Below are 288358 nucleotides of genomic sequence, written 5' to 3'. Positions count from 1 at the left end.
ATTTCCACTCTGAATGTTGGATTCACAACACAAGTCCTAATTCTCCTCAATACTACTGAAAAATCCAAAGGAAGAAAACATGTTTTTAATTATTTGTAAAACATCTCTATTTTGCTGGAAAGAATTACTCCAAAACTCAAGTCTAATTTTTGTCCCCATAAGATATGTTGTAGTATAACTGGGCTGGAAAACCAAAAAAGCTGGACTGGAGTCTGGTTGCATGACCCTGGACCAGTCACATCAATTTCATAAGCCTCAGAAATGCGAACCAAAGATTTTTGACTGATACATTTTAAGAATCTTTTCGGTGCTAACAGTTAGGACTAGTTCCAAAGGTCTGGTAACTTCTTAAATATTCCTGCCTTTTGGACACAATTTGGCACTATCTTCCAAAATTTAGTATTAGCACATCCTTCGGCCCAGGAGTTTCCCTTTTATATATCTAGCCAACAGGAATACTTGCATATGTTTACAAGGTAGTTCAAGCTGTTCATTAAGGTATTGTTTGTGATCAGAAAATGTCAGAAACAACCTTAAATCAATAGGGCACTAATTCAGTAAATGGTGATACATCCTATTGTTCGATGCTGTGTAATAATTAAAACAGGACAAGAGGGGTGTATAGGTGCCAATGAAGAAATATTGTCAATACACAATGCTAAGCAGAAGAACGACTTACAGAGCAACACATGTAGGAGGATCCTGTTTCCATTTAATATTTTTGGGCCATGGTTTTCCTTTTTTCTTTTTAAATTATGTCTTTATTGATTTCAGAGAGAGGAAGGGAGAGGGAGAGAGAGAGATAAAAACATCAGTGATGACAGTCATTGATCTGTCGCCTCCTGCACACCCCAGACTGGGGATCGAGCCCACCATGCGGGCATGTGCCCCGACCGGGAATCGAACCCCGATCACCTGGATCCTAGGTCGATGCTCAACCACTGATCCACACCCAGCCGGGCCATGATTTCCTTTTGCAAAGATCCAAACTGTTTATTTGTGTACGTACAAAGGATTGGGAGAAAACACAACAAATGTCTCAAGTGGTTTTTTTGCCTTCGATCATTTTCTAGCGATCTGAAACTCTTGTTTTCCATAAAGTTGCCCAGCTTTATATTTATTTCAGTGGAGGGGATGCTCCAGACCTCTTCATGTTTTTGGGGGGAAGTGGGATAGATGGGGAGATGGAATATAGGAGAGCGTTCATGGTTTAGACATTTCTGTGCTGTTTAAAATTTTTATGAGAGTGTATTTATGTATTTCTCTTATAATTAAATACATATATAAAAGTTTGTTCATCTGTTGTGAATTTGACTGCTACTTTCTGAAACAAAGTTTTGGTTCAGAAAAAAAGAATTTCTAAACATCCATGAAGTTCCTATTTGCCTGGGGGAAGAAACAAAACAGGAGCAGCTGCCAGGGTCCTGAGCATGTTGCCAGTTGAGTAAAACAGCAGGGGGACCTGCTGGTGACCAGATTTGCCCACCCCAGTGCAGGTGCCACTGCCATTAATGAGAATTACTATTTATATATATATTTTAAAAGTAAGTTGGGAGATGGGGGACTCATATAGATTGTCTGTTGGTAATAAAAAGGAAATAAATATGACCTAGTTATTGAAATGAAACAGTTCACGCTTCCTTTGACTACCACTTTTGTTGTTTGCCTTCAAGGTATGAGACCTAAGCAGTGCTGGGTAGAAAGGAGAGGCAATCCCAGTGACGACGCTCCTGTCTGGTGTTTAATTAAACTGTAATATGTAGTAAAAGAAATTAAACATCAGTGATATTACAGGTATCATTGAGTGTGGATTGGGATGCTTTAAAATGATGGATTCACGAGAATATTTTATGTAGACAAACTGAAAATGTCCCAACCTCACCATTTTAAATCCTTTCTTGAAAGCACTCTTGTGCAAGTTATCTTTGTTGGAGCAGTGTTGTCGGAGATTGAGAGAATTTAATTAAGAGTTATAGAAACCAAAGGTTGTAAATGAAAGAAAATATAAAAACCCACTTTTGAATTGGCTCCTGGGTATTATATTGCAACATATTGAAGAAGTGTATGTAATGCATTCTATTAATATATTGTATTAAACATTTAAAACATTAAATATATTTTGTTACCTTTCCTTTGTTTCGTGTTTCGGTCAACAAAAACATGTGACCTTATTAATTAATATAATTGCAATTACAACATCTTGGCTTATTTTCCTATCCACCTATTTAAAAAAAACCACTGTATTTGTATTTGATTTGTATTGGTGCTAATATTTAGATACCTGCCACTGGTACCCACTAGGGGTCATGCTATTTACACGGGGAAAGTACTGATTGTAGGACGGGTATTGTTACTGTGGCTGGATGCAGAAAGGATTCCTTTGCATTATTTTTATTCACATCACTGCCTAGAGGGAGAAAGTAGAGCTGTTGTTCCTCAACCAGCGCTCAGGACTCCCTTCTCTTAAGAGGCGAAATTATTTGAGGAATCACGAAAATAAATTTGAGAAACATGCCATTGGAGAAAGAGGCCTTTTCTGTAGGAAGATAGGGGGCAAATGGAGTCCTGTCTGGGAGAGAATATTAAATAGGCCAGTAGAAGCAAAGGCGAGACAGTGCAGTGTGTTTAAGAGCACAGGCTTCTTTATTTAAATCCTGGTTCTTCTACTTGCTAACCTTAATCTCTCTCCAGATCCTCATTTGTACGATGGGAATCATGCTACCTACTTTACCAGCAGGTTTAAGAATTAAATGCTTGTCCCCGTCTGGCACATAATCAATGTTCAAAGAATGGAAGCTGTTGTTATTACCAAAAATAATTGCCTTCCTTTTCTAGTTTCAAAATAGCCAAAATACCTAGAAAAGATTTCTTAACATGTAGTTTCTTTTCTGTGTTTTTAAGATGAACAATTAAAAAGGGAAATTTGTCTTTAACCTATTCTTCTGAAAAACCTTCCTTCTGAAAGATTGTTTATTAATTAGATAAACCTTAGAGCAAGGAATTTGCTGTGCGAGGGGCGGGGGAACAAAGGTGAAATAAAGGGGCTTCTTTTCTTCTCTCAGCAGCAGCAGCACTGGGAGCAACACCAACTACTGATCCAATGAGGGAGAGAAACAGTGCTTGCAAAAGAACCAGATTCCAGGCAGTATGGGGTCAATATTCTAAAAGGTATGTAAATATGAGTCATGCTCATATTTACAGGCACAGGTTTTATTCAAAGAAGTTCCCTGAAAAGGGAACCTTTGTACACTGTTGGTGGGAAGGTGAATTGGTGCAGTCATCATGGCAAACAGTGTGGAGGTTCCTCAAAAAATTAAAAATACCTTGCCCTGGCCAGTGTGGCTCAATTGGTTGGGCATCATCCTGGGCACCAAAAGGTTGCGGGTTTGATTCCTGGTCAGGGCTCAATCCCTGGTAGGGGGTGTGTAAGAGGCAGCCACCCGATTGATGTTATACTCTCACATCAATGTTTCTCTCTCTCTCCCTCTCCCTTCCTCTCTCTAAAAATCAATAAACTATTCTAAAAAAAAAAAAAAATAGAACTACCATATGATCCAGTAATTCCACTTCTGGGCATATATCCAAAGGAAATAAAATCTCTCCCTCAAAGAGATATCTGCACTCCCATGCTCATTGCAGCGCTATTCACCGCAGCCAAGATCCATATATAATGGAATATTACTTAGCATTAAAAAGGAAGGAAATCTTGCCATTTGTGATGACATGGATGAAACTACTGGAGGACATTATGCTAATGGAAATATGTAGACACAGGAAGATGCATACCATATTATCTCACTTATATGTGGAATCTAAAAAATAGAACCAGAGAGTAGAATGGTGGTTACCAGGGGCAATGGGTGTAAGGCAAATGGGGAGGTGTTGGTCAAAGGGTGCAGACTTTCAGTTATAAGATTAATAAGTGCTGGAGACCTAATGTACAGTGTGGTGACTGTAGTTAATAAAAATGTATTGTATACTTGAAATTTGCTAAGAAAGTAGATCTCAAGTGTTCTTACCACACACAAAATGGTAACTATGTGAGGTGATGGATGTATTAATTAGCTTGATCATGGTAATCATTTAACAATATATACATATATAAAAATATCATGTTGTATATCTTTTTCCCGAAGTTGGGATTAGGATGGGAACAAAATTACTCTTCTGTAATATATTTAAATATCATATATATTTATATATTTTTCCTTTTTAGTTGCAGAGAACATCATTTACCTGAATCCAATATGGGCTATAGGATTCCCAGAACCCAGACTCTGCTACCTATGTGTAGTTCACATGCAAACATGTTGTCTTCTTAGGGTAAAGATGACAGGTTCTAGGGAATCAGAAGTGTCAGAGGTGATGCTAATAAAAACAGCAAGCTGTTCTGCCTCCACTCCCATGTTTAAACTGGAAACAAATCAGCCACTCTGCCCCTGGGCAAGTTTAACCACAGTTACAAGGTCCTTACTATGATACGATGTTCCTTATGCGAACACACAGTAAGTTACTGTTCCTTTTCATCAGATCAGATGAGATCAAGTTAAAATGACATCTCACGTGAGAGAAAAGTACACTCACATACCCCTTAAATTGCTCTGGGGTAAAAAACTGTTGCTCACCAAAGGAAAGAGGGGGGAGGGGTGTCCTGGTCACGTGGTTTGGGGATGAATTTCAAAATCCCATTTGTACTTATTCTGTGCTGCACTTTATTTATTCTGGAGACAAAGGAGAATGAAACTCTTAGAAGAAACTTTTAAAAATCCCACTATGGGTTGTAACTGGTGGATCACAGCTTTAGAAAATACCAACAAAGGTAATATGTTGATTCATAATGATTTATTCTCTGCAGTTTTGGGGGCCTATTCTATCATCTCAAACCCCCAGAAAGGAAAGAGGTTAGTGATAAGAGGAGGAATTCCCATACTCATTACTTCTGCCCACTGTTTTCAGCTGTATTTATCAGGACAACTTTGCTAGGTAAATCTGTGCAATCAAACAGGAACACAGCTTTGGAGGCAATTAAAGCAGGAGACCAGCTAAAAATAAAGACTTGTTTTTAAAACAACAGATATTGAATACCTACTTTTAAATTATTAGGGTTTTTGTTCGAAAAAAACATATGCACTGGTGTGTCTGTGTCCATGAGTGTGTGTTCTTCAAGGTAAATGAGTATCACTGCCGACGGGTGCATTATTACTTTATAACCCCAGTGAATATTACTCAGACAGGCTATATATTCAATTGATATAGATATGAACACAGTACTGTGTTTGGGGCTGATTTACAGGAAGGCGAGACTGGTTGATAGGCTTGTAAGGTCCCTAAATGTGTGATAACTCTTGCCAGAAATTGGGTAGCATCTGGAACTGAGGATATTGTGAAACTAATAATAACAACAATGTCAACAATATTTAAGTATTGTTACAGTTTACAAAATCCTTTCACTGTGCATTTTTTTTTAAACAGCTGTACCCTTCAGTGGGGCTCACTGAGCAGGAAAAAAAGATGCACCTTGCAAGGGGCTCTATTAACCTAATGGTCCACTTGGGGTCCCAGACCAATCTTTTAACAAGAGCTGAAAGAGTTGTCTAACTTTGAAAACAGAGAAAGGGTTTGTTGAGACTGGCAGAACCCATTCTCTGGAGTGCACAATTTACAGTTTACCAAACAGTTAATTTAAAATTAAGTACATAAACCGCAAATGACAATTACAATAAAGTGACTGGGGCTCAACTCCAATCTCTCTCCATCAAGGAACTAGCACAGCCTTTAGGAGAAAAGAGCTCTAGCCAGATTGTCCTCTTTGATTGCCCTGACTCTGCATTGCTTGCTGATCCTTTGTGTCTACCATTGTCCTGAGTCCCGAGCAAGTCACCTACTTGGATAAAGGGAAATACAAAAAGAAATACAGAGATCTCAGATTTTCTGATGGAAGTTACTCAAAGTTCAGAACAGGTTCAAAGCCTTCATAATTATATAATTATGACACTAGTGATTGCTTTTCCTAATTGACGTGGACATATGTTCATGCATTACTACGGGTTAGGTCATAGACTCTCTCTACTAGGAATCTGGTAATCAAGGCTTCACATCTCCCTCTCCTAACCCTCTTTATTGAAACTGCTTTCTACCTGTGCACCATTGTACTCCAAATCACCAAAAGCTAGGACAATGTATTTTATAGGAAAAACAACAAGGTGGTCTAAAACCATGGCAATCTGCAACATCATTTTTACTAGCTCAATTCTGAGAGTTTCCAGATAATACAATAATCGTATTTTGTTTTCCTACAAAAATAGCCTATATGTGCTAGGCCCCTGACCTCAGTAGGAAGTAACTCAATTCTGCTGCAGTCTGTCAATTGAAAAGTCCTGTGTCTGTTACTGTCTTCAGTGATTTTTTTTTTTTTTTTTTTTTTAATTACGGAAGACCCGGCCCATGCTGGCACTGACATTCAATAAAAATATTAACAATTGGCTAGAGCTTTATAAACTTAGGAATCTTGCTTTCAAAATTTGATTTTTAGCACTGGAGAGTTTTAGATCATCTAGTCTTTGTTTTTTGTTGTTTATTGTTTTAAAGTAAAAGTGCAGAGACAAACCTTACTTGTTTTTGAGAGTTAAACGCATTATTGAGAACAAGGATGCCTCTGGACACCAGTGGCTTTACTTTCCTTCTTGGACAATAGACTAATAATCCTTCAACTCCATTAACTGTTTGATATAGAAAAATTGATTTCACTTCTGCCAATAAAGTTCTTGGACAATTTTGATTTTCTCTTGATAAAAATTAATATTCTTTCCATTTGCCCTTGCTCTTCTCTTTCTCTCTCCCAGCTCACGATCAGGCCATATCCGTCCATGAAGAAACTGAAAACTCCAGGTGGGCCGACCTTTCCAAGGTATATACCACTGATGGGTTTAAACTGTGTTTTCAATGCCTTATATTTAGTAGGTAAGGTATTTCGAAGATGGATTTTTATAGACATGTAAACGTGCATTAAACACCAAAATACCAACTATTGCTCCTTTGTTTTCTCCCTACTCTTTGTATTAGAAGCATTTTTTCCCTTGGCTTAGGGAAAAAATGGTTTAACATAATACCAAAAAAATTTTTTTTAAAGGGAGGAGAAAAAACTCATGTGACTGAGGTTTCCAGTGTATTATCATTTTTGTTTTCTTTTTTACAGAAATAGTTATTCCATTTCACTAATGGGCTGAGGTTTTTGTTTTGGGAAGTTACCGGGATTAAAGGAACTTTGAATTCATGCACAAACAGAAACCAATCATGCTGAACAATGACCAGTAAATGGATTTTATTCAACTCACAGTAGGCTAACACTTGATTACAGAGGGCCTACCCATATTTGGGGGTTGTTGGCAAGGTATCACCAGGCAGAATTGTCAGGTAGGAGGTATTTTCTAGGGAGACAGGAGAGCAAAGGGATTGAGCAGGGATTTAGGAGACAAGCAGACCTGAATTTGGTCCTAGTTTAGGCACTTGCTAGCTGTATAATCTTGATATATATATTTAAATTTATCTTTATTGTTGAAAGTATTACAGGTGTCCCATTTTCCTCCAAATTGACCCCCTCCTCCTCACTCCCACCTCCTCCCCAGGCCTTCACCCCATTATTGTCTGTGTCATGGGTTATGCATATATGCATATAACTTCTTTGGTTAACCTCTTCCCACCCTCCAGCCCCCCTTCCTTCTGAAATACGATCGTCTGTTGCATGTGTTAATGTCTCTGGATCTATTTAGCTTGTCAGATTCTTTTGTTCATTAGCTTCTTCTTAAAGAAGACTCTTCAACATTTCCTGTAGTGCTGGTCTGGTGGTGATGAGCTCCTTTAGCTTTTCCTTGTCTGTGAAGCTCTTTATCTGACCTTCAATTCTAAATGATAGCTTTGCTGGGTAGAGCAATCTTGGTTGTAGTTCCATGTTTTTCATCACTTTGAATATTTCTTGCTACTCCCTTCTGGCCTGCAAGGTTTAGCTGACAGCCAAATGGGTGCTCCCTTGTAGGTAACTAATTGCTTTTCTCTTGCTGCTTTTAAGATTCTCTCTTTGTCTTTAACTTCTGGCATTTTAATTATGTGTCTTGCTGTGGGCCTCTTTGGGTGCCTCTTGTTTGGGACCCTCTGTGCTTCCTGGACTTATAAGTCTATTTCTTTCCCCGGGTAGGGGAAATTTTCTGTAATCATTTTTTCAAATAGGTTTTCAATTTCTTGGTCTCCTTCCTCTCTTTCTGGCACCTCAATAATATGAATGTTGGGCCTCTTGAAGTTGTCCCAGAGGCTCCTTATACTATCTTCATATTTCTGGATTCTTTTTGCTCTTTTGGTTAAGTGTTTTTTGTTTCCTCACGTTCCAAATTGCTGATTTGATTCTCAGTGTCCTCTATTCTACTGCTGATTCCCTATAAATTATTCTTCATTTCAGTTCATGTAGCCTTCATTTCAAATTGGTACTTTATTATGTCATCGATTTTCTCAGTTGTTTTAGTAATACTGTTACTAATATGCTTGAGCATCCTTATAAACAAAATTCTGAACTCTGTATCCAGTAGCTTGCGTGGTTCTATTTCATTTAGTTCCTTTTCTAGAGATTTCTTCTGTTCTTTCCTTTGTGACATGTTCCTTTGCCTCCCCATTTTGGCTGCTTCCAGGTGTTTGTTTCTATGTATTAGGTAGAGCTGCTATGTCTCCTGGAATTTGTAGAGTGGCTTTGTGTAGTTGGTGTCCTGTAGGATCCAGTGGCTCAGCCTCCCCAGTCACCTGAACTGGGCCTTCTAGGTGCTCCCCTGTGTGGGCTGTGTGCACTGTCCTGTTGTAGTTGAGCCTTGGTTGCTGTTGGTGTCACTGGGAGGAATTGACCCCCAGGCCAATCGGCTGTGAGGACCAGCTGCAACTACAGCCAGAGAGCTGCTGTGCTGGAGACACCCCTATGGAGCAGGATTTACTCCAGGGGGGCTTTGGTGTTCACCAAGTGTGCCCCTTGAGTGTGTCACTCGTGGATGTGGTAGGGTTGTAATCCAGCGTGGTCGAGTCTGACCACCAGGTGCACTGTCTCTGGGGCCTCCCGGGAGGTGCAAAGTCAGCCTCTGCCAGTGCCTTGCCCAGGGCCACCCAGCATGAGCCACACAGCAAACCGTAGTTGGCTGCTACTTGTGCTGGGCTTGGAGGTGCCCAGGAGAGGCCAAGCTATGAGCCAGTGCAGCTGCCGCTAGTGCCAGGCCTGGGGCTGCTTATCAAGCCGTATGGGGCACACTGCTGCTTGTTTGAGAGATTTTAGGAAAGTCCTAAGCATAAGGCTCGAGAGGCCACTTGCACAGAAGCCCCTGGAAATGGCCTGGATGAGCTGCAGGTGGGGAGGGGCGGGGCCTCCGGGAATCACGGGGCGGGGCCAAAGGTGAGAGTCAGGTGCTGGGGATTCAAATATGGCGCCCGCCTGCCGGCTGTGCGGGGAGGACTCGCCAAAGGAGCCGTGGCCTCCGCCAGCCCTTCTGCCTGGGAGGAAGCCGCCCTCCACCTCTCGCCCGGATCTCAGGCAGGTTAGTTCCCCCCCGAGTGTCCCGGGTCCCTTCAGGCTGCTGCCCGGCGCTGGGCTCAGAGGGAGCGCGTCCGAGTGAGTCCGTGCCGGGCCCTTTAGAGGAGCTGCCGGGGCTCCCGCAGCCTCCGCGACCCTCAGGGACAGTCCCCGCTGGTTTCACAGCCCGGAGTTGTGGGGACGTCTCTTCCCGGCCCTGGAGCCCTGGGCTGGGGGCCTGATGTGGGGCTGGGATCCCCCGCTCCCCCGGGAAACCCCCACCGCTGAGATTCCCTCCCAGGTTTATCCCGCGCCACCGGGTGTGGGCCCGCGGCCGTGTCTCCGGGATCCAGCCCCGATCCGCCCGCGTCTCCTTCCCTCCTACCGGTCTTGTGCTGCTTCAGCTCCCTGGTTGTGGGGCTTCTGTTCAGCCTGATTTCAGGAAGCTCTGAGTGATGGTGGTTGTTCTGTATTTTAGTTGTAATTTTGGTGTGGTTGCGGGAGGCGGCGGGTGAGGCTGCTACCTACGCCGCCAGCTTGTTTCCTCCCTCTCGACATGTTTTTGATTGACTCTCACTTGCTATCCCTTTGCTCTGTTTTACTTTTCTTCTTAGCGCTTATCACCATTTGACTCCCCCAAGTACCCTGAATTAGCTCCATGAGAGCAGGATCTTTGCCTGTTTTGATTTTTGCAATATTTTCAGGAACTACAAGAGTGCCCAGGAATTACAGCACATAATAAATATTTGTTTAATAAATGAATGAATGAAGGAATGAATGCCAATTGGGGATAATAATCCTGCTCTGCTGGGGTGTATGTATAGCAACTAGCCCCATGACCAGTACACAGAAGTTTTCTTTCAATATTTGTTCCCTTTACCATTTCTCTCAAGTCTCACCTCCCTAACTTTTAGACAACCAGTATTCAGGTTTAAAACTGTTTCTCAGGAAAGTATTCGATAAAAGGTCTGAACGCCTCAGGTGAATTTAAACCAAGGATTACCTCTCCCAGGAATATGTACTTTGTGTTATTTCTTTTTTCATTTTTCAATTACAGTTGACATACAATATTATATTAGTTTCAGCTGTACAATATAGTGATTAGACATTTATATACCTGTAAGCCTTATTTCTAATTGTGGAATAAAAGGACTTCAGGTATTGACTAAGCAGATGGAAGAGGGGCAGAAGATGGATGACAGTGCTAGGCACCCCTGAAATCATACTACGATGGGGTCTCCCACTCTGCCTGTGAGCAAGGCTGGCCCTGAGCGGCTCTCAGAATTCTTGGCCGGTCTCAGTGTTCATGATGAGATCCGATGAGTGTGCCTGCTGCTGAGATGAATTTCGTGCCCAGGGGAAAAAGCACTTGACTGTGATCCGGAGACTCGGGTTCTAGTCTTAAATCTTCCATTAATTAGCCTGGAAATATACACATATTTCATTTGACAAAACATGTGTCTATAAATAAAATAGTGCTGATAATCTTCAAAGCCTTCAGCCATGATGCCATAGCACAACAATGCGCTATATCTCTTTCCATCGGGTTATGCAGCTTAATTACGAGGTGAGTCAAATCTAGGCTGTATTTTGCTGTAGTAAACTGATTGTTTTTAATTACTTTTTGCTGTGATGATGATAATACTATATGCTTTAGAGGATACTTGGAAAATAAAACATTAAGAAAATATTAAGAATTACTTGTAGTCCTGCCAGCAAGAGACAACCATTATGAACATTTCAGTGTATTTAATTCTACTATTTTATCTCTATCTCTATGTCTATATATTTGTATAGATCATCTGTTATACACAGTATTGTGTTCTTTTTTCACTTAACATATTATGACAGTTTTCCTATATAATAACTGTTTTTCAATATCATGATTTTTATGGAGGGCATAATATATGTTTATAACATTATTTAACCATCTCAATTGCTGTAAAAGTAGTATGTTTCTGATTTTTACTGTTATAAATAATGCTAACATGAAATTCTTGATTTACTATGAAAATTGCTCCCCCTTCCCTTCTGCCTTCCACATCACAGCAAATGCCATCACCATTAATTCAGCTGCTCAAATCAGAAATACAGAAGTCATTGTTTTTCATATTTAAACTCCACTTCCTACCCATCACCAGCCATCACTAGTTCTAGCTCCTAATGTACCTGGAGCTTATCCTTCCTCCCATCTACATGGACCCAGTACTGGGCTTGTACCTGCTCCACTGCAGCAATTGCTTAATGGCTCTCTCGGCTGCTCCCCATGTTCCCTCCTGTCCACTTCCAAGTGACCCTTTTAAACGCATAAATTAAGTCATGTCAGTTGGTCCCTTGCTTTGGACCCTCAGTAGCTTCTTACTGCACTTGCATAAAATTCAAAGTCCTTCCAAGCCCTCCAGGCCCTATGTGACCTGGGTCTTGGCCCCTTTTTCAACCTGATGGCATGTCTTTCTATTCCTTTTTTATTGTTTCCTTGCTACAGAGTCATTGGTCATTTTCTAGGCCTGCCATGGCGTGCCCTTCATGCTTCAAGGACATTGCATCTTCTGCTCCTCACCCTTGGAGGCCTTTAGTGTTGTTCTTTCCTTGGCTGGTTCCTTTTTATCTGCCATGTCTTGTCTTCAGTGTCATTTTCTCAGCTGGGACTCTCATATCATCAACAAGCACTACACTTTATCATAACACAGTGCTTCTTTCCTTCCTAGACCTTTTTGCAATTCATATTTACATATTTATTTTTTTTTATCATCTGTGTCTTCATTAGAATTAGTAAACTGTACAAGGACAAGGACCATGTTTGTTTTGTACACTTTTATGGCCCCGGGATTCTATCAGAATGCCTGGGGAATGATAGGCTCTTCCAAATGCAAAAACCTCATTAGTAAGCCCCAAACTGGAAATTAAAACATATTTTTTGACAAAATATTGGAACACTTAATGATGGATGCTCCCAGGGTTGGTAAGGGTATGGAGAAATGCACATTTTAATAAGTTGCCGAGAGTCAGAAATTGCTACAACATTTCTGGAGGACAATTTTGCAATATGTACCAAAATTTAAAAAAAGTCACAATTGCATACATAAAGATATTTACTACAATATTATTTATGGTAATGAAGAAAGAGAAATGACTGGAAGCTCCAAAAGAGAGCTTAAGTCAAACCTGTTATGGTATATTCATGTAAGAGAACCCTAGGCAGCACTTCAAAATAATGATGTAAATCTGTACTCACCAACACTGCAAGAGCTCCTCACCATATTGTTCAGGGGAGAAAGCAGAAGATGAAATAGGAGCTTAATACCATTTAGGCACAAGGCGAGTATGTATTGTAGATAGACAAAGGGAGTCTTCTGGAAGGTTTTCACCTAACAGTAATAGTGGGCATATATGGCTGGTGAACTTTTTAGTAGTTTTGATTTTTTTTCTTTAAACTTCCCCCCAGTCCCTCTTCCTCTCGTTCCCCCTCCCCCTCTCCTCCTCCGCCTCCTTCATCATCTTTGTCTTCATCAGCTATGAGAATGTTTGGTAATAGAATGTGCATACAATAAAAGTAAGACAAAACCATTTTGGTTTGGGGGCGGAGAAAGAAAAAAAAAAAATCTTTCCTGCAAATCTCCTACATTTCCAGTCCTGAACTATGCACCGAGGACACAGAGTCAAGAAGGACGTTTATGGGTATAGAGCACCTACAATGTCCAAAGCTTGTATTTTGCCACATCCAGCAAACTTCTAGACCACATTCAATCCATTGTTCTGTTCAGTTGAAACTAAAATCATAGATACCACCTCTAACCAACCCTCCTCCCTGCCATGGGGAGGAAGACAGAGAGAAGAGTGAAAAATCTGGGGAAAAACTAACCACTTGACTTCCCTTCCTGCTTAAGAATTCATTCAAAGCACTTCCAGGTAGTATAGGTGTCTGAGTTTAGTGGCTGAGACTACACTGGAGGGCTGTGTGTGTGTGTGTATGTGTGTGTGTGTGAAGTTTTCACTAACAAGGTTTTATGAAATCTATGAGATAATTGCAAGACCCAGGATGTTTCGAACCTAATGGGACATCAGTGCAATTGAACTCCCAAACAGCTGTCATTCATTTTTGGGTAAAATTTGTGAATTAATCCCTTGATGTCTTTTTTTTCTTCTTTTTTTCTTTTTCACTTCGTTTCCTTTTGGACTAGAGGAAGTTTGCCTCAGCTAGAGGTTAAACTTTTAAAACTATTGAGGAGGTAAATTCTTTCAAAGCTTTGCATGGAAAATATTCTCTTTATTTGGGGGGGAAATATTCTTTTAATTCAAATTTGGTGAGTGTTGCCAGGGCAGCAAATTAAAGATTTATTGTCTGGGACTTTCTGGATCAAAACCTAACATAGATCTGGTTCTTTTATTCTATATTGTTTGGAGGTTTTCCAGCCACTGAGCTTTCTACTTGGGCCAGCTATTGGAAGTGTAGCCAATGCGTTGATTGATTAATCAAAGCAATGCATGTCGTAAATTGTTTTTGTGGCAGATATTCATAAAAAGATGTAGATGGAGCTATTTAATGCTCTTTCTTGCCATATCCTTGCATATTGGCAATAGCTTTGTATCACAATAGCCACACAAAGGTACCCTTGAGTTAGGCAGAGAAAGCCTGGGAAGATCAATATAGTTTTGCAAGAGTATGAACTTGTCAAATAATGGCATGTCCAAGATCACAAACAAAAACAAAACTAAGGTGCTGGGTGACAGTGCCATGGAGCTACTGAGCCCCAATCAAATGCAATAAAGAGAAAAGGTATTTTAAACTTCAGAAACTTCAGAATAAATGGGATGTTACTGATCTTAACTCCCACAAGGCACCCAAATGGATGCACTTTTACTCAGTTTTGAAATTAATTCCAAGTCCAGGGAGTGGAATACATAATGTCTATAATAATTTCAGAGTGAATCCCAGGGAAATGAAACATTAAATCTGGCTGAGATTTCACATTATAGGAATTATCGAATGTGTGCCATTAGCAAACATCATTCAGCAACTTACTGTATCTGAAGCTGTGAGGTTTAAACAAATACTCCAGTGTAACATTTCACTTATTAGGAGGCGTGACCAAACAATCAAATTAGCACGAATAAAATGGGAGTTCTAACCAGCCTGGTGCTGTAAGTAAAACTACTGTCAGCTCTGCACTAGCTGTGCTCTCTTTTGGGTGCCTTTGAATCCAAAGGCCAAAGGAAAGGTGTATAACGTAAGTTTAAGGCCTTCTTTCAATAGAAATAAAGATTTAAAAAAAACATATTTCCCTCTTTTCCTCCCGTTGCTACTATTCAGTTCAGCTCCAGCTCTCTCTTTCCTCTGTCTTCTTACAAATAGCTTATCTTCCTGAAAATACTATTACAGAACAGAAAAGACTGGTAATTTGCAGCTTGCTGGCTGAGATGCATACTTACTTGTATGTTGGCTTTATCTTTATGAATTTATATGACTGACAGATTGCTAGCTCTTTGTTTAAACTCTGATTGCTTTGTGCCTATGGTCCCCCTGTTGGTGACATCTCTGAAAAAACCCCTAAGTTGAGCAATACCCAGAGGCTGCCTGCAGTCCACATTGAACATTAGCTTTTAGGGGGACAGAGAGCAAAAGTTCGCTGGTGGTAAGTGAGTCGTTTCCAGCTTCCACGGTGCTTCTGGGGGTCAGTGGTCACTCTAGCTTTCAACAGAGCTTCTTGCCCCCACCCCCACCCCCACCCCACCTTAGGAGCTAACCGTATGGATAGTATCAGGCTTAAGATAATAAAAAGCAATTCCAGACTCAGGCAGCATCTGGTCAAGTCCCCAGACGTGCCACGTTTGTGTGGAGCCATTCATTCAGGTGGTGAGCACATGGCGAGCTTTCGGGGTTAGGTCCGGAGCCTGGCAGCACCCCTCTCTGTGGCAGCTGCTGATAGCCTCATGGGTAACCAGGGCACTGGGTGAGCATGGACCCCAGAAGTCACAAAACCACTCAAAGCTTATGGCCGGCTAATACATAAATACAATGAATGTGTTCTCTGAGTGAACCAAAAATCAGTCCATGCTGTTGGACAAAAACTTTTTTCAGTTGTGTCTTGAATAAATGGCCTTTACTGAAAGGAATGTAGTGAGAGGCGCTTGGAACCGCGGCTGAGACCTGGGATGTGTGGCTGACGTGCATGAGAAGGCAGTGGCTGTTTGCAGCCCTTTCCCCTTGACTGTAGTTTTCTTTGCAAGGCGTCTGAAGGGGTCCTTTCCCCTTTTAAAGCCCCCGAGTCCTCAGCGCACACCGGTATATTGCAACTTGCAGCCTGACAGCAAAATAAAAGTCACGATGTACGGCGTGCTGCCTCAGTATATTTTTTCCATGTATGACAATGTGGAGATGGAAACCCTTTTAAACTAAGCAGAGAGCACCCAGGAGCTAAATCCAAAGCACATAAAACAAAAATCCCAATTTAACAAGTGGAAGGAAATATCACATTCTAGCTGCACTGTACCTAGCACGAAGAATTACACTTTCTGCTTTTCCAACACAACCTCCCTGAACTTTACCCCCCTGGGATTTGCAGAACCAAGAGAAAGCTCTTTGCCCCCACCCGCAGCCCCTTTCCCAATGCAGACTGTGTCTCGTGCCTCCTGTGACGACCTGCCATCCTCACCGGTCAGTAATCACCAGCCCTTCTTTCCCTTTCCCCAGGACGGAATGTTTTTTCAGCTGCTGTCATTACTCTGGTTCTAGCAAGAGGAGGGCGTGTGCGATGTTGGGAAAAGGGCTTCGGGAAAACAAACTATCTGGGTTGCCTGAAGGAGTAAGTTAGTTGGAAATAATGACACCACTTGGAGATAAAATTCAACAGCATCTTTTCCTTTTCATTTAACACATCACTGGGTTACTGAGAGTCTGACTTCAGTGCATTGCAGATTAATCTCTTCCCCCTGTTGTACTTCACCTTTAAGGAAGTGTCCACATCTGGACACACTAACTGCTTTGCTGACACTCCTCCAGGGCAGAGCTCTTGATGCACAGAGCAGCCTAATCAGCAGAAGGGGTGAGGGGCAGAGCTTCCGAGATGCTCTCTAAGAGCGTTTAGCCAGATGGAAAGGATCAGCGTTTGCTTAAATGTAAATATTCCTTATATATCACTGCACTTTTCCTCGGAGATTTTCCTAGGAGACTGGCTTGCTCAGGAACTCACCATTTGTGACCTTTCTTTTGGGACATAAAGCGTTTAAATGGCTAACATTTTGGGCCTGCCACTGCAATGAGCCTTATTTCGGCTAGACCTCTTTTCAGGTTTGGTTTATATTCATCCAATTTTTCCATAATAAGGATGAAGAGCCAGAGCTCTTCAGGACACTTTCACCTTACATCCAGATCAGAATATTCCCCTTAAGGGCAAGTGAAAGCAAAGGCTTTGTTTGGACTCAAAGAGAAGGTTGAGCTTTGGCCATTCTTCCTGCTCCTCTGTTTCTAGCCTGGCCTACTCCAAGTCCCTAGAGCTATAATTAACTTGCCCCCTTGCCATTTATATATTTAATTGGGCCTAGCGACATTAGGGTTTGAGTAGCTCTTTTGTGGAAATGAGCAAAAGCAAGTACCTTTTCTTTATAGCTACCCCAAACCAATAACTAATGATCTCTTTTTTATTTGCAGGATGCATTCACTGCAGGGCTTCCAAGTTCAGGTACAGAACCATGTAAAATGCATAATTTTAACTATAGCAGTTATTCCAGGGTTTTGAAGAGTATCCAGCAGAAATTGGTAGATACATTTGGACATTTGACCACTTTTTGTATCATTTCTTGGTCTACCAGTTTTCAAATGAATCTGGTCCCGGAGACATTTTGTGGGTGGATGAACAGGAGATATAAATACCCTAGATTCCACTTACTCTCTGCCTCTAATTGACCTCACCAAAAATGAAGTCTCTTGGGAATTAATGAGAAAACCAGGATTGATTTACGTTAGACACTGTAGCATAGATGGTTTATAAAAATATTATTTGTATCCCTCCTTTAATAATGTGGGGTTGTCACTAAGAGACAACTATTTAGCTTCTCGTGCATCCACAAGTGGCCACATGACTGGTTTTCTTCAGTAAAACATGAATAAAGGGGATATGTATTCACTTGAGGCTTTCAAGTAGGTAGGGGTTTTTCTACTCTCCATTTTCCCCTTCCCTTGGCCGAAAACAGAAGTCCCCAAGGGTCTAGGGAGAGGTGGTAACACAGAAGGAAGGACCAGGTTCCCTAAATCGCCATGTGGAGGGAAAGCGCTGAAATGATCAAGAAAATCTTCATTGGACTATTAGCTGAATGAGAAAAAAATTCTATTGTGTCAAGCTGCTAAAATTTTGGGGCTTATTTGTCATGACAGCCAGCATGACCCTAATACACTAATACGATGGTGTTTAAACCTTAGCCAGTTTGCTCAGTGGTTAGAGCATTGGCTGTCAGGCTGAAGGGTCTGGGGCTCGATTCCGGCCAAGGGCACGTACGTACCTTGGTTGCAGGCTCCATCCCCACCCTGGTCCTGGTGTGTGCAGAAGGCAACCAATCAATGTGTCTCTCTCACATCGATGTTTCTCTTTCTCTTTTTCCCTTCCGCTCTCTCTCAAAAAGCAATGGAAAAAATATCCTTGCGTGTTTGATTTTTACTTCTTAAGTGAATTAATAATTAATTCGGGAAAAATGAATAAATATTTTGTTACTGTGAACATTCATAGCACAAGATGGTGGACAAGCTCCTAGAAAGCCATTGAGACCACTAGACTCCAATTCAACAACCAATGGTCGAATGTTTTCATTTCTATACCAATTCACCTTTGCTCTGATATGCTAGCTTCATCTTGCCCAAAAATGGCATATAAAATTGGCAAATGGATATCTTCTTTGTAATATGAATTTGTGTTTTAAAATGTGAGAGCATCCATGTGTTTTCTCTGATGTCTGTGCTGTAATAGAGGTAGATGTTGTGAGTTCATGTGCAGGAAGCCCATATGGAACAAGTATCGTGAGTTCGAGCTTTATGAATTGAGGCATTCACTTTTGTCTTAGGAAAGCATGTTACAAATTCCAGTTAATATGGGTCTTTTATACTTTCTAGATTTAGCCAGTACCTGTGGAAGAACTACTTAGGGACCTGATATTATGGGACTTTGTTTTGGTGAGGGAAATCCTAACCAAGGTATAAGATAATAAAAATAATAGTTAAAATAAGTCACGTGGCTTATTAATAGAAACCCATGCATGGTCACTGATGTGGTTTCAACAATAACTCTAATTTCCAGAAGTGCAGATGTTAAACTGCTTTGCTTCTCCAGATGTGCTCACACAGGGGTCCGTCCAAATGGAGCAATATGTAGTCTACAACACGCTGCCCTCTCTGAGAACAGAGAGGTACTTACTTATTCCAGTTGTCCAACATCTTTGTTTTTCCTCCAACAAAGATCAAAACAGAGTTTTTAATATGTGTTTGGTTTAACTTTAGTGACATCCAGTATTTACTCCCATCGGCACTTCCTCTCACCTGTGGAGATAAACTGTGTTATTCTAATACAAATCCATATGGTTTCCATCTCCGTCTTGCCTGCCTTGGTGTAATATCTGTTTACTGTGGAATGGTCACCAAGTCCTGTGAACACCTCATGCAGAGTGGTAATAGACTGAATTTTATATTTGCTCTATCTTAAAATAAACACAAATTCATTGAGCAATATTTTTGACCGGACTGAGTTTTAAATATGGTCAGATTAGCTGAGACTGGAAAGTTATATGAAATTATATAATTGCTTAGAATATCAGATTTCCCCCATTTTTATGCTTTATTATCAGTATAAGCTATAATTTAAAAATGTATTTTTCTCAGGAAATCATTTTACCTTTTATACAAAGTGTTTTGAGTGCTCTCCTATTTTGGTCTACGAGGGGTAGTAATTCTTGTGATGGAGATTTTTATGGCATGATGGGCTCAAATTCCTTTTTATGACAGAAAAAGAAGAGGAATCAACATTAATTCATTGATTTAATTCAATTAATAAATGCTATAGGGCACATTGAAAGTGCCAAATATAATGCGAGGAGGCCCTGTACCTCCAGGAGTAGATACAACAGACATGGTACGTGCTATAATAAGACTTAACAGGTAGTAGGAACAAATAATTTAAATATGATGCGTGTTCCAAAAGGGAAAGTAAAAGGACCCTAGGGGCTGTTGGGGTTATCAATTGCTTTATTTGGAGATGTTTCCTCCAATTGGGAGAACTCCCTAGAAAACCAAAGGGCCAAAGAACTTGCACTTGCTTTCTATGATCATTTTAAACTGGACAACACAGATGGTGATTATTTGATTGTGAAAATTGGGTTGTAAAATGAATATCTTCAGAAATGTCAAGAGTAAATGCCCTTTTGCAGGCAAACATGGGACTGAATGAATTCCAACAGCAAGTTGCCCAAGGCTCTTCATTCCATGTAAATTGAGCTTAAAGGGAAATTTGCCTCTAAGAGAGGGTTTTTTAGTGTTTTATGATTTAAAGTTGAGAAAAAGGTATCAGTTTCTGTGTTTTGAGATGTAAAGAAACAGCATACATACTTTGTGGAAAAAGCACTAAACACAGTTAATGGAATCAGGTAGTTCAATGGCCACTCATCCACCTTCACTTCCCAAGTGAGACTGAGAAAGGTAAAAAGCTGGTAAGAAAAATGGATTCATCTCTAACAACTCAACTATCCCCTTTTAAAATAGGCATGTAATCTGATTATGACATACAAGTTTTAAAAATAAATCTGTGAATGGTAAACATTTCCTTTAGATACATAAGGATGGAAGAAAACGTAAATAATGCAACTTTACAATGAACTATAACACAAATTCCAATTCAAGCTCTTTCTTTCTGTGTGTGCTGGAGAGAGCTCTGGACAATATGTATATACAGCTAAGTGCATGATTGGAAACAATTGTGAGAAGAAAAAGTTTCAGTCAAAATCTACGAGAGAAAAAGTAAGTTTCTTCCTCACTCAAATGACCTTTTCTCCTTTGGAAGTGATGGAGAACATTAGGATAAATAAGCAAGGGCTAAGTAATACTCTTTTCATTGACATTCCAGGTGTGATTCATTTGAATTAGACAATCCTTATGATCCTTACCATTTCTGAACAGATTTCTTCCCCTTAAATGGTGCAACATTTCCACCTCTTGGTCATGTAGAAGTGGATGAATATGGGGAAGAGGTTAGGGAAATTTTCATGGGGTCATGGGGCCAATCCAATTTTCCTCCCAGGGAAGGACTGACTGTCCAGGATACTGGCATCCAATGGGAGGGACATTCTCAAGTTTTAGCGGATGTGTATTAATATCCAAGGTTGGGAAGCTTTGTTGGGAAGGGACTCATCAAAGGAACAGTGGCCTTTGCAAGCACTTCTGTCTGGGAGAAAACTGTCTCCCAGCTCTTTCCCTGATGCCAGATAATTCAGTTCCTTCCCATAAGTCCCTGTTGCCTTTTGAGCTGCTGCCCCAGTGCTAGACTTCAGAGGAATGACTCTGAGTAAGTTCGTGTGCAGGCCCTCTAAGAGGAAATGCCTGGGACTCCAGAAGCCTTTCATCTCCTTCAGCCATAATCCCCTCTGGTTTTTATAGCCAGAAGTTATGGGGACTTCTCTTATTAGCACTGGAACCCTGAGCTGGGGAGCCTGGTGTGGGGCTGGAACCTCTTTTTCCTCGGGGGGGGGGACCTCTGTGGCCGAGATATCCCTCCCAATTATTATCTGCCACACAAGGGTGGGGGACCAGCCCGGTCTGCATCTCTTACCCTCCTACCAGTATGGATATGGCTTCTTTAAATCCTTAGTTGTAGGACTTCCATTTAGCTAGATTTCAGGTGGTCCTGAATGATGATTGTTCTGTAGTTAGTTGTAATTTTGATGTGGTTGTGGGAGGATGCATGTACTGCATTTACCTACACTGCCATCTTCCATTGAAATTTCAAAGAAAGAAAGACTCTTCTTTCAAAGGAAGACATCCTAACTCATACTATCCGAAACACTACCATTAATCATTGCAGAAAAGAAAGCCCACTAACCAAATTTCACAGGTAGAGAAAATTAGAAGTGATCACTTTAGGTCACACATTTAGTCATAGTGAAAATTATTTTGAAATTTGGTATCCCACATTTGCTTTTATATATGACCTGTGTTTATTATGCATTAAAATACTTTATTCACTTTAGTCATTCATCTTTAGATCTTTTAAAAGTCTGTTATTGTGAAAAAATATTTTAAATGCTTCATATTTCTGAGAAATGCTTTTGGTCTTCAGCCTTTACCAGAATTTCTCCTTAGTAGTTTTGTGCCAGATAAATGCTTCACACAGCTCAATGTTGAATAACAGCGCCAGTTATTCATTCATTTCTGTTAGGCATAGGGAAGGATTGTGAAAATAGTTAGGTTACAAGGGTTGACCCTTATGTTGCAAATGACATTGCTTCTCTTTCTGATTTGTTCAGCCCATTAGAATTTATTTCAGAGAGTTCTATAGAAAACAAACAACACACTAGTACAGCCACCCCCCACCAAAACAAAAAAACCAAAAAAACCCCAAAAAACAAGCAAAGAAGGCAAAGGCTCAGGGAGATGAAAACAGCCTCACTAATGAGTCCCCAACTGATTAAAAATAAATACATTTCTGTTCCTAGAAAAGCGTAAGTAGCATTTGTTGCCACAAACTGTTTAACTTTAGCAAAAATAAAGAGTTGCCCTCAAATTTGTTATGGGAGAACAGCAACACTGCAGCTAATTATTTCCCAGGTGCCTCTAGTCTGAATTTAGAAATGAACTACTACTGGCAACATTGTGGACTGGGCCCATCTTTGGGCCGAGCTTGACATTATTCAATGTTAAAGATAACTATGATTATCTTTAAGAGGACACTGTATCGCCATTGAGCATTGACTTTACCCAATGGTACTGACTAGACTCATGAGAGTTCTGCAGTAAAACATGGGGCTAAGTACTTGGGCTCTATAGTCAAGACCATCTAGATCTGAATCTTAGTCCTGCCTATGTGACTTTGGGTAAGCCACTTGTGTCAGTTAGCTTTGTCTGTGAACAAACTACCCTCAAATTTAGCAGCTTAAAAAATTATTTTGTATTTGCTCATGATTTGGTCAGTTGACAATTCAGCTGGGCTCAGCTGGGACAGTGCATGCTTGTTTCTCGTAGTACTGGCTGGGCTCACTCATTTCTCCAGGGCCTTTGATGGGGCCTTTCTCCATGTAATCTCTCTTCATCTAACAAATTAGCCTGGGTTTCTTTATTTGGTGGTCAATAGTTCCCAGCAGCTAGAGACGGTAAGTTCTAACAAGCAAACATCTTTTAAGCTGTGACTTGTATTACATTTGCTATTGTTCCATTGACTAAAGCAAGGCACATGACCAAGCCTAAATTTAAGTCTTAGAGATATGGACTCTACTTCTTGAACAGGTATGCATATAGGGAGTTGTGATCAAATTCAGGACCATAATGGCCACAATCTGCCACACTACCTCTCTAAGCTTTCAGATTCTCATTGGTAACATGAGGATATCATAGTATCTATTATCAAGGTTCTTGAGAAGATTAAATGAAATGATTCCTGTAAATTGCTGAGCATAGGGTTCAATAAATGTTAGGTGTAATTATATCATTGCCAATTAAGAAAAAAAGAGAGAAAGGGAAAATAGAAAAAATAGAAGAGAGAAAAGAATTGGAGATAAATCTTGAAGGATGAATTAGGAGATAGCTCTATGGAGAGCATGTTGACGATACTGAGGAACTAATGCTTAGTTAGTCTTGGTTACTTGTTATAACTGATGTTCAAGGTTCTTGTTAGCTCTTTAACAATTTAGAAACAATTATTTCCATACCAGAAAAACAGATTTAGTCTTATTTTAAATTTTAAGAGTTTTCTCTTTTATAGTAACAGTGACTGGGTTTGATGGTGAGACCATAGGCAGATTTTCTTTTCTCTGTTTTATACATTTTCTATAATGGGCTTTTTATAATAAAAAGGAAACACTAAAACTACCTTAGTTTTAGAACAAAGTTCTTTTAAAGATTCTTCTGGAATTCTAACCAATTTTGCATTTGTTTGTAAAGTTGACAGTTTTCAACATTTCTTCCTTTGTTACCTTAGGCTTAGAGGTATCAGTTAGCTTTCTCACTACACCCTGAAAATTCCCTTAGTATGTGCAAGCTATCTGCCTATCTGCTTTTTTTGAGAGATTAGAACTTACTAATTTCAAAATGCCTGAAGGTTACATTTGGAACAAGCATTTGTTTATATGACACTACAAGTTAAATCTCTGTTTAGCTTTCCAGCCTTCTGGAAGTTGAGTTCCATACATTTAAAATTATCTTTATGAGTATGAAATTGGAGTATTCATGTAAATTAAAAGGAGAATATTAAATGAATAATTACACACTTTCTAGGATAAATTAATTAAATTTTCTTAGAAGTTTAAACTTATCCTCCAAATTTGCTAGAAAGTGCAAAAAATTACAGCTGCAATTGGGGGATTTAGAACAGATTTTTATTTGATGAACTTTCTAAGAGTACCAGCACATGCTATGTCTTTGTGGATCTGAACAGCCAGATCAATCTCATTTCTCAATGTGTGGTCTGTGGGTTAATTTGTGCATGATCACGAGTGTCTTTTCACAAGTCAAACTGTCTCTTGGGGGCCCTGCTCCTGTCCCTAGATTCAGGAGTGGGGCTCTCAGGCACCAGAACACTGTCCATGCTTTGCTGGCAGAGTCCCCTCTGCTGTCATCCCTATTCCTCCCCAGCTCACAACCCCATAACTGCCACCTCTTGCTCTAAGTTCCTACTTCAGATTATGTATCTAAACCAGTGGTTAGAGAGTAAATATTTTAGGTTTTGCAGGTCACAGGGTCTCTGTCACAATTCCTCAATTCTGCTGTTATAGATTGAAAGTAACCCTAGATGATGCCTAGTGATATGTAATGAGTGGGCATGGCTGTGCTCCAGTAAAACTTCATTTACAAAAATATGGGGCCATCAAGATTTGGATCTAGAAGGACTCTGGTCTGGAATCTTTTAGTCTTTTCTATCTCCAAGCCCAGGGCAAACTTTTTTTTCTTCTTCTTTTTTTTTTTACTTATGTTTTGCTCAGTTCCTCAGAGGGCCTGGATTTATGCAAAATGAGGTCAGAGTACTTCTTGGCAATCACAGAGCCTTTTGCAGAAGAAACTGAGATGTTCAGAATAGGTTGTTCTGATTGTCTAGCCAGGGGCATGGGGTGAAGTAGCAGGTTTGGACCACAGTGTTGAAATGACTAACCATTTTCTAGATGGATGGGATGGAAGGACAGCAAGGTTAAGCGACTTCCATAAGGTCATCAATTGAGTCAGTGGCTGCTGGGTTAGGGGTTGACCATGAAGATCTCTCTGTATTCTCCAGAGCAATGGTTCTCTGACTTCAGCTGGCATCAGAATCACCCTGGGCTCCTTAGAACAGATTGCTGGGTCCTACTGCCAGAGTTTCTGCATGAGTAGGTCTAGTCTGGGGCCAATCTGCATTTCTAACAAGTTTGTGGGTGCAGCTGATGCCACTGGCCCAGGGACCACACCTTGAGAACCACTGTCCTAGAGTAATCCACTCCTCATATCTGGCTACAGGTGAGCATGCTTTTGTTTTATGATGTTTTCCAGCAGCTTCTGTTTCTCATTCTGATGAATGGATTTAAAGTGCTTTCAGATTCAAGACTACAGAATCTTTACTTTCCTTCTGGGTAGCAAGCCTCAGCATATCTCAGAGTGGCACTCCACATTGGCATTACTAATTTTTGATATAAAGTCAGTCTTCACATGGTAAATACACCAATAATTGGTATGTTAAACAGGCTAAATATAATGAGATTCTGATAACAATTTTCTTGCTCCCGAGAATGAATACACGGTCACTTGGCCATTTTCTGGAACAAGTTCTTTATCAGCTCTCCACAGTATCCTTACACTCAGCTCTAACCCCTCCTGTTTTCCTGATATGTCTAGTCACATTTTAATGGCTGAAATGGCTTTGAAGCTTCCCCCATGGAACCAATTTTCACCCTCAGCACAGGGCAGCTCCTGTCCCTCAGCAAGGAGTTGAATTCAGTGATAAGTTCTCACACCAGTTCAGACGCAAATGTGTTTTGACTGTTGTCCTGATGGCAGCGCTTTAACATCAGCGACAGAAGGAGATTTGTCATGGAGCTTTTCTGATGAGACAGGCTCTCCAAACTGATTGAGGCTGGTGGCAGATTTCGTCAGTGAGAGGGGATGTTACCCACAGCTAGTCAGTCTGCTAGAATTTTTGGTGCTAATGGCAGGGGTTCATTGAGAGACGAGTTTAGCAGAGTCACAACTAATATGATTCTAGATCCTCCCAGGAAAACAGTGAGCGTGTAAACTACAGGACACTGATATTAAGGCAGCTGTTTTACACTAGCCAAAAATTCATGACTCAGATTCCTTAATGAATTCTTTGGGGCAGGTGGGATAAAAGCCAGTGAGAACAAACTGTTCAACTGAAATGTAAAAAGCTTGAAAAAATCTTAAAAAGTCCTTAAATTCTGAACAATAACCAGCATCAGTTTAAGTGCTTCTGTGGATTGTAACCCAACAGCAACATCATACCCCTTGGCTTTGCCCCGGGCAAACTTTTCACTGAAGTCATTCGTTTTGCTTTTTGTTATGGTTACCCGCCCTCAGTCAGGATGCAGCCAGCAACCAAAAATGTGAGGCGGAGATGTTGCCAGTTCTTACCATTGCTCGGCTTTGGAAATAGAATGAACTCCGCTGACTTTTTCTGAATTTGGTCTTTATTTTAAAGATATAAGAAAGATGTGATTAGACACAGGAGGGGACTTGAATGTCAGCTTGAGAGAAGGACTGTATACCTCTTGACACACACATACCTTGGGGTTGCAAACTTGGCTGGCCGCCTGGAAATATTTGCAGCACCATCCTTCCTCTCCCATTTTCTGAGGAAAACCCTAGACAGTGCATTTCAGCAATAGCTCCTGTTCCCAACTGGAATCTCTTCAACCCTTCCCGTTCCAGAATCAGAATATTATATTGTTTTAAACTTTATAGGTTCCATTATAATCATGTGACTCTCTTAGATGTTTTCAACTTTTACAAATTTGGCTCCGGATTCTCCCTTACTCAGAGCTCATGGACCATCGGCAGTTTCGTCCTTAACTAGTAACTAGACTTATGATAAGGACTCATGAGGAGGTCAATCCTCTCTGTTTTTGGTTTCTGTGGGCCAACCCATCTATTGACCATCTTGGTGAGATCATTCATTCATTCATTCATTCATTCATTCATTCATTCATATGTCAAATATGTATTGTGTGTTTACAAGTGCCTGGTATGGTGCTGGGAAGTGAGTAGCCACTGATGGGAAAGGTATTCTTTCTGTCTTCTGAATTGGAGTTAGATATGCAGGCAAATAATTATAAAGTGGGATGAAACAGGCACAGTGGAGATTTCTATTTAAACTATGGGAGCACAGGGGAGGGAAAAACAATCTCCTGAAGAGGTCAGGAAGGTGACATTTTATCAGACTCTGGAAGGTGAGCAAGTGTTTGCCAGGAAAGGAAGAAGTGGAAAGATATCTCAAGCGAGGGGCACAGTATATGTGTAAGAGACAATTGTGCTCATTAATTGTCCATGTGCTTCCCTGTTTTTTAGATTTCTTGCAGTTGGGTTGGGTCCATGTGACTGACTCTTAGTGAATGAATTTGTGAGCAGAAATGATGCATTACTTAGTATCCAGGCACTTAAGCATTGGTGTGCCTCATCTATTTCTTTCTCCTGCTGCCACATACTTGGTAGTGATGTATTGAAATGGCTGAGTCACAAGATGAAAGGAGCCTGAATCCCTAAGTCAGTGGATGAAGGACAGCCTCCTTTGCATCATACATCAGATGAGAGAGAAATAGGCTTTCACTGGTTTGTTGTGGTAGATGGCATTAATTACTCTGACAAATATAGTATGTGAAAAGGTTTGGAGACAGAAAACTCATCTTTGGGGAATGTTCAACACTTCAATAGAACTGGGGGCAAAAATATGGAGGGAAGACTTTAGAGTAGGTTGGGACCAGACAGGGATTGTTTTGTAAGCCATGATGTAGAGGTTGTATTTTATTCTTGAAGCAACAGAAAGGAGGCATGGGAAATTGTGTGCGTGTGTTTAAAATTGATATTCCACAATTTATTAAACTCTTCCTTAATATTTGACATTTAGAATATTTCTTATTTTTCATTTTTTAATATGGGAAGTTTTTTCAGGTAGTCATGTAATCAAGATAGAATTTTGGATATAAACTATGGTGGAGTGCATAGGATGAATTGGAGTGGGGAGAAGCTGAGGCCAGAAATTAGTTAACAGTTACTATAATAGTCTGGGTAAGAGAAAGTAAGGGTTCTGGCTATGGATATATTCCTTGCAGTTTTTGCACCAAATTCCTTAGGTGAAGAAGGTACATTGTCCTGATCATTTAGACTATGGATCAGCAAACTATTGCTCGCTGGCTTTTGTAAATTAAGTTCAGTTGGAATGGAGCCATACCCATTCATGTATGTACTGTCTATGTCTGCTTTCACCCTGTAAGGACAAAGTTGAGTAGTTGTGACAGGGACTATATGGCCTGTAAAGCCAAAATATTTACTATCTGGCCCTTTAAGAAAAAGTTCACTGATCCCTGCATTAGGCTGTGTGGATAGGCATCATCTGAACCACTATACATTTTCAGAGACACCTGTAACCTGGCTACTTGTGTTATGGACTAGTTTGTACCAACTAAGTTCAAATATGTTATTACACACCTGTTTAGCTCCCCTATGTAGCAACATAGTAGTACTTGGAAGTAACCTTTTCTCCTCTTGGCCCCTCTCACTGGTGGGCTTCCCTGGGAGTAGAAGATATATGAGAATGGTGAGGTATGAGGATATTATATCCACTCTTTCTCTGGTGAAAGGGGTTAATAGCTTACAGGTGGCTACATCTGTATGGTTTTCTTTTTTCAATACTCTGTGCTCACCAGGGGGTGATTTGAGCCATAATCCTTTAAGTGACTTCCTAGTTAATTATCTACTCTGTCATCCCCAAAATCCAGACTTGATGGAATGGTGTGGTCTCTGGTCATGTATATATACATGCACACATAAAGATGACATGTAGCACATATAGTTATGCACCTAGCTTTTAAAATTTGACTGTGTATCTTGGAGCTTTCTCCTTTTCAGTAAATACTTAGTTGCCTCATTCTTTGTACTGGTAATATAATTGGTATTTTGATCTTTGTTTGACCCTTAAATTGATTCAGAACTCAAAATGAAAATGATGTCCAATTTAGTAGCTTCCTCAAACTCCTATTTATGACATAAAGTCTAGAAACCTCAAGACTAGATGCTGGATGTGCATTTGGGGGCCTAAACATTGTGAAATGTGATGTAGTTTGGAAGAAGGCTTTGGAAAGGGTGGGTCTCTCAGGCGTTACTTTACAATCTGTGACATCTTTATTGCTGGTAGTCGCAGGTGTGTGGCTATTTTTTCAGGCACAGACTATGGAAGCTGGGTTGCTGTTTTTGACCTTAGCAGGTGCACTGGGTATAAAATAGAAGTATTTTTTAGTTGTACAGGTTTTTTGGCATTGATAAGTGGAAACATCTTTGTTCCCTACATATTTCTCTGCAGGCCAGGACATAGGAACACTGTGTGTATGGTTCTAGCCTTTAAATTATAAAGGGATTGCTAGTATTTAATGATTGGCTGCCTCAAATCCTGTTTTTTAACTTGTTTGGACCTGCAACCAGTTTTAGGGTCAAAGAGGGGACAGTGGCAAGACCACTCTTTGGTATGATGTGGTTTGTTCATGGGCTATTTCAGCCAATGCTCTTCCTTACCTAATATGGTCTCAAACTGACTTTGCTTTGGCCAATGTGGCTCAGTTGGTTGAGCATCATTCCATGCACTGAAGGGTCACTGGTTCGATTCCTGGTCAGGGCAACTACCCGGGTTGCGGGTTCAGTCCCTGGTTGGGGCAGGTTGGGGAGGCAACTGACTAATGTTTTTCTCTCTCCCTCTCCCTTCCTCTCTCTCTAAAATCAATGAAAAAAAAATTGACTTTCCATTGTTAAGTATGTAAACTCCTATCATGGTTGTAGATTTCAAGGACCCAGACACAGGCAGGATGTTGTTAGTGAATCTATAAAGAGGAATGGGCCCTTACAATATAGGGATGTCATCCTCTTATGGTAGGTGGAAATAAAACACAATGAGTTTATTGCAATCTCATCTTTTTAATAAAAGGAAATTAAAAAGTCTTATGTAGGTCTCTAGGAATCAGGTTTGCTGAGATATCCAGGAGGAAGTGGGTAGGTTTAAAAGCAGAATTTCATCTAGAAGTAAGAATAGGAGCAGTGGGAGATTAAAAGAAAAATAAAGTCATTTTGACTAGACTCATGGAAGAGAAGAATTTCCTTAAAAGAAGATTCAGATCAAGTAGCTTAAGCTAGACATATAAGAAAAAGAAAATGAGATCCACCAGATTATAAAGAAAGATTGGAGTCTTGGATGCCAGGTAAAACAGACCTAAGGCTTGGTATTCTAGGATACTCTTGGTCAGATTCTCCTCTGTATGCCTGAGACCCCTTTAACACCTTCATATATTTGATGGCTTGGTCATCCATTTTCTGTAAAGAAAGGTGGGAGTAATACATTGGGACAATTAGCTATTGTTCTCAAGTTAAGTCACATCAAATTTTGTGTATGCTTTCCTCGGAAGATAATTCTATGGCATTACATCATATGGACAATATATATCACTTACCAAGTATTAAAAAATGCTGGTAGCTTGATCTTTGAGGTCTGTCTATAAAACCTATCTCAAATGATTGGATGCTATCAATCATTTCTAGCCCAAGAAATTTTATAAAGAAGACCAGAGCCTATCTACCTGCTGCCCCACTTTACAACAGTGGTCTGGTTGTAGACAGCCCTCCATGTCTGCTCCCCTCAAAGCACTGGGAGTCCAAGTTGTGTGGGTATTTGAAAGCATTCATTTCACAAACAAAAGGTTAAAACCCATGAGTGGCATCTGAATGTTGAGTAGTCTATGTAGAGTCAAGGAAAAAGTGGTGGTAACAAATCATGTATTGACTGGTCTCTAGGTGAGTCAATGGTTCAGGCGTGCAGAGACTGGTTTGTGGTCTCTGTTTTTTAGTGCTCTGAAATGTCTGCCTCTTTGACTATTTTAAAGGAAACATAGTTTGGTCTTGTTCCAAAGACGTTGACAAGCACCTGAAATACTGATGGGAATGAGAAAAGGCAATATAGCCAGGTACATTGCTTGTTGATGGTGGACTAAGAGAGCTACTAGATATGTGGAGTGCCTAGCATACAGTGAGATTCAACAGGGGAGGACAGGCAAGATCTCGGAGAGCCTCAAGGGTGTCAAGAAGCCCCTATTGTTAGGGGCTTCTAATGCTGTGGCCAGTGAGTCAAAAGAAAAGCTTGCAGATTGCGATGTTGATGTTAAACTTTTGGATGAATTTGAGATAGACTGGGGAGATGAACATTTAAAATTTTAATCATAATTAGATGAGTTTTAGGGTAGCACCGAAATTGTAGGTGGGAATCTGTTGTTATCCTCCCTGCCCCCCCACCAGGAAGTTTCCTGGGAAATTTATGGAAGGATAGGAGAGAAGAGGGAGGGAGGGGGAGGCACCTTAATTGGGAATAAGGGGTGAAACAATAGATTGTGTGTAGCCCTGGGTTAATTGTTTTCTGGTGGGAAGGTATTTCCTGATGCAGAATTATCCAGTTTAAGGAATAAAGGGTAGACAGATTAGTGTGAGCAGTGGATGCTTTTTTCAGACCAACCAGGAAATTTTTGACTTTATTTCTTTCATTATGTGAGGGAGGGGCCTCTAAGAGAATATTCAAGAATAGGTAAGGAAGATAAATATCTGGGCTAGCAAGAAAAGGGGAAGCAGAAGGACAGAAGGCTCTGGGATCTAGTCCCACATGTGGAAGAAGAGGAATGAACTCAGCTTAAGAATTAGGTAAAGGTCAGAAAAACTCAACTTGACTGTCTACTGCAAAGAGTAGGACAGCAGAGGTAAATGGAACATTAGGGGTCTATCCATTATTACCAACGGAAGGTAGAGAAAGGTATGTTTCTGTGTTGCTGAAGTAGTAAATGTTACTCTCCCCTTGTGGATCTTGAGGTGTTGGTTGGCTTGGAGCTCAGAGGAGTAGAAAGTCCCTTTGGCCTCCAGTTAAGCAGCTTCACTGGTCCAGGTTCACCAGTTGCAAAACTAACATTTGGGTCCATTTGGCAGCCTGAGTCTGCTTCTCAGTTTGTTGAGAATTCAGTGTGGAAAGTAATCAATTAACCTGAAAATACCCAGACTTCCTACGTGATAAGCTCTGTCCTATATTCTCTATATGCATCCTTTTATTTAAAGTCTCCCAAAGCCCTGTGCAATGCATTGAAGGTCTGTGTGTTGTACCCCCCCACCAAATTTATATATTGAAACCCTAACCCCCAATTTGATGGTATTAAGAGGTGGGGTCTTTGGGAGGTGATTAGGTCATGAGTATAGAACCATCATGGTTGGAATTAGTGACCTCATAAAAGAGACCCCAGGGAGCTAGGCATGTGAGGATACAATGAAAAGTCAACAGTCTGCAACCCAGAGAGGGTTCTCACCAGGACCTGAGCATGTAGGCATCCTGATCTTGGACTTCCAGACCCCAGAACTATAGGAAATAAATAAGCCACGCAAGCCTGTGGTACTTGGTCATAGTAGCCTCAGCTGACTAAGACATCTTGTGAGGTTGTTATCACCCCATTTTACAGATGAATAATGTGAGGCTCAGAGAGTTTCAGTAATTTGTCCATGGTTCAAGTGTCCAAATTGGAATTAGAATGTAGATTGCATAACTTTTGTAATCTTAATGCCTCCATTAAATCACTTTGCAGAAGTGTTATTAGCTTAAGTTCAGGGATCTATTCTGAGATGAGACATTCTATGTAGACTTTCAACTTTCTATTTGTTTCTTTTCTTCTTGTAGTGTTTTTTGGGAGGAACCATAGGTAATGCTGCTCATATGCACTCCCTCTGCCCAACCCTCCATCCCAATATGGGCTTTCTTGAAAAATATCTTCAGGAGCTACTTGGCCAAGTAGTTCTTTTCAAATTTACAGGCTCATTAGGGTAGAAAACAAGGGACTAAAAAAATATATCAACCTTCCATTGCTATCTTCTTTTATTAGGCTTTGTTTGGCAGCTGACCTTGAGACTGGTGAAGTCCAGAATGTAGCAGATGAAATGATGTAACCAAGACTTCCTCCTTTCCTGTCATTGGGAGAATGATGATTGGGGCAGAGCAGTTCAGGAGGGAAAACTGCCTGCCACATGAGGCAGCTCGTGCTAAGAGATATCATATGCATTAGTATTATTCCTATTTGATGCACAGAGTGAGTAGTATCTTGCCCAAGTTCATAAGCTTTGTATATGGTAAAAATGAATAAGAACCTGTTTATCCTTGAGAAATGGATGAAGTGTAGACTAACATGTAAAAAATTACAATGAACAAGTATATTTTTGGAAATAAATAGAATGGAAAGACTTTAAAAAATATAAAGTCCTTTATGTTTAATATCCATAAGGGTTTGCCAAAAGTCAGCATGCCTGGGCTTCTTTCTTAGACTCAGCAGGATAAACATCCCCATTTCTCCTGGGAATTTTTAGTGGTACAGGTGACATGGGTTTTAAGCTCACACCAGAATATCCTGGCTTGGGGAATGTACTTAGCATACCTTGGCAAACTGGAGCAGGTAGACTGGCTCTTTTGGGGCAAGAAATGAAGTGACTGTTCTGTGCCAGGAACATCCATTCCTGTGTCTGTCTGCCTGCACAAGCCAGAGACATTGTGACTGCTAAGAGGGCTGCAGATGACTCCCAGTGTCACCTCTCCTAATCCACACAAAAACATTGTGCTGGCTCTTTACTGGCTTGCTGCTGGATGGGGTCAAGGCTTAAGTGGCATTCTTCCAGCTGAATCTCTTTAAAATAATTGCTTAATTGCCACCATTCTTTTTCTTGTTACCACTCAGCTTTTAGAAGCCTTGATTCCTGTAAGGCAGGATATATGGAGTTCAGCCTCAGTGGTAGGAGCACCCTGATATGCTTCTGTGTCATGGGGCAGGTTAACTGGCTTCCTGTTGTACATATGTACCTGCACCTCAGTTGCTATGTACTCATTTGCCCACTATGAGTGTGTGAAACTGCACATATGGAGGTGGGATGGCAGTGTGTGGGTGGATGAGGGGTAGGTGGGTGTGTGCTGTATGCGACAAGTGCTCCCATTGTGTCTGCTTTTGAACATGCAGTCGTGCAACTAATAATACCTCTCAATTAAACTGGAGTTTTGCTTTCAGTGGTTTTGCCCTATTGTCCAGGTCACTTGACCTGTCAAGCAGAGAAGAGAAGGTGTGTGGGAAAGGAAAGTTTCCTCCCTGCTTATAGGGAGAGAAGCCTGCTCGCCTTCTGAAGGGCCCTCAACTGTTCAGAGCTGGCTTGGCCTACCTCTAGACGTAATCGGATGCAAATAAAACAAAGCCTCGGAGCTCTGGCAGCGCCGTGTTCTCTGTCTGCCCCCCGAGTCACTGTGCCCATAGTAATGGCTTGCCTTGTAAGCTGCTATCAAGTGTGTGCGTGTTTTTCTTTTTGAGAGATGACAGTTCCCAAGTGAAAGGACACTTCAGCTCTGATAAAACTTTCCTTCTATTGTCTGAGTTTCGTGTTTGTTTTCTGGCAAAGCCCACTGCTGCCTGAGCATTGTGTGCTGTGGAACATTTTCCATTTTTATACAGCGAGGCCAGCCGGGGTCTTTGGGGGGTTCTTCCTAGTATTGCCTGAAGCGAATACCACAGCTCAATAGCAATTTAATATTGTAATCAGGGAGCAAACTGTGCAGTTTTGGCACATTGTGATAATTATTAACTACATCTATTAGTGTTACAGTTCTAGTAACTAATATTTACAAAAGGTTCCCTGTGTAGGGGAGACCTTGCCCAGACACAAATGTCTGAGTTATTCCTAAGTGACTGTCAGAAGCCCTTTGAGCCAATGTTTATGTTCACTGTTTAAAGATAAAGCATCAATCCTGGGAAATCAGACTTCAAAAGGCCCTCTTCATGAATAACAGATTCTAAGGGTGTAAACCTATTCTGAGGTTTGGAACATTTTGTAAAATTTTGGGGCAAGTTTTCCTTGGGTAAAAAATCCAACAGACAAGTTGAGGGATGAGAGAGAGAGAGAGAGAGAGAGAGAGAGAGAGAGAGATAGGGAGGAAAAGGGAGGGAGAGAGAGAATATTAGAAGATTAAAAAAAAAAGGTAATATTTAATTAGTATCACTTAGGAAAAGTTTAAAGTATGCTCTCCCTTATGTGGCAGTAGAGTAGCTTTGGGGTGTCAGTGTTTGATTTTCCCAGGGTGCTAACTGGGTGCAGTGGCTATTGATGGGTGGCTTTCAAGGGTGGGATGCAGTTGCATGTTACCCTTTAGCATAGGGATTCAATAAAGCCAGCTTCCCAGGGTCAAGTGAGGCTGATAAAGGCAGAAGCATCTCTAAGCCCCACAGTTCTGCCATTGCTCAAATGCCATTGTTCCCAGACAACATCAAGGCCTCATTACTGTCAGTTTTGAAAGAGCACCATATATATTTTCCCTGAATCTTCTTCTATACATGTATTTAATGAGGTGAGTTCATTGCTAAGTAGCATTTGAGGTGAAAACGGATTTTATGAACTAAATAGAACTGATAGCTTATAGGTTTCTTCGTTTATTCAGTATTCATTTATTGGACACCTATAATGACATTGTTTTAGTGCAGTGAATAAAGCACTGAAAAGACAGGCAATCCCTGGCCCCCATGAAGCCTCCATTGCTCTGGTAGAAGACCCCAAGTTAGTAAATAAATAAGTAAATATAAACAAATTACAGAGTGATAACTACCATAAAGGAATAAAACAGCCTCATAGAGTGACTATAAGCTGGTCATGGAAGTTCTTTCCGACTAGATGACATTTGACCAGAAGACTACAATGGGGATGAGAAGAACCATGTCCATGGAAAAGGCTTCTTGAAAGACACCTATCTGTTACCCTGTTATTCCATGGTGTTGGGCTTTTAATCTGGTGTCCATGGAACTCTGGGGTAATGTTTCTCCAAGTGTGTTTTAAGGACCACTTGCATCAGAATAAGGTTATTGCTTAAAATGCAAATTCTTGGACTTCATTACAGACCTACTCAGAATATCTGAGGTGGGGCCTTAGAAGATGCATTTTAAAGCACTGCAATGGAATAGATGAACCCCCTTTAACCATATGCAAAATGTTGTGCATTCATAGCTATATATATCTGATCACATAGGGTTCTTGCCCCTACTTTCCCCCCAAAATGTTAAGGAGCAGAAGAGGAGCTTAGTACCTTTCCTATTGGTCATCAATCACAGCAGTTTCCTGCCTTGTAATGAATCTAAATGGATGTTCCAAGCATTAAGTAACAGTAGATTTTCACATGAAACAAATTGTCTTCTTTGGATCTTAAGGAGAAAGACAACAGAGGTCATGGAGGGCTGGTCATAAGCCTGCTCCAGTCTTCATTCATTCATTCATTCATCCATTCATTCATTCATTATTGATTGGGATTTACTATGTGCCAGGGATTATTCTAGGTGCTGGGGATATGGCAGTGAATAAAAGAAACAAAATCTCTGCTCTCTTGCAGTTTTTTTTTCATAGGATTTCATATATAATCTCTCTCTATATAAATATATAAAAATCTCTCACTCTCTATATTCTTTGACTTATAATGAGATTTCCTCCTGATGAACTCATCATAAATTGAAAATATCTAATCTATAGAACATCATAGCTTAGCCTAGCCTGCCTAAACATGCTCAGAACACTTACATTAGCCTCCAGTTAGGCAAAATCTGTCACAAAGCCTATTTTATAATAAAGTATTTAATATCTCATGTAATTTATTAAGTACTGTACTGAAAGTGAAAAACAGAAAATAGTTGTATGGTTACTCACCATTAACACACACAACTAAAAGCACATTGGGCCTGAAGAATGTTTGAAGCATTGAACTAAAATTAATTTCATTACAAGAGAGTACCATACTACATATAGCCCTAGAAAGATCAACATTCAAATTCTGAAGTATAGTTTCTACTGAATGTGTATCCCTTTTGCATCATGGTAAAGTTGAAAAATTGTTAGCCAAATCATCGGAAGTTGGGGACCATCTCTCTCTCTCTCTCTCTCTATAAGGTCAGGTAATGATAAGTGCTACGAAGAAAAATAAAACAGAGTAGGTGGGTGAAGGGTACCAGGTTATTTTTTAGGGACAGCATCTTTATGCAAGGGACATTTAGAGATCTGAATGAAATGAGGTAATGAGCTATATGGGTATCTCCATGACAGGAGATGAGAAAGAGACCTCTAGTTGAAATGCTAGTCAGTTATGAAAGTGTGAAATTGCCTAGAGAGACATCTGGGCCATCCATTTCTTGGAATTCAAGCATTAAAGAGGTAGACAGCTGAATGAAGTGTAGCTTAAGGGAGTGCAGAACTTCAAGACGATGATAATTTCATCTTCAGGCACAACCAGATCATGGGAGTAGGGAGGTGGGCTTCTAGACTCAAGATTCTATGTGGTTAACTGAATGTGAACTGGCCATGATTCATTTTTTTCTTTTAAATATCTTTATTGATTTCAGAGAGAGGAAAGGAGAGGGAGAGAGAGAGAGATAGGAACATCAATGATGAGAGAATTGTTGATCGGCTGCCTCCTGCACGCCCCATGACTGGGGGTCAAGCCTGCAACCAAGGCATGTGCCCTGACTGGGAATAGAACCGCGATCACCTGGATCCTAGGTCGATGCTCAACTGCTGAGCCACACCCGGCTGGGCCACGATTCATCTTTAATTACACAACAAGTGTTGGAGTGCTTGCTGTGTGCCTGGCATTGTTCTTAATATGTGTTCACTTTACTTATCACAATACTTTGCGCTATATTATTATCGGCTCCACTTTATAGATAAGGAAAGTGAAACAGAGAGAGGTTAAGTAACTTGCTCAAAATTACATACTAATAAATGCTAGAATTGGAATTCAAACCCAGGTAGTCTGACTCCAGAACTCAATGTTCTCTTGTTTCTCAGCTTTACTGTATAATATGGTAAAATCTTGAAGTTTTAATTGTCATGTTCCTATTTTTGCATTTCATGATCTACGACTCATCCTCTGGTTTGTTGTTATATTTCCTTGAGGAGATTTAGGATTGCAATTTCAAAAAGACTGACTCAATACTCAGTCTATTTGACTTTCAGTATAGGCTCTTGAGAATCAAAATGGGGAAAGCTGAGGATAGATTTTATGCCATCATACTAGATTGAAAAAAGAATACAGGGAAAATCAGATCACCTTGGAGGAATTGTGGAGGGCAGGGCTGAGAAGGGATGGCTTGAAATGGGGGGAAGCTCATGGTGAATTTATTGAGATACTGCTGAGCACCCTTGGTGTCATTACGAGAGAAGCCCATGGAAGTACAACCAATCCTGTAGAAGGTTCCTTGCACGTAAGAGGGTGTAGCCAATGTTGGAAAAACTGGGAAGAACTGGACTTGCTCTTCAAGGGTCATTGACTACCAGCTGCCTACATGTTGCCTATGGTTCATCCACTAGAAGGAGGTGTATTTGTTCCCAGAGAATTTGTTGAATTGCACTCAAATGGTCCTGAGGGCACAGTTACCCTGTCCCCTATTCTTCAGCGACTCAGCGGCAATGGTGATATAGAAGAGAAAGCCCAAGTACTGGTATTTGATGGTGTGTGTGAGTGAGAGCTGGTGTGGTGAAAGCAGTGCATTGCAATTATATTCACTAGTATCATCTATGAGGGAATGGAGGGTTAATCTGTAGTGACATCACATGGCAGAAAGAAACAAATGTAGATATTTGTGTTCTGGAGTTTGGAAAATTCAGAGAATGTTGGAATTCCAAGAGCTACTGAATTTCTGCAGTCATGAAAAGTGGATACTTAATAAATACAAAAGAGATCTCATTTCATTCTTTCTCTTTGTGTTTACTCCTTTACTGAGTGCCATTAGATTGTCAGTGGGGCCATGAGGTGCAGACATTGCCTGTCTTACTCTCACTGTATAGCCCTGCTGTTAAGCACAGGGCCCAGGACCTGGTAGATATTAAATAATACTTGTTGAAGAGTAAAGGCTGAGTCCTATATTGGCAAATGAAAATACTTTAAAAATTTAAAGTTTTCTTTACTAGATGTTGTTTTGCTAGCTAGCTTGTTTGTTATAAATCTGTTTCCTTTTGGAAAATTATGAACTGCACAAAAGTACGTAGTACTTAATACTAGCAGTAGTCAATTAGCAAATGTAACAGTACAAAATATTTCATTTATATTATTGACAAAACTAGAAAATATCTAAAATATGCAGAATATGTATAACAGCTTTTGAAAGAATCCTACAAACCATTGAAGGACACAAACAAAGACTGAATGGAATGAAAGACAAATTTACACAGTAAGATCGAAAAGACGGGCAAAAATAAAACCATCTCAACAATACCAAGTGCTCATAATGGAATGGTGAGATAGGAACTTGCATACACAACTTGTGGGAAAATAAAGCAGTACAACCACTTTAGAGAGCAATTGGCATTATTGTAATAGTGATAAATTGGAAATAACCTAAATGTCCATTAATGAATAAGTAAATGGATAAATAAGCTCTGGCTATATTTATACAATGGATTAAAACCACATGGCAATTAAATATGAATAAACTATATATGTATTACATTGATTATATGTCAAAATATGTTCAGTGAAAATAATGTATGTAGAGATACATACAACACAGTGACATTCATATAAACTAAAATACACAACACAATATAATACATTCTTTATGATCAGATATAGTATAAAAAGGTACAGTATATAAAGGCAGACTGGTTTTCTTTGAGGTGGAAGTAAAAAATGAGAGGCGGGAGGGGAACAGAGGGACTTGGACTATCAGGTTTGTTTCTTTTATATATCAAATAGTGTGAACATTTAAAAATATTGGGTGATAGATACACAGGTAGTTGTTATATTATTCTGTCTATTAAATAATTTCACAGAACACTTTCAAATTAAAACACACACATACACACATACAATCTAACCCATTATAATTCTTTATAACTTAAAAAAATTGGTTTTGTCAGTTTTTTCTTTGGATGGCAAGCACATTATGGATTAAGATCCTTTGGCCAGTTCTCCTCAAAATGAAATAACAATTTATATGAATATATAAATAGCATGACTGATTAGCAATGTTAAAATAAAAAATATATACCTAGGAAAGAGAATCGAAAATAAAAAAGGGTATTGTAAAAATATTTCATTGGTCCAAAAAGGTCACTCTGAGAAAATGTTACTTTGTAATTGATGGAGAAATATCCCTTGTATGATCACAAAAGGCAAAACTTTTTGTGAGAAGACTGTAGGAAGAGAGATTTCTCACCAATATAAAAAAGACTTCCTAATCCCGAGTGGCATAGTGGCCCCAGAACGCGCCTCTTACTTATGCCACAGTCCGGCGTTCAATAGTGGCTCTTCAGGTGCCCCGCCTCCTTTCCTCTTGCGTTCCTACCTTATCAGCATGCCCATGACTGTCAGCAAAGGGCAAGAGAAAGCACAGAGGGTCATGAAGAGACTTTTGTGTCCAGGCCAGGAAACGGTGGCCATCACGCCTTCCATCATTAGATTGGCTCAGTCCCAATCCTATGACCCCAATTTATCTGTGAGAGAGGCTGGGAAATGCAGCCTCCTTGTATGGCCAAGAAGAGAAAAAGGAAACGGGATTCAATCTCAGGGCATTGTCTCTGCTAGAGATGTTAAAGTAGAAGAGAGTGAAAAGGTAGAGATTTTTATTTTATTTATTTTATTTTTACAAGGTCCTCTTCACTCCCTTCCCTCAGGGGGAAGATAATATCAGCTATAAATTGCTTCCTGGAATAAGTTCCAGGTGTAATAGGAAGACAGAAGGCCAAAGGGACGACATAGTTAGAAAACTAAAAAAACCTAATATGTTTGAGTCAGCAGGACCTGATGGCTTGCCCTGTAGGATACTGAATGAATTTTCAACTTTCATCTTAGGACTATTAACCAGTGTTTCCCCCAAATCACAGAGGATTGGAAAAGACCTAAGGATAGCAAAAGGGTAAATGAGGTGCCCATCTCTGAGAGAGAGGATGACCTGGAAATTTCAGACCTGTGGGCTCAACATCAATATCTGGGAAGGTCTTGGAATAAATCATCAAATAATCAATTGCATAACACCTGAAAGAACATAAAATACTAAGTAGCAATCAGTAAAGCTTTGTAAAGAGCAAATAGTGCCAGGCCAATTTAATTTCCTCCCATGATTGTGAGAGGCTACATACACCAGGGGAATCGATAGATGAGATCTATCTTAATTTTAGTAAAGATCTTGAGTTTTTAAACCAGGCACTGTCTTTGACATGTTAGAGAAGTATGTTCCTATCTACACGTCTGCTAAAGGCAGGAAGGCTTCAGTCCAAGGGGAGTTATCAGTGGACCAGTATCAATCTGAGGGGACATATTGAGTGCCGTCCCAGAGGTATTGGGGCCAGGATCTATCTTACTCAATAACTATATTGATGACCTGGATGAAGGAATTAAGACCATGCTCATTAAATTTGCAGCTGGCACTAAATTAGGTGGGGCTGTTATTGCTCTGCAGGACAGAAATAAAATTCAAAATGGCCTTGACTCGTTGAGAAAATGGCTGTACAAAATTGGGATAAATTTCAACGGGGACAAGTGTAAAGTGGCACAGGTGCTCCCACAGCCCTAGAACAGTGCCTTGGGCATACTTGGTGCTCAGCAAATATCTGCAGTACCTTCCTTGTGGGGCTGTAGTGAGGATCAAAGTGTGATAATGATGCAGAAGTGCTCTGTAAATCACAAAGTGCCCTATAAATGGTAAAGGTCTGCATCAATGCAAGGAAAGTTATTATTAAAGGCAAGGAAATATGTCCTGTGAGGCGATGTTAAAGGAACTGGAGCTGTTTAATCAAGAAAAGAGAAGAATAAGGGATCATTTCACTTGTAAACATTTTATAAAGGTTTTAACAAGAGACGATTATCTCGTCTCTATTCATTTCAAGGAAAAATGGGTTTGAACGATACAAAATGGATTGTAGTTAGATTATGAGGAAGAAACTTTTTATCTAGGGTAGGTCCACTTATGGGAAGCACCACACTTCTCTTGCCTCGTAGATGTTATGTTTATTCAGTGATGGCCTTTCTAGTTCAATGTGGCCCTTAAAGAATAGGGTCCCTATTATATCCCTAGTGTCTAGAGTAGGATTTGACATAAGTACATGCACAATAAATATTTGTTGAATGAGTGAATGTCAGGGGCATAAAAATATTTGCTCATAACTGGGGGCATCATTATCAGAGATCTTAAAAAATAGGGGTGACTTATTCTAGGAGACAAAATGATCTTTCCAACATTGATTTCATGATTCTATATATGTAAAAAAAAAGTAAAAATATTTATGATATAGTCTTGGCTTTGGTTCTATAAATGCTGGTGGATGAGATTATTGGTGAGGGGAAAGAAAGCAAAATCTTATCGATTTCAGTCCCATGTTCACCACTTACTAGCCATTAAACTCTTAGAAAGATAAAAGGAAGAGGAAGGGAGGTGTTCTTCAAGTTTCCTGCTAACATTGGATCTATTTCCTGCATCTCAGATGTTTGCTCCCATTGCTCAGGTATTTATTTCTGATAGTCTCAGCTGGGATTCTAGAATAATTTTCCCCCACTTAAGCCTTTGTTTTCTTTAACAAATTATTACAAAATTAATATATATCTTGTTTAAATGATATGCACTATTTAGTTTTTAAGTAAAGCCATAAATTTTACACAGTGTTGGACAAGTATGCCCAGAGGGGTCTTTCTTAGGGGCAGTCTACTCAGATGGCTTCCTTGAAGCATCTGACATTATCATCAGTGGCTTGGAACTGGTGGTGTCCATTGCCTTTCTCAGCTGCTGGGTAAGGGGATGAACTGAACATATATTGAACCATGTAATTGAAGACAGGGCTTCTTAATTTGGGGCCCATTCATTGGCCTTTAATGGATCAGTGAACCCTCTATGGTAAAAATACATTTCCCTGTGTATATGGGTATGTGCTTTTTCCTAGGGAGAGGGTCCATTGGTTAAGAAAGACTATCCTAGGGTTTTAGGATAAAGTCAAGTGTAAGAAGGTTGGAATATTCTACAAAGATGGACGGGATAGCAGAGAAAGGGCATTGGTGCAATTTGTTTTTTATGGAGTAGCTATGTAGATGGCTGATCAAACTTGGGAGTCAGATGGGTAGTCACTTGTCATCTGAGAGCTTTCTCCATTGGCAACAGAATGCCAGCCAGCTAACTGGTAGAAGTGTAGGCCAGTCCCAGGAGGATATATTCAGGCAAAAAGGTGGGGAGAATTATCTCAATCCAAAACCCAGAAGTATATGTAAAATTATTTTATTTTCCAAAATGATATAATTCTATTAGAAATCCCATCCCACTGGACTAATAGGAAACAATCTCAATTATTTCAAAGTTTTCCTCAATCTAGAGCCATGACAAGGTTCTCAAGGACTTACACAATGTTAAGGCATAGAGAGACCCCATGGAGAGTTATCATGTCTTCATAAGTCATTGACGAAATATCTATTGCCCAGTCTATGTCTGAGCAAATGGGCAAGATAACTGGTTAGAACTGTTGGGCTTACAAACCGTATCCATGTGTGGTGGGCATGGGGTCTTGATGGGAGAGCTGTAACTCAGACAAATCTGACACAAAAGTGTTTTGGGGAATCTAGGGATTAAGCCTGATTAATAAACAGCAAAGGAATTTAGAGAGACAGTGCAAACCCAGCAGTTATGACTGGGCGGATGGCTAATTCAACGTGATACTGGAGCAGCAGGATGTGCTAAGACCATTGATACAGTTTGGGCCTTATGCAGAACTGGGTCAGGAGTTGGGGTGGAACTGAGTCTGGAAATGAGCAACATAATAAACCTCCTTGTGAGGACTGGGGGAGGCCAAGGCCAGACATGACCATAAACACTAGGAAGAGCCTGTACAAGCTTGATAAGCTTGGTATCCATCAAATGAGTCTGTATTTACCTTGAATTGTGATGGCTCCATTTAAGAAAAAAATCATGAATCAGCTTGCTTCAAACTTCAGTTCTTGCTTTTCTCCAATTATTGGATAGAAATATTTTACTTTGCAACATTTTAAAATAATCTTTTAAACTTCAAATTTTCTGTCTAAAGTAAAGAGGCTTTTTGACTGTAAATACAATAAGGACTAACTGGTATACCAGCACGTAGCAAAATGTAGAGCAAAAATAGCAAAAACATTGAGAATAACGATGGTGTCTGTAATGCACCTTGAGTTCCTTGGATGTTGCATTAGTACTGATTATTGCTATTGTCATCATTATTATATTAAGAAAATAAAAACCAGCTGAATGAAAATGATGCCTTTACTCAAGTTGCCCATCACTTAAAGAACCTAGGGGGCTAGACATTGGGGAGGTTTCATAGTATCCAGGGTAAACTAAGGCACTAAAAATTAAGCAATTTGTTCCAAGTCCATTCATGGCTCATTTGCGGAGAAGAGACCAAGACCAGTGCTCCAAATTCGCAAGTCTTCCTTGCATTAGATGCCAGGATTCCCTGCCATCCCCTCTGGTCACCTCCCACCCCGATTTAATAATGTGTAATAGTCTCCAAATATGTGATTTCTTTTTTCTTTATTTACTCTTCTTCCCTTGTTTCTTTTCTCTCAAACAAGAACAGTTCTTATTAGAGTAATATTTATATTTTTAGCCCCACTTTGTGGTCAGGGACATGGTGATGAGAGCTTTGGCAATGCCCTTGTCTGAGGCAGGAGAGGGGCAAATGTTCCTGGGATTTATTTTCATCCTTAGATGCCCCGATTATGTAATATTCTGAGCAACGTCCTCTGGAAAGTGTCTCTCTTGGAGGCTTCTGCATTTAGAATGATGCTTCTCTGCTTAAAAAAAAAAAGATTAAAAAATCCCCTTTCAACCAATAAGTGTCCCAAATGAAATTTCATTTCCATTTAAATAAACTAGGATTGGAAATTTTAGGGTGGATCTATTAGGAGGCCTGGACACATGCGGGTAGCTGGGGAAATATAATATTTAGGAGGGCAGGGGAGATAAAAGGGGAACTTCATACCCTAAAGGTAAATATTACTTACCATTAAATGGTAAAAATGACTTACTGTAATATAGTCTCATTCCAAGTTTATTTCTCCAGTCTCATCAGAGCAATTTCTGCAGGGATTTAGTTTTATCCCAACTGCTATTAGTCTTGATTTTAACATAACAAAAACAGTACCAACAACAGAATCTAAACTTACTACTGTTTTCTGAGGCATAGAAAAGCTAAGTTTTTCTAATTTAAAAAGCTAATTTCCCTAAAGTCATACAGCTAGTGTGAGAGACAGAATCCAAACCCAGGGAGTTGACTCCAGGGTCTTGAATCTTCTGTTTAGAGAAGCCATTCTCTTGGTACTTTGTAAGTCGCCTAGTCTCTTCCTTCTTCTCCACACCCAATTTATGCTTAAGTCCTGTTGATTTTTCCTTCATGGCATTCTCTCACACACCCCTTTCTTTCTATTAGGAACTACTATTAAGATAAAGTCTCCACTGCCTTCCTCTGGGCCTTCTCTAATCTAAGCAGCGCATTTCTTCTTTCTAAGATATTGCTCCTATCATATCCTTCCTCTCAACACAGATCATAAATAGTTCCCATTCCGACATCTACAGAGGAACATCTCTTTCCTGGCATTGCAGACCTTCCCCATATGCCACCATCCTGACTCTGTAACTGCAGCTCCCATTGCCCCTGCGTGCAGCCCCTGCTTCAGCGAGTCTAGGAATACGCTGGACCCGCCATGTGCACTGCTACATGTGCCTTTGTCCCACCTGCTTGGAACAAGCTGCTGTTCTCCTTCTTGTTACCATTGTAAATCTGTTCCTTCTTCAAAGCTAAGCCGAAGTCTCAGCTTCTCTTTAAACTTCCCTTCTCTCAATTCCTACAGCACTTATTTATCAAAGCTGTAGAATATTTTTCTTAAAATTCTCTTTGGGACTATTGAAACTTGGGTCTGAGATGAAAAGGAATGCTTGTATGTAAAAAGATCCCTTTTCAGATGTTTTATTCCTCTATAAGGAAAAGACAGACATCAGTGTCATAATAATACCGAAGATTCAGACAGTGATGGTGTATTGGTTCAAAGGTTTCATGAATTAAAGGATAATTTTGCAATGGTGGAAAGGATTGACCCAACTGGATGGGTCCAACTGGGAGATTGTTCTGATTTCTTAAACTTTTTTCTCCTAAGTTAGATGGGTAGTTGAATACATAGTAACCAGTCACCCTTACTGCTGCCTACATCCTGAGAAGAAATTAGCCAATGTGAGAAAAGTTTCCTGTATCTGAGGCAATGGGAAAGAACTCGAGTGGAAAGTCAGTTCTTCTTTGATGGTCAGACTGAGACTGGGGACATGTTTTAAGTTCAGAGCCCTGGTCACAGGCAGGAGCTGTTGTCGTTTGTGTTTCCTCCGTTCTGTCAAAATGATGCCCTAGGATTTAACTTTATGGTCTAACATCCTGTGGGAAGGGAGAAATGGGGATCTTTGAAACTGAGCTTTATCCGTATTTTTTGTAGTGTTAGTCATCTTTTAAAAGAGATAAGGGTGGTCTCCATCTCTAGATCTCTCTTTTAGTCATGGTAGAAACAATATGTCAAACCTTTGACATCTAGCACCATTTTAGCACAATGCTTTGTATATATGCACTAGGTACTCAGTAGATAAATTTGTTAATAATAGCCATATCAACAAATTTTCTCTTCCATCCAACCTATACTTCACGATCTTCATGCTTGGAGAAGCCCTGTTTAACTTTAGACACTATCCTTGTGTGCTTAACACTGCTTGGAAAGCACAGTTTCTATAATTTTTTTAAGCAGTGTGTGAACAAGAGCACAGAAAGCCACCTGCATCAACATTCACGTGAGATTGTAAATTCCTACAGTTAATGAAGATATATCATTGTGTACTCACTAAATGCTCACACTGCGCGGAGGAATACAGAATTCATAAAGATTCCCAGGTAAATGTCAGTGAATTAAAAATTCCTATGAGAAATTTGGTGAAAGATGCGATAGAAAAGGAGTTTTGACTCTCAAAGAATGTTAGGGAGCAACTTGGTCGACTTGGGAGAATTTAGAAAGGTACGTAACTTCAAGTTTACAGATATGACTGAAATAAAGGCTGTACATTTAAAGGAGGCCCAGAGTTGCTCTGCGTGGGGCTTTTTAGATTGAGCTCACAGAGTAACTGGGAATAAGAAGTGTCCAGAGCTGAGCACCAGGGCCTGGGTGCTCCATATGAGGCTGGCTCATTTGTTGCAGGCCGTGGCTCTCCATCATGATGTCTGCTGACCTCGAGATGTGTTTAGAATTGATGTTTTCATTCTTACAAAGCATTTTGAGTGAAATTTTTCTTGAAAAGTGTGCAGACCTGAGATGAATTGACACGTTTATCATTTCTGCCTGATAGATTTCTACTGTGGGTTTGTTCATTACTCAAGAATAATAAAATACCTAATATTTGAGTATAGTCAATATTTCTATGCATTAAATAGTCTCAATAATCCCATTATGTAGGCACATTATTATCCCATTTTACCAATGGGGAAACTGAGGCTCAGAGAGGTGAAACAACTTATTCATGTTCTTATAGCTAGTAGGTGGCAGAGCAGGGTTTCAAATTTAGGTCAATCTGACTACAGAGGCAGAATTAAATCATGCATGGTAATACATTTAGTAAAGTACCTTTACTAATATCAGAAATGTCCGAGAAAATTGAGGATGAGTTGGTGCCAGTGAGAGAAGACATATGTACCAAGTGAGAGATGGGTGAATGACAGTATGTGACAGAAGCAAGGCTTGGCTGGAGAGAGAGCTCCACTGTGGTGTGGATATCCATGACCCCATGTGCTGCACCGCTGGCCATGGCTCCTAAGCTTATTTCCTCTCCTTATACTACCTTGAGACTATTTTTCCACAGCTGCTCCTTTAGTTTAACTCTCCACTATAATCTAGTCTTTTACATAATTTAGGAACTTCTTTGATCTTGCACGATTTGCTGGGTTTGTAATCTGAAATGTGTCTGGGGTGCATGTCTTATAAATGGGCCATCGCGAGCACTTGGAGTCTAAGGCCTGATGATTTTGTCCTTACCTAGTGCTGGCTCCCCCTGTCAATGCATTTTGGATTATTTGGCTCTTTAACCTAAATATCTGGTTGCCCTATTTTCATTGCTATACTAGAAATAGCTCACAGATGTCATAAGTTCGTTTGATATATGGTAGAATGTCATTTTCAACACAATTTTTTTCTTCCTGTGACTTTATATAGAAATACTCTGTTTTGATGTCTGGTCATACTTAAGATATACCACAAGTGGAAAAGATATGTCACAAGTGGAAAAGATATGTCACAAGTGGAAAAATACTGCTTTTTTACAGAAGAACCAGAAGGTTTGAGATATTGCACAAACTTAATTTTTCAGTTACCTATTTCGGTACAACAAACTAACCCTAAACTTACTGGCTTAAAAACAATTTTATATCATCTCTCCACATTCTGTGGGTTGACTGGGCTCACCCAAAGGATTCTTGCCTGGTATCTCATGTGATCCAACTTAGATTTTCAATTGCAGCTGGAGTCACTTGAAGACTTGATGGGGCTGGATACCCAAATGGCTTCGTCACTGCCATGTGTGCCACCTCAGTTGGGAGGGCTGGTGTAGCAGAGGGCTGGCAGGCATCATTTTCTCTTTGCATGGGATCTCCCCTTAGCATGGCTGTATCAGGGTAGTTTAACTTGTTATGCAGTGAATGGTTTCTCCCAGAGCAAAAGCTGTGAAGTTTCTTATGACATAATAACTTTGCAAGCTACACTGAGTGACTCCTGCCACATTCTACTGGTCACGCATTCACTGTGGAAGGGGACTATATAAAGTCATAGACACCAGGAGGCATGATTTATGGGGTGTGGGGAGATCTTTATAGAATAGTTACCTTAGTCTATATTCTACCTCTAAAAATTCATGTTATTGCACATGCAATATACATCACCTTTCTCTGCAAGACATCCCCTCACATATACACAACATTTTGTCTCCTTTTGGCATTGAGCTCAGTGTTCTGGTTACCTATCTCCATATAACAAAGCACTTCAAAACTTAGTGGCTTAAGACAACTGTCATTTCATTATTATGATTCTGTGGCATTTTGGGGCTCCTCTGGGAGGCCCTTCTGTTCCCTGTGATGTTGGCTCAGGCTGTAATTATCCATGGCTGGACTGCAAGGTCCAGCATAGCTCATGGTATGCTGGTATTTATAGTCCAGTCTCTAGCACAGAACGATAGCACCTGTAGGCTTTGACTACTCCTGGGGTAGTTCAGGACTGGTTCCAACTTCTACCTGAACCAGAGTCCAGCTAATCTCGGCCAGTGGACATATGACACCCATGAGGTTACTTTTAAGTTGACATCATGTATGTAATGAGAGTTTAGGTTATAGGGAACCCAGGAACTGAAAGGGCGAGTACTTCCAGGAGCCTTGTCACACCTCACATGTGCTAGAGAGACCACTGTTTCTCATTTCAGGCTCCTGCCTTACTGATTACTTCAACTCCCACTAGCTCTTTAGTAACTATAATTGGATTTATTTTCCCTCTTTCTAACATGTGCTCTCTGTCTCCATTCATGATGACTAGCAGTAAACAGATTTGGTAGAAGACATGTGCACAATAAAAGGAAGTCGTTAATGCCTAGCCATTGTCCCAGTTGACAGCCACTGTGGCCAGAACCTCCTGAATCAGTTTAACTTCTCCATTCACATCCTGTGTACCCTCTTATTCCAATACATGTTTCCAGGTGCAGTTCTCACAGTTACCATGGAGGGTACCATGTTGTGGTGAGAACACAAAAAGCCCCAGAAATTGTCCCTCACCCTCAGGAGCTAATTGTCACATGGGGAGAGGAGATAGATTTGCAAATAACCAGACCATATTGTGGAAGCTAAAGCAGGCTATAAGAAAGGTGCAAACTGCGTATTATAGGAGGTCAGAAAACAGTCAAGTTCCACTTCTGTTTTCTGTCTTTGATTCTCCTCTTAGCTCTGGACAAATTATTACTGTTCACACTTCAACTTCCCCATGTGTCTAATGAGGAAAACATACCTTCTTTTCCATGTCTTCCTGGGAAGCAATGTGAGTCAGTGACAAGGTATCTGTAAAGGTTCTGGGATTTTATTTTCATAGAGTCCAAACACATCTTTAACACTGCAGCGTGTGGAATGTAGAGGGCAGGTGAAGTGGTTTAGATCTCTGTGTGTGTACGTGTGCCTGTGTGTATGGGCCTGCATGTGCACGCATGTATGTGTGACTGTGACGCTCTGAATGAGGCCGCAGGGGGTAATAAACAGAAGGCCTGCTGGGACCACCAATTTCTTTTTCCATCTGTGATGGCTGGGGCCCCGTGCTTCACACTGGGAAGGGTATCAGCAAACTCTCCTCTGTCTTGTGGTGCAGCTGCCTTTAATTCATATTTGCATGTGTTGTGAGACTAGCCAGGCAGCTGAATGACTGCCCAGGAGTGGAGCTTGTGATGATGCAGAGAAATGAAATCACTGTTTAATGAGAATCGGTGAGATAAGGTCCACAGATGGACCATTCGGAAGGCTGTGTTCAAACCACAGTATTCCATTCATTTTATAATACACCTTACTGTGGGCTTAAATTGCATTCTTGGAAAATTTAGCCCAGCATGACTAGTTCTTCTTAGAATAGCATCACTAACGTAATGTTGTGTTCAATAAGCCTGTTGCATAAAAGGTTATCATGTAATTTTTATCATTATAAGTCTCCAGTGCTTCTGGAGTTTACCTTCAAAAATAGTGCAAAATCATATTTTTGAAGCAGTTTTGCTTCAAAGGAAGTTCTAAAAAGTTGTGGTTTCAAATCCTGTACCTCAGTTTACCCTTTGGAACATTGTTTCCTGATTTTTACAGAAGCTCTTTTTATAAATCAACTTTCTAAAAGAATACAGTGGTATTTTTTCTATAGCATTTAAACTTTGACTAATGTTTTAATTGTGTGTTTTTAAAATATTTTTATCTATGTAGTATATTGGACTATGCATAGGGTTTGGAATTAGACAAACTAGAGTCTGAATCCTAACTGTTGCCAGTACTAGCTGTGATCATGGAAAAGTCACATAATGTTTCTAAGCAATAATTTTTTATGGTGTTGACATGATTTGAGATAAGGTAGTTACAAAGCACTTAACACACACTCTATCACATAGTAAAAACTCAATAATCAATTCCAGTGATTACTATTGTCATCGTAAGAATGATAAAATCTCTGGTTTAGACTCACTCGCCTAACTAGGACTAGATCTTTCTTTGGAAATTTCTCCTGACCTTGTTTTATTTGTATTTGTAGTTCTATTCTTTTTGGAAGACCCACTAGGAATAGCTAATTTAAGCTTTGTGAGTTCTTGCATGGTGGGAAAGTAATAAATGGACTAAGCATATATTTCACAAAAGATTATATATTTATGTACATACATAAATATAATTTCAACAATGAAAGATGATTTGTCATGAATAGTTCGTTTCATGAGATAAAAGGATAGGAAAACAATGAATGACAATGCAATTCTATGGAGCACAAATCATCATGAAATGATACAAGACCTTGTGGCTGTCTATGTTACACTAAAGAAGAATATCGGATAGCAAAAGAGCCATTCACAGCATGGGATTGGAGCCAGTTGTTGGAAAGGAAAGGAAAAAGCTTTCTAGGAATTTCTAATCACAGAGAATTTAGACTGAAGGAATTTGCTATGGTGTTCCCTGGCTAAACTTAGAATTTTATATTGGATTAAAAAATTGGTTTAGGGAGGGAGTGGCTCCTCAGAACGAAGCTTTTCCAGGCTCCCTCTTGCTTTGTTTTTGCCTGGGGCATTGTTTTATGTTTGCCAAGACCAGCTGCTTCCTTGCTGGCCAGGTTTCCCTTTAGCGGCCCAGGGCTGCTTCTCTGATGTGGGAGAATTTGCCCCTCCAAGGTGAACTAGGTGGATGGGGCAGCTGTGTGTCCCCAGGCTGGGTGAGGAGGCTGAGTTGCCTTGAGGCCTGGATGGATGCATTCTCCTGCTGTCCTTTCGCCACGATCTCTTCTCGGATCTTCAACAAATGTGACCTCTGCCAGCTGTGCCTGAGCTCCTCAGCTCTGCTGCCTCTGGGATCCAGGCTGGGAGACAAAGGGGCTGGCTCAGCGTTAGATGCCAGCTAGTTTTTTCCACATGGTCTTCGGGAACAGTTACTAATCATATCAGACCCTGAAACGATTTAAGTCTTTCTTATCTGCTAAGCATGAGATCTGCTGCTGGCACACAAACAAATCCCAAACTACCTCAACACAGTAACACACACATTTAAAAATTTTAGTGTGAAATGTGCCATTAATTAACCACCACCAAGTATTCAGTCGTTTATGATGTGCTGTGCTAGGTGATGTGGGGAAGAGAGTAGAAAGCTCAGACCTGCTCTAAAAGAGTTGGTCAGATCATCATGGGTAAATCTTCTCCCCTACCTCACTTGAATGGACCCCTTTACTACAGAAACATTGTTTGGGTTGAATTGTGCCACCCCAAATTCATATGTTGAATTCCCAATGCCCAGGATCTCAGAATGTGAATTTACTTGGAAGTAGAGTCATTGCAGATGTAATTAGTTAAGCTGAGGTCATACTAAAACAAGGTGGCCTCTAGTCCAATGTGATTGGTGTCTTTATAGAAAGGGGAAGTTTAGACTCAGACTTATACACAGGGAGAATGCCATGTGAAGATAGGAGTTAGGTTGCCACAAGCCAAGGAGTTGCCAGAAGCTAGGAGAGAGGCCCGAAATTGTTCCTTCTCTGTGCCTTCATAAGAGGGAACATGGCTCTGTTGACACCTTAATCTCAAACTTCTGGCCCCCAGAACTGTGAGACAATAAATTTATTGCTAAGTCACCTGGCTTGTGACACTTTGTTATGGCAGCCTTAGTGAACCAATACAAACGTGCAGCATGTGTCCACCCATTTTTATAGGGGAAAACTGTTAATTCACCAGTGGCTTGAGTGCACAGTCTTGGCCGCCTCTTCCTCATCTTGCCAACACAGCTCAGATGTCACCCACTCAGGACTTTCTTATCTAGAGACCCTGCACCCTCTCTCTTCATCCTCTGTTTTACTTCTGCATAGACTTGTCCCTGCCTGACGTGACTTTGCTTAGTTTTATTAATATCTTTTTTTAAATTTTTTATTATCCATTTCCCAAACCAGAACTTAAGCTCCTGGAGGCCAGCGCTTCTATCTGTTTTGTTCAGTGCTTGGCACATAGAAGGTGCTTAAAAAATATTTGTTGCAAGAAGAAATAAGTGAGAAAATAAGGTTTAATTTGGGGATATAAATTTTTGTGTGTAGACAGAACTGTGCTTCTGGACAGTACTGGTTTCCTTCATCACTCTCATTTAGAGTTGAGAGAAAGTGTTAGGATTCGCTCCATGAACACAGACAACATGGACTTAAGTTGTCCTTGCCCCACTGTGGATGAGCATGGTTTTGTTTGGTTTCATACTTCCCTTTGAGCTTCAGAGGACAGATGGTCAATTCTCAGTCCTTCTTGGCCAACTCTGCTGGGAGGAAAGGCAACAGAAGGGAACTAGATCTTCAGGTGAAGCTGAGTGTGACAGCCGTGGAGCTCAAGGAGCCTTCCTGGAGGAAGAAGTTTCCTCCACCTCCGCATCTGAGAGGAAGAGGCTACGTACGTACACCCAGGAGCAGAGAGCAGGAGCAATATGTGTATGTATCTAAGCAGTCCTGAGACTTCAGAAAGAATTAGAAAGTGATACATTGTGAGAGCCTCACTTCCTGCCTTTGAACCCCCAGCCAAACCTGAGAGGGACTCAGAATCAAATTTGGTCATGGAAAGATAATGCGGCTGTGTTCAGCTCACCAGCTGGAGAAGTGCAGCAAGACTGGACTGAGATGATGGGCAGTGGGTGGAGGAGGCTACCGAGGAAATGCTTCAGATAAGTGGTTCTGGGATAAAATCCTCAACCAAGGGGTGACGGTGAGAATGAAAGAAAGGGTTGATATAATAATTGTGGATGATATATTTGGTGGCTGATTAAATGCTATCTTTATTTATGTATGATGTATACATCACCTACTTACAAAAAGGATTTAAAGGGAACAACTGGCTGAAGGTGAGGAATGAGTTAAGAATGACTGTGACTTCTCAAGCCTGAGTGATGAGGAAAAGAGAGTGTTCCTATCTGAGGCAGGAAGGGCTGGGTGGAGAAAATACTTGTGAGCAGACAATGATGTAGTCAGTTTTGTATTTGTCACTCTTGAGGTGATGAAGGGACATTCAAATGGAAAATTCTACTAGACTATTATAAACACATTACAAAGAGAATTTCTATCTTTGATAGACTGGTGTCTGAAAAAAACCCAAATATATGTGATTAGCACATATATATAAACTCCTTAATTTGTAACTATTGTTTGCTTTTTACTGTGTTCCAGTGTAATATCTTTGTTCCAACTCAGCTGTCATTTTGACCATCACAGATGTGCGCGTGCGCGCGCACACACACACACACACATCCCTCAAGAAGTTTATTTTCTGCAGTTGCATCTCAGAATCTTGAAATTATACCGAATTGTTGGAGGCTTTGCTTTCTTTTGTCCTGGGAGAGGCTTTTGGTTTTCTGTCTTCTCTCCATGTGGTCACTCCACTTCAGTTCACTGATATGAACTCCCATTTGTCCTCTTGTGATCTCTCCCTTATCTATATCTTGAGTAGCAGGAATGCATTCCAGTAGTCTTCCTTTGCTGTGACAGATTGCTACACTATTGAGCCCCTTGGAGTAACTTTTCTTCTGCCTGCCTTCCTCTCGAAGAAACTGTTAGTGTTCTCCTTGGAAAAAAACATGAAACAATGGCAATAGCTAGGTGAGAACTCAGCAAATGAGCACCAAGTTAGGACTTAGAAGCAAAATAAAGAGGTCATAACCATGAGAATCCCAGGTTGTTGATGTGTAAAATGTTTGCTTGACAAGTGTGCCATCTTTGAAGACTCAGAAATGGAAGGACATCGATTTATTATGCCCTTTTAGTACTGATTCTTTTATAGAATCCAAGACAAACTTTCATTTTTGTTTTTTATATGTGGGTGTGTCAAAATTCAGAGTATGCTTAACTTTCACCAATACCTAACTAAATCTTACACTCTTTTTGCTTCAACTCTGCCCAAGAAAAAGATACATTGCCTTTTTGTTTCTAAATCTTTACAAACATAAATAATTTTTAAAAATTATGTGAGTAAAACATTCAAACAAAAGAAGGGTATAAATCAATGAAAAAATATGTTATCTTTTCTCATACTTGAATTCCATTCCTCTCAGGAGATAGCTGGTGAACAGTCCAATGTATAGCTTTCCATACCCTTTTCTGTATATTTAAACATATACTTGGAATGCTCTGCCCCCAGGTGGTCACATGGCTGTCTGGTTCAATTCAGATGCCATTTCCTCAGGGAGGCCTTCTCTGAGGACACAACCTAAATTAACCTCCTCACCATCTCATACCACCTTTAGATATCACCCTTTTGGTTTTCCTCATAACATTTATTACCATCTTTTATAGGCAGAATTGTTCCCCATTCCCTCCTCTAAAGATGTTCATGCCCTAATCCCTGGAACCTGTGAATATAGGGTGGGCAAAGAAGGTTTACTGTTGTTTGTAAAATAATACAACAATTAATCAACAATAATACAAGAATAAACAGTTTGGAGAACTCACAACTGTAAACCTACCTTTGCCCCACCCTATGTGTTACCTTCTGTAGAAAAGGGGACTAAATGCGATGAGATTAAAGGTTACAGACCTTGAGATAGGGAGATTATTCTGGATTATCATGGGGGTTGAATCTAATCACATGAGTCTTTAAAAGTGGAGAACCTTTCCTGGTTGGTGAGACAAGAGAGTCATAGTGTGAGAGAGACTTGATCTGCATTTCTTGGCTTTGAAGATAGAGGAAGGGAGCCACCAACAAAAGAATGCAGGTGGCTTCTAGAAGATTGGAATGACTCTCAGATAACAGCCAGTAAAGGAATGGGGACCTCAGTCTTACAACCACAAGGAACTGAATTGTGGCAACAACTCAAATGGTCAAGGAAACAGATCCTTCCCTTGAGCCTCTGGAAGGAATGCAGTCCTTTCTGGATGGGTCTTGGGTTGGGCTTCTTACCTACAAAACTATGGGCTAATGAATTAGTGTTGTTTAAGTCTCTAAGTGTGCAGTAATTTGTTATGGCAACAATGAAAAACTAATACACCATCAAAGTTATTATTTTTATTGGTTTGCTTACTTATTGTCTGCCTGCTCACCAGCATGTGAGCTTTAGGAGAGACTCGGTCTGCTTGGCCGACCACTTTAACTCTATGACTAGAATAGTTCCTGACACGTAGGTGCTAACTTTGTTGTTGTTGTTAAGTGAATAAGCAAGTACATAATGTATAAATATTTATATATTACATCAAGTTATATATATTATTTGATAACTTTTTCTTTTACTTACTGATATGTCTTAGAGATCTATCCACATCATTCATATAGATATAACTCATTATTTTTGTTCACTCTACTACATCCATGATTGGATATGTAATCATTTTGATAACCATTCCCTTAGTGATGGACATACAGGCTATTTTCAGTTTTTTACTTTGGATCTCTCTGGGCACATTCCCAAGTATTTCTATGGGATAGAAATAGAATTGTTGGATCAAAGGGTTTGTCCTTTTAAGTTAGATGAGCCCTGCTAAATTGCCTATAAAAATACGATAGGAAGGGACAGCCTCAATAACTGAGTATGAGAGTAATTGTTTCCCTATACTTTGGGCAATGTTGGTCTTATTAATTCATTTGATTTTTTTAACTGACCAATAGGCAAAAATTTCTTATTGTGTTTTAGTGTTTGCTTTTCTGTGATCGTTATTAATATTAAATAGCTTTTCTTAAGTTTATCAGTTATTTGTATTTCTTTTTCTGTAAATTGGTTTCTGGTGTCAGAATTTAAAGATTTAAATCCTGACTCTATCAGTTACTAACAGTATAACTCTGAGTAAGTTCCTATATTTCTCTATGTTTCAGTTTTCTTGCCTGAAAAATGGAGATGCTAATAGTATCTGATCAAAAGAGTTATTATGCAAATCAGTCCATTTTTTATACATGTAAAATGCTTAGGATATTGCCTGGCAAAGAATATACTCTTAATCACTGTTAGCTATATTTGTCCAATTTTTCCTCTGAGGTTGCTTTATTTTTGATTTGCAAAAGCTCTTTATATACTTTATATCATTTGCTGTGTGAAAAACATTTAATGCAAATATTGCAAATATTTTCTCCTAGTTGTTTGCCTTTTAGCTTTGTTTGTGGTATATTTCACCTTAAAGAGCTTAAAATTTTTTTAAATTTATCCATATTTTTCTTTATAGAGCTTTATTTAGAACACACATAGCATTAGATTCTTCCTTAGAAAGATATTCCTAATCACAAGATTATAAAAGCATTCTCTCATAATTTTCTTCCACTATATTTACATTTTTGTGTGTGTTTAACTCTTGATTTGGAATTTGTCTATAGAATGATGTGGAAATCTGAGTTTTCTTCCAAAATACAGAAGTGATTTTCCCAAGGCTATTTATCACATATATGTGATCCTTTCTCCACTGGTTTAAAATGCCTGATTGACTTTAGTGCAAAATTCACATATAAGTGAGACTTTCTATTTATTCCTCTCTCTTCATTCTTTTCTGTTGATCAAGAGGCACAATTCCCACACTATATTAACTTACGTAACTACATAGTATATTTGATCATGCAAGTTCACGTTTTAATTTTTTATTTTCTTGAATATTTTAATCTTTTCCTTTTTTATATGAACTTTACAATCAGTATGTCAAGTTTAATCAGATTATTTTAATATATAGGTTCATTTGGAGAGAATAGTTACATATAAAATATTGAGTCTTTTAGCACATTAATCATTAAGTTTAATCTTAATGTTTTGCTGTTGTCATGTTAAGATCCTTTGTCCATTGCATTTCTAAGTGGATATTGTTGATAAAAAAAGACACTAGTGGTTTTTGTATATTGATCTTGTATCTGGCAATGTTGCTTATCTCTTACATTGTCACAATAATTTTTCAGTTGATTCTGTTAGATTTCTGGGTAGATAAACACATTATAAATGTATACTTTTCTCTCTCTCTTTTTCATTTTCCCATCTCATTTTCTTTCTGTACTCCCTGTATTGGCCAGGACCATCTGTATGATGGTTATAATTGACGGCAAAATTTCCTATCCTGACTTTGACTTCAATGGGAGAGGTTCTATTTTGTCCCTTACTTAACTTGTTTTTGGCCATCAATTATCAGCATTTTTAGATTTGTTATGGCTTATTTAAAGAAATCCCCTTCCTTACTTATAAAAGGGAATATGTGCAGGGAAGTAGAGACTGTATTCATATAAAGAATGGAGGACAGGTCTGCAAAAAATGCGCTCTTTGGTACATTGATGTGGAGAAGGTGAGGGAGGAAGGATAGAGGGATGGAGTGTAAGGGACATGGGATAAAAAGGAGAGGAAAGCTAGGTGAGGGAGAATACTAAAGCGAAACAAGACAAAAACAGAAAAGGTACATATTTTCAGATCTCCATAGAAATGGTGGCTGGACAACTTGCCTTTTGGGTCAAAGAAAGGACATGTTGGGCAGGAAGAAAGAAAGCGAATGATAAGCACTGGGAAAGGATGGTTACGGTGGGCACCTTCATGGCATCAGGACTGAGGTGGGGTGATGTGCAAAGCCTTAATGACAAAGCTTCTCCAACACTGTGTCCTTTATGGCTTTCCTTCTCACATTCTTAACTCAGTGTCTGGCATACAGAGGGTGATGAACTAATTTTTTGAATAAATTAATACATGAAAGAAATGAGTAAGATAGCACACTTAGGTGTATTTTGCTTATGAATTCTCAAGCTAGTGGTTCAGAGTGGATTTATCAAGACAACCATAAGGATGGAAGTAAAAGTTTTGCCAAAAATATTTTAGTAATTTTGCTTAATGAAACACTTACTTGATTAATAATATGAATGTTGATTAATATATGATACCACTACCATCATCATCATCATTATCATCATCATCATTACCACCACCACCAGACTATCAGATAGTACTTTTGGAGGTGCCGGAGTTCAAGTGATCATTGATGCCTAACTTGTTATTTCCCTCATTTTTCCTTTACGTCCTTTGTCCAGCTGAAGAGCAGAGGTCACCTGGCTGCTGACAGGGAGAAGTTTGTGGACTCCTTGGGAAAGGGCACAGCAACCCTCTGAAGGAGGGGAGCTGGCTGGGCAAATTTCCACTCATTTTCAGGCATCTGTTTCTCTCCAGTCCTGCTTTGACTGGTTTCCCTTTGGGGCCTTGGGGTCTTCAGAATAGGTAATTACTGGAGAGCCTTTGCTTAAACCTAAACACTCCTCCTCATTCTGCGGGGAGCACTTGGGTGGGAGCAAAAGAGAAAGCACTGCTTGTTCTTTCTTTGTGGAGAAAATAAAGCGAGGTTAGTGGGATAGAGTGTTTGTAAAGACTGCCTAGCATCCTTAAAGATAGATTTTAGATTCATAAAATCTAGACTTAAAGAAAGGTACCTTACAAGTAAATCGGGTTAATCCTCCTATTTTACAAAGGGAAAAGTTGGTACCTAAAGATCACCCAGTGGTAGAATCAGGACTTAAGCATCAGACTCCCTAGTCCAGGACATATTTGGTGTTACAGTGACTTGAACTAAATTATTAGTAAAATCATGTGATTGTGAAAATGTATTTATACCTCTCAAATAGAGCAACAGTTAGCTTTATTTCTAATCCAAGAATGAAGCACTATGTTTTCAAGATATGGTTTTGTAGAATCTGCTATTTTTGTCCCTTCATTATGTATTAGTTGTACTTTTTCCAGAGGAAGTAGGGACACCAAGTCAAAGTATAACCCTGATTTATATTTTGAGTATTTAGTTTTAGGAAAAAGTGGCAGCACAGAGTAGAGAACAGAGGCTAGGCAATGACAGAGCTGGGTTCTGGCCTGAACCTGTGCCCAGCTTTCTTTGTGGCCATCAAGCAGTGCTCATCTCTGGCAGCTCATCTATGAAATACTGTCTTTCCCCTGTAGGATCCTGAAGACACACAAGAGCAAAGAGATGTCAAAATGCTTTGAAATGTCCTCTCTCTATAGAAGGAATAGCACTCTTTTGTTTATACTAAGATGCAGAGCTAGTAGCTTATTCCACAATGCCAAATATTTCCTTCTTTGTGGATTTTCCCCAAGAAGATAAGGCTTTGCAGTTGTTATTACCTTAGAGAGTGGTAATGAGGAAAAGGTAACCCAAGGCTGTGGGCTTCTACTCCTACCCTGCCTGGCTCTTCTGTGGCACACAGCTGCCCTCTGGCTGGGGCGGTAGGTGATGATAGCAAAAGTTAACTCTTAGACCTCTGAATGTTAAAATTCTCATCTCCTTCACTTCAAAGCATCCACTCTGTCAAGTATTGGAAATCTCTCAATTGACAATGTCAATAGTTACTTAAAGGTGCTCAAAAAGAATTCTGACGCTTTTGGTCTTTATTTCACCTTTGAAATGGTGGAGGGAAAATTGACCCGTTTTAAGCATCTTAAATATTGAAGATGTTCTATGGGTTTAGCTAATCTATTCTGTCTGAAATGTGTTACTAAGTGTGACAGTGGGTGGGTTGAATAAAAGGCCAAGGAAGAAAACAAGATAGCTGGGGGCTGTTTAGCTGGCTTTGCCTAGTATATGAGTTCACTGCTAAAATCTAGCGCCATTGTCTTAACTGGGAGAAGAAAGTACTAAGGCAACAGTTGCTGATCCATGAATCACATCTCACATGTTGTCATTGTAAGGCAATGGCTCTTTCAACACCCTCCCTATCAACATACAGGTCATTGTGTTTAGTTTTTGTGACACATTTCACCCCTCAGAGGTCCTGAGTCAGATGTAGAGAGCAGGTAAACAGTCCTAGTTGCCCACATAACTTCTCCTTTTTCTTTGCTCTGGGTTGTTTCTATTTCTGACAGTTCAGATGGCTCTTCACATAAATCAGTGATAAAGTCTCTCGTGTTAGTGAGCAGGGGAAGGCTTCAATCATTTTCTGTGAAGTCGCTTATGTTGCTGCATCATTGATGCTTTATCACTCCTCTTTAGCTCTTGCTTTGGCGAGGCAAAGATATCTATATTAAGCAAATGAAAAATGAACTGCACTCTTATCCTCTTGTTAATACAGCTGGTACTCTTCCAAAAATCACATACCACCGCTGACAAATCACTGTAATAATCGCAAGCCTAAGCTTTAATTTCTTGGACAATTTTTATGAGGCATTCATTTTTCAGCTATTAGGATGGACAAAATTGATTGTTTTGAAAAAGTGTTTAGGGCTTGTAATGCTTTCTTACTTGGGGTCTAAAATTCATTGTGAGGAACATCAGTTCTATTGTTCACACTAATGCATGGCCCCAGGAAGGTTTCGCTATTGCATCGTGCCTCAGTTTCCTCAAATATAATGTCTCTCATTCCCAGTTTCCAGGACTGATTAAGTAACCAAGGCATACAATCAGTCTCTCTAATGGAGCACTTTAATGCAAATTATTATTGATACTCAGATATTTACTTTTAAGTTGAGGACATATCGCTTCTCAGCCTTTTTGCTAAGATCAAGTGTAAACTGAGAACATACACTCTCTCCTTCAGGTGACATTTGAGAATTTAAGAATTCAAAATGACAATCTAAAAAATAAAGTATGAAAAACTACAAGTTGGTACTCACAAAAATAGTCATGGAGATGTCAAGTAAATCATAGGGAATACAGTCAATAATATGGTAATAACTATGTATGGTGCTAGGTGGGTACTTGAAATATCGGGGGCACCACTTTGTAAGGTATATTATTGTCTAACCACTTTGCTGTACACCTGAAACTAATACAAAATAGTATTGAATATAAACTGCAATTTAACAATAAAATTTAAAATAAATAAATAAAGTATGTAGAGAGTTGTCCCCAAAGGATGTCCTTGAGAGAACCACTTTGGCTCCAACATGAACTGTTTCTATAAGCAAATAACTATGAAAGAAGACAAATGTTGCCCATAACCAAAAAACTAAAAGAAGAAACAAGGCTTCTGATGGGCAGAGATGGAACCATTATCCCTTGTCCTATACCCCAAAGGAGCCACTTAGTTATCCTCAAGCTGAATTGGTGAGAGGCAAGTTTTGTTTCTGAAATGTTCTGCATTCCTTTCCTTCTTTTTTGTAGCACATCCTTTCTTCTCATGGATCCCCTGACCACTGGGCAGCTGGTGCTCTCAGGGTGTATCCCATGTCTCCCTAAGTGATTTGTCTGCACCTGTTACCTCAAGGAGTACCTCAAACTCGGGATTCAGTCTAAACCCTATTTCCCAACAAAATTTACCCCCACCCCTTTTTTCACTTTCCCTTATGACCTTGTCAAATGATAGTAGTTACTGTAGTAATGGCTGCGAGCATCTTCCTATGATGAGGGACTTAATGTCTCAATGTAAAGGAGGAACGATTGTTGGTTATAATCGATGCTGTGACAGAAGAGCTCTTTGGTACCAGATGACTCCTGACCTAATTCCTCAGGGTTACTCTCAACAGACATGGGCATCTGGTCCTTCTTCTAGGTCCCAGGAGGACACAGGACTCTAGATTCATCTCTACACCTCAAAACAGAAAAAACAAACCAGGAGCTTGTGCAGCAAATAAGCAGGATACACCTATTTACTTTCCCATGTCTCTGAAAAAAGAGGCCAAGCCAAGGACGTTTGAGCCCAGCCTGTCCTGAGTTTCCAGGAAGTGACTGACCCAGAAGCCACAAATGCTTTCAGAAGCCCTGGAATTAGAGATGGTAATGAACTCATAAATGGGTGAGGGGGAAGGATTAACATGTGAGCTGCCCATTTCCATGGATACAAGGCTCCTTTCGTTTATTTTTACTGGGCTTCTATAGGGAGTTAGAGCTCCAAATCTGATAGGACATCTGTGCTTCATTAGCCGTGTTTCATTAGGTTTATAATGTGATTTAAACGGACCCCTCAAAGCTGCAACAGGGGAGGCTCCTGAGAGTCCCAAGTTCCAGGCCTTGCCTTGCAGGGGGCCCATGAAATGGCTATGAGAATGCTCAGAGGTCTTGGGGCTGGCAGATGATGGATCTCAGGCTAGGATGAGGTGGGGGAATATCTTTTATTCTACAATTAAGGTCTAAAGTAAGGGGGGTGGCTGCCACTTCTGAGAGTGTCTCTATAGGGAAAAAGAAGAATTTGGCCGCGAGGGCCTGGATGACTCTGTTAATTCTAGCAGTTTGGGTTCTCTCACTCACAACTGTAGCCTTCCCCCTTCTCCCCTTTGGAAGTCAGCGCAATTAACACGTGTTTTCCAGGCTGTGGGAGGAAATGTAAAACATGACTGCAGTCTGGTGGACTGCAACAGGAAGCAGGAAGCAGACGCTTTGGAGTGTTCCCTCCAGCAATGATTAAAGTAGAAGCAGGTAGTCAGTCATGTGACAGGGCTGAAATGTATAAACTGGGTATCACACTGCTCTGAGAATAGTTGCTATGGTAACCCAGACAGAGATGGAACAGCAGTAAAGGAGAGCTGCCCTGAAAGCAAATGTTATTGATTAAATGAGATTTTTTGGGGGGGTTGGGAGTGGATGGTAGTGGTGAGAATGGGAGTAGGGAGCAGGTGAACCTAGTGTAGTGACCATATGAAGAGTGTGGGTTAGTTGTATATTGACAAGTCTTGTCAGGAGTCCTCAGAAACCGGAAGTTAAATGGTCATAGGCACATGCTACTATATCTGTGGCTGAACTTTCTGATTTCAACATCACACCGTACATTTATTGTTTCTTAAGAAAATGTAAGATGTTGGAGCCAGGTGATTTTCTAGCCTTGAATTGAAAACCCGATCATCTGAAGCTGGGTTATAATCTGGCAAAGTTTACGGCTGTGTCCACTAAGCACCTGATTATTTCTCACTGAGTCCCACATTCTGCCTTCAATTGTTCACATCACCATTCCAGAGGTACCTATTTGGTTTAGGAGATGGGGTGGCCCTCTAATGCATCCTTATTCTGACCTTGGAAAACATACTTCCTGTGAACTCCTTGCATTGTAACCTATCTACACTGATTTTTCTTTAACTAACATTGAGAGAAGAACTCTGTCCTAGTTTTCAGGATAATTGTGAGAAATAACTTATTAATGATTATAAAGCAGCTTGAAAATACAAGCTCTTCATAAATGCAAGATGATAAAAAATTCATATGAGTTAACAATAACAACAGTCGTATCAAGGCCACTGAGGAGGTAGCTGGAGTGTGCCCTGAAGTCCGAAAGGAGAGTAAAGACCTATGAATAGGAAATTTCCCTTGATGTGTACCAAGTGAGACATGAGGATAGCCAGATGCCCTGGACTTCCTGAACTGTCATCTGTGTATGCAACTCCCTGTCCCCTCTGGGGACAAATTGCAGATTTGGCAAGAGGTTTTTTTGTGTGTTTTTTTAGAGAAATTGTTGGTCTAATATTCAAAGTCCTCAGCATGCCCTTACCATAAGCTGGTTGAAATGATGTTCTCAAATAACCAATACCGCTCACTCCTGAGGCTGATGACCTACCCTTTGTCCCCTTGCCTTCCCGTTTTGCAGCAAAGCAGTACAATACAACACAACCCTCTGCCAGCAGACCTGTTACTAAAGGAATTCATGCATCTTGCATCTTGAAGATGCATTATTAATGCCTGGACAAATCACATCAGGTGAAACGCAGCAAGTCCCTGGCACTGAAAAAAAGGAACAAAGGCTGGTTCTACAAGAGAGCGATGGATGAGACAAATTTTAACAGCTGGGAGTTTCTTGTAAGTAAGATGGCATAAAAACCAGAAATGCTAAAATTGTGTGCACCGACAGCAACTTGATATTTTCATGGTAAAACAGATTACACTTGGTGCTGGAAGAAAGCCACTCTAATTGTGAGTTCGTTAAAGTCCTTGTGCTGCCACTCTTTGAATTTCCCAACAAAAGGGGCCAATTTGCTGGTGACCAAATTACTTCCAAGTGCAACCCCAGGCTCTTGTACGTGATTTCCGAGATGGACTAGGAAGGACGGATTTTTCAAATGGGGCCAGTAATCAACTCTGGCTGCACAGGGGGAAAAAGAAAATGTGGCTTGGGGGAGTCCACCAGGGAACTCTGGGGGATTGGAGGCTGTCTGGGAGAGGGGGAACAGAGCCCCTCTTGTCATGTCTCCTGGCCATCCATGGTGGGCACGCCTGGATAGGCTGGCCGGGGCAGCAGTTCACTTGTGTGCGATCCATCCTCCTGCGTGAGAACTTACAGATCCTTTCAACTTCTAAACTAGGCGATTGGAGATAAATAAATATCAGGTTTATTTCAAATGGATTAGAAAAGGCCACAAGTGCACAATCATTTAGCTGAGCAGATCCATGACTGTACCTACTCCCGGCGGTCACTAATGACACATGAGCTGCTTGAGCACTGATGGGCTTTCCCCCTCTTCTTCTGTCGGGGCCATGGCAAGGAAGGAGGATTTGTTTTAAATTGCAGGCAACAGCTAAAGTTTATGATGACATTAAAGGGAGGCATTTTTCAAACCTATTTCTATGTAATCAGTTTATTAAATAAGATTTCTTTTGGCATCTTGAAAGAAATGATATTCTTTTAAAGTATGAGAGCTGCTGATATGCTGGTGAAAGGGGCTGTGGTTTCTCTGTGTGCGTTTGCATGTGTGTGTGCAGGCTTGTGCCTCATGCACACTGTTCTCTTGTGGTTTCTGTGTAATATGGCCCACATTTTCTATTTGGAGAATCACTTTCCCCTACATATATTCAACAACAAACATAAAACCACCTAATTATATTTTCATAATCATGATTAAAAACCATCTAAATTATCCTGCCTGATGTACTCAAAGAGTTTGTTGATTGCTTTTTGATGTGTATTAGAGCTTTATGCAGAGCCACATCAAATGATTTGCTTCACAATGAAATAAAGGAATAAAACCCTTTTTAATATGCATACACACTTACTTAAAATATACATATATAATTCATAGTATTTGGCTAATTAGCTGGCATCAACACAAAATTCATGACCATGAAATAATTGTGGAAAGGCTGATTACCTTCAAGTAGTACATTAATTTCTAACATATATACTTTTTTTTAGGCAAAATATAGAGTCTACCTTTTCCAGAAGCCATCAGTCCTTTGGGCCATCAGTGCCTCAAAGTGTTTTCCTACATTCTGGAAAAGAGCCGGGAGATTAAGATTTGAACTTTAGAATTAATTTATGACAGGTATCACATGTTAATGCTCCCTCTTCCTTAACAGATGGTCCTTTGGGTGATGGGAAGATCAGGGCCCAGTGTGCATGAAGGGACAGAATGACCAGCAGGCTCCAGTGTGAGCTCTTCCTGCTGACTATCCACAATATGAATGTGTCCCTTCCCTACTTCCTAGGAGCAACAGTTAGAAGACTCCTCATGGGTCTCCTATTTACACACATTAATTTATCCCAGAACAGGAAGAACTTACTTTTAGACCTTTGCCTCAAGGCACCTGTTTTGTATCTGTGGTAACATAGTGTGATGTGCTTTCAAATTAGTAACCTTCATTCTCACACTCAAATTTGATCAGGTGTTCAAAACACGTACACGTTATTTATAACAAAAGTACTTCACTGTTTGTGAGTCCTCACAGCATTAGAAGCCTGTCTGCAGCTTTTGGAGTCAGTCTTTTGGTGGACAGTGCCTGAAAGAAGTGTACATCAAAGAGGAGAGATGAGACATGCTTTGTACCTTCAGAAATAGGGCGGTGATGGGTCTAAATAAAAAGCCAAACTAATTAATGAAGGTTTTACATTTTAATATGGAGAAATAGTGGCTCATTTATTTATTCAACAGATGCTGAGTACCTGTCTTTCACTAGGCACTGGCTAATTCTAATGGGTAATGGCAAATCAAAGACAACTGAGATGTGTTTACTCCTGTGGATGGAGAAGTTGTGTAGAAAGAGGCTCATACAATGTGCAAGTTGATATGGTAGAGATAGGTGCAAAGGACTATGAGAAGATGAAGGGGTAGCTTCCTAGAGGTGTTGGGAAAGGCTTTACAAGGAGCATTTTGAAAGGTGAGTTGGAGTTCTCTCCATGAAAAAGCATTCTAGGGAAAGGAAGTACTGTGTATGAAGGTCAGACGTGTGAGGTGGGCATGGCATAGGAGTGTCTGTGTTTTAAGTGGTGAGGAGGGAAAGGGCAGGAGATCAAGTGAGACAGGCCAGGGGCCAGAATGGAAAATGTAGTGCTGCAGTAGGAAATTTGGACTTCGTCTCCTAGGCAAAGATGAATTGGAGAATGATATAATTAGATTTGTGTTTTGGAAAGCCAAATCTCTTGAAGTGTGGAGGATGGGCAGCACAATTTACTATAGCTAAGATCTGGAAACAGCACAAGTGCCCATCAGTAAATGAGTGGATAAAAAATTATGGGACATTTACACCATGGAATACTATGCAACTATAAAGAAGAAGGATCTCTTACCCTTTGGAACAGTATGGATGGACCTGGAGAATATTATGCTAAGTGAAATAAGCCAGGCAGAGAAAGACAAGTATCACATGATCTCACTTATATGTGGAATCTGAAGAACATAATAAACTGATGAACAAAATAGATTCAGTGACATGGAAGCATGGAACAGACTGACAAATCTTAGAGGGAAGGTGTGTGTGTGTGGGGTGGGGGAGAGATTAACCAAAGAATTTATATGCATAACCAAAGGACACAGACAATAGTGTGGTGAAGGCTTGGGGTGGGGTTGTGGGGGTGGGGTAAAAGGGGTCAGTGGGGAAAAAAGGGGACATCTATAATACTTTCAACAATAAAGATTAAAAAGAAAAGTGGAAAGAAAGATTGTCAGAAGGGAGAGCAGTTAGAAAGTTATGATAATACCTCCAGGGAGAGACAATGGCAGCCTGAAATAAGGCAATGACAGCAGGATAAAGGGGAGGGAGAAGTCCTTGACATCTGTCCCTGTCTGCATCAAAATGACCTGAGTTGTTAAAGTTCTTATTTTTACATGGACCTGGCCACTTGCTTTTCCTGCCTTTGCAAATGCTATTGAAAAACTGCTGACCTCTTGTCCAGCCTGCTAACTTCTAATTTACTTCAAGAGTCACCTCCGGCATTACCTCCTCTGGCAAGCCCTGATTCCTCCAGTTAGAGCAAGGTCTTCCTTGCTCGAATTCCTGTAGAACCTGACATTATCTCCAATGAAGTCATTCCCACAGTTCTAGGTTCTTGGTTATGGTCTCCTTGAGGGTGGGGGCTATGCCTATATGTAATCAAAGTGGCTACCACCCAATGGGCAGGGCACTCTAGGAATATCCTTGGAATGGACAAACGCAGAAGTTTAACTGTCATTTCATCAAAGAGTTCAACAAAAAAAAGCAAAATGCCTGCCATTGTTGGATAAATCTTTTCTCTTGACTTTGGACATGTAGACTGTCGCTACATAATGTAAAATTGCATGAGGATTTGGCAAATTTGCAGTGATTTAGATTAATATAGACCACCAATAGAAAAAAGGCCCTCAAAATTTATTATTACCTTGGATGACATAAATACAAACACAGGGTTGGAGAAAAGTATGATTACAGTTGTTCGTATGGAAAATAATACAATAATTAATCGATTATAATAGACTCACATGTGTAAATCTACTTTTGCCCACTCCTATACATATTTGTTTTTCTCCTCTGCTTCTGTGTGTTATCTCTTCTGGTCTTGTCCAACATCCCTTTTGGAATTATTACAATGATGACTTGACCGCTTGGTTTTTGACTATAGAGATGCTTAAGGTGTCCTCAAATGTTCTAGCTGTCCTGAAACCCAGGGTTTCTTTTCTTCTGTTGTTTCTGCAAAGAGTTCAAGGTAACCTAGAGTGGTGGAAATAGTAGCAAACTGGTTCAAGTCTTGGCTCTGTTTTAAGTAGCTTTGTCACTTTTGAGAAGCCATGTATACCTTTAGGACTGCACTTCCTTTCTGTGAAACACAGTAGTTGGATTTAATATCATAACTGTTCTTTTCACTTTAGGAACAATACATTTATTGTGATCATTTACTTATTGAGGATTTATTAACCATCTGCTCAGGCAAAGCCCTGTTCTAGGCCAGATAGGAATCACCAAAAGAATAAAATCACCCTTCAGGAGCTCACTGTTTGGCATATCTGTTTTGCCTTTGGAATTTGGGGGCTATGGATTTGAATTTTCTTGAGGGCTGATTCCATTTTGTAATAAAATAAAAGGTGATATGGCTTTGAGTCTCAAGTTAGAAGGGAGTTTAGAGGTCAACTAACTGAACTTCCACTCCATTGTATAAAATACCATATGAATGATTGCTTTTTTCAAGCTATTCTTGAATATTTTAATAACAAGGGATTTATGATTTTTGAAGGAATTATAAAGATTCTTCATTATAAGAAATTTCTTCTTTATATTGAAATGAAAACTACATCTCTGTGACATACAAATGTTTTTTATTCACTTATTTACTTATTCATTTCTCTAGCAACTATTTATAGAATATCCTCCATGCATCAGATACAGTTCTAGACAATGGAGATATAGCAATGAAGTAGACAGTCTGGGGCCTTCCCCTTATGAATCTTACCTTATGAATTCACCAGAGAGGTAGGCAATTAAGCAAGCAATCATAATACACTTTGACAAGTACCATGAGAGTGGAAATAGAAATGTGCTATAGTGACATACAGGAGGGATATAAAATCTGAGCTTGATCAGAAAGAACTTCCTCATAGTCATCTAAGCTGAGAGTTGAAGGATGCAGTGTTTCTCAATGATTTAACCCTTAAGATAGTTTTTGAAACAGGTGAAAACAACATTTCCTTCAAGTATTTTTCTCCAGGCTAAATATGCAATAATTCTTTCATTTTCATTTCAAGACCTCCCCTATCTTCTAATTTACCAATTCAGTAACTTTGTTAGCAGATAAATGTGATTTGTTTGGCCCGATGTCTTCTTGGTGAACTCATTTTGGCTCCTAGTTATAATCATTTTCCTCTCAAAGTGCTTACAAACCATCTATTTAATATCCATTAGAAAATTAGTTGGTTATCAGTATCAGGATTTATTCTGAAGTGTTTATTATTTAAAAATTAAAATTTTTGCCTGCTTGTAGTTTTTTTGCCTCTCTGGTTCTATGGGAATTTTTAAAAATTACTGACAGTGGTTCTCCAATTGTTTTTGCAAACTCTTTGCCCCAGGAGTAAATTATCTGAGCCAAGACACAATTTCCCTATCAATTCCACCTTCTTACTCTTTGGTTATGTCTTAACTGTGTTTATTTTTTCACTTTTCTGTTTGATGATCACCTTCCTTGGTGCAGATGATTGCAAAATAAAAGTAGTTTTATTTATACCACAGGATAACATCATACCATCTCTCTCAAAGACACTGTCCCTTTTATTTTTCATCTCTCTTTTGCAAACATAGCACAATAAATGCCTTTTTTTGTCTTTGTGCTTTTCACCAAAGTTAACTTCTGTCCTGTGGACTTTGTGACGTTCTTTGTAAGCTTTCCTTTCGTCCCCCAAATCATCGATCATGTAATTCTCCCTTTTCTCTTCATTCACATGCTTTCTGAAAAATCGAACTTATTGAAGGGTACTCTAAGCAGCTGCCTTGAATCCTTAGGATGTTTCCCCTTTGTTAGCATTATTCATAATTATATAATCAGACTTTCATTTTCAGTGCCTCTGATACTTCTAGGGCCACAATTCCTTTTAATGTTGTACTTTCCCTGATTAAAAAAATATATTCTCTTCTAGAATTTGGGATGCACGCATCTTATGGTATAAAGAAAGGGGGAGAGAGTGCCTATTTATTGAGTGCCTATTATCTTCCATCCCAATGTTACGTACCTCATTCATTTTCTCAACACCATTTGGGGTTGGTTTGATTATTTCAATCGTTCAGATGAGGAAATTGAACTTCAATATATTGTCCAACCTAGGAAACAGCAAAGGTGAGACTTAAGCCTGAATCTGTCTCACTCCAAAGCTCCTTCTAATGTACCATAGGCTGATTACTTCCACTTGCTGGCAAACCTGGATGTGCTGCAACATATAAATTGTTACCATGTCTTTAGGAAGTCAGAATTCATTCTCCTTGCGGGGTAAATGGAGATCCACAAGTACCAGTTCTACAGTTTCTTCTCTGTACCACACTGTTCCCTTCAGTGATATCTCGACATAAAATTTAGTCCTCTGTATCTTTCTAGTAATCTTTATTTTTTGGTCATACCATAATTGGAGATCACCTGGTAAAAAGGAGAAGCCCTTAGGAATGAAAGAACTTAGTCCAAGTCCTTGTTGTCTATCTCAGTTATTTGTTGCTCTATGACAATATTGCCACAAACTTAGCCACTTAGAACAGCACAGATTTATTATGTTGCAGTTCCAATAGGTCAGGAGTCTGGGCACAATTTAGCTGGGTCTTCTGCTTCAGGGTCTCACAATTCTGTTTTCAAGGCATCAGGCAGGGCTATAGAGTGATCTAAGGCTTGACTGGGGAAGAATCCACTTCCAGCATTCAGTTCCTGACAGGCTGCCCGACTGAGATCTCGAGGTTCTTGCTGCCTATCAGCTGGAGGCTGCTCTCAGATCCTTCCCAGCGTAGCTTCCTTTCCGCCAGCAAGGGAGAGACACTCCTCTCAAGACAGGCACCTGGAGCCACATTCTATGGGTTAGAACCTAGTCACCGTCCTACCTTCACTCATTGGGAGGGATGACACAGGGCATGAATACCAGGATGTGGAAAATGGGGATGTATTAGAGTCTATCTGGAGCTTCATTCATCCATTTGGATATCATGATGACTTTTACAGTTCTCTGAAGACTTTTCTTGTCAACATCTTAAACTACCATAGAAAAACCGGATGTCTGTTTTTGTTTTTTAACTTTTTTGCCCCATATTTTTCTAGTGTTAAATCTGCTATCTTTCTATGAACTTTTAGCATGTAATGAGATATTTTTAAAATAAATCTTTAATATCATTATTTTAAACCCCCCTCTTCCCCCTTCCCCTCCACACACCAGTACAGCACCTTACAACATCTCACAGTCCTTCCCAAAGACTAGTCACCTTCCTGGTCCCCATGGTCACTTGCAACATTCTGCCCCTGACCTATTGCTAATGCTCATAAGTCACTTCCGAGATTCTCATTCTTTTCTTTCCATAAATATTAGAGGAAGAAAATGTGCTTTTCTCACCATGACCTTTCTAGTCTTTAAGGCTTGTTTAGGTGTTTTAAAGAATTCATATCAACATTATATCTCTTGCAGGAACATTGGCCAATTTCTTAATTATACCCAACAAGAAATAGCCTGTGGTCAAGTTAATTCAAAGGAGAATGCATGAAGTCTGCAGTTTTTGCAGGTGGGAATGACAGTATTGACCCAAGTCTCTGCTGCTATCAACCAAGTAGACCACTTATGTCATAAAGAAAATCAGCATGACTGGAACCTCAGCTGTTACGGCTCGAGTTGGAATTTGCCTCTTTGGAGTCTTGTTTCCTACCCAATAGATTTTTTTTTTTTAATTACAGGAAAAATAATTTAGGGCTTTGGCAAAAACAATTAAATAATTCAGAGACTGGTGAATTTCTTTTTCAAATTTGTAGCTGGATCAAATATTCATAAGGTGTAGGTACATTTCTTCGATGGAAGTGCATGGGACCACCAATGCTTCATCACAATGTGGCGTACAGAGCTCAAAGGCAGGCAGCCCTGGGACAGGTGGTCATGTAAAACAAAAGTACTCTGCACCATCATCTTCAAATCCATTCTCCCATACCTAGACTTCTGTGCTTGTCACTTGATGTGGCATCATTGACAATGACTGAAGCTTCAAACACACCTTCTGTCCTCTATGGTGTTTCCAGTATTCCTTTCAGTAAATTTTTAATGACCCTTTCAATTATGGTTCAAACAGCATTTGACAGAATGCACCTTGTCTAATACTAGCACTTAGACTGGAGTGGTGTTTTTAGATAGCAATTAGTATCCACAATGCTGTCATGATATTTGTGAACATACTTTAGGGTTGATCTTAATGATCCCATTACAATATGCTCTGCTTTTTTCACAAATGTGATGGTCTTGCTTTTATATTATGGAGAAGCTCTGGATTTGGGTTTTGATTAGAAAGTTAGAGTGTTTCTCCCTTCTGGGCCTATGGCTTGCTGAAACCAGATCTGCTGAATGTTTTTGGTGGGTTCCCAGGGTAGCCCCGCAACACAGTTGGGAGAGAGTTGTAGCCATTACACATGAAATCGCTGGGAGACGGAGACGCTAATGCGATGTCCTTATTAACCATTGGGTGCAACAAAAGATCTCATGAAAGTTAGTTTCCAAAAACTGTAGGGCAGGACACAAAGCCTCAGACAATGTTTATCTTATCCATAAAACAATTTCGAATGCTCTCAATTATGTGTAAATGCCTTCTAAATGTATAACTGCTATGACCTCTGGCTTGAACGGGTAATATGTATATAGGCAAGTTGATACATAAGCAATAATTTAGGAAACATAACCCAAAACACTCTTGGAAGTAAGAAAAATGAGAAGACTTGTTGCTGTAACTCCTAATTATTTTGGTTAGCACTGTACGATACTTATCTTGTGTCTTGGCTTTTATAGGTATAAAAAGGTGATGGGTAATGACTTATGCACGGTATAGCCAGGCCCGCTGGCCGTTAGGTACTGGCAAAAGTGGAGAGGAACTGCCAGGAGGCTAAAGGACCGCGAGTGAGGGCATAACCTCCTTCTCAACAGAATATGTTTCTTCCTTTTTACTCCTGAACCTCATGCTCCAAGGACGTTTTACTGTTAAATGCTCATGACAATAAAAGCATTTTCTTCTGTAGTGTGTTTATATTGCCATCTAGCTATGACCTTGAAGTCCATCTCAGAGATTGGTTTCTGACTTCTCTATTAGAAACATGCTTTTGAAGAGCTAAGAGCAGTTCACTGGCATTTGATGAAATTATTCTTGGATTAATACATTTGGTTTCTAAGCCATATTTGGGCTTTCCCTGTTTTGTTTTGTTTTAAATCAACTGGGCTTTGGGTTTTTAAATAAGGGACCTAAAACCCCAGATGGAATGGGTCCTATATTCTATATTATGAAGATATTTACTTAATATTTGCTCAAAGAAAGTACTCTCTATTTCAATATAATAACATAGAATATTTATAGATATTTCTGCTTATACCACTAACTTCCTTTTTAAAAAAAATTTATCTTCATTGTTGAAAGTATTACAGATGCCCCCTTTTTTCCCCATTGACTCCTTTTACCCCACCCTCAGCCCCAGCCCTAGGCTTTCACCACACTATTGTCTGTGTCCATGTGCTATGCATACATACATATAAATTCCTTGACCAATCCCTCCCCACCCACCCACCCACCCCAACCTTCCCCCTGAGATTTGTCAGTCTGTTTCATGCTTCTATGTCACTGAATCCCACTGACTTTCTTTTATATCCTGAAGTATTTCATCATCTTTTTGACCCAGGTCCTTTGCACATGCTATTCCTTCTATGTAGAATCATTTTTCTTCTCTTTGCCTACTTAATTCACCCTTAAAACTTAGTTCAAAGTAGTTGTTCAGAGACTCTTACATGAAACCCTCTACTTTGCCTTAAACTAAGTCTGTTTCTCCAGTTAAAAGTTCTATTTTTCTTCTCAGTGGCCTAAATACCAAACATAATTAAAGAATATATTGTGTCACCAGTTGTTTAACATCTGAATTTCTAGGTAGAATATATATGTGTTGAAGTCGAACACTGCCTTATTTACAGTTCTTTTCCAAGCTCTTCACTTAGGTCCTTGCACTAGATGTTTAGTTACTATTTATTGATTGAATGAATGAATATTATTTGAAGAATTTGACTAATTTTGATCAAGTCTGATATACTGCTAGGGAAAAAGAATTTATAGTTTAGGTCTGATTGTGACTTCAACTATCACCGATTCTCTGATGTCTCACAAATCTCTACCCTAGAATTCTCCTGTGAGCTCTAGATCCACTTAAACAACTCCGTATAGAACATCCTCATCTGAAACTAAAAAGGCCTTTCAACCTCAAGTTGCCGAAACAGAAATTCCTGACAGCCAATGTTCCTTCTCCTCCAAATCTACGCCTTCTAATACACGATCTTGATTAATAACACTACCAACCACCCAGTTGATTTTAAGGATGATATGTCTTTGATCTCTATGCTCCTAGCTGTTCACTTATCTTTTCACTAATGCTTCATTCCTTCAAATCGGTTGATTTAAAAAGATAAGCTTCCTAAATTAATGGATATTTCCCCATCAAGAATAGTAAGTGTTTCCCAGATGGAACCTCTATATGAGAGCTCAAGGTCCATCAAGAGATCTGGGAGTCTGCTTTATCTCTTCCCTCTTTATTTCCTTGTCTAAGTTACCGAGTCTTGACAATTCCACTTCCTAAGTATCGGGTGCCATATTTCCTTTTTAGTGCTTGATTTACGCCTTACTATTCAGCTAGGACTACTGCATAGACTCCCTATTACTCTCCATGATGCTGGTCTTGCTTCCCTCCAGTCTAGCTTCCCAATTGCTATAGAAATACTTTCTAAAATGCATATAAATCTGGTCTTGGAATGATGCTAATGAGAAGCTTTGGGGATTCCTCTGAGAGAGCCACTATTCCATGTCCTTCATGATCTGTTCTTTGCCCATATTTGTAACCTCAGGTTACAACACTTCCCTTCATGAACTTCCCTTCAGGCCCCAGTATGTTGAATAACTTGCATTTTCCCATGCATTGTATGTTCTTCCCTGCCTCTTGGCATTTACACATGGAGTGCTCTGCTAGAACGCTCTTTCTCAATAACTTCTCACATATTTAGCAAAGTTATATATCAAATTTAATATCTTCTGTGAAACACTTTATGATTCCGCACATTTTCTTAGACAATTTCTTTTCTCATCTCCATTTGCCCCTCTACAAACTATAGTCTCACTGTATTGCAATTGTTTATTTACATCTCTCTCCTGCATTAGACAAGAGTTCCTTGAGGCCAGTGATTGTGTCTTATTTGTCCCCACTACCTAGCACAGTACCTGACATGAGTAGATACTCCATAAACATCTGTTGATAAACTGAATGCATGAAAATGTAGCCAATAAAACTTTTCAGTTGGGTTTTTCTTTTATGCTTGTTAACTCTTGTTAACTGTATTAGGCAGGGTTCTCCAGAGAAAGAAAAACAATATAGGAGATATATAATATAATATTATATATAGTATAAGAATTGGTTCAAGTGGTAACGGAGGCCAAGATATACAATGATCTGCTGTGTGCAAGTGATAGAACCAAGAAGCTAGTGGTATAATGCAGTCCAAATCTGAAGCCTGAGAATCAGGGGAGCTGAAGTTGTAAGTCTGAAGGCTTGATTACCAGGAGTGCCAATGCCCAAGGCAGGAGAAGATAGATGCCCCAGCTCAAGCAAAGGAGTAAATTTGCCTTTTCTCTGCCTTTTTGTTCTATTGAGGCCCTCAATATATTGGTTGATGGCCATCCACATTGCTGAAGGCAATCTTTACTTAGTCTATGGATCTGAATACTAGTCTCTCCCTAACACCCTCACAGACACACCCGGAGTTAATGTTTTACCAGCTATCTGGGCATCACTTTGCTCAGTTAAGTTGACATATAAAATTAAACATCATAGGTAACAGAATTCAATAATACTCTTCAAAGATTCCAGCAGCAGGGTACTCTACAAATTGGGGTTTTATAGTCAGGGATCCATCAGAATTTATGGTCTAAAAGGGGTTATATAAAATAAAGTTTAAATACATTTGCTTATACATTTCTAATTCACAATAATGGAAGTATGATTCAATTTTGAATTAAAAAAGAGCTGAGAACAGCTATTGAGACAGAAGAGGAGGTATTTCTCATATATTTTTGTTTGGAATAGAAAATTATATTTTAATCTTTTGTTGTATCTGAAGAAAAGTTAGATATTAAGTAACATTTAATATGTGACAAGAAAACAATGTCTAATCTGATAGAAGGGGACACTATATATTCTGAGAGAGATTTTGAAATTGAACAAAAAACTGAGGTTGAATAATCATCTTTCATGGTTACATGTGGGGGACATTGCTATTGATGAAAGTTTTGATCTTACTTTTCTTGATGGAAAATTTTGAATAGGGTCTCAGGTAGTTCCATTTTAATGAAGCTGACTCCAGAAGTTGATCCAGTCTCATGTGACTTAAGTTATATCAAAATACTTCATTCTTTGAGGCTTTTCCATATACCAACTGTCAAATCACTCTCTGCAGCTCACATTTCTCTCAGCATCTGTACCAAAGAGTATTCTCTTGAGAGGTGAGAAAAGATTATGGTATTTTAAATCTTGTAGGGGATATGCTAAATTTTAGGTGTTTTTTTTTCTTTCCTGAGACTATATGAAAAATGAAGTGTATCTGAAGCAGTTCATCATAATCCTGGAGCAAGTACTGAAGGATGAGACATCCAGTTTTGTTAAAGTTGATGGCACCATCTTGAATTTATCCCTTATCCCCAAATTGGTCCTGTTGGGTGTGGATTTTTGAATGTCAAAATGTTGACAGTTCCTCTCTGGTCAATTGTTTATTCCTTAATGTTAAGTGAACTTTTTTCTCCTCTCCCTCAAGTGCTCAGCCCAGGACACGACATGCAAGGCCTTCAATAAATGAAAGAACCTGGAGAGGTTAGAAAGAAACTAGAGCATTTTCAAGGTCCATGCGTTGGTGTGATTAGGTGATAAGAGAACTTATCGGAAACATGTAGTCACAGGGATTTACACTTGTGTCTAGCAATGGCAATATAAACCTTCTTTTTCTTTGTGTTCATTTGTTTTTGCTTTGTTTTGAGGATGAGATGATGCAAGCACTCAGGGTGACAAACTTCAAAGGGAGATAGCATTTCTAGCCTATTTGAAAAGCGGTCAAAGATGAAGGAGCCCTGTTCTCATGGACTTCAGATGCCAAGTTCCTGGAGTTCCAAACAATCAGTACTGGTGCAAGAGGCACATATTCAACTCTGGAGTCTTTTTAAAGTAAGAACATGTATTTTTTGTATTATTAAAACAATATCTTGTTAGGTAGAAAGTAGTAAGAGAAACTTGGTGCATTTTTTCTAATAGCATTGATTTATTATATGATGACCTTTTGGCTCTGTGCCATCTTCCTAATGAGAGTGAAACATTTTCAAGGAGAAGTTCTGTCTTAATTATCTCTCTATGTTCAGTGCCTTTGTGTCACATTCATATGTGATTGTGCACTAAATGAGTAGGTGAGGTTACTGCAACCATCATATCAAGTCTAGAGCTACACAGCCAATAACAATGAGATTTTGGATTATTCTGTAAAACCAGAGTAGTATTTTAGACACACTTTGATTGAGGAAAGGCAGATTTTTTCTTTTCTTCTAGAACCAGAGCAAGTAAATACGCAGCTGAAAGTTTTCTGGTTTTAGTTTGATAATTGATTCATTCACAGAAAAAAAAAAGAGATAAAATAGAATGAAGAAACTCAACATGTTTTCTGGAAAGGTTAAGAGGATGTGACCTCATATTCTACAGCAAGTTGTTAAAACACTGGAGAATGGTAGTTCAGTCATAAATGTCACATTTTTGCTCTTGACCATTTTTGCCAATGTTATCTAAATCCCATAATAGATATCAAATTGCAAGGCAAGAGGTCCAACAATAGAACCTTGCAACTCATTTCTCCTCAGATAGCATATGGAGAAGATTGATGATGGCTGGATACTGGAAAACCATTACATAGTGATCTAAACAGCTGAAAGGCTGACAATGTAATTTATTTTAATATATAGTGAATAATTTGAAATTACATATATCCCAAGTTTTGGATTCTGTGAAGTGGTGAATAGACCAATTGGATGCATAGAAATAAAATTAAGAAGTAACTCATTTTATGAATTAAAGACTTGACTGTAAGACCTGAAACCATAAAACTCCTAGAAGAAAACATAGGAGGTAAGCTTCTTGACATTGGTCTTGCCAGTGTTTTTTGGATTTTGTACCAAAATCAAAGGCAACAAAAGCAAAAATAGACAAGTGGAGCTAAAAAGCTTATGCACAGAAAAAGAAACCATCAACAAAATGAGAAGGCAACCTATGGAATGGGAGAAAATATTTGCAAGCCACACATATGATAAGGAGTTAATATCTAAAACATAAAAAACACATACACTCAAGAGGAAAAACAAGCAATGTGATTAAAAAATGAGCAGAGGAACTGAATAGACATTTTCCCAAAGAATATATACGAATGACAAACAGATACATGAAAAGGTGCTCAACATTACTAATCATCAGGGAAATGCAAATCAAACTACAGTGAAACATTGCCTCAGACCTGTTAGAATGCCTATCATCAAAAGATGCGAGAAAACAAATGTTGGTGAGGATGTGGAGAAAAGAGAACACTTGTGCACTGTTGGTGGGAATGTAAACTGGTGCAGTCACTGTGGAAAAAAGCATGGAGATTCCTCAAAAATTAAAAATAGCACTACCATAAGATTTAGCAATTCCACTTCTGGGTATATATCCAAAGAAATGAAAACAAGATATGAAAGAGATATCTGCATTCCCATTTTCATTGCAGCATTATTCATAATAGCCAAGCTATGAAAACAACCTAATTGTCCATCAATAGGTGAATAGACAAAGAAAATGTCACACACACACACACACACACACACACACAGGAATATTATTCAGCCATGAGAAAGAATGAAATCCTGCCATTTGCAACAACATGGATAAACCTTGAGGACATTATGCTAAGTGAAATAAGTCAGACAGAGAAAGACAAATACTGCATAGCATCATATATGTAGAATCTTAAAAAAAAGTCAAACTCTTAGAAACAGAGTAGAAAAGTGGTTGCCAGAGCCTGGGGGTGGGAGGTGGGAGAAATAGGAAGAATTTAGTAAAAGGGATCTAATGTACAACATGGTGAGTATAGTCGAGAACGCTGTACTGTGTAGCTGAAATTTGCTGAGTAGAATTTAAATGTTCTCACACACACACAAAAGGATAAATTAATGAGGTGATAGGTGTGTTAATTAACGAAATGGGGGGAATCCTTTGACAATTAAAAAAATAAACTCACTTGGATCGAAAACCTGAGGCAGAGGGGGGACCCCAGAATAAGACCCACGGAGATTGGCTATGAGGTGGGCCAAGTGCATGCAAATATAGCAAGAGAGGATGATGAGGCTCTGGTGTGACAGCCCTACTCAAGAAGAGGGAGGTCAATCTATGTATAGTAACTCTACATTCTCAAAGGGATTCTTTTGCAGGTCTCAGTTTGCAAGTAAATTGAAGAGTGCTGTTTCTAGATCCTCACCCTTGGGACTCATAAGAACAGAACCTTCTTCACAAGTTACTTAACCTTTTTGTACCTCACTAGCTAACCTTTGTTGAATCAAGCACTGCTTATAATTTCAAAAGACTAGAAATGACCCACCGTCTAGCAACAAAGGTTGAGATGAATTGTGTACCATTATACAATGGAGTACTATGCAGCTGTAAAAATAAATGTGGAGTGTCTATACACTGCTCTGGAGTGATCTCCTGGATAAATGGAAACACCAAAGTACAGAACAGTGTATCTGATAATCTACTTTATATATAAGAGGGGTATGGGATAAGAATATGTAAACATATTTTCTGCTATTTAAATAGTGGAAGGATAACCCAAAAGCTACTAAAAGTGGTTACCTCGGGGGCAGGGGTGGGAGGAGAAGGGATAGGACAAATGGGACTAGTGCTTTGTAGGGCCAACTTTTGATCCACGTATATGTTTTACGTAATTATAAAACAAAATTAAATAAAAAACTAGCATGCCCTTTAAATCAAAAGCAAAAATGAAACTAATTTTAAAAATGCATTTCTTACAATGCAGGTGAACTCAAGCCAAGAGATGGTATTACAAAACTTCATTTTGTTCAGACACAGAAGCTGAAGCACTGAGAGCTGAACTCTGGCTAATAAAAGCAAACATCATAGAATGCTGGTTCACTTGTCTATCTCAATTGGTTGACCAACCTCCTTTCATTACACCTACTTTCTTTTATTTGGAAGATGGGCACGTCACAGAAATGTAACATAAATCCCTAACAAAGCAAGTGATTATGCACTTTTAAAAAGGCATACAGTAATTGTGTCATCTGGTCAGATTGACCAATGAATGGGAAAAACAATGAACAGAAGCTGAGGATTCCTGAAACTGATCACTCACTGCATATGCAGAAGACAAATTTGCATCTATTAAACTGAAGTTCTGTTGATGAAGAAGCTACTGGTGCAACTGAGTTGTCATTCCTTGGACATTGTCTTTGGAGCCATATTTTCCATATGCATTTACTGTGCCATTTTTCACGGCACCTGGCTTCTCAGCAGAGCTCGCCAAAGAAGTCAGTCCCAACTTTCAAGGCAGCTTTCCTCAAAGTCGTTCTGGACGAAGATTCCAAACCAGTGCTCCTAGCACTTTCAAAAAGTTTCTTCAGCCATGGGAGAGAGTGAATGGTGCTGCAGGGCTGCCAAATCAGTATTCAAGTTTCGCTCTTGGAACAGCTAGAGGAGCCAGCTTCTTAGGAAGCAGCCTGCTGCTGCGGGATGACACCGGGGCCCAGCAGCGTTGAAAAGTCTCTGACTACCCTGAAGTTGGAGGCCGTCCCGGGGAATCTATGCAGCGTAAGCTTGGCCGGGCCAAATGGCCACTCGGAACTGCCAAAGGCTGCCTGGATCACTAGTTCACATAAGCTTGGGCTCAGCAGGCTAAGCTGTTGGCATTTGTTCAGTGGGGAAAAAATAAAATAAACTTTGTGTGGCAAGTGATAACCCTGACATTTCAGTATATTTACCACAATGATGTTTCCTAGAGTCACAGAGTAAAACAAATTAGAATTATAAATACCATCCAATTTTCCTAACAGCTCTTGTGAGTTATTAGTGGAAATCAAATCACCTTAGTCAATCAAAGGCAGCTTAACTGCCACTATAAGGTTCTCCCCAAAGATCTGAAAAAACCCATCATTCCTATAAAGTGGTACAACTCCCTAGGTGTGGTAGAGACTAAACACTCCTGTGTAAATATGAAAATCAAGTCAATGATTTGTACTTCTACTAAGTACTGCACTTAAACTTGGTTAACTTTCCAAGCTTGGGCCTAAAATCAGATGCAATGCTTAAGGCTTCTCAAGAGATCTGGGAGTGAATAAAAACATGTCATTACCCTTTTTTTTTCCTTTTTTGTGTGGAAAGTCATTGCATTTTGTCAAACCATCTACATGCATAGAGGAATTTAACATCGATGTTAACTCATTATTAGTCTACAATGAGACATTGAATTGGGGGCCAATGTATTTTGAGAGTAGACTTCTTGGTGCCGTGCAAGATGCTGAGGAGGCTGTTTGAAGTAAGTCTTTCATTCCCGTCAGCCTTTACCTGAAGAGAAAGCAGAGAGGCCCAGGTTCCTTTTGTGGCCACAAATTGTGGTAATTGCTGAAAACTTGGATAAGTTATCAACTTGGTAGCTGTTTGTCATGTCCTACTTAATTGGAGCCCCATAGAACAACAATGAAGCATCCTCTCCATGCAGATGACTTTATGATTGATGACCCAGCTGAGGAAATCACTTACAAATATAGGCCAGAATTCAGCCTCTTGATGGATCTCATCTGATATTCTTTTGGTCCTTTGAGTGTGGCTCTTTGATTGACACCCAAGGCATTGTGATAACCCAGGAGAAAAATCTTGCCTCTAGACACAACAAAGGCCCCTAAATTGACTCACTCTTATTGAAATAGAGTGAAACTTTGTAAGCCTCTTTTCTAGCTTATGGAAGGTTTAGTGCATATATATTTTTAATGCTGTGTGGGTGAAAATATTACATTGGAAGTTATATCAGTTGATTGACATTTTTAGAAATTGAGTTTCATTTTTGTGTGGTCATTTTCTTGGTTAGATGTGCAGAAGCAAGAGGGTGCTGGAGGCCCTGGCAATCCCTGCACAGTGAGACCGCCTTTGGGAGGAGGTGCTGTAAAGGGCAGGAGGATGTGTTGATTTAATGGCCAATTTCCACTCCCAGAAGCTTTCCCAACTCCTTTTTCAACAATGAATTAAGTCACATAGCAACACAATTTTTTTGTTGTCCAAGATACTAAACTTACCATTAGAAATAATTGGGTTAATTAAAAAATTATAAATGAAAGATAGAATATTCCAAGAAAGCATAACCTAATAACCTGTAGCAGTCATTTGTAGGGAAAGATGCTACTTGTCCTAAGGAGGGAGATTGAGTGATATTTTTGAAAAGAATCAAATGGCTGGTAATCATTAGGAGTTGTTCCCATCACAAGGCAAAGAAATCAACTCAGGCAAGAGGATTCAGTAAACAACAAAAAATGGAATGACATTAAATTATGTGATTAACATTGTTGCAATGTAAAATACGCTGCATTTATATACATGTGTACAGATTCTTGCATTTATATTTTCCCTGTAGGACCATATTAAATAAAATTAATGTTTATCTGTTGCTCTCAGAACTTAGAAATGTACTACCAGGGATCTTGAGCAAAGACAGGAGCAGGAGCATGGGGCAACCGACAATGATACATAGTGACCTACAATATCTCATTCAATTATAAAGTGTAGGAAAATCCATTTATTTATTCATTCAGTTATCCATTAATTCACACAGTACTTTATATTTTCTGAAATAGTTTTTGTTTAAGACGGAGATTATAAATTTCTTGAAGGGCTATTAAACCTTTGTACAACTAACTGTGCCCTTTGTTTTGAGGGAGAAGCCTTTGGAGGTGAAGGAGATTTTGGCTGCCACTTTTTTTGATGTGTAGTTTAATAGCTTACTCAGGTTTTCTACTTCTTCAATCAATTTTGTAAATTACATTTTTTTATAGAAAACTATCCATTTATTGGCATAAAGTTATTCAAAATATTTTTAATGACTGTGTCCATTTCTAGCTGTAGTTATGTCTTCTTCATTTGTAATATTACTTATTATGGTCTTGTTTTTATTTTTTTATTTTATTTTTCAAATATATCTTTATTGATTTCAGAGAGAGGAAAGGAGAGGGAGAGAGAGAGAGAGAAACATCAATGAGGAGTCATTGATCGAGCCCAAAACCCCGGCATGTGCCCTGACTGGGAATCGAACCCCGATCGCTGGGATCCTAGGTGGATGCTCAACCGCTGAGCCACACCCAGCTGGGCTATGGTCTTGTTTTTAAAGACCAACTTTTATTTTATAGATCCTCCCTATTGCTGGTTTCTATTTTATAAATTTCTTTTTTTATATTTTATTTCCTTCTACGTATGCTTTTAAGGTATACTCTGTTTTTTTAGTTTCTTGATTTGAATGCTTAATTTTTTATAATTAGTTAATTTTAGCTTTATTGAGGTATAATTAACAATAAACTTGTAAGATATTTAAAATGTACATCACAGTGATTTGATAAGGGTATATGTTATGAAAGGATTTACATCATCTAGTTAGCACATCTGTCTTAAAAAATATCAATTGTTTTATAACAAATTTATTGATGGCCATACATTTAACTCTAAGTAATACTTTAGATGCATATCACAAGTTTTAAAATAATACCTTTAGCATCTTCAGTAACTTCTGTACCAATTTTCTTTTAGTATGTGGATAGAGATCCAATTTTTATTTTCCAAACATATATTTCTTACTATATTTTTATTGTTGACATTGATTTTAATTGTGTTGTGTTTAGAAAATAAAGGCTGTATGACAAATTTGTTGAAATTTGTTAGGGCTTCCTTTCTGATTTAATATAGCATTTTTTAAATTTTTTATCAATGCATACTTATACTCTTTTGGGGATATAGGATTTTCCATATATCTTAGATGAAAGATTAATTTGTTGTTCAAATCCTATCTGCTTACTCTATTTTAAGATACGATTTATCCATTATACTTGGTATTAAGAAAGTTATAACTTGAGAATTATCAATTTCTCTTTAATTCTTTCAGATTTTGCTTATATATTTTGAGGTCTTTCTGACTAGAGCTGGTTCAAGAGAGAAAAACTTCATGCTTTCTTGCAAGTAGGTACATTGATTATCATGCTTAACTCACTGACTTATGTGTTGATTTTGTCAACAAATATTTACTGAGTATTTCTGATGTTCCCAGCATGGTTCTAGGTACTGTGAAAAATAATATAGCAGGGTGAAGGAAGAGAGATGACAGATGGGGATGGGGAGTTGCTATTGCAGGGGTGGTCAGAGAAGGCACCTGACAAGGACTGAACAAAACATGCGTTGTCTGGGGAAGATCATTCCAGGCAGAGACAATGGAAGGAGCCCCAAGGAAGGAGCATGTTATATTGAGGAAGCAAGACTGGTGTGTTTGAAGAATGGCAACAAGGCGAAAGTGACAGGAGATGACTTGCATTTTGAAAGGGTACCTCTGTGGGCTGTGTGGAGAACTAGCTGTAGTGAAACAATGGGAGATGAAGGCTAACGTGGCCGTCCAGGTAAGAGAGGTGACAGTGGTTTGCACTACAGAGGTAATGGCAGAAATGGGAGAATTCAAATATATTCTGGTAATTTGGCCCACTGGATTTGCTGATAAATTGGATACCAGATAGAGTAGCAAGAGAGGAATCGGTGATGTTTCTTAAGATTTTTGCCTGAGCAGCTGGGTGAGTGGGATCATCACTTAATGAGAGGGGAAGAATTGGGAGAATCAGATATAGAGCTAAAGATGAAGGTTTTCTCTTTATAGTCGTAACCTGGAGAGCCTATTAATGATTGTGTCAGTTGTTTGTTTCCTCTCTCATCCACTCCCTGCCCCCCTTCTCTCTGCCCAGTATCATAGGGGGCTGCAGTTGTTTCTACTCCATGCCTAACCTCCTTGCAACCACTGCAGCTGTTCTGAGATGACCAGCCCCCTGCCCCCACGGTGTTAAGGTTGGGGAAAGGCAGAGTGGAGGTGGGAGGTTGGGGACAAGCAGGGGTACAGAGCACCATGTGAGAGAAGTGATGTGAAGAATGATGACTGGAAACTGACTGTGGGTTTTTGATGATGTCTCTGGTCACACTGACAAGAGCGATGTTTTTGGAGGAGTAGGAACTAACACTTGATTGCAGAAGGTTCAAGGGAGAATGACTTTATGTCTTAGGGGATTGGCCCTTTTTCATGGTTGATGTTCCTCTGTAATGCTATTAGTGTGTTTTCACTTGAATTCTACTTCCATCTGATATTATATTGCCATACCAGTTTTTCTTTTGATTAGTGTATTAGTTTTCTAGGGCTGCCATAACAAAGTACCTCAGACTGGGTGGCTTAAACAACAGACATTTATTTTTTCACAGTCTGGAGGTTTTATGTGAGAGACTGAGGTGTCAACGGGGTTGGTTTATAGATGGCTGCCTCTACCTGTGTCTTCACAGGGTCTTCTCTCTGTGTCTGTGTACAAATTTCCTCTTCTTATAAGAACATCGGTATTAATGGGTTAGGGTCCACCTTAATGACCCTAATTACTTGTTTATAAACCTCATATCCAACTATAGGTACTGGGGTAGGACTTCAACATACGAATTTGGGGGAGGGAACTACAATTCGGCCCATAACACTTACTATTAGTCCAGTGCCTTTTTAGTATCTTTTTTTGTGTTGCTTTGTTTTAGGTATGTTTTTTTATTAAGAAGCAAATGACCATATTTATAAAATACAATCTGATTAGATTCACTTTAATCCAGTCTTTTAATGTGTAACTTTACTCCTTTCATTTTATTGTGATGTTAATATTTGGACCTATTTCTGACACATTCTTTTATGATTTCTATTTATCATCATTTTTCTTTGCCTCTTTCTCCCTCCTCTCCCTTTGTAATTTCACATGAATTGTGTGAGTTTTCATTATTCCCTTTTCTCTACCCTGCCATTTGAAAGCTTTAGATTGCCTTTCTTTTCTTCTGTTGAGTATCCTTGAATTATAAACATGTGTACTTATCTATACATTTTTAAACAAAGCTTAAGATTATTCAATATTTCTATTGTCTTCCAGAATATGCTTTAAGTCTCCTTTGAACATATTCTTTATTATTGTTTCTTAGAGATTTAGACATTCATTAAAAATTAGCACTTTTATCATTGATTTTTAAATTTTCCAGCAAATATGATCAATTTCTGTAATCCTTCCAACTTTGTATAATTGCCCTTTGTATCAATCATGATTGTCTAGTAATAAATGACTTTTTAAAAGTAATGGCTTAAACAAGAAAGTTTTATTTCTTGCTTACATTTCAGGTTGGCTAGAGGTTCAGCTCCTGTATTCTGCAGCCCACCTGAAAGAGCGGCCCCTGTCTGGAGGAGTGCTGGTGCCTGGGGCAAAGAGGTAAGGGGACAGTGGGACGTGCTGGCTTTTAAAGCTTCCATGCAAGATAATTATATATCACTTTTCCTTACATTTCCTCGGCCAAAGCAAGCCACATGGCCAAGACTGACTTCAAGAGGGACAGGAAAATATAATTCTTCCATGGGTGTTGGTGGTGGTGGTGGGGGGTGGGCATTGAACCTTGGTGAGCTCTGCAAGCCACTCACATTTACCTTCACTCTGGCTTCACTTTCTTTCTTGCTGAAACATATTCCTTAATAATTCTTTTAATGAGCATCTGTGGGTGGTAAACTCTTTTATTTTTATAAGTGTAAAAAAGCCTTTATTTTGCCCTCACTCTTAATTAAATGTTTAGCTGTGTATTAAATTTGAAGCTTACTGTTTCTTTCCCTAAGCACTTTGAAAATATCATTCCATTGTCTTTTGGCTCATATTGCTGCTAATGAAAGTTCTGTTCCCAGCTTAATAGCCATTATTTTGTAGGTCATCTGTCATTTGGGGCAGCTTTTAGATTTTTTTCCGTCTGGGCATGGATCTGTTATTCCTTTTCCTGCTCAGTACGTAGAATACACATTAGATCTAAGGACTCCTTGTCTTTCTTCAGTTCTGAAAAATTCTCATGTTATTTCTTCAATACTCTTTTTTTGGAACTCTTATTGGATGCATGTTAGAGCTGCTCAAATTTAGGTACTCTTTTCACTCCAGTCTAGAATTTATCCTATTACTTTTTCTTATTTCTCTGATTTTTTTTTTTCCTTTCCAAGATTCTCAGTTAATTATTTTTCATAAGCACCCTGCTTCATTTTAGGGAATTTATATCTTATTATTTATTATGATATATATTTGAATGTTGTTGCTTTTGAAGCCATACTAAACGTAAATATTTTAAAGTCTTTGTTAGACTGTTTTATGCCATTGATTTCATTTAGAGCAAGTTTAATTAATTAGCTAATTAATTAATTCGCTTGTTCATAGTTCTCTTTGTTAGCATTAGTTTTCTCTGTATTTGGGAATTTGGGTTTACAAGCACATCTTAGGTGGGAAGCTTGTTTTTTCCCTTGCTCTTTTCCTTTGGGCTTCTCTCTTTTTGCCTAGAGATTTTGCTGTTGCCTTCACTCTGGCCCCTACACCTTAGTTAAGAACAGGGCTTTATAATTGTCCACTATTTCTGATGGTACTGAGGGCAGAGCTGATTCATTCCCAGTGCCAGAGGGAAGCCTGCTTCCCTCCCCCTTTGCTGGACCCCTGGCATTCTAACAGTTGAAGCCTCAGGCCTTTTTCAGCAGCATTTTAAAAGACTTCCTTTCAGGAGCTACGGAGAGCTACCTTCTAGCTTCTGGCTTCAAATAATGAATTTAGCTCTAGCTACCCGCAGGGCATGGGACGCAGTTAGTCTCTGTTATCTTGTAGGAGCAGCTGTTATCACCACCGGTCTCTGATAGGCCCTGATTTGATCAACCGCCCTCCCTTCTACCATTATTTTTGGTTTCTGTCTTTTTTTTTAATCTACAGGGGAGTTAGGCTTGCCTTGGAGCCTTGACAGATCTTTCTGGTTTGTTGTTTCGTTTTCTTTCTTTCTTTTTTTTATTATGTAAGTGTCAGGTATACGATATTATAATTCAATGTCTGTATATACTACAGAGTGATCACTCCCCAAAATCTAGTTACCATCACCATACAATTGACCCACTTCACCCTTTTCGCCCCTCCCCTCAACTCCTGTCCCTTGTGGTAACCATCTATCTGTTCTCTGTATCTATGAATTTTATTTCATTGGTTTTGTTTTTTAGATTCCACATATGAATAAAATCACATGGTATATGTCTTTGTCCTTTTGACTTATTTTACTTAGCACCAGACCCTCAGGATTCATCCATGTTGTCACAAATGGCAAGATTTAATTATTTATCATGGCTGAGTAATAGTCCATTTATCCATTCATCCATAAATGTACACTTAAATAGTCTCCATATCTCAGCTACTATGAATAATGAGTATGGAGGTGCACATAGCTTTTCAAATTAGTGTTTTCTATTCTTTGGAAAAATATCAAGAAGTGGAATAGATGGACTATATGGTAGTTCTATTCTTAATTTTTTGAGAAATCTTCATTCTTTTTTCATAGCTGCACCAATTTATAATCCCACCATTAGTGTACAAGTTTTCTCTTTTCTCCACAATCTCTCCAACACTTATTGATTGCTAATTTATTGATGATAGTCATTCTACCAGATGTGAAGTGATATCACATTGTGGTTTTGATTTGCATTTTCCTAATAATTAGTGGTGTTGAGCATCTTTTCCTATGCCTGTTGGTCATCTGTATGTCTTCTTTGGAAAAATGTCTATTCAGATCTCCTGCCCATTTATTAATCAGATTGTTTTTGTTGTTGTTGTTGAGTTATATGACTTCTTTATGTATTTTGGATATTAACCCCTTATGAGATGCATGATTTGCAAATATATTTTTCCATTCAGTATATTACCTTTTTAAAAAGAAATATGTCTTTATTGATTTCAGAGAGAGGAAGAGACAGGGAGGGAGAGAGATAGAAACATCAATGACGAGTCATTGATCGGCTGCCTCCTGCACACCCTCTACTGGAGATTGAGCCTGAGACCTGGGCATGTACCCTGACCAGGAATCGAAGATCCCTTGAATCATTGATTGATGCTCAATCACTGAGCCACACCAGCCGGGCTGCTTTTTTGTTTTGATGAGGGCTTCCTTTGCTGTACAGAAGCATTTAAGTTTGATGTAGTCCCATTTGTTTATTTTTGCTTTTGTATCCCTTGCCTTTAGAGTCAGATGCAACGTAAGGAACTTACCACCTGGTTTCTTATAGGAATTTAGTTATTAATCCATTTAATTTTTGTGTATGGTGTAAGATAGTGGTCTAGTTTCATTCTTTTGCATTTGGCCATCCATTTTTCCCAACACTATTTAGTGAAGATACTGTTCTTTCTCCATTGTATGTTCTTGGCTGCTCTGTTGTAAATTAATTGTCCCTATATATGTGGGTTTATTTTTTCTAGTGCTGTGAAATATGCCATTGGAATTTTGATAGGAATTGCATTTAACAATATGAATTTTTCCAAAACATGAGCATGGAATATCTTTCCATTTATTTGTGTCTTTTTTAATTTCTTTCATCAGTGTCTTATAGTTTTACATCCCTTTTTATAAATTTATTTCTAGACATTTTATTCTTTTTGATGCACTTTTAAATAGAGTTGTTTTCTTAATTTATCTTTCTGATAATTCATTATTAGTGCATAGAAACACTATAGATTTCTTTATACTGATTCTGTATCCTGTGACCTTACTGAATTCATTTATTAGTTCTAACAGTTTTTGATAGCCTTTAGGGCTTTCTATATATAGTGTCATGTCATCTGAAGATAGTGACAGTTTTATTTCTTCCTTTCCAATTTGGATGCCTTTTATTTCTTTTTATTGCCCAATTGCTGTGGCTAAGACTCCAATACTATGTTGAATGAAAGTGACAAGACTGTGGGAATACTTTTCTTGTTACTGGATCTTAGAAGAAAAGCTTTCAGCTTTTTGTCATTGACTATGATGTTAGTTGTGGGTTTGTCATATATGGCCTTATAATGTTGAAGTACATTCCTTCTAAACCCACTTTGCTGAGAGTTTTTATTATAAATAGATGTTGAACTTTATTAAATGCTTTTCTGCATCTATTGAGATGATTATATGATTTTTATCTTCTATTTTGTTAATGTCGTGTATCATATGATATATGAATGTTGAACCATGCTTGCATCCCTGGAATAAATCTCACTTCAACCATGCTTGCATCCCTGGAATAAATCTCATTGTATTGTTGAATTCAGTTTGCTAATATTTTTTCACAATTTTTGCAATTATGTTCATCAAGAACATTGACCTGCAGTTTTCTTTTTATTTTTTTGTATGGTGTCCTTGTTTGGTTTTGGTATCAGGGTGATAATGGCCTCATAAAATGTGTTTAAAAGAATTTCTTCCTCTTCAATTTTTTGGAAGCATTTCAGAAGGATAGGTATTAAATCTTCCTTGAATGTTTAGAAGAATTTACTGGCTTATTAAATCTTCCTTGAATGTTTAGAAGAATTTACCAGTGAAGCCATCTGGTCCTGGCCTTTTGTGTGTTTAGAGGTTTTTTATTATTGATTCAATCTCCTTACTAGTAATCGGTCTATTCAGGTTTTCTATTTCTTCATGATTCTATGTTTGAAGATTATATGTTTCTAAGAATTTATCCATTTCTTATAGTTGTCCAATTTATTGGCATATAATTGTTCATAGCATCTCTTATGATACCACAGTATTTCTGTGTTATCAGTGTAACTTCTCTTTCATTTCTGATTTTATTTATTTTAGCCCTCTCTTTCTCTTTTTATAAAATTTTGGTTAGTCTAGCTGAAGATTTGTCTATTTTATTTATGTTTTCAAAGAACCAGTTCTAAGTTTAATTGATTTTTTTTTTCTATTGTCTTTTTAGTCTCTATTCCTTTTATTTCTTCTCTGATTTTTATTATTTCCTTCAACTGCCTTTGGGTGTCATTCACTCTTCTTTTTTTCTAGTTCTTTAGATGTTTTACTTGAGATTTTTCTTGTGTCTTGAAGTAGGCCTATGTTGCTATGAACTTCCCCCTTAGAACTGCTTTTGCTGCATCCCATAGATTTTGATATGTTATATTTTTGTTTTCATTTGTCTTTATGTATTTTTTATTATGCTTTCTTTCTCATCTATTACTTACAAATGTTTGAAGAAGAAGGATTATAATGACTTTGGGTTTTGAACTTATTAAGTCATTGTAATGGGAAATACCTGCCTCCATTTTCCCCCCTTTGTCACAAATACCATCAAAACATTAAAATATTGATCACAGAGTAAAAAGGAAGAAACATCTCAAAAATCCAGAGTGATGCTTCATTTTCCTTTAGATTCTCAGATTAGAGAATATATTGGTGTCACTGTTATATAGTACAATAGCTATGAACATGGGCTCTTCCACTCATCCACCATGTGACCACAGAGTAATTTGCTTATGGGCATAATAAGTTGTACTGGTTGTGTAGAGCTGTTTAAGAGGTTACATGGCATAATGAATGTGAGGGGCCTTGCCTAGTGCCTGAACATGGTAAGTAATTGTAGGTATATACAATTTAAGTTATAGCTCAAGTATAATCACTACAACTTATGCTTTTAAGTTTTCCCTAACAGTGACAGGTAAATATGTAAGGCAATATTAGAAGTGCTGGAATGTCCTTTCTGTTCCCAAACAACTTTTCCAATATCTCATTATTAGAGAGACTATTATTTAGATGGCTACATCTCTCTTTAAGTCGGAGGTTCCCATGGCAAAGTTATACATCAAACTGAGCAGTAGAGATTTTCACACACCTACCTGCCTACGTGTCAGTTGGGTCAAGCTGATTTTCCTGATTGCTGATTGAGAAAAAAAAGGAATTAGTTTTATTTGAGCAAGAGAACTTATGACACTGCCTAAGGTAGGCCTATGGGTCTGCATGGGACATGCTAGTGGGGTTTCTAGCAACTGATGAATGGTACAACACAAATGGACAGGAGCCTCAGGGGCAGGTATAAGAATGCAAAATGTATCATGCAGCTTAGGCTAAACCATACTCTGGTAACAAATAAATCAAAAATCTTGGTAAATTACAACAAAGGCTTATTTTGCTTGTTATGCGCCCTGTCTGGGAGAATATATAGCTCACGGCCAAAGGAAAGGAGAACATGATGGAGCCATGCAATGGTTCTTATGTTTCTGCTTGGAAGTGACACATTTTACTTGTACTCACATTTTATTGGCCAAAGCAAGTCATATGGCCAAGCGCGAGCTATAGTACAGTCCTCCACAGCTTACAGTGAAAAGTAGGTGATAACTGCCTAAGTGACACTAGTAGGCCTTTTGTGGAAGCAAGAAATGTTAAATCCTCTGTTGGCTTCCTTACCATATCAAGCGGAGGTGGGGGTACCCAAATGCGTCACCATGGTTTTGGCTAATGTTGCAAAAACAGGAAGAATCAAGAAACTCAGGGATGAAACATAACAGTATCTAGTCTTGCTAAGGTCTGAATTCAGTCTCCCCCCCAATTCATATGTACCTCAGAATATGGCTGTATTTGGAAATAGGGCCTTTAAAGATGTAATTACCCCCAAATGAGGCCATTTGGAAGGGCCCTAATACAATCTGACCGCTGCCCTTGTAAGAAAAGGAGATTAGGATACAGATACACACAGAGGGAAGACAATGTGAAGACACAGGAGACGATGGTCATCTATAAGCCGAGGAGAGAGGCCTCAAGAGACCAAACCTGCTGTCATCTTATCTCTGACTTCTAGCCTCCAAAACTGTAAGAAAGTCAATTTCTGTTGTATAAGCCATCGAGTATGTGATATTTTGTTATGACATCTCTAGGAAACTAATACAAGGCTGTAACTTACAACCTGCTACACGTCTACTGTCCTCCTCCCCATATGTAACATGATTAAGAATAGCAAATGACTTGAGTCCATCCTGATCTTGGGACTGGCATTGAGGAATTCTCTTGGGGCTTTTTAAAGTCAAGGACCATGATCATTGCCACAAACAAGCCTGCCTCTTTTGTTTCCCAACCTTCAATGTCTTCTTGCTAGCCATCCCATTCAGATAACAATGGCTCAAGGCAAGCCCGCTGGGAATGTTCCTTCTCACTCCTGGTGACAGTGTACTGATTAGTGTAGCTAGCTGTGCCTATCTGCTTTTCCTCCCTCAAGTTAGATAGAGGCACTTGAACTTGAGATTTGTTTATGATGAATTTATTCTCAAATTCTAAATAAGTAATGCATTATAGATATGTTGGAGTATCAACAAATAATCAAAATATATTATAACTCTATTGGTTCAATAGCCAAATTGCACACTGTTTCCTCCCTGGCACTATTTCGGCTATTGTAGGAACAGCTGCCTGTGTGTGTGTGTGTGTGTGTGTGTGTGTGTGTGTGTTTGTGTGTATGTGTGTGTGCTAGCATATATGAGGTGTTCTTATTCAATAGAGACATCGGGAAAAGAAATGATGAGATATACACTATTCTCTCCTTGTGGAGGGCAATGCCAATCATACACAGATCATTTAAAGTTGGGCTGTGCTGACATTCCCAGTTTTATTTACCAGGAGAGGAATTTCTCTCAGAGCCACCCCATCTGCAGAGTCTTACAGGGTCTTGGTGCTTCAAGCAAAGATACCTCTATTTTGAACACTTAGGGTATAAAAAATCTAATTTACCCTGAAATCCCTTCTGCATTTTAAAAATTGTGTCTGAATTCTCAATGCAGTCAGAGTGACTATTTGGTAGACAAAACGTATCCCCAAACCATCAAGGGATTTTCATAAGCAGTTGGGATTACTCCAAAAATACATTGCAGATTGGTATCAACTATCATATTTGAATTTGTATTCTAGCGCTGAGAGCAATTTGTAGCACATTATAAATCATGGCTCCTCCCTCACAGTTTCAGAATGCTCCTGTCTGTGACAAGCTCTAAGTACGTGGTTGCTACAGTAGCAACATCAGAAATTGCCTAGAGATATCACACAAAACTGAGTGACAGGAGAAAATTCCATAATCATTTTATAAGTACAACTCTTCAGTATAGCCCAATCTCCTTCAACCTGAGAAAAATTGAGATGAGCTTGGGCTGAGAACGTTAATTGGAAACTGATATGCTTGGCTTTTTGGCACAGTATTTAAATGTAGTCAGGGCTGTCTTCCTATCCAAGAAAGCTACAAAAAGTTAACTTACTTTTATTTTTTCCCAAAAAGAAAGCTTAGGTTCTAGAGAATACAAGCCAAATCCATAGAGAAAATCCTAAAATTGCAAACTTTATAGCTGTGAATTGACCCTAATAATAGCTTTTATTATTTAGATGTAATAAAATTCTAATGATCTGCAGGACAGTAAAATCTCTAGTTTAGCAGGAGATTGAAATATTTTCTGTATTGTGCTATATATGAAAGCCATCAGAGACAATGGAGTCTTGATAGATATCCAGTCTAACATTTGCAAAAGGCATTAACAATATATTACACTTCACTGCCAACTGCAAATCCATAATATTATTCACAAATTATGTATTTAAGATTGGGGAGCCGGAGACATTTTTGTAATGCTAATATATTAAGGCATCCCCTCCAGAGAGGTTCTATAGGACCTCTGCCTGAATTTTTCATATTCGTCTTACTGCTTGACCATGTGATGATTTTGAAATTGTTGCCTGGCTACACCATCCTTATTTCCTAGAGTATTATCTGCCCAGTGTTCAGAGGGATTATGTTCAGGATTGTTACTTCGGAAAATTAGACTATCACATATAATTTATCTAAGGAAGTTTCTAAAACCATTAAAAATATTCTTAACTGTAAATTGATTCAATCTGAGGAAAGAGAAAAGGGTTACTTTGAATAATGAAATGATAATAAGACCAGCAAAATTAAAATTGAAAACCATGCAAGTAACATGGGCATGGGGATTACTACTTAATATATACTTTTATTCTTACTATTTTGATTAACAAGTGACATAAAAAAACTGCAGAATAGTAAAAAATAAATAAATTTATAGCAGATGCTTTTATAGAGACCTAAAACTTTTAAGTATCCCAGAGGAAATACAATTAATTTATGATGAGATTGGAGTCTTTGATATCTCTATTAAGACTAACAAGAAAGAGGCATATGGTGGGGAAATATCAGTAAGGTAGACATGTCTGGCTAAATGGTGTAAAGTGAAAGCATTAATTAAGACACATGAACAATAATAATAACAATTGCAGCAGCAGCAACAGCAACAATGATGCTAATAATAATTAAAAGCTAAGGTGAAGGGGAAAAGGAAGTGAGGATGGATAAAGGTCACTCTACATGGCTGTGATTTTATCCAAACAGTAGTTAATTACTAAATGCAACTCAGTAGGCTAGTCTTGATAGCTGATGGGATTAATACAGTTCCTTTCACTAGACTCTAGATTGCTGAACAGTCAGGGATCAGAATAGGCCACTAGGCACTGAAGAGAAAGCAAGAAATTAGGGACAGAAGGGCTACCTTGAAAGAAAGAAGGGAAGAAATCCTAAGGGATGAAATCCTAAGTCATCTTTTTAAGTTCCTGTTGGACAGAGATGGGGCAGAAAATTGTACCAGGTAGTACCATTCATTCATTTTAGCTGCAATCTTTTCTCTGTAGTCAACATTTATTTGAGCCTTTGACAAAGAAACTGATAAATTTCACTTGTACTTTTCTCTGTACCTGTCTGTTCATCTGATGAAATTCGAACAAGAAGTAGGTATCTATCAAATTAGAAATCAATACATCAACTTTCATTTATCCTCAGAGACAGCATACAGTGTGGTTAAGAGCACAGTTGACCCTTGAACAACACGGGTTTGAACTAGGTGGGTCCAAAAATCCTAGTATAAGTGGACTCATGCATTTCAAACCCATGTTGCTGAAGGGACAACTGTATTTTCTATCTGTGGTTGAGAAGGTAGTTATATACTTGGATTTTTAACTGCCCAGGGGTTGACCCTTTTAATCCCCCGTGTTGTTCAAGGATCAACTGTATTAGCTATGGAATCAAATAGAGCTGTGTATGAGCCTAAGCTCAGATTCCTTATCTATACAATTAGGTCAAGAATACCTACCTCACACGGCTGATGTAATGACTCAGTGAGATGGTACCTGTGAGTAGTAAGCATGCATAGTATGTATTTAACAACCTTTAGGCATTATACTATTATAGCTATTAATATTTTATTATTACCAATTATAAGTAAAAATGAAGTAGGATGGAAGAATTTATTTATTTTAATAGAAAAATGTATTACATTATTCTAAGATTTATTGAGTATCTTTAAATGCTTGAAGGGAAAGATTATTCTCCAATTAAAAACATGATAAATAATCATTTCAAAATAACATCCTCGGAGACATATATATTCATGTGAATAAGTACTTTACTCTATGTAATTTTTATATTCTAATAAAATTCAGGTCAGATTTAGTATGTAATGAAAAAGTAGATTTTATGGATAACTTACTTCTGTTGTAGAGAAAGCTGGCAAGCGATGTGTGTAGTATATTTAAGAAGCCCTTGGTGTTCTCAACTATTCCATTTGACATTTAGTTAATGCAATAGAGAGCTTCTACTTGACACTAAGAAGAGAACATTACACAAGTCACCATGTTCTGCAGATTTCTTGCCAGCTTGCCTTATGTTCATTTAACTGGTTGCTTTTTTTTAAATAATTACCCCATGCTTGGCTAGATTTCAAACTACAAAAGAATCATTCAACTTTGCTATTCCATGTTGAACCCAGCCTTTCAGCAAGCAGGATTTTAAAAAATGAACATTGGCCCTAAAATATTCCTGTCTCCATAAAACAACCAAAGATGAAAAACTCCTTAGATGAAATTTAGAGATTAAAAACCCTTTCCAGGTAGCAAGTAATTAAGACTGCTGCTTCCTTTATTTCCCAGACAGAGACTGAGGACTTCCACTACTGGGTAGAATAAAATAATTTGTGTCAAACTTTCATTCCTGCTGAGAACAACCGGAAAAGATGGATAAAACACACATGTACCCTGGCTGGTGGGGCTCAGTTAGTTGAATGTCTTCCCATGCACCAAAAGGTCTCTGGCATGATTCCTGGTTGGGGCACATGCCTGGGTTGCTGGCTCAGTTGCCAGTAGGGGTCATGCAGGAGGCAGCTGATCCATGTTTCTCACATCAATGTTTCTCTCCCTCTCTCTTCCTCCCTCTATAAAATCAATGAAAACATATTTAACACACACACACACACACACACACACACACACACACACACACACACACACACACACACACAATCCATATATCCAAAGACATGGAAAAGCAATGAGAAACGTAGCAACTAAAGTCTGGAGAAAAGAGAACCACTTAGAGATGAGCTAACAATCTCCATTCTCTTTTTTTTCCAGAAGGATTTTGTCAGTTCTGGGCATAGGCTGAAGCAGTTGATTTGAGGAGCTTCAAACACATGATTACTTTTCTTTCAAGATATTTCCAAATTCTGAAGGTATCTGTGAGGCTAAAAAATCTAAGTTTAAAAACAGAGGTGTGTGTGTGGGGGGATTTTCCCAAAGTCTCTTGCTTTTAAGGAAATGACTAATCAGGCTTTCAGTTAAAAGTTCTTGCTTTTAGAAAATGTCTTGTTCTAGAAACCAGGTTTAATTACACAACCTTGACTCAGCTTAGTTCCTGATTGGATAAAGGGGATGACTCTATCCTTAGTCCATTACACCTAGCAAAAGAAATGATTAACTTTGTCGGGTGAAAGATTAATTCATCTGGAGTCATCACATTTGTCATTCAAACAAAAATCATTAGGTATGCTAGGAAACATGCTCATATAAGCAAACTCTAAGAGAAAAATCAGACCATAGAATGGACTTACAGTTGATCTAGATATTGTTGTTAAATGACATAGGCTTTCAAATAACTCTAATCATTATGCTCAAGAAGATAAAATAAAAGAAAAAAAATTATAGATTAAAAATTTCACCAGATTACTAGAATTTAGAAAAAACAAATACAAATCAAGAATAAAAAGATGACATGATTTTACTTATATAAAATTCAAAAATAGGCACGACTAAGCCAAGTTGTCAAAACACAAGTTATTACCCTCGGTTGAGCTAGTGACTCAAATGGGGCCTGAGAGGAGCTCCGGTCCTGGAGTTGTTCTGTATCTTGATCTGGTTCAGATACATGGCTGCACTTATTTTGAGAAGTCATTGCGATTTATGCAACTTTTGTATCTATGTTAAACCTCAATAAAAAAAGTAAAAACAAAGCAAAACAAAAAACAATGCCCTCAAATACAGATCTGTGACTGTGTACAGAGAGCTCTAGAAGAAAGGAAGGGGAGCTGTTTGTGGGAAAGCATTTCTTCTTCCCAAATGCCGTAGCCTGCCACCAAAAGTTTTAGATTATACAGTGCATCAGCAAAAAAAGCTTGAACAAGAATTTAAACATGGGTATGTTTACACATGTACTCATTATAAACGTTGTAAACATATGTTTGGTTCATCCCAGTATTCTATGCACATGCTTTGTACTTGATGATCACATGACCACAATTAAATGTATAAAGGGATAAGCAATATTTAAAACACTCTTCTTCTATTAACCATACAGAGTCCTGCAGGTCCCCCCTCCCCCCTTAAAAAGAAAAGAACATGAGAGGAATGTGACTCAGTGTCATATAATTAGGTCATCATTGCTTTTACCCCATGTGTCAGATGATGAGCTTCTATTAGGAATGAAAGTATTCAGCTCAGCCATTTTCCTATTCACTTGTGCTTGTATTATTTATGCTGTCTTCAATCTGCAGTTTCTTTGAAAGAGTCTTTTAAAGCCATCTGTCCATTGTGTAAGGAGTAATTTAGTTCAAACTAGATGATATAAACCATAAATTCATTTAACCAGACGCATGGTATAAACTGTAAGTCATGGCAGCACTTTAAAGCATCTCTCTGGGAAATGCCCATTCTTTCCTTGGTGCCACATGATGCCTGACTAGTGTCAATCATACATTTAATGTATCTAAACTAATTTGTTTCTTTCTTTAGGTAAAGAAGGTAATATAGAAATTCTAATATTTTCCTCCTACTCCCAGTGGAATTCCTTGAGGTCACCTAGAAAGCATACACGTCTTGATAGGTAAGTGAAGTCACACAGAGTTGCTCATAAATCAAGACCAGAAGGCAGTACAATTACTGGAACTAAGAGGACGTGCACAGCTTGAATGTGAACTCCACTGTGCCTCATCCGTAGACCAACAATGACCAAGGACTGCTGTATTGCTTTTTACACTACAGTTCCACTGGACATAAAGCAAGGTTTTCATGGGACAATTCTTTCTCCCTCTAAATTTTCAGAGAAAGAGCAATGGACTAGAAGTCTGAGAGACTGTTGTGTTTCTAGTTTTATCTTTATTTCATTCTATCCCCATGGCAAATCTTTTCTCTATAGGTCAATTTATTCAACTATAAAATGAAAGATTGTAATAAGTAGACATGAAGGCTTCTTCTAGTTATAATAAGTGCTATAGCTCAAATTGTGTACCTTAAAATTTATATGCTGAAGTTCTAACCCCTGATACCTCAGAATGTGATTATTTTTGGAGATAGGGCCTTTAGAGAGGAAATAAGTTAAAGTGAAGTCATAGGGACTGGCCCTAATCCAATATGACTGGTGCCCTTTTCAGAAGAAGAGATTATGACACAGATACATACAGAGGGAAGACCATGTGAAGACACAAAGAGAGGACAGCCATCTTCAAGCTAAGAAGACTGACCTCAGAAGAAACCAGCTCCGCTTACATCTCAGTTTTAGACATGTGACCTCCAGAATTTTTAGAAAATAAATTTCTGTTATTTAAGCCACCCAATCTATGGTACTTTGTTATGGCAGCCCTAGCAAACAAATACAATAAGTGATCCCCCTCCAGCTGGGTTGAGATGAAGTTGACATATAACACTGTGTAAGTTTAGGGTGTATAACATAATGATTCAATATATATATATATATATATATATATATATATATATATATATATATATATATTGCAAATGACACCACAATGTGTAATCATTTACACAAGCTTAGTTAACACATCCATCACCTCATAGAGTTACAGTTTACTGATGTGTGGTGAGAACTTTTAAAATCTACTCAGCATCTTTCAAATATATAATATAATATTGTTAACTAGTCACCATGCTGTACATTAGATCCCCATAACATATTCATCTTATAACTGGAAGTTTCTACCCTTTGACCACCTTCACAACTTTCCCCATACAATAAGTAAACTTGAAGAAAGCATGGTATCTGTACTTATAATTGAACTTTGCTTTCAAACCAACTTTCTGAGCCTAAGTTATCCCTACTAAATAGCTGAGCATAGAAGTGACATCTATTATTAGTACCTAGAAATAAATACTTGAACTTTTAAACTTGCTCGACAAGAGTTACATTTCCCTGTCCTTATAAATGTAGACTTAGACTATTAGTTTACAGATTTTTTTTCTTACAAACATTATACCATTAGATGGGTTAGACAGTTAGTGTTCATGAGAGGCCGAGAGAATACAGGGGTGTGGCAGGTCATGGCCATGGTGGTTTTATTGTTACCATTTAATATGTATGGAGTGCCAAAGTGATGTGGGAAGATCAACTGCTTCCTCTTGTGATGCCCGTTTCCTCTGATAAAACCTTTTTTTCACTTGCTCAGTCACCAAAGATTTTTCTCAAAGAAACAGCTACCTTATTTGAATTTATAAAACCCTCATTAGTTTTCATTTCACTTATATCCTAGTAACTATTTTCAAATAAAACACCTGGTGTCCAGATAGGATGGCACTAAATCACATTTATATCCGAGAAACTGAAAGAATGTGAAACACCAGATAGGTTGTTTGATCAAGGAGAATGGACTAAGGTAGCTAATTGGATTCTCCTTGTCTTTCTGAGAGCCAAAGGCTGTTTTGGGAAGTTAACAAAAGACATTTGTGAGGAAAGATATTAGGCAGTAATGCTAAAACTTTGCACAATCCATTTCACAAATCACTTCTTTTCAACTACTGTACACTGTCAAGTGAAGGGAATACACTCAGCCAAATGTGGAAAGAATAATTTAATCTCTTGCTTAATTTTAAAGAACCGCCAGCAGGTAAAATACGTGGCAGAGAAAGGGGAGGCGTTTTAACTGCCAAAATCCGGATGAAGGTTTAGGCCTAATCTGTTATTCTGCGGCTGGGAAATGAGTGAAGGGATGGATGTTTGCATAGCCTATGGGTTTATTTATAGGCAGAGCAAGGAGATGGTCCTGAGTGGTTTTCAAACTATGTCCTCTACATCGAAGGCAACATGGAGAGAGGGGTAGAGGGAGGGATGGGGAACAGGTGGTCCTCATATCTGTCACCCACCTCTTCAAGCAAGGAAGTTCCCTATTTGTTGTTTTGAATATTGGACTTTATTTAAAGATTTCCTTTAATTAAAGCGTTTCTAAACCATAACAACTTTACGGACTGCACTTAGAATTTCTCTTGCTAATCTAAGCAAAATTTGGTGCTTGGACACAGGCGTGGCATGTAGTACTAAAGAATCCTCAAAGGCTCCAGGCTTTTTCATGCCTCCGCGTTTTTCTTTCTGATGGAAATGCTTCCCTCCCCTTTGTGACTTCCTACTCATCCTGCAAGTCTCTTTCCCTAAAATTTATGCTACTTCCCTATGGCTCTAGATGTGGATTGCTTTTCTACATCAAAAAGGAGACAAAAGATTCTTCTCTGCATATGTTAAAGATTAACCAATGGTTCAATTGGTACTAGCTTTTTCACGTAGAGTGTCTCTTACCTGAATGTGGAGGAAAAAGACTTTTCTCCTGTCTTATCCCACCCTTTACCCACCTCTTTTTTTTTTTCAGCAGGGGGAAGAATGAACTGGCTCTTCTTGCCTTCTGGACACGCCTGCCAAAGGCTCTCACTCCCGCAAGTCCAGGTATGAGAGTTGAGATACATGAAGAGTCTGTTTTTGAGACTTCAGACCCTAGGAATGCATTCATCCATTCAATCATTCACTCAACATCCATCTAGGAGGTGCCTATTACTTCGGGGCACAATGACTAATATGGCTCAGTCCTCACAGGAACTCACAGTCTACAAAAAGAAACAGACTTATGAGCAATACTTGTAATGATAAAAACAATGGTAACAATATCCATAGGGGCCACTCTCTCCTCCCTCCTGGGATCACATATACTTGGATTTACAGGTGCTTAACGCTAAATGGAATCTTTTTTTTTTTTGTGCTTGGTGGAGAGCTGTTACAAAGAAGGTGAAGGAAGTTCCCTCGGGGCTATGACCCCATGCAGAGTTTCTAAGGGTAGCTGGTCATTTCTAAGTATGAGATTTTAAAATTTAGCTTGGCAAGTGAAGCCAGTAAAACATGTCAATGTTTTTCTTGTTCCCCAAAACTTCTAAAGTAATGTGGATCTGAGATTGTCTTTCTCTTGAAGCAGAATGTGTTATAGCACTTAGAAATTACATATGACAGCTAGCATCAGCAACTTAGTCATAATGACTTAAAGAAATGAAGGGTTTCTTTTTTTCCATAGAAAGGAAGTTTGAGGTTGTTAGTCCTGAAGAAAGTCTAGGGACTGACATGATTATGCTATGACGTTATCAGGGACTCAGGCTTTTCCTAATTTACACCTCTGCTACCCTTAACACTGGCTTTCATCCTCAAAGTCACAAAATGACTGCTGAAGATTCAGTCATCACGTCTACCTTTCAGACAGAGAGAAAGGGGGACAGACAAAGGGCAACAGGGATCTGTCATCCATTTAAAGAGTCTCCTTGGAAAGCATAGCCAATGACTTTTGCTGTTATCTTATTGGCCAGAAATCAATCCCAGGGCCACATCTAGCTGCAAGGAAGGCTGAAAAATCTCTTATTAATTTATTTTTATTTTTAAACTCAAGAATCTTGCTGCTCAGAATAAAATTGGGATTTTGTATTTAGGAAAAGGGAGGGTCAGATACTGGGTTGGTAACTGATAGTATTGGTTACAGCTGTCTTGACCATTTTAGTAATGTCTCTTAACCTTCATCTTCTTTCTCAGCAAAAACTATAGAAATGGGCATGTATATGCCAATTGGAAATTTTCTAATACTAGAAATAAAAAACTGTAATTTTATCCTGATACTAAATCAAACTTTCCTTCTTATTAAAATAACCATTCAACAGATAAATTATAATTTAATGTGAATATTTCCCCTCAAGTATGATCCAATTTAATAATATTCAAATTTTCTCTGTATTCCTTAATTTTGTTAAAGTATATAAATGATTACTTCTCAGTTGAGCAGGAGCAATTTTATGTACCCTGATTCTTTCCATATTAAAGAATTCTTTTATACCAACAAAAAGTTAAAAAAATATATATCTTGGTGTTAAATACAATGGCTTTTCAATAATTTCCAAGGTTTATCTGTGGACTGAAATTATAGCTAAAACAGAAAACACAGGTTTTATATGAAAAGGATATTAGAACACTTTACTAAGAACATTATTGCCTCTCTTTTATAGGTATAAAACTGAGGCACAAATTCGATAAGTGATTTCTTCATGTGTCAATGATAGAGCTAAAATTAAACTCAGAGTTCCTGACTCCTGGTCCCATAATGTAATAATTGAAGAACTCAGTAAATTAATACATTGACTTTACAGCCTGTAGATTGTAAAATAATAAAGTCAATATAAATTAAAATTCAGTTGAGACACATGATTATTGTCTCAGACATTAGAGCTCTTAGATTCTATCAACAAACATAACTAGGGTCTTAAAAAGTAACCCTATTCAAAATTAATAACTATTCATTCAACAATTCATTCAACAGACATTCAACAGAATGAATGTTCTTCATGCATTCATTCATTCATTCATTCATTCATTCACTCATTCTGTTATAGATCATTTCAAGCATGCCTGAGGACCAGGCACTATGCCAGTGTTGGATACACAGTGAATAAGACATCCCTTGCTCTAAAAGTCACCATGTAGTTGGCAACACTGATGTATAAACAGGTAATGACGACACAATTCTATAAATGATATAACGTAGCTTATTCAGAGTCCTGAAAAAAGGAGCATAAGGGAGTAGTAACTCACTTGATGTAGCACTTGAGAAGAAACTTCTCAGGAAAGTTGATCAAAAAAGGTGAGCATGCCAGGGAAGAAGAAATGGAAAGGCTTTCTATCCATGGAGTAATACTTGCTTTAAGGGACCAACCAATACGTAGCATGCTTCTCTTTTGGAACTTCTATAGGCAAAAATTGCAAGGTCAGAAAAGAAAGTCTCACCAAATGGGATTAGCAGCAGAATGGATGCTGTAGAATAGGTCAGCAAACTTGAGAACATAGCACAAGAATCTAGTAAGAATGAAGCAAAGAGAGAAGACAATTTAAAAATGAAGAGAGCCTCGGTGGCCAGTGGGACAATATCAGGTGGTTTAATATTTGTGCAATTGGAGCCCCCAGAAAGATTGGGAGCTATTTGAATAAACAATGGCTGTTTCCCCTTGAAAGCTGACAAAAAATTATAAATTCACAGATCAAGAATTTCAATAAACAAGCAAAATGAACACATGCACACAAATACAAAATAAAACAAAACACATCTTAATCTAATTGCTAAAAATCAATTAAAAAAGAGAAATCTGAAAAGAAGCCAGAGGAAAAAAATACATATTACATGCAAAGGAACAAAAATTAAAAATCATTACAGACTTCTCATCAGAAATATGCAAGTCCAAAGCAACGAAATAATATCTTTAAGGCACTGAAACCAAAACCAAAACCAGAAACCTGTCAACATAGGTTTTACGTTTCCTTTCCTTAAAAATGAAAGTACGTATAATGAAAAATTTTCAGATAAAGAAACACTGAGAAATTTCATTACTTGCTAACCTGCACCTTCAAAATTGTTAAAAAAAGTTTTTCAGACAGAAAGAAATACCAGATATGAAAAAAAAAAAAGAAAAAAAAGAATGAAGAGCTCAGAAATGGTAAATATGTTGGTAAACATAAAAGATGTTCTCCCCTCATTTTTATATCCATTTAAAAGATAATTGTTTAAAGCAAGGGTCATAATAATGTTTTGTGGGGTTAATAAAATATGTACAAGTAAAATGAATGACAGCAATAGCACAAAGGACGGGAGGAGAGAAATGGAAGTAGGCTGTTAAAAGCTTCTTAAACTAGATGTGAAGGAATATAATAATTCTTTGAAGGTAGACTGGGATATATTACAGATGCATATTGTAAAGCCTAGAGTTACAGCAAATAAGCCTGTACTGGAGATAAAGTGGAGCACTGACACTCTTCAATGCAAAACCTCCTATCCCTTGTTTTTCTATCTACAGACCTCAGCCACAGACACGTGTCCCCTGATGCATGTCAGTCTCATCCCAGTGGAGTGATTTCTCCCTCCGCCACCTAAGGGGAACTAGGGGAAGTTTCCGCCTTGCCTTCTGCCCTGTGCCCCCCTGCCCCGTGGGTCCCCAGCACACTCACTTCCCCGTGGGTACCCCGTGCACGCAGCTGCCCCTCCCATCAGGGCCCATCCAGACATTCCTCCCCAGGCACAAAAGTCCCAGAAATCATTCGTGTTAAGTCAGAACATATCCATTCTCTTCAAGTAGCGATTTTAAACTCAACGAATGTTTATATGAATGAATGCACCAAATCTTGATAGGGAATTAAGGTGCTTGTGACTCTTTTAGAAATATTTGCTCAGACACCAAGATCCAGCTCAAATGTGACCCCCTTTTCCAAACTTTCCCTAGCCCCTACTTCTGGAGGCCATCTTTTCTTTCTCTGACCTACTCTTTGTACTTTGTCTTACAGTTATGCACACACATACCTCATCTCCCTATTGCACTTTAAATTCCTTGAGGGTAGTGTTTATGGCTAATAATAATAATGATAGCAATATCTCTAATTATTCAACATTTAGTGTGTGCAAGGCACTCTTTCAAGTCCCTTCTATATATTTAGTTAGTTAATCATGGCTCAACCCTGAGATATGGGTACTATCATCCCCATTTTACAGATCAGGAAACTGAGGCTTAGTTACTTGCCCATGATCCTATAGCCATTAAGGGGTGGCGATAAGGTTTGAACCCAGCTCCTTCTGTCCCTAATTTTTCCACTTCCTAGTATTGCTGCAGCTCTATAGATTATACATTTCTCTATTCCTTCTAGTTAGAACATAGTAGGTACTTAGTAAATATTTGTTGAACATATATATGCAGTCATGAGTGGGATGAATTTTAACAAGTGACTGGCATATGCAGCCCTGAGCCACAGGGATGCATCTTAAAAAAATGTGTTTTTTTTTTTTAAAGAATAAAAAGTTCTACTCAAGCCCTTGTGGGGCAGCCCAGTTGCTGGAGCACTGTCCGATACACCAAAAGTTTGGGGGTTCGATTCCCGATCAGAACACATACCTGGGTTGTGTGTTTGATCCCCTGTCAGAGGCAACTGATCAATGTTTCTCGCTCACATCTCTCTCTCTCCTCTCTCTTTCTCTCTGTCTCTCCCTTATTCTCTCTCTGAAATCAATTTTACAAAAGCATATCCTCTGGTGAGGATTTAAAAAAAAGTTCTATTCAAGCTAGGCATGGAGAAGACATTTTCCAATCCCCTCCAATCACAGGCTCCTCTACCTAGAGCTAATTCTGAGCCTGCTGATGAGATGGCTACAGACCATCTGTCTTGTAAGGTTAGATCTCATCAGGAATCCTGGAAGTTCTTGCTTTCTTTATAAACCTCAGGCAGCATGTTAATTATAGTGCACAGATTTGTGATTTTGAATTCAATGTGTTTTTTTAAAGTGTAAATTTGGGAGAGGAAAAAACCCTGAACATTAGGCCATAAAATTGTTCCTAATGTAATATAAATGTGATGTGATATAAATGCAGTGTAATGTATCATCATTAGCTGAATGTCAGGGTTGAAAGTAATGAGTCATCCTAAAAAGTCTTTGATTCCACTGAGTATATTTATTTATTCTGCTTAAGAACTCAACTTTGGTATTTAAATGGACACAGTTTATGGATCTATTATTAATGATACTATTAAACTCTTCAAGCTGACCAGATTCAACTTTCTGTTTTGATTTGGTTCCTCTTACTTACACTTTACAGTTATTATGGCCATGTATTTTTTTTTTTTTTTTTAAACCAGCATGGATATGCATTTAGCCAATTGCACTGAAAGAGTTTCAGAGTTTTCATTTATTATGGAAAGCAAAATTTTAGCTTTTTGCTTCTTCTAAACAGATGATGCTGTTTGGGAATATATTTATTCAGTTTCTCACCATTTTCAACATTCAACCCCTGAATTCAAAAACCGATAATGACATTACTGCAAGAATCAAAATTTCTTGTTCCAAAGGGTCTTTCAGAGTTTTATAATCTGAACTGAAGTCTTCCATGAATATGAGTTATGAGTGATCTTAACAAAACTTCTTTCTCTAATTGGGAAATTTAATTTGATAAAAATGCCAATTCTACACATATAGTTATATTTATTTCCATTTGAGCCTATAAATGGTCTAAAAATGACTTTAGAATGTTAAATGAGGTCATAATGAGTTTCCTATGGTAGACTAAGGATGCACAAATAGTCTTATAACATTGCAATTAACATCCATCTTGACTGGATGAAACTTTGCCAAAACTTTCTTTTTTGCTTTTGAAAAATGCAAAAATACCTCTGAGGTAAATAGTGCTCAGGGAAAAAGCACACCGGCAAAGAGAGAGGTTTCATTGTTCAAAAAATTTTTTCCTTAATTAAGTCAACATGCTTTTCCCAGGGAAAGAAAATATACAAAAATAATATCTTTGTATTTTTTTACTCCAAGTGGAAACAAAGTTCCCACTTATCACCTATTTCTTACAAATCCTTCATATTTTTCATAGCTATACATGCATGGACACATTTCTCTGCAGACCTCGTACATGATACATGCACTAGAGTAGTTCCTCGCGTATTTGTGGATCTAGCTGTGTTGGGTAACATTTTGATCCCTCTTTGTAATCGTGGCTATTACTAGAAATAAATCATAGCCCTGAACATATGACATTAAATTTATATCAGTTCTCCTTTCATGCATTTAATAGTATGTATTTGGTTAAAAAAACCAGTGTAAAAGAAATGACTACAAATATATTGGGTGGTTTTTATTAGATTTTACCATAAAAATAAGTAAACATTTTCTGAGAAGCACTAAGGATTCTGGTCCCTTGTTTAAGCCCAGTCTCCCCAGCTAACTCACCGTAGATAAGGCACTTATTTTCTGTGAGCCTTAGTTTTCTCATTTGTAAAATGAGGAGATTCAGCTTCATTATTTGTTAGTTACCCCATCCCAGATTATAAGAGTCATCCTTTTAAAAAGCTACTATCACATAACATAAATCTATAGTATATTTAGGCTTTATAAATTCTACCTATTGGCCTTTAGGAATTATGGTAATGGAGAGTCAAAATGGTCTCAATGATTCCTCTTAAGGACACAGTCTTAATATAGGTCTCCAACATACTTACTTTTATTATTGATCCAGTGCTTTTACCATGCAATTTTGCTAACATAACAAATATTATAAGAGTGATTAGTGATATACAGAGCGGTCACAATGTCCCTATGTTCAAGATTGTGTCCTGGGCTAATAATTAATAATTAAAGCTACCAGAGACTGGCTTAATGTAGTACAACCACTCATATATAAGGAAACTGTTATCTAAGTTTGCCCACTTGGCATACCAGAATTCTGATATTAATTATCAGGTAGATTTGGGCTAGTCTACTTATCTATATTTCCACAGCCAATTTATTGTATAGGATAATGAAAAAAAATGCTATTAATGAGAAAAAATGATAATATTTTGATTTTAGAATTATCCAACATATTGTAAAACTTTTCACAGATAAAATTTCATTTTATCCTCAAACTATTTGGTGACATTTATGTATACACTATCGATGTAGCATCTCCTTAGGCTAGAACTACTCAGTTCAGAGCAATGTGATATCCTTTACCTGCTTATTTTGTGTCTTCTAAGGATTTAGTTAATCCTCATAACTTTTGGAAGATAACTTTAATATAACCAACTCTAAGTTATCTAGGCTATGTTAAATGAATAGTAGTTATAATAACTCCCTGCATGTATACACTGCTTAACAGTTTAGAAAACATTTTCAGATAGCTAATTACATTTTTGCACAACACTTGCTAGCTTATTACATTTTTACAATATCTATGTTGAAAGATAACATTGATAAAGAAATCCATGGATAGTCAAAATTATTTTAATAGAAATAGGAACCATTTCCATGAAGACGCAGATACAAGAATAATTACCAGATAGTAATGTTTTAATTAATTAAAAACACACATTGAGCTCTGACTAATATATGAAGGTGCCAAGATGGGTGAGACATTGCCCCAAACCTCAGTTTCATTGGTATCTTGTATTCCAACATTCTTCCATGTGGAATTTACTTCCATGTAGTGCTGAACTACTTCCAGTCAGCCAGAGTGGTGAAATCCTAGTCATAGTCCTGTAACAGACCCAGAAGACCCAGGTTGGTTTTTCCCTCACTCTTGAAAATATAAAAAGAATATACATTTTCTGTTAACTTTCCCATAATGGAGAAGTTAACAAATATTTGTGAAATCACTGAATCATAGCTTCAAGAGTTAGGAGAGAGATCTTAGGAATTGACTAGTTCCTAACACAATCCTACAACATTCCTGATAATAATTACATTTGAGAGAAGTTTACTTCATCCAAGGGAGCCAATTATTTTGCTGGACAATACTAGTTATTAAACAAACCAAAATTCATTTCCCTTTCATTTCTTTGCAGGTATTAGTTCTTTCTGTTGAAATAGCACTGATGAAGTCAGTCTTATGCCCATGTAATTGCTTTTCAAATATTTAAACATTGCTGTTGTGTTCTCTTACCCAGAAAGGAAATCTCTAACTTCTTGAGGACTTCCCCCAAGTTGATTTCTAGTTCTTTATCTTAGTTAGCTCCTCTGGATGCACAGTACCTTGAGAATGTCCCTCTAGAATGTAACTTCCAGCTGTAGTTTGACCAATGAAGAAAACAATGAAACCATAACATGCCATAATGTGTTTATGATTTTTCTATTAAGGCGACCTAAAATTGAATTAGTTCTTCCAGTTTCTGTAACACATTGTTGGTTCATAATGAGCTTATTGTCTAACACAACCTCTAAATCATTTTCACATGAAACATTTGTTGACAAATGCGTTCTATTCCCATCTTTAATTTATGAAATTGATTGTTCTAAATCAAGTCCAGGACTTTCAATTTACTACTTAATCTTGCTTTTTAAACCATTATTTTAGTCTTTTTTTTTTTTGGTGTACTTGTTTGCTATATTTTACCTGCACCAAATCCCTTTGGAGGACAACTTCCTCCCTGCTCTTATCTTTGGGCTTCAAGCCTGGACAATCAGGGATGAGCACATGTTCTAAGTGAGGGCGATAGCCTCAAACCTATGACTTTGACCACAACTCTTGGGCAAAGAGGATGTTCTTTCCATTACATTTGCTGAACAGGTAGAACATAAACCTGCAGATCCCAATGCCATGTTTGATCTTATTTGGGAGGATCTGCCTGCAAATGAAGCAAATATAGAGGAAAGCATAGCCAAATACAGAGATTCTGAAACTTGATTGTGTTATTTGAACAATTGCATCTAACTATGCTTGAAATAATTAACCTCCTGGACAGCCTTCTGTCCCTCGCAATCAAGAGTCCTGACAAATATGTGGACTTTAGTTAACTCTCCCAGCATTGTATCTTCCTTCCATTAAATATGTACTATGTCCAACCTTGGTTGCTAATAAAAATGTTGAGTGGGGTGGGATTTTCCCCCATGCTATCAATGAATACTTTTCGATTGTTCAAATAACTATGAATTAACCTACCTTCTATCTCTTTCCATATATATTTTATCCTTTTGTCTACAAGAAAAGATTAGGGCATTTTTAAGTATTTTGCTGAAATCTAAAGACTTTATTCCTTTGATGTACTCATAATCTACTTTCTGAGCAACTCTATTAATTAAGTCAGATTGCTTCAATATGTTCTTGGTTCTAAACCACCACATTCTTTTCTCAAAGCTTACAAACCATAGATTTATTAATTCAGACTAGATTTCCCCAGGATTCTTTTACCATACAGTGAGCCCATGATTTAAGCCTTCTTTTGGCAAATTAGTACAGTATTTTCCCATCCTCAACCTGTTAGCTTTTCTCCCATTTGAAAAAACTCCTCAGAGATGGCTAAGTGGTAATGGCTGAGCATTCTTAGAGCATACTGTATGAAATTCGCAGCACCTGGGAACTTGAACTTTTATAATTTTTAACTGTCTGAACTTTCGTATTCCTTTTTATTATGATTATTCTACCATTTCTAGAGTGAATATTATGTTCTTTTATGGAGAAGAAAAGCAACCTGAACTTCATAGCTCTGTTCTGCTACAGAGTGTTAACCTCATGCCATCTTCTCTGAGCTGTCACCTTTTCTTTGCTCCTTCCAGCTTCAAACCAAGCTAAGAAAACCTCTTTTTTTTTTTTTTTTAACCTATCCCAACCTAAGCGGTGGCCTCCCTTATTGCTGTGGTCCACTTTAATATTTTACCTTGATCATGGGGCTTTGCCATCTATTTCTTTTGATAATACTCTTTAAAAAAAAACCCCACAATTTCATTTGGGAATTCTCTGTATAGGCATGCTGACCTTTTTTTTTTTTTAGATATCTATTTGTCATTGGTATCTTTTGTGATGATATAGTCAGATTTTATTTTAAAATAAGACTAAGCTTTCACTTCTGAACGTTGCAGTAGTCATAATGGATTTGATAAGATTAAAACCAGAAGCGTATGAAATAATTTAAATAGCATCAAGATTCAACTGAATTTGTCAGCATTTTTCAGGCATTAACTCGATCCCACTTAGTAAGCACCTACTATGTGCTTCCTCATACCAATGCAGATTTGAGTTAATTTAAAATTAGGCACAATAATACAACTTGATATCTTAATGCGCTAATAAAGTTAAATAAGCATGCACTAACTTTATTTTTTAGCAGTTTTCATTCATTTTATAAATCTTCACTAGATCTATTAAACTTGACTGTATTTGAATTGATTCAAGTGTGCAATTAGGATACTTCAGCTACATATGTAGAGTCAGGTTATTGAATGGCTTTCTAAACTTGAATGATGAGGTTATGTCTAAATCTAGCATCTACTCACCAAATGCATTAAGTGGCTGGTACTCAAATCATGATGCAATCGGGATTATATCTCTGGAAGAAACTTAAAACCATCTTGTTAAATTCCCTCATTCTGAGGACAAGCAAACTGAAGGTCCGAGAAGTTGAATAATCTGTCCAAGAATATAAATGGTTGTGAGCAAATGACTGGAGAAGTTAGTATTTCCTCACTATGTGGCAAGGGTGTTCAAGCCTCTTGCAGACAGTGATACAACTTGTTGCCACATTTCTCTTCAGTGTCTACCTAATAATAATTGAACACTCATCCCTGCGAAGTTTAGTTCCTTTAACAGGCTGACCCTCTCTTACATATTTAGGACTTCCCAGGGTGGTGCTAACTTCCTCTCTCAGTGTCCTCGGTGACGTGTGGCCCTCAGTCAGCGCGTCCCCTGCAGCCTGCTGACCCTGCCCCAGCCCTGTGCAGCCGCCTCCTTCCCGAGGCCACTTCTCTCTCCCTGGTGATGCTGTGTTGGGAATAGGTCGAGGCCTTCCCTTTAAATTTCCCACTGGGACAGCAGAGACCACACTGTAATATTTAACAAGATTTTACTGAAGACTGGAGATGAGACAAAAATTACAACATAGAGAAGTTTAAAACCAAATACTAGGTAAGACCTCTCCCAGGATGCCCAAGCCTAAGCCCCAGTATATACAGCCCTTATTGGGGAACTCAACCAGAAACTGTCTTCTCTCATGTCCTATTGGGGCTGATTTTTATCATATTTCTCTCCCCTGGAGTGCGAGTTCCAAGCCCCCTTAGTTCCTAACAGAGAAAGGGACATTCCCCCCTCCTAAGGTGACCCCCTAAGGGCCACCAACTGAGCTTTCACCTTCTGCCCCCACGATCTCCCTTTATGTAAAGCCATAGACTGGAAACGTCTACTTCCCTCAGGGAAGTCCACAGGTTAGTGTCTCCCCTATGTCTTAGGACACAGCTGCCTAAATAAGTCCTAGGTAACTTCATAGATGGGACAGCAGTTTGCAGTGTGTGCAAAACGGTATCAAGTCCAGGTGATGCCAATTTTAACTAGCAAATTCCTATCACCTCTATTTCTTAAGGGTTTAAAAACCATAAGATCTATTTCTGTCAATGTTACCTTATTAGGTTAAATATTTCTAACTTCATTAACAACAAAACAAAATGCAACCAGTAGTACAGAGAAATGCTGATTTGATAGGAATATTATTCAGATAAAGTTATGAATAAAAGAATATTTTTCAAGATTTAAAAAAACATAGACACATTTTATAGTTATATAAATAACTATATTTTATAGTTATTGTTATATATACAGCCTGTGATTGATACCAATAATGTCAAATGCCTATTATTGAGTACCTACTGTATGCCAGCTACAGTACTAAGCACCTTACATGTGTATATGTTTCATATAACACAATGCTTTTTTAGAATGCAGGAATTAATATTGCTGCTTCAAACGTGAGGACATTAAAGTTCAGAGATGCTAAGTGATTTGTGCAAAGTCACACAACCAATAACTAGTGGAGCCAGGACTGGAAAATAAGTCTGGATGGACCAAAGCCCAGGCGATTTCTACTATATCATCATCATTGCAACTGACAATCCGATCATCATGACAACTGGGCAGCTATCCTCACCTAAGACGATGCTTTCCAGTGTCTACTGAGCACTTGAATTGTGATTCATTCAAATTGAGATGTGCTGTTGATATAAAATACACATCAGCCTTCTAAGACTTAGTACAAGAATTAAAAAATATTTTAAAATACTGATTACATGTTAAAATGATAATATTATGGACATACTGCAGTAAATACATACATTATTAAAATTAATTTCAGTTGTTTCTTTTATCTTTTTAATATGCCCACTGGAGAATTGGGCAGTTGGTTCACACTGTATTTCTATTGGAGAGCACTGATCTAGAAGCTTTGGCTTGATGAAGCAGGTGGAGTAAGGTGACAAATGCAATACAGTCACCTCTCTCTGTCTCTATCTACTTCAAATTAACAACTTGTAGGGACAATTCTGGATGAAAATAATGATCTTATTTTTAAAGTAAGAACTTCTGTTTTAGGACTTGAATTTTTATATTTACAGGCATGTGCTCATACATGTGTTTTATTGCACATGGCTTCTTTAGTGAAATAAGCTTTCCAGTAAATGCAAAACTTAGATATGCACAGTTCTGGACAATGCCACCAGCCCCTGTTTTATGGTGAACACTGGGTTTTAGCAAATGCATGGCTGAAATGACCAGTTGCTAAAATCTAGAGAGTTGGAGAGTGGCACTGTCATCTAATTTGCTTTGCCAACTGTTTCTTCATAAACTTTAAGAAAGGAGGTAGCTTTTTAGACATTGACACATGGACTATGTTAAGCACATTAATTTTTATTAAGGTATAACCATTTCGTTGCCAGGAATTTGACAAATGTTTGGGGCCTCCATACAGGAGACAAGGGGCAGGAAAGTTTAAAGTTGCCTTTACATTTTAGAGGGTGGCAGTGTCAGCTGTGGCTGCACATGAGCGTGAGCCTCTAGAACGCGTATTACCATCACCTCCGCCACTTCCACCACCACTTCTCTGTTCTAGAGCCCATGGCAGTTGTTGCCACTGGCTTTCTAACTAGAGCCTGAGAGGAAAGGAAACAAATGTTTTTCATATTTCAAGATAAATCAAAGAGACTCTATAGTGCTGAGATGCCTTTGACCCTGAAAAGAGGAAAAGAATTGGGGTTGTGTGCAGATTTAGTTTAAATCAGCCTCACTGGAGTGATTAAAGCCATCCAAAAAACAGGGTTAGCTTATCAGTTGAGAACTGTGGTTAAGAAAGATAGCCCTGTCCTAATACTTCCCTCTTTTCCAGGTTTATGGGAGACATGCATGGGTCTGAATCTTAGGAATATTTTCTTGAGCTCAAAGGAAGTTGGACTTATGTGACCAAGAGTTACAGATGCCTGCTCAGCAGCCCAACACCTAGTCCAGTCTGGCCTTTGTCAGCAGTGACTTCCCAAGGATGAAGGGGGTACCCCCACAGTGTGTCAGACTCCACCGAGTAAAGGTTCAAAGAATATCTCCCTTTTTTTTCTGTCTTCACACCCTGGCCTGCAGAATCTTGCACAGCTTTTTCTTGTTCCAGTAGCTGCTCAAGCGTGTAATAAGTTGAGTTCCAATGAATTGGAACCTCCTGTTTTAGGTGATGTTTCAGCAAGTTGCTTTTCAGTTGTAGCTGGGTCAGGAATATTTTCCCCCTCAAACCTTGACAGAATGGCTGAAGTGTTCAGATTTTCTGTGTCATCACCAAGATATTTGTATGTGTTCCTGTTATGATGCAGAAAATCATTTTTGAGAGTGTCTGAGGCATAATCTTCCACAGTGCACTCTGCTTTCTGTGAACCCACTGAGGGTGGAGGCAGGAGCGAAGAGATGTGAGGACATGAGGGAAGCCACAGAACGTGGTTCTTTTCCTCCCTGTGCTAAGGACGGCTTGTGAATCTAACAAAGTTCTCTTGCAGGTGAAAATGCCGACAGTCATATTACTAGTGACTGAAGAGAAATGGATTTTGTCCCATATGCAAGAGGTTTTATTTTCCTCAAAGATGTTTCTGTACTGACTACCTTAGTCCATTGGGGCTGCTCTAACAAAATACCATAGGCTGGGTGTCTTATAAACAACAGAAATGTATTTCTCACAGTTCTGGAGGCTGGAAGTATAAGATGAAGATGTCAGCAGATTTAGCAACTGCCTAGGGCCTGATTCCAGGCCCATAGATAGTCACCTTCTCACTTTGTCTTCACCTGGTGGAAGGGGCCAGGAATCTCTCTCGGTGGCCTCTTTTATAAGGGCACTAATCCCATTCATGAGGGCTCCACCCTCATGACCTAATCCCCTCCCAGCAGCCTTACCTCCAAATACCATCACCATGAGGGCTAGAATTTCAACATATAAATTTGGAGGGAGGGACACAAACATTCAGACCATAGCACTGACTATTGCATCATTCATTTCTACTGATGCAATTTATCTAATATCCTATCTATTCAATATGAATTCACCAGGCTCAGAGAAATTTATTTATTACTTTGACAAGGGCATTATGCTACATCTAATCTGTTCATTGACTTAAAAAAATAATGTTTTGGTGGAGGAATTGAAAGGACCTTTAAGCTATAATTAGATACTCTCCATAGCAAAGGTTCGTAGACAGTTCAAGCTTCAAATCCTGCCCTTTGCAGCATTGGGTAAAGAGAGCAAACCACAGAGGGTCAAATAGCAGTAGAGAGAAAAAGGGCAAGGAAGAAAGAAGGCTGTAGAGAGGGGACAAGAGAAATCAAAGCATGAAAAACAGGGCAAGAGGACTAGAAAAAGGCAAAAATCAAAGAAAAATAATGAAAAAAAAATCAGGACATATGAAAAGAGAAAATAAAAAGGGAAAAGGGGAAAGAAAAGTAATAAATGAAAAGAATAAAAGGAAAATAGAGAAAAGACATGGTTTTAAAATGATTAGGCATTAGGATCACCAGCTGTTGACTTGATGTGTCCCTTTTGGCTGTAAAGATCTGAACCTGGAGGGATGGTTTCCACACAGCCTGGCGCTGGCTGGTTTGAGGCTGGGTGGCATGCTCCTGGAAACTTTGGTATGTGTTCTGAATCTGAATAGTCCTATCTTTGGGTTTTCAGAGAAGTCATTTTTTAGACACAATTCTTACACACACCACCTTGGCCAGCAGGACAGAAGGGGCCTCAGCAGGCCCCGGCCCCTGTGCACGGAGCCTCTCTCTGCTCTCCGGCCGGTTGCCTTGAATCCTGGGCACAGCTGCTGAGACAGCAGATTATAATTCACACCGAAGGCTTCCTATCCGATCCTACTAGGTGATGACCGAATCTACCCAGACATAGGTGCCACTGCTGGGACCACATATAAAGGAAGTTGCTGTGGACATTCTTTTCTTAGTGGCAGTGAAGAATTGTTTCCTTGCCCTCACACATGAAAACACTCAGTAGCTCTCTACCAACCCCAACACCTAGAAAACCACATTGAGGAAACTGGCACTGATGTCCTTGAGTGTCAGGAGAACACATCTGGCTGTTTAAGCTGTGTGTGTGTGAGTGTGTGCATGCAGGAATGCACTCATTTCTTCAACAAGGAATTCTTCCTACACTGAGTTATCTCCAAGAGGGCAATTGCTGATGACCAGTTATTTTGGTAAATCTACGGCAGGCAGCATGGCTGCACTGCCTGCTATTCTCTCCTGAGTAAAGGGAAAAGGCTGAATTCCAAACTAACCTGTGATGAGTTTTTTTTTTCTTTTTATTGAATTTATTGGAGTTACACTGGTTAATAAAATTATATAGGTTTCAAGTGTACAGTTCTATAATATATCATCTGTATATGGTATTGTGTGTTCACCCCCAAAGTCAAGTCTCCTTCCATCACCATTGATCCCCCCATACCCTCTTCTACCCCCCTCCACACTTTCCCTCCAGTAAGCGCCATATTGCTGCCTGTGTCTATGAATTTTTTTCTTAATCCCTACACCATTTTCACCCATCCCCCCAACACCGCTCCCCTCTGACAGCTGTCAGTCTGTATCTATGAGTCTGTTTCTATTTCGTTTGTTTTGTTCGTTAGATTCCACATATAAATGAAATCATATGGTATTTGTCTTTCTCCGACTGGCTTATTTCACTTAGCATAATATTCTCCAGGTCCATCCATACTGTCACAAAAGGTAAGATTTTCTTCTTTGTTATGGCCAAATTATATTCCATTGTGTAAATGTACCACGTTTTTATCCACTCATTTACTGATGGGCACTTGGGCTGCTTCCAAATCTTTGCTCTTGTAAATAGAGCTGCAATGAACATAGAGGTGCTGTGATGAGTTTTGATTTCCCTCTGTTGCCATTTTGCTGGTCAGCGGCCACAGCCAGGCCCCTGGTGTCTGGTTTTCTTTGGCTCTCAGCAGGGTGGAAAATATGCTAGCAGCGTATTCACTGACTTCGCTTCTTTACTACTCAGGTCAACCAGCAATGGTCAGATTCGGTGGGAATTACAAATAATGTCTGTGGTAGGTAGAATTCTAAGAGGGCCCTCAATGGCTTATGCTCCTGTGCATGGGCGAGGCCTCTAACTTGCTTCTAACTAATAGAATATGGCAATTGTGATGGGACAGTGCTGCTGTGATGAGGTTGCCTTTAATGGCAAAGATAAAGGATTCTGCAGATGTAAAGGGATGAAGCTCCCCATTCAGTTGACTTTACGTTAAAAGGGACATTACCCTGGATGGCCTGACCCAATCAGGCGAGCCCTGGAAAGGAGGGTCTATGAGTGAGGGATGAAAAAATCAGAGTCGCTCTCCTCCTGGCCTTGAGGAAATAAGCCACCATGATTTTACAGCTGCAAAGAATGAGTTGTTAACAACCAACTGAGCTTGAAAGGGGCACCTGACCCTCAGGTGAGACTCCAGCCCTGGCTAAAACCTTAATGGCAGCCTTGAACAGAGCACCCACATTTGAGGAGTCCTGCCCAAACCCCTTGGCCCATGGACACTGTGAAATAATAAATGTGTGTTGTTTCAAGCCAGTAAGTTTGTGGTAGTTTGTTACACAGAAATCGAAAATGAACGCAGCATCTCCTTCAGGAAGGTAGTGAAGCTCTGCTTAGACTAACCTGTAAAATCAATAACTACCATTTGTGACTAGTAATAATGAATATATTGAGCACTTAACTCTGTCCAACACTGCTTGGTGCTTTGTGTACATTATCTCTGATTTTCACAACCACTCAGCCAGGCAAACCTTATATGACAGGTGAAGAAACTGAGGCTTAGCAATGCTCAGCAATTTTCCCCAAATGGTGGAGCCATGATTCAGATTCAGCTTCTTCTGACTAAAAAGCCTGGGCTTTCCCTGCTCACCACACTAAGACCCCGCAGGCCTATATTTGGCAGCTGATGAATGTTTCTTTATTTGCAGAGCCCACCAACTATTATTTACCACTGGACCACAGAGATGCTTCCAAAATCAATGTTATCTTGAGAACTCTTCATGGGGAGAGCCGTTTCAAATGGGAATAAGTCTTGTTTATGTTTTTGCAAAGTTGCTAATAATTGTCTAAGCCTCGGAACACACCTGACCACCCGCAGAGGGTCATTCATTCATTCATTCATTCATGCTAGCATTTATTTACTTGCTGGGCAAAGAAACACACTCAATGAAGAAAATCAGTGAAGAGTTTGCTGAGGGGGGAACATCACAGTTTTAAAAAGTGTTCAAAAGAGGGTTTCTTGGTGGTTATGCTCATTAAGGAAAACTATCCTATTCTGGATGGAGTGGGATGGGTCTGTAAGTCTTTATAAAATGGCTTAAAATGAGACCTGTTTATTGGTCAGGATAAAGTCTTCAATTAGGTCCAGCAAGGATCTGAGGTACCTGGCCTCTCAAAGTTCACCTTCTCGGTGGTGGTAGTGAAACACAGTATCCAGGACCTAGTTGGGGGCCTCAGGTAATAAACAGAGATACATGATGCTTATATTCCCTGGCAAATGCAGGCACACATAGACAGTTCCCCTGTGTGCCACCAATATTATTGAATATCTATAGAGTGCCTGACACCGTTACAATAAAGGGCAACAGACATAAAGACTGGCCTCCTTGAGCTTTCGCTCTAGCTGGGGCTTCAGGTAATAAATACATGGTGCAGCCGCAGGGGCGGCGGCCTGCCCTGTGGAAGCCCCGCTGTGCAGGGTGCATGCGGCGGGGGGCAGCTGGGGGTCTTTGCGGTGGCCCTGTCCAGGTGAGAGGGCGGTGGTTCGGGCGAGTGCAGGGCAGCGGGTGAAGAAAGAAAGATTTGGGAATGACTGCTGTGGAGTGACGGAAGGCTGTTGCTCAGGAAAGATGTCACCAGCAGCTTCAAGAAGCCTGCCAGAGTAACAGCAGGTGTATGGATGAGAGGGCAGTGGTCATGGGGGAAGTCAGGCCAGAGGCAGCCCCTCCCCCTTAGTCACACACACACACACACACACACACACACACACGAGTCCTGTCCTCATGCAGACTGAGCCCACAGACAGGGCTGGCAGCTGCCGGCTTCCAGGTGTTTGCTTGGTGGAAACTATTTCCAGACTTAAAATTCAGTTCGAATTGAAGTAATTTCCCAAGTAGCAGAAATCATGGTGCAGGTCTCTTTTCTGACAACTGAACAACAACATTGTACCCTGATCCCTTCAGTAGAGGAGAATTTCATAAGGAATGTTTAATAAAAATATGAAATCACAATGATCACCCACGTCAGTGCAATAAGGTTTTGAGTTTCAGCTGGAAATTCATCTTTTTGGTGGTTATACAAGGAACAGAAAGAGTGGCCCAAGATGAAGCTTCGACATGGATTATTAACCTTTTACTTCTATTTTTTTTCTTTTTCTTTAAAAAAAAAAAATCTTTATTGATTTCAGAGAGAAGAAGGGAGAGGGAGAGAGAGATAGAAGCATCAGTGATGAGAGTCACTGATCAGCTGCCTCCTGCACGCCCCCTACTGGGGACCGAGCCCGAAACCCGGGCATGTGCCCTGACCGGGAATCGAACTGTGATCTCCTGGATCCTAGGTGGATACTCAACTGCTGAGCCATGCCAGCTGGGCTGGTACCTCCATTTCTAATTAAATAAAGTCAGGGTGTCTTTTTAGTATGGAGCCTGCAGTTCTTTACCACATCCATGTACCCCAGCTATTCTGTTGCTGAAATGCCACCTTGCTGTAACCAAAAAGAAGATTCCTTCCCTAATGTTGGAACCCCATGAGGTGCTGGTGATGGACCTCAGGGCTATGCAGTCCCACCCTCACGTGGTCCCACCCCAGCCCCTGCTTGAAGCCCTCCTATGTTAGGGAAGTTTCTCTCTCTGCAGTGTCCCTTCTAGTTGGGTAGCTTCCATCCTCAGGGAGCGCTTCCTTATGCTCAGTCTTAACCTGGCCTTGTGTAATTTCCACTCATGCCTTCTGGTCGTTTCTTTGGAAGATAACTTACTTACAAACCAGAATGTAGAAAAACAAAGTGCTACTATTGCTCCCACATCTGATTTTACTTTTTGTTTATAAACCAGGAAACCTTTGGAAACACATGGGAGAGGAATGATTAGGGTTGGTATTAAGCACTTAAGTTTCTAAATTGTCTTAGAAGTCTCATCAAATTACATCAAACCTGCAGTGTTAAATGACAGCAAAAAGAGCTTAGATCAGTCAAAGGGAGCTAGGGTGGGATTTTATTTTTCATTCCAAGGTGGTTGTCAGCTAATACCATTCCTAAGGTGAGTTCAGGTCACTGTGGTAAGTTTACATTCAGGGTTCCCATGCCAAAAATTTTTGTTGAAAGAAGTCCTTTCCCTTTTGTTAAATACAAAATAAACAGATGTCCCACTGAGATGGACCACCTCCTTTTCCAGACGCCCTACAATGCAGGAGCTGCTGGGACAGAATTGGCTCCACCGGCTCAGATAGATATTGCTGAGAAAAGTATAGATTTCTTAGAATGGCAATTGATGGAAGCAAAGCTTTTCTGGGGAGGTGTCCAGAAAAATAGCCTATTCCAGAAGGAAGGGAAGAGAGGAGAGGCAAAGAAGCCGAGGGAATCATATTTATAAAGATTTTTCTGCTCTTAATTTATGGAGATATCTAGTAAATTCAATTTACTTTGATAGAATATGGGAAAGATAATATTATACATGTGTAGAAATATATACCTGTGTGTGTGTGTGTGTTACTGTATTTAGCTGTAATAGTGGAGGTGGTGGGGTGGTGGTGCTGTATTTAGGATTAGCATCCTTTTGATTAGCCATGTGACACTGCTTTCATAAAACGGACTCAATGGTTTTTGTTTGTATATTTAATCTCTCCTTTTAGGGAAGCTCTGGGTTTTAAGTCACCATATCCAGTCACACATTTAAAATCTCATGTTTTCTATGTTCAGATGACCAGTGGGGTTGTAACAGAGCAATATCCATTCTCTTAAACCTTGAAGACCCAGAGCAGAGGCATTCTCCCTTCATGAGGAACTGGTGATATGTCAATTGTCCTGCTTACCTTGACCTTCAGGTTTGGTGAGGCTTTTATGGCCATTTAAACAAAGATGCTGAGGATAAACCATTTTATCTTCAAGGAGCTTAGGAAGAACCATAAGGCAAAGTATTTTGCCCTCGATATAAATGCATCTCTCCGAAGATTTATTGGCAGCTGTATCTAGGTGACAATAGATTTCTAAATTGAATATTCTGCCTGAAGAATGGCCTCTGATGTGCATTAAGACCTGTGTTGTAATAACCACACCTCTCAATTTGTGCGGATATACTTTCCTGATTATATTATGTATCAATCTTGAGGACAATGGTCAGACTGTAGCTTGCTAGCAGAGCAGTCAGAGTAAATGGATATTTCTTGGCACAAACCTGACTAGTTAGTCGAGGAAACTCTTTTAAGGCATCTGAGAGGGATGCGTCTGGCACTTTTTAAGATTAGCCTTAAAAAGATTCTAGTCTTTTTCTCTAAGTGCCACATGCACTTAAGATATTTATTCTTCCCTAGCTCTACTTTATAGGTTTTGTTGTTATTGCTGTGTGTAAGAAATGACAGACATGCATAGATTTCTGATAGGTGCAAGCACGTTGTCCTAGGGACTCCTTCCCTCATCTCCCACTACGAGGTCCTCTTTCCCTCCTACCTTCTTGCTCCTTTCTTCTTCCAACAAACATTTATGTGTGCCCAATAAATGCTGTGCAACGTGATGGTATCCAGTGGCAAACAAAACTAATACAGCCCTGCTCTCTTTGAGTCTACAAAAATGTATGACACCAACTTGACTCGCTGGCCTTTCTCTCTCTGTCAGAGGTCTAAATTTATCTTAAAGCTTTGGGCTTCAGCCATAAAAAACTGACTTGTAACCAGACTCTGCTGGATTATCTCATATATCTGTGTGCCAGTGTGGTAATGAGCTGATGTGTTTCTCTTTCAGCAATCACATTTGTATTTTTATCAAGACAAGTGTTGCTTTAAAAGTGTGGTTAGAATGAGTATAGGACCTTCGACGTTTAGTGCTGAAAGCCTAGTTCTTCAGTGGAGTCTGTCGTGCTGAGTTAAAGGCAACAACATGATTTCTAAATCCCAAGAAAACACTTGATTACCCTTGAAATATATTTCATTTTTGGCTAATTGTTTTTTTATGATTTCATTTTATCTCCATTATTGTTTTATTGGCTCTATACCTCTTTGTTTCATTTTTAAGTGGTTGCCATAGAATGTACAATATACCTCTTGACTTTATCACAATCTACCTACATATAACCCTATAGCACTTCATGTAGAATGTGAAAACCTTACAACAATATAGTTTGATCTTTCCTCACATCCTTTGTGCTATTGTTGCTACACATTTTGTTTCTGGTACAAACCCCATAATATATGGTTATCATTTTTGGCTTAAACCATTAATTATTTTTTAAAGAGATTAAAAATGAGAAAATTATTTTTTATAAAAAAATATTTTATGTTTTCCACAGATGATTTCACTGGTCAAGGACTTCTTTCTAGAAGTTTAGATCCACGGTGTGTCCTTTTAGCACTTAAAACATGCCTTTTCATTGTCTTCTGGCTGGCACAGTTTCTGACAAGGACTCTGCTTTAACGTTTATCTTTGTTCTTCTGTATGTAATGTCTTCTTTTCTCTGCTTGATTTTTAAGGTTTCTTTATTACTAGTTTCAATTATTTGATTTTGATGTGCCTTGGTGTTATATTCTGCTTGGGGCTCATCAGACTTCTTGTGCCTGTAATTTTAGAGGTGTTCATCATATTGGAAAAATCTGGCCATTATTTCTTTTTTCCTTCTCAAATATTTTTATTATTCTGTCCTTTCATTCCCTTTCCTTTTGATATTCCAGTTACATGTCGTTGAAACCATTTGATATCATACCACAGGCCACCGAGACCAGTTTTTTAAATTTTTTTTTTTTTTTACTTCATTTTGGATAGCTTCTATTATTGTCTTCAAGTTTACTAACTTTTCTTCTACAATATTTAATCTACTATCAATTCCTTCCTGTGTATTTGTTTCACTTCATACATTATATTTTTTATTCTTAGAAGTTCTAATTGGGTATTTTTACATTTTTCATTTCTTTCTTTTTTATGTTCATTTAAAAAAATCTCCTTGAGCATATGAAGCATTTTTAGAATAGCTGTTTCATTTCCATTTAATTAGTTGTGCTAATCAAATCTCTAATTTCTGGACTTGTTTTTACTGAATGATTTTTCTTGTGGTTCTGGGTCCCTTTTCTTTGTTTCTTATGTATCTAGTTATTTTTATTCAATGCTGGACATTGTAAATTTTATCTTGCTGTATTCCTGTATTAAAATAGCCATTTTAATTTTATCCATGTGTAACAGGACACTTTTTTCTGTAGAGACCCTAAAAAGATAGATGTCAAATGTAAATAGACAGATTTCTCTGTAGAATATAATAAAAATGAGGCAATCAAAAACCACTTATATTACTCTTAAGATCCTCACCCATGTGGTGGGTATATAGGAATAAATACCAGAGGTTGAGAGAGGGTTTTTCTGAGTGACCTTGCCGAAGTTAGCTAATGCTATACCGTGATCCTAGCTTCACCAAAGAGAGAGTATCCCCTTTCATTTATCTTTGTGAGAGAGGCTTTAATATGACACATTTTAGACCTTGATATGTATTTCCTGAGCTTGGGAGACATGTGGACCATTTGAGAATCTAAAGCATGAGGAAAGGGCTTAGTAGCTGCTGATGGACAAGCCAAAGGAGTGATGTATTTCAAGGCCCTTTTTCTCAGAATTTTCTGGTAAAGAATGCACAAGTGCTTGCTGTTGGTCAGATGGTGTGATGCTCATGAGAAATGAAAATGAGGGAGAATGTAACGCAAGACTGAAGTTTCGACTATATCATGGGACTGAGCATCCTAATTACAAACTGAGACAGTGTTACATAAGTGATGAGAAAAGTCTGCGTACTTGAGTTTTTTATTATGTGAACAGTCAATTTTAAGAAATCAGTGGTAGGTAAAATAAAGTGTGTTTTTTTGTTGTTTTGTTTTTTAAACCAGTGGGTCATGCTTATTCTACATACTTGACAACAGAACCCCAAGTTTGTAGTGACTCTCAATGCACCCAGCCCTAATGGGTGACTCAGTCCCATTTCACAGACATCCTTTTTTCCAGACTACCTGAAGACTGAGAAAGGTTAGAGAACATGGTTCAGTTATGAATAATGAGAATTAAAAGAAAGTCTACTTGGAAGTTACCGGAAAATTTTGTTTCCTGATTGAATGGGAAGATGAGAGAAAAAATATCACTGGCAACACCTCTTGCCTTTCCTTCCTGATTTGAATGTAGCTGTGTTTATAGCAGTGGTAGTCGTCTTGTGATCATGGGGCAACAAGCCTAAGGACAAAAAGTTTGCATACTGAGGTTGGCAGGGCGGGTGACTGCAAAGTTGAGTTCTTGGTACAGGAGTGATATCAGTGTTGGTAAACTCAGCCTCCTCATGCAGAAGGTGGCCCTGTGCAGATCTGAGGTCTCATGCTCAGTGACAGCAGCAGTGGAGGTTATTTTCCTATTAAACCAGTTCAGCTTTGTTTAGGGTATGTTTTCTGGAAACTAGCGCCAACACTTATTTTCCACTCCTTCTACCATTCTGTAAGTTACTTAATATCCTTATAGTAATATTATCTTCTCATTCATCAGTAAGAGTCAACTTTTTTCACTTCCAGTTAAGAGTCTTGCCCCATACAAAGCATATAGAATTTCCTGTATTTGGGGCATTTGGGTCAGGAATAAGTATTCTACCTGTGTTAAGAAGAGCTATGGCTCAGGACATGAAATCTGGCTAACCTTCCTGATGTGCAGGGGACTTACAGGAGCAGTAGTGTGAGAAGAACTATCTCTTTGAGATGTCCCAAGAGACAAGAAGTGATAAATGGCTCTTTTGTTTACTGTTAGGCTAATTTTGAATTTCCACTGCCATGCACAGCTGTTGCAGTGGCCTCGGGTTCTGAAAGTGTCCAGTGTGGCCGAGACTATTCCCTCTTTCTCAGTGCAGTATGTTGCATCATGGAAAGCAATCCTTTAAGTTTGTAGGGTAATGTGATTAACGTGGCCCTTGTGCTATTTGCCTATGCAGCAACTGTGACTTTGCCATACTTGTGAACTTATTTGTAAATCTTCCTTCTTAAGAGGTAGTAGAAATAGCTGAACTGTCCTTATATTTGTGAATGTGGGTCCTGGGGTGCTCTCTTGGCAGTTGGCCAATAGTCAGGTCATCACAGTCCTGGACGGTTAATAAGTGGCAGGGATCAGATGGCCATGGGGTGGGTGATGGGGGACAGGATGGCCAACGCCAACAGAGGCAATGGGGAAACTTAGAGGGGACCCAAGCCCCCTCATTAGAGATGCTCTTCTTGTCAGCCCCTCAGGGTTCACCTGGGATTGGTACCTTCCAGAACTCTGGACCTGTTGGAGCTGGCATTGGGCTCTGAGGAGGTAGGTTAGAAAATAAAATGTGATATTATGGAGAGAGGTCCTTGATGCCCTGGGTCTCACCAAGCCCCCTGACTGGGATGATATCAGTGCCACATCCTGAGCTCCCGCAGTGGTTGCCCACTCATTCTATTGTTTCTGTTGTTGCTCGAGGGGTTTGCTTTCTTTTCTTTCACATGTTCCTGAATTGTCTGGACGTGGTGTTTGGAATAAATCCTTCAATATACATCCTGTTAGTGAGGGAGCTCTGTTGTTGTTTTTTTCCAAATGCTATTGAAATTATAGCCTTGAACAATAGGGTAACATGCATACACTGAGGCCCCATTAAATTATTATTTTTTAATAGTGGGAAATTGTACCAGTCTGAAATTGACTGGTACAATGTATACATGCTGAGTGTTCACTATATTATTACTTTTTGGCAGCGGGAGGGGCTGAGAAAATGGAATAAAACAGTTCTAAAATCTCAGCAGTACATGATGGGGGTACTAAACACATACTTTTTAAAAAAAGATCTAGAAAATATAGTGGTAAGAGAGGCTTATCTGAGAAAGTTCACTTTGGAGGTAACATGGTGACTAAATTATTATCATTGACACACAGGTGATTTAAGAGAAAAACACATTCTAGTGCTTACAATATGTTGATTGATTTTTATACAGAGCTTGGCCTCTTTCCTTCTTTTCTCACATTTCAGTTTGCTTGCTTCAGTTAATGACTTTAAAATAGTAAACTATTCCTGAATAGGTACCCTAGAGGCATCTGGTTAAGATGGGAAGAAATTGACAAAGATTAAAGCTCTGACCCAAACTCACAACATGTGGGCTGTATGTCCCAGCATCCTTGCCGTCCCCAGTTGGGACTGTCTCCCATTGCTCCCAAGCGGGAGTCCCCAGCCTGATAAATCACAGGCTGCCCCTCCAGGCACAAGAGTGGGGATGGAGAGGCCAGATGGAAGCAAACGTGGACGGCCCTCTGTCACCACTGGCTGTCTGCCATCACCCGGACACTGCGCTCCTTGCAGAGGGAATGTCACTGTCCTTCCTGCATGACGGCTGGCCATCCTCAGAGCCCTCCCAAGCAAGATGCAAAACCTGCGCCATGTTGTCATGGTTACTTAGCCATTTCCCCTGAGCTGTGACATCAGTGTCTCCAAGGGGCAAGAGCTCTACTTCATGCATATGCATGAGCTCGGCAGGGGCCTTGCCACATCTGAGCATCTTACAATATTTACAAATTTAGTAGAAAATGGATAGAGAAGGAGGGAAAGGTGACATAGAGAATGAGAGTGAAAATGACAGGAGGCCACATTATTAAGTGAACAAACGAAGGCACCCGCTGGCCTGATTGGAGGGAGACGTGAAGGGTTAATGCTGCACTGCGCCTCCTGGCTTTAAATTAACCATCTGCTCGGCCACACCAGGCTCTCACTCACCTTTTCAGAGCTTTATACTTTTTAGATGACTTTCAGGGACAATATTTTATTTTACCCTCACAACAACCTCTGATAAAAATGGTGGTGGGGGGGGACCATCAACGTGCACCAGATGAGGAAACTGAGCATGGAGAAGCTAGGCTTCTTGGAAAAATCACTGTTAGCCATGGGGCTTGGAGGCTGATTCTCTAAACTCCCAACTCAAGGTTTGTTTCTGTTTCTATTGTCTCCAGCCTGTAAGGACCAGACAGCTTCAGGAGACAGAGATGTTTTAGGGGACAGTATTAAATGACCATCTTTTCCACTAGGCTGTGAGTTCTTTATGACTTAGCACCTTGTCTGAACCTTTTTTGTATCTATAACACCTCCTACATAGTAGGCATTTAATGAAATTGAACTGAATAACTGTTCCTGTCTGAGGGACCCTGGGGTTTCATGAAAAGCCAGGCAATCTACTGCTTTGCATTGCAAATGTACCAATGCCAAATTAGAAGTTAATTTTCTAAACTAAAACAGCGATGTTTCAAGAGTGGACCATCTGGGGGGACTTTCCATTAAGGTAACGTGAATTGAGAGCCCCCCACCTGGACTGATCACCTGTTTCAGACAGTCTGCTTATGATGGTGTCAGTTACCCAAACCCCATGCACCCCATGGAACAGTGCAGGAGCCTTGTGACCAGGTGCAGGTGGCCACAGAGGGAGTAGAAAACCCAGTAGATACAAGATTACTTAGTGCCGTGTAATTGTCACATCGAGGAGTCCTGCAGTTTGTCACAAGTTACTTAACATTTGAAGTGACTAAGCTGGAGCCATGAAAGGTAGACATAACCTGGGGTGTAAGTTAGTGGCATACAAGGTGTTGTTCATTGGGGAATGCACCGACATATGTGGGGGTAGCTGTTGCATTAGCGTCACAAACAAGCTCTGTGCTGAGGCTGGGGATGCTGACTCTGGGTAATTCCCTACTCAGGGAGTGGATTTGTGACAGACAGGTGGCATTTGTTGCCATCACGGCTCTGAATTAGCATGAACGTCACCAGGTGTCCGGGGCAGAGACTTCCAGTTCTGTGAGGTGTGTCTCTTCTCCCGCTACATTCCCCTTGGGAGGGCCGATATGAGAAGAAAGTGGTTTGAGTTTTCTGTGTCTCTCCCATAAAGAGTGGCAGATGAACTGATTTCTGGTGGCCTTTATTTCTAAACTTTGAATGCGCTGAAATGGGACCAGGACTATCCTGTTATTCCAGAGATCAATTGCTGTATCACAAACTACTCCAACATTGAGTAGCTTAAAACAACCGATTTATTATACTTCTTGATTTTGCAATCAAGAATTCAGGTAAGGCTTGGCTGTGCGAGTTTGCTGCTCCTGTGGCCCTTGGTTATATTCAGCTGGTGGAGACAACAATGTCACTCTTATGCCTGGGGCCTTGGGGCTGATGAAAGACTGGGCTTAGTTGGAGGAGTGTCAACAGGAACCCCAACACATCAGCTTGGCCGTGTCAGGGTAGCTGGATATCTTTTTCATGGTAGCTCAGGGCTCTTAGAATGAGTGTTTCAAAAGACCAAAGAGGACACTGCAAGTTTTCTTATAATGTGGCCTCGGAAAATCCAAGAATATCACTTCTGCTACATTCTACTGGTCAAGAAAGTCACTAAGGCCAGCCCCGTTCAAGGGGAGGGGACTGCACTCCACTTCTGGATGGAAGGAGTAGGAAAACATGTGCAGTCGTCTTTGCACTGACTCCCTGCTCCCTTGCTTCTTACCTGAGAGGATCAATATTTGCAAGCTGTACTAAGAGAATTTAGAAGCAGGCAGCAGTTTTTGTCTTCCTCTTGTCCTGCGTTCCTCTTGCTTTCCTCATTTCTGTTCTTCTTCCCACTTCATTGCCCAGAGCCCTTGCCCCTTGTCTAGCTGCCAAACTGGAAAGCAGTTAGAAGATGCTGTATTAAGTATAGCCCCTTCCAGAGTGCTCTTTAGAGCCCAAAGAAATGAATCCTTAAAGGTAGGATTTTATGCACCGTTGGATAAAACTTTATAACTTCAGAAGCCCATCGGGCCAGGCTTGGAACATTCGCAAGAGAGATGTGGTGGGTGGGGACCGAAGCAGCTAAGTGCGCTTGTGCTGGGTAGAAGGGCAGCTGCCACGTAGCTCCACTGACTGTGGCTCAGTGGGCCTACATCTTCAGATTTTCCAAGATGCTGGAAATCCACATCATTTCGGGCAGATATCCTGATTTTTAGAACATGGGCTCATTTTGTTAAGAACACAGTGCTCCTGGGGTGCTAGCTTGTCACTGAATGGGGAGGACTGGAAGGCACTCAAGGCTCTGGAGCAGCTTTGTCTCAGGAGAAACAACCAGCCACATCACACTGCTGGCCAGAGGACAGGCTGAACCCTGGCCTGGTGAGCATTTTCCCTAAACTTTGAAAGGTAGAAACATTCTGATTGGAGCAAGATAGCACGAGTACCCATGGAAAAGCTTAATAATAACTGCCTTTCTTAACAAACAATTAGAATGTGCTAAGGAAAAAACAAGCTCCTTCTCTTTCCTGGTCTTCTGTTCTGGTATTTGTAACCATGGCGAGGACAAGTGGCATTTTCCTCTGTGACGGGTGTTTTGTTCTTTGCCTGCCCCCCGCATCTACATAACTACCCAAAGTATTGTTGTTGTTGTTTTTTCCACGAATATTGATTACCTCTGGCAATTTATGAAAACATTAGTGAGATTTTCCGATCAACCGCATACCACATTACTTGCCTGGCCAAGAAAGGACTGTGTCATCAGAAGGTGTGCAGCTTAAAAGTCAAGATAATTCTTTTGAAAAGTGATAGGTGGCTGCCTCTGTTCCTTCCCGCATGTTATTTGGCACATCCAAAGGAAATTCGAATGCCTGCTGCAATTGTGTTGGAGATCAGAGTGCTAATTATTCGTTTCTAGAATCTGCTTTTCTGATGATGGCTCTCTTAAAACCTGTAATCACACAGACCAAGTTGTGGAATGATGAAATTTGCTTTTTCATCTGAAGCCAGCTTAGATTTCATCTGACACAACCCTATCCATAACAACCGTAAGTGCACTCCAATATGGCTCCAGATTAAAAATGAAACAACAGTAACCCTTGCAACCCCCCACAAAACACACACACAAAAGACCTTTACCTCCAAGAACCATCCCTCCACCCAACAGAGACCCAACAAACTTAAAATGTAAGCATATAATTTGCAGTTGAGGTAGCTCTCACACAAGGCAACATAACTAATTTATGGTCCCTTCCTTTGATTACCTCTGGTCATTACCCTGATTGGAACGTAGCTCTCCATTAGAGGCCTAGTTTTCACTCATGCGGGTCCAATCTGCCTCCCCGCCCCTTTCCTAACAGCCTCAGGCCTTGGTTGCCTCGTCTCTGCCTAACGCATGTGGTCACATACAACCGCCCCAGATCACTCCCCTCGACGATGACTGTCCAGTTTTTACTGACACCCACCTAAGTTGGCCCACTCATTTCCTCACTTGAGAAACCCCAGGCTGTGGGGTATATCATCAGGTAATAGCTCTTGATAACAGGAGCACTTGAAGGCCCAGGAAGTGAAATATGTGAATTCATATTCAGTTTTAATAAACCGAGGTAATTAGTCAGTTGAAACGCGATAGAAAGTGACAGTCTGTGACATATAAAAGACGGCCGCTGACAAAGACAGAGCTGTTCTTCATTGCGCTAATATCCATTGCTTCATCAACACTGAATTCTTCAATCTTGTGGCATTTCAATTATATTGTAAAATGAATTTATAAAATTTGCACATCTATGCTTTTCTCTTTTCTTGTTCTCCTGAAAACTTGAAAAGAAACTTTTCATGCATAGTCTCCTGTTTCCCCAACCTGCACACATGCTATGATTTAACTAGGTTTCTGAGGGTTGTGTGTTTTGAATATTAATTGTACATCACAGATTGTAAGGAGACGTATAGATATGAAATGGATGAGCAAAGCAAATAGGAGGGGAAGGATTATAAGCTTCTGGAGGTCAGAGATCTTGTCTGTTTTGCTCATGAATTCACCACTACCTAAAATAGTGCCTAAAATATTTCAGGGCTCAATTCAAATTGTTGGATGGATGAATTAATAGGTGAGAGATCATTTAGAGGGCTGTAGCATGTTTAATGGTGTCAACCAATAGATATGTCCATGTCCAAATCCCTTGGACCTGTGAATATGATCTTTTTTGGGAAAAGCGACTTTGCAAATGTAATTACCTTAAAAAACTTGAGATGAGGTCATCCTGGATTATCTGAGGACTGTAAATCTAAGGACAAGTGTCTTTATAAGAGATGCACAGGGGAAGTTCTATAGACAGAAGGGGAAGCAATAACATGACCGTGGAGGTAGAAATTGGGGTGATTCAGGCACAAGCCAAGGAACATTTGGAGACACCTGGAACTGGGAGAGGCGAGGAACAAATCCTCAGGAGCCTCTGGAAGGAACATGGCCCTGCTGGTACCCCGATCTCATACTTCTGGTCTCCAGAACTGTGAGAGAATGAATGAATACATTCCCGTTGTTTTAAGCCACCAAGCTTGTGGGGATTTGCTATGGCAGCCACAGGAAACTAATGGGGGAAGTAAAGCAAGAGACGTGGGCTGCTTTAGAAAGTGGCCTGGGCAGAGCTGACCGCCTCATAGTAGATCTAAGGAGGTTGGCTATCAGGCATTCTCTTTTGGTTCCGCACCTTTTTCTCAGAATGGAACAAAGGGCGATGTTTGCATGATTGAAGTGTCACTATGAAGAAGCTGTTAGCTCTTTCGAGACACACTGGCCCTGCCTGTGGTTGTGGGAAGTGGCATTCTCCAGGAGGGGACCTGCTGCATGTGGAGCAATCCTGGGTCTTTCGGGAAAGCCACACAGCTCGAGCTCTGAAAATTCGAGATATGGAGGATCAGAGAATCCCGCACTTTGTAAGTTGGATCTTAAAGATCATTTCACAGACAGATAAGGAGAAGGGAAAGCAGTGAAATGAGCACATGCTCATTGCAAATTCCAGAAGAGGGAATGTGGGGAGGCGAGGAGATGGAGCTCCGGGCCCAGCACACGCAGAGGGCTGCTTCGGCCGGTGGAAGGGAGACGTGCATTTCTGATGAAGATTCCTTCGCCATTCTTTAAACGTAACCCCCCGCCCCTGATGTTGCCACTCAAGCCAGGCCTTCTCACTGGTTAATAGCGGCTGTATGTGAGCAAAAAGACAGAGGCAAACTGACAAACACAGATTTACTTTTCACCTGCTCCAGCCAAGTGGTGAGCGAGTTGGCTGTAACCGGTTTTGCCAAAACTATGGCTTGCTCGGAGGTCCAGTGGGATTCAGCTTTGATCTTGAGAGAGGCTGTGAGAGGTTTGTTTTGCACAGGGGCTTTAGCCTACAGTTAAGTGCAAACACCTGCTGAAGTACTGGTAATTAGTAGGTAATTAGTAGTTAATGTTCTTAGAATTTAAAAAGAAAGCTTACATAAGTAATTACTTACTATTTCTTATAATGTGCTGCTTTTCTTGAGATTTCATATCCCCAAAACATTTGCCAAGTTCCTAGGTTCCTCAACATACTAAATTGTTTATTAATTACACACGTATATTGCTTTCAGGGAAAAAAAAAAGAAAATACATTAAATGTTGGAAATAGGAATGAGTTATCTTTTAAATTACAGCAGAGAACTCATTTAAAATGACAGAATGTGGGCCTGGTAGTATCTCTGGAAGGTGGCCTTGATTTTTTTTAAAAAGGGATGTGACTGGGAAGGAAGAGATGGATAGAGAAGGAATGTTCAAGACCATTTAATAAAACACTAAGTGTTAAATACATTTCACAGAAGGGTTCTTTTCATGTCAGCAGACACACATCTCCGCCTTGGCTTGTCAGAAAGACCGCCAGGACTCCCATTCGTACGGGTGAGTGCTGCCAACAAAGCTAAGTGGCTCTAACAATCTCAGGCTCTCGAGGTGCCTGAAACGGAGGGACACTGGAACACATTAATTAGTGTGCTGTAACTGTATTTCCAAAGGATTTTTGCTTTAGAATTTTTAAAGCAGATTTCCAACCCCTAAACCCTGGAGACTCTCCATGCCAACTGGAAATGGGCATTCATTCATTTACTTTGTTCACAGACTAGAGCTTTGAAAATTACATCTGTAATCTGCTCTTTCCTCACTTCGACTCACCACAGAACCTGCAGCACAGCAATCTTACAACTTCAGTTTTCTTTTTCTCTTTTCCAATTACAGTTTGCAGTCAATGTTGTTCTGTATTAGTTTCAGATGTAAGCATAGTGGTTAGATAATCATGTGCTTTGCAGAGTGGTCCCCCCAATATTTCAAGTACCCACTTGGCCCCATACACAGTTACGTCAATATTATTGACTCTATTCCCTCTGCCTTACCTTACATCCCTGTGACTATTTTGTAACTACCAGTTTTTACTTCTCAATCCCTTCACCTTTTTCACCCCCGACCCTCAAACCCCCTCCCCTCTGACAATCATCTGTCTGTTCTCGGTGTCTATGAGTCTGTGTCTATTTTGTTTGTTTATTTTGTCTTTTAGATTCCACATATAAGTGAAGTCATATGGTATTTGTCTTTGTCTGACTTTTTTCACTTAGCATAATACCCTCTAGGTCCATCCCTGTTGTCGCAAAAGGTAAGATTGCATACTTTTTTATGGCTGAGTAATATTCCATTATATATGTGCACCAGAGCTTCTTTATCCACTTGTCTATTGATGGGCACTGGGGTTGCCTTCATATCTTGGCTATTGTAAAAAATGCTACAATGAACATGAGGTGCATATGTTCTTTCAGATCAGTGTTTTGGGTTTCTTTGCATGTAACTTCAGTTTTCTTATCTTTAAAATGGGGCGAATAGGTGTTTCCCGTTTCTCCTCCTATGCTCTGCCACTACACACAAAAAATGTATCTTATAGGAATGTCAATATGTGTCAGCTTTTAATACCACAGTGGGGGGAAAAGTCTACAAGTCATACGCCTATTTGCCATAGCCATACCTAATAATAGATGTATATAAGAATAATAACTCAGTGATAAATTTATATGCTTCAGTTACTGTTTATTCCACAGAGTGGTTTTATTACTTTTCAGCTATTCACTGGCTGTCTCTATAGAATTCCAAGTTAAAGAATCTTTTGAGAAATCATTAAAGCAAGATATTTGAATAGAGTAGAAGCAACTGAAGATTGATATCAAGATTCTGGGACCCAGAGAGGTCAGAATAGAAGCCCCCTCACCACATGATGCTCAAATGGGCTTTTTCCTGTTCCGGGACTGCTTGTAGTAATTGTTCAAGGGGCAGAGGGAAAGAAGAGGAAACTAGGAGGAACTTAGGGAAAAATGGGCTTTGAGCAGGAAAACAAACAATGTTAAAATTGTTTGTTTTCTGAACATCTGGGAAGCTAATTCTAGATAAATGAGAATCTTTCTTTTTAAAACACAATCAGAGGAGGAACAGTCTAACCGTGCTCTTTTTTGAAAATACTATTTTTGAAAAACATAATTGATAAATTTAATGTACTACTAATTGTATCCATTTTATGTTGGCCATCTTCAGTGGGCAAAGGTAACCCTCTGAATTCTTCAGAAGCATTTTTTTTTTTTGGGGGGGGGACTTTCTCTCATTTTTCTTCCAGGTAAAAGAATATTCCTTCTCTAGCCTTTTTCACACATCTTATTTTCTATTTTTTCATCATTACATGTGTGTTTATGTATGTGACTATGTTATTTGTATCACTGTACTCTGTTTCCTATCACTTATTACCATTTGTATTATTTATTTATTGTTTATTGTCTCTCTCACTCCAACTAGATTGTAAACTCCACCAAGACAGAGAAATATATACCCAGCGCCTAGCCCAGAGTCTGCCATGTAGCAGGGATATAATAAATACTAGTTAAATAGAGAACAGAATGAATAAAATAGGATTTAAGAATGTGACTCAGCACTGACTCTAACATGGATATTTCAGGGATCCTGTATTCAATGTTTGCTTTTAAACTGACAATGAAAATTCAGGGTAAGGCTGCCAGTTGTTACGGCTCTCAAGTCTCCTGCCTTCTCTGAACATTGTGAATCGCTCCCAGGTCCCCCAAGTTATCAGTGGCTTTTAACAATACTGTACTCGCCCCGACCTACTCCCTTAAGTTGTGTCCCACTATTTTCTGTGTACCGAGGACACTTACTTATATCCCAGATGCTGGCTGCTACCCCAACTTGCTGCCACTTACACGCTTATTGACTCTTCACTACAACCTTACGTTGCTGACTTCTCTGGAATCTCAGTTTCCAAAATATCTCTTCCTAATTTATTGATGAGCATGAAAAATGAATCAGAATCAAAAGCCATTATATGCACATCTGTAAATAAATAAATCTATATCTCCAGCTTATAGCCATGTCATTAAGTGGATATCTCCCAGGCCTGATAAATCAATCTTTAATTGTATACAGGGCTCAAATAGATGAAAAAAGCAATAGATAAGTGAGCATTAGTCATTAATAAACAATTTGCAAAAGAGAAAACAGATTGGTTAGAAAATACATGGGAAAGTGTTTGATTCCATTGGTGATCAAACAAATGCAAATTAAAACAATGGGAGAAGTTTATGCTTATCAAATTAGAAAGATGTAAAGATTTTCTGATGTTTTACCCATAGATGATTGCTAGGGGTTTATCTGTGCTTTCCTTCATTTTCATTTTTCTTTTGTTCCTCCTTTTTTGATCAATAAATTTCCCCCTTTCTCTTGTTTTCTTTGGAATTAATTTTTAGGAGACTTAGATATCTTATTTTTGGAATTTCCCTTTCCTAAATGTACCTGTCCTTAAAATTTCTTCCTTCTTTCTTTTTTTTTGATTCTTTGAACCTCTCTACATTTGTTTTTTTAAATGATTACTTTTTGAATTTTCTTTGAATTTGTAGTGATACCCCTTGACCAGGATATTTTCAGAAGGAAAGTAAATGACCAGACCGCAGGATCAGCTTGAGGCTCTTTCGAACCTGTGACTTACTCTTGTTTTAAAATAAGGCGATTTTTCCTTTCCCATCGTCAGGTTTTGGAATAGCCTACTCTAGACTTCTATACTAGACAAATGTTCTGGAAAGAGACACAGGCAGCTGAATTTCAGTTTTTCAATGTGTCACCTGACAGGAGATTTGGCACATTCAGTGGGGCCAGGAGATGCAGTGTAGCAGGAGTGGCAAGTGCCTAATGCTCGCTCCCTCGGCGGGCAGACCCCAGGCCGTGAACAGATGCACTGAGGAGCCACGTTTCACTGGCAGGAGAGGGACAATTGTGCCTTCTCAGTCTCCAACTTTTGCTAAACAGTAGTGGCACAAATCCAAATTTCAAAGAAGTACCCTATGCCTCTGGTTCCTTCGGATTGTAGCTGTCTGTGGCTTTTACAGCGCCGAGATTGCCTGAGCTTATGACACTCGGGAGTGTAACAAGGACCCGAGGAGTTTTCCGCTGCGCCCAGCGCTGTTTGCTCAAAGCCATCTCGGAAGCTCACTGAAGCAGGGGCCAGGCCGCTTCTCTACTGGGTGCCTTAGGGGATGATCACAAACACTGATTGGGATCAGAACTGCGCTGATGTGGACAATATAGATACAATCATGTCCAGGTTTAGAGCAGAATGCTGCATCATGTTCCGGATCAAATTTATACACCAGGTTTCATTTATGTCTTTTAACAGAGAACAATAGCCACTCTTTTTACTGCCTTGTTCCCAGTGAAATAGTCCATGTATAGACTTTCCCCTTTCAGCAGCAGTTGTGTCTACAAATGCTATTCTCCAAACGACAGCTATTCTCAAAGCCACCAGGCGTGCGATTGCCCGAACAAAGAGGTGCATTAAAAGAGTCTTGACAATTTCAGCTCCTAGAAATGCAGGGGTCACGCAAATCTGCCAACTTGAAAGAAAACAAATCACTAGGGCAAGACATTTTATTTAGTTCTAAACAGCATCTAGCACATGGATAGCATTCAAAAGCATTAATACAGGCATAATGCAAATCAACATGGGCCTGCAGGCCGGGAGCTGAAAGAAATTAGCCTAAACCCTAAAGAAATCAGACCCTGAGTAAAAAGGAATTTCAATAAAATTATCAAACATTATTCACTAATATGGCAGTCAGTCATCCATGTATACCTTGTGCACTGGGGTGAGTTACAAAAGAAGTCAACACTTATAGGTAGAGACTTAAAGTGTAATGAAGGAGACAGGACAAACACAAATAAATATAAACAAAAGGGGCAGGAACCATTACACCGCAGGCAAAAACAATGTCAGCTCTACAGCTCTTGAGAGGAGAATGCTGACTATTTACAGAGATAGAAAGGTTGCTGGAGGGCTGGAGGAAAGAATTCTGTATTAAAAGAACAAGGTATGCCTCTTTTTATTAAAGTAGTATTAAAAATATGCATGGGATGCCAGGTACAACTTAGATTGAATTAAACTGAAAAGAGTCTATAAGTCCTGAATTGATTCAGGGATTCAACAGGTCAGGCTAATAGGATCCTGGGTCTGCTTAGACTCATTCATTCTTTTCTTCATTCCTTTATTAATTCAACAAAAATAATGACAGTTACCGTCTGTCAGAAATGTTAATGTTAAATGTTGGGGATTGCAGAAAAATAGGTCATAATCCCAGTTCTCAAGAAACTCATAGTGTAGTGGATAAGACAGACATGGAAAATAAATAATCATAGTATAATGCTTAACTACTAAAGGTGTTACAAAGTGAAAGGCGAGAGTGACAGCCTCCACCTGGAGGGTTAGGGAAGGCTGGGTCTTTAGGGCTGGTGGGGCTTGTTAGCTAGATAAAGGGGAGTGAGAGAAGCAGATGTAAAGGTCATAGTTTTGTCCAAGAATGGTAGAAGTTCCCTGTGGCTGCTCCAGTCTAGGGGGTGAGAAAAAGTTAGGTGAGATAGAGACAAACTATGAAAGACTTTGAAAGAGATTTGGCCTTGGTAGTGTAAGCAATGGGGAGCCCCAGGAGGTTTTAAAAGGGAAGGATATGAGCAGATCCGTGCAACTCAAGCAACTGACAGATAGCCCATCACTAACATGAATGACTGAGTGCTGTGTTAGTGGAAAATCTTAGATAATTTTATTGAAATTCCTTTTTACCCATGGTCTGATTTCTTTAGCCTTCAGTCTAATTTCTTTCATCTCCTGCTCCACAGGCCCAATGGATTTGCATTATGGCTGCATTAATGCTTCCGAGTGCCCTCACGGTGCTGAGTGCAGATCAGATTAATATGATGTCTTCCCTTGTGATTTGTTTTCTTCCTATTTGTCTGATCTGTGACTGCTGCTTCCCTGAAATGTCACTATGACAGGAAGCCATGAGAAGGTGGGGGCTGAGAACTCTCCCTTCCCTCTTGGCACTTCCTAGGAGCTGAGTCTGTTCTCCTGACGTGGGTGCCCCAATCTTCCTTTATCATGGCCTCAGAGGGGAGAAGGAGGTGCTGCACTTGTGAATTGCCTGTGCTGGTTGTTCTATGTTCTTCAGAAAAAAAGTAGGAAATTCAGTGATGTATGTAAGGGACGCACATGGTTATTCGTATAGTGCCTGAACAATAAAAATCATGACATACTAAAAAGAAACACTAATGTAATGGTTACTGCATGTCAGCTTCTTTTCTACATTCTTTATATATATATTAATCCATTTAATCCTTGACTGTAACACTGGGATTAGTACTACTATACTGAATAAACTGAGGCACAGAGTGGTTTAAGTGATGCTGTGTCTAAGGTGGTGGTAGGAGTCAAGCCCAGATAGTTTGGATCAAAAGGCTGTGCCCTTAACCACTTACCTCTACTCTAAAAGTCATAATTCCACTTAATATGAGAAATATGTATCTCCACTACAACATCCTTTACTAACTGATCACAACCAGATCACATACTTCCCCAAACAGTGTATTCCAGTGTTGAACAGCCCAATTTACTGTGAAAATTTCCCCCTGAATGAAGCAGTTATCTGCTTTCCTGAAACACCAGGAAATCCATTGTGTTGATTTCAGATCTCTGGAGCCATTCAGAGTTAGCCTAACCCTTTCTCAATATGACAGTCCTTCAAGTATTTGAAAGAAGCTATCCTGTTGCAAGCTCACGTAACTATTTATCCCCTTGCTGAACTGGGCCTTCTCCTCTGGATGGCCAACTGTTTTTCTAAACCCCTCTGAGAACATCCTTGCCAGAATGAAACATAATTTTCCAAGTGTGTTCTGACCAGAAGAGAGTATAGTAAAGACCATCGTATTTCTTGTTCAGGGCTTTTTTCTTCTTTTAATGGAATCTAAGACCCAGTAGAAATGCCTGGGGTTTGTTCAGCTAGGCTGTGGCTAATTTTCTCCTCTGGAGTAAATACCACAAGGTAAGGTGCAAATGAATGGAGTGAGGGATGAGGGCAGTTAGATTTAGAACAGAGGTGGAATTTAAAGCTCCTGATGAGAAATTTAAATCTCATGGAGAATCAACTGGGGCCCACTGAAGTGTTCCGAGAAAGGGAGTGACACGATCGAAGTAACTCTGGGGTTCTTCGTGCAACTTCACTTCCCTCACCTCATCAACATCCCGACACTGGTAAGCGAGGAGAGGAGGAGGCTTGTGAGCATTTTGTGGGCCTGTAAAAGGTTGTTGTTTTTTCTAATAGATTTGTTGTATCCTATCTTCAAGAGGGTAATAAATGAATGATAATGAGACCAATCTGGAAAGGTGTGTTGGCTTTTCAGTTCAGGTATTGGGCTGAGGGTTAGGCATTGCATATTCTGTTCCTAAATTTGCTGTGTGGTTTGGGTAGGTCAATTTACCTTCTTCATCTCCCTCATCGCACTCACTTGTTTGTAAAGTACTTTCTACTCTTTAAATAAAAGATGTTATAAATCACTTAAAGATCTATTTGCTGAATATTTTTAAACTTAAAAAGGAGAAGGTAAAACTCAAGATTCCCAAACTTCTGAAGATAAACAAATCCACCATTTTCATGTAGAATCACACCCAAGACTTTTAAGTACATAGATGACATGGACAGTGATATTAAATGAGAAAGAAGAAGAGAAAATATTGATGTTAGTGGTGATGATGTTGAGGATGACAAAATGCTTATTGAGCCAGATACCATGTACTAAACATTTTGATTGAACATTTTCTCATTTAAGCCTCCCAACAACTTTATAAGCAAGGTACATTTGTCCCCCTACTTCACAATGAGAAAACTGAGGCTCAGAAAGATAAGTACCTTTACCAAGGTAATAGGATTAGAAGTAGTGCAGCTGAGATTAAATCCAAAGCCCTAAGATTCTAATGATTAAGCTTTTAAAAACTCTGCCATAGTTTTCCAAACTGCTTGATCCTATTAAAATTCTTAGTCCCAGGTTCCTCTCCCAGAAATTGAAATTCTTTGGTCTGGGTGTGGCCTAGAAATATATTCTTTTAAGAAATACCCCAGGTTATACCTATAATAAGATAAGCTGAGGTTGCCATACTGTACAACAGGGCAAAGGTTTTCTTAAGGACTTAAATAGTAAATATTTTAGAGTTTGTGAGCCATGTGGTTTCTGTACAACTATTTTTCCATTGTGGTACAAAAGGAGTCAAAGACAATATGCAAATGAATGCATGTGGCTACGTTCTGTTACGGCTTTATTTACAAAAACAGTCAGCAAGTTGGATTTAGCCTGTGGGCTATAGTTTGCCACCCCCTGCTGTATGTCTTAATTTTCTCTACAGGAATCATTTGTAAATTCCTTAAGACCATCTGAATACATTCCAGGGTTGGACTCTTGTATAAGGTTCTATTCAGATTTAATTTGAATTTTGAGGTACGATTTTAGCCCCTTTTCTCTTATTTTTTCCTGGGAGCTTGCCCTTTTAGGGACTACAGGCAAATTCTGGCCCATTCTCTGGTTAACCAGGGTCTCACACAATCATGCCCTTTGTAATTCACCAAGATGTGTCGTTTCATCACTCTGCTATGGTGCCTCACACATAATTGGTGCTTAATAAATATGTGCTAAATTGAATATAGTGTATGTACTAATTGAACATGGTAAATACTTATTAAGTAGTAATTATGTGCTAGGCACCATGGTGGATTGAATTTTCAGGTAGAGAGTTGGAAATGCATGTGTGAGAGATGAGAAAGAAGATGAGATGCAGATTTGTGATCACTGTAGGGTAGCACAGTGAGTTGGAGGACAGCGGGGAGAACTTTGGGAAGAGGCAGGTCAAGACCAATCAGTGCAAAACTCTGAGATGGGAAAGCCAGAAAGGAAGAGAACCCTTATTGAGTGACAAAAACTACATGAGGAGGGAGTTTCAAGAAAAACAGGTTGTTCAATAGTGTCAACTCTAAAGAAGTCTCATAGAATGACCACTAGCCATTGGAAAGGAGGATAGTCATTCATTTTTGAGAAGTTTCTTTAGACAAATATGAGCACAAGCTAGGTTGATGTGAATAGAGTCACTTATGGGAAGAAAGAAGTGAAAAAATTGAAAACAAGTCAGAGTTGCAGGTCTTGAAGATGATAGAATTCTTGGTGATGGTGAAGTTCAGGGTGTTCAGAGGAGATAAACTTAGTTGGAACTGAGGAGGGATGGGTAAAGGAGTAAGGACAACAGTTGTGATCCATTTGCTGTGGTTCTTTCAGAAGGAAGAAAAGTATCCTGGAGATTAGAAGGAGAGAAGGGGGAAAATATAATATCAGAAGACAAGCTTCTGCTAAATACTAAGTCAGAACAGGGACTAGGATGATGGCCTTATGTGAAATGTTATTGCTTGGATCTGGGTTCCCACTAAAAGTTTCTGGGCCTAGAAATCTCCTAGGTCCCAAGGGACATATTTTTTCCTAGCAAGATACAGAGTGGGGAAAAAGTAGGTTTACAGTTGTGAGTATGCAAAACACAGAGTTTATTCTTGTATTATTATTTATCATTGTATTATTTTCCATACAAACAACTGTAAACCTACTCTTGCCCCACCCTGTATGTTTGTTCTCGTTCTCTCTCTCTCTCTCTCTCTCTCTCTCTCTCACTCACATAAGAATCTTACTGCTTGAAGGGGAACCCAAGAAATTGGAAACATCCCAACATAAGCAACCATGTATAGTTAAGCATCAACTCATGCATCTTGCTTAGTAAGGTCAAGGATGGGAGTCATTTGAAGAAGGGCTAAACACCTTGGAAGAATCCGAGGGAGCCAATGGAATGCCAAATTGTAACAGCTGCTAGAGCCAGGAGGTTGTCAGAGACACTTTCTACTGATGAATAACTGAACCATATATATTCTATTTATTATCTATCTATCTACCCACTCATCCATCATCTATCATTCTATCTATCAATAGTTTATTGAACTACCCACTTTATATGTATATAAAGGGGACTGTAGCCAGCAATCAACGACCACAGTGATAGGTGAGAATGGATTGACCAATCATGATAAAGGGATCAGGCAGAGAGAATGGGATCAAAAAGGAGGATCCTGAGGAATGGCGGCAGCTCCCACACTGGCTTTCGGGTGTATATACATACATTTCTAAATAGAGCTTTAGACATGCTCCAGCTTTAAGCAGTCATCATAGTGCAGGCGGAAATAGTCTGGCAGGTGTGAGCATCTTGCCAGACATTGTCAAGGCCCTTTAGGTACTACACACAAGCAACCACAGCTTAGCAAAGGATATCTTCACAGTTCTAACACTTAACTTCTTGGGATCTCTAATGAAACTTTTACCTGTCCCAGCAATAAAAATGGAATCCTACAACTTTTGCTAAAATCAGAGTGTAGAAACGTAATTCTAAAGTACTTTTGTTTTGTTTTTAGCCTGGGAGCTTCATTTCCCTTCCTTCACACCTTGTACTCCTAGTAACAAATATTTGTCACCATTTGGCACAAAATCAGGTGTATGCCCATGTTCTTCCTTCTATAATTAATCCTCTTACTAGGCTTCTTTTTAACCTTAAATTAATCCCTCCTTTAGCCAACTAACAGCATTTATTGTGGGAGGGATAGAAAATAAGCAGAATGCATTGTTTTTACTCCTAAAGAGCTAACAATCCAATGCTCGATGTGCAGATACTTGATGCACATTAAAAAGACATAAGCATACAAAAGGAAAATTAAACAAGTAAAAAATCAATATAGCTGCATGAAAGTAACTAATTCAATCAATATGTATGTGTTTGCTTGTATTCACAGGGAATGAAGAACTGAAAGACTTTAGACACTGGCCTTTCAGGTAGGAGCTTCTGTAAAGAAGGAGACTTGAACAGAATTCTGGGCAAGGCAGGGACATGAGCCCTGAGGCCAGGTGGCTGAGCTGGCAGTGTGTGTGTGTGTGTGTGTGTGTGTGTGTGTGTGTGTGTGTAGGGAGGAGGGGTGGGGAAGGGGAAGGGGAAGGGGAAGGGGAGAGTCTGGCCAGGGTGAGTTTAGAAATATGCAGTAAAGATTTTAGATCTAGTAGCTATTAAAATTTTTCAAACAGGAGTTTGTAGTGTATTTTAGCTAACTTATTTGCATAGACAACCAACTAAATATGTGTATACAAGTCTTGAGTAACCATATCTAATTTACTCTCATGATCTTTAAAACTCATCATTTCATTCTTTACCAATTGCCATTGTTTTCCCCATCCTCTATGTATCCTTGCTTTATGCTTTGAGGTGAGCATGCATATTTCCCCTCTTTCCTAAATGGTTGGGAAGATATTGTGGTGTTATTACATAGTGCCCATGTTGCAGCTCTGGGTGTTCCACTCTTGTGACCTGTGTCCATTATCTTCTCTCCTGAGATTTCACAGGGTGAATGAAATGAGTGCCTCTTCCACAGAGGGTGCTTTGAGGGTAAGAATTTTGTCTTATCAACTCCATGCCCCTCACTGGCCAGCATAGCTCCTTGTGCATAGCAGGCCAATTCTACTTGCCTTTCCTGATATTACAGAGCAGGAAAAAATGAGGGCTTCATGCTCTTGTCGTGAGCAGATCATAGTTCATCTTACTTATGGAAACAGAGGGGCATGAGTCTCCTTTGAGGGTTTGAAGATGAATATGTACATTGTACATTGAAGTATAAAGTTTGACTGACTCTATTCCAATACTGGCAGTCTCATAAGTTATTATTATCGGTCCTGCAATTTTTAAAACATTACATAGAGCTTTAGCTGTTTGATTTCCATTGACTTCCAGCTATTGTACATTCACATAATGGAAACAGTTTGTCCACATGAATAAAACATCAATAAGGTGTATGTATAAGTACCATTTAAAGAAAAAATAGAGAAGGTAAAGCATACTTATATGTATAAAAAAACAGAGAGGCAAAGGGACCAATTTTCTGGTTAACAAAAGGTTCTCACATAAGTGAGTGTCTCAAATCATTCCCCTAGATCATATTCAGGAGGGGACATTGTCCCCACATGCCTAGGGAAAAGCAAAGCTACCCATGCAAAAAGTGAGATCGCCTAGATGGTATTTTTTCCTACAATAGGTTTTTCACTTTTTACTCTTTGAAATTGATTTTAAAGAAGAACATGGCTGCAGGAACCTCAGGACTAACTCTTTAAGCCCCTGAGTAGGAGCTAAAAGCTGGCAGCCCCAGCTGGCTTTCCTCCGTCCATAACAACTCTCAACTCTCCCTGAAGTTAATGTGGCTCAAGCAGGGGCTGGGGCTGCCAGTTGTCCAAAGACAAATCACTGGTTTTAAGAAAAACCCCCCATTTAATGATTCACAGTTGATTTTGGACTTAAACTCAGCTTCACCAGCAAACAAAACAATGAGCTGTTGGAGAGGCTGTACTTGAAGCTGCCAGTGTGCAAGTCATGGAAATCTCAGTGTCCACAGGGTTTGAAGGCTTTCGGTGCCATGCACTAGAGCCTGCAGAACAGTGAGGAAACAATGACGACAGGTGACATTGTGGATGACATGTGGGTGTGGTGATGCTCAATTTCTGCTGCTCTTGCTTTGGAAAATCTAGGTTTCATTTCTATCTCAATGCAGTTTTGCAGAGTCTGTTCTAGACACTGCACATGCTGCCAGGTGCTGAGCAGGTGACCCAGACACGTAAAACACAGCTTCTGCCCCCAGGAGCTTAATATTTACCTAGGAAAACAAGGCCTATACACATAAGAAGAAACATAAAATTGAAAGGCAAGACTCTCAGACCTGGCTGTATCAGAATCACTTGGTAAGCTTAATAAACAGACATACACATAGACATGCACACACATGCTCACACACACAAGCACCAGCAACAGCACAATAACAACCACCACAGAAAAATTCCCTGGCCTCACCCTAGACCTCTTATTGAATCAGAATCTCTGGAGAAGGAGCTGGAAAGTTCATAGGTTTAAAACAGTCTGATATATATTCATAGCCAGAGATGAGAACCACTAACCCGGGTGGCAAATGGTTTCAGGTAAGAGATATAGGAATTCATTCATGCCTCGGGAGAAGACACTGGGCTGCCTCTGGTGAGGAAATGCTTCCCAGGGGAGAGAGCAGAAGATGTGAGTACCTGCTGAGCCCTGTAAACCTGAAAGGGCACTGATGTGCCCTGGAGCTGGACCAACACGAAGTTCCCCAACCAGGAAGAATTTGTACTCTCACGTTCTCTCATCTTATGATCTGCCTGACTCCACTTGGGAAGGTTAGACATAAATGGAAGCTGTAGCAGGAAGGCATGTAGCTAAGGCTATCATGAAAAAAACAGAGCTCTTAACCTTGGACAGAATTGTATATTTAGGGAGCCTAAGTTTTATCTCAAGAGAAATGGGGTGGATGCAAGCTGCTATCCCCTCATGACTCCCCTTGCTCAAACCATTCAGTAGTAACCACGTGCTGGGGTAGAAGGCTTTTCTTTTTGCATGGGGGAGCAAAGCAGATTTTCCCAAAGGCAGACTGGCCACTAACATTTGTGGGGCTCGGGGAACAGAAGACATGGAGGCCCACAAACCCTAAATGTAAATATTGAACACAAAATATGCTCTATCCACTTACTTTGATAAGTATTCCTTCCTAATGACTTGGTATATTGGGTTCAAATTTAGGATTCTTGGTGTTTATGAAGTTCTGTGCTGGAACACATGGAGCAGGGAGGGCTGACCCCAGGTCTGCTGCATTTCCCCTTCTTTCCCTTCCCCCAGCTCTGTCCTGCACCACCAGCAGCTGTGTGCAGATCCCTCAGAGCACACATCCAAGCTCCATTCACAAGACCTGCAAACGATGGTTTCTTGGCTATCCCAAGGCTGAGGAGAGCCTATATGGCCACACAGAAGTTTGAGAAGTACAAAGCAATCGATGTCTATATATAAAAATTTAAAATTCATACACTTTTACTAAAACTTCTACATGTAGGAATTTCCTTGCCAGGTGTACTCACAGCCAGGCACGGAAATGCATATAAAAATATTCATTGCAGAAATATTTATAATAGCATAAATTGGAAAAAGTTTAATGTTCATCTTTGGAGGATTAGTTAAACAGATTATGCAGCCTATAACCTTAAGTTACTAAACAAATACCACACAGCTGTTAAAAATCATGAGGTATGTGTTGACTTGAAAAGATATCTATAATATGTTAAGTGGAAAAAATAAATCAGTATATTTATGGCATGATTTAACTCATGTAAAGAAAAAACAGACATAAATGTTTGAATATGCATAGAAAATATATGGAAGGCCATATCCCAAACCAGCAGCTACCTCTGAAGTATGGCACTAATGAAAAGAATAAGAATTTTTACTTTTATAATACTGTAATATATAATATATAATATATAATTTTGTATTTAAAAAAAATCATGATTTTATCTCTTCCCCCCCCCAAAAAAATCACCCTATAAAAACAAATAAAGAGTGAACAACACAACAAAAAACAAATTTAGGTTATAAGCTACTAAAGAGCAGGAATCCTGTACTATTCATTCAACAACTTAATTCAACATTTTTTTGAATGAACACTAATTCTCAGGAACCATGCTGACAATTTTGCATAACAAAAAAAAATAAACCACCTTGGAAGCTTCCTGCTCAGTAGCTGCCCATTTCTCTAGTCAATACTAATATTATCAAGTATGATAATAAAGGAGTACACCAAGCACTGTGGTGATACAAAGGATGAAGTGATGAACTCCACTTAAGAAAATCAGTTTCACATAGAAAATGCTTGCTCTGGGTCTTAAAAGAAGAGTATCCGTTCTAGGACTTGATTTTATCCTACTTGCACTCTAAGAAGTTGGCCTAACACTGCTTCACGGAGACTGGCTGAAAACATAAGACCCCTGGGTCTGAGACAAAGGACTTTATTATTCACTGCACTGTACCCAGCATGATTATCAGCATGTGGATCAGTTTCCCCGGCCTCCCAAGTCCACTGGAGCAATGCCCTGGTCCCAGATGGGTTTGTGTTGCTGCTGAGGAACACTAAGTTTGTGGAATGTGCTGCTTTATAACAGGCAATAAGAAAGCCTACTTGTTATACCAAAGAGACATAATCTTATCCTTGAAAGTTGCTCACTGCAATCACAAACCTGAGAAATGGCCCAGGCAAAAAGTGGTCAGGTCCTTGCATTATTTTTAAATATATCTTTATTGATTTCAGAGAGAGGAAGGGAGAGGGAGAGAGACAGAAACATCAATGATGAGAGAGTCATTGATCGAGCCCGCAACCCGGGCATGTGCCCTGACCGGGAATCGAACCCCGATCGCCTGGATCCTAGGTTGACGCTCAGCCGCTGAGCCAGGCCAGTCTGGGCCCTTGCATTATTGACATACACAGTAAGATGTGTAGGAGCTCAAGGATCTGTGGAGGAGTATCTCCCAACACAGAGTAGGCAGGAGGGAGCCCTCTCAAAGGCATTGGCCATGTGAAACAAGCCTTATAGGAGGAAAAACAGAAGTGAGGAAGCAAGCAGCGTGGGAAGAGATGAATCTGAGTAGGTAAGCAAAAACCATTCTCAGAAGACTCAACTTTGCTGCATGCAGATTGGAAGGGTTTTATGTTTATTAGGTTGAACTATGCAATATTGCTGCTTTTGCAGGCTAGCAATGGCTGAATGATGGCAATTTCATGTTTTTCAATCTAATAAACTTTCCTAATTGCAGTGTGGAAGATGAATGGGAAGGGGGAGAGGGCAAGACTATTCATCTCTTTATCTCCATGTTTGGCATAGTGATGCCTGGTGAATTTTAGTGATTCGAGAAAGTTTATTGAATGAATAAAAAAACAGTGAATGAATGAGTGAATTAAAATAGGGGATTTTTTTTTCAAAAATATGTTTTTACAGATTTCAGAGAGAGGAAGGGAGAGTGAGAGAGAGAGAGAGAGAGAGAGAGTGAAACATCCACGATGAGAAAGAATCATTGCATGCCCTCTACTAGGGATTGAGCCCACAACAGAAGCATGTGCCCTGACCTAGAATTGAACTATGACCTCCAGTTTATGGGTAGACACCCTAGCCACACCAGCCAGGCAAATGGGGGATTTTTTTTAAAAAAAGGAGGGTTGTTTTCTAACAAATAAAACAGAGATATTGTGGTTGGTTTTCAGTTCTATTGAAGATCTGTTAAATAATAAAAAATGTAAATTTTGGGCTCTGCCCCTAGTTAGTGACACAGCTCCTAAAACCCTTGTTATGTCTTAAGTGGTAAGAGCATTAGGAGCATCTATGTTCTAATAAGGTGACTCTTGGTGAGCTTCTAGATAGCTTTAATGTGAGAGCTGGTCACCAGAAAGACCATGTCATGATTAGAAGCTTGGAAATTTTAACCCCAGCCCTCATTCTCAGGGAATTGGGGAAGGACTGGAGATTGAATTAATGATTGATCATGCCTATGTGATGAGGCCTCCACAAAAATTCCCAAAATACAGGGTTTGGAGAGCTTTTGTGTTGGTGAACACACCCACACATGTGCACCACAACTCCACAGGGACAGAAGCTCTGGTGCTTGAGATTCTTCCAGACCTCACCCTATGTATCTCTTCATCTCGCTGTTCATCTATATCCTTTATCATAATATTTATTATGTAATAAACTTTAAATGTAAGTAAATGTTTCTCTGAATCCTGTAAACTATTCTAGCAAATGATCAAATCTAAGGAAGGGGAACATGGAGACCTCTGATTTGTAGCCAAATTGGACAAAAGTTGTGGGTAATCTGGGAACCTACTAGAGATTTGATCTAAAGTCTGGGCAGTCTCCCGAGACTGAGCCCTTAACTGGTGGGGTCTGTGCTAACTCTGGTAGTGTCAGATTTGAATTGAATTGTAGGACACCCAGCTGGTTTCCAGAGAATTGCTCAATGTTTGGAAAACCCACCCCCCTAAGTGTTATGAGAATAAAATTAAACAGATTATGAAATGCAGTTAGAACAATGCTTGGGATTAGTATTGTTCTGTTATCAATGAAGATTGGCTACGACTGGTCCTCTTTGTTTGAGAAACAAAAGGCTGCCCAAAAGACCTCATAGGAGGCCGTGCAAATGATGTGACAATCTTTAACCATTCAAAGGGTGACAAGAGGACAGAGAACCAACGTGTAGATTTTGTGTTCGTGTGTGGCTATTATTCAGTTCTGAGAAGAACAAGACGCGTCTCAGTCCGATGAAACTGATGAGACCAGGAAGCACACCCAACAGGGAGGAAAGGCGAAGTCAGAGCTAGGCCGAGCTACCATGTTCTCTGTGTGCGCAGATTTCAGCCGTCCCTGAGGTTTCTCCTGGGTCCTTCTTGGTGGTCAGTACACCTGGCGTCACATGGCTTTCTCTGGGCTCTCAAGGTGAGTGCTCCAAATCCAAGAGTACGTATTTTTCACATTCCAGAGTCATGCCATAATTGTGTTATTTCTCATGTTCAGAACAAAATGACATTGGTCTTTTAAGGTCACACCTGCTCAATCAAAGTAAAATAGAAGTTTAGGCATGTGCTGGGCTATCAATCCAGATAATTCAGGCTGCAGCAGTTTTTACTGCCTGAATTATGCAGTGGGGCTGCTCAGATAGCCCTAAATTCATTAGATGTCACCCAGCTTTTCACTTGGCTTTGTCTGTGGGGTATTTGTTTCTTGCTGATTGATTACATACTCTCATTTTATGGTTTATTTTCTAAGATTGTTACTAAATATTTGCATCTGACAGTCAACTGCAGCACGTCAGATCATCCCCTATCAACCCAACGTATTATTCAATTGGAGCCTTCCTAAGGTGAATATTTGGTTACGCTTTCCTGGCCACACACCTAACCCTTTTAGTTACTCCTCAGTCTTCCCTGGTGACAATTATTGTTACTTCCCAATTCATTTCACGCACCTTCCAGGATTTGTCTGAAGGTTTAATTTAAAATACTTCTTTCTATGTGCATAATAGTTTGTAAATATATACATTCTTCCTTGTGTTTGGGAAAGGGAGGCTGAGGATAGACCCAACACTGCTGAGGTCAGTGCACCGACAAATTTGATGAGCACAGCGCTGCCTTTCCTGCACTTGATGTCTCACTAGGAAGGGCAGCAAATTGTTTCCCTTTCTCGGCAGATTCCTTAGCAAGGCGGTGAAAATGGAAGGCTTAGGGTTGAGTAAAAACAAAGAACATAACCTAAGGCAAGTCACGAAGAGGCAATTTCAGAGCCATAGAAATTCTAGCTGAGGCCAAAAGAGGTGATTTCTAAGGCTTAGCACTGTTATTGGCCTCGTGCGATGTTAATAGCATGCTTAAAAGCCAGTACCAAGAAAGGGGGTAATGTCACTTTAACCAAAGGAATTAGGCTCCCAGGCTTAGTGCTGGCCAAGTGTAAAGTAGAAAGCCTAGCAAAAAATAATTGAAGCCCCTGCGAAATATTTCAATTTTTTTATTGATTGAAGGCAATTATCCCTTAATTGCATATTTAAATGAGGTATTAGGAGGTTTAACTAAGCAATGCCTCTTAATTGCTGCTGCACACTAGGTGTCACAGATTGTGTTTATTTCATATGTTAATTAAAGAGAAAGGGGTATTTTATTTTATTGACTACAAGGTTCTCTAAGGCTGTGTTGTTTAGGACAAAGTATGTCTCAGGTGTTTATCGCACGCTGGGTATTAATATCATCATTATGAGAGGTTAAAGTTTTTTAATGAAGAGGTGTGGCTCCATTTGATGTGTTTCCAGCCCCATCGGCATCTCTTCAATGGGGGAGGGAGTAAAGCCCCAAATCCCACAGAAACCATTGTCCTAATGAAAGAAATATTGAGCCCCTTCCTCAACAATAATAAAGCAAAGGGCAAGTTCTGATACAAACAGGAAAAACACCACCAAATTATGAAAGAATTAGGATTAGTGTAGGATGCTCTAATGGTGTGTGGGTGCTCTGTTTTATGAGCAGCAGTGGTCCATGTATTCATTTGCAAGTTGCTGCTTGATTCTTGGTAGTGAAATGTATCATTATTGCATGTTAACAATAGAACAGGTAGAGATATTTTTTAAAAAAATCCAAATTTCTCCTTGAAAAAAATATTTAAAATTCTTAGTGAGAAAGGTGTTCGTAAACCTGAGCATTTCAACGAGGCTTACTATCCTACGGTACTGAGTGGGGCTGCTTTCCTTTTTCATACTATAATGCAATGATCATTATTTTAAAAAATAAACTGGTTATTTACAGCTCTCTTAGACTGACCCACCTGCCTCCTCAGAAGGCAAAGAAAGTGCAGTGTGTCAAACAAAAGTAGGCGGGTGGAAGGGCCCTCTTTTAGGTACCCCTTGAAAGTTCAAAAATCTATTAAAGATAAGAGTAAACAGTCATAGCAAGTAATAGCAAACATATCATTCAATTGATTTTTTTCTGTCTCAGAACAACAGATTCAGAAAGGAATAATGTAATATTTCTATCATCTATTCATTTACTTATTCATTTGTTTTCATTCACTTGACAAAAATTTATTGATTCTCTAGGATGTGGTCTGAAGTGGGAGTGTAATGATAGGCAAGACACACAGAGAACAGGGGCATTAAACAAATAGCCACTGTTTGTTTCAAACAGTGAAGGGGCAGTGCCGGGCGTTGACGGGAAGCTCAGCCTCTGCAGGGGTGGGTGAGTAGAAAGAAGTGACACTCCTACGTTGAGGCTGAGGCTGAAAGTATAGGGGGGTTGTGGGGGGCTCATTAGGACATCCTACCACAGCGCAGACATTTCTGAGCAAAGTTATTCCCTTCAAAATACCTTAACGACAATAATAGTATTTATTGAGTTTGATACAGATTTTAATGATTTTCCTTAATCTGTGAAAATAGTATGGTACATTTGATTGAGATGGTTTGCTATCGATCTGAATTGAAACTTAGCTTGTTTTCTACATTTTCTGTAGGCAATAAGCTGTAGATGAGGTTTGTATCTCTCGCTCGTCAATAGTCTGTGAACAAATAAGACTTGAGCAGTTGAAAACGTTCAAGCAGTTGAAGAGGGAAAATGCTGCGGGAGAAGACTCCCGCGTCGCCGTTAGGAGGCCTCTCTGGGCTGGTAAGTGCTCGGGCTGTGAAGGATGACGGGCGCGGCGCGCGAGCTTCCCGCTCCAGGCCTTATCTTAGTGGTACAGCAGTGGCGCCGCGGATGATAAGTCCTCACTGGCAGAATTTTGAAAAAGTAATTCCAATGCAGTGAATATAAAAAAGTGCTATCAAGGAAAAATATTTTTTCTTCCTTGGAATAGAAACCATTATTTAAACTGTTAGATGCCTCAGGGTTCTATTCACACAAAATCCATCCCGGCGGTGGGAACATATCGTTTTCCAAAGACTGTGCGTGTGTGTGTGTGTGTGCGTGTGTGTGACCTAGACCATTGCTTCTCCAAATATTCATGAAAACAGATCCAATAATCATGTTATTTCAGTGCAGGTATTAGTAAGGCTATAGATTCTCAAATAAAAATACTAATGATTTCTATAATTTTGAAGTAGACCATTTTGCACTCAAAGCTAATTTTGGGTTGAGAAGCTGGAAGGGACGCTATGCAGGGTTTTACCTCTAAAAGAATGCTACCCTGCCACAAAGAATATACACGCGCTCAGAAGAGAGCCACAGAGTTTACGTAACCTGTCAACCTCTTTGCTTTGTAAAAAAAGGGCATGAATGGTTTGGTTTAAAAAAAAGGAAAAAAAGACCAAAGTGACAGGGAAAATAATTCTCACAGTTTTTCTTAACTGAAAGGAATTATCTATTAGGTGGTGAAAAACAGGTCAATATCAAAGTTTTCTAAACTTCCGCTTTGGACATGGATATAGGTTTTAAAATTATAAGGTTAAACCTATATAAGCAATTTTAAGCTTATACAATTTGGGGGGCTTTTTATATAAAACAATGTGTGCGTAGCTTACTTTTGCAATTTACAAAAACATGTGCGATTTTGTTAACATATTGCTGGGGAGCCTCCTGGGGCCTTGAAAGAAGCTGCGTGAGGAGCCCTGAAGCTAAGCGTCCTTGCTTTCATGGTAAATCCACCTCTATTCTGCTTATCTCTGTACACATATTCCTCTTGTTGCACAACCGACTCCTAACATGTTTGGTGTGGAGTGGCTTATATTTTTAGCATCTGAATTTTAGGAAAAGGATCCTAGAGAAATAAAATGAAGGTGTTAAAGTGTGTGCCGTGGGAAACTAGAGTGATATAATACAGAACTGAAACTTTTTAGTGTTTACTAAGGAATTTAATTATAACTTTGGATTGACAAGAACCTTCACGATGCAATGGTCACCAATTCAAATCCAGATGATGAACAATTTTTACATTTTAAGAGGAAAAAGCCTATTATATATGTTGTACTTTGTATACTCCATTCTAAAAGCATCTCAGATATTTGATAATCAGTACTGTCTTTTCTGTCAGGTTTGGAAACTGGGTAACCTCAAACTAAGTGTGGGTACAATTGGCTGCACAACATATGATATCAAGTATCTTCTTAATAGAGAGAGCTGGAAACTGATTCCTGGTTGGGCAGGGGAGTGGGAAGATGGTGGCATATTCATGGGATAGAACCAACCATTGACCCCCACATGGGCAATTTGGAAAAGAGGTTCTAGAATGGGTGGTCCCTGATGTTATTCAGTCTATAAGGATAGACCTATATAAGCAAGGCCCGATTATCATATGCTATGGCCATGGAGACAGTGTATAGGTAACCAATTTGCTTTATAATCTCAGAACCCCCACTCTCAAGGGCAAGGGCATGCTCTCAGCTAAGAGGCTGGTTTTCCATCTAAATCTTGCATGGCCCAGTGAATGAATGAAAACATGCATTTATTCATCCACTGGGAATACAGTGGTGAGCAAAATTGATAAGGTTCCTACATTTGTGGATCAAATATAAAAACTAAGAAGCACTGAGTTATAAACTGTGATAAATGACATGAAGGAAAGTGCTGAGTGCTATGAGAGTATTTAACACGGAAAACTAATTGAATCTGGGGATGAGGGGTTGAGAGTTTTGTGTTTGCATTGGGCCTTTTCAGTTGCATTTTTAAATGACTTTCCCCATGAGCCATCAAAAAAAAAGTAGCAGATTAGAAATGCCATGTTCTGCTCAACCAATGCCCCAAGAGCACAGGCACACTTAGAGACTTGAGCTTGAAATGTCCTGGGAATTGAGGCTTTTATGGAGATTTTGAGGCTGAGCTACATCAGAACCACCCCAGGTTAGCTATCTGGGAGCTCGGCAAGACTAAGGAATTTGGCAGTTAGAGAAATTGACCCCAAGGGACCAGGTAGTTCTAGAAGTCAGGGACTTCCAGTCTGAAAGCAGGTGTGTAGAAAATGCTTTTGCTCCTCAGACGAGTTTCAGCTAGCAATTGGTGCCATGATCTGGACAGTCTGAATGAGTTTTAGTTTTATTTTTATTTTATTTTTATTTTTTCCCCCTCTGTGGACATAAGCTCTCTGAAAGCAAGATCTGAAAATGAGAAGTAGAAAAACCCTGGCTGCTGAAAGTGAATTGCTTTGGGGCCTTGAGCTGTTCACACTCATTTAAACAGGTTTCTTTCGTTTTGAAACTCTGTCATCTTCAGTGTGTTGGCTTTTGTCCCCAGAGGGGCAAGATGGCTGCTGCAGAGCCAGGCACACGCCCTCCTGCAGCAGCAGCAGCAGCAGCTGCAGGTTGGGGAAAGGCGTCCCATTGGAATGTGAGCTCCTTGAGGGTAGGACTTTGAAGGTCTGGTTCATGGCTGTGTCCTCTGTGCCTCAAACAGTGCTTGGTTTGTGGCAGGTGCTTATTATTTATTTGTAGACTGAGAAACTGAATAAATAGATTACTCTTTGGTTTGGTGCTATTTCCCTTTGGAGCAAAACTTCTGGAACTCAAAGGTCTATAGCCCTTCCTGGCCAAGAGCAGTAGAGTGACTCTAATGATGTCATCAACGTCCAGCTCTGGGACAAATGCTTCCCTCAGCCACATAATAAGTACTGTATTGCTCACTATACACACTGCTTCCTGAGGCTTTTAAGAATGGTGTTTAATTAAGAAAGTATTATATAAGCAAAGGAAAGATTGGTATTTGCCAATGACTCACAACAATGATATACTGAATTGGAATTAAAAATAAGTGACAAAAACAGGAAGTTTTAAGAAATAAGTGGAAATGTTAATCAAATGTCTGGCTTAATCAATCAAATTAGCATTGGTGGTTAAAAATATAGACCCTGTTTTAAGAGACCAAATGATCCATAGATTTTTTTTTTAAATGTTGCAGAGTCTAGAGTTCAGGTTTGAGAGTAGGTCAGTTTTACTAAAGTTTCCAAGTTTATACTTACACTTCTTTCTTTTTTCTTTTTTTCCTTTTAATTAAAAATATCTCCATATTTTCCCCACCATCCAGCCCCTGGTAACCATCATTCTACTTTCTGTTTCTACAAGTTCAGCTTTCTAAAGTTCTACATATAAGTGATAGCATCCAGTACTTGCTATCTCTGTACAACTTGCTTCATTTAGCAAAATGTCCTCAAGGTCCATCCATGTTGTCACAAATGGCAGGATGTTCTTCTTTCTCATGGCTGAATAATATTCCACTATATATATCACATTTTCTTTATCCATTCATCTGTTGACACTTAGGTTGTTTCCATATCTTGCCTAATATGAAAATGCTGCAATAAATATGGGAATGCAGATCTCCTCAATATTCTTTTTCACTTCTTTTGGATATACTTGAGGACCCTCCATATCGGTTTCCTTAGTGGCTGTACTAATTTACATTCCCGCTAACAGTGCTCAAGGGTTCTCTTTTCCTTCACATCCTTACCAGCATTTGTTATCTCCTGTCTTTTTGATGATAGCCATTCTAACAGGTGTGAGGCCATATCTCATTGTGGTTTTGATTTACATTTCCCCGCTGATTAGTCATGTTGAGCATCTTTTTATGTACCCGTTGACCATTTGTATGACCATTTTTTTTGGAAAAATGGATGGACAGCAAAATAAGACCCAACTATATGCTGCCTACAAGAGACTCTCTTAATCTTTAAGGACACACATAAGCTCAAAATGAAGGGATGAAAAAAAGATATTCTATGCAAGTGGAAACCAAAAGTAAACTTAGGTAGATATGCTTATATCAGGCAAAATAGACTTTAAGCCAAAAATTGTAACAAGACACAAGGGTCATTATATAATAATAAAGGGTTAACTCATTAAGAAGACATAACAATCATAAATATGTATGCATCTAATATTGGGACACCTAAATATATTAAGCAAATACAAACATACCTGAAGAGAGAATTAGACAACAAAACATTAATAGCAGAGAATTTTAATACTCTGCTTTCAGCAATGGATAGCTAGTCATCCAGAAAGAAAATGAACAAGAAAACATTAAACTTGAACTATACTTTAGACCAAATGGACCTAACAGACATATGTAGGACATTCCATCCAATAAAAGAGAATACACTTCTCAAGCATACATGGAATATTCTCCTGTATAGATCATATGATTGGCCACAAAATAAGTCTTAGTAAATTTAAGATTAAAATTATACCACATATCCTTTCTGATCACAATGGTATGAAACTAGAAATCAGCAAGAAAAAAAACTGGAAAATCTACAATATGTGGAATTAAAGAACACACTCCTAAACAACCAATGGGTCAAAGAAGAAATCAGAATGGAAATTAAAAAATATCTTGATACAGTTACAGTTCTACATGGACTGGTTGCTTGGTTTTTATTTGTGATTTTTATGCATTTTTATTCAGAGCACTGGAATGCTCTTTTCTGTGCAAATGAAATTGGCCATCTTTCCTGTTTCATTCACTGAAAAGAAATATTAATATTTTATTTATATTAATAAATTATTGTATTAATGTTAATCAAATGATGAGCTTTTAAAAATGCTGAATAATTAGGGAAATGCAAATTAAAACCACAATTAGATACCACTTCACATCAATCAGGATAGCTAAAAGACAGATAATAAAAAGCATTAGAGAGGATGTGAAAATATTGGAGTCTTTAGATATCCCTGTTAGTGGGGATGTAAAATGGTACAGCCACTTTGGAAAACTACTTGAAACTGTTTTAAAACATACAGTCACCATATGACTCAGAAATTCTACTCCTAGGCTTGAGAGAAATGCAAACATACAGGCACACAAAAATTCGTATATGAATATTCATAGCAGCACCATTCACAATAGCTAAAATGTAAAAACAACCTGAATGTCCACCAACTGATGAATGGATAGACCAAATTTGGTATATTTGTACAATGAACTATTATTTGGCAAAAAATGGAGTGAAGTATTGATGCATATACTACAGCATGGATGAACCTTGAAAACATTATGCTGAGTGAAAGGAGCAATCACCAAAGGCCATATATTGTATTATTTCGTTTATATAAAATGTTCAGAATAGTCAAATCCATAGAGATGGAAAGTAGATTAGTGCTTACCAGAGGCTACCAAGGGAGAATGGAGCCTGACTGCTAATGGGTATGCGTTTCTTTTTCCAGTGTTGGAAATGTTCTAAAATTAGGTAGTGGTGATGGTTATGTAACTCTGAATATACTAAAAAGCATTAAATTATACACTTTGAAAGAGTGAATTTTATGGTATGTGAATTTTATCTCAATAAATCAGTTATAAAAAGAGATGCTGAAAATTCTTATGTCTAGAGTGCAAACTGGTCTTAAGTTGAGAGTAAAAAGATTTAGGAGACTATAATTTCTACTTTTCTCTTCACTTTCTCTTCAGTGCCTCATTCTTTAGCTCTTCTGTTTACATCTGAAGTTCACAGGGAGAGAGAGGATGAGAAATCTAAGGAAGAAAGAGAAAAAAGGAAGCTCTTTTGGAGAATTACTCCGTTTCAAGAAAAAGTCACTAAAATCATGCAAAAGTCATAAAGAATTAAAAATATCTCCCCACTACATTCAAAATCTGAGTATGATGGCTTCTTATGGCATAGAGAAAAATATAAGAATTCAACAAAATAAAATTAGTAAACTTCACAAGTTTTTAGCATATTATGTAGTATTACTATCTACATATAATTTATAAATAAATATGCTGTGTCAAGGGTCCATGCTTACAAACATTTTCTTCAAAATGTGTGCAATAAAAAAGGTGAATAAAATGCTTGGAGACCACTAACTTGGTCCTTGGCACCGCAGGAAGCAGGAGCCTTTCAAGGTTAAGGGCATAGGCTTGGTCAGGCAGCCTGAATGCAAACCCAGCCCATGCTCTTTGAGTCACTTGCTCTTTAAGGGTATCAGTCAGTGTCCCAGAGCAAAAGGCCGGGCAGTTCAAGAGAGGGAAACTAATTTGGGGAAACTAAGTGCAAAGGTGTTAGAAGGGCTAAAGTGTCCAAGAACAGTGAGGCAACCCCAAGATTCACAGCAGGAGGAAGCTGCAGCTTCTGGGGGCATTAAGAGAAGAGGGTGTTAACAGAGATCAGGATCCGCTGGAAGTGGGGACCCTGGAGGGGGCCTGTCCAGCCAGAGCTGAACCAGTGAGACGCAGCCCCTGTGACAGGGCGCGGGCAGTGCTGGGGGAGGGAGGTGGCTTCTCCGTCCCTGTTGCCCTGCCAGTGCCCACTGTTGGCTGAACACACGCCGGAGCCCAGAGGAGTGTGGGGAGCCCCGTTCACAGGGCTGAGACCCCCTACAAAAAGAAGCGGAGCCGGGGAAGGGAGAGATGAACACATGGCTTCTTCTTGCGGAGTAGGCTGGCCGGCAGTGTGCACCCCATAGGATCACGGCAGAGACCAGGCGGGGAACGGAACCGCTCACACGGTCTGGCCCACTGCTCCTCAGCAACTACAGGGGTGCCTCGGTTTGCGAATGTGATCGGAAGACTGTTCGAGTTCTGAAACGATTGAAAACCGAGGGATCCGCAGCAGACAGCTAGGCCTCAGGGGCTTGCCCTCAGCGGAAGCCGTGTGGCGAGTTCGGCTTCCGAGGCGGGTTCGAAAACCGAAGCATTTACTGCCGGGTTCGCGGCCCTCGGAAACCGAAATGCTCGTCAATGGAGACGTTCGAAAACCGAGGCACCACTGTATTAGGTAATCGTTTGCAGTTTGAACTTAAATAAGGACACTGGGTACTTGAAGTAAACACTTTTGGGATTCTAAAATATCGCCTTTTTATTGTAAGAAATATTAGTGGCATAATTAAACTTGTTTAGTTGATTTTTTTTATGATAATAAAGGTGAAAGATAATTGAACACTGATATTACAGTTCAGTAGTGTTATACTGGAAAAAAATGGATAACCGAGACTTAGGCAAGTAAGTGGCGGAGTGCAGACTGGGGAACCAGGTTCCCTGGATACTCATCCCAGCTCATTGGTAACTCCCTGTTTGACTTTGGACTTGGAGTGCCAGGGGCTTCGTTGGTGAAATAAGCAGCTTAGGCTAGATGACCTCTAATTCCTTCCCAACATTGCTACCCTATGACTAATTAAAATTCACCATAAAGGCACCTAGTGCTTGTAGAGTGTTTTCCATGCACTTTCATCCTTTATCATCCCATTTAATTTTTATAGCACACCCTGAGGTGGGAAGGGCATGCAGCATTCTTCATATTGCATGGGTGGGGAGCCCAAGGGTTAGAGGGAGAAAGTGATGTGTTTAGACTGCAAAGCAACTTGGTGTTTGAGTAGAACTAGATTCCAAGCCTTTTGACTAGAAATTGGAGCATATCTTTCTGCTAGACCTCTTCCAGTGCCAAGTGTTTAAATAGTTGTAGAGGCCAAAGAAGAATAAGCCATGCTCTAATGGAGCTCTGCTATTTTTTGCCCGTGTGACCACATGGATAGTCCATCTACATATTATGTAACGACATGGAATGTTGCACTCTGAGAATATAGCATGGATGCAAATATTTAACAATAACACCATATAGAGGTACACTTTATTGCTATTGTTGTTAAAGCACCTCCCAGAAGGAATAGTGCAGACCACAGAAGGCCATTATTAAATTTGTTGATGATAACGACAACTACTTTTCTGTTGTTTTCTATTATTGTCATTCAATTAAAGGAAGATTTCATTGTGAAACTGTTCAAGATTACTTTTTTTCATGAAAACAGATCAGAAAATAAACTTCTTTGTACCTACATACAAGTCTTTTTACACCTATACACATGCAAGCAACCTAACATTAAAAGGCTGTACAATAGTGTATCAATTGCATCAACTCAAAGTAGTTAGAATCAATTTAATTCATGTCCAACCCACTAAAAACAAATTGTTTATCCAATAACAAATAATTTAGATTCTGAAGTGGAAAGGTCACTCCCATCTGACTATTAACTGTCTCCAGAATTGATGTTAATTATTATGATTATCAGTAATGAATGATCAATACACAGTGTTTAATCCTGTGCAATAGACACCGTGTACCGCACCCAGAACAAAGCTTAGCCTCTGCTCTGTTAACCTGAAGCTTTTACTCACCAGGAACTTAAGTCAGAACTGCTGAGCTGTAACTTATACCCTTGGATTTTCCTTCTTTTCAGGATAGTTCTTTAAGAGAGATTGGCTATGTAGCAGTAGATTAAAAAAATTATTTCACACCTATTGCTACTGAATGCAATTGATATTACTTTATATCATGCATCCTATACAATAAGATAAGAATTACTTGATTTGGATACAGTGAACATATTTAAGTTCTAATTGTATATGGCAATCATTAACATTTTTATCCCAATGTAAAAGTAACATTATCTCAGTATTATTAATACCCCATACAGAGGAAAGTCTCATTTTTTTCTTTAATTTTTCTTTTCTTCTATCTCTTTTCTTTCATTTGTTTTTTCTTACTGACCTTGGAATTATCTATAATGTGTTCCTGCTATTTCTTTTTGGGGTCTGGTTTTCTTACTTTATAATTTTTATTGTTCTTTTTCTTTTCTGATTTTTTGAGAGAGAGAGATTGAGGAAAGGGGGGGAGGGAGAAAGAGAAACGCTGATTCGTTGTAGCATCTATCTGCCATTCATTGGTTGATTTTCGTATGTGCCCTGACAGGGAATCCAACTACCAACATTGGCATTTTGGGATGATGCTCTAACCACCTGAGCTGCCTGGCCAGGGCTTGTTGCTCTTATTGTTGAACTAAAAGTTGGGAATATGAATACTCAGGAACTCTCTATACAATTGGGAATGTTTTGGTTGTTAAGACCATGCTGCAGCCAGGGCCATAGTATGTCAGGTACTAAATTCTTATTAAATATGAGATGCTGGGCCTAAGAGGAGAGAAAAAACATTGTGGGGGAAAAACAGGAGGTGCTGTGTGGCATGCAAATGGGGGTGAGGAATTGTCCCTGCCACTAGAAACTTATTGCTAAGCAAATGCCACAAGAATAACAACCTGAAGTCACACAAAAATGAGGAAGAACAAACTTGTTAGAAGAAAGGGGAAAACTGGCCTCTTTCGCCTAGCCTAACCAGCTTTCCATTCTTCTCATTGTCTATCCCCTTTAGCTTGGCAGAAGTTTGTGCCCCATTTAGTTTGTGGGAGCAAAACAAGTCCTTGTTATTGTTCGGTTTTTCTTTTTGCTTTGCAGGTGCTGCCTGGAGTAGAGAATATTATCTGAACCAAGAATAAAGGTGTGACATGTGATTTGGAAAAGGAATGTAGCTTCCGAATACCATAATTATTTTAGAAGAGGAAGAATATTGAAAACAAACCATATGGGCAGATGCTGACCTGAGGGGGAGGAGCTCCCATAATGATCAAGATTTCTTTGGTCTGTGGTTGAGGTTAAGACTGATGGAGGTTCATTGGGGACCCCCATGTGGGCTGGGAGGTTCCTACTGACTCCCAGAACTGTTCAAAGAAACACACACAAAAATGTATTGAGGTTAAGAGAGGATCTTGGGAGCTGAAAAGAAGCTGAGATCTCTGATGTGGTTCAGGACCTACACTTTTGGGACAATTTCCGAGTACTCTTAGAGACTGCCGTTAGTATGAGGTCTAGCATATTTGTGTGCTGTTATGGACACAATCTAAGCAATCTAAAGTCATTCTGTGAGGTGACTTTATGATGGGGGTAGGTGAGTAGCCCTGGGTGGCAGCTGCATCAGGAGAGTGGAGAGCAACCTTCTCTGCGGCCGCTTTTCCATCCGCTGGCCGTCGTAGGTGGATAGAAGCTGTCTTCTCTCTCAGCTACTCAGAACCTGCAGTCAGCCGAATCACCCTCCCCTCTCTCTCCTCCGAAGAACCCCTGTCCCTCTCTCCCTGAACGGTCAGATCTATAACCTCACTTTTTCTTTATTCATTTTACTCTTTGTGCTATTGTTTATTCATTTATTAATTGCTTCCAGACTTCAGTTTCGTTGTTATTAACTATTGTGCATTTTAATGGTATTTAGTTCCCTCATTGCTGGTATTTATCGCTTCACTATCAATCCCCAATTCCCAGCTGTTGTTTTGAACCAGCATTGTACATTATGTCTCTTCATTGCCTCGTCTCTCTGTCACAGCTGACTGCTTTTCTACCTCTCCCCCCGTGGACTTCCCTACTGTTCTCCCTCTCCAAGCTTCCTCGAATACTTCCCTCCATTTATTGTCCTAATAAATGCCCCTTTCCTTCTTCTCTAATGCTTCTCTGTGGCCTGGGGAGGGGGCATTTAAAGGTTCCCTCATTCGCTAGAGCACAGCCAGGGTCCTACTCCGTGTCTCTCCAACCTTCCTGGCTCAATCCCAGTTTCCACCACGATGTTCTTATCAACGTTTCCTGACACCCTCAGCCCCAGGGCTCCATTGCAGCCTTCTCTCTGCTCCAGACTCAGGTTTCTGCTCTGCATCTCATCTCAGTGATTCTGGTCATTTCCACATTTTCTGAACTTATTGATCTTTGACAAAGTGACTCATCTAGCCTAGGTTTTTATTTTAAATACAAACAAAAGTTACCCTACAGATATATGTTACCCTAGAATTATATACTAATGTTTATTATTTAGTGTATATCAGACTTACGTTTAAGAAACTATAGCAACAGACATTAGATAAAATATCTCTTTCAGTCTCAGCCAGGACAGTAGTAGTTCTGGGATGGAGATATTACTCCTATTTCACAGATGGGGAAACTGAGGCTGAGGGGATGAAATGTTTGTCTTCTCTTACATGTGAGTGGGTGGTGGGGTGGAATGTCCATGAGATCTGACTCCAGGACACAAGCTCTCGCCCACCAGGCTCTGCTAAGCTCACTGACAACAGCCATACTGGCCGAGTAAAGGCAGCCTCCCCACATCCTTGGCCCCCATCATTAGCAACTTCCCTGCCCTAATAAAGGAGCTTAACCCTCATTTTCTATAGCAGTTTAGCTGGCGTTTTCTCTCTTTACACCACTCTGTTAGGAATATTCCATCTGTTCTATCCCCTCCGTGGGGAGGATTGCTGTCTGGCAGTAGACAATAGGTACAGATGTAGGCGGCAGGTGGCCCAGGGAATCTGTCACTGAGCAGCAGGAAGCCACAGGACTGGTGAGCAGGCAAATCTTTGAACGGACTTAGGGATACAAGGACCCTGTCCCAAGGGACCTGGGGCATCAGGCTGGGAGCTAAAACAGAAAGTCAGGCAGCAGAGAGCTGTTGATGTAGTTACTGGACTTGAGCATGTGGCAGGTTGGTGCACTATCACGGCAGAGCCCAAGAATGTGGACCAGGGTCCAAGGGCAGGCTGACTTGAGGTGGAGCTGCTGTAGCCTGGGATTGGCTCTGTCCCAGAGTCAGGGGCAGGTGAGACTCTACTGGAGGCAGTGACCTTAGTGTTGATGTGATAAGGCCTTGGAGTGTGGTACTGGAAAGGAAGAAGTAGGTGTGGGTATGAGAGATGCTTTAAAGGAAGTTGGACAGTATATGGTGAATAAGGAAGGGTACCTTGCATCGTTCCTAAAAATTAGTTTCTGATTTGGCCCAAATTTTGTTTTTTATTTTTATGTTTATTTTCTATCAATGAGCCAAAAACTCAGATTGGTTTATCTGAAGACTTGTTAAAGGTGGTGATTTGAATCAGCCCCTATACTTGTTTGGGGCTACACAATTAGTTTTCAGTAGCTAGGTTGCTTCTATCAGGTGATAGTACATTAACAGGTTAAATAAGCAATAGCTTGAATGCCTATTTGCAGAAAACATTTTGTTTCATGATGTGGTAGTAATCATTTTTCCAGTAGTAGTCAAAAATTACATGCATGATTCATGTTTCTTATGGTTCCCATGCGACCAAGTGCTGGCTGGAGTTAGAGGTGTAGTCTGTGGTAGTTAGACCAAAATCTTTCTTGATCCACCCACCTAGATAAGGTTTTATCCTATGCTGATTTGCTCCAGTACTTTGTTTCTAATATGGTAGTAGTAAGTAGCAAATACCAACAGAAAATGATTGCTGTGGAGCCCCTTACAAGCTGGTGCAGCCTTCCCATACCTGCTGTAGAGTGGTCTGCAAACAGCTTAGCTTCCTTCCTTTTGATGGAATTGTACGTGTTCTCCTTTGACCCATGCAGTTTGCAGCCATTGGCTGACTGCTATAGGGATACACAAAGTTCAAGATGGCTCTGGTTTTGTAGGGCAGTTCCTGCTACAGAGCTCCCTGTGGGATCAGAGTCCTTCATGCAATTTCTCATGAGAATGTTCTATAGATCAACCATGACACTCAAATCCTTATCCCTGACTTTGCTTTAATTTGAGGCATGCAGGCATAAAGGAGAGAAAAGGCAGAGATGGAGTTGCTCATTAAACTCTCTGGAGATCAAGACTTGTTCAAGGTGTTGCCAAAGTCACACAAACTTGATCTGAAATCACTGTTGTTTGATATAAGGCATCTATGGGTTCCTTTGGGAGGGTGGGTTGAAATTCCTTTACTTTTCATTCCATGAGCTGAGTTTTGAACAGCCTGGATAAATTGTGATCATATTACCTGGAGGTCTATTAATAAGATCAGAATAACAGCTGTCATTATTGAGAACTTAATGTATGTGGGAACCAGGATGTGGGCTAGATAATTTATCTCCATAATTCCTGCTAGGTAAGTGTGGTGGGGACTGCTGTTGTCCCTTGAAATGCCCAGCATGCTTGCAGAGTCATAGAATTGGAGAGAGGCAGTGAAGGACCACCTTGCCCAATCCCCTCCAGCTAGATGGAGTCCATTGTTAAACTGTGTCTCATGTAGACTCTTCTCTTTCTTCAACAAAGCTTCAACCATGAAGACAAGAACAATGTCCTAGGGAATCAGAGAAATTTGCTGGAGTGAAGCTCAACTTTCTGAAAGAGTGCCTATAGCAGAGCTGGCCTCCAGTTTGGGTTACTACATAAGAGGAGGACATTTTTATCTGGCTTGAACCATTGCATTTTGGGGATCTTTTTATTACAGTGGTTTGTTCTCACTCTCTAACTCATGTAGTAAGTACTATTATCTCAGTGAATAAACTAAGAAGCTGAGATGCAGAGAAGATGGATATATTTCCACCAGAGCAATATCAACAGAGGTAAGATTTGAATCCAGATGTTTTGGCCCCAAAGTCCATTAGAAAATTAGTTTGTCAAGCGATCTCAGTCCCCTGGAAAACGGAACCCAGAAAGGCTAGTAATGATAGGCTAAGGGCCAGAAACAGACTTAGATGGAGGTGATATCATAGGGAGATTCCGATAAACCTGGTGAGAGGGCGCCGTGATCCTGGTTACTCAGGGAAGAGGGAACTCCTTCCTGACACTCTACAGGAAGTGTAGCCTGTAGGAAACTCCAAAGCAGTGCTTCTCAAACTCTGCATTGCTCACCAGTCACCTGAGGGTCTTGTTAAAATGCAGATTCCAATTTAGGCAGACTGGGCCGAGGCCTGAGATTCTGCATTTTCATATGCTCTCAGGTGATGCTTATGCTGCTGGTCTAGGGACCGCACCTGGAGTGACAAGGATCTGTGAGGCTTTCCATTTCAAGGATGAGCAACTTGGAGTTCAAAGTCCAATCCCCCAAGAGCTCCTGATATTTAAATGAATCAACTCTGTCTGTTTATGCTCTAAATTACAAAACTCTGATTCCCAGAGTGCCTTTCAGAGAAGTGCCTGCCGTCATGACAGCTGGGTTGTGCCTTCTGTCCAATTTGAATCACTGGCTGCGTGTATTTTGCAGGTACTGGTCTGCAGGTGGTGGGATTTTATAGTCATGAGATGCAGTGGTATGCTATAGATCAAAATATTTTTTACTTGTTTGACTGTAATCTATGGGGAAGGGGTGAAATGGCCAATTGATTATAATGTAGAATATAAAAAGATCAAAGTCCTACAGCACATAGCAACTGTGCTGTCCGCAGAAAAGGAGCAGGAGCTCACGGGAAAATGTTCATGTAATATATGAGGCATTAAAAATTCTGTTACATTATTCTTGCCACCAAGATTGTAATGAAAATGGGAAACGGCACCAACTTAACCCATTCTCATTACAATCGTTAGATTGTAATCTCATGTTCTCCCCTCCAGAGAATGCTAAATGAGATTTTAAACAAAAGAGAGGACAGAGAAGTATGGAGAATAAAAGAGCAAATAGAAATTGGAAAGTTAAAAAGAGTGATGCATGATAGACTTCCCTGCGTTCGTTTGAGGCTTTCTCTTTACTTCAGAAACAAGAACAGAGAACAGAGCATTGCAAAGACCATTTTAAGCCTATGTAGAAAATCCATACCACAGCCCAAACATGGCAGCCGTTCAAAACGAAAAAGAAAATAAATGTCAAGTACAATTTTGCCCTTACCCTTTGATAGCTTAGTTCACTTTAGATTAGAAGGTAAAAATGAAATTAAAAAAAAAAAAAGGAAGAAAACAAAAGGAAAAAATACTCAAACGACAACAACAACAAACCCTGAGAGGAAGAATCTTGCCAAGGTCATTGTCTGCACATAGTTCCCTTTTGAACTCCCTCCTCATTTTTGCTACGCCAGGCAAGTGAGCATGCTTAAATCACATAATTATACTTGCTTCCTTTGTTTTCATATTGTGCATTGAAATGAGGGCCCTTTGAAGGTAACATGCAAAAATGTACAATATGCATGGAAAATACCACGAGAGATACATCTTCCAGGATTTATGGAAAACCTTGATATATTGGCCATATTGGTGAATTTTTCAGAGAAAGCCATACATTCTAACCAACTCTACAGACATTTATTGGGCACTTACTAGTTCCAAAGTGTTAAGATGTTTACTATAAGGAGTTCAGTCTAAATTCATTCATTACTTAATAGAAAAATATAGATCACCTACTGTGGGCCAGATACACTAGCAGGAGCTGGAGAAAGAGGAGTGCCGAGCTAGAGAGATAGGATCCTTATTATGTCTAGTTGGGTGGCAGAGAGAGGTGTTGCACCAATAAACAAGTAAATAAATGTATAATTACAATTTGTGATAAGAGCTGGAAATGAAAACAAGATAGTAAGAGAACGTCAAAGAGGGAGATCTAATTAGAAAGGATGGGAAGGAATGGATCTCTCCAAGGAAGTGGCATTTAAGGAAGATCTTGAGCAAGCCAAGTAGAAAGCGGGAGCGAGCGTGTTCCTAGTTCCCGCCTTCCTTCAGCTTGGTGAAGGAGGTAGGTGAGTGTACCATAAGGTCTAATGGGCAAAACAGAGCTCACTCTAGGTGAGGGAGACTGGGCCAGTGCTGTCGATGCCACCTGAAAGCAGAGAGAGACAAGAGGGAAAAATATCCCGGCCTCTCTGTTCTTTCTTTCTTCCGATCTTTCAGAAAGTGCTTCCCATTGGCCAAACCTTGCTGGTAGTCAGTTGGCAATGGGAATGAAGCAAATGTAGTTTGCAGAGGAGAGGAGAGGTGGGGAGTAAATCGGAGCAGCAAAGACCAAAACACTAATCAATATACCGTATGTGAACGAGTGAAACCTGCTACAGAAAAAAAGAAAGTAGGTAAAAGAGAGTAGAGAGTGGCAAGGTGGTGGTGGGGTGTGATTTTGCATAGAATAGACAGAGAAGATCAGTCTGATGGATAAGGGGGGTAAAAAAGGGAACTAGTGAATGGAGTGAGGAGGGAGCCAAGCTTCTATCTGGAGGAAAGTTTTCCAGGCAGAAAGAAGCTAATGCGATGATCCTGAGGCCGGGACATGCTTTGCATGTTGAGGAACAGTAAGGTCACAGCGTGACTGAAGCCCTGTGAGCAATGGCAAAAGAAGACGAGATCAGAAAAACACAGGAGGGAGTAGGGCTTGGCCCATCATATGGGGACTTTTTAGCCATGGCAAGAATTTTGTTTTTCAACTGAGTGAAATGGAAAGCCATGGAGGTTTTTGAGTATAGGAATGGCTTGACCTGATTCAAGTTTTTGAAGGATCAGTTTGGCTGTGGTGTGGGGAGGAAAGGGAAGCAGGAAGAACAATTTGGAGCAGTGGTGTGCTGGCAAATGTTTAACAACTGGCTCTCCAAAGGAAAAACAAGTAAATAAATGTATAATTATAAGCTGTTCTAAGAGACAGAAAGGAAAACAACTGGGTAATGAGAGAAAGACGAAGGGGAAATCTAATCAGGAGAGTCAGGAGGGAAAGGCCTGTCTATGGAGGTGACTAAATGTGAGCCAGGTACACATCAAAAGTCATCAAGTCTGTTTCCCTGTGTTCAAGCAGGATCTGCCAGCAAGCCCAGATGTTGGAGAAAAACGCTTAAAAAATAAACAAACAGCCACTAGGGAAAATATATCCTTCTGTTTTCTTTGGTAACGTAGTCCAGTGTTTACCATTTTCCCATAGGACTTATCTTTGCGTCTAACTTGAGTCCACACAACTGCACTTGAAGGCTTTTCTTTTATTCTGAGTAGAGAATGGAGAGTAGTTCACTAAGCTCTAAATTTGGTCTCATTAAATTATCCAAATGCGGGTGCTTGGGGTTGAAACTTGGTGTAGCCGAACCACTCACCTTGACATGTTAGTCCTGATGACTGATCCCTTATTCTGGTGCAGTTAAGGAGAATATTGACAAATTTGAATGATGTTGAGTCACCTGAGCTGTTGCACAGGCCTGTTCAAAATTACTTATAGCCTCTGGATACCAGCACTAAATAAGATGCAGAATGAGCCACAAAGGGACCTGCCCTGAGGGTTTTGCAATTCCCACTGTCGAAGCCCAAGGATTCTTGAAGTGAGTGGAAGGAAATGAGAAGAAAAAGCAGCTGAAACAGTTCATTGAACGTGTTCTGAGGTTATATGCTGTATTGTTTTGACAGCTTTTATAAGTATGTTGCATAGATATGATAATAGAGAAATAAGATGGAAATTGAACAGGCACATAAATACAAAAATTTACAAACACTGTATGTGTGTATATATATATATATATGTACACACACACACACACACACAATTATATAATTATGTCAAAGCAATATTGTATTTCAGGAACACCTCTGCTCTATTTACTGTTTTTCAGGTAAAGAATTTGGTTTTAAATGAGAGACTTTGAAGGGATAATGAATAAATCTAGGAGGAAAATGTTAATGTTGAGAGCACATGGTGGTAATTTATAAGAGAGAAAAGAGATTACTAAAAGGTCTAGGCTAGTAATATACATGTGTAACACTGGTAATGCAAAGATGGCATGGCCAGAAAAGGAAAAAAGAAAGCAAAAAGAAAGCAAAAAGAAAGAACAGCCTTGGGAAAGGATCAAGGTTATGATTAGAGAAACAATGATGCTTTGCAGTGCTAGATGACTTTTTATAGGAATATTTTGTATATGACATTTGGTTTGTGCCCATTTTACAGATCAAAATGTAAATTCATTGTTTATTAACAATCTCATTGTCTTATACTTTGGTCCTCTGTCATATATGCAGCATATATATATATTTGAATGCTGATTTCCTAGTAATAAAGACTGGTACAGGAACTGGGCAAATGCTCCAAAATAACACTCATGATGAACTATAATATAATATGTTCTAGAGAAGAGAGAAAGACAATTTGCTAAGAGTCTTTAAAATTATACTAAAGAGTTTTATGCAAAGAGTGGTTATTACATTTTATTATGTAAATATGTGGATACACACAGTCTCATTGAAGACACACACACAAAAAAAACTTAAATGTGCTCCGAAGACACATTATTGGCACAGAGGGTAGTTCAGCATTGAAGTGCACTACTAAGAAAGGCTATAGAAAGAGTTTTTGGAGATTTTTATATACAATTTTAAATCTGAGCATGAAAATAAAGTAGACATTGAGATGAAGGCAGGTGTTTTACAACTCAGAGATGAGTAATTTTGACCTTGACAAGAAACCAGACTCTTCAGGTTCCATCAGTTATTCCCACCTCATTAGTATATTTTTGCCTTGAAATCACCAAGCATTCATTTTATTTTTACAAACAAAGCAGCTTTTGAAAATGTGAATCTCCATTTGCATGTGCATGTATTTCTTTCCACATGCCAAGCCCATTCCAATGCCAGCATGGTTGATAGTTAGCATGTGCCCTAATTATGCATCCCCTACGAACTCTTTATCCCTTAGGTCTCAGATCAACTGTCATTTCCTCAGGGAAGTCTTTCCCTTAATTAGATGCCTCCTACCCCCATCCCGATTATACTCTCAGAAACACCCCCCCCCTTTTAATTGCTATTATATATTTATTTTTGTGTTTATTTATTTATCATCTATCTCCCTCATAGACTCCATTAGGTCAGGGGCCTTGTCTACTATGTCCCTGCTGTACACTTCATACTTAAAAATGGGGCCTGATTCAAAATAAGCATTTAATAAATATTTGTTGAACGGCTGAAGATAACCATTTAAAAAATGTTAATATTAGTGAGAATAATTGGTGTTATAAGAAAAAACAAAGATAAAGTGTTAACTCAGGCCCTGGAACCCTTTATATACAAGAGTGAGAACTCTCACATACAATTTTCCAAGCAAAAGAAAACAGAACGATAAAGCCTTTTAAAAAACATAAAATTATTTATCCAAGGGTTATGCTCAGAAGCAGTGTGAGGGCTGAACACATATCCTTAAGGCAGTGAATTTTTCTCAGATCAGCTTTTCTCTTTCTTTCAGTTTGGTTGGCTAAGATTCTGATATAACTGAAAAACTCAGTCTGATCTAGTAATTTACAGTGTCTTTTGCCTACTCTATATTTTCCATTAATTTTATTGCCTAAGTTGAATTATTTGTTCATTTATTTGGGCAGCTCAAAGTGGCTACTCTTACTAGGTCCTGAAGATTACTTAACGTAGCCATTTTATGCCATCTTATTACCCTATAGAGTCTTTGGTTCACCCTTCATTCTTCAAGGTTAGGGAGTAGTGAGTGGGCGTGGAATGCACTTAACCTCCGCTAGTGGTTTCTTTCCTCTTCTAGTTGTTGGGTCACAGGGGCCCATTCGCTCTCAGATGCTCTTTATGGGGTGGGGTAAAAGGAGGTTTACAGTTGTGAGTACTTGAAACACAGTTTATTCTTGTATTATTTATTATTGTATTCTTTTCCATGCAAACAACTGTAAACCTCCTTTTGCCCCACCCCATATTTAGCTGAGTCCAGGAGGCTACTCTCAGGCCTGGTGCTGGGTGACAAACCCAAAGAATGTTGTGACTCTGAGGGCCAAGGTGGACAAGGCTCTGTGTGAGGACTGAAGAAAGGAGAGCACACCTCATATCTCATGCTGCCGAAAACACCTTATAAATCCCTTTGTATTTCTCTTTGGTTCTGATTAAAACAAATGACACACAAACAGAAAACATGAGTGGTTGTATGTATGTAAGATGTGGGGATGAAAACAAGATTGGAGGTGAAGAGGCATTTCGTGGTAACAAGCTTAATATTATCTTAAGACAACTTTGTGAATGGATGTCTCCTCGGTCCTTAATATAGGAGCTGCCACATAAGTTGCTGCTTAATAACTCTTATTATTAAAAGAATAAGTGACAACGGATCTATGATCATGAATGTCATAGAACCAAAAACACCAAGTCTGAGAAACATGTTGCGAAAAGGCTAAGCTGGAGCTCACTCTACTAAACATAAAGAGATTTATTGTCAGAGGGATTATAGGGACTTGGCTGTAGCCAAAATAAGTCATGTGCAGAACTGGGCTTAAATAATAGAGCTGGAATTTTTTAGGAGAGATAATGAGAAATCATTCAGCAAACTTGACCAAGATGATAAATTGGAGGGTTCTGACCAAATGAACTCTCTTCTTCCCAGCCTCTCTCTGCCCACACTTGTAAGCTATATGTTCTGAATTATTTAGAAATTGTCTCAACATCCATCTCATGTGTTTGTGTAGACATATCCGTAAAGTTATGTAAGCAGTATTATTATCATAATTATTATTATCATTAGCTGCTTTATTTCTTATCTTTTTCCTTGCGGTTCATCTAGGGTCTTTTGAGGGCTGTTAAAGAGCTTGAAAAAATAATAATTGTACTTGTAGATATTTATTTTTATTGTATTATTTAGAACCCTATCTTAGGGAGTCTGTGAATTCCCAGTTCACTAATCCACAAAATCCTGAAATTCTCACCTTGCTCTTCTTTGGGTTTTAACAGCAGCAAGATGGAGTGAAGGCTCTTAATACTAAAACTTCATTACTCATACAAAATATTCCTGAGCACTCCTATGCTGTGGTATAAGATAAATAATTAAAGCAGAACTACACTTGTCAGAACTGAAGCAAAGATATACTCCGCTATTTGCAGACTGTATAGGCAATGATTCCTCATTAATGCAGCAATTCGCTGAGGATTGCCTTAGTTAATGGGAATTAGCAAATTGTTAGCACTCTCCTGTTCATCTTCTGCGAGGCTATCCTATATTCAAAGTAACAGGCCTTTGGAATGATACTTATTGAAAGAATCTCATTCTTAGGCCCTTTTCAAATGAAAACCTTGGAAGTCACATTTTCAAAGATGTCACTATGGGACTTCCTATAGGGGTTGGACAATTTTAGAGTTTATAAGTGTTTTGAGCCCAGTTTTCCTTGGATATTTTTGCCTTCTTTCACTGTTATGAAGAGTGGTGACCTTTATAAGATTACATCAGGCTTGTGCTCTGCAGGCCAAGATGCCCTTATTTGTTTGCATAATTGTACCCCGCTAAAAACTCACTATCTACAGGGTGGGGCAAAAGTAGGTTTACAATTGTGAGTACTTGAAAAACAGAGTTTATTCTTGTATTATTATTTATTAATTATTGTATTATTTTCCACACCAACAACTATAAACCCACTTTTGCCCCACCCTGTATTTATTCAATATTTAATTAAACTAAATAGATTGGACAAACACTTGTACAACAGAAAAAATTATCAGTGTTAAAAAGAAAACTGTTATAGCTTCAAATTAGGTCAATCAAAATAATGAAACATTTCTAAAAAATGTAATTCGCTCATTCATTCATTCATTCACTCATTCATTCAACAAATACCCACTGAGTATTTACCATGTGGCAGGAACTGTGTAAGGCAGTGTATGATGTAGCCCAGGTTCCTGACCTCAGGAAATTTATAGTTTAGCAGCTACAAAAATTAGCTTCAACTATATGAATTTTCTTTCATTTGACTATTACTGACTTACAAGTCGATTTCATGTGTTTTAACCTAATACAAACAAAGTGTGTTATAGGAGCACATAGGAAGAAACCTAACATAATTTCAGGATCAGATGATGGCTCCTTGAGGAAATGCTATTTGAGCCAGTAGGAGTAGGATGTGTAGGAGTAAACTAGATGAAGTAGAAATGTTCTGACAGTAGTGATCAGATGTGTTGAAGCTCTTCCTACTGAGAGCCTTACTGTGCTGGGGAGCACCAGCATAGAGTACCATAGAGAAGAGGAAAGAGGGGAATGTGGAGAGGGAAGAAGGGCCAGATGGTGGAGGGACATGTAAGCCATGTTGCTCCAACTTCATTTTAAAGTCAGGGAACAGTTTGAAGCAGAAAAGCAAACTGATCAGAAAAGCAACTGTGCTGTTGGAAATCATTGCTGCCTCAAAATAAGAAGGGACGAGAGAGTGGCAAGTATGGAGGAGGAGTGACTGGTTAAGAGACTGGGAGATGGTGCTGGCTCGTCAAGATTGGTCACAGTGAGGATGGAGAGAAAAGGGTATTTGGGAGATAGAATTGACAGGACTTGGAGACTCAGTGGATGTGAGGAGATGAGGAAGAACCATGGGTTTCTGATGTAATGGTGGTGCCACTTATGAAGGTAGAGGACGCTGCAGGAGAAGTAGATTGTGGGCATTGTTGAGACGTTGAATACAGACTTGTGCATATTGAACTTTAATCAATGCTTGCAGATTCTTGTGAGACATTTAAGTAGAGAATCCTAATAGCAGTCAGTTGTACATGCTTGGAGCTCAGGAAAAAGGTCTGAACAGGAAGTGAAGATTTAAGAGTCAGCTATAACTAGATGGCAATTGAAACTAGGAGAGCCGATCAGACTTCCCAGGGGGTATATAAAATGAGAGAAAAGAAGGAACAGATGGAGGAAAAATAGTCTATAATGGGAGGCAGAGGGGAAGAAGAAAAACAGGAGTGGGACAAAGGCAGGAATTTGCTATTGAAAGCAGTGCTTTGAAAATTAATGAATGGCCATTTGTTTTTAAAGCTTCTGAGAGCTTAAGAAAATAAGAATTGATAGTAATTGTAAACTTAATTTAATTTTAAATACAATTAAATTATAAAATAAAATTTAATTGTAAAATTAATTTAAAGTAGAGTCAGGTAATGAAATGTGTGACTGACTCAGAGAAAAAGACATTTCTTAGAACCCAGTTCTCATTCCAGGTCAATGAAAACATTATGGCCAACTTATTCTAATCTAAATTTTTCTCTTCTACTTGGTGTTGACTGACCTTTAAGTATGGAGTCACGTAATTGGCTGAGTGACAATGATTCATATAATGAGAAATCAATCACTACATATATTTAGATTCAAATCAATGTTGTCTTCAGTTTGGCAGGTCAGAGAATAACCATATGATGTCTGGTTTGCCTGGGACAAACCCATTATGCTGGTTACCCCATTGTATTGATCTCTCTTTACTCACAAAAATGTCCTGGTTTGGACAATTAATGAAATGGTTTTCTAAGCCATAGATATACTATTTCTATTCCTTTCCAAAATTCAGCTCTCACTGCTCAGGTAGGAAGGTGTTCAATTCACACAAATCTGATTTTATTATGTACTCTATGGCTAATTATAAGAAAATCAGATGAGACACATTTATGGATTTTTTTAGATGAAAATAGTCATAAGAAATGTATAAAGGAAAAGGCTATTTTTCTGCTTTGAATAAATAATGTTCAATTAGGAATAATCAATATTTATTGAACACCTATTACAGGTTAGGCACCATGTTCAGATTCTCAAGTTTCTTGCTCATATACGCATTTATTTTTTAGAACTTTATTCAGCCTGTAATACTTTTCCTGATTTTTATTGGCATCTATATTATTTAGATTTTCTTTACCTTCCCTTCTTTAATTATTAGAAATAGAATCTCCCTTATTCTGTATGTGCATCATTATTCTACTTGGATTCTATTTGCACTAGCAGAAGACAAGTTTTTGTCTGATCTATGATACATCCCAATAAAGATGTTAACATCCATAAAATCTAGAAAGGAGGGAGCTTCTAAAATAGAGAAAGGGACATTTTCTTTAGGAATGTAGTTATAATATTTTTCCTTGCAGCAAGGTTGGGGCAATGAGGGGACCAATAAAATGGTTGGAGGTGTTAGGGGGAAGCTCGTAAGAGCACAGAAAAGTGAGGGCAGATCTGTGTTCCCCAGCACCCTTCCCTTCCCTGTCCACCCAGCCACAGCTGATGATCCATCAGAGGCCAAGCCCCAAGGGAGAGCTGGTAGGTCCATAGTAGGCACAGAAAGAACACTGAAAACCCAAGGCCTTTCAGTCTGGGAAGAGACAAGAGCTTTAATAATAGAAGGAAATGGCTGTATGCCAGGAAAAGGAAGGACTTTACGGGAATTTGATCTGGAACCAAGGCAAAGATAAATAATAAAAAGGTTGAAGAATGCAGCTGTTAGGAGCAAGTCAGATGGTCGTGGGCCAGCTGGAGTGGGAGAAACAGGACAAGGCTCTGTCCAAACCTGGGAGACCAAAGGCACAGGTTTCAGACTTTTCAGATCTTGCACCATCAGTAAAACTGTTTGAGCAAGCTTTCCTAACATATGTGCATTTACTTGTTTATAAGCTCTATATCTGTACCACAGCATTAATATAGCAAATAAAATATAATGCATACACAAATATAGACTTTAAAGAAATAAGATAAACTACATATAAAAAGAAGTCCTAATATTTTCTTCTTGCAGTCTAGTCAATTATCTTGGAGACAACCGCTATTCTGGGTGGAACAGAGAGACTAGATCAGAAGACGGGCCAGGAAAATGCCCTGGGCAGCCCTTTTGTTTTCAGGAGAATTCCTATTGGGTTGGTCCTTGAAAAGGCAACAGCAATTTCTATTTCCAGTTCCTGCTGAATCTTATCAGGCTGGCTAGCTGATTTTAATATGCTCTTTTCTGTTGACAACCTTTAGGAGTTATCAAGGATAGGTTAGTTAATGGGGAGGGCAACATTGTAAATGGCCTGTGTCAGGATAAGTATGGAAGGGAATGATTTGGAGTGAGTGTATTAAAGATGATTCACAGACCAGAAAAGAACTTAGCAGAACTTTATGTTCTCATGAGAAAGAGTGTCATGACATAGCAAAAGATCTTCCTTTTCTCCTTATTGGAGTGGATGGCGAGAAGGATAAGGTGGTCATGCTTCGTTTCTTCTTCTATCAAATAATTAAAGAGATATAAGGAATCTGCTAAGTCTATTGAACAGGCAAATACTAACCTTGTGTAACCTGCTTTGTTTGGTGTCTTTCTAAGATCTAGTCTGTGCCCATTTGATTGAACAGAAGAGTGTGGACAACCAGATGAGAGTTTTTTCTCCTTTAGATTTCTAATTTATCTCTCCTATGTCCTTTTTTAAAGAAGAAACTATTTTCAGCTCCAGGCTTGGTTGGTTAGTTTTTTTTCTAGAGTATGGTTTTATCTTGTACCTTTTACCACCTACTCATCTTCCTTTCATTATTCACTCAAATATATGCTTGTTCATTTGTTCATTCATATATTTATTCACTTTATTCACCAACATTTATAGAATACTTATTATATTCTAGGAGCTGGGGATATCCATAGTGTGTAAGTAGCTAGGAAGCTGTGTCTTTCTAAGTGTAAAGCCTTGTAGGGTGTCTTTCCAACTGGAGAGAGTTTTTCTAGCATACTCCACTAACCAACTTGACATTCTTTCTACTGGATATTGAATTTAAAACTTACATAAAAGCAAATTTACACCAAATTATTTAAAATATTTACTATTGTTGTTCTCATTTTGGACCTCAGGTGCAAAGGGTTGAGTTAATCTTTGGTCCATGCAAAACCTCTCTCTGTTTTATTTTTCACGCATTCCCATGCCCCGCATTGCTGTAGGCATTCATTCTAATATGTTTAACATATGCCCTTGAATGTGTGAATATGTGCATTATAAAACATGCTGTGTGGCTTATGTTTTTCATTTACACATATGGTGTTATACGATACTTTGTTCTTTTTTAATGTTTTTCTCTCAGTCTTTTGTTGTTCCTTTTTACGCACATATTTTCATGTTTCTGTATGTATATTTAGTTTGTCGCTTCTAAACTAAAGCAAATTAAGATACCTTCAGGGGTGTGGGATGCAGTCTTTGATATGGTGGTGAATTTAAAAATTTTTTTTCACCTCAATCAGAAAGGAGGTGTTTTCCAAGGTGGGCTAGGACCAACACAGGTCTGCTGGACCAGTCTGGAAATAGGTTCTTCCAGGGTATCGCAGGAAACACATTTCAAGGATACACACATAGGAGGATTTGAGGTGTGGAGGCAAGATTTATTGGAGGGATGTGCAGGGCATAGATGCCCCTGAAGAGGCTGCCACCCTGCCTCATCCACGACCAGGTGGCTAAGTGCTGCGTCCCTGCAGAAGTCCAGCCTCTGGGACTGCAGGCCTGAAAGTGCTCTCACCAAGCCCAGGAGGAGGGACAGGGCCCAGGAGTGCTGTGCCATTATGCCCACATTGGCACCCAAAGCTGCAGTAGTCTTAGTCTCTGTTGCCATTTGCACTCCAGCCCAGTAGGCGGCGCACTTCTGCCTGCACTGCTACCAAACTCAGGCTCGGCTCCTACTGAGGTAGAGTATGCCAGGGGCCTTTGTTAAGCTTTGATTACATCTCCTTGGGTTTGGGAAAGGGTAAGCTTCCTTTCAAACTAACCAATCATCTTCCTAATTCTTTGCAGGCTTGTGCTGGGCCCTCCCCCTATCCAATCCCTTTCCTGGATTTTCCAAGGTTCCATCCCTTATCCTATCCGATCCCTTCCCCAGATTTTCCCAGGCGAGACTCCACCCCTTTATGGTCTTCGCTTTGGCTCCGACTGCGCATGCCTCAGCAGAGGACTTTCACTTGGCTGGTTCTTGCTCACCCCACCCCTAGGACCCATAATCTGGGGGAATTGACTGGTTGCTCCCTGGAGAGACTGGAAAGCCAGTCTTTCCTGCCTATTCAGGCAGAGGATGCAGCTGTCCCCTACAGTGTCTGTGAAGCTGTAGCTTCCTAACTAATCCAGCTTAATTAGATGTCTGGCTCCCTTCTCTTTTGTTAATATCTAACTAGATACCTACTGTAACCGAGGATCAGGAACAGTTTGCATTCACTTGGAGCAGGAAGCAGTATTCATTTAGTCTATCAATGACAAATGTTAATATTTCACCCATTTGTCATAATATAGTTGGAAGAAACCTGGAGTGTCTGGACATCTTGCAGGACATACTTTTTAATAAATCAATGCTGTTATGCTAATTTGACTAGATGTAGTAAGAAATATCAAGTATTTTGGAAGCCACCGTAAGGCATGTGCGTAAGAGGGAATGAGATGAACACTATAAAGATTCAGAAACTAACCATAATAGTTAAATTTCTGAAATCCAATGGTCTAGAGCATACCAGGACTTTCCATCCCAAAGTAACAACAACAATAATTGTTGCATCTCACTCTTTCCACCACAAAGAAAGAAGTACAGTGGTTTTTCTTTGACTTTTGATAACAGTATATTCCACATGAAAGACTGTCAGCTTTGCATGAGGCCCAGAACAGAAAAAAACTTTGTAGCAGGTCCAGAATGCTAGGCTAGTAGTCCTGCCAATTGGGATATACAAGTCAGCATCTCCTGGAACATTAGAGGTATCTGACATTGGAAAAGATGCTCTGTGGATGTTATGGCAAGCCCTAGAGCTCTGGAGCAATGGCATACCATCTAGAGTGAATAATTATGTGCCACTCAAAAATTAGCTCCTGGCTAACTACTGAGCCCTGGTAGAGATGAAACACCTGACCATGAGTCATCAAATGACCATGTGGTCAAAACTTCTCATTATAAGTTCTGTCAGACTCACCAAGTAGTAAAGCTGGACAAGCCCAACAGCTATCCATTATAAAATGGAAATCATGCATATGGGATCCAGCCCAAGGAGGACCAGAAGGCAGATTAAGTTGCACAAGCAGGTGTCCCAGACTGCCATGTCATTAACAGTGTTACTCTAGTGACTCTTTCTTAGGTCACACTCATGATTAGTTAACAAAAGAAGAGAAAAGCTAAGCCTGGTTCACAGATGGATTGGCTTGGTATATGTGTAAGCTGTGGTGGTTTTAAAACATATCTGAAAATTGTTTAACATTATATGACATTCTTTTGACCCCTTCAAAAGATAAAGTCTAATTCTCTTCCCGTTGAACACAGGATGGCCTTAGTAACTCACTTCTAACCAACAGAATAAGGCAGAAGTGACACTGAATGATTTCCAGAGCTAAGTCATAAGAGGTGTTACATTTCCCTCCTGGAATTTTCTTCTTCTGGAGATGCTTTCTCTTGGAACCTAGCCACCATGATTTGAGAAAGCTAAATAGTCATATTAAAAGGCCATGTGTCAGTCTTCCAGTCACAGCGGCAGCTGAGGTCCCAGCCAACAGCCAGCATCAACCAGCAGACATGTGAGTAAGAAACCCTCTTATGATTCAACTCCCAAGCTTTCAGCTGCTTCACTTGTTCTCAATAAGTCCTGCTCAGATTTCAGATATGTGAGAGAAACAACTGTTGTTATTTTAAGCCACTACATTTTGGGTTACATAGCAATAGATAACAGGAAGAGAAGCTATAACACAGCTCAATCATGGATGACCTTAAAATGTAGTTATGAGGGGAAATCCTCCTAATAGGTTAAATTTTGGGTGATGTACCTCATCCTCTTTATGTAGGAACAGAAGTGGCCCAAGGGTGACAACTCAGTGTTGCTGGTATTTTTAGCATGGTCTCTGCTGCTCCTGCAAGTGCTCCTGCCCAGCCACCCCCTTAGTACCGACCCCCACTGGATCCTGGACCAAAAATTCTGTAGTTTAGACCACCTAGTCTGCTGTACTTGGTTATGGCAGCCTTAGCAGGCTAAGATAGGTGGGCTGAGACCTTTGCTGAGATTACACCACAGACCAACTTGTCTCTCTACCCTTTCTTTCTTTCACCCCTTCCTCCACAGGGGTTGATCCTGAGAGCATTACTAATAAACGCTCCTCACTATAATTTTCATTTAGCAGTCTGCCTTCCAGAAAACCTGACCTGTGACCTGATAGCCCCTTAGGTTTCCCTTTCTGCACAATGCATGATAATGTACTTAGCTTGTTTTTCTACTGTTTCCTCTCTTTTCCTTATTAATTTCCGGGAATTTATAGCATATCCTAAATATTAATCCTATCTCAGCTTTAGAAGTTGCAGATATCTTCTCCAAACTGTCATCTGTCCATGAACTTTGTTGACAGTGTTTTTTATTTATAGACATATAGATATTTTATGCTTGGGCATCTATTTTAAGAAGTTTCTCTCTACCCTTAAGTTTCAAATACGCTTTGTACATTTTCTTCTATTAGCTTTATAGTTATACCTTTCTTATTTAGATCTTTATTCCATTTGACATCTGCTTTGAATTTGGTATATGTAGACATTCAGGATTATTTTTCTCTGTAGTGGGCATAATTTCCCCCTATATTATTTTCTAAGCAGTATGCCATTTTATCATTGTTTTCCTGAGAATTTTTATGTCCTATTGATCATTTTTTCCTTTTACTGCTATATTGTTGTTCTTACAGAAGCTTTCTTACCTTGATCCTCTTTTCAAAATTGATGCGGCTACTTGTATACATTTATCCTTTCAGATTTTAGAATAAAGTTGTAGAGATCCTTAAAAAAATTCTGCTGGCAGTTTTTATTAGAACTGCATTGCATGCGGAGATTAATTGGAAAAGATTGATATATTTACTGTTAAGTTATTCTGTCAATGAACATGGTATAACTCTTCACTTATTCAGATTATTAAAATGTTTTTCATCTGTGATAGAACTGAGACTCCTTATCTAGTGATGCCTCCATTTTTTCCTAAATTTCATTTATTCAAGCAAAATAAGGAGAACTGAGCAGACTTAGGAGCCTAAATGGTTCATCTGATACTTGTTCTGGAAATAATAAATAAATAAATACTCTCCAACAGTTGTAGTAGTCCCTGCTCATACTCAGTTTCTCCTTCTGAAGTTTCAGTTACTTACAGTCAACTGCAATCTGAAAATATTAAATGGAAAATTCTAGAAATAATTACTAAATTTTAAACTGTGCACTATTCTGAGTAGGGTGATAAAATCTCGTGTCCACCTGCTCTATCCAGTCCAGCATGTGACTCATTCCTTTGTCCAGTGTATCCACGCTGTATACACTACCCACCCATTAGTCACTTAGTAGTGGTCTCAGTTATCAGATGAGTTATCAGAGAGAGAGAGACCACATTCACATAACTTTTATTGTAGTATATTATTATAATAGTTCTATTTTATTATTACTTATTATTGTTAGTCTCTTACCATGCTTGATTTACAAATTGAATTTTATCATAGGTAGGTAGGTATGTATAGAAAAAACAGTACATGCAGAGTTTGGTATTATCTGCAGTTTCGGGCATCCACTGGGGGTCTTGGGTTGTATCCCCCATGAATAAGGGGGACTAATGTATTTAAAATCTATTCTGTAATTAAGAAAAGAAAAACAATTGATAAGTGAGGAAAGGCTATGAGCAAACAGCTTTTGAAAAAGAAATACAAATGTTTTTAAGTATAGGAAGAGATGCTTAACCTCATCCATAATTAGAGACATGCAAGTTAGAAAAATAATGATGTACCACTATTTTACTCACCAAATTGATAAAGTTTCAAAAATTTGATAATAATTTATATTAATTGGGTATGAGGAAGCAATGCATCCTACATTGTCAGTAGAATTCCAATTTGATACAAACTATTTAAAGGGAAAATTTTCAATGTATTTCAAAATTAAAAATACATATAGCCTTTGAACTTGCAGCTCTGTTAGTAGAAATTTATATTTTAAGTGTACTTAAAATTTATATTTCAAGTTTCTGTCAAAGTTGTTTAAAGGCTATTCTTTATAGCATTACTGGTGGTAACAAAAGGTTGGAACAAGCTGTCTATCAGTAGATATGGTTAAAAACTACTTGTACATCCATACAAGAACATAGCATTCAGCCTTTGAAAATAATTAGGTATATCTTCTTGTGATATGGAGTAATCTTGAAGACTAAGTGGAAAAGGCACAATGCAACTCATGTGTAAAATATACCTCAACAGTGCAAAGCAAAAAGGATGCATTAATATACATGTGTGCATTCTCATAGAATATCTCTGGAGTGATAATTAAGAAACAGATAATAGTGGTTGCCTCTGGGAAGGACAGCTGGGAACTGAGGGTTGAGGTGGGAGGAAGATTTTCTTTACATTTTATATCCCTTTGAACTATTTTACTAGTTTTTTAATGATATGTACATATTAGCTTTAAAATAAATTAAAACTATTCTACAACTTAGTTTCACCTTCTCACATAAGTTGTCGAATATTATTTCATATTAAGGAGGTCTTGCTGTATTTAGATTTGACCTAAAGGTTTTATACTCTTGCTTTATTATATGATTTTGTGTTCCTTTCTGCACACTGAAAGAAATTATTAGAAGAAACGTTTTTCTAGTAAAAACTGGAGAAAAAATATCATCATTTTAAAGTCTGTAGCAATGGTAATTCCTCTTATTTAAAGTGAAATGGGCTGGAATAATGTTTCCATTGCCTTTGAAAAATGTTGCAGTGAAATCTGGAGAATTCTAATAAATGTGTTATTGGACTAAACTGTGTCCCCCCAAAATTCATATATTGAAGTTTTATCCACTAAAGCCTCAGAATGATATATATTTTGAATTAACTTAAAATGTGATCATTAGAGACTTCCAATCAAGATGGCAGTGTAGATAAATGTGGTACTTGAATCCTCCCACAACCACATCAAAATTGCAACTAAACTATAGAAAAATCACCGTCCAGAACTGCCTGAAATCTAACTAAATGGAAATCTTACAACTAGGGATTTAAAGAAGAAGCCACACTGATACTGGTTCAAGGGGCAGGACGCAGAATGGACTGGTCCCACATCAATATGAGGCAGTTTAAAATTGGGAGGGTTATCTTAGTTGCAGAAGTCCTCCCTGAGGAGTGAGGGGTCCCAGCCTCACACCAGGCCCCCCAGCACAAGGTTCCAGTACGAGGATGAGAAGTCTCCATAACTCCTAGCTGTAAAAACCAGCGGGATTGAGGCTGAGGGAGAGGAAGTGCTGCTGGAGTTCCGGGCAGTTTCTCTTAAAGAACCTGCACATTGACTAGCTCAAACTCACTCACTCTGAGCTCCAGCCCTGGGGCAGCAGCTTGAAAGGAATCAGTGACATACCAGCAATTGTCTGGTATCAGGGTGAGAGCTGGGAAGCAGCTTTCTGCCAGACAAAAGTATTGGCAGAGGCTGTTGATCCTTTTCTGAGACCCTCCCCACAGACGGGCACCATATCTGAGTGTCCATCAACCTGGTTCAAACTGTTTGCCCCACACTGGCGATTCCCTGAAACTCCATCTCGCTTAACTTGTAGGCCCATTTAGGCTGTTTCTTTTGGCTTCTCCATACAACTGGCCTCTCTTGCTTCATGCTTCAGACTTCCCTAAAGTCTCTCAAACAAGCAGAATCTTGTCTCTGGATATCCCATACCTCTTTCTCTGTGGCCCCAGGCCTAGCACTGGCAGAAGCTGCCTTGGTTCCCAGCTTGGCCTCTCCTGGGCACCTCTAAGCCTAGCATAAGTAGCAGCCACCTGTAGATCACTCTGTAGCTCATGCCAGGTGGCCCCAGGCAAGGCACAGGTAGTAGCTGACCTTGAACCTCCCGCGAGGCCCCAGAACCAGTGCACCTAGTGGACTGCTTGAGACCATGCTGGATTACAACCTTAGTACCTTCTTGAGCAACACACTTACGGGGTGGATTCAGTGAGCACCAAAGCCTCACTAAAGCAAGTTCTGCTCCATAGGGTCAACCGCTACACAGCAGCTCTTCTGCTGTAGTTACAGCTGGTCTTTGCAGCTGATAGGCCTGAGGTCAATTCCTCCCAGTGACGCCAACAGCAATCAAGGCTCATCTACAACATGACAGTGCACACAGCCCAAACAAGGATGTACCTGAAGTGCCCAGCTTGGGTGATTGGGGAGACTGTGCCACTGGGACCTACAGGACACCTACTACACAAAGCCACTCTACCAGAGACATAGCATCTCTACCTAATACTTAGAAACAACATAGGATAGCAGCCATAATGCAGAGACACAGAAACAGGTCCCAAATAAAAGAACAGGAGAAATCTCCATAAAAGAACTAAATGAAATGGAGGCGAGTAAACTACCAGATGCAGAGTTCAAAACAACGGTTATAAGGATGCTCAGGAAACTTAGTGAGAACTTCAACAGCATGTAAAAGGACATAGACACCATAAAAAGGGCCAGTCAGAAATGAAGGATACACTAACTAAAATGACGAATAATTCACAGGGAATCAATAGCAGAGGAGATGACACCAAGAATCAAATCAGTGATTTGTAATATAAGGAAGGAAAAAAGACCCAATCAGACCAGAAAAAAGAAAAAAAGAATTAAAAAATATGAAGCTAATGTAAAGAGCCTCTGGGACAATTTCAGGCATACCAACATTCACATCATGGGGGATGCCAGAAAGAGAAGAGAAAGTGCAAGGAATTGAAAACCTATTTGAAAAAACAATGACAGAAAACTTCCCTAACCTGGTGAAGGAAATAGACATATAAATCCAGGAAGCTCAGAGAGGCCCAAACAAGATGAAACCAAAGAAACCCACAGCAAGACACATCATAATTAAGATGCAAAAGGTTAAAGACAAAGAGAGAGTCTTAAAAGCAGCAAGAGAAAAGCAGTTAGTTACCTACAAGGGAGCTCCCATATGACTGTCAGCTTATTTCTCAACAGAAACTTTGCTGGCCAGAAGAGTTTGGCAAGAAATATTCAAAGTGATGAAAAGCAAGGACCTACAACTAAGATTACTCTACACAGCAAAGCTATCATTTAGAATTGAAGGACATCTAAAGAGCTTTCCAGGCAAGAAAAAGCTAAAGGAGTTCCTCACCACCAAACCAGTGTTATATGAAATCTTAAAGGGTCTTCTTTTAGAAGAAGAAGAAAAAAACAGATAAAAATATATGAACAATAAAATGGCAAGAAATACATATCTATCAACAATTGAATCTAAAAATAAAAATAAATGAACAAGCAGACCAGAAACAGACTCATAAATACAGAGAACATTTTGACAGTTGCCAGATTGGATGGGGGTTGTGAGAAAAAGGTGAAGGGATTAAGAAGTGCAAATTGGTTGTTACAGAATAGTTATGGGGATGTAAAGTATAGCATAGGGAATATTGTCAATAATATACTAATAACTATATATGGTGTCAGATGGGTGGGAAATTTATCAGGATCATCACTTATTAAGTTATGTAATGTCTAATCACTGGGGTGTACACCTGAAACTAATATAATAATGTACGTCAAGTGTAACTGAAAAATAAAAAAAATTGAATTAAAAAAACCCACACCCACCTTTCTAATATTTTCAAAGATTCAGGTTCTGTTCATTGACAAAAACCACACCAAAGAATCTATAGATTTCTATTGATTGTATGTATCTGTGAATATACTGAGAACCAATGAATTGTATACTTTAATGAGGCGCTGTGTATAGTATGTGAATTATATCTTAATAAAGGCATTGAAACAAACAAATGCATTAAAAGCTTTGCAATGAAAAAAAGTGTGATCATAAGTTTAGTCCCTAGATTAGTCCCTAATCTAATTTGACAGTTTGACTGGTGTCCTTGTAAGAAGAGGAGATAAAGAGACACAGACAGGTACAAAGAGAATAATATGTGAGGTTAGCAAGAAGGTGGCCATCTGCAACCCAAGGAAAGAGGCCTCAGAAGAAAGTAACCCTGCTGCACCTCGATCTTGGGCTTCCAGTCTCCAGAACTGTGAGACAATAAATTCCTGTTGTTTAAGCCACCCATCTGTGATACTTTGTTATAGCAGCCTTAGCAAACTAATACAACACGATAATAACTCCAAGCAATCTATGAAATGAATAAAGATCAATGATATCAAATGCTTAATAGGTGAAGTTGTCTAAGGTGCTGGTTCTGTAATGTTTCAAATAGACTGGCCTGGACAGTCCTTGTGGAGCTTTTTCTGAGAATCAGGATCACCTGTAACCAGGAAGAAATGGATGTTGTGAATGTGGGTGTGTTCTCTAAATTCTAGTTTGCTGGAAAATGGGGAAAATCTCTGTGATATTGCAAGTGCTACTTTAAGACAGATAACAGAAGAGGCTAATATACACATTAGGCAGATGGCTGAGCATGGGTAGAAATCTTTCTCTTCTGCAAGATATTATGGAAAACATTTCAAAAAATGAAGTGTTAATAACCATTCCTAAAAACAGGAATGACAACTCTCTGTGGACTAGGAAAAAAAAGAAGTCCTTCTGAAAAGGTGGCTGTAGGTCAGCCCTCACTGTCAGGCCAAAACGGATGCTGCTGCTAAAAGGCTGGGATTGACGTCAGTGCTCAAAGGTCCCTGCTGCAGAAAGGTCACTCTATCAGAAACTATCAAAACCCAGGATACAAGATGGAGATGGAGAATTAATCCTTCTGAGTGCAAGTGCATGCAGCAGATCTGTGTGGCCATCTCTAATTTCAGCTGCAGCAGTCTTGTAGAGTTTCATGCATATTTGGACACACTGAGCTGGACAGGCCTTAAGTGCATGTCTTCTCTGCTTTATACCCCAGGGCCTTCTCCAAAACTAATGGAACCCCTTTGGTCCATAAGCAAACAGCCCAAAGTTTGAGGCAGTCAGCACTCCCTCAACTAATGGGGGATAAGAGTCCTTTGGCAAACCATTCTGGGAGGATTCTATATGCTTCTCAGAAGTCCTGGGTGAACTGAGCCACCTCTAATTGCTCCCTTGTATTGGCTTTACCTGCTTACCTAGCTCACTCTCATCACTCCTTGGCTCATGTTCCTGGGATTTCTTTTAAATAAACTACAGACACCACTTTCTCAGGCTCTGTTTTGAGGAAACCTAAACTAAGATGGTAGATAACCAAGAATTACCAAATATCCGAGGATGGTCCAACTTAATGAGAGAGAGACTACTAATATCACAAACAGAAAAATTTTATACCCAAAGAATAAGAATATAAATAATCCAAAATGATTTTAAGAATATGTGATATCATCAGAGAGACAAAAGAGGTTTTCTGCAAAGGTGATATACAAATAAGAGATTGTTCAACTCTAAGAGGTACTTAGGAAACAAGATCTGGCAGTTATAACTTCTTAGAAATGAAAAACGTGATTGTTGAAATAAAAATTTCATTAAGTGGGCTGAATAGTATACTGCATATAACTGACAATAAGTCTGTGAGTTTAAGTGAGGAAGATATCCTCTCTAAATGTAGCCCAATGACATTAAAAGATGGCAAGAATAAAAATTGAGAGGTATGAAGGGGAGATCTGAGAGTTTTGCCATTTATCGAGTAAGACTTTCAGGAAAACTAGAATTAGGATAGTACAGGGGAGTCAACACGAGAAGAAATAATTCTAAGGATTTCCATATCTGAGGAGAGACTTCAAATTGAGAGTTCATCAAGTGCCATGCAGAATAAAAAATAAACAAGAAAATGCATGTATACATGAATGAATATTTCAGGGATGTCAATTGGAGCAGCTTGGTTTGATTCACTACAGTATTATTTATGATCTTATGGTTAAGTGGTTTCAATATACAGATTTTGTTTTTATTCTTGAGAAGACTCTGCAGACAGCAACAGAGGCACATTGAAGAGAATGTTTAGGTAATGGCAGGTAAATTTAAAATTTTAAGGGCAATCTGATTCATTCTCACCACCAAAAGTCTCCACCTTATCTTCTTTATTAAAAGGATTGGACAGTAAAAATATCTGTATTAATGGATCTGATCCTCTGAATGGAGGAAAAGCAACTTGCCGAAGGATTGCTGTTGGTCCTCTTACTGATTAATTAGACCATGTAAAGATTAATGAAGCTAGCTCTATGGAGCAGACTGGCCATTGGAATCCACAGTGCTGGTAATATAATTTGCTTCCTGTGTCAATGTCATTTTTCCTCCTCAGTCTATGAAATGGAGAGTGGTAGTCTACACAACCAACATTCAATGGCTCATCTTCAGGTGCCAATTATTTGTGGTGGCTGTGCCTACATGATACAGAAGCAATTTTTCCCTCCAGTTACAAAGAGAAAGCAGACACACCAAATAGCTTATGTAGACAAAACATTTGTGTGTGTGTTGAATTTTTTCACCCTTCGATTGTTTGATTTGATACTGTGCAGACACAGCCTGTCCTTGGCATTGAGGCACTGTTGTATCTATTGTGCCTGCTTTGTAGGCTGCCTTCCCTCTCTGTGGAGGGATCTATTTGTTTTACTGGTCTTTTGACACCCTGGTAGCATTGTCCCTTTCTCATAGCTAAGTACTGAAGACGGGCAAGTTCATATGCTCCCCACAGTCTAAACCTCTCTTGCCATGTTAAGCATCTCCTGCCTGAATCTGGAGGAAAGCATTCCATGAGCTCTGCAGAGCTGAGCGACCAGAGGTAGCACGCACACTTTACCATATCTTAAGGGAAGCAGCAGTTTGTCGGTGATGTTTGATGGCTTTCTTTATCTTAACACAAAAATCTCTGGGGCACACTATGGTCTTTCAAAGTGTCCCTGTTTAACTACACTCCTTACTTTTAGCTGCTTGGGCTCAGCTAACCAAATTGTGGCAGAGATGTGTATAGGCAATCTTAAATCATTCTGATTTTCCCAAGTCCCTCTGCAGTTTTCGGATGGAACATATGGCAATGTTATGTCTATTTGAAAAAGCCTTTGCATCATATGTTTATACAACTGCTCACTATCCCAAGACAAAAATTCTTTTCCTGTTATTGCCCATTTGCTGACTAAAGAAATTATCTTCTTTATGTATTCTGGTACTTTACCTTGATATCTTACATGTTTAATTATGTAGCCCTTAGTCCATAATCTATATCTTCATCATCTAAGGCCATTTTGCTTCTGTGAATCCAAAGCTTAATGATATGCTGAGAGATAAAGAAAAGATATTTAAAAAATTCTTCTACTATAACTCTTTCTAAGATTTTTTTTTAAAATCATAGAATCACAAGTAACAGAGTCAATAGGGAAAGACCAGTAAATTCTCAGATGTTTCTTACATATTCCTCAATTATGTTGTGCTACTAAAAATGATAATACCTTAAACCTTTCACGCTAAATAACCTAATTTAGACTTCACAGATTCTACACAAGGTAATGGGAATAGTTCTACTTACCTTACAAATTCAGTCACCCCAAAGGTTGCAGAGTGGAGCGTTGTGATCATTTGACCCATGTCAGCACCAATTTCCATGGAAAAGAAGGTAAGGAGAGTCTTGGGAAATCCAATCAACCCAATTTTTAGACAGTAAAACTGGCTGTAGAAGAACAATAGTAAGGATCAACAATCATAGAGATTTCATAATCTAATATGGGTCATGGAATACGCTACGAGGCCTGTTGGAGTTTTTCTTATACATGAGATTTACAACCAGCCCCCTTCACCGTCATTTAAAGCCCTTTACCAGGAATAGTTTTCTTCTTGGAGTTCCTCTGTGCCATATGCCTTTTATCATGTCACAGCCCAGCGAATGCTTCTAACCTGAGTGATTTCTTGTGCCTATGATACAAACTTGCCTCTATTGCACTAATGGAATCAACTGTCAATTTAGGCCCATGATGTTCATGAGAGCTTATCAGGAGTGTTGGGGTGGGGGCAATGCAACATTTAAATATTTTAAGGTTGAAATTCAACAATTACATGACCATTCAGCACTTTGTGAATGTTTTGCTGAAGGCTCAAATCAAAGTGAGTTTGAAATGTGGAGGTTAAACCGGTTGACCTGGGAACTTCTTGAAAGAAGTTGTATTACATTAGCTAATGCAGTACAAAGTCTAACCTGAACTGGGCATCGTGTTTTGCATGTAAACCAAAGGTATCGAATTTGTGGCTTTTGCTAGCTTTGCAGAAAAGGCTTTTTAAAAATACATTTCTTAATAGTGCAAAACTAGCAAAAGCCACAAATGGAATGGGCTGGCTTCTCATGGAAAACCTTTTGTATCCTGGAGCACTGGTAAGCCTCTACAGTACTTTGCGGTTTATAGCGCCAGTCTCAGAATAGGTCTGTTATCATCTTAGCTCCTTGAGAAGCTAGCTGAACAAGTTCCACACAGACCACCAGAGTGGTCTAAGGGATACTGCCCATCTCATTGGCAAGCTAATGTTTGTTTCTCCATCAGTTTTCAGCTTCATAAGAGTAGGACCAAGAATCATAGTTAGGAAAGCAATTTGTTGGTCCCAGAGGTGTAGACAGCGGGAATGTCAGACATGAGTGTGTCTAAAGATGGATTCTATGGTAAAATAAAATGGATCAGTCAAGCTAAAAGAGAGAAAGTGGCAGCTATTAGAGGCCATGGCCATGATATTTGAAAATTCATGCAACATCCATTATACTTGGCCCAAAGTGCATAAAGTATATAACAATATGATACAACTTACCTTTCAGACTATCTATCTACTTTTCTGTCTTCTAGTCTATTTACCTCTCTATCTACCCGGAAAATAAATAAAAGGGTTCTAGGTTATCTATGTTCTTATCTAAAGAGGAGATCTGGAGATAGAAAAAGAATGCTATCAAAAGCCATAGTCTAAAATCTGGAGATTGACCTTTGATTACACTGCATTGCTGGCCTTTAACCTAACCATTGGTGTTCACTTTTTATCTCCCAGTCTAAAGATTCCATCTTTCTACTCTTTGTTGCTAGTGACTATTTCAATGTTCATTAGGAGAATTGACACAATGAACTGGAAACAGAGAGTAAGGAAATACAGGTAAGTTAGTTCTGTTCCTTTTTTTTAACTTGTACATTGCTGAAAACTAAAATGGTGAAAGGCCTGAAACTTTTAGTTAACAAATGGTCTTTGAATATCTGTGGATTTATTGATTTGTGTATGTCTACACAACTGATTGACAATTGGCCATGTAATCAGTATACAGGTGTTTGTTACATTCTAGTCTCTGGTTACTGTTTAATCAAAGGATGACTTACTCCAATAATGTAAGACTGTACCTGTGAGAAGTGGTAACAAGGATATAGCCATGCTTAAGGAGCATGTGATAAGGAGCCATCAGAGAAGTAAACCCTAAAGAAGTGATTACTGGACTGGGATCTGCTGGAAGAGCAGAAGCTAAATGGAGAAAGTTGAGAGTAGAAGAACGTTCCAGGCAGAAGAAATAGCATGTGCTATGGCATTGTAGTACGTGGAAGCTTGGTGCACTTGAGAAAAATGAAATACTTCCAGGAAGTACTTATGCTTCTGGAAAATCATTGTATTGGTGCAGTGTGCACATTCCCCCCCGCACCCCCCCCCCCCCAGATATATTGGACAATTTAGTATTCATGGAAAGAAATAAGAATAGAAAAAAGTTCAAAAAAGCTATTTGGTTCACATGGCTAATAGAACATAGACCTAACCTAGAAAATTCAGTATGCTCTGTGTAGGCTTCCCTTTCCATTTGCTATCATTAGAAATGGCCACAAAAACAAACAAACAAACAAACAAACAAACAAACAAACAAACACCAAAACCTCAGAGTTTCAGTATTCAATAGTCCAATTCAATATGAAATAGTAGGTTTTAATTGGAAATGGGACTGGTGTTTCCCAGTCAATTCCCATTTTGATTTTAAACTTTTATCACTTAAAAATAGGAAAACTTTCCATCTGTTGCAAACTGTGGAAGAAGAAATCACACGGTTACTTTCTTGGGGATTAGAACTAGATCCAGCTTTCACTCTAAACCCTACATATACAAATCAAGGCAAGCATGGGGTGGTGCAGCACCCTGTAAATTAGCAGCGCAGCCTACTGAGAAATACGCGAGGTTGGGGCAGAATTGTCACCATCAGAATACAGTGTCAAATCATGCTGCTCCAGGAGAGGGAGGTCAGTCCGGCGGAGGCTGCCTCAGTTAGGACCTTGGTGGCCTCTTCCTGAGTGAAGCTTCCCGGAGAATCTCATCTGAGCATCCCTAGAAAGTTTTCCAAATTGGGGCCACCCTTTCATGACTATCAGACAAAGGTGCTTTAATTGTGGAAGTTTTAATGGAGGGATTACTGGTTAGCATCTGTCACCACCAACACAGAGAACCTCTGAGAACCACTGATCATTTGTATCAAAGTAACGAGCTTGTCCTTTTTCTGAACACGATGCCCGAGTTGTATGCTGACTAGGGGGAAATCATCTGACAGTGGATATCAAGCTTTGCTTTTTGTTTTTCCCTCTCCCAAAGCTTGTATAATTGATGATTTGCCCTGCCGGGATAAGTTTTTGAGCGCAAAATTCATTTTAATAGCAGTTTTTGCTTATTAAACAAACCACTGTGGTTTTCTCCCCCCTGTTTACTTCCGCCACCAGAATCACAGAAGCACAAAACAAATCAGCCTAATTTTGCCGTGAACTTTCCTTTTGACATCTTTCTATTTTCCAAAGAGAACAAATGTGTTGTTACTTGACTGCTCTCTCGCAGACTGAAGACGAGGAGAGCTATTTTTGAAGCAACTTAAATCAGAAGCTATGGCTTTTTACAAAAGCAGCCCCACAGGATATCAAGATTGTGTTTGGAAACATATGTGATGGAAAAAAAAAGAAAGAAACAAACCATAAAAATGAACTGGGATCACCTTATAATTGGGCAGAAAGGGCTTCCTGCTGCTCTCCATGTTTTTTTTGTTTTGTTTTGTTTTTTTTAAAGCCATTGCTTCTGCATTTTTCACCTTTTGCTGTAAGAGATTGTACACAAAATCTCCAATTGCCAAATACACCGCAGTCCAGAGTCAGACCCCCTGTTGGAAGAGACCTTTCCCCCTCAATATTCTCTTTTATTGATGTTATGAAAGGAAATTAGAGATGCCCAAAAAATCAAGGGTAATTGTAGTGAAAGTGCAAGTCTTCTACAAAGAACCCCGAACGAGGTCTTACAATATACCAGCGTCCACATGGGGATGACATTAGACAGCTTAATAAAGTTTAATTGTTTCACTGCTGCCCTTCCAGGCAGACACCTTGCATGCCAATGGAGGATAAGTGCCTTGTAAATAAAGTACATTGTTATTATTTTACTTTATATTGTTAAATAGCTGTTATCTCCCCAGCCAGCATAGGGGCAGGAAAGACTGGCGTGTGTGTATCACGGGAATGAGGCGTCCCCCATCTCATCCTAGAATCTACCCGTGACTCTTAAGGTGATAACTGCAATAAGAGTTCCCCCTCTTCAGTTTCTCCTTCTCTGAAGTGGTGTAAAAAATAATTGCTACACCTACCTTTCAGAGCTCAGCACAGCAGGAACCACTGAATACGCATATGGTTATCAACCACAAGTAATATTTATTGGTTGCCCACCTTTTTTTGGCCCACTTTTGTAATGGTTCTGATTTAGGAACAATAGAAGGATTTTAAAAAATATATAAAGAGAGCATGATTAATTTTTAAGGTGTTTGCCAATCTTTGAGTTATATTTCAAGAACAATTTTGACTGAAGCCCAATGTCGCAGGTGTGCAGGCACAGACAATTATGAAAATTGGGGCCAGTTTTAGAATAAGACTCTTCAGGGGTAAATAGTATGTGAGTTCAGTTAGACGACATAACATCCGATTGTGCTAGGCTGGTCTCTCCAGTTATAATTTCTCGTCACTCACATTGTCTAGCTAAAAGGTGAAGAAGTTACATGGAAACTTTCTCTTTTTCCTTAATTTTTCTTTTTCAAAAAATTGTGTACAAAGGCATATACAAGGATAAGCAATATGAGAGAACTAAACAGGCCTAGAAGCTTGAGAAATACAGAAATTTATACATCTGTAATATATCCCTTCTACTAAAATAACTACATTAATAAAGTTCTATTCTCTTTTTATGAGGCTAACTGTTTTTGCCTGAGTATAAGCTTAAAGAATGCACATTTTATTTATTTTATTTTTTTAAATTTATCTTTATTGTTGAAAGTATTATAGGTGTCCCATTCCGCCCCCCCCAATTGACTCCCTCCACCTCGCTCCCACCCCCTCCTTAGGCCTTCACCCTGTCATTGTCTGTGTCCATGGGTTATGCTTATATGCATATAACTTCTTTGGTTAATCTATTACCACCCTCCACCCTCCTTCCCTCTGAAATATGATCGTCTGTTGCATGCATCAATGTCTCTGGATCTATTTAGTTTGTCAGATTCTTTTGTTCATTAGTTCTTGTTAAAGAAGACCCTTCAACATTTCCTGTAGTGCTGGTTTGGTGGTGATGAACTCCTTTAGCTTTTCCTTGTCTGAGAAGATCTTTATCTGACCTTCAATTCTAAATGATAGCTTTGCTGGGTAGAGTAATCTTGGTTGTAGTTCCATGTTTTTCATCACTTTGAATATTTCTTGCCACTCCCTTCTGGCCTGCAAGGTTTTTGTTGAGAAATCAGCTGACAGTCAAATAGGTGCTCCCTTGTAGGTAACTAACTGCTTTTCTCTTGCTGCTTTTAAGGTTCTCTCTTGTCTTTAAACTTTGGCATTTTAATTATAATGTGTCTTGCTGTGGGCCTCTTTGGGTTCCTTTTGTTTGGGACCCGCTGTCCTTCCTGGATTTGTAAGTCTATTTCTGTCCCCAGGTAGGGGAAGTTTTCTGTAATTATTTTTTCAAATAGGTTTTCAATTTCTTGGTCTCCTTCCTCTCTTTCTGGCACCCCAATAATACGAATGTTGTGCCTCTTAAAGTTGTCCCAGAGGCTCCTTACACTATCTTCATATTTCTGGATTCTTTTTGCTCTTCTGGTTAAGTGTTTTTTGTTTCCTCACGTTCCAAATTGCTGATTTGATTCTCAGTGTCCTCTACTCTACTGCTGATTCCCTGTAAATTATTCTTCATTTCAGTTCATGTAGCCTTCATTTCAAATTGGTACTTTATTATGTTATCGATTTTCTCAGTTATTTCCCTAATAGTATGCTTAAACATCCTTATAAGTAAAATTCTGAACTGTATCTGTTAGCTTGCTTAGATCTATTTCATTTAGTTCCTCTTCTAGAGATTTCTTCTGTTCTTTCCTTTGTGACATGTTTCTTTGCCTCCACATTTTGGCTGCTTCCAGGTGGTTGTTTCTGTGTGTTAGAGCTGCTATGTATCCTGGAATTTGTAGAGTGGCTTTGTGTAGTAGGTGTCCTGTGGGATCCAGTGGCTCAGCCTCCCCAGTCACCTGAGCTGGACCTTCTAGGTGCTCTCCTGTGTGGGCTGTGTGCACTGTCCTGTTGTAATTGAGCCTTGGTTGCTGTTGGTGTCACTGGGAGGAACTGACTCCCAGGCCAATCAGCTGTGAGGACCAGCTGAAACTACAGCCAAGGAGCTGCTGTGCTGGAGACACCCCTATGGAGCAGGATTTACTTCAGTGGAGCTTTGGTGTTCACCAAGTGCTTCCCTTGAGTGTGTCACTCGTGGATGTGGTAGGGTTGTAATCCAGTGTGGTCGAGTCTGCTCACCAGGTGCACTGTCTCTGGGGTCTCCCAGGAGGTGCAAAGTCAGCCTGTGACAGTGCCTTGTCAGGGCCACCCAGCATGAGCTACACAGCAAACTGTAGTTGGCTGCTCCTTGTGCTGGGCTTGGAGGTGCCCAGGAGAGGCCAAGCTATGAGCCAGTGCAGGCTGCCGCTAGGGCCAGGCCTGGGGCCACTTATCAAGCTGTATGGGGCCCGCTGCTGCTTGTTTGAGAGATTTTAGGAGAGTCCTAAGCATAAGACTCAAGAGGCCACTTGCAAAGAAAAGCCCCTGGAAATGGCCTGGATGAGCTGCAGGTGGGGAGGGGCGGGGCCTCCAGGAATCACGGGGCGGGGCCAAAGGTGAGAGTCAGGTGCTGGGATTCAAACATGGCGCCTGCCTGCCGGCTGTGCGGGGAGGACTCGCCAAAGGATCCATGGCCTCTGCCAGCCCTTCTGCCTGGGAGGAAGCTGCCCCTCCAGCTCTCCTGGATCTCAGGCAGGTTAGTTCCTCCCCAAGTGTCCCCGGTTCCTTTCCAGCCGCTACCCGGCGCTGGGCTCAGAGGGAGCGTCCGAGTGAGTCCGTGCCGGGCCCTTTAGAGGAGCTGCTGGGGCTCCCGCAGCCTCCGAGACCCTCAGGGACAGTCCCCGCTGGTTTCACAGCCCGGAGTTGTGGGGGCTTCTCTTCCCGGCCCTGGAGCCCTGGGCTGGGGGCCTGCTGTGGGGCTGGGACCCCTCGCTCCCCTGGGAAACTCCACCGCCAACATTCCCTCCTCGGTTTAACCCGCGCCTCCAGGTGTGGGCCCGAGGCCGAGTCTCCGATTCAGCCCCGATCCGCCCGCGTCCCCGCCCCTCCTACCGGTTGCGATGCTCCTTCAGTTCCCTGGTTGTGGGGCTTCTGTTCAGCCTGATCTCTGGAGGCTCTGAGTGACGGTGGTTCTGTATTTTAGTTGTAATTTTGGTGTGGTTGCGGGAGGCCGTGGGTGCAGCTGTGACCTACACCGCCATCTTGTTTCCTACCTCCAGATACGCTTTTGAATTAGTGTTTTGGGTTTCTTTGGATATATTCCCAGAAGTGGAATGGCTGGGTCAGAAGGCAGCTCCATTTTTAATTTTTTGAGGAACCTTCGTTCTGTTTTCCATAGTGGCTGCCCCAGTCTTACCTATTTCTGGAGGAGAAGACAATCTCAGTGCCCCCCATTCAAGGTCGGCAGAGATCCGAGACTCACTTTCACTTTTACTAGCTTCATGGTCAGCCTGGGGTGGGAGCAAGAATGCACATTTTACATTAGGTGTTCCATACACACTTTACTGGAAGTCAGGAATAAAATGGGAAATTATGGGGCAGGAAAACTATGTTCTGTTTTTTTTGTGTGTGTGGTTCTAAATTTAGTGTATTTTTTTCCCACACTTTAAAAAAAACCCCACCTTCTTGTGATGCTAGTGAGTTACTGTTTTCATCCATATGTTTATGGCATGTAAACTTCCCTGTATGGATGGATAGACAGGAACGTTATTCTTGAAATTTGTTGACAACATGGGTGCAATTTTTCACTTCACCTATTCTCAGGGAATTCTACAAAGCCATAAATTCAATGTTAGCTGGCTAGAATGTTTCCAGAAAAAAAGAAAACCCAACTTTAACTCAGTGAACTACTTGATTCCAAAGAAATCTTAGTGGCATGTGGAAAATGAACGCACTTTGGCTGCCCCATTGAAGACAGATCTGCTGGCTGTTGGCAGAAACAGAACCAGCCAGAGTGGGATTTGGCCTCTGAGCCACTGGCGATGTCTTATCTGTTGCTTTAAAGTTTTGTGTGCACAAATGTGTAGTGGGCAGGGCAAGGCTATAGAATATGATGAAAGAGAATATTCTAGACAGAAAGAAAGAGAGGTGGGTAGGTAGAAAAGAAAAAGGGAGAACTTGCTGGAAAATGGGTTGACGGCCCTCATCTGTATGTTCACTGAAGGAGTTTTCCAGGTAAAAGTGCTAGTGCTTTAGGTCCAATTCCACTGCCTCGGGCCTCGGTCACCAGCTCTCTGTCATAGAACCCTTTTCTCTCATTTCCCCCCCTCTTGACTTCCTGTTTGATTAATACTGAATTCGGTTTGTGCAGTATTCCAGTGTATGGGTGCAGATGCTTTGTCTACTCATCCATTAAAGGACAATTGATTCGTGTCTGCTTTGTGTCTGTTACAAGTAAAGCCTCTGTGAACATTTGTTCACGGGTTTTCCTCTGCCAACAGGAGTTTTATTTCTCTAGATAAATATTCAGGAGTGTGAGTTCTGGGTCATGTGGTAAATTTGCATAACCTTGTAAGAAACTGACCAACGCTTTCCAGAGTGCCTGTACCATTTTATATCCCCACCAACAAAATATGAGAGATACAGTTTCTCTACTTCACTGCCACCATTTGGTGCTAAAAGTGTGTGTGTGGGGGGGGCACTACTCACACTGAGCAACACTGACCAAGCAGGGTGGAGACACATGGTAGACGTGTTGGCCACATCCACTCCTGTGACCTAGACACAGAGGTTGAGGTCTAGTATTACAACCTCCCATTCAAAGTCTATGTGGTTCCTAGATTCCCAGGTAAAGGGCAATGCTAAACCTCCACCCCCATCATAGGAGTGGATGTGGCCAGCATGTCTGCCATGTGTCTCCATGCACTTGGTCAGTGTTGTTCAGTGTAAGTGGTCCCCTCCATTGACTCCATCAAGGGTACAAGGGGGACCGTAAAAGACTGCTGATGTCACAGAACAGGTGGACGTGGTCCTGGCTGCGAGCCTGACATCTTGGTGGTTCCAAGGTTGATAACAGCCTCCCATTCAAAGTGTATGTGGTTTTTAGGTTCTAAGGGGGAGGGTGACACAGACTTCCACCTCTGTTTCTACGTAACAGATAGCCAACATATCTGCCTGTGTCTCCACCTGGTTAGCTCAGTGTCACTCAACCTGGGGGCACTTAAACTGAGCAACACTGACCGAGTAGCATGGAGACACATGCAAATATGTGGGACATGTCCACTTCTTTGCCTTGCCACAGAGATGGAGGTCTGTATAACCTCCACCTGGGAACCTTGGAGCCACATAGAGTTTGAATAGTAGATGCTTATCAAGCTTGGAACCACCAAGTGATTTTTTATTTTAGCTGTTCTAGTAGGTATATAATCTTATCTCATTGTCAGTTTAACTTACAACTCCCTAATTGTGAGATTGAAATCTTTTCATGTGTTTATTTGCCATCTGTATATCTTTTTTGGCAAAGTGGCTAAATATTTTGCCCATATTATAATTGAATTGTTTGTTTTTTTATATTTGTGTTGTACAGTTTTTATATGTGTATTCTGGATATGAGTCCTCGGTCAGATATGTGATTTGCAAGTAGTTTCTCTTAATTCGTGGCTTGTCTTTTCATCCTCTTAACAGAGTATTTCCCAGAGCGAAAGTTTTTGATTTTCATGGAGTCCAATTTTAAGGCTATTATGAATTCTGCCTAAGAACTGGGGCCTAACCCTGGTTCACAAAGGTGTTTTTTTTTCTCTCTCTCTCTTTGTTTTCTTCTAAAAGTTTTATAGTTCTGTGCTTTGCATTTAGATCTGTGAAATACTATGAATGAATTTTCATATAAGGAGTCAAGCTTCGGTCAAGGTCCTTTTTTTCTTTCTCTTTTGCACGTATGATAGTGAACATAACTTAAACTTATTTGTTGAAAAGATTATCCTTCTTTCATCGAATTGCTTTTACAGTTTTGCCAAAAGTTAGCTGGCTATACTTTAGATCTATTTTTTAATTCTCTTCTGTTCTGTAGATCTGTGTTTTTATCCCTCTGCTAATATCACACTGTCTTGATTACTGCAGTCGTATTGTACATCTCAAACAAGGTAGTGTGATTTCTCCATTTATTCTTCTTGTTCTAAATTGTTTTGAGCACTCTAGTTCCTTTGATCTTTACAATAACTTTTAGAATCATCTTGTCTATGTCTAAAAAGAATCTTCCAAAAATTTCATAAGAATCACATCAATTTGTTGTCTTCTAATTCACAAACACTGGTTCTTATCTATTTATTTAGATATCCTTTTATTTTTATTACCATTTTATAGTTTCAACATACAGATCCTGTGCATGCTTATTAGTTTTATGCCTAAGTGTTTTGTTTTGCTTGAAATGATTGCAAATATAATGTATTTTCAATTTCAGTTCCAATTGTTCATTCCTAATGTATAGAAATGCAACTTTCTATGCAACCTTGTTAAACTAACATTAGTTCTAGGAGGTTTTGGTGTCGTTCCCCCCCCCCCCCCCAGATTCCTTGGGATTTTCTATGTTGTATGCAAATGGTGAAAATTTTCGTTCTTCCTTTCTTATTATGAATTTTATTACACTGGCTGAGACTTCCAGTACCATGTTGAATAGGAGTGGTGAGAACAGACATATTGCCTTGTTCCCAATTTTAGGGGAAAGAAGTTAGTTTTCTTGATTAAGTATGATGTTAGCTATAGAATTATTTATTTTTTGGTAGATGTTCTTTATTAGTTTGAGGAAGTTCCCTTCTATTCCTAGTTTGCTGAGGGAGTTTTATCATGAATTTTATATTTGAATGTTGTCAAGGGCTCTGAATTCATCCCGACAAGGCTGTCAGTGATAGTGATCAGTATGTTCTATGCCCTCTGTAAGGGAGAGGAAAGAAGGTGCCCTGTCCTCACCTCAAGCCAAGAGCCATTTGGAGAGCCTGATAAATATACTGCCATGGAATTTGTGTGATATAGGATCTGGAATGCCCACGAAGGGCAAAATCTAGCTGAAGAAGTCTGCTGGTTGCAAAGCAAAGCAATGAGACTCCCAGCATTTCAAAGCTCTGTGGTGTTTTCTGCAGGTCAGGAAAAAATAGAAAGTAGAAAATAACCCTCTTACAGGACTATCAGAATGGGCAAGGCAACTCCCCAGTAAGAGTGTGGTGCATGTGTGTGGTATGTATGTCACCACACACATATACAGAGGTGGGGGGATATCATAAGCAGCACACTGAAATAAATATTGCCAGTGTCAAGAAAACTGAAGTAATAGATCCTCTGTGATGGTGGAGGGTCTCCACAGAATCCAAGAAAAAACACTCATACCACCAGATTTTAAAGGTAAGACTGTTATTGCCCCTTAACCCTGTCCTTTCCACTGAACCAGTTCTGTGGAGTCAGAGGCACCATAGTGAAAGGGGAACCAGTGGAAAAGCAAGAGGGGTAGATGGGGTCAGGGTAAAGCCATCCAGATCCCCTCTCCAATTCAAGTGCTTTGGCCTGCAGTAGACCTGAGCTGGGGGAGGGGTGATGCTATAAATTGGAGTAGGGTTTGGAGTTTTGAAATTAGACTGGATTGGATGTTTTATTATTTGAAAAGTGAGATTATTTGATAATATTTGAGAATGATGGAAAAGCTATATGACTTGTCCAAGATTTCAATAAGGTTGACTGGGCGAATTTTCAGGGGTGGAAAAATGAAAGAATAAAATTGGTTTTTGTTTGCATCTTAGTGAGTCAAGCTACTTCAGTAAACCAGTGATAGTCACTTGAGTCACAAGATATCTAGGTGCCCTATGTACATGTGGATTTGGAGGTCAGGAAAGGAGATATCAGTTTTGGAGTTCATCTAAACTCTCTTACTATTAGTTCAATCTATAATACTTCCTTGGTGGTATGGCAATACACAATTTATTTCTGAGTAATTCCAGTCAGAGTACTCCACTAAACACACAGACACACACACACATACAGAGTGATGTCAGCAAGATTATAGACTAGGAAGTTCCAACCCTCCTTCCCCCCCCCCCACAAAAAAATTAAAAATGATATATGGACCCAAATATTGTTGAGATTGCCAGAATCTGGTTAAGAAGTTACAGTACCCCAGGTGAATTCAAAGCTGAGCACAGTTACATTAAAACACATGAGAAGAGCAGTTTCAGTTTACTCAGGTCATTCCCTCTCTAAAGCCACACAGCTCAGTGCTGTCACAGAACATATCATTTCATGACTTCTTCCTCTGGGTAAAGAGAAGAGTGCAACGTTTGTCCAATGTTCTGGCTTTTCAGAGGGCTTCCCAAGAGACCTGCATCTGTCTTGCCTGACTTGGGGTGCTGACATGAAGTTGGCATACTTTGGATGCCTGGTGGCTGCTGAGAACAAGGGAGAAAGGGGCAGCTTACTGCTGCAGAACCAGAGAACTTGCAGTGCCACAGACAGACACCAGAGGGAGCAAGAGATTATGAGCTCCTGAGTTGAAAGTGGCAAACCTCTCTCATCCAGAAATTGCAGACACAGACCCAGAGAAGAGGCATCACCCACGCCCCAAACAGTTTCAGAGGGCCCCAGAATCTCTAGCTAGGCCAGTTGGTGAGAGTCTTTCCCTGTAGGAAGCCAGTCAGTAAAGACTGGGAAAAAGTGACTGTTTTTCAGACATGTGGATCCCAAGACAAAGTCATGTGTCACATGAAGAAACAGGGAAACATGGCCCCCCCCAAAGGGAACAAACTAAATTTGCAGCAACCAGGCTTAAATAAATGGAGGTATATTAATTACCTGATGAACAAAAAATAAAATGCTCTATAAACTTTAAAAATGACACATGAAGAAAATGAGAATATCAACAAAGCTTTAGACACTATAAAAAAGAACCAAATAGAAATTTTGGAGCTGAGGGATATAGTAACGCAATTGAAAATTTCACTACAGGGGTTTAAGAGCAGATTTGATTAAGCAGAAGAAAGAACCAGTGAACTCAAAGACATGCTATTTGAAGATATCCAGTCAGAGGAACAAAAAGAAAAAAAGAATGAAAAAGAGTGAAGAACACCTAGGGGACTCACAGAACCCACCAACAAGCCCAATACTCACATTATGGGAGCCTTAGAAGGAGAGGACATATATATCCCTATATAGGGACAAAAGCTTATTTAGAGAAATAATGACTGGAAATTCTTAAAATTTGGGGAAGAAAATAAATGAATATTCATGTTCATGAAGCCCAAGAGGCTGCAATTAAGATGTACTCAAAGAAATCCATACTGAGACACATTATAATCATATTGTCTAAAGATAAAGAGAATTCTGAAAGCAGCAAGAGAAATGTGATTTGTCATGTACAAGGGGAATCATTATAAGACTATCAGCATATTTCTCAGCAGAAATCTTGCAAGCCAGATTCTAAAAATGAAGTAGAAATATTTTTCAGATAAGCAAAAGCTGAGGGAGTTCATCATTACCAGACCTGCCTTAAAAGAAATGCTAAAGGAAGCCCTTCAAAGTGAAATGAAAGGACACTAAACAGCAATACAAAAACATAAAAAAAGTATAACACTTGCTGGTAAAAATAAATATATAGACAAATACAGAATACTGAACATTATAATACTGTAATACTGTGTTGGTGATGTGTAAATAAAAAGTATAAAAATAACTATATAAAAATGTTAATGGATACAACATAAAAAGAAGTAATTTGAAGTGTGTATGGAGTAACAAAGTATATATGGAGGAAAATCAAAATGTAGAGTATTTGTGTGCATTTTAAGTCATTTTGTTGACTTAAATAAGCATAAAATAGACTGTTATAACTTTAATATGTTTCCTGTAACCCTCATGATAACTACAAAGAAAATACCTATAGAAGATATACAAAAGAAATGAGAAAGGAATTAAAGCATAGCTCTAAAAAAAAATGAAGAGAGCAGAGGGTGGGCATATTTGGATCAGACAAAGTAGACTTTCAGTCAAAAACTGTAGAAAGAAACAAAAAAGAACATTATTTAAGGATAACAGGCCAATTCACTAGGAAGATATAACTATTACAAAAATATATGCACCTCATAGTACAGTACCCAAATATATGAATTAAACATTGACAGAACTGAAGAAAGAAATAGAAAGCAATACAATGATAGTAAGGGATTCTAATATTCCACTTTCAATAATGAGTAGAACCTATTGAGAGAAAATCAATAAGGTAACAGAAGACTTAAACAATGTTATAGACCGGATAGATCTAACAGGAATACGCAGAACATTCTACTCAAGAGGAGCAGAGTACAGACTCTTTTCAAGTGCAAACAGAACATTCTCTAGGACACATCTCATGTTAGGTCACAAAGTAAGTCTTCACAAATTTAAGAAGATTTAAGTTATACCAAGTATATTCCAGACCACCATAGAATCAAACTAGAAATCAATAGCAGAAGAAAAACAGGAAAACTTACAAACATGTGGAACTTAAACTACACATTCTTGAGCAACTATGGACCAAAGAAGTGATCAAAATGAAAATTAGAAATATCTTGAGACAAACAAAAAAACCACGCAACATACCAAAACTTATGCAGCAAAAGCCTTTTTAAGAGGTAAATGTATAGCTATCAATGTCTACATCAAAAAAGAAGAAAGGGTTCAAATAAACAGCCTGGCAGTCACCCGTAAAGAAAGAACAAACTAAGCCTAAATTTAGCAGAAATAAATGATTTCAATTAGAGCAGAAATAAACAAAATAGAGAATAGAAAAAAATCAACAAAATGAAGGTTTTTTACGATAGTATTGATAAACCTTTAGCTAGACTAAGAAAAAAAAGACTCAAATAACAAAAACCAGAAATAAAAAGAAGACATAACTGATACCACAAATTAAAAGGATCATAAGAAACTACTATGAACAGTTATACGGTAACAAATTGGATAACCTAGAATAAATGAATAAATTCTTAGGGACATACAACCTATCAAGACTAAATCATGAAGAAATAGAAAATCCGAATAGATCTATAATGAGTAAAAAGATGGAATTGGTAATAAAAATAAACCTCCCAATTAAGAAAAGTCCAGAACCAGATGGCTTTATTGGTGACTTCTCCAAATATTTAAAGAATTAATGTCAACCTACTCAAACTCTTTCAAAATATTAAAGAGGAGAGAACACTCCCAAGCCCATTTATGAAGCAAGCATTATCCTGATACCAAAACTAAAGACATCACAATAAAAGAAAATTATAGGCTAATATCTCTGATGAATATAGATGGAAAATTTCTCAATGAAATACAGAGTTCAACAGCACATTATAAGAATCATACACAAAGCCCATCCAAGTGGGCTTTATCCCTTGGATGAAAGGATGGTTCAAAATATGAAGATCAATCAGTTTAAAATGAGTGTTAGTGAGGATGTGGAGAAAAGAGAGTCCTTGTGCACTGTTTGTGGGGCTGTAAATGATGCAGACACTATGAAAAACAGTAAGGAGGTTCCTCAAAAAATTAAAAATAGAACTACTATACGATCCAACACTCCCCCTTCTGGGTATATATTCAGAAGAATGGCATGATTCCACTCATATGAGGTATTTAAAGTAGTCAAATTCATATAGTCAGAAAGTAGAATGGTGGTTGCCTGGCGTTGGAAGGAGGGAGAAATGGGGAGTGATGTTCAATGAGTATAAAGTTTCAGTCATGCAAAATGAAAAAGTTCTAGAGATGTGCTGTACAACATTGTGCTTACAGTGAAAAATACTGTATTTTACATTTAAAATTTTTCAACAGGGTAGATACTATATTATGTTTTTTAATCACAATAAAAAAAAAAGCACAAATGATGCCACATTTAGATTTTCTCAGCCACTTCTCCCTACTTGTGTGAGTGGCATACTTATGAAATGCAGTCCCTGGATCCAGGTGGCTCTGGGTTTCCATCTTCAATAGGGATTATGGAATCTTGGGCAAATTACTCTTTCTGATGCTTAGCTTTCTCTTGTAAAATTATAAAATGGTACTTGTCAGTGTAGTTAGTTCTAATTAACAGCTAGTTTAACTCTTATCTTGTTACTGAATCATATACAACATATTTGGGAGGTAACATTTCATAGTACTCCTCGGTCCACTGTCCTTACCTTCATCCATTCCGGAAAATACATATTTCTTTGTGAGTAAATTTGTTCTTATATGTTTTTTCATTATATCTCATTACGTCTTTAGAAACACTGGTCTATGTATACACTGATTATCATTAAATCATTTATAAAGCACCTATTAGTTTTAACGATTGAATAAGAGAGATATAAAACATTTTTTTGCCTTTAAAGGACTCAAAATCTACCAGCAGAGAAGAATATATTAATATTATTCACTAATAAACTAACAATATATTATTTTAATGTAATTTGTTAATATTATTTATTGTTAATATGTTAACACTAAAACTGCTAGTAACCAGTCAAGTTCATCAATGCTAACAATCCAAACAGAGTAACAGGCAGAAAGTGGTTCAGGGGATCAGGGGACAAAACCATCAACAAAGGCTGGACCATAAGGGAAGATGCACCAAGAAGATGGAATTTGAGGACAGTTGGTAAATCAGTGTATCTCGTGGTGTGGGGCATATACTCATATACAGCAGTGTAGACAGATGGTTTCAGATGGCACATGCTTTGCCCTTGGGTACTGTGTGAACATGGTTTCACAAAGCATTTACTCCCATCTTCACACAGGCAGGGTAGAGTGGTGTTGAGACAACCCCAGTGAAAATGCCTGGGTTTGAATCCCGGCCTTGAGCAAATCATTTAACCTCTTTATGCTTCATTTTTCTCATCTGTAAAATGCGGAAAAGAATAGTACTCCCTCATATATTGTAGGCTCCAGGCTTTGCCAGAAAATAGGATTGAGGCAACAGCACTTAATAAACATGGTTTTATTGTCATAGTATTTCTTTTTATAGTTATCTTCTAACTGTCTTGAGTGATTCTACTTTCCTGTTTATGTTAGTTACACACAGTTTCCTTTAATGTTAATTTTTGTGAAAATTTTGAATCAATTTAAAGAATGCTGATAATTTATATTTAAAGAAAGCAAATAATTAAAAAGATAACAACAAAAAGAGTTGGTTTCTTAAACTGAACTTTGGGAAGCTTTGAATGAGAGCAAAGGCAGAGAACTAGTAATTCAGATAGAAAGAAGAAAGTTCTATTTTTCAACATTCTGCCTTTTACGTGATTTTCACATATGCTGGCCTCAAGCTCCTCCTTTATTCATGTGGGTGAAGTGCATGGTTTTATCTGCCTTCCAAAATCACCGCACGCCTTGTCTAAGGAATACTGTCAAATAGAAGTGGGCAGGGAGAGTAAGCACTTTGCATTGTTGTTTGAGTGGACCTCTCTGGTCTGCCGAAAAGTGTTTGGTCCAGCTATCTGAGGCGTTCCACTAATTGCCTCATTAGGCAACCTCAACGCAGAAACAATGTTTAAGTACATCAGTATAACTCCTGGGTATATGTAGGATTTAATAGCAGATGAAGCCAAATGAGCTGAAATGGAAAATTTATTTATTTTTTAATAAACATTCTTAAATTCTCATTAAAAATAGACAGTAGACAATTTGTGCTTTTCAGCAAGACGTAGCCTTTTTGAACTTGTAAATGCTTTGGAGCCATTTAGAAAAGTTTAAAAATATTTTCTGTAAATTATTAGAACATTTTCAAGTATAGGCTATTTAATAAGAGCTTTATTTCCTCCAAAGTTAGATGTAAAATGGGTGACTCGATATTAAAATGCACACTAGTTTATAAATTAACATGCAATGCATGCATTCATGAAGGACAATTGCCTCTTTTTAATATTTAAGTCTTTTAATAATTATGTTAAAAATATCCCCAACAAGGGTTACTAAAGTCCACGTTTGGTTTTAGAGTTGTCTAATGTAAGTACTGTCCCTGAGTCAGGGAACAAGAGAAGAAACAGGGGCAGGACCATAGAGAGGCGATCTGCTACCATCCCTGTGTGCTTCCCAGTTGACTGCCTGAAGAAAGGGTGACTGAAGGACAGAAGCCTCCACAACCCCCTGAAACTCAGCTGTTGTGATATTTGGAACTTCACCCCCTTTTCCATCTTGTTGTATCTGCCTGCTTCTCAGCACCTGATTACCTCACACCCAGATTATTACAACAGTCTCCAAACCCAGCTCTTGACATTAGTCTCTCTCCTTCCTTACCATCATCTCAACTTGTTCTCAGTGGACATTCACCTTCTTGAAAGCCTGTCCTCACCTGTGCCTCCTTCCTCTAAAGTCCTTCCTGGTTACCCATTGCCTTAGGAAGGAGTCCTGCAGCCTCTCATCATGTGCAACATCCTGGCTTCAGCTGCTTTTCCAGCATTTTCTTCCTCTTGTCTTCACAATGAATTCTCCACTCCAGCAAGGTCATCCAGGGTTCTCAGTGCTTCCCCTCCCCAATATATCTCAAACATTCTGGTTTTTGAGGCTTGGCTCAGGCTTATTTCCTACCTATTGGCCCTCCTTCATTCATCCACATTCCCCCACTCATTAAGGCACAGCCCACATTCTACCTCTGACCACTGCTGCCAAGAGCAAAATCAGACCTCTCACCCACCTGTATCTCTTTCTGAAGTCCTTTCATTCTGAACCATGAATTGCTATCTAAATTTTTATGTTTGTTTATTGTCAAGTCATTTGCATTAGATGTAAAGCTACTGAAAGCAGAGATCATCTCATAGTATTATAAGAGGTGCTCAGCAAATTTGTTGATTACTTAATCACTTATGTGCTTTGCTAATTTGGTTTTGTAAAATGATCAGTTATTACTTTGGACAACTAGTAGAAGCTTCTGAATTTTAGAAGAGATTTCTAGGAAATATGTGGTCTATTATGAGAACTATATTTTCAAGCTTAGTTTTGAACTTTTATGGAATATAGAACAGCATGGTGAAAACAGGGGTGGTCAATAAATGTTGAAAAAAAGAATCAATGAATAAGTGTATGAAGCATGTGGAGTTAGGTTTTTGGTTCTTGGTCTGCTCCTCAGACCACCTTGTACATGAGACCTCTCTATTCTATGCCTGGGATCATAAAGTATCCCTTCTTTCTTACACTTATTGTTTGTGATTATAGCAATTCTCAGGTCCAGGACCAAATTTGTATTTATAGAAAAATCTTTGATTAGTAAAAAATGCTAAATCACCATTGCAATCTAATCAATAAAAAGTCTGTATGATCATATCACTGGGATTGTTACTCTTTACCACAAATTTGTATTGGGGTCAGCAAAATCAAATTACCTTTTTTGGATACGATTGGCTATTTGACTTAATTTGAAGATATATATACACTCACTGCTGGCAGAAGAGTAAATTCATAGATGCTTTCAGGATATTAAGTTGGCAATATAAAATAGTCAACTTTAAAAGATTGAATCCTTTGATCTCATAATTCTATATAATAGAATTAAAAAATAATTATGAATTTATAAAAGATTTACCTCAGAATATTCATCTTAGCATTGTTTTCAAATATAAATAATTAGAACCAACATAAATGTCTGGTCATAAATTAGACAAATTGAGTAAATAATAATAGGTATCCCCTTACAATGGAACACATGCATTCATTTAAAATAAATTTAGAATTTTACATAATAATAAATGAAGTGGAAAGAGATCCATGAAAACCTATATTCTTAAATGGGAAAAAAAAACATGTGATAAAATGGCAGCCAGATGATTCATTTTAATAAAATTAATTATATATAATAATAAATGTATATAGACTTCAAAGTTTAAGAATAGTTATGCCTGGTAGGTGAAATTATGTGAGAACTTTCTTCTGTTTTGAATATATCTGTATATTTTAAAAATTTAGATTAGCTATGAAAGTTTATGTATGTGAAAAAATAAATAAAAGAAAGTGGAGGTTTAGTTAATGTCTTACTATTGAGCAATATTTAATTTATTTTTTTAAGCTTACCATGTTGTAAAATGTCATATCTGTTACCAAGCAAAAAATGTTCTGAGACTGAGATGATGACGACTACTATGATTACTACTAAAAACTATTATTGCTCTCCAAGAGCGTCACATTTTTAGCGATCTTCTGTGGATCTAGGCAGTCAAACTTAGGAGATAAAAAATAAAGTTTAAAGTTTAAGCACACAAAAAGTTTATTTTTTATATCATGGTCTTTTATTGTACCTTTGCAAAAGATAGAGATAAATAGATCCTTAAAATATAATTCAAGGAGAGAATTCTGATAGTTGTAACAAATATATTCTAAAATAGAGTTTACTGTAGTTGATAAAAGCCAAGGATCGACTTCCTCTGGGAGGCAGATGGTGACTGTTTTCAACTACCTGGAGGGGCTTTGAGACATGGGGGATTCATTTTTTTTTTTTTTGCAACTCAGAAATTTCAAATGCAGTCAGGACAAATAAAAAATACCATACGTGTCACTTGCTCTTTTTTCTTTTTGCATCTCTTCTGCTGTGCCCTTTTTCTTTTTCTGGGTCTCTCTTCTTTCATCCTGTGCCTGTTTCATCCTCTGGCCTGCTAGAAATGACTGAGTTACAGCCCACCAGAGTGAAGTCCTCATGCATGATTAAAAAAATAATTACCCTCCTTTTTCCAGCTTCCCATTTTGCTGACATCTTTTATCAAGGCTTAGGTTTGTGGAGCCCAGTTTTCCCAGAGTGAAGTCCCACCTTGACTGTAAGTTAGGCACTTTGGGAGGCACACTAGCTCTTTCTTGCTGCTAGGGGACCATTTTGTATAATGCTTCAACGGGCTCATTATCGTTTATTTACACTGAACTCGATTCTTCCCAGTCTATGGGGTGAGCAGGCTGTCGGAAGAGAACCTGTGTAACGCATCCAGGGCAGCTTTACTGGAGGGCGAAACGGAGGTGGAGGTGAATTACCCTCAGCCTCTCTCTTTATTCCCCCCACCCGTGTTTATTAAGACATAATGACATAAAATGTTGTGTGAATTTCAGGTATACAGTAGGATGACTGGGTACATGTATGTATTGCAAAACGTCTACTAAAACAAGGCTAGTTAATGCATCCCTCACCTCACATAAGTAGCCTTTTGTTGTTGTTGCTATGGTAAGAACAGTTAAGATTTACTCTATAGGAACTTTCAAGTATACGAAACAGTATCATTAACTACCCTCTCTCTTCCTCATGCTTTGCTAGCATGCTCCTCTCTTTGTTGGGAGCATAGGACCCATCATTTTACTTGTCCCCTTGCGATTAGGCAGAGTTTTTTTTCATCAGAAAGACTGCAAAAGATGGCAGTTGGGGCAAAACAGTCAGAATAACTGAGAAACAACAGGTTCCAGTTGAATCTTTTCTAGGTTTTTCAGACCGTTTATATTACTATGAGTAACACAAAGGGCCATTGAGGGCAGGTGGAGTAACAGGAAGGACTGATAGCAGAAGCCTATAAGGGCACACTCCTAGAAATTCCCTTTGTATGAAGAATGGGAGAGTCATAAATATCAAACTGTGCAAGCCACATGAACAAGTGACAGAATGTAGCCATTTCCTTTCAAAAGGAGTCTCTTGTTATTAACAGTAAATGAGGAACAGCATTCAAAATAGAAAACCCACAACCATTTTGGGCCCATTGCTCTTGACAAGTCAAAACCATTTAACCCAACAACACTTTGCAATCTCTCTGGATCCTTGCTCTCCTGCTGACAGTCCATGCCCTCTCCTGTCAGTGGTGGAACTGGGGTGTACAGAATCCGAGCTCACTGGTACAACAAGGTTGCTCTAGTTTTGCAGAGGGCCGTGTGGGCTTCTTTTAGCCTCTGAGAATCCCAGTGCATTGCTGCGAAAATTTAGGGTTAACGTCTTTTGCATTGAGAATGGTGTCACTTAGTCTCTTAGTTCCATCTATTTACACAGCAGGCAGCTTTGCATTTGGTTGTAAAGAGGAAATGCCCCAGTAGGTTTCCTTCTATGCAGAGAAAGTGTGCTTCTGGCCCTTTGTGGGTCAGGCAGAAAGTGGAGGGATGAGCTGAGGGAAATGGGCCTCCCATGTGTCCTTGACTACAGGCCCTAATGAAGGAGAAGCCAGAATTCGCCAGCGTCTACAATAAATATTGAATCATGCTTTGTGCTAAGTCAAACTGATAAATGTTGATATATTCTTTATGTTTATTTACAAATCTATTTACTTTGCTGGGATTTTTTTTCCTTTGGTATTTGGAGACATGAATTATTGTTTTTCTTAGCTGCCTTAAGTATCTCCCATTAGGCACTGAAAGACTTGCCTGTTTTCTAAGACCCTTACATGCTCACTGGAACTGAGTGTGGAAAAGTACTTGAGGAAGGAGAGGATCTAAAAGAAGTGACTAGGAAAGGATGGAGGTCAGCAGTGTAAACACCTGTGCTTAGAGGTGGAGTTAGAAAATGTTCAGAAAAGCAAGATGGAAGCCAGGTCTGTGATACTGTTTTGACTCTCAGACATAACATTTGAGGTTAAGTCAAAGCCCAGATTGCTTATGGACGGCCCCATTGGATCTGATGGCATTCAGCAGTCCATATGATTTTGGGGAATGATAAATCGAAAGGTTCATTGCTGTTGCACAAAACCATCATTGTTATTTTAAGCTTGAGCTTCATTTGGGCTGGAAGAATTGTCCATTGCCTGGAAATAGCTGCTGTAGCCACAGCCGGCACTGGTCAGCAGGAATATCTGCCAACTGCCCTCCTTGGGGAACAATTCTGCGTCCCGGGATAAGTACAAATTTTACTTTATTATTTTAGCTGGTTAGAGTCCTTGTTTAAAGGGGGCAATGTGGCCATGGGAGTGGCGTGTTTTGTGTAGAATGACAGTTCACAAACTTCAGAGTGCATACGATTACGTGGGCAGCTTGTGAGAATGCAGGTTTTGAGGCCCCACCCTAGAGATTCTGATTCAGTGGGACTATTGTGACATCGAGGGATCTGCATTTGTAACCAGTTCCCCAAGTGATACTTATCAAAATGATGTGCAGAATACACTTCGAGAAACACTGGTTTGTGAATTTTCAAGCAGGATCCCCTTATGAAAGCAAGTCTTCTTTTCTGACCAGAAATCCATTTACACAGTTAGATTTTCCAAGCACGCCCTAATCTAAGCCTGGCAGAATGTTTCAGTATAGTCTTTACCAGGAGAAGTCTCAGCAAAAATGCTTCATGTTTCTGCAATGAAAACAACTAAGTGTTGAGTCTGGATATCTTTTCCTCCTCTCCCTCCTGAAGTCAGAAATTTCCAGTGGCTGCAGCATTTATCTGGACATTGACACCTTAGGTCAGACACAGATCTTCCCTGGGCAGGGGACTGACTACCTTTCAAGCATGGGGTCTCTTAGCAATGGGAAGTGGAAAGGTGGAGTGGTTTCTTAAGAAATTCAGAATTCTCTCTCTTGAATTGCTTGTTGTAGTTTTTTTTGTCCAAATAACCCAAATGATAGTCTTCTTGCTTCTTTAATACTGGCATTCTGTTTGATGGAGAGTTACATGATGGAAAGGGAATCAGAATGCTTGCAAACATTTTAATGTAGAAAGATTTCTAGGTGGACACTGGAGTATTGGTGATGCAGTGGATTTTGGTGGAAAGAGCCCTGGACATGGAAACTGAAGCCCCAGGTTTATATCTTTATTGAACAGAGGAGGAAACAAACGCTCAGGGATTGAAAGGAAGTGGGTTTGAAGACTTAGTGGGCAGGACCCGGAATTCAACTCCATTGCCCCAAGTCCAGCACTCATTTCCTCTACCCTCAGCCTTTTAGTTCTTTAGAAACTTTCATTCCAGGGAGAACACCCATATCCTACCATATCCTAAGCTCCATTGCTGAATTGCCTGACTCTGAGTAAGTCACATTTCCTCTTAGAGCCTCTTTTTCTCAACCGTAAGTCAAGGATGAACATAACCTACTGTGCAGGCAATTAAAAGGATACAAGAAAATGGGTGTACAATGCTTGGTGAGTATTGACACTCACAAAACAAAATATTTATTTTTAAAAAGCCTGGGTTCAACTTTTGCTATTTATCAAGTATGTGGCAATGAGCAGGTGACGTCACCTTGGAACTGAAATGGGAATGCCTACCTGGATCAGGTAGTAGTGAATTATACAATACATGAGGGGCTACTTTGCAAAAGACGGCTACTATCCACACCTTATAATTATTTATGAACTTCTCCAAGACATCGAATATTGGATTATGGAGTCTTTGGTCTTTTGTACATAGTTATAGCCATAGGGTACTCTTGGGCTCTATACCTGAAAGTGTTTTTGGAAGCTTGAATTTATTCATCTTTTTAGAATTCTTCAAAATACGAAGAGGGGTGCCAGAGGAGAATTGACTGCGCAAGTGAATGATTTATTCTAAAATCCAACACCTGCCGATTATCTGTACAAATTTAGAGTACGTTCTCCAGGTGACTATCACTAATGCCAGGCTCTCTCTCTCTCCCATTGGACACATCCAGTGCCTACGAATGAAGAAGATCAGGTTGGTATGAACATAGCTAGAAAGTCTTAGTTCTGAAATTCCCCATTAAACGATCTATACCCTGCACAGTACAAAGTCCAAACTCTTCTCTCATGTGTTGACTTACTTTCTGGTATTCATCATCTGTCCAAGGAGAGCGTAAACCTCAGGAAAAACAAGGAGTAGCATGATTTTCCTGGCAAAGATGTAGCACATGTCTGCAAATAGTTCTTAACAGTCCTACCTTCGATGATCAGTGCCTATATTCTACTGGACTGGGAAAACTTCGGGAAATTAAAAAGGGCAGTATTCAGTCCCCTTAACACCGACTTGGGACCTTGGGTGTACAGAGAGAAATTTCTGGCCAGTGCCTCAGTCATACCAGCCTACCACTGCCTCTCAAACATATTTTTTCCCATCCTAGTTATCATCTCTTTGTTCTGTGATACCCTCTACCATTCATCATAGTGTTTTGTGCTAATGGTGCCCCTGAGAGCATCTTGGTCTTAATTAAGCTCCTTAAAGGAGAATCCCACATCTTCTGCTTCCTTGTTTTCCCTGCTGTCAGGGCCAGTGCCTGGACAGCAGGACTCAGCTGTGGAACTGGTTTTTCTGTCTTAGTGTCTTGGCTCTGTGGCTGTGCCCTGTCAACCCTCCTACTCAAACTGTACTCCTTCTGGCTCTGCCCACCCGCCACCTGCCCCTGGCTATAGGGCCTTGGGCAAGTTAGGAAAACATTTTCAGCCTCAGTTTATCATTCAAAACTGAGTGCTTGGCACACAGAAGCTCAACAAATCTATATTCCTGTCTTTAGTGAATCTTCCTCTGATCACTGAGCTGTGAAGGGGGGTACTCCTCCAAACTCTTAGCAGTTACCCGTGTGTATGTGCCACAAATATAACAAATCCTTGACAGTTAACATACATCATAATGGGGAGAATGAAGCATCTTTTATACATCGTCACACATATGCTATATTGGTTTATATCTATATTCTTGAGGCTGTGACCACACTCTGACCTTTAGCCGTCAACACTAGCCTTCCCAAAGGGGGACAGACCTTAGACACAACCCCCAGCCTAAATCTTCAAATCTCATTTACTCCATTCTCTGTGCAGCCTTTCTCTCTCTACATCCGAGTCACTAAAACCCAGATGTTTAATGACATGTGTTTTCGAAGCTGTTAATAAAAGACAGGGCTTTTGAGAAATCATGGCATGGAGAGCCTCTTTATTCCAGCCCTGGTCTTATTCAACATCCAGCCCGCAACCCCCTGCCACAGTTCATTTTTATCTGCAATGGTAACCGTGCTGGGGATACCTGTGGACAGACACCCAGGCCAGGAAAAGACAGTATTTGTGTAGTTGTCTTCTAATAAGGTCAAAGGCGCAATGTATTATACAGCTCTGTGGGCAGCCAGACTCATTAGAGCAGGAGTGGGCATTGGGACCTGCGTGGGATATTCAGAGGCGGGGGGTTCATTTGGGGTCTGTGCCTAGTGGGTGTCCTGGACTCTAGGCAGAACCTGAATTGGGGGTGGGGAGAGCACTGAGGAAACCACAGCCCTGAGCATCTGGGAGCGCACAGGGCCCTTTGCCCTTCTGAATCCAGGCTTGATTGCTACCTGGGGCTAACTAAAGCTGGAAGCAGAGCAAAATGCAAAACCTCCAGTGCTGTTTGCAAACCCTGGTAGCTTCGCTTTACCAGATCCTGTTGCCCCTGCCTCTCAGGTTAGGGGTGGGCTTTCCTGTAGAGCCCAGGCTGTGGAGGGAAGGTGAGCAGGGGCGCTGGCTGAGAGGAGAGCCCTGCAGGCTGTACTTGGTGCGCTTAATGTGTATGTAGTGTGAGGCAAGGAGCTGAAGGCCAAGCCTGACAGGCCTGATTGCCATTTGCATGAAGGTGCCCTGCAAGTGAAAGTGACTGGGAGGGTGATTGATTTGTTTTGCTGGGGTCCCTTTGTAGTTTTCTTGGTGGATTTCTGGACCCACCTCTCGGCCTCAAAGCCCTTGCTTTGCCTGCTGTTGCTTTTTGATTTGGGGGTAATGAAAATTTGTTATAAACCTTCCCTTTCATCTGTACGTGGCAGGCTGTCACAGAGAAACGAGCCATTCTGCAGCCTCACTCCTGTCCAAATTGCTAAATGTTTTTTTTCCAATTGCTTCCCTAATGGGCCGGGATAATGGGAGCAGCATGCTCCCTGCCCACACCAGAGATGCCAGTGCATTTGTCCAGTGCACATGTGTGGTGGGCACCCGGCCCCTTCTGTCCAGGAGGGCCAGCCCCTTGCAGCTGAGCATTGGCTGGTGCACCTGTCTGTTGTCCTCAAAGCCACCAGGGGCTCAGCACCCTGAAAGTTCGTCCCTCACCCAGCCCTCGAAGCATGGCCATCCCTGCAGGTGAGGTTCTGTTGAGGGGTAGAAGATCCAGGCCAGAGCCCCAGACCCAGGCCCACTAATGGACCGGTTGGGCCAGATTTTTATGGACTCCAGTTGCTGCTGGTTTTCTGAGGGGCGGGCTGTGGGCTCCCCACGGCCCACTGTTCCGTGGGCTGGATGCTCAACTGTGGCTGACCCACAGTTTTATGAGCCTAAGTGCTTATCCAGGAACAGAAGTGAGGAGGTTGTGTGTGATAAGAAAATAATTTGCCAAAACTGCAACAATAAAGAGGGCCTGGTGGGATCTCTTATGGTATGAATAGCCCTGAGCAGCTGCAGATTTCTCTCTGCTTTCACAATTATTTTCATTTTTATAACAACTAAAAGCTAAATGCCTTGTACAAGCCTGGGGAATCTTGCTTCAGCATCCAATCCCACGTTTCTTTCTCTTTCTGGGAATCTTAACATCTACACGGCCTGGACAGAATGTTCCTTGGCATCGTGGCTTCAGCTGGTCTGCTCCTTGGCCAGCTGACAGCTGCTGCACTGCTCAGCTCTAATGTCACTGTCCCCGAACAATCCCCTTTGCACAGAAAGCTCCAGTTGCACCCTCTGGAACTCTGGAACAGGTGCTCCTATTTCTGAGTTCTGGAGGCAGGGAACTAGTCATCAGAAGCAGTGCCTTGTGCATCCAAGCAGTTGCTCTGTTGACAGGGGACATGCACTTGACTTGGGAATGAATGGGGGAAATGCGTTCCTGCCTTTGCATGTACTTTGCTGTATGCTGAGGGCACCTCCAGTACTTTTTAGTGCCTCACTATCTGTGTATTTGGGGTGCTGAGTGTTATCATCATTTACATTTATTCAATGTCCTGTACAAATGAGTACCGCACTAGGTAATCAGGCAGTATTATGTAGAAAGTTGGCCTTAAACTTAGAACAGGTCCAGCTCTTGGCTCCATCAGTAAGTCGCTGAGGGATCTAAATCCCTATTTCCTTGTGCAGTGGGGATAAGGGAGCACCCACCTCAAGGCAGTGTAGGTGCTATTATTAATTAAAAGAGAAAATAAACATAGAGCACCTAGCAGGGTGTTTGGTACCTTATCAGCACTCGATACATGCTTGCTATAATTGTTACATCTCTTCCTTTCTGAGGGCTCTCCGTCAAGTTCAGAATGCACATGTGCAACACAGAATGACAGCATGAGCAAGTGTGCATTAAAGGAATGCATTTAGTGAATGATGAGGACAGTAAGTGCTCCGCACAGCCCTTCTAGCAGGTTCCCCAAATGTGCCTCAATATTAGAATCTCCTGGAGCATTTATTAAAGACACCAACCCCACTGGGGGAATGAGTGAAATATATGAGAGGGATTAAGAAGTACAATTGGCCCGGGAGGGCGTGGCCTTTCTCTGAAATCAATAAAGATATATTAAAAAAAAGGAAGTACAATTGCCAGTTACAAAAATATTCATGGGGATGTAACGTACATCACAGTCAATAATATTGTAATAACTATGTATAGTGCCAGATGAATACTAGACTTAGAGTGATCACTTTGAAAGGTATATAAATGTCCAATCACTATGGTTGCACACCTGAAACTAATATAATATTGTATGTCAACTGCAATTGAAAAATAAGTTTAAAAATAAGAAGGATACTAACCCCAGGACCTTCTCCTAGAGATTATGATTCTTTCAATTTGGGTCTGGGCGTTGAAATCAGTATGGAAGTCTTTTTGGCTATGAGGACATTTTAACAAAGATGATACTTAAAAAAGCTCTGTCCAGAGGAAAATTAGGTGAGCCACATGTGTTCTAGTAGTGCAAAAACTAAAACAAAAGAGGTAAAATTAATACTAATAATATACTTGATTTAACCCAGTATATTCAAAATAGTATGACAGCAACATGTAATAATAATTAAAAAAAAATTAATGAGATATTTTACTTTTTTTTTTTTCAAATTAAGTTTTCAACTCTGGTGTGAATTGTACACTTGCAGCACATCTCAATTGGGTCCTTAAAATTTCATCACAAATGCTTGACCTGTATTTAGATTTCATAAAATTTACAGTTGAAAAAGTAGATTTGCATGTCCAAGTTGTTCCAAATATGCTTAAAAGTTTCCCAGTAACTGAATCAAGTGTTAGTTTTTAGATTGAATATGATTTAAATGAAATTAAGAACTCAGTTCTTCAGTCTTAATAGCCACATTTCAAGTGCTCTGAAGCCACATGTGGCCGGTGGCTACCATATTGGACAGCCCAGATTTAGTCAGTTAATATTTGATGCTAGTCAAGGTCCTTTCACCTTTATTGTGTCACACATTAGAATGGAGGGAGGACTTATCAAGGAAGGGTGCCAGTCAGAGAGCAGAGCGCTTGGTGGGAGCAGAGGTTTATGTTGGGAGCAGTGGGGAATAATGGTAGTGAAGGGTAAAAAAGGCTGAATTTTAGGTAGGCATTGTCCTAGCTGAGGAGTACAAATTTCATTGAGTAGTCAAAGATGGTTTTGAGCAATAGAGTTGTGTGGGCAATCCATGTTTCAAGATAAAATTAACTGGGTTTCCTGGAGCAGATAAGAGAATGGGAAGGGAGGAGGGGATTAATTGATAGTAATAATAATAGAAAGCAACTTAAATGAAAAATACAATAAAATTAAAATTGAATGTTTCTAGTGGGAGAGATTAGGAAGAGAGGAAGAAATCCAACATGTTTTTAAGCTCCCCCCTCCTTAAGTAAATGTATAAATAAAATGTTGGAAATAGGGAAATCTGGAAAGAAAGCTGGTTCTGAGAAAAGCTAATAGCTCTCTTTGCAGATTTGGACTTCATGTTAGATTTTCCAAATAGATGACTTCACCCTGTAATTAGCATGTGTATAACACAGAATAGAGCAGAGGGGTAAGAGGTAAACTTTGGAGAATGTCAAGGACACAGATTCAGTACATAGGAGCAGAGAATCTACAGCAGTCGAAAGAAAACCAGAAGTTCAATGCCATGAAAGTTCATAAGAACAAAGAGTTTCCATAAGAAAAAAGTGGTCCACAGTGGTGAATGATGGTAAGGTTAAAGAGAGTAAAGACTGAGAATTGGAACTGAGGAACAGGATACCCGTAGAAACATGGAGAGATCAATTTCAACAGAATGATGGGGAGTCGATGTCATATTGTTGGGTGTTAGGGAGTAAGTAGGAGATGAAGAAATAGAACTTTTTAAGAATTTGGTAAGCTACTAAGAGGGGGCAGACATGGCCTGTGTACTCAAGGGACCACTGGGCTCACATTTCACCAAAAATCAATATTCTGATGGCAGGGCTATGAGAGAGGGAGGCAGGGCAAGGGTATTACCTAGGGAATAAATGGGCCTTCTACAGTCTGTGTTAACTTGCACCACTGGCTTTCTCTCTGCATGAAGCAGTTTCTCCCTGGTATTTTCATTGGTCCTGCACAACCTACCAAAGCCCCCAGGAGCTTTGGCAGACCTGTTTTCTCTGTTGTTAAGTTTACCTTTCTCATTCAGAAAAGTAACTATTACCCGTAAGATTCTTACAATAAGATTCTAAAGTTTCTTTTTTGTTGAATTCACTTATTCTTTCACGCTTTCAACAAGATTTTGTAGAGGTGCCATCACAAACCCTATTCCAGAAACACAAGCTGTAGTGGTGAATAAGACAGAAAAGGTCTCTTCTTTCACAGAACTGTTATTATAGCAGATGGAAAGATATTAAGTGTGCAACAAAAGATCATTTCATAAATAATAAGGTTCTAGAACTGGGGACTAATTTGGTTCACATGACAAGGAAAGCTTTCTCAAGGAGGTGATATTTGGGCTGATTCCTGAATGACAGTGAAGACCTGAAGTAGTGGGAAGGTGATGGGAAACAAGTGCAAAGGCCCCGAAGTAGATGGAAATGGCTTGACATATTCAAGGACATGAAGGACAGCTAGTGCAGATGGAATATAGTGAGTAAAATGCAGATAGATAGGAAATTTAATTCTGAGAGGGAGCCAGGGTCAGGCCAAGAAGTCTGAACCTTAAATACAATAAGAAGGCTTTGGAGGGTTTTCAGAAATGAAATGACTTGGTCTATTGATGCTTGTTAAAGATCACACTGTCTACATGGATTGATGGAAGGGGTAGTAGGTGATAGAGGTAGAAGCCATTGGAGGGTTGTAAGCAGAAGGATGACATGATCACTTGAACTGCCTTCTGGGGAATGGATCCTGGTGGAACTGGGAGACAACAGTGGAAGCAGGGAGGACATTATATTGCAGGAACCCTGCGTTACAGTGCAGAAAACAAGATGAGGATTCACTCTGCAGAAAAGCAGTGGAGGTGAGGGGAAGTGGACAGATATGAGGTATGCTTCGGAGGAATAGTCAACAAGACTGGCCCAAGAATGGGATGTAGGAAGCCAATAAGAACTCTAAGATGTTTTATTTTAGCAATTGATTGGATGGTTGCATCTCATACTGAGATGAGGAAAGCTCCATGATGAAAGCTCTTAACATTATGAACTTTGTTTCCAGAAAATCCACCAAGATTCCTTACACTAAAGGCATAAGAAAAAGAAGTTAAAAATACATGAAAGGCTTATAGAGGTTTATTATATTATATCAATATTTGTGAATACTTTAAAATATCTGTAACAGAAAGTTTTTAAGAAATGGAATGGTATGAAGTCTTCCTTTTAGCCAATAAATACTAAACAGAGAAATAGGTGGGGTTTTTTTCTATTTTGAATTAAATACCCACTAAGAAGATGAAAGGACTAGGTGAAACAGTCCCTTCTCCTTCAGCTCACTGAAACAACGTCAAGGGCAAACTGCAGCTGTGGTTTAACAGGTTCACACACTGTACCCCAGCTTATGTCTGGAAGGGAAAAAATTAATAGCAGGGGAATTAAATGGCTACCAATTTGTGAGGACCTAGTCCTAATACATTTATTGATTTTGGGTTCCAGTTTAGTGCTTGAGCTGTCTCTATCCATCAAACTTTCCACAAAAGGGCATAGATCATCCTGGAGGGGGGAGGGTGGCTTGACAGCCAGGGCTGAAGTTGGAAATGTGGAGACTGTGGGTTCAAGTCCACACTCCATGCAGATCCACGTGGGACCTTGAGTAGCCATCTGTCCACTACTATAGTGCCCTTGGCAAAGATAATATTAATCATAGAAGGAGTGCCTAATTACTGTATTTACACAGCAGATGGATTTTTAAGCCACAAAATCAAGGGACGAAATGACACTCCACTGCTAGCATTAAAAAAACAACAACCGCCCAGCCGGGCGTGGCTCAGTGGTTGAGCGTCGACCTAGGATCCAGGTGATCGGGGTTCGATTCCCAATCAGGGCACATGCCTGAGTTGTGGGCTCGATTCCCAGTTGGAGGTGTGCAGGAGGCAGCTGATCAATGATGACTCTCTCATCATTGATGTTTCTATCTCTCTCCCTCTCCTTTCCACTCTCTGAAATCAATAAAGATATATTTTAAAAAGCAAAAAACAAAAAACCCCCACAACAACCCATACAATAAAATGTTCTTCCTAATTTTCAGATTACTTTGCGTCTGAAATCTCTCTCAAGGGAGATTTTAACATGGGTGGTTGAGAGTTGGGAGACTATATCATCTTCTGAAAGATACTAAATTCCTCAGGTGGGTTCAGAATACTTTATGCATTAAGATGAACAAGGAAATTTCCCGACTCCTTCTTGTGAAAGGTCCTGACAGTGAGGGGATTCAGGAAATTACAACATTAAGAGGTAATTAGTGGAGATGTATCTCTAAGTGAAAGAGAGTGATTAAAAATGCAATGTAAAACATTAATGCCATTTTTGAGGGATTGAGGCTGTGATTAAAGCAGTCAGTCTCAGAGCTGGGCTGATCATTGTAGAGTTCCATTTGGGAGGTCCATTTTGGTTTACTCCTAGTAGATGAGACACACCTTATGAAGTCATGAAAAATTATGGGGTGACATCCTTTGTATCAAATAGGCCCTGTTGCAATATGCCTTGATATTGTACCAGAAATATTTATTTCCAGCAAACAAGGTTTGTTTTTGATAAAGTATTTGACAATACATATTAAGAGTCTTTAAAATATTTTAAGACAGGTCACTCTTTGATCCAGTAATTCGAGTAATTAGAAACACAGCCAAAGATTTAAATATAAGGATGATTAATTAACATTATCTACAAAAAAACCTGGTAAAGTTTTTTGAGAGTTCTAATAGATGACTTGTTGAACAAGTTATGGTGTGTACACATAATGGAATACAAGGTAATCATTAAAAATGTTCAGTGAGGGTAATTAATGATTAATGACATGGCAAATTGTTTTTGTTTCAATTGTAATATTAACTAACAAAAGACAGATAAAATAGTGTGTATATATATATAAATATATTATATTGCTCAATTTTATAAAAATGTAAATATGCCTTTATAATAGATATATACAGTTACAGAATATATGTTTATATGTATACATATATACATTTATGTGTGTGTGTGTATATATATATATATAAAGACTGGAAGGAAATATGCCAAAGGGTTTTGGATGGTGAGATTATGAGTGAATTTTTATGTTCCAAATTTTCAACAAACATATTATTATTAATTTTTAAAACACTGCTGACATCACCTTAAGAAACAATATTGTAAAACCAAGCTCTGGGCACAACTACCCCAGACCTGCACCTTTGTCCTGTGAGCATTTGTGTATGTACCCATATGTGTTTCTTTTTAATGTTAGAATTTAGCAAGACAGATTGGAGCCTCATCTTTGCAAAGCCAGTGCCACTTGCTCAAGGAGAATATTCCTTGTTTATGCTGCAGGCAAAACAACTAGTTTTTTTTAAACCTCAAGTCTATTGTGAAAATGAGCCATCTGTGACAGCCGTGGTGTTTTTTCTAACCTAATAGCACCTTTCATACTGAACTCTTGGGCTTTTCCAGGTGCTTCTGACAGCTGAAGAATGATATATTATTCTATATGTATAGATCTATATGTCTATAAAATATATTTTATTATATATGTAAAAATATGTATATTTTAACATAAATTGGTATAAGAGGGTATACAGGGACACCTTGCATATATATGTGGTGTGGGGAATAAAAAATGAGAGTAAAGTGAACCCCCTGGTTTGGTTTATAGAGGGCCACATGGAAGACCATCTCTGCTGAGTAATATGTGGCTGGTAACATGGCCTCATGACATAACTTCATCACTTCAGGAGCGAGAGGAAGGTCCTCTCAATCAACACTTTCTGGAAATATGTTAGAATGTTGGGCTCACCATAGGTACCCAGGAAACTTTTTATTTCAACAAATAAGAGAATAAATGAATATTCAAATTATTCAAAGATAATTTCTTCCTCTGTGTGACTGGAGGAACCACCTTCCCACCTTCCCGCCTTCCTGCCTTCCCGCCTTCCTGCCTACCCGCCTTCCCGCCTTCCCACCTTCCCACCTACCCACCTTCCCACCTTCCCACCTTCCCACCTTCCCACTTACCCACCTACCCACCTTCCCACCTTCCCACCTACACACCTGCATTGGTGAGGACCAGTGTAGATGCACCAGCTCCAGAGAAGAAGGCAGGGCACCCAGAATTTTTATAATCCAAGTATGGGCGCACAAGGATGCCCTAGATAGCTTTAGCAACCCAAGGATTATCAGCTCTCCCCCATCTACGAAAGTAAACATTTGCCATCACTTGTGTTATTTTATTACCATCACATCTTCATGATTTTCCTGTTAGACCTGATCCTTCTAAAAGTTATGAGGGAAGGTTTGCCCCAGTCTGCTAACTATAGCAGGAAAGAAACCTCATGAAAATTTTGTGTCAAAGCAGGTTCCAGACAGTCCTCCATGTATGCCCCAGGGCTGCTTCTGGTAGAACCATTTTCCTGATGCTGTATTCTCCCCCCGACCCCCTTACAGTTTTGAATTTTGGCAGACTTCCCTTTGATGGAAGAAAGCTGGAAGTAAACCCTGCTCATTTTGCTCGGCTTGTCAGTGTCACTATGTACATCATCCAGCAGCTGAGGTCCCTGATCATGTGGATCCTCCCCCTCTGGGGCAGCTGGGGAAATACATAAGGTGGCCCAAAGCTTTAACCCAAAGCTCCTCTGCTGTCTCATCACTTCCATTTAATAGTGAAACATATCTTTGACAGTCCACAAAAGTATCCCTTCTGGGCCTTCTTTGTCTAAACTTAATATTTCCTGTATTAAGTCTTATAGCAATCATCACGAGCAAGGTTGAATGCTAAAGAATTCAGAATCAATTAAGACTCCACCAGGAAATCAAAACCTTCTGTTAAGCTGTAAAATGCTCTGGGATGAATGGGTGTCACCTGATAATATTGTACCAGAAATGTATTGTAAAGCCTGATACTCAAGGCCAAGTGTCTCTTTCCACAAAAGCTACAATCCCCTCACCACATGACGTTTACCAGTGCTTGAAGAATAGGAATAATAAGTGATTATACAGCCCCTTAAATGTTGGTTCTTTTCACTAATATTAATAGAAAAGATTCCTCATCCTGTGGCCACTTTCAGTGCTCTTAGGAAAAGATTCTGCAGTGACAACGAGAAGGTAGGGCTGTCCTCCGGTCAGACTAATAGTGAGGTTCTTGTTTTAAAAGTGTAATTCCAAGATGAGCAGTCACAAATTAAAGTAACTACAGGATTTCAGATGGTGAAGACCAGAGGAACTCACAGTGGCTGAACACAAGGTCTAAGTCTTGATGGACAATCATGGTATATAGATCCTAGATAACAAGAAAATATTGACTTTTAAATCAATAAGTGAGTAGAACCAAGACATTTTCATAGAAAAATTAAAATTTGCCATTAGAATTTCTAATAGGCCATAAAAGTTATACTAAAAAGACTGAGGCCTGGTTTACTAACATGTACTTTCCTATCTAAAAATTCCAGAAGAGACAATTTGAGGGACAGTGATGAGGCACGTAACACAATTCCAAGTATTCCCAGATTGAGAATTCTGAAACATGAACAGATCATGTCATGAAAAAAATGCACTTTTGTTTCAAAAGGATAGTCAACATGTCTTCCTTCGTCAATTGTTGAGCATTTCTTTTGTGTTCTTTTTTTACATGATGTTTAGAAATGGGACATCAAGGTCCCTGCCACATACTAGACTGCAGAATATGAGACATGGATTAACAGCTCAGAGGCTGTGGTTGCTAAATGCTGGTCCGTGTTTCCTGTACTGAGGCCCTTTGTTAGCCTGGCTTGACTGTGTCAGGGGATGGGTTTGGGGCTGCTTTCCCTTTAATGTGCCAGACCTCATTTTTATTCCCACTTCTGGGAAGGACTATTTGGCTCACATGAAACTTTGCTGGGCTTTGTTAATGAGGTAGGCATGTTGTTTGGGGCTGGTAGGTAATTTTACTGGTATATAGATGGTTAATTCCGTTGCTGGGGATGTTGAACTTATACATGGTCAGTTTGCTGTGTGCTCACTCGGTACATATACACAGAGCACACTGCAGAAATACTTACCTACTCTCAACGCAGCATGCAAGCTGTTAGCAATCTTCTTTACATTACCTGAGGCCTACTCCATCACCCCTTTCACTTAACATGATAGATTGCAGGACGTAATATAGAAAAATGTAGTGTGTGTGGCATATAAACTCACAGTGCATATCAGATTTAATATATAATGCACAGAAGCCACTCCATAATACATAGTCAAAAAGGCTGCAAGCTGCTGTATTGATGCAGTGCCCAGTTCAGGAGAATAAGGCAGGTTTCCATTGCCAGAAAAGAGCACAGTATTCAATTTCTCATCCAGTATAGAGTATAAATAAAACATGGTGTACGGTAATACCAAACTGCATGAAATGATTTCCCTTAGTACATAAACTTATAGCACCCCAGTCTTTGCTTCAAGTTGAATTTTCCCAGTTCTCTCAGATGGCAATAGGGAATTATATGACCTTCTACTGCAAGAACTTCTCACTTAACAGATTCTAGGGCTCCACTGGGCCTCACGCTAATGGACAGCCATTAACCATCTTGGAACTTCCTAGAATTCCCTGGGGCTTTGCAAGCTGAGTTCCTGGATCTCTCCAGAGTCAGGAGTTGACAGGCAGCTGTCAGTCAATTGGAAATTTCTTAAAGCTATACCCTGTAGCAAATAAAAGTGTTCAGTGTTTATAATGAGAAAAGATTATTGTGCCAACACGAATGTGATTTAATAAAAACATTAACCCAGCAGCTGTAGCCTTCAAGTCTAGTTATCTACATATAAATGCATCTGTAGTATGCATTTCCTCTTACTTATGGCAAGCTATTGATTATTTTCGTTTTGCAGTTTTTGAGGAGTCAGTCAATTCTGCTTCTATAACTATACTTTGAAATGAGTAGCTCTTGGCTATAGAAGTCTCAATTTCTGTGAAATTCTGTGGAAATCACACAACCAAAGGAAATATTTTCTAAAGCAAATTTTAAAGCATATTAACATTACTGCTAATATACAGGTTTATGTGGTCTAAAGAGACAAAAGAGGGCTAATGCCAGAAACTTCTAAAATCAATGTGATTTTTCTCCTTTCTGTGTCTTTGGTAACTTACTATTGCTTTTATTTGCCTCATTTTCTCTGCAATAAATGTGGTTGGTAAATGTAGGCCTATTCTATGTGATCCATTGGTTCAAGTTTGGGTGCTCCTTAAGAGTGAGAATGCAGTAATTCATTAGTTTAGGAGGAAAACGGTCAGGAGTGCTTTCCTTAGGGCTCATGCAGAGACGTAAGCCACTCATTCTTTTCAGAACAGCTCTCAAGCCGACTCAAAACTGGTGGTGAGATTTCAGGGAATCACAGGCTATGATGGTTAAGAGGGGAATATTAAGTGGACACTGCTATCTTACTTTAATCTATGTGATTAGAGCACAGTGTCTTACACCTTTCATTTCACAAACCTTTTGTCATTCCTGACTTTAAAAATATAGGAAATAGATATTGGCTGAGAGCAAAGGAATTAAGAGCTGTCCTCTGAAATCTGTGACTTGCACTGACAGAGCTGATAAAGGACATAAGTTAAGCACTGAGACCCTGATTGTTATTCTGACTTGTTGCTGAAAACACCAGGTAACAGACCTGCTTAATTAAAGTCATGGCCTTTTGTGGTCCATTCGTAAATTCTAAATGTCTCTGTTTAAAAAAACAACAACTGAAATAATTTCAGACTTTTACAGAACATTGCAAGACTAGTACAAATAATTCCTGAATGCCCTTTACCCAAATTATGCCAACTTTTTACTATATTTACCTTATGATTCTCTCTTCTTATATGCTGTTATTATTACTATCATTATTATTAAGCATAGACATATTATTTTTTAATTATTCATTTGAGAGTAAGTTGCAGATATAAAGGGCTTTTACTCTTAAATACTTTTATGTGCATAAAGAAAAAAGATGTTTTAATACATAAGCACAGTAAAATTATCAAAATTAAGAAATGAACATTGCCCTGGCCCGTGTTGCTCAGTGAATGGAGCATCGGTCCACGGGTTTGATTTCCGGTCACGGGCACGTACCTGGGTTGCAGGTTTGATCCTCACCCCATTGAGGCACATGAGGGAGGCAAGTAATCGATGTGTCTCTCTCATGTACATATTCCTTTCTCTCTCTCCCTCCCCCCTCCCTTTCTTTCTTTAAAAATCAATGGAAAAATTATCCTCACTCCATGGGTGAGAAATAAAAAAAAAAAAAAAAAAAAAGAAAGAAAAGCAATGAATATTAACAAAATATTATTATCTAATCTAGAGACCTTCTTCAATTTTTTTTTCAATTGTCCTAATAAAAATATAACAAAAAAGAGAAAAAAATCCTGGTCCAGGATCCAATCTAGGGTCAGATGTTGCATTTAGTTATCACATCTCTTTAGTCTCTTTTAGTCTAGAACCATTCCTTACTCTTTATTTTTCATGACCTTGCCACTTTTGTAGAATGCCCCTCAATATGGTTTTCTCCCAGTGCTTCCCCATCATTAGCCAAATACCACTGTAGTGGCATTTTTAAAGGAAAAGTTTAAAGGAAGTTTGCATTTTTCTTAGAGCATGCAACATTGTCAGAGTGTATGTGGAAAGGTGTTGAAACCAGAGCATGAGCAGTACTTGCTGCAATGTAAGACAGAAATAGGGTGACCCAGAGAATGATCTTCATAACTGGGTCTGAGATTGCTCCTGACACAGCCCTCCACATACATACCTTTAAAGCACCACAATGAGTTTAGTATTGTGTCAAGACAATAGGTAAAAAAGAGACAGCTCCTGAGCCTGGGTACCTGAGTTTAGAAGTTGGTGTGAGAATGCAGAGCTCACAAATGAAAGGCCATGTGTGTGCACTTCAGGTTTCTTGCATCACCTTTCATTATCTTAAGACTGAAAAGTTAATAACCCAGTGTGTAATCATGCCATTATCAGTTTACATTGTAGTAAAGCCCATTCAAATGATGATTACATATGTTAATGAGTGTCGTTATAATACACTACACAGTACATTACCTTCAATAAATATAATTGTTTATGCACTTTAATGAGGGTGTATAATGCCCCAAAACTAATGGTATTGACTGAATTGTGATTTATTGCTCTAAAACTTTGCCATTAGGAAAGGAAATCTCACAAAGCCTTTTATGTTTACCTAACTTTCTTTCACCCCCTAAAAGCTGCCACTCATCTCTTCCTCCCCCTGGTACAAGAAGAAAATAGCTCTGAGACGCTTCCACAATGTTCCCCATCAATGCTTTTCTCAACCTGAAGAAGCAGGAGGTGGGTTCATTTAAAGGGTTTAATGAAGATCATTATGTTTACCCCTTAGTAAGGTTTAATGCATTATCTGGCAGCAAAACTGATGCCATGTCAGAATTCTGGCTTCAAATCAAATAACAAGGAATAAAAACATTGTTTGTTAAACTACACACTAGGAATAGAAAATAAGGCCAGGGATAGCATTTGGCCCAGGGTCCTGCATCAGACTGCGGAAGGGACAGAGCAGGATTAAATTGTCTCTGAAGGCACAGGCCTGTAGCTGGGGACAAAGAGAGAGTGGTTGGACTCCACTAGTTAACTCTAATTTCAGGAGCTCTTTCTTTCTTTCCTTGGAATCTTTCTATAAAAAATAATTTAGTCTCATCTTGACAATGAAGTTTAAAACTCTCATATCTGATAAATAAAACATAGTTACTGTGTATGATGGAGACTTTGTTTTTTAAATTAATACCACGCTAAAAACAAGGAGCCTCCCAATGGACCACATGTGGCCATATATTTTGGCTATAGTCGTCTTCATGTTTCTAAGCAGATAGACATCCTGTAGCTAATGTCCTCTGCAAAAGTTTCATTAGTTAGAGTCCTAGGAATTACTAGCTAATACAGACAAACGCTAAAGTCACTGCTCCTATGCGGAGCCTGAACCGAAATGCATGCCCATCATAACTGTAATTTCTTCTTCTCCTCCCAAGGAATACAATATCCTTTGGGTATCATTTGGTCTCTGGTTTTAATGAGCATATTAACCGGCTAACTTCCAGCTTATTTACTATCTAGTGCTTACCCCAGAGTGTGCATCTGAACAGTAAGTAATTTGGGATGTGACCCATTATACTCTGTTATCACATCTTTCAGCCCATGAATGACACAGACTTCTTGGTGAAAAGCAAGCTTGCAGGAGGGTCTTCCCACGAAATCACTGGAAATGGATTTCTGTCACCTTTGGAGGCAAATTTGCATTTGAGGTTTCCTGGTTGTTGTTGCTTTTTTTTTTAAAACATCTCCACGGCATAGTATCTAAAAGGATTTTCAGGAGTCTTTATGAATAAATAAAACTGTGCAACTTAAAGATTGAGATTAATTCATCTAGAAACTCTAAATGCCTGGTAGAAATGACAACAGGGGATCCATACTGGTATCTTAAAAGATGTTTTGAACAATAGCAGTTTCTTAAAACAGATTCCCAGGATGGAAGGTAATCACTGGAGAAACTTTCCAAGGTTTACAATGGTGTTCCAAGTAGTTTGAAAGTCAGTAGCTTTGGAAGAAAAAAATTGTCATTGAGATGCAATTTGTGGTAAGATCTAATTAATTTTTTTTGCTCCTAAGAATAATTTATTATTTACACTTCTTATTATATATGTATTTTAGCTTCATTAGTCTGCAATGCTGGAAAAAATTATACCTTCAAGTCCTATTTATCAAATTAATGGTGCAATTTCATAGTGACACATTCCAACATTCATTAAACCAAGTACAGTAAAATGCATTTAAATTAGATTAGTGTGATGTAATAAAGATTCCAGTGTAGGGGGTGATATTCTAGCTGAAGAGAAGCACCCAGATAGAGTTGAAAGGAACTTTGAGATAATGCTTCGAAATTGATTTTGGCTCTGGGTAAGTGAAAGAATATGCAATGATGACGCTCCTCTAACAGCCTCTGCTTAACTATTGTTATGCTTTCCCATGACAAGGGAAAACAGGCTCAAAGACATAACAGAATTCTCCAACCAAATGCCCAAACTTGGCTCAGCCAAAGGTTCCGGATCGTGAGAGATTTGCACATGATGCAAATAAATACTATACCTCTCATAGCCCTCAATTAGCTTATATCTGTGGATGAAAAGCACCATGTACCCACCAAGTATTTTGTTACTATGCACACTACCTCGTTGGTGATGATTAAGAAGGGGTTGCAACCAGTACCATCTCCCAGGTGGGCACTGTACATTTCCATGTTAAATGTTGTGGTGCCACATTTGTGAATGTTCTCTCTTAAACACACATAATAAAACACTTAAGTAATAGTCTAAAAAAATGTGTGTGCTTACATAGATACGGCTGTGCTATTATGTTGCAAGGCCCTAGGAGGCTCCAAAATGGCCATTGTCCTGAGTTAAACACAGCACATAATGCAAATTAGTGCTTAATAAATACTTTCAAGATGATGGGAATTCTTGGAGATAAGTGAGATAATGTAAGTGAAAGCAGCTGGCATATAAAAGGCATTTACAGTGTCTTCTAAATCAGAATCTGAATCTATAAGACTAGAAGGCTCTGTACAGAAATCCTGGCACAACTACAGAGCTAGAGACAAGGGTGGTGCTGCCCTGTAAAATACATCCACTAAGTTGTATTGGTTGTTTATTGTGGGCAAATCGTACTAACAGACATATTATTAGAAGTTAGGAAAAGGCAATAAAGGGTACAAAGTGAGCAGTTTGTGGTGATCCACATGAGCCCAGCTGCTCGCTTTCAGAGCAAGGGATAAGGGAAACAGTTGCTGGTGCCCACTGGCCTTGAGTGGCTTTCTCTGAACTTTAGTGATGGGGTGAATTGGGAGAAATTGAGCAGAAAACAGACCACAATCCTCTCTTGGCTTAGGTCAATACCAGATAACCAGCCATCTATTCCCTGCCCCACCCCCCACCACCTTGGTTGACTTTCTGTAATGACCCCCTTCTTTTAACAGCCCTGTGATATGAGGGTTCATCCCATATGGCTGGTTTGGGTCCACAAATTTAAAATCTAGGGTCTCTTCCACTTATATGCAGTACAATGTTTTTTATTTCTTTTCTTTTTTTAATTGTTGGCACTATTACAGATGTCCCCAACTCAAAGAGAAGGCTCTATAGAATTCTCAGGAAAGAAATGATGGGTGATATGGAGCTAACATAAAATGGAGGGTTCTAGTTTTAGGGCATGTGCTTGAGTAAAAGAAACCAAGAAAAGCATAGCTTTCAGAGGGCAGAAAGGAACAAACAATGATGTTAGAACAAATTGAATCATGGCCCATAATCAGTCTGCAAAATACTTAGAAATTCGAGGAGTTGGCAGCTCCCTAGGGAATTTGAGGTGGTGTAGACAACCAATTTGAATAATTGACATAAAAATGTTTCTGGCCAACTAGGATTATACAGATTTTCCATTTACAGCTGTCAAACCATCTGAGGAGTTGCCAGTCTGCCTCTTAATTCTGCCTTCAGAGGGTCCAGGGACCCCTGACTCTGGTAGTGAATTCTTTACATGCCTCTGGTTCTTGGACTTGAAATCAACATTTTAAAATAAAGTTGAAGATAAAAATTTCCTTTGGTTTAATTTTTTATCTTTTTTGAAAAAATCATTTTATAAATTAACACATATAGATTCATGCGACCACCACTAGAATTGGGATACAGAACAGGACCTTGTCCCCCCAGAACTCCTTTGCTATCCCTTTATAGTCATCCCCTTTCCTCACTACATTCTAGCAACCACTGACTATAGATTTATTTTATTGAAAATGCCACATAAATGTAATCATAAAGTATGCAATGTTTGAAACTGGCTTCTTTTATGTAGAATGATGCTTTGAGAGTCATCTAAGTTGCTGTGTATATCAAGAGTTTGTTCCTTTTCATTGCTGAGTAGAATTCAATTATATGAATATACCACATTTACTTATACATTTCCATTGAAGGGCAATACTTGCCCTGGCAGGTGTGGATTTTAGTATGTAACATTTTAAAAACAAATGAGTTGCAACAACTCTAATAAATGCTCAGGCTATATCTGGAGGCATACAAACAACATAGAAGAGGCTGAGTGAGTTTTCACAGTGGTAGAATATTAGGTGGAATTGTTAGGGAGCAAGCTACTAATTCTTCCCTTAATGTCTAATAATAAGACATTGGGTATTTTATCCCCAAAGACCACTAGCAACAGGCAGATTTCTATTTGAGCAGGAGAAGAAAAGGAAAAGAAATAACATTTACCAAGTGGTTTTTATATTTCATGATTTTTGCTAGATACATTTCTCATTGTGATCCCAAGATATTATTATTCACTCCATGCAGATGGAGAAACTAGTGCCAGATGAACTCAAAAAGAGTCTGGAGGCTTTGGCTAGAAATAAATGAAAAGATTTATTCAAGGTCTTGGAGTTTGAAAACTGAAAACACAGGTAGGCAAAAACTAAGAAGTGTTCCGAAAAAGAAAGAAAAGTTGAAAGTTCTTATAATAAAAAGTACATTCTTGAGAATTATCAGTCTTGCATTCTTAGCCCTAGGATGGGCCCAGGGCAGTTTTCAGTCAGCTGTCAGGCAGTCTGAGTGATGGGCGCCAGGTGGTCCAGAGGATGGGCGCCAGGAGGTCTGGGTACGTCTGGTGGTCTGAATAATGGATGTCAGGTGGAACTATGCATGAGTCCTTCATGGGCAGTCAGGTGGTCTGGATTCACAAGTCCTTCAAGGAGTTATCTGGAGGTCCAGATGTATATCCAGGCATTGACACAGGACTGGAAAGTTCAAAAAGTTTAAGTTCTCAGGCTAGTTAGAACAAGAATGGGGTCTTTCCTCATGCTTTAACCTTCATAATGTTGACGATTTTAGCAGCTTGGCTAAAATAATTTCATTTTATATATTCCCTATCTTCTCATAAGGCATGGAGAGGTTGAAGAACTTACTCAAAATTCTGCAATTGGCAAGCAGAAAAATCTGGATTTCTATGGAAGGTTGTCTGTTTTGTCTTTCTTTTTGTATCAGGTGATACCATTATCTAAATGTAAATGGATATAGAAAGCCAGATCTTTATCATCTGTTGTCACTGTTCCTTTGTCAGGGAGCTATAGAGCCTGCATAGGGTCACAATGACTTTTTAAAATAGGAAGCTGTAGCCAATAGCTACCTCTCATTCTATTGTAGTATCTTACTCTTTATACTTGAAATTAAATATTGTTTATTAACTTTTAAAATTTTTCACTTAAACATTCATAAACAAAAAAATTAATGTTTGACTAAGAGCTACAAGATCTACAAAATTTATCGCTATGATTTTTTCCTGTAAGTGTTCAGAGATTTAGAAATGTCTTACTTATAATTCCAGGCTAGCATGAAGAGATCACATGCAGAAAAAAAATACCACATTCTTAAAAATGGAGAGAAGAGCTCAATGTTAGAATAGGGAGGGTTAGGAATATTTAATTAAAATTGGTTTCACTGGGCTGAGGTATAACATGCATATTTTTTCATCTATGATATCTAGTATTGGACCATCTTATACTACTTTCAATTAAAGAGAACTTCATAGCACAAGATTTATTAAGTGTTTGAAAGAATCAAGTACTTAAAATGCAGAGAGATTTTATATTTCTGAATGCAAAGACAATATTTTTGTTATTTCCCCAGTTTTATTGAGATTATTGACATATAACATTGTGTAAGTATCAGGAATATGACATAATAATTTTTTTACTTTAAAAAATTTTTAATTTTTCAAATACAGTTCACATTCAATATTATTTTATATTAGTTTCAGGTGTACAGCATAGTGGTTAGACATCTATATAATTTATTAAGTAATCCTCTTGGTAAGTATAGTGCCCACCTGCCAACATCCTTAGTTATTACAATATTATTGACTATATTCCCTGTGCTGTACTTTTCATCCCTGTGATAATTTTGTAACTGCCAATTTGTACTTCTTAATCCCTTCACCTTTTTCATTCAGCCCCTTGACTCCCTTCCCCTCTGGCAACTATCAGTTTGAGTCTGTTTCTGTTGGGTTTATTTTGTTCTTTATTTTCCACATAGAAGTGAAATCATATGGTGTTTTTCTCTGACTTATTTCACTTATCATAATACCCTTTAGATCCACCCATGTTGCTGCAAATAAGATTTCATCTTTTTATTGCCAAGTAATATTCCATTTTACATGTGTACCACCTCTTTATTCAGTCGTCTATTGATGGACACTTAGGTTGTTTGCATGTCTTGACTGTTGTAAGCAAAGCTGCAGTGAATATAGGAGTGCATGTATCTTTTTGGATTTCTTTGGATAAATACCCAGAAGTGGAATTGCTGGGTCATAAGGTAGTTCTATTTTTAATTTGTTGAGGAACCTCTATATTGTTTTCTATTGTGCGTGCACCAACTTTCAATCACACCAACAATGCATGGAGTTCCCTTTTCTCCACATCCTCCCCAACACCTGTTGTTTCTTGATTTATTAATGATAACCATTCTGACATGAGTGAGATGATATCTCATTGTGGTTTTAATTTGCATTTCTCTGATGATTAGGGATGTTGAGCATTTTTTCATATGTCTATAATCCTTCTCTGTGTCCTTTTTGGAGAAATGTTTATTCAAGTCCTCTGTTCATTTTTTAATTCAATTGCTTGTTATTTGTGTGTTAAGTTATGGGTTCTTTATAAATTTTGGATATTAACCTCTTATCCAATACCTTCTCCCATTCAGTAGTTTGTCTTTTCGTTTTATTGATGGTTTCCTTTATTGTGCAAAAACTTTTTAGTTTGATGTAGGCCCATTTGTTTATTTTTTCTTTTTGTTTTCCTTGCCTGAGGAAATACATAAAAAAATATTACTAAGACCAATATCAGAGAGTTTACTGCTTATGTTTTTTCTAGGAGTTTTATGGTCTTACATTTAAGTTTTTAATCCATTTTGAGTTTATTCTTTTCTTATGGTGTAAAGAAGGTGGTCTAATTTCAGTTGTTTTTCATGTATCTGTGTAGTTTTTCCAACATCGTTTATTAAATAGACTGACTTTACCCCATTGTATATTCTTACCTCCTTTATCAAATATTAATTGATCATGTAGGCATGGGTTTATTTCTGGGCCCTCTATTGTATTTCATTGTTCTATATGTCTGTTTTTATGCCAGTACCATGCTGTTTTGATTACTATAGCTTTGTAGTATAGTTTGATATTAGGTATCAGACCTCCCACTTTGTTATTCTTTTTCAAGGTTTCTGTGGCTACTCTGGATCTTTTGTGGTTTTATATAAATTTTAGGATTATTTGTTTTAGTTCTGTGAAAAATACCATTGGTATTTTGACAGGGATTGCATTGAATCTATAGATTGCTTTGTGTAGTTCAGACCTTGTAACAGTTAGTTCTTCCTATGCATGGGTATGGTATGTGCTTTCATTTATTTGTATCTTCAATATTTTTCTTCAATGTTTTATAATTTTCTGAGTGCAGGTCTTTTACCTCCTTGGTTAAATTTATTTTTAGATATTTTATTTTATTTTTTAATGCTATTGTAAATGGAATTGTTTTCTTACTTTCCCTTTCTGATGGTTCATTATTGGTGTATAAAAATGCAACTGAATTCCGGCTATTCATTTTGTATCCTGCTATTTTACTGAATTCACTTATTAGTTCTAGTATATTTTTGGTGGAATCTTTAGGGTTCTCTCTATATAGTATCATGTCATCTGCAAATGATGACAGTTTTACTTCCTCCTTCCTGGTATGGATGACTTCTATTTCTTTTTCTTGTCCAGTTGCTATGGCTATAACTTTCAATACTATGTTGAATAAAAGTGGTGAAGTGGACATCTTTGTCTTGTTCTTGATCTTAAAGGAAATGCTTTTTTTTTTTTTTTCCTATTGAGTATGAAGTTAGCTGTGGGTTTGTCATATATGGCCTTTATTATGTTGAGGTATGTTTCCTCTATTCCCACTTTGCTGAGACATTTTATCATAAATGTATGGTGGAGTTTTTTTTCAAATGCTTTTTCTACATCTATTGATGTGATCATATGATTTTTATCCTTCATTTGTTTATGTGATATCTCATGTTGATTTGTGGATATTGAACCAACTTTGCATCTCAAGAATAAATCTCAGTTGATCATGCTCTATGATCTTTTTAATATATTGATACATTTAGTTTGCTAATATTTTGTTGAGGATTTTTGCATCTACATTCGTCAGGAGTATTGGCCTATAATTTTCTTTTTTTGTGTGATGTCTTTGTCTGGTTTTTGGAATCAGGTAATGCTGGTCTCATAAAGTGAGTTTGGGAGCCTTCCCTCTTCTTAAATTTTTTTGGAATAGTTTGAGAAAAATACATGTTACTTCTTCTTTGAATGTTTGGTAAAATTCTCTTGTGAAGCTATCCAGTCGAGGATTTTTGTTTGTTGCGAGTTTTTGTTTGTTTGTTTGTTTGTTTTATTACTGATTCAATATTGCTAGTAGTTATTGGCCTTTTCAGATTTTCTGGTTTTTTTTTATTCAGTATTAGAAGATTGTATGTTTCCAGAAATTGATCCATTTCTTCCAGATTGTCAACTTTTTGCTATATATTGTTCATAACATTTTCTTATAATCTTTTGTATTTCTGTGGTGTTAGTTGTGTATGACATAATGTTTTGGTACATGTATATATTGCAAAACAATTATCACAGTAAGTTTAGTTAAAGTCCATCATCTCACATAGTTACAATTTTTTTCTTGTGGTGCAAACTTTAAAATCCACTCTCTTAGCCACTTTCAAATATACAATACAGTATTATTAACTACAGTCCCTATGAACTCATGTAACTCAGCAGAAAGCAAAAACAGAAACAAATAATTCCATGGACAGCAAAGACAATACTTCAAAGTACAGAAGAAATTAACATATAATGAAAGAAATATTCCTAACTACTGCATGGTTTTTGAGACACATTTGAGGAAAAAAATAAGATCTCTACCCCACATGTCAAATAAATTCTAGAAGAATTAAATATTTAACCATTAAAAAAGTGAGATAAAATGTACCAAAATTTATTTTTGACCAATTGTGACAAAAGAGAAATAATTTATTGACTTACCTAATTATTTAATAATAAAATTATTGATAAACATATGTGTAACATATATTATAAAAATATAAGTGTAAATATAAAAAGAACTTCCTAGTTCAGAATGAGGAAGACCTTTCTAAGTATGGCATCAAAGTCAGAAATCCAAGGGAAAAAACTGATAGTGTCAGCTCCATATAATTGCCAAACTCCTGTAAATCAAATGTTTATAAATTAAGTTAAAAGAAAAATGCTTTCGAGAGAAAAAACACTTGCAAAATATATGCAAGAAAAACAACTGATGTCTTAAAGTTAATATCTGAAATATTGATAACATAGAGATAACCTCCTAGAAAAAAATGACAAAATATTTGAGCAAAATGTACACAAAAGGATATAATTAGTCAATAGACATATGAAAAATCTTAAAATAATCAAATAATGAAAATTAAAAATAACAAGATTCCTTTTGCAGCAATAATTATTTCAAACACATAGTTGTGATAAGAATTTCAGCTAAACTAACATTCGCATTCATTACTACATGAGCATTTGAAAATACATTTTAAAGGCCTTAAATGTTGTATAGTTTTGACCTAGAAGTTCCAGTTTTGGGGAAATTATCTGAAGGAAAACAATCTGAACAAAGGCTTACCTATGTTTGTTGCATTACTGTTATTAATAACAAAAACTGGAAATAGCTTACATGTCTAAAAATGGGGGATTGGCTGAATGATTTATTGTATACACAATGGAATACTCTCACTGACTTGCTGGAGCTGGCTGATACTAGCTTGCATGTGTTGATTGTTAAGACTTCAGGAATTTTATAAGCCAGTTGCTGAAGTGTTGATAGTTTGAAATCAACCATGGTGTGAGTATTTACACCATGGAAATCAGGAAATGCTACAAATCCAGGCTGGTTTTATCCCTCGGAGAGCCAGTTGATAAACATCTACCAGCATTTTACTGCCTTACATCTATTATTAAAGATATTTGTATAATATAAAATGACAGGAGAAATGTTTACTATTTTTCCTTATGTGAGGATGGTAGCTTCTAAAGCAATATGTATTATTCCAATTATTTTTTAAAAAAACAACACAGAAAAAAGACTGGAATATGAGTGGTCTTATTTCCTCAATGGTTAGATTAAAAATATTCACTTTCTTACATTACATATCTGAATTTTTTACTTGGTACATGTGATACATTTGAAATAAAAAGTTGCTGTTTAAATGAGTAATTTTTGGTGTTCTTAACTATTATTGTGTTAAACATAACAATCACTATGAGAACTCCTATACAAGTATCCCCTTCTTTTCAAGAGTTCATGTTCTGACACTTTACTTTTATGAAAGACCTAAAGTAGTACCTGTTTTTGCTAAGGGAAAGAAATCCAAAGAGAATTTATGTTTTTGCGAAAATTGAAAATTACATTCGGAGTGTTTTTTGCAGAGCCTTCATAGAGGCAGCACACACCAGAGCAGGAGAGTGGCCCTGCCAATCTCCTTCTCCCAGAACTACACTCAGCCTCTCCGCATCAAGCCGCCAGACCTTTGAACTGTGTCTGTGAGCATCTGGGCTTTATCACCATTTATTTTGTGCATCCGTTAGCAAGATGTGTCCCAAGGTATCAAGAAAAGCCTAAGAGAGCTTGTAAGAGTGTTAGGCTTAGTGTAAAACTGGACATAATTAAGTGTTTGATTATAGTGGATGAAATAAAGACGTGTAAACGTTAAATTTTGGGTCTGGGAATGTTCAAAAATGTTTACATATAAATTAATGGTAACTGCTCCTTCACTTTATGTCATTTCAGCTTACAAAAGATTTCATGGAAATGCTCTACTTTCTGATAGCAGAGGAAATTTGTAATAATATAGAGCAAATTACAGCACATGGGCCACATCTAGTCTGCAACCTTTTATTATGGATAAAGTTTTATTGAGACACGATCACACTCATTTGTTTTTATATATTGTTCATGGCTGCTTTTGCACCATAACAGCTGAATTTAGTAGTTGAGGCAGAGACAGTGTAGCTCACAAAACCTAAAATACTCGCTCTCTCAGCAGAAGTTTGCCAACTCCTGCTCTAGACATACTTTTGATTGTCTGCACAGCTCTGCTTCTGTCCCCTTCTTGAGGCACTCTTCTCACAGCTCCTCCTGAGTGGGTTTGCCCAAGTCCTGCCCCTTCCTCTAGGTCATGATTGATTGGAATATAGAAGGACCTGGACTCAAGGACTGATTCTCTTTAAACTGACTTGTGACCTACAACTTACTTGGCAGCTAGATTCCTCTTTTTGTGTTGGGAAACCAGCAAACTGGTAAAATGGGTCATAGATGCTGCAGGTAGAACCCACAAGCAGTCTTAGATATCAGTTACATGCAAACTGAACTTACAGAGGTCATTAGCTGGGGGAGAGAGGGCGAAATCCAAGTGGTGATCCAGATGGAAGTCATGAGATTGGAAAGACCACATGATATCTGAGAGGAGAAAGAAGACTTGGTTCCTGCCTTTACAGTCTTTTGCTTTTGTGCCTGTGAAGCCAGGGTTACACTTTGGTTCTTGTCTGTCAAATTCATTATTTCTTTCATATTTTAAGTATTCTTCTTGAGCTAGGGTTGAATACAATCACACAAACCTTGAACAAGAGGCTATATTCTCAGAGATACATTAGGAACTCATGAAAAAAGTTAATTGTTTCTAAATGATAAAATAATTTACAACCATGATTAAGAACAGTGGGTAATTTACCTACAGGATAATGACTTTGTATGTCATAACAACAACAAAAATGTCACAACAAAAATTAATAAAATATAATTTTATTACAGCTAATATATCATTTTATACCATTGTATTAAAATCTAATATGTGAATGCGAATGCTGCACAGTGATAGGAAAGGGTATTTAAGGCCATTGAACATGCACTTCATTGAGATGTCATGGGTACAGAAACACCTGCACCAAAAAACTTGAACTTCATCTTCTGTGAAAAGTCAGTAACCCCCAAATTTCTCGTTTCTTACCTCTTGATCACCTGGAGTATCTAGTCTACCTAAACATCTAAAATCTTTTTTATTTATTCCCTGTATGGTGCCAAATGCATTCCCTTAATTGGCACTACTCTTTGTCTATTTCTTCTACAACAAATTTGAAAAGGGAGAAGTGGGATTTAGCGATGTGAAGATGCAGCTGTTCGGATTGTAAAATCACAGATAAAAACAGAGCCACTCCACAATAAAGAGAATGTGAAAAGCTCACCTGAGAGTGTAAGGAGGGATTTACCCACTGGAATTGTGATGTTTTGGACGCATGCAATGGTCATGGTAAGACCATAAACAAACTCACAGGCATGTTCACAGTATGTGTGTGTGTGGTTTATATTTATGTGTCTGTAAACAGTGGAGGGTAGAAAGATAGGATGAGCATGGATCACATATATTTTTATTGCTTTTTAATTTTCTTTTTTCCAAAGATGTTCTTATGACACTCAGTTATGGAGCAGCTATCATGTGTTAGGCCCTGGTGATCGAGGTGAGTAAGATGTGCTCTCTGCCCTGGGGGAACTTAAAAGCTGGCCATTGAGACACATAAGTAATTAACAGATAACTAGCAATACATTGGCTAGGTGAAAAAACAACTCTGGGAACACAGAGGGGACCATTCATTGTCCCAATGAGAATAGGAGGTAAAGAGTGTTAGAGAAAATTCCTCAGAGGTGGCATTCAAAAGATGAGTGAGATTTCACTTGGCACTAAAATGGGGCACAATTTCTGTGGAGCAAAAGCACAGGTCCGCTCTGTGGTACAGAGTGGCTGGCACATTTGGAGAACAGTGGGTCTGCATTCTGGGGTAGTTTGTCACAGGGTGCAATGCACTGGGTAAGCAGTTCAGATCCAAGAGTAACAATGGATCAGGGAAGAAGTAAGAATCGATAGTAAACAAGAAGGGAGCAAAAAGCAAACCAACCAACAATAAACCCCAAACCTCACATTCTCCATTACTTTTTAACACCTGAACAAAGTAAGACATGGTGAACTTTCTCAAAATCCTATTATGCCCTGGTTGGTTATTTGAACGTGGTAAGATGGAGTGAGTCATGTGGCTACCTCAGGATTCCATTCATATTCATGTACTTTGTGATGCATAAAAGAGAGGAGGTGACCAACCTCATTAATTTCTCCCACAGATATTTATAATGTGCCTATTTTTTGCCTAGAACTGTAGTAGACACCAGGCAAACAGAAACAAACAAGAGACAGGAGGTCCAGCTCAGTGGATCCTAGTGTGTCTAAGCTAATCTGTAGGAAGGAGTCTCCTCTCTGTACCTTGTCCCATGGGAACAGTGAATTAAAGTCACGCGTTGAGGTGAGGATAGTGGAGAGGTGAGCCTAAATGGAGCCATGTATCTCGTCCTTTAATCACCTTCCTGCTCAGCCAACAAAAGGAGGAAAAATAAACGAATTCAATGCAAGAAGTCAGCAGCACTGGCTCCAGAAGCTCTGGCAATAGCAGAGACTTTGTCCTTGATCCAGGTCAAAACCCTTGCTATCAGACAGCACTGGTGCCATCATGGTGTGTGGGCCATGATGATGTCTTCAGCAGGAATTGGCAGCATGGCAATATGTCTTTGATGCTGGCAGCAACAGAAAAGTCAGAAGAAGGTGGATGTCATGGAGAATCCAAGAGGCCAAGAAACTTGTGGGAGCTCCTTTCTTGGGGGTCTCAGAACTATTTTTGCTGAACTCCAGGGTACTATTGTTCTGAAATGGAGAAAAAAGCCAGGGACCAATGATTTGTGACAACTTTTGTGACATCATTTTTATGACCCCAACAACACTGTAAAGGAAGAAGTTTTGGGATTTCTAGTAGAGTCACAGATGAGAAAACTAAAACTTGGAATTGGCAATGGAGCTGATAAGGAGATTGGATGGGAGCTCAAACCCAGATCAGCTTCATGGTCCTATATTCTTTTGTCATATTTTTTGAAAAACAATCCTCATTTTAGCAATATGTGTCATAATGACATGAATATATAACATGTGAAAACCCATCTTGAAACAGAAAGAATCAATCTACACCCTTGGTCGGGCCTTCCATGAAGTGGTTAGTCTAGTAGTTTGAACACAATGGACATTCAATAGCTTTTTAAAAATCTTTTCATTGGTGTGACCTAGTCAGGTTATCCAAGACAGGTGCCTAAATTCCCTTCCTCTACCCAGGGACACAAAAGCACTAGGGGGTCTTTCAGGAAACCAATCCCTACCTGGGTCAGTGAGCTTTGGAGGCAGGCTTCTATTCTCTGCATCTTTTGAGCCTGACCTTGTGAAGGCCTAGAAGGAATGTAAAGTCATGTGCCTTTTCCATAGTGGGTCAGATCACTTTTAAAAAAAAAACAACAGGTCAAGGCATCAATATTATTGCTGTTAAGTATAGATTTTTAAAATGGTTTTCAAGGTCAATACGTATTAATTGAGAGTACTCTGATACCATAGTGCCTTTCTAAGAATTACCTGGGCATTACCAGAAAGCAGCGGATCTTACTGGCTGCCTGTCTCTATTCCACTGTATTCACATCGCTATGAATTAAACACCATTGGGCTTAAAAAAGAAATCTGAAAACTGTGGATGGCAGGCAGGTAGGCGCCACCTGTTTAACTGTATTCAGACTCGTCTGAACTGGCCATCCTTCTTCTCTAAGAAAAAAGAGCAAAGCAGCACTTTCTTTTAACTCATTTCTATTTGGGAAGGGTTTTGAAACTAAAAAGAGATGGGGGGTGGGGTGGGAATCAGATCTACCGGCTTTTGCAGTACACCAGCCGTGCCGTATACAGAATAGGGAAGCCTTGTTTCAGACTGAGGTGGCGAAGGTCACAAGACAGCAGTGTGAGCCACTGCTTTAATGCTGAGCGTGACATTTCTTGTATCCTTTGTGAGGTGGTCCACATGGGCCAGCAGAGCACCTCGTCAGAGCTGGGCTGATTCCTTCTGGAATGAGAGGAGAGGGTGTGAACCAGCCAGGAACAAGCAGAAGCATTTGATCCCCAGGGTTTATGCCGAGATGAAGGCTGCTGCCTACTGTGTGACGCTGCTCTGTGCCAGCTCAGCCTATAGCAAACCAGGGGTACAAGATGACGCTGCTCTCTCCCCGGCTTCGTAGACACAATCTCCAGTAATAGGCTGGGTGGCTGGCTGTGCTGCTCACGCTCAGGGGCATGGTGGCAGCGGGGGAGGGAAGAAGGGTGAGCTCGGTGACACCCACTGATGTGGGGATGGTCACTGCAGAGATAGATGGTCACAGCCTTTTGCTTTTAGCTCTGGTTGCTGTTCTCTCTCTACTTCCTGTTCAAAATACTTAACCCTCAAGAGAGCCACCTCTTTTTTTTTTTTTTTTAATTTAAAATGTATTACAGATGTCCCCATTCCTTCCTCTTTGCCCCCTCTACTCAGCCCCCGCCGTGCCCCTTCCCTCTGGCCATCACCACGCTGTTGTCTGAGTCCATGGGTTATACATATATGTTCTTTGGCTAATCCCTTCACTCAGATTCGAGTTACTTCAATTTGTGATTGTCTGAGAAGCTACTTATTGTCTTTTGCATCAACACGTGGCTTTTTCCTGCCTTTTCCCTTTCCTTCCCGCTGCTGACGATTTTCCAGTCATTAGCACCTGCACCAGAGACTGTGGAAGGGACAGCAGAGGAGACCATGATCACTCAGCCATTCTTGCTGGGGCCGAGTAGCTTAGCAGCTCTGAGCACAGGTTCCAGGAAAGAAGGGACTACGGTTCGGAGTTTGCTCTCCTCCCATGAATCAGAGTTCTCCCTGACATCACTTGCAGAGACAACTGAGGCCTGTGTGAGCAAGTGTTTCATATTAGTAGCCACCCATAGCACTGCTGTAGCTCTGCTGAATTATGTGGGTTCTGTTTGGATTGGTTCTCATTCTTGTGGTGTTAAATGCTGTCAGGAAGAGGTTACTGTGAAAATTGTATTTTGTTTGCACCACTAGGGGGCCAGTTTGAGAACGCAGGTCTGAATTATAATCCCAGTTCACCACTTAACCAGCCATTGGAACTCAAGTCCCTCAATATGGGACATCTGTGCTTCTGTCACTATTCATTCCCACTGTGGTCACTGAACCCATGGTTGGGTTGGGTGGAAAACAGAAATAATCTCCAAGTTCTTCTTTCTAATGGGTTTATAAGCTTCAGTCCTTAGAAGGGGATATGTGGGTATGGTGGAGTAAGAGAAATAGAGACACAGAAGGAGAGAAACAGGGAAGATAGTATGACCTCAGAGAAGTGACTGTCTGGTGTGTCTTTTCAAGAGAATGCCTGGCCCAAGCATGGCACTGAACTCATACAGTCAAGGGACGGGGCCAGGGAATTTGGTGCTACCTGTCTAGAATGGGAACTGAGGCAGAAGAAGGTGCACTCCTGCACCCATCCTCATGCCTTGTCTCTGCATGAGACTTCAGTGCAAACTCCCAGAAGGAACTAAGTTCGTGTTCCTGCCAGTGGAGAAGGATGGGAACTCAGGCACACAGATGAGTTAGGGTATAGGAAGCACGTAGGGCCTGGCTGGCATGGCTCAGCGGTTGAGCATCTGCCTAGGATCCAGGAGATCATGGTTCGATTCCTGGTCAGGGCACATACCCGGGTTGCGGGCTCGATCCCCAGCAGGGGGCGTGCAGGAGGCAGCCGATCAATGACTCTCATCATTGATGTTTCTATCTCTCTCCCTCTCCCTTCCTCTCTCTGAAATAAAAAAAAAAAGCACATAAGGTTATCTTTCCTGCATAACTGATCTTAAGACTGAATTCATCCCTAATACAGTTATATTATTTAGTAAATATACATTCTTTCTAAAACACAATATAGGATTAGTAATTTTCAAATAATCTAGTTATTATCTTTATACATTTTTGAGTAAATTAACCCATTTGTATTTGTATAGAAAAATAGATGAAACCATGATAGTTAAGATCCTGATGTCTAGTCTCAAACACTTCAACTTGAAGCTTAAATGGGAAAGTACTTTCTTGGAAGACTATTTGGCAAAATGTAACAAAATCCCTAAAAGTGTGTATATCCTTTGGGCCAAAAATTCTACTTTGAGGAATTTACCCTAAGGCCATAATCATGAATATATTTGAAGATTTAATTATAAGAGTGTTTAATAGGGTGACAAAGTTAAATTTTTCCCTTTAAAAAAGTATATTTAGCCCTGGCCAGGTGGCTCAGCTGGTTTGAGCAATGGCCAGTACACCAAAAAGGTTGTGGGTTCAGTCCCTGGTCCTAGTACATGCAGGAGGCAACCGATTGATGTTTCCCTCTCACATCAATGTGTCTCTCTCTTTATCTCCCTTCCCCTCTCTCTAAAATCAATAAAAACATATCCTCAAGCGAAGATTAAAAAACAAACAAAAACAGTCTGGGAAACCTAGATTTTTTTTTTTAAGGAACATTTACACAATAACAGAAGGAACTCTTACCTTTTGCTACATAGATGGACCTAGAGATTATTATGCTAAGTGAAATAAGCCAGTCAGAGAAAGACAAATACCTTATGATCTCACTTATATGTGGAATCTAATCAACAAAATAAACTGATGAACAAAATAAAACCAGAGGCATGGATGCATGGAATAGTCTGACAGCTGTCAGAGGGGAGGGGGTTAGGGGAGACTAGATGAAAGAAAGTGAAGAGATTAGCCAGAGAACATATACGAATAACCCATAGATAGGGACAACAGTGGTGATGGCCAGAGGGCAGGGGAGACAGGGGCTGGGTGGAAGTGAGTAAAGGGGGGAGAAATGAGGACATCTGTAATAATGTCAACAATAAAACTAAAGTTATAAAAAATAAAATAAAAATATTTTTAAACTAATACAAAATAATATTGAATATAAACTATAATTGAAAAATAAAATTAAAATATTTTTGGTTGGGGTATAATTTATTTACAGTGAAATGTACAAATTGTCAGTGTATAGTTCAATGAGTTTTAAGAAATCCATGCACCCTTGTAACTCACATCCCTTCAAGGTACAACATTTTTTATTACCTCAGAATATTCCTTAGCACCCCTTCCCGGTCAACATTCCCACCAGAAGCAACCACTATTCTGATTTCTTTCACCATAGTTTAATTTTGCCTATAAGAGATGTTATGGTGACAATATAAAATGTATAATTTAAAAATTCTGTTCTCCATATACATGATCCCAACAGCCACTCTAGACTTACAACTCTAAGAGAAGAGGAAGTGTGAGTCCACCTCAAAAAGAGGTGATAGAAGACTATCCCAGGCAGAAAGAAGCAGAATTGGGAAGAAAGTCTGCCCTTCTGCCCTAGTGGATTGTGGGAAAAGATGAGGTAATGGAATCCAGCAAGATGACCCATATTTCCTGATCACCCAAAGTGGGATGGATGTTAAACAGGAAGGAGTGGAATCCGGCAGCAGACGCTTCTCTTGCAACCCTCCAATGAAAGCCTCCCTCCTGCCAGTGAGACATCAGCAGAAATCACGGTCAGGGGCTTAGGGGACTGCCTCTGCTTTTCTTATAGAAAGGACAGACGTCACTCGTGGCACCTCCTAACTCTTCTTTTTGTCTTGAGATCACTCTTCCAGCCTGTTGCACATGTAGTCTTCGTAAGAAGAATCTGGCTGTTTTATTGCACGCCATTCTCTGAACTCGACTCAGAGCCACGCTTACCCTTTCAAGTTTCTAGCCTGATCTCTTTGTTATGATCAATAAAGACAAATAAACAGTTTCAGAATCACTTCTTGAATCTGTAAGACATCACGTCTCAATCTCCTTCCATTTGGCAAAGACTCCCAAAGTGAATTACCTTCTATGCAACCTCAAATAAATATATCCCATTCCTCCTTCCCACACCCACAGTAGAGGTCACTAAATATTCGGGACACTCAGGCTCTTCTGAACCCAGCTCTGCAGGTGGGCAGCATTCATTAAACAGACCTGCATCTGAAATGAAATCTATTTGCCACCCCTCTTCTGTGCTATCCCTTTCTAACACCCTCTTCTTCCCCACATTAAAGACATTAGAATGGAATGTTGTTGTTTTTTTAATTTGGGGAAGGAATAGGGTTTAGCATTTCATAATTAGCCTCATATTTTTAGATAGATTTTGAATAAAGGTTTTACACACCTGTATTCTCTCAAATCTTAAAAATATGTCTAAACCGAAACGATTGGTTCCTACACAATAATTTTAAAGTGGCTTTGGATACTCTTCAGTTTATAATCAAAATTAATTTTTACCCTCTTTCTTCTTGAAGTTTACTCAGTGCCTAATTGTGTGGTTCTAGGCTAAGCATTGCATAAAATAGACCACTCAGAAGTAGCTGGAGTTCATAAGAGTTTAATACATAAATGATTTTACTCATACATTTACAGGAGTTTGCAAGGCTTGTCTATAACTCAAGTCATTACTTTATAAGGTGTTATTATTTTAGAATTTATTTGTTGAGAATTTAAACAGCAAAGTTATCTTCCGTGATTTACATTTATGGAGCCAGATGCTGTACTGCTTGGAAGGAAAGCCTTCCAATCAAACCAGGACCTAGGCAACCCTTTGACTCCCAATTTTGCCCTGCACCCCCACCATTTCAGATGAAGTGTCAGATTAGTGCTCAGCTGCTGGGAAAACTGATGATAAAAACTCAAGAAAAGTTTTACACTACAGAGGGTTTTCTTTTTCTGGCAGATACCTATCGTCTGGAGGGAAGTGTTGCTCCATGAAAGTGATCATGTTTACTCCTTAGCTAAACGGGCATTCATCTTTTCCTTATGCCTATTGCAGTGTACCCAGAAAGTGCTAGATGGAGTGAGCATAATGGAATGACTTCCCACCCTCTCCAGGGAAAGAAACTTCATGTTTTAATGTTCTGGTGTGCTCTATAATAGTAATGATCTTTATAGCTTTGTAGTATACGCTCAACAAACAGCTTTGGAAACGGTTAAATGATTTCGTTTGCTTTGGCTATTAGTCTATCTCAGAAACAGTTTACTGTCTCATAAGCAATATACCAATAGTGATTATCCCTTATTTCTAAATAACACTATCAGGGATTCTATGACAATGAGAACAGCAGGGAACTCCAAGTGGCATGATAATAGCTTCCTAAGCAGCCACATAACTTTCTGTTTCTCTGAGGGCGGAGGTAAGTCAGTGGGCCGGTGGACACAACTTTTGTTTTCTGAATGCTGTCTTCTTTTCCCTGTAAGACCAATGATTGAGGAGTGTCAGTACAAAAGAAATTGAATCAATCATTCGAATTTATTTCCTATCCTGGCAAAAACTCGCACACCGTCCCAATCCAATATGATAATGGTATTCTCGCAAGACTATGACCCACCACAGGAAAACCATGAGGGTCAAACAATGCCCCGAAATTAACTCTTGACATACTTGCTGCTTTTCCAGCAAGCACCAGGGCTTAATACTGCAGCTCTAGAAGAGTTGATCTCCCCTGGCGATAGCAATCTGCCTTTCAATTTTGCTGTCTCGAGCAGCCAGCTGTGAGCCTTTATATAACATTTCACAGTCCCTTAATTACCACATGACAACCTCAGGGCTGCTAATCCTAATACCATTCTGAAGTGAGGGACTTATGACATATCAGCAGTTTAACACAACTCTTTCTGTGGTAATCACGTTTGATGGAAAATATAGCTCTTCCCAAACACAGAGAACCACTAATCTTAAAATGTTAAGATAAACGTTTGCTTATGCCCCACATCAATGGAGAGAAATAGCCTCTTGTGTCCTGGCTGATAGGTGTACCAGGACGCTAAAAATATAACAAAAAGCCAAATGAGGAAGATGTGTAGAGAAAAAAAGTGGATAAAAACTGGCAGGAGGAGATTCATTGTACTGCTCGAGCATAGCATGCTAGTTTTTCTTCTATTCATGGTAGAACTTGGGTCACAGATGCAGCATTTCTAGGCCATGCCATGATACAAGAGGACTAAGGACATTGTGGTGATGGCCATGACAGCCAGGACAGTGTTGCTACTTTAGGGGCAGATGAAGGCAGGCCAAGGCACCTAGAGAAAATAGAAGGGTTTGCCTTGATTGGGTAAAATGGAGACTTCAAATGGGCCACGGCCAACCATTTAGATTCAATAATGGCTGGGACACAAATAGGCTGGATTTGTTTCCTCTGTCTCTGCATACTTTCTGTCCAAGTCGGTATGCTCCTGACTGCCAGAAAGCAATTAATCAAGCCTACACTTCAAGTGTAGCAGCGTAAATTGAATATGACGTTTGTTGTTTGGTGAGTTTCTTAATATCCCCAGACAGATTAATCAATCTACAAGTACTTACTAAGCCTCTGTTCTGTCCTGAGTGCTTTGCTAAGTACTCTGGGAGACATGAGATGTATGAGATGGAGTTCTAGTTTTCCAAGAAAGTGTGATGAAGTGGCTTAAAGGGTTTGAATCTTAGCTCTTCAACTTATTAGGTGGGTGACCTTGAGCAAATTAAACTACATCTTAAAGCCTCGCTATTACATGAGGTTAAAAATGCCTGTTGTACAGGGTTAGAATTTCCATTCCAGGCCTCCTCTCTGAGCTCCTCACTTGTATATCCAACAGTCTGCTTGTTAGCTCCACCTGGATGGATAACAGAATCATAAACCAAGCACATGCCAAAGGTTTCATCCTTGCCTATTATACCCTGACCAAGAAAATCTGCTATGGACTTTTCCCTCTCTTAGCAAATGGCATCATAGTCTCACCAAGTATTCAAGGGTCTTCTTTTCTCATATAATTAATCAGTAAGTCCTTTTGGTCTTGTCTTGAAAATATATCTCTGACCCACCTATTTGTCTTTGTCTTTGTCTCTTCCACCTATAATTCAGACAACCATCATTCACCTCCAGCAGAAGCCTCCTACCTGGTTTCACAACTTCGACTCTGAACCCTCCAAACCAGTCTCCATTTGGTGAAATTACTTTTAGAACATAGACTGGGACTTCAACTACTAGTTAAGATATAGGGAGTCATGAGTTCCTACTTTTCAATGGTTTACAAATTTATTACTGTACCGAATTATTTTGGTGCTCAAATGACCCCAGATTTGATTAGTGGCAGCCTCTTCAAATGACTCCTGCGCTATTGTGACATGCCCCCCCCCTTACATTTTCTTAGCACTTCTTCGAAGACTACTTGTACAAAACTCTCCAGGCTCACCTTGTAACTGCTTATCCCAGGCCTAGATTGAGCCACTTCTCTGAGGATCTCTGGTTCCTTTAATTGGGAATGGGATTAGAGACCAAGTTCTGGATGCTTGGTGTGCTCATTACTCCCAGGATGTTGTTGCTTCTTGATCCTTTTATAGGGCAGAGCTAAGAAACATATATCTGTATACACACATACAAATATATTTACAAAAATACTTACTTTTACATGTGTAAGCACACATATATAAACATATGTATATTTATGTTTTAGAAGCCATATGTTCATATTGTTACCACCAGTTTCAGGTCATTACTACAGGGTTTACTTATTTCTATTTCATATCTGTATGTTTTTTCTACCATAGCGCGAACCCTCGCCACTTACAGCATCAACACATTTACTTATTTGCTCAATCTTATAACACATTTAAATTATCTCCAGAATTGTTTTACCCATTTTTATCCAAAATATAAACCAATTAAAAGAAGTTCAGGATTCATTTTCACTTTCTTGCCCCACATCACACCCACCACTGAGGGCTTGCTAGTTAAATTCTGCGCCCATAAGTTACCTGATTGTTCTTTCTTTCTGTCCTCCCATAGGTGTGGCTATAGTTTTACCAAAAGGTGTTGAAAGTGTAGCCACACAAAAACATCTGGACATAGATGTTCACATCAGGTTTATTCCTAAGTTCTAAGACTTGGAAGCAACAAGATATCCTTCAATTCGTGAATGGATAAATGAACTGTGGTACATTCAGACAATGGAATATTCTTCATTGCCAAAAGAAATGAGCTATCAAGATAGCTCATAAAAAGATGTGAATGAAGGGAACTTACATGCATATGAAAGAGGCCAATCTGCAAAGGCTACATATTGTATGATTCTAACTATATGACATTCTGGAAAAGACAAAACTATGAAGACAGTAAAAAAAAAAAAATCAGTGGTTGCCAAGACTCAGGAGTTTGGAGAAGAATGAATAAAAAAATTTAAAAAAAGACTTTTAAGGCAATGAAAATACTCTGTATAATACCATAATGATGGATACATGTTATTATGCATTTGTCCAAATGTCAAATGTACATTAAAAGCGAACCATAATGTGAACTATGGACTTTGAGTAATTATGACATCATACCAAATGTACCACTCTGGTGGGGGATATTGATAATAGGAGAGGCTATGCATGTGTTGGGGTAGGAGGTATATGGGAAATCTGTATCTTTCAATTTTTCTGTGAATGTTAAACTCCTCTAAAAATAAAGTCTTAATTTAAAAAAAAGATAATTGACATGTCACTTCTATTAAACACTGGACTCAAAGTCCTGGTCAGTGAAATAAGACAAGGAAAATAAATAAAAGACATATTGAAAGGAAGATTCACATGAAACCTTATGGGAGTTACAAACAAAACAAAAATAGAAACACTAGTAAGTAGATTTTAGTAGGGTTGCAGAATACAAGGTTAACATATAAAAATCAATTGTATTTCTATACACTAGCAAGTGGAAAATTTAAAAAAAAATTATTATAGCAGCAAAACATCAAATGCCTAGGAATAAATCTATCAAAAGATGTGTAAGATCTCTGCATTGAAAACTACAAAATATAGCTAAGAGATACTAAAGATATAATTAAAAATAGAGAGAGATGACATGTTTTAAGATTGGAAGAATCGTGATTCTGAGGGCAGGAACTGTGTCTGTCTTGTTCAGTATTGCATCTCGAGTGCCAGTAGTTTCATGAAAGACCTATCTACATTTTTTGTTCCCTTTTCTTTTCTTCCATCCCTTAAAAAACTGAAATTAAGCTCCAAGTCTGAACTAGAATTGGTAACACACATTGCTCATTCTGGATTTAGTTTAGCAGTAATTTTCGATTTGGCTTTCATCACATACATGTTGCATTCAGGGATAGGATATGATGTCCAGGTGAAGGGACCGGATTTCCTGCCAATGTAGTAGCGGGCCTTTTACAGCCATCCTAACACTGGTGGTTAGTCAAAATGCAGTGCTCTCATGTTGTAAATTCAGACCTGGTTCAGATTTCTTGTGACAAGAAATCATTGGTAGAGTTGACTGTTTATGTCCTTTAACTGGAGTGAATTAGTTTCAACAAATTAAGAATGGGTCTCCTACAGGATAACATCAGGTGTATCTGAGAGAAACCATCGACCATCTGTGCTGTGTATAAATTTCTGGACTAGCAACTAATTTAACAACAAAGAGAAGCTGTGACCATGTTTCTGAAATGAAGATCTACATCGCTACAAAGACATAGACAAAAAAAGGCAAATTACTACTCTTCCATTCTTTACATAGTTACATAACAGGCGTTTAGTAACTGCAAAGGAGGGGAATCCCCAAGTATCTCATGTAATAATTTCCTTTGGAAAATAATGGTTCCATTGAAAATGGGAAGGTGGAAACCAGAATATGACATTGAGTTAGATATTCCCTTCATAGCAAGGTCAACACTTCAGAGAGGAAGCACTGACACAAAACCAGTCTTATCAGTCAAGATGGGGCGAGTTGTGCTATGGGAGCAAACAACCCACAAATCTCCATGGTAGAAAACAAAAAGGTTCATTTCTACTCAGGCTACATGCCCATCATAGATCAGTGGGGACTGTGCTCCATGTTGTCTTCTCTCTGTGATCAAAGAAGAAGAAATAACTAGTAACAGGAACATTGCTGATTGTCACAGCAGAAAGAAGAAGAGTGAGTGGCAGAATGTTCAATAGCTCTTGAAAATTCTCCCCAAGAAATGACAGGCATTTCTTCACCAAAGTGAGTCACAGAGCCATGTCCACATACCTCCTTTACTCATCACAATAACTTTATTATGTAGACACTATTGTTTGCATTTTTAGATGAGAAAATACTGATTTAAAGAGGAAAGTATTTAGTCTCAGGTCATACATTTTGTAAGAGAAAGAGCCAGGATTTGAACCTAGATACATTGTGCTGTAAGCCACCATGTTGTATTACCATTCTGGCCTAGTTGGAATGTGTTTAAAATTAATACAAAAAGTCCACATCTCTAAGACATTCTTAAAAAGTTCTTAAATTGAATCAAGGATATACAAAAATCAGATATTTGGGATAGGCTTAGCCATACTGACAAATCTGCTAGGCTTTTTCTAGGTCCCAAGTACCACGTCTACACTCTTTTTTGGGAATTTGGGTTTTTTTACTTCTGCCAGCAGAAGCTGTATAGATAGTCAACCATATAGGTATCTATGAAAAGAGAGACATGAGGACTGGGAGGAAAGGTCCTAGGCTGGTGGACAATGCACTATCTTTTCATGAACTAGCTGTTACAGAGTAATATGCTTCTCCCCAGGTACTGCACTGAGAGCACCATAATCTGGGTTCCAGGTTTCAGGGATTGCTTTCCATGACTTCCAGACCTTAAAACCATCCTCTTATGAATGTCTGAATACCTCCTTCTTAAAGTGCCTCACCCTAATTTTCCTTTAAAAAAACCCCTGAAAAGCTGCTTTTGCATACTAATTTGGGTCATTAGTCCCTATAGATCTGAGCCTCTTATAAAGAGATTTAATACTAAAGTTTAGATATTTGGACTTGTTTGTCTTTCACTGTCAAGTTTTCACCATATTTGGATTGTACAATTTTATCTTTATTGTTTTAGGTAAACAAAAGTGTCAAGGTAGGTAGTTGAAATATGTCAAATGACCTGAGCAGGTAACTCATCCCTTTCTCCAGTAATTCCTTGAGGACCTTCTAGCACCCAGATAGAACTGCCTCTCTATTAAATGACTCTGTTGGCTTGAAGGACTGCTCTTTACACTTAAAGACAACTGAACAGAATTTAAAGTTCTTGTTTATTCTTCAGAAAATGCTAAGTATTGCCTCCAAGAAATCTCAGGAGCTCCTGAGCAGTACTTCTGCTACATTTGTGTGACTTTCCACTGAGAATTCCATGTGAGAAGCATTAGTGGTATGTGATTCATCCACTTGTTCACGTTTGTACAGTATCTGCCCTGATAATAAACAGATTGCTTCCCTGGGCAGCAGGATGAGTTAAATAAAAGCCCAAGAGCTGAGGTTTGTCCTCAAGGATTTTAGTTTAGTAAAACTAAATAAAATTAAGCTACTAGAAATAAACATGCACACACACACACACACACACAATTTCAGGCTAAAATGGTTTGTAGAACTATGGCTGTATTTAGGACTTGGAAGAGACTAGGGAAGTCTGACAGTCCATACTTGTGAATTAGAATTTGTTAACAGTTGGCTGTCTTTAAAAGACTAGTGCAAAGAGTAGCCAACCATTGTTCTGCCCTGGACCATTAAACTCCTTGGATAAAATCTTTTGTGTCTAGTCTCTCTTTTCTGATCTGTCTCCTTAGTTCAATGATAAATTGGCTTTCTGGATGCTTTTTCCTGCTTTTAAGAAGCTTGGAACTGTGAAGTCATACATGTCTCCTGGTGTATGTGTGTGTATGTATCTGCTGTCAGTGAGCATTTAGTGTATCTTGACACCTTTTTCCTCACACCAACTTGAGGAGCTCACTCTGTGGTCAGCTTTAGGAGACACTCTCACTGCCCTGCCCACTTCAGGAACTTCCACTACCAGAGGATGCATTTCTTTGCTTGAGGACCTTCTCTCAGTACTTTGCTACCCATAAGAGATTTAATAGCCCCCACATACCCACTTAAAGCCCTCAAGCCATGATTGATGGGATCTGGTGTATAAATTCCCAGCTCCTTCACCTCTTGAGCAGGATAACTCTGATTAATTTCCAGTCACTTCCACTGGCAGCTAACTTTTTAACAAATCCTTTCCCTGGCTCCCTGCCATTTCTCACCTCACTCCTTTACTCCCCTGAAGTGTCCCTTCATCTCTCTAAAACACTGTTTGCTTAGTTCTGCTTGTCTCAGAGTCAGCTTCTAGAAGAACCCTAACTAAGATGCCAATCAAGAGTAAATTCAGACTAGCTGGTATTGGGTAATCTCATGAAAGATTTGTGTTTCCAAAGGTTTGGTAGAGAGGAGGGGTTGAGTGTTTGGAAATTTTAAGTTTTCTCTAAAGAAACTGGGGTGACAGTGAGTAGAAACCCAGTTTGCAAAGCTGGTCACGGAGGCTGCACCTGCTTCTTCCCAAAGTTGGAGTGACTCAGAAACAGAAGGCATGCTGACCAGAAGCTGGGGGAGAAAGGGACAAGCCATTTATGCTGGGCAACTTTATTAGTGGCCCTGTAAGTGTTAAGGACTTGGGGCAAATTTGAAACTTCCATTTGTCTTTTACTTCCCCTCTGATGAGAGAGAAGCCACCACTGTTTTGTTCTGAAGCATTTGTGCTCTGCACAGGTGCACCTAATTCCATGTATGGCTGTCTGTGCTCTCTGAGCCTGACTGCAAACATATCTTTCACAACATCCCAATGCATTTGTCACTTACCCAGAGTGTTTACTACCACAGGAGCTTTGCTTGGGGAGTGCTCTTCCAACTGTCCCAGCTCCATCTGCCCAAGGATTTGCTTCAGATTGCAAATATCTTTCTAGGAAATTTGCATTTACTCCAAATGTCTGGTAAACTGTTTTCCGTCTCCATTCTTTATTATCTTTCCCATGTGATGATAGTGTCGTATAATGGGCTCTGTGCTGGAAATCTCTTACAGTTCGGGGTACAGAATTATCATATGTCTTCTAGCATCTGAAGTTCAATAAGCACACGCACCTCATTTCTACAGATAGCCCTTGGTAGTCTTCTCTTTTCTCTGCATTTTTCCATGTGTTGAACATAAGAATAAGTCTTCACTTTCCCCAATCCCTCTGTCTCCATATCTATTCAACCAACACCCCCCACCATGACTTTCACCTTGTAAAAATCTCTCTCACGTCTGTTCATTGCACTTCATCTCATCCCACCACCTCAGCCTCTTGCTTCTGCTCTTTTCTCCTTCAACTGTTTCTCCACAGAGCAACCAGAGTGATCACAGCAAAATACAAATATAATTATTTCAACTTCCCTACTAAAACTTTTCAGTGGCTTTCTATTCCTCTTAGGGTAACTCCCAAACTCTATCCTGACTTTCCAAGCCCTTCCGACTCATCTCTTTAGAACCATCTCTTTTCACCTTCCCTTTGGCCTTCTGTTCCCCCATCCTTCATTCCCCAGCTTTCTGTCTTTTTAGCTCAACAACTCCTCTCTCTTGCCCACTTTTTCCATCCCCACTGTCTTACCTCATTTGTTTACCTCATACTTTAGGTGCCTATTTAACAATAGTCCCTTGGGAGCTTCTCCATGATCCATTAACTAGACTACATCTCTACCGTAATACCCATCTTCCCAGGCAAAGTGTAAACTCTATACGGACAGCAATTGTGTCTATCTTCTTACTACTCTATTCCCAGTGCCCAAATAGAGTCTGGTATGTAGCTGATTAACTTAACACCTTCAAATATATTTCTATATATTATGAAGAGAAAAGGGGCATTGCAAGAAATTGTAATTGGACGCTTCTGGCCCAGGCTGTTACCTTTACTTAGTCAATATTGGCTAAGGTTTCATCTCTAAAGCTGAACTAGATGATCTCAAGTGTCTCTTTCAGCTCCAGCATTCTAAATGCTTTTATATACTTCTATGTATTTTATGTGGGATAATATAGCCTTACTATGTGTAAAGCCCAATGCTCATGAATCTAAGTAATTGTCTCATTATGGTTTCTTATTTCATGAATGGTTTTTGCTTTTTTAACTCTCATCTCTAAATGGCTTTTTCAACAAAATATGAAAAAAATAGTTTAACAACCCTAAAAATAATTTTGACACATTCATGGGGACTATATGTTCTTTTGGCTCCTCTTTCTAAAGTTGTTTCAGAAATTGAGAGACATCAGCCCATGTAAAGATTGGTTCTTATGTTAACCTATAAAGGAATGAACTTCTTCAACTGTCATACAAGTTTCTCCTTGTGTTTATTCTTTCACTAGGTATGATGCATATATCAGCTACTAGTTCTTCCCTGAAATGTGTACATACACAGTCCTGAACAGATAACCCTGAAATTTAATTAGTATAGTGCGTACATATAGCAAAATATTTTATAGTTTCAAATCTGAGCAGGTGGTTAGAGAACTTTTACTGAATACCTGTTAAATGCTCAGACATTACCTATGCATGTATTTAACTTACTCTCAAAGCCATACTCCAAGGTAAGTGTTAATAGCCCCATTTTCTTGATGGGAAAACTGAGTTTCAGAAAGGCTAGTTTGACTATAGTTTCTTATGTGGTTGGTAATAGAGCAAGGATTCAAGAGTTCATGGAGTTATATTTTATGTTGCTAGAGAGCAAGGACTGTTTTGTTTTTTGTTACTTCTGAATTCCCAATAAATAATTACTGACTGACTGAATAAATGAGTGAGCGAACAATTGACATGCAAGTCAATATTTTCCCTTTCACATGGTGTGAATTCCCCCAGCAAGAAGAAGAGTGAAATTTTCTAGGCTCTGCCTTGGCTTCTGCCCTGGGGATTGCAATAGGCAGTGTAGAATACAATCACATATTAACAGTCAGCCTCAGCATATACCAATCATGTGGATTCAGCTCTGCATTTACATTAATCCAAGGGAATCAAAATTGTGAGTATAATTAACTAAGATTCAAGCTGGCATGTATCTTTTAAATGGAATGCCCACTTAAAATAGCAAGGGTTAGCTCATTCTTTTTTTCTCAAGAAGGTACCATTCTTGGGACATGCCAGTCATTGATGATCAGATATTCCAGTAACTGGAACTACAGACAGATGACAGGAGGTGCAAAGGAGATGCCATCAGTGACCACATATACCCAAGGCTTGTATATATGCAGTGGTGAATAGGTTATATGTGTGAAGTGTTGGAGCTGGCTGGCTGGTACAATGTCCAAATTATACATTGTCCAATTTAGAGTTTTCCTTGCCCTTGTGCCTTTCAAGGCTGTCCTTGATGGCTACTTCTAACTCTATTAAAAATGTTAGGGGGTGAGAAGACTCAGTAATTTGCTCCAGGCCCCTCTCCAGGCCCTGAGGGCACTAGTATCTCACCTTTATTGCAATCATTCCATGCTAATATTGGATGGGATTGTGTTAATTTTCTATTTCTTTGTTCTAAGAGATCTTGGAAGAGCCACTAAGGAGTATTTACAGGATAATAATGTCACAATCTGCAGTTCTTAATTTATTGATTCTCGGTGAGCTTTCTTTTACTTTAACTGTTATTTTTTTCTTTTCTGCTTCCATGAGAATTAAAAGTCATTTGGCTTGTTGTTGGCTTTAATCTAGTTTATTATTAGCAAGGTTATTATTTGAAGTTTAAGAGATGGTTAAGATTCTACCAGCAGTTTTGTACAAACAGTGGGCACAATCCCTCTTCATTATTTTTAGTCACCTCTCAAATGCTATTTTCTTAGAACTGCCAGGGCATTCTTTTTAAGGATATCAGAGATCATTTAAAAAGCAATCCAAGGGTATTGAAAAACAGATTTCATACTGTAAAAACCTGACAAGCTTTATCACATAGCATAAAATAGTAACTATATTTTTTTTCTAATTCACCGCTGTGGGTGGAGATTTTAAAAGATGATTATAATAAGCACTCTTCTTAGTTGACCCATGAATTATTTGGCTCTGATGCTGAAATGTCAAAGCAGTCAGCTAAGAAAAGGAGTACAATTTAACTAACAAACCTATTCCCAGAGCAGTGCAGATGGAGTTTCTACTTCTTCCCTTGAGAGACCACTTTGTAATCCAATAGTTCTCACAGTCAGGAATTTTTTTCTTGACATTCAGCCTAAAATTTCTCTTACCTGAGATCATCTCATTGTGCCAAAAAAAAAAAAAAAAAAAAAGAAAGAGAAAAAAACACAGTATCTGGTTTACCCCATACAGTGAAACAAACTCTTCTATTTCAGCAGACTTATTCTTAATAATGGATTTATATAATTTTTGCTGCTGGTGTCTGAGGTCCCGCTCCACGTTACTACTACACTGTAATTATTATTTTTGTTCTTTACCCTTTTTAGTCTGTTCTTTCCTGTGGGTAAACAATGTTCTAGATGCTTTTTCTTCTGGCTAGTTTATAAATGCCTAATTTATTACATCATGCTGAATTAGTCTAAGGCTATTCTCTGTTATGACTGATCTTACCATCCTGAATCTCATACAATTAGCAGCAGTCACCACTTGCATTACTAGACTGCAGGGCCATGTATAGCTGATTTCAGGAGGAGTTTCTTTCTTCCCTCCTTCCCTCCCTGTCCCTGTCCCTGTCCCTGTCCCTGTCCCTGTCCCTGTCCCTGTCCCTGTCCCTGTCCCTCTCCTTCTCCTTCTCCCTCTCCCCTCCCCCTCTCTCTCTTTCTGTAAGATTTCTTTTTTTAATCTCCTAGATATGAGGAGATATTTCTTTCTTCTCTGCCTTAGACTGATCGACAGGCTACCAATACTGTTTCATACATTTTCCATCATCATTTTTCATACAAACAGCTCCCAATAAGTAGAAATTTTTTTTTACCCGCTGCAGGTATAGATATAGATGTATATTAATTAATAAACTTTATTTTTAGACCAGTTTTAAGTTCATAGCACAGTTGAACAGAAAGTACAGAGAGTTCTCACATAACCCTCCCCACCACCACACTCACAGCCTCCCCGTCACCAACATCCCCCATTAGTGGTACATGTGTTACAATGGATGAAACAACTTGCAGCTGTCATTATCAACCAAAGCCCATATTTTACATTAGGGTTCACTCTCTGTGTTACAGATGCCATGGGTTTTGACTAATGTGTAATGACATATATCTGCCTTTACAGAATCATATAGAATAGTTTTGATACCCTAAAAATCCCACTGATTTAGGCATTTCTATGGTCTCAGCATCTTGTTTATAGATCCAGTTTTCCTCAACTATATTCAAGGGGGGAAAAAGCATTCAGTAGTGACAAACTATGTTATCTAACAATCTTAACTGTGGATTATTCTTAAGGGCAACGCAACTGTGACAGCTCCAGGTATCACGTGCACAGAGGAGCACTTTGATGGGGGCTTGGTGTCATGATGACCATGTTCCATTTAACTGTACTGTGCAATGTTATTGTCTGGAGACCCTGGATTGACCCAGTTATTTCCAAGTGTGGATAATATATCATGTTGTCATTGGACCCTCCCAGATGCAGATTAAGATCAAAGAGCAATTAAAATTATGGTGTCCATCTCCATATTTAATTCAAAATGAAATAACACTAAGCCATAGAAAAATTAAGTCTAATCAGTTTATCAGCATTTTTGATTGATGATTTAAATTGATGCATTTGTTATCATCCTCGATGATTATCTGGATGCTTTTTTTTCCATATCTGAAATATCATATCTTTAAAAGCAAATCTTTTTCCCTATATTTGCTGATCCTGAATCAAATGCTTGGTCTGCTTGTTGTAGAATCTGAAAGTATTTTTTATTTCCAATTCTTGAAAAATATTTGTGTCCTTGCTTTTGTTAACTAGAAACCTCAATTTTCTTCAATCTCTTTGCTATATTTGTGTAAATTTTACTCTTTAAATTTGGTTTGAATGGCCCTAGCCAGTGTGGCTAAGTAGGTTGGAGTGTCGTCCCCTGCACTGAAGGGTCAGGGTTTGGTTCCCAGTCAGGGCACATACCCAGGTTGGGGGTTCAATCCCCAGTCAGGGAACATGTAGCAAGCAACCTATAGATGTTTCTTTCTCACATCGATGTTTCTCTCTCTCTCCTCCTCCCCCTTCCTCTCTCTCTCAACTCAGTGAAAAACAATATATTCTAGGGTAAGGATTAAACAAAAATTGGATTAATAAAGAGAAAACAGAAGAGAAAAGTGAGAAGAGTTATAAGCATCTGCGGAGACACTCCATTTGCCTGGACTAGATTGTCCACTACTGACTGTTGATGCCTCTTAATTTGCTAAATGTCTGAGTTTTCTGTCTTTGCAGTTAGCACCAAGAGGATCACAGATATTCTAATTTTCACTTCTCTTTTTAGAAAATCCAAAATCTTTCATGAGAAGTTACACTCTGGGCTCATTTCCTGCTATGCAAATTGCAACCTGGAGACTGTGCCACAAACATTAAGTGACCTGCTGAATCGTACATTTCATAATTAAATAAGGCACAACTGCAGCCCCAACCTATGGCTTTAAGAATGATGAGGCCTGGGCCCTCTTTGGTGAGTTTGTTAGTTTGAACTGTATGTATATTTAGCCAAACCCAGGACTGCCAGGTGGTGCAGGCCTTTACCTCATCACCCTCTCCTCCCCAGGACTCCCAAGCTGCCTTTCCTTCAACAAATATTTACTGAGCCCTTGCTGTGCACCAGGCACTGTGCAATGAAGGAAAATGAATAAAAAACATAAATCTTGCTACCAAGTGCTTATAGTCTAAATGAGGAAGATATCCATTTATTAATTAATTCATCAAATCCTGTATGATGTTATGCATGTAAGGCATAATGTAAGTGCTATATCCAAGGTAAAATAGTCACCTTGACTGCTGAGCCTCGTGTCAAGTGCTCCTGGTCAGCATCAGCTGGAGCTCTTTAAGACCAGAATGTTTACATTTGCTAGGTGGAGATAAGTATATAGTAGATCTTCTCTGGTTCTTCTGCAGATATCAAATGACTTTTCAGTGCACTGACTTTCGAAAAAAGCCAGCCCTAGATATCCTCCTGTTGTCATTTTGCTCAGTTCTTTTTAGTATCTACAACAGTGCTATCCAGTAGAAATATTATGCCGCTGCTCCTGCAATTTTAAATTTACTGTTAGTCCCAATAATGATAGTAAAAAGAAAGAGGTGAAATTGATTAAAAAAATATATATCATATTTAACCCAATATATCCAAAATGTTATTTCAATATATAATCAATGTAAAAAAATTGAGATTGTTTTACTTTTTTTTTAATACAAAGCCGTTGAACCTGTATTTTACGATTCCAGTACAATTCAGTGTGAACACCTTTCAAGTGCTAAATAACCACATATGGATAGTGTATCTAGAATATGTCGATCTTCCATTTGAAATTGCTAGGAACTCTTTGAGGAATTCTCTATGTAATCATATGAAGAACATTTTATCCCAAGCAGGTGACATAAAAATTTCTTTATAGGGAGACCATTATGGGAGAGAAAATGTTTTCATAAGCTTAGGGTAAATGCAACTTCTAGGACCTGAGAGTATCTGGGTGGTGCCCAGTTTTCAGGAAGGAGAGAAACTCAGCATATTAAAAAGTGGGGTGATATTGGGGAGAGAAAGAGAAGAATCCAGGAGAGTTGAGCGAATGGTTCTGAGTGTTCAGTGGGGAAGGTCAGGAGCAACTTGACAAAATCTACAGCAGTCTGACATGATTTTGTATTAGTGGATTTTTAATTTTTGATGGTGCCAAGTGTGGGGAGAAGGTTGGGAAGGAGAACAGAGGGACAGCTGATATTTGGGTTGTAACAGTACAGTTTATAACTAATAGCTAGAGTAGGGATGTGGCCTTACATATCAAAGTGAAGTCTAAAGATTATGACACCGCAGAAAAACTATGTACTTTATGTTTTGCGCTTGTACTTTTTCTCTGCATTTGTGTGGTTTACAGTCTGAAACTTGTGTGTGTTCACAGTTTTTAGCGATCATTCCTACGCCCACACTAGACAGCATAAATAGTAGCTTAGAGTAAAGGACCTGAATTCGGGCCAACTCATGCTTGAATACCAGCTCTGCCCCTTACTTTGAGTGATCTGAGTAGTAGTTTATTATCACTCATCTGCAGCTTTACACTTAGTCCAATAGGAAGGAAGGTGGTCTCCACCCAATAGAGTGCACGTGTCTGCACATAGTCAGAGCTCAATAGGTGGTGGCTGTTACATTATTCAGCAGATCTATGCCTGATCTAATATGGTCCCTGAATCCACACCAACAGCATCACTCAGAACCTGTTACAAACGCCAACTCTGTAGCCCATCCCGCTGCCCAGACCCGCTGACTCCGAAACTCTTGGGGTGGACCTAGGCTCTGTGCTTTAGCAAGCCCTCCACGTGACTCTGATGCAAGCTAAAGCTTGAAACCGACGGTCCATGACAATTCCAGATAAATAAGAGGCCACTCCATTTTAAGGACCTCCAGAACGGATGCGTCAAGCTCCCTTGGCAACTTGTTCAAGTGTTTCGCTATTCCTGGGGCCAGGAACTTCTTATTTTCCACGACATATGTGAGGTGCTTTGAGACCCTTAGCGGGGAACTGCAATATGAAGACAAATGCCATTACTTACCTATTTACCCCCAAGCTGAAGCCTGTTAGTAGTATTTCGTTCTTCCAGACTCTGCCTTGGTGAACTCCCCTTAGAGCAATACTTAAAGCCACTCTGTTCTCTTTTCAATGTTACTGTTTTCCCCTTCCTCCTGTTTGCCACCTGAGTTTGTGTTTTTGGTATTGAATCTTCCCATATGCCCATTCTAGTAACTACTCACTGTATTTCTTCAGCAGCTTTGTCTCTAAGCCCTTGTAAGTATTACACATGGCTTGTGTCCCATATTAAAATGATAAGCAACAAGTAATTGTTTATGGAGTCAAACACACTCTTTATATCTACAAGCGTAAAAGAAATGAAATCTCTCCATCTTTCCACCTGAAACGCCATGCTTCTTTAGTTGCATGCCATGAAAAGACAACTATTTGTCCTTGAAATAATGTTTGGCAAGTACAAAAGAGCTACAGGAGGGAAGAGATCCTCAGGAATATTATTCTCAGTCTTTCCTTTTAACAGGTTTCTGTACTTTTCCTTCACAGCATAAAACCATTGCCCTCTTCCTGTTGCTTCTCTTTACAGAGAACACTGACCTGCTGCAGAAAAAAAACAGCCCCTAAAGCATCTGCTCCTCCTAGGAAGTAATAGAGCAAGACAGACACGGCCTGAAGTGAGAAATCTGGAAAATTTTCTCCTGCCCTCTCTTCCCTGCTCCCTGTTTTGTTCCCCCTCCTCCCACCCCTCCTGCCTTGGCTTATAATTTAAATTTTTCCCCCCAAAGGAGAATTACTTATATGTTTCAATTAGGATTTCATAAGTATGTTTCTATACCCACACATGCCGATTGCCAGAATTTCTTCTGTAGGAATATATACAACAGACCCGAGTAACTGGAAGGGCAGGTGCCACCGGTGATGCCCGCAAAGCCCGCTGTGTGAAGGAGATTTCTCCGCCCGCGCCTCTCCTCCGCCCATTCTCTGCTCCAAATGCCGTGGGACCTGGCAGCTCGGGGGCACTGAGCTTATTTGCTCTTCAGATCATAAGATGGCTTCTAGGTTGGATATTCTTTACCACCACTACGCTTTGTTCTGAAGCCTACCATTTTTGTTAATATTTGCACTTAGAGAGGTTTCCCTTCTAACATCCAATTTGACGATATTATGACCTATTTTATGCAGTGTGGCACATACTATCTTGAGTTACAGTTCGTGCCACCATCATTAAAGGCAGTTTAGTCTCTCTGTCATAAGCCCTAGAATTCATGGGTTTTTAACAGCTATAAAAATACACACATTTATGCCGTGATGCCAAAGCAGCGCTTGGGAAGTGAATCTTTATGGAAAATGAGAAGGACCTTGCTTACTGTTTCAAAAGCCCCAACTACTGTTGTTTTCAGGGCATTTTACTTTTTTTGCCCATCAAAATGAAATATGGTTTAATTTAATTTCCTAAAAGAAATATGAGAAGCAGTGTAGTCATTACTAGCTCCTTTGCTAGATTTTTAGTCATTTCATTTTAAGAAAGAATTGTTGCCTATCTGGAATAAAATTATACTTGCATAAGAATTTGTCACATTCTTAGTGTGTGTTCATTTGCCCACATTTTAATCCATGCTGAAAGCTGCTTGTAAATCTGGAACAGCAGACAGGCTTTTGTCTGCGAAGCCAATGCTTTTACGTAGGTTTTTTCCCTGAGTGTTGATAATTGTTTTGGTTATAGAAAGTTAATATTTATTTTTTAATCTGTGTTAAGTTTTGGATAATTGGTACAAGGAATTTATTAATATGTGTGAATGCAGATGTAACCCAAATGTTAACAATTAAAAAGCTTTTGAGGCTGCAAATTTAACTCTCTCAAAAGACAAAATAATGGACAATAAGGATCCCAGAGATTCTGGGTCCCCTTGGTCACGTTGCCCACTCTCAACCTTTCATGCACCTCTGGATTCTCTCTTTCATTACTCGCGTGTCTCTACCCTCAATCAATACTTTTATCTGTATAATTACTTATGCTTTTGAGGATTGTATGGGTATGAGGGTTGTTTCCATACCTGTATATTTCTACATGGGTAAGATAATGAACACCGAGATAAAGAAAAGATCTTTGGTCAGCAAATTCTGCTTATGGACTTTTTTCTATTAATTTTTTTCAATTACAGTTTACTTTTGATATTATTTTGTATTAGTTTCGGGTATACTGCATAGTGGTTAGACAATCAGATACTTTACAAAGTATTCCCCCCTGTATTTCCAGTACCCACCTGGCATCATACATAGTTATTACAATATTACTGACTATATTCTCTATGCTGTTCTTTGTGTCTGATGATTATTTTGTAACTACTTGCCAGTTTTTTTTTTAAAGAGTTGGGTGGGTCACAAATGGTAAGTGAATGTTGATTTGACTTTCTAATAGGTGGAACTCAGCAGCCCCTTTGCAAGTCCAATGTATGTGTAGTTTATTCATACCTACCCATATATCGTCATGGGAAGGTAAAATCCTTTTTATGGCATTTAAAATATCTGTAACTGAACAATCACATAATGTATGTGAACCTGTTTCCTTATTTGTAAAAGGTGATATTAGAGCCTTTGCCTTCTTTTCAGAATTCCTGCAAAACTTGTGGTTTCAAATATTGCCCTGTTTTGGACTTACAAATCTGTGACTTTAGCTTTGAATTCACTCCTCAGCTCCAAATATTTTTATATGTACTTAGATATTTATATATCTACATTTATATACATTAGGTTTATTGAGATATGTTACATACCCCAAATAACCGATTTCACAGGGAGCATTGCCTGTGAAAAATATTGTAATAACTTTGTACAATGACAGATGGTTACTAGAATTATCGTGGGGATCACATTGTAAGGTATATACATATTGAATCACTGTGTTGTACACCTGAAATTATATAATATTGTATGTCAACTATATTTACTCAGTTGTGTAACCACTACCACAATTAAGTTCACTCTATTTTGTTGAGAAATATTCCTTTATATAAATCTAACACAATTAGTTTATCCATTCATCAGTTAATGGACATGTGAGTTCTTTCCAGTTTTTGAAAAAAATATGTTTTTATTACTTATTTTAGAGAGAGAGGAAGCGAGAGGGAAAGAAAAACATTGATATGAGAGGTTGACATGGATCGGCTGCCTCCGGCATGCCACCCATTGGGGATTGAGCCCTCAACCAAGGTATGTGCCCTGACCTGGAATCAAACCGGCAGCCTGGTGGTGCATGGGATGACCCTCAGCCAACTGAGCCACACCAGCCAGCGCTGTTTCCAGTTTTTTGTTCTTATGAATAAAGTTGCTATGAACATTTTTTACATACATGTTTTTATGTGGGATACATTTTCATTTCTCTTAGGTAAATAAATGCCAAAGAGTATAATTGCTGGGTCAAATGCTAAGTGTATGTTTAACTTTATTAGAAATTGTCCACCAATTTTCCAAAGCAACTGTACCATTTTGCATTACCACAAGCATTGTATAAGACTTCCAGTTTCTAAACCCTAATCAACACCTGGTGGTGTCAGTCTTCAATTTTCACTATTCTAGTAGGAACGTGTGGTGTCATCTTTTTGTGCATTGTCTTGACCATTCTTCTTTAAACATCTGGGTGAGCTCACCCATGAAACTAGATCTATTCCTAAAACATCCTTCCAGGAAGGTTTTAACTATGAATTAAATTTCTTCTTTATATTTAGAGCTAGTCATGTTATCCATTCCTTCTTGAGTGAATTTTGTGTTTCTCAAGAAACTTGTCCATTTCATGTAAGTTGTTGAATGTACTGGTATAAAGTTTCTTTGTGGACATCATGTAACTGGGTCTTGCATTTCTTAATCTAACGTAAAAATTCTGCCTTTATTTTAAGTGTACAATTATTTCAAATATAGCATAATGATCATAGTAAGGTTAAAATCTAACATCTTGCTTCCCCCCCCCCCCCATTTATTGCATTTGTTATTTACTCCTTGCCTTCTTTTGGAATAATTTTGTATTTTTATGATGCCATTTTATCTGCCATATTGGTTTATTACCTATACCTCATTATTGCGTCTTTTTACTAGTTGCTTTAGGTTTTATAGTAAACCATTAACTTATTAAAATCTACCTTCAAATAAAATTATATCAATTAATATACAATATCAAAACCTTAAACATTATAGCCCCACTTCCTCTCACCTTTCCCTCCCCTCATTATGGTCTATGTTTTCCCTTTTTGTGTGTGTATGTTTTGTTTTGCTTTGTTTTATTTTGCTTACCATGTAAGTTTTGATTATATAACACATACTTTTATTTTACTTCCTTGGTACTTGATATTTTTTATTCCTATAAATATTCTTGAGCTTTGTTCTGAAATAAGGTTCAATTATTTGGAAGCAGTTTGTCCATTCTGGTCTTAAATTTAAGGTTACTTGGGCATGACCAAAGTAGCATTTTGTCTAGGGCAAGTGTTTTCCCAGTCCTGAGACAATGTTCTTCTTTGTGCTCTGATTTCCATAACTTAGGAGGCTTCCCACTCTGACCATTGGGAATAGACTTATAACCAGCCCTATGTGAGCTCTGAGAACTATCCACCTTAATCCTTTTGGGTGGTTCTTAGCCTGAACTTGAATAGTATCACCTACAGGTATTAGTCAAAACTACCCAAATATCCAACAACAACTCTCTGCTTTACCTTGGAAACTCCAGCTACCTTGGCTTTCCCAGAGTCACAGCTTAGTCTTCTCAACTCATGAAAAACTTTGGGCTTTGTTCAAATTTCCCCTCATTGAATCACAGCCTGTAAACTTTCTCCAGACTGTAACCTGGGGATAGTTTTAGGACTCATCTCATTTGTTTCCCATCTTTCAGATATCACTGTCCTTCCTTGCTTGATGTTCAATGTATTGAACACCATTGTTTCATATATATATATATGAATATGAACTATATGTACATGTACATACGTGTGTGTGTGTGTGGTTTAGATGGGACAGTAAATCTAATACCTATTACGCCATATTAACCAGAAGCAAAAGTTTCTTACCTTAGGTTTTTTTTTTTTGCTATTAATTTTTAAAAAAATTATCTGTATTGTTGAAAGTATTACATATGTCCCCATTTTCTCCCCATTGACCTCCCCCTCGGCCTTCACCGCACCATTATCTGTGTCCATGGACTATGCACGTATGCATATAAATTCTATGGTTAATCTCTTCCTACCCCCTTCACCTTCATTTTTGTAATATATTTTTGTTGGGAATAAGCACCTAGGTTGGCAGTTAGATATATATTTTTTCAGTTCTGTAAAGATGTTGCTGCATTTACTTCTAGCTTGTATGGTTTCTGACAAGAAATCTACTTTCATTCCTTTGTTCCGTTCTGCATATCCTCCCACCCCTGGACTGCTTTTAAGATTTTTCTCTTTATTACTGGCATTCAGCAATTAGATTATGCCTCATTGGGCGTGATTTTCCTTATGTTTCTTCTCTTTGGATTTCACTGAGCTTCTTGGATCAGTAGGTTTCTAGTTGTCAAAACTTTGTTGATACAGCTGCTATATTTGAATAGTTGTCAACTTTGGATATCAAGACAGATTATGCCTTTTTATTTTTCTGTCTCTTGTACATAGAACACAGAGCTACATAATAGGTGCTTAGTAAATAGGATAGACTAGGCAAAATACCAGAATTGTAGTCAGAAACCCTGAGATTGAGTCTCAGATTCATCCCTCACTAGCATCACAATCTTAACCTCATATTTGTCATATGAAAGTAGACATAGTGACGGAATAATTTCATTTTGCAAACTCTGAGGTTATAATTAAGTTAGACAAGGATTATCAATGCATGTTAAAGAACATTGGTGGTGATCATCCATATCACCGAGCAATCAAAAGCAACAAACTATTGATGCGTACAACAATGCGGATGCATCTCCAAGGAATTATGCTGAGTGAAAAATCGAATCCAAAATGGCTACATACTCTATGATTCTATTTATATAACATTTTATATCAAAAACTATAAAGATGGAAAACACATTAGTGGTTGTCAGGGGTTAGAGATGGATGGTGATGGTGGTGACTGTGGTTACAAAGGAGTAGCAAAAGGGAGCCCAGTGGTGATGAAGCCATTCTGGTTCTTGGTTGTGGTGGTTATTACACAGAGATATGCATTTCATAAGATTGTATAGAACTACATACACACGAGCAAGTAAATGAGAATAAAACTGGTGATATCTGAATAAACTCTTTGGATTCTACCAATGTCAAGTTCCGGATTTGGGTAGTGTACTCTATTTATGCAAGATGTTAACTTTGAGAGATGCAGGGTGAAGGGTGCTTGGGACCCCCTGTGATCTTTATTATTTGAAACGTCTTTGTATCCTATAATTATTTAAATGTAAAAAGTTTTAGAAATGTGTATAATCTGGAGAAAATATCTGAAAGTGCCACCAAACACATAATCTAGTCACAAAGTAGAAAAAAGTATGTTTATAATGAAAAGTCTGGTGGACACCACTTTAACCAAGTGATTAAAACTTAGCATGACCAATTAGGAGACAAAGTGATTATGAGTCCTTTGATATAAAGTAGTGGGAAGCACAGAACATACTCTATGCAATATTTTTGTAAAAAAATATTTAACCTAAATATAATCATGAGGAAACAATCAAGCCTAGCAAGTCTAGGTTGTTCTACATGAAATCTTTCCTGGAATTTCCAAAAATGTTACTATCATAAAAAATTTAAAAGGGTATAAGACTAAAGCATATACTGACTAATACAATATGAGATCCTTGATTATATCCTGAATCCAAAAATGAAAGATCCAGTTATAAAGGACATTTTGGGGTCAAAGAAGAAGCTTTAAATATGAGCTACATCTTAGATATTAGAGTGTCAATGTTAAAATTGTATTTATGACGATGTTATTGAGATTGAATAGGAGAGTATCTTTTTCTCAAGAGAAACTCATTGGAGTATTTAGGCATAAAGTGTTATGATGTTTGCTACTTGCATTAAAATGGTTCAGAGAAACCATGTATATACAGATGTGTGCGTGTGGAGGAGGCAAAATGTTGTTTAAAAATGAATATAATAATTTCTGTGTTGACTCATAGAATTGTCCTAAGAGTTAAATAATGTTGAAAATTACTTTGTAAATTTCAAAACATGATACAAATAGTAATTAATATTGAATGAGTGTGGTACTATCAAGTACATATACTTTAAAGAACACTTCTGGAGCTATATCCCAAGAATCCTGAAACACCAATCAGAAAGAACATATGCACCCCTATGTTCTTAGCAGCATTATTTACAATAGCCCAGATCTGAAAACAGCCCAGTGCCCGTCAGCATGTGAGTGGATAAAAAAACTGTGGTACATTTACACAGTGGAATACTATGTGGTTGTAAAAAAGAAGACACTCCTACCCTTTGCAACAGCATGGATGGACCTGGAAAATATTATGGTATGTGAAATAAGGCAGTCAGAGAAAGACAAATACCATATGATCTCACTAATACGTAGAATCTAATGAATGAAATAAACTGACGAACATAATGGAACCAGAAGCATGGATGCAGGGAATGGTGGGTGCCAGAGGGGAGGGGGGTGGGGGTGACTGGATAAAGAAGTTGAAGGCATTAGCTAAAGAACGTATATGCATATCCCACAAACACCGACAATAGTGAGGCGAAGGCCAGGGAAGGGAGAGGCAGGCGGAGGTGGAAAGGGGCGGGGTGGGGGGGTGATGGGGGAAGTCTGCAATAGTGTAAACATGAACAAATTTTAATAAAAAAAGAACTGCTACACAAGGCATGGCCAGAAGGCCTGAAGCACCAGCAAAACCTGGAAGCTGGTCGGAAATGCAAAATCTCAGGCCTCACCCCCGACACATGGAATAAGAATCTTCATTTTAACAAGATTCCCTGTGGTTTGGGTGCCCATTAAAATTTGAGAAGCACTGTTTTAAAGCACCAGAGTGATTATTCTGTGCTAAGCACAGGAACTAGCATATAGTGATACTCAATAAACATTTTAAGAATATTTGAATGAGCTTTAGGTGGGAGAAAAAAACAAACAAAACCCCAGAGGTGAGAATGAGCGTGCTTGCTGTATTTGGGAAACAGAAAGCAAAATCTTTGTCCAGTCTGAAGTCCTGATTCAGGTGTGTAGGGTTGGGACAGCAGTTTGACTTCCAGGTGACAGGAGTCCAACTGTCCTCACTGAAGCAGCGTTTTCAGGGAAATTGATCTCTGGATGGTGTGCAGTGGGAGAGGTGGGTAAACAGAACATCCTTTTTCCAGCCCAATGAATATCTTCTTTCTGAGGGGAACTAAAGCAAATGGTGGGAGAACAATTAAAAGAGAGAGAAGAAAAATTTCCTTTAGTAGAAACTGAACATCAGGAAAAGGGATCTTGAAGGTTCTTGTAATTGGGCCACCCAGTGTCCATTTTCTCCACTGGTAACGGCACCCTAATTCCTTATTGGACTCATCACATCTTTCTCATCGTGCTAAGATTTTAAGCCAAGGTGCTAAGCTCTCCCTTCACTAAGGGGGGCTTGCAACAAAAGCCCAGCCAACTAGACTCCAAGGAATGTTAGTGATTCAAGGACTGTTTTCTAATATTTGGAGTTCATTCTCATGTGAGGGGCTCTTTCACAGCTATTAGGTAGCTGCTGCTTCAGGGACCCCTGTTCTTCCCCAGGCTGATTTTTGGATACCCTTTTCACATTCCTTTCTAATAAATTCCTTTTTTCCTCAAGTCACTCAGACCTGGCTTCTGTTGCTTGCAACCAGCATCCTCACTGAAAGAGTGGGGGTCCTGGGAAAATTCAGCCAGTTTTCCATTTTAAACTGGCAGTGAAAACTGGACTCTCCCTGGGACTTTTACAATGGACTACTAACAAGTGACTTCTTGTCCCCTATCATTCATTTTCCACACAGCAATAAGAACATACTTTGAAAAACATAAATCAAATTATGTCATTGTTTTGTATAAAATTCTCCAATGGCTTCCCATTTCATTTAGAATAAAGTCCAAGTTCTTGGTTCTGGCTCCCTCTCTCACTAGTTTTTCAGGTGCTCTACCCAGTATGCTATAGTCACACTGGCTTTCCCATTCTAGAACATTCCAAGGTCATTCTTCTGTTAGGATTTTACACAGACTGACCCCTTTGCCTAGAATACTCTGAACTGTGACTTTTTCTCCCTCATCATTTAGGGCCTAATGCAAAGGTCTGCTCCTCAGAGGGGACTTGGCTGAATACCCTATGTCAGTCTTCCTCTCAGTTACAATATCCCCAATTTTATTGTCTTCATAGAATTTATCACTTTCCAAAGCAGGTGTTAAACTATGGGCCTATGGCATATCTGACCTGTTGCTTGTTTTTATAAATAAAGTTTTATTGGAACACAGCCACACCCATCTGCATGTCTGCCGCTAATTTGACACTACAATGGCAGAGTTGAATATTTGCAAGAGTCCTATAGCACCTAAAATATTTACTATCTGGCACTTTACAGGAAATTTTGCCAATCCCTTATTTTATATATCTATCTATATTATCTATATCTATATCTATCTATATCTATCTATATATTTATTTATTTTTTACTTCTTTTTTTGTCTCATGTTTCTTTTTCCCCATGAGAATATAAATGCTACAAAGGCACACACTTTTCCTGTCTTACTCACCACAATATCCCTAATGCTTAGAACTATGCCTAGCATGAAATAGATGGATCAATAAACACTTACTAAAAAGGGAAGGAGGGAGGGAGGGAGACAGAGGGAAAGAAGACTCAGAAGAGACCAGTGTAGAATGTACAGCAAATTGACCAGGTCCTTTTCTCAGAGTAAAAGCCAATGGGAAGTGACAGCGAATTCGGGATCTTTGAGGAGCCAGTCAGAGAAGCTTGCTGAGGGAAGGGAATGGATTTTAGGCCAGTACCTCCTATTACGGTCTGAGAGATCACTCCATTAGACTGGACTGTGTTTTTGTCTCTGTGATCACTGCCCTGTGTGGAGTTTGTCCCCTGATCATTCCTCGCAGCTGCCAGTGAAGCAGGCGTTGCTGTCCTTAAGAGGACTGGCCTGAGGGGCCCTGCGGCTGTGATGGCCGACAAGGAGCACGAGGTGGAACTTGGGGTCAGGACTAGACAGAGAGGGTGTGAGGCTGGAAATCTGGAAAGACCGAGTAGGAAGGACAAAGCCTGGCTCTGGGTCAGAGGCATTATGGTATTAGTTTCCTAGGGCTGCCATGCTTAAGAAGGTATAGTAAACTGAGTCGCTTAAACAACAACAGAAATGTATTCTCTCAGTTCTGGAGGCTGGATGTCCAAGATCAAGGTGTTGCGAGGTAGCTTCCTTCTGAGAGCTGGGAGGGAGCATCTGTTCCATGACTCTCCTTGCCTCTGGTGATTTGCTGGCCATCTTTGGCATTCCTTGGCCTATAGATACATTACTCCAATCTCAGCTTCCATGTTTGAATGGTGTTCTCCCCATACTCATGCCTGTGTCCAAATTTCCCTTTTATAAGGACACGGTCATATTAGATCAGGGCCCACCCTAATGAGCTCATCTTCACTTGATCATCTGCAAAGACCTTACTTCCAAATAAGGTCACGTGCACAGGTGCTGGGAGTTAGGGCTTCAACATCTTTTAGGGGAACACGATTCAACCTGTAACAATTACTAAGAGCTTAGAGTCCAGTGGAAATAGTTTTGGAAGAAGAATAGGTGGAAATAAAGAAGGAAGGTCTGGCCACAAACAATCTGGAGGCGTTTGCTGCTGACCTGTGGGTGGTTGTGTTGGGCTGGCTTAAAGGCCAGAGGCAGGAGGGAGAGCCGTGGGCCATGGCAACACAACTGGCCCTAAAGGCAAATGAGCACCACTGACCCCAGCACCTCTTCTTGCCTCATTTTTCCATTACTCTCACCTCAGTCTCATGCAAAAAATAATTCACAACTCAGCACAGTCTTCTTTTTAAAGATTACAAATGACTGTGTATGTCTAGAGTTTAATTTTATATCAGATTTTATTCATGAATCACATTTCTGCAAAGACATTAATCCTCACTCATTACGAAGTGCACTGTCAGCTTGATAATTCACCGATGTGTTTTTGTGCATTATGTTAGAACAAATAAGCTTCTTAATAGGCTTAAATGGCATTCATTCTTTAAAAATTTCTTACCTAAATGAAAGGAATTTGTAAGACATATTTGGCCGCCTCTTTATTCTCTCCCTTGTTTTCCTGAAGCCTGATTCTACGTTTGGGTTGGAATTAAGCATGTTGGTTACATAGGAGAAAGCCCAAACTCAAGGGACCCCTGAGGATAAGGCCACACGGATCTTCTAGTTTCAGATGGCCACATTTGGATATTTTGCTTCCATATTTGTTGGTACCTTTGGAATCTGATTTCTAAAATAAATCCCCCAACTCCTTCCTACTGCATAACAAATATAGTGGTGGCCAACACTTCCAAATACTTATCAGCTTTATAGATGCACGGTAAAGCATGTCCTTAGGTCTAGGCAAAAATGGAGACAAGAAGCCTAGTTTTCAGTTTTTATGAGGCCGAACCTATTGGTAATTTTTATTATGTTTTCCTCCTTTGCTTTTATATTTATTAATGCTTTAAAGCTTACCTTGGTCTGATATGAATTGTGTTTTCCTCTAGTAGATTTTCCTATGGAATGAATAATCACAGGTGTATGTAAATACTTACATACTGTTACAAGGATGCTTATTTTGGGGATATCTTTTAAGAGCAAAAAAAATGGAAATAGCCTAAGTATCCAACAATAGAGGAATTAAGAAGCACAATGAAATATTAACTAATGATTTAATATTTGTGCAATTTATCTCAGGTGGGGGAAATGTTAAAATCATATATAGATCACAATCCTGCTTTTATAAAAACTGATATATCTATCTGACTATATGTATGTATAGTAAAATTATAATGGTGCTTAGTGCTTGCAGTATGTGTTATTTTTATTTTCTTCTTTTGTTTTTCTGGATTTTACAACAAACATGTTACCATTATAATTAAAAAATAGTGATAAACTTAAAAAACAACAACATGAGAGATGTCTTCATATGGACACTGGCTTTCTCCCTCTGAAATGCACTCTGCACTGACTCCTCCATCTCACTGTGCTCCTGCCCATCTGAAATCCTGTAGCAGACTAGAGAGATGAGCCCAATCTCTGATTCAGAGATGGTTTAAGTTTTTGAAAAAGTCAATCTGATTGGTCCTTGGTCATGCAATGGATTGACTCCACCTGTGTTGGTACTCAACCTGGCCCATTTGCTGTGGCTGCTGAGTGGGATGAGAGAAACAGATATTTTAGAGTGAAGAAATTAGGAAGCTCTGCTTTCTCTGGGGTAGACTTTACTTTGACTCTTTAATCCCAGTTAAGATGGAAATTTCAGGAAAGCAAGAAGTAAGCCAAAGCAATAGTATATGCCCTATGTTCCCTATTAACTGCAACACCCAAACAATATATAGGCATTGCCCTACTGCTTTTTGACCCTCTGCCTGAATGTGGGAATATTCACTGGTCCTTAGACTTGGGCTGTTGCTTTTCAATGACTGGGTGTAGACCAACAACAGGCTACATTGGCATTAGAACTGAGTTTCTGTATCCTCACGGGAATACTACCATTTTAACAAAAAAGAGACTGTTATTCTTTTTTTTCCTTTGAGACTGTTTTTATTCTTTATATGATCTTAAGGGCAAGATTCTAAGATGGTGTAAAACTGAATTACAGTCTCTCCCATGGTGAAATCCCATTACAATATTCTTTTTCTTTATTTGGGATGTAAAAGGACAAGTTTCTCCCCTAATATATTAGAGAATCATAGAAAAAAAATTATACAGAAACAAAAACCAGGACTCAAGAATGGATTTTCACATTTGTCTTTCTCCCTTAGTATAGAAAACTAGAGGTGTTTCAGGAAGACAGCCACCTTAAGCTCACTTATTTAAAAGCAATGATCACCGCCCGGCCGGGCGTGGCTCAGCGGTTGAGCGTCAACCTAGGATCCAGGCGATCGGGGTTCGATTTCAGGTCAGGGCACATGCCCGGGTTGTGGGCTCGATCAATGACTCTCTCATCATTGATGTTTCTATCTCTCTCTCTCCCTCTCCTTTCCTCTCTCTGAAATCAATAAAGATATATTTAAAAATAAATAAATAAATTAAAACAATGATCACCAAGCTATTCCTGCAAGAGAAATATTTGCTCCGTAACTGGTCTCCATAGATTCTGAAGCCCTTTGGGATTTCTCCGAAGGGTCCCTTGTAACATTAGAGAGTTTTCTTTCTAGACTAGTAGTGTCAATGGGACAGGTTCAACTAAGAGAAGTTTCTTTCTTCCTTCCTTCCTTCCTTCCTTCCTTCCTTCCTTCCTTCCTTCCTTCCTTCCTTCCTTCCTTCCTTCCTTCCTTCTTCCTTTCCTTCCTTCCTTCCTTCCTTCCTTCCTTCCTTCCTTCCTTCCTTCCTTCCTTCCTTCCTTCCTTCCTTCCTTCCTTCTTTCTTTCTTTCTTTCTTTCTTTCTTTCTTTCTTTCTTTCTTTCTTTCTTTCTTTCTTTCTTTCTTTCTTTCTTTCTTTTTCTTTCTTTCTTTTTCCTGGAAGGTGCAGCCAACTGTCAACCTCTCCACTCCTACCATATTTGACAGTTATAAAACATATATAATTTAATTATATTTTGTCTTGTATTGTTCTTGAAAGGATCAGCAAGATATTTAATATCTGCTAGATATTTTTAGCACCTTGTGGCAGAAATTATGTTGTGTCATTTAAAGAAAAAGATATTCCTCTAGGTTTCTTGCAGAGTTCTGGACACATAGCTGGTCCTCAATTAAATAATTTATCAGTGAAATTAAGCTCTACATCAGCAGGTTAAAGTCATTATTCAGAGTCATGAAATAAACATAAAGATCTATCTTTCAACCTTTAGAAAACTCTTATGTCTACCACTTGGTGAAAAACAAACTTTTTTTCATAACTTGAACAACCCAAGACAACCCATTTTCTATTTAGCAATATATTGACTTGTGCAGAGTTGAATCCACCAGCAATTATTTACTTAGGCATAGCAAGCAAGTAAAAACCAACAACAACAAGTCAACTTTTAGCAAACCATCTCTTAACTCACTGGAGCTTATAAGAACTGCAAAGGAACAAAAACATTGGTGTTAGACAATAATGCTTTCTTGCTTGACAAGGAAATGCTTACTGACCACTGGCACTCTAATCGTGCCTGGCGCAGTTCCTTGATTTCATTTTCAGTGGTGGAGAACTGCTTCAGAATTCCTAGCACAACCAGTCACTCTGTCCACCTGCTATACTGAAATGGCAAAGGATTTCCTAAGGCAGAACCTTCCTCAAATTAGTCGTTTAGTTTCACCGACAATAGCTGATCTTGAAAAAGTAACTTCCAACATTTTGACCTTCCCCTCCCAATATGTAAATAGAGGTAGTAATAGGTCATCATGCTTACAATATAAGCAATACAAGTATTCAAAGAGTGACTGTAGGATTGTTGCAAGGATGAAATAATATAATGTAAATATGTTTGTAACTTGTGAAATGCCATGTATTGTTGACAATATTAGTACATAAGTTGTGTTGGTCATTTTTTCGTAGAGCAGAAGTAAATACAGCAATCTCAAAGCTCTCTTGCTCACTGGGAGCAGTTGTTCAGCTATTTCCATAAGAAGAAAATTTATGACATAAGATATTATTAGTGAAATGCAGCTACTAGTATATATCCTTTTGTTCTGAAAACAACTATCTCAGGTATGTACCATCATTTATCACTGTTTTACAGATCAGGAAACTGAGGTCACACCCCTGGCAAGTGATAGAGTTAAGAATTATGCCTTTCTCCAGTGCCAAGGCCCTAATCCATGCTCTTAAACACAAACAAGCTTGATGACAATTTCTGGCTATGACTGCATGAGTGAGAAATGCCAGTCCTAAAACAAACACTTGGGAAAAGTCACCAGTGCAAATTGGGATTAGAAAGGAATAGTTCTTTTCCCTCCTGGATGTTTACACTGGTGGTTCGTCCATTCATGGGCAGCAAAACACAGGAAATCTGTGCCGTGAATTGTTGGGATCTAAGGGACCCCATGATTGACTCATGTGTTGTTTCTATACTATGCTTGCCAATTATATTTTTAAACAGCAGCTACTGTTATATACCTCTTTCTCTCTCAGGAGTTCACAAACAAGTTTTTAATTTTAAGGTCAAATTGGAGGTCACTCTCAAGGTATGGGAAATTCCATTCCCATGGCTGTGTCTGGACACAATTTCTTTCTCCCGCAGGGCATTCTGGAATGTAGAATCGCAGGCAGGACAGGCCTGCGAGACACAGAACAAGGCTGCAGAAATGTGCTCAGTGGGGAACATTTCTCTTGTATTTCAATGTTAAAATGGGAAAATAGAAAATCTGGAAAATAAAATTTCACAAAACGTGCTATCTCTACAAACATTTGGGAGTAGAAAGGAAAATCTCACTTTCACTTACACAATTAGCTCTTCATTTCCTCAGATCTTATTAAATATATTATAACCTTTCATCAGCAAATAGTCAGGGGAGAATCTGAATAACACTTATCCCAGACAAAGGCACTGAGACACCTGGCTTCTCTAGATTTATTAGTTCAGCTAATATTGATGAAGATGAAATTAATCCAGATTATTGGTAGCTTGATAATAATGGTGGCAGCAGGAAAGTAACCCGAGTTGCTTGTAAAAAGATCTGGAGATATCTTAAACCTTTCTAACTTCCTGGAAAAAATAGGGACCAATCAATATCACCCAGTGTGCACTGTGACTTTTAAGAAGTGATTCTCTTGACTTATGGTCAAGGAGTGCCAGTTAGAGCAGCAGCCAGGTACCTAGGCAGGTCCAATACTCTAATCAGGGCTTGGGGCTTGTGCTCTGAATACAGACTTCTTTTAATACCCATGATACCTCGTTTAGACCACTCTCACCCTCTTTTCTTCCTATCTGAATAGAGGTTAACCGTGTAAGCAAGCTTGCTGTTTGTTGAGACGTTCAGTCTTAGTAAATCACTCTCCCGATATTTGCTCTGGTTCCACAGACCTGTGGTGTGATGCCTCACATGGACTTGACGAAGTGATTTTAAAAATCAAGGTTGCTGAAATCTGAGCCAGGTTAAAAAAAAAAAAAAAAAGCTCAGCGTTTTCTTTGTGAAATACCAGCCAGTTCCAATCTGTATAAACCCATGGTAAATTGCCCACCTGTTTTCACTTACATGACATTAAAAAACACTTATACATCATTACATTTTTGTATCATATTAGTGAAAATGAATGCTAAGACAATATGAGATAAACAGTGCTAATGAGATAGAAGGTTGTACCTATATTGTCCTGATAGGATTACCGTGGCCCTGATTCTTTGGTTGTTTTATGGAACTCTCTGGACCTTGTCTGGACAAAAATCAGAATGAGACCTTTGTTGCCAGCGCTCACTACTGCCCCGCACACATGGACTGCTTCTCAGCGAAGTGAGGTTAAATCACCGCAAGACTCTGGAACTTGATGTGCTCAATAGAAATCAGGTTGACCTTTCTCTTGTAGTCAAAGTGGAAATACAATGACTATGAACACTTTGGCCCATATGGTTTAAAAGTTTAAGCAGTATGTGGCTAAAATATTTATTTCTAATGGCAGTAGTTTTCATTTAGACTTACAAAATACTTCTCAAATCACTCAGATTTGGGACCATCTTCAGAAGGCTAATGGCAGGCCGCATCGTAGCTGCAACTGTAATTGTCAGCTGCAGAAACAAAATGTATACTTTCCTAAGAGAAAATTGATTCAATTACCAGAAAAAAACATACCTCACTTTCTTTAATCTGCTTCATATTTAACAAAATGTATTGGGTACATCTCTAGTTCCAGCATCCCACCCACCAAACTCTATGAAAAGATATAGTATGGGGGACCATGAGAGTTCAGTTTCAATAAGCTCTGTTTAAACAAGTGCTTTGGTATGTTTATCTAATGTTTGAGAAGGTTGCAGGAAGCATGGGTGACTGATCATGGAATATGGTGCCCTGTCTCATAACTTAGATTCCACCAGATGGCTGGGAGGGGGTCCACCGACAATAGAGAGAGTGGGAGGGCTCTGGCAGACAGGCAGAGTCTGCCTCCTTGAAAGATCTGGTTTTAAAAGAAAGTCTCCATCATATTTTCTTCATTAACGATCTCCACTATTCATTAAATTTTCCAGATTCAGAGTAACAGCTCAAGATATTTTGGAATATTTTCATGTCATTTCTCACTACAGTGGTATAAGGCATCTCCAGGAGCCACCTCTCTGAGAATTAGAAGAAAGCACTGGAAGGTGTAGTCTTCATATTGTCTCAGGCTTACTTTTACAACACCCTAAATTCCATTATCACCTCCTTTGCAAAGCATTAGCAGATCCTTTCCTGAATCCCATCAGGAAGGGTTGCTTATGCATTTGTTATAGAATTTACCTCACTGTGCCTCATCTTGTGTACTTTCATTTATCCCTCTTCCCAGTTAGACTGAAAATGCATTGGTGACACTATTCACAGGGCTCTCCTCAAAAGGTAGGTCAATGCTAGGTACCACTACATACTGGTTGCTGTTCACTGCTGATTCACTGAAAAAAAAACAACACACAGCAAAATGACCTGTGATTATGCAAAGCAGGCTCTCAGCAGCATGGCACAAGCAAGAGGACAGAAGTGAGATATTTGTGAGGTTTATTGCTCAGGAGGAGGTATATGGGAGGTAGTGTTGGCTGGGGAGGGTGACCAGATTTAGGTTGGGCAGGCTTGGTGACATAATTTAGGACTGGTGAACGTAGCAAGGCAAGGGTTTCTAAAAGAGTCTTGAGTTCATATTTCTTTCGTGAGCTCTGAGAATGGGATACATACTCTAATAAGGGCCAGTTGAGTAGGCTATTAGTTTAGTGTTTGGGAAAAAGGGTTTGGGGACATTTCTGAAACAAACAAAATTATTTACAACTTCATCTTGGAAGAGAGTTCCCTGCAATAGTAACATCAGACATTGGAATAGCAGAGTCAGGTTAATGTAGACAGTGAGGTGTACAGCTGCCGATGGTTTAAGCTCTCAGTGTATAGCTGGAAGGTTACTCTCAAAATTAAATCCCCTCCTCTAATTTAAAAATTCCAGTTTACCCAGCTCCTTAACAGAAACAAAAATAAGCAAAGATCATGTAGTCAAAAGAAAGCACTCCCTTTCTCTAAACAGATTTTCCAAAAAAATAAGAACAGAGGGAAGAGTATAAATCTGAGAGAGGGAGTAGGAATAGTGAGGTAAGAGGAACAACAAAATGGGTCAGATTTCTGGTCACAGTCCTGCAAATGTCCATTGTTATGTCCATTTAAACAATATTACAAGACTTTCTTGTAAAGCAATAGAACTAGTTTGATCGCCAACCTAAAAGGTAACACTAGAAAATAGTAGAATACCTATACAAAATGTCAATGATGAATTCGGGGAGCAGTAAAGTAAGCAAATGAACAGACAACCCCAAGCCTCCCCAAGCGCTGCTTCTGGTGTCTGTCTTTGGAAGTGACGAATTAATGGTGTCCTGGCAAATGTTTAACGGCTCTTCAGTGGAGGGAAGGCCCTGTTTGCAGTGTTTACCAGATTCAATGGTATAAATACTTGCAGTACCAGCGTGACATGACTGGACACAGTTGGGAAGAGACGTGCATGTAGTTGGCCCTCCCGCCTGCTGATATGAGCCGGCCCAGCACCAGCCGTGACCCGCCCTCTAACCCTCCGGCCGCTCTAGCGGAGGCCGCAGCTGGAGGCCCTCTCTAGCCACGCGCCTTGAAGCCGGGCCGCGGGTTCTTCCTTGAAGGGTCCCTGCGCGACTCCCTTGGTGTGCCACACCAGGGACAGCTGGGCTGTCACATACACGCCCTGAACACCAGAGAAGGTAGAGTCACCTCTCAGGACAAAGGACATGGGGCTCCTTTTGGTATAAGTATGACGAAGGAAAAAAATGGAGGAAACTTAAAAAATGTAGTTTAGAATGAATGAACAGGAGTTTTGCTTTTCTCTTTTGGTGTTATGAATTAATTTGCCATACTAAAGAGAAATGAGGAATTCTTATTTTGATTGATAATCGTCTCCTTCCCATCCTTCCATGCTGGGTAGATGCTTATAATTTAATACCCTTGGCAAAAGATTGTTTATTCATTGGGCTAATTTGAGAGATAGAAGGGAAGAGAGCCATCAGGGCTGGAACTGATATTTCTTACTAGAAACATTACGTGCTTTATCATACCAATACTCCAGATTATATATTATAAACTCCATTACATAGATTAAAAAATGAGAGTCAAGGACATTAATTCCTCATATTATAAAGTTTTGCTCTATTTTCTTCTTCAGGAGGTTAAACCTGAAAGCTTCTATCTGTCTATGATCACACAATATCCCATTTATTTCTAGTTTAAAATTTGGCATATTTTATTAAAATTATTTATGTGCTTTTTCATCCCAGATAGATAGGGAGCTCCTTGTAGCAATGACTGTGTCCCCAGTGCCTAATATGTCTGGCACATAGTAATTGCTCAAAAACAGTCTTTTTTTAAAAAAACACGAAAAAAAACAACACTATAGGTCACAAGCTAAAAGGTGACTAAGTTAAAATTTCACCCCAGAATTTTATGCTAGAAAGCTACTGCTCCTTTTCCCGCTACAGTGGTTTTTGTGGGCATAGTTACTCATAGGTATACATGTAGGGTGTGTATACAATACACACAGATGTAAATATAGATATATATGGGGAACAGAAATGACAGATTCCAGATGTGATGGCAAAATCAGGGGCAAGTGACTTCAGCATTTGTTGATTGTGGCTTTACTTTCCCCTTTCCAAACACGGGCTTTGCCCGTCAACGTCAGGGACACTGGAGTCTGTATGTGAGCAGCAGCCTTCCCTGGCCCAGCTCTCAGAGAAATGGGCTGAGGCCGGAGGAGGGGCTGGCATGTGGGTGAGCAAGCTGCCTGCTCCCTTCTGAAGTTTGCCTCCTGGTTGTCACTCCTGCACCTTTGAGCTGCCCGTAAGCTCCCAGGCAGGCTAAGCTAAGATAGCTTAATTACAGAGGCTGTTATTTACTGGGGTCCCAGCTGAATCCATCAAACTAACTTCGCTTTAACCTGAGCCAGATTTGATTACGAAGCCTATTTATTGA

This window comes from Miniopterus natalensis, chromosome 7 (genome assembly GCF_054644295.1).
Source record: "Miniopterus natalensis isolate mMinNat1 chromosome 7, mMinNat1.hap1, whole genome shotgun sequence".
Lineage (NCBI taxonomy): Eukaryota > Metazoa > Chordata > Mammalia > Chiroptera > Miniopteridae > Miniopterus > Miniopterus natalensis.
This window is presented reverse-complemented; position numbering follows the sequence as displayed.